Source organism: Anabas testudineus, chromosome 5 (assembly GCF_900324465.2).
Source record: "Anabas testudineus chromosome 5, fAnaTes1.2, whole genome shotgun sequence".
Lineage (NCBI taxonomy): Eukaryota > Metazoa > Chordata > Actinopteri > Anabantiformes > Anabantidae > Anabas > Anabas testudineus.
Genome location: NC_046614.1, coordinates 3995599 through 4206473, shown reverse-complemented (window position 1 = coordinate 4206473; position 210875 = coordinate 3995599). Strand labels below are relative to the sequence as shown.

The 210875-nt window shown below is 40.2% G+C and overlaps 18 protein-coding genes and 2 long non-coding RNA genes across 29 annotated transcripts; 10 read left to right on the top strand and 10 right to left on the bottom strand.

The window, feature by feature from the left end:
* Positions 1-3419: 3419 nt before the first annotated feature.
* On the top strand, positions 3420-10468 carry LOC113153982 (bactericidal permeability-increasing protein-like). 4 transcript variants are annotated; one of them, XM_026347929.1, is made up of 17 exons: positions 3420-3554; positions 3703-3759; positions 5479-5586; positions 5681-5795; positions 5883-6014; positions 6118-6273; positions 6404-6467; positions 7144-7204; positions 7283-7374; positions 7481-7657; positions 7750-7809; positions 7890-8057; positions 8144-8211; positions 8313-8355; positions 8428-8491; positions 9280-9356; positions 9476-10468. In XM_026347929.1, exons 3-17 carry the CDS (start codon positions 5484-5486, stop codon positions 9515-9517), a joined length of 1422 nt encoding a protein of 473 aa, XP_026203714.1. In that variant the 5' UTR covers positions 3420-3554; positions 3703-3759; positions 5479-5483; the 3' UTR covers positions 9518-10468. The 4 variants fall into 4 exon arrangements, with proteins under 4 accessions (XP_026203714.1, XP_026203711.1, XP_026203713.1 ...); XM_026347926.1 differs by having other exon boundaries at positions 3421-3554; positions 5407-5586; XM_026347928.1 differs by lacking the exon at positions 3420-3554 and having other exon boundaries at positions 3654-3759.
* On the bottom strand, positions 10004-15583 carry LOC113153981 (CDK5 regulatory subunit-associated protein 1-like). The gene is made up of 13 exons (XM_026347924.1): positions 14988-15583; positions 14799-14902; positions 14681-14715; positions 14473-14573; positions 14184-14394; positions 13900-14020; positions 13356-13586; positions 13131-13228; positions 12958-13013; positions 11995-12125; positions 11723-11872; positions 11157-11297; positions 10004-10257 (listed from the first exon to the last, which is right to left on the bottom strand). The coding sequence occupies exons 1-13, from the start codon at positions 15262-15264 to the stop codon at positions 10156-10158; spliced, it is 1758 nt and encodes a 585-aa protein (XP_026203709.1). The 5' UTR covers positions 15265-15583; the 3' UTR covers positions 10004-10155.
* A 940-nt stretch (positions 15584-16523) lies between these two features.
* Positions 16524-17994, top strand: LOC113155028. The gene is made up of 2 exons (XR_003298092.1): positions 16524-16881; positions 17002-17994. It is a non-coding gene; the product is annotated as an uncharacterized LOC113155028 (long non-coding RNA).
* On the bottom strand, positions 17530-23109 carry cdk5rap1 (CDK5 regulatory subunit associated protein 1). The gene is made up of 13 exons (XM_026349497.1): positions 22514-23109; positions 22325-22428; positions 22207-22241; positions 21999-22099; positions 21710-21920; positions 21426-21546; positions 20882-21112; positions 20657-20754; positions 20484-20539; positions 19521-19651; positions 19249-19398; positions 18683-18823; positions 17530-17783 (listed from the first exon to the last, which is right to left on the bottom strand). The coding sequence occupies exons 1-13, from the start codon at positions 22788-22790 to the stop codon at positions 17682-17684; spliced, it is 1758 nt and encodes a 585-aa protein (XP_026205282.1). The 5' UTR covers positions 22791-23109; the 3' UTR covers positions 17530-17681.
* Positions 23110-24159: 1050 nt separating this feature from the next.
* ghrh (growth hormone releasing hormone) lies at positions 24160-26566 on the top strand. 2 transcript variants are annotated; one of them, XM_026349260.1, is made up of 6 exons: positions 24160-24259; positions 24485-24590; positions 25333-25431; positions 25855-25959; positions 26049-26174; positions 26274-26565. In XM_026349260.1, exons 2-6 carry the CDS (start codon positions 24511-24513, stop codon positions 26284-26286), a joined length of 423 nt encoding a protein of 140 aa, XP_026205045.1. In that variant the 5' UTR covers positions 24160-24259; positions 24485-24510; the 3' UTR covers positions 26287-26565. The 2 variants fall into 2 exon arrangements, with proteins under 2 accessions (XP_026205045.1, XP_026205046.1); XM_026349261.1 differs by lacking the exon at positions 24160-24259 and having other exon boundaries at positions 24516-24590; positions 25320-25431; positions 26274-26566.
* A 1219-nt stretch (positions 26567-27785) lies between these two features.
* Positions 27786-35216, bottom strand: rpn2 (ribophorin II). The gene is made up of 17 exons (XM_026349316.1): positions 35157-35216; positions 34650-34840; positions 34445-34540; positions 33991-34166; positions 33826-33901; positions 33575-33709; positions 33273-33449; positions 33042-33160; positions 32584-32689; positions 32291-32382; positions 32093-32207; positions 31691-31885; positions 31495-31581; positions 31063-31158; positions 30472-30547; positions 28941-29070; positions 27786-27861 (listed from the first exon to the last, which is right to left on the bottom strand). The coding sequence occupies exons 1-17, from the start codon at positions 35167-35169 to the stop codon at positions 27846-27848; spliced, it is 1896 nt and encodes a 631-aa protein (XP_026205101.1). The 5' UTR covers positions 35170-35216; the 3' UTR covers positions 27786-27845.
* A 374-nt stretch (positions 35217-35590) lies between these two features.
* On the bottom strand, positions 35591-40929 carry mybl2b (v-myb avian myeloblastosis viral oncogene homolog-like 2b). Its single transcript, XM_026349556.1, has 15 exons — positions 40617-40929; positions 40069-40165; positions 39890-39961; positions 39697-39789; positions 39382-39602; positions 39146-39278; positions 38998-39057; positions 38623-38826; positions 38269-38541; positions 38036-38178; positions 37842-37941; positions 37653-37763; positions 36895-36993; positions 36666-36797; positions 35591-36566 (listed from the first exon to the last, which is right to left on the bottom strand). Exons 1-15 carry the CDS (start codon positions 40634-40636, stop codon positions 36438-36440), a joined length of 1887 nt encoding a protein of 628 aa, XP_026205341.1. The 5' UTR covers positions 40637-40929; the 3' UTR covers positions 35591-36437.
* Positions 40930-41549: 620 nt separating this feature from the next.
* LOC113155062 lies at positions 41550-42530 on the top strand. The gene is made up of 3 exons (XR_003298097.1): positions 41550-41689; positions 41795-42379; positions 42480-42530. It is a non-coding gene; the product is annotated as an uncharacterized LOC113155062 (long non-coding RNA).
* Positions 42531-42553: 23 nt separating this feature from the next.
* On the bottom strand, positions 42554-45915 carry ift52 (intraflagellar transport 52 homolog (Chlamydomonas)). Of its 2 annotated transcripts, none has more exons than XM_026349557.1 (14): positions 45749-45915; positions 45282-45430; positions 45074-45161; positions 44773-44902; positions 44596-44671; positions 44367-44438; positions 44129-44255; positions 43964-44047; positions 43792-43860; positions 43549-43703; positions 43373-43460; positions 43138-43246; positions 42914-43059; positions 42554-42826 (listed from the first exon to the last, which is right to left on the bottom strand). In XM_026349557.1, the coding sequence occupies exons 2-14, from the start codon at positions 45398-45400 to the stop codon at positions 42785-42787; spliced, it is 1305 nt and encodes a 434-aa protein (XP_026205342.1). In that variant the 5' UTR covers positions 45401-45430; positions 45749-45915; the 3' UTR covers positions 42554-42784. The 2 variants fall into 2 exon arrangements, with proteins under 2 accessions (XP_026205342.1, XP_026205343.1); XM_026349558.1 differs by having other exon boundaries at positions 45754-45915.
* Positions 45916-46578: 663 nt separating this feature from the next.
* Positions 46579-51398, bottom strand: LOC113154465 (serine/arginine-rich splicing factor 6-like). Its single transcript, XM_026348696.1, has 6 exons — positions 51198-51398; positions 50406-50548; positions 48918-49036; positions 48404-48606; positions 48234-48311; positions 46579-48126 (listed from the first exon to the last, which is right to left on the bottom strand). Exons 1-6 carry the CDS (start codon positions 51302-51304, stop codon positions 47712-47714), a joined length of 1065 nt encoding a protein of 354 aa, XP_026204481.1. The 5' UTR covers positions 51305-51398; the 3' UTR covers positions 46579-47711.
* A 511-nt stretch (positions 51399-51909) lies between these two features.
* acot8 (acyl-CoA thioesterase 8) lies at positions 51910-54961 on the bottom strand. 2 transcript variants are annotated; one of them, XM_026348697.1, is made up of 6 exons: positions 54761-54961; positions 54077-54213; positions 53739-53964; positions 52691-52848; positions 52296-52487; positions 51910-52157 (listed from the first exon to the last, which is right to left on the bottom strand). In XM_026348697.1, the coding sequence occupies exons 1-6, from the start codon at positions 54952-54954 to the stop codon at positions 52039-52041; spliced, it is 1026 nt and encodes a 341-aa protein (XP_026204482.1). In that variant the 5' UTR covers positions 54955-54961; the 3' UTR covers positions 51910-52038. The 2 variants fall into 2 exon arrangements, with proteins under 2 accessions (XP_026204482.1, XP_026204483.1); XM_026348698.1 differs by having other exon boundaries at positions 54853-54961.
* Positions 54962-56868: 1907 nt separating this feature from the next.
* On the top strand, positions 56869-60031 carry LOC113155493 (uromodulin-like). Its single transcript, XM_026350261.1, has 9 exons — positions 56869-56954; positions 57329-57407; positions 57579-57923; positions 58043-58248; positions 58512-58657; positions 58783-59025; positions 59119-59272; positions 59366-59441; positions 59528-60031. The coding sequence occupies exons 2-9, from the start codon at positions 57329-57331 to the stop codon at positions 59536-59538; spliced, it is 1260 nt and encodes a 419-aa protein (XP_026206046.1). The 5' UTR covers positions 56869-56954; the 3' UTR covers positions 59539-60031.
* A 7261-nt stretch (positions 60032-67292) lies between these two features.
* Positions 67293-71156, top strand: LOC113155492 (soluble scavenger receptor cysteine-rich domain-containing protein SSC5D-like). Its single transcript, XM_026350260.1, has 9 exons — positions 67293-67377; positions 67922-68000; positions 68136-68519; positions 68686-69461; positions 69723-69868; positions 69995-70237; positions 70340-70493; positions 70587-70662; positions 70749-71156. Exons 2-9 carry the CDS (start codon positions 67922-67924, stop codon positions 70757-70759), a joined length of 1869 nt encoding a protein of 622 aa, XP_026206045.1. The 5' UTR covers positions 67293-67377; the 3' UTR covers positions 70760-71156.
* A 10350-nt stretch (positions 71157-81506) lies between these two features.
* Positions 81507-86156, top strand: LOC113153352 (uromodulin-like). The gene is given in 9 exon segments (XM_026346941.1): positions 81507-81588; positions 82274-82346; positions 82872-83161; positions 84461-84666; positions 84934-85079; positions 85198-85440; positions 85531-85684; positions 85778-85853; positions 85940-86156. Coding segments are annotated over 9 exon segments (1281 nt in total). The 3' UTR covers positions 85951-86156.
* Positions 86157-88860: 2704 nt separating this feature from the next.
* phactr3b (phosphatase and actin regulator 3b) lies at positions 88861-133380 on the top strand. 2 transcript variants are annotated; one of them, XM_026347116.1, is made up of 13 exons: positions 88861-88982; positions 113069-113227; positions 113332-113406; positions 113526-113666; positions 113906-114136; positions 114214-114421; positions 114768-114958; positions 115583-115736; positions 129715-129770; positions 131332-131393; positions 131606-131746; positions 132195-132271; positions 132728-133380. In XM_026347116.1, exons 1-13 carry the CDS (start codon positions 88874-88876, stop codon positions 132741-132743), a joined length of 1620 nt encoding a protein of 539 aa, XP_026202901.1. In that variant the 5' UTR covers positions 88861-88873; the 3' UTR covers positions 132744-133380. The 2 variants fall into 2 exon arrangements, with proteins under 2 accessions (XP_026202901.1, XP_026202902.1); XM_026347117.1 differs by lacking the exon at positions 88861-88982 and adding an exon at positions 108315-108507.
* A 3586-nt stretch (positions 133381-136966) lies between these two features.
* On the bottom strand, positions 136967-138888 carry ppp1r3db (protein phosphatase 1, regulatory subunit 3Db). The gene is made up of 2 exons (XM_026349077.1): positions 138679-138888; positions 136967-138507 (listed from the first exon to the last, which is right to left on the bottom strand). Exon 2 carries the CDS (start codon positions 138482-138484, stop codon positions 137564-137566), a length of 921 nt encoding a protein of 306 aa, XP_026204862.1. The 5' UTR covers positions 138485-138507; positions 138679-138888; the 3' UTR covers positions 136967-137563.
* Positions 138889-141873: 2985 nt separating this feature from the next.
* Positions 141874-152356, top strand: LOC113155303 (solute carrier family 41 member 1-like). 2 transcript variants are annotated; one of them, XM_026349929.1, is made up of 10 exons: positions 141874-141924; positions 146413-146520; positions 147059-147130; positions 148031-148175; positions 148286-148432; positions 148885-149029; positions 149142-149221; positions 150748-150882; positions 151332-151480; positions 151570-152356. In XM_026349929.1, exons 1-10 carry the CDS (start codon positions 141889-141891, stop codon positions 151747-151749), a joined length of 1197 nt encoding a protein of 398 aa, XP_026205714.1. In that variant the 5' UTR covers positions 141874-141888; the 3' UTR covers positions 151750-152356. The 2 variants fall into 2 exon arrangements, with proteins under 2 accessions (XP_026205714.1, XP_026205713.1); XM_026349928.1 differs by lacking the exon at positions 141874-141924 and adding an exon at positions 145118-145312 and having other exon boundaries at positions 151570-151777.
* Positions 152357-153648: 1292 nt separating this feature from the next.
* LOC113155304 (carbohydrate sulfotransferase 11-like) lies at positions 153649-172865 on the bottom strand. The gene is made up of 3 exons (XM_026349930.1): positions 172344-172865; positions 161115-161194; positions 153649-155165 (listed from the first exon to the last, which is right to left on the bottom strand). The coding sequence occupies exons 1-3, from the start codon at positions 172435-172437 to the stop codon at positions 154320-154322; spliced, it is 1020 nt and encodes a 339-aa protein (XP_026205715.1). The 5' UTR covers positions 172438-172865; the 3' UTR covers positions 153649-154319.
* Positions 172866-179907: 7042 nt separating this feature from the next.
* txnrd3 (thioredoxin reductase 3) lies at positions 179908-193565 on the bottom strand. 2 transcript variants are annotated; one of them, XM_026346830.1, is made up of 16 exons: positions 193479-193565; positions 190208-190268; positions 188916-189025; positions 188121-188228; positions 187802-187874; positions 187583-187702; positions 187339-187481; positions 187128-187243; positions 186529-186754; positions 186223-186315; positions 185750-185826; positions 183549-183705; positions 183306-183413; positions 182888-182983; positions 182644-182778; positions 179908-181086 (listed from the first exon to the last, which is right to left on the bottom strand). In XM_026346830.1, the coding sequence occupies exons 3-16, from the start codon at positions 189000-189002 to the stop codon at positions 181024-181026; spliced, it is 1602 nt and encodes a 533-aa protein (XP_026202615.1). In that variant the 5' UTR covers positions 189003-189025; positions 190208-190268; positions 193479-193565; the 3' UTR covers positions 179908-181023. The 2 variants fall into 2 exon arrangements, with proteins under 2 accessions (XP_026202615.1, XP_026202614.1); XM_026346829.1 differs by lacking the exon at positions 193479-193565 and adding an exon at positions 190993-191352.
* A 212-nt stretch (positions 193566-193777) lies between these two features.
* Positions 193778-203701, top strand: bin2b (bridging integrator 2b). Its single transcript, XM_026346831.1, has 12 exons — positions 193778-194014; positions 196107-196187; positions 196971-197025; positions 197443-197537; positions 199396-199491; positions 199647-199754; positions 199850-199935; positions 200468-200543; positions 200712-200794; positions 200981-201653; positions 202082-202174; positions 202333-203701. Exons 1-12 carry the CDS (start codon positions 193922-193924, stop codon positions 202441-202443), a joined length of 1650 nt encoding a protein of 549 aa, XP_026202616.1. The 5' UTR covers positions 193778-193921; the 3' UTR covers positions 202444-203701.
* Positions 203702-210875: the final 7174 nt, after the last annotated feature.

Genomic DNA, 210875 nt, shown 5'->3' with positions numbered 1-210875 from the left:
TTTGGAGAGAGAGTCTTGCTTGCTTGATGAGTGTTTGTTGTGCTCTTGGGCTCATTTTGACTGGTTGCCCACTTCTTAGTAGAGTAGCCACAGTCCCAAATTGTCTCTATTTGTAGAATTTCTAACGTCTTTGACATCACTTCGTAACCCTTTCCAGCTAAATGTAAATCAACAATTCTTAATCGCAGATCCTCTGAAAGCTCCTTTTGGTGAGGCATGGCTTACATAAGCGTATACTACTTATGTGGAGCAAAGTCAAAAGGTTTGAGTGGTATTTGTCAGTGGAAGTAGCTGTAGTCTGCACCCTCAAAATACATTTTTTCAACTTATGGTAACACCTGATTCCAATTAGCTTTTTTCATTTTTTAAAGGGTTCACATACTTTTTCCACTAGCACCATGAAGTTTTTCTGGTTGTTCTCAATAAAGACATGAAGAATTTGAATTGTATTTGTGTTATTATTTTGGGTATATTATATTTGTTAATACTGACTTAGATGAAGATCAGATCACATTTTAGGACAAATTAATGCAGAAAACCACAGAATTCCAAAAGGTTTACATACTTGCCACTGTAAGTGTGTTTCCTAAAATGTCAAACATTTTCCTTAAACATATGCACTGTCAGGGTGCAGCAAGACTACTGTATATTGTATAGTCACACTGAATGTCCCCACACCACACAGCATGCCCTTATTCTTCCCACACATTTTATAACCCCCCTACCCTGCTCTCACCACCGCCCCCAGTCCAATAACCTTGAAATAGAACGACAAATGTACAGTATATAGAAGATTACAAAGAAGAAAAAAGTTTGCAATAAATTAAATCAGTTATAAACAGTACAGGACAATGAATTCATGAATGCTTCATGACACACTACAGCAAAAAGTAGAAAATCTTCTTTTCAACTACATCAGCAGGTGGTACAGTGTGGCATTTATAATTTATTTCATACAAATGAGATAAGCACCCCACCCACTCCTTACAAAAGACAAATGTTTATCATTTAAAACATCATTACTCTAAAATGATTGGAAATTAAATAGAAAGACATTTACATTTTTGTCTTATTAAAAGTTCCAGCTCCAAGGACAGGAAGCTGTTATTGGATCATCAAAGGAAAGGGGCAGAGTTAAACGCCTTGTACGAAACCATAGGTGTTTTCAGATAGTGAGAACTGAAGGAGTTGGGAATTATGTTAAGTTTATGATAAAAGTATTATTCATGTGTCCCTAACAGACGAGCTAAATACTGTATACAGCTAGTAACAGGAGAGTGAGGCAGATGTCAGTCAAGCATGCTGTGTACGCCTACACAGTTTTGAGAAGAGCCCTAATCAACTGAAATATGCCACGGTCTTCAGGATTACTCAATTGGTTTGAGTCATACAGCAGGTTTAAATAACAGGAGGCATAGCAACAGTTGCTAGGCATTTAGCCAGCATTCAGTCAATGCTCCCATTAATCTTTCATATTGTAATTAAGGTAATTAATTTCATGAAAACTAAAAAGTCTTACTCAGTTTGACAGGAACACTGTCTGCTGTTCTTCTTGTGAGAAACAAAAGACTTAATTGTCCAGCAGAAAGCCAGTGTCGGTGTTGATTTTTTCATGGATCCGAAAAAACCCTGCAAGAAATTATTTTATATAGACTTGTTCTTATAAACATGTACAGCAGAACAAGCACGGTGCGATTCTCTTAAACTGTGGAGCAAGACCTTGAAGCATCCCTGCTGGTTGTAAATTGGCCAAAATAACACAGCACTATATGAACTGAGCAAACTGCTCAGTACACCCTGTGAAATGTGACCTTACAAAAAAACAAAAAAACAGAAAGTAACTTTTTCAATTTGGCCTGGGTTATGTCTAATGTCTGGCATATGGCTCCACATGGTAAAGAACTGCCTGAACAAGTAAGAAACCAGATTGTGAGACTTAATAATAATGGTGTCAAAGAAGCAAAATCCACACATCCCACAAATCTGTAGATGAAACTTTACCAAAGAACACAAGAAGAAACCTGAAGGCAGAACATTCTGTGGTCAGGTGAAGTATGTTTGATGTAACAAGAGGTGACAGTAAAACCCATGATCAAGGCTACTCGGGTCCTCACCTTGAAGACTGCAGGCAAGGGTGAAATGTTTTGTGCTCTTCTAGCCACTAGATGTCACAAGAGTTCAGCAGACAGTGCATGCAGACTGGCAGATAAGGGGTGTGCTTGTCATTTTAAAAAGAGCTACCAGAGGGTCTATTGGACTATCATAGTGTTCAGCTTTTCTGGGTAAATGTGTGCCATGATGCTGGAAAGGAGGCCCTGCCAAATTGCTGCTGTCAGGAATGAGTTGCTGCCTTGAGTGAGGGAGATGTGTCTTAGGGTCTTGTTCACAAATGAGGATAAAATAGAACATGAGACACATAAATGCATCAAGCAGAAGCTGGACCAGAGGGTTGATTTTACTAGTCAGCCTATGTTCTAACCCTCACCTGTGGTCAAGAGTTTTAGGTATTGACCAAAAATATTAAATGATGAACACAATTGAGTTTCCTCCATAGGGTGGCAGGGAAAGGAGATCAAAGGAGCTGAAAGCAACCGAGGTGACTTGGGAATATGATCAGTATACTGCAGGGGGATAGTCCATGTGAGGTTATCCAAGCATTCTGAACTGGTAGGAAATCCTGGGGTAAACCCAGAACATGGTGGAGACCCTATTTGTCTCATCTGGCCTGGTAACCTCAGGAGCCCCACAGGTGGAGATGCAAAATGTTGCAAGGGAGCATCAGAAAATGGATGAATGGAGGGTCCTATTCCTATATTTACCATGCACATTCCAAATCCTGGTCAGAGCGGAGATTATACACAGTAGCAGACAGTGTTTAAATGCATCCAGCTGACATTTTTAACTGTGAAAATAAAACCTTTCCCATAATCCCTTATGAATGAAAGATGTTTACATCAGTGCACTTTGAAAGAGCTTGCTGCAGTACATTAAGTACCTTACCTTATCAACTATAAGATAAAAACCTAACAATGACAAAAAGTGTAATTCAGAAAGCTTTCGCTTTGGAGGTTAAAAAGATTTTTCCAGTTGAGAAAGGGATATTTTAGGTTCCCACTTTTCTTTGTGTGTTTTGATGACAAACAATAAAAGCGGAAAACTGTAAATGAATAAAACCCTCTGTGACCTTTTATTTTACATTTAAGAGACACAAATCTATTCTGCCACATGGTTATCTACAGCAGAAACAGAACAGCCTGATAAACACATATTGCTTTTAGTTCCTATTCCATAATAACCCCTAAGAACAAGCAGGAGTATCTTTTTACAGTTTGGCATCTTGTGCAATGCCTAACTGGAAATTCACGCAAGGAACTAGAAAGCAGATTTACCAGCAACAACACAGCAGGAAAGAAACATGCAGAAACTTGTTACATGCTGTATCCAGTTTTTAGACAGTTTTTTTCCTTCTTTTTTTAATGCAAACAATACTCAGATAAGCCATTAAGCCAGCATTGTTGGCATTGTGTGATTTTGAAGAGATTAGACGCTAGCAGGTCAGCAAATCATCAATCATTCACATGTGAACTACTAACTGTGGTTACTGTTAGTGTGACTTTTAGTTCAGCCATGCCTAGTTCCTGATTAAATAAGTAAATTAGGATCATGTGTCTCTCTTCCTCTTTCACTCCACGCTGTCAACAGTCAGACTCGTTTATCAGGAGAGAGCGACTGCACCGTCCTCACAAGCTGCTGCTCCAGGTAAAAGCTGTTGCATACTCACTGCATGCAGTAATGTTAACAAATATGAGCTGGAGATTCTGTGAGTGTATGTGTAGATATGTTCTGCAAAAAACTGAGCTGAACAGTAGATAGTGTATCTGGCCAGTAACCAGATACACAGTAACCAACAGTAACCACTGGTTTTCTTTAGTCTTTTCATTGACGGCTTTGTTGTGCTCTGATTTAAGAGGCAAACAACTTAGCAATGTGCATAATAAATAAGTGTTAGATGGTAATTGGTTTAAAATTATGCAACTCACAAAAAGAAAGATGTAGTTGCTATTTGTTGTGGGATTTACATTCAGACTAAATATGACTACTTTGGTTAAATGAGGTGCTGATGGTCTTGGTATGATACTGTAGCTCATTGTGTTTCTATCTAAAAGCTTTGGCCTGCATTTCTGACCCACATAGAAACTGAAGATGATCCACTGGCAGTCACATGCCTTAGATATATTTATCTATTATTCACTTTGTTCTTCTACTCGTTGAGAGTCTGTATCTGTCACTCAAACTTGCAACAGACTGAAGCTGGAGCAACTTCACCAACATCAAGCAGACACTGGCTCACTTGATTTATTTTTTGAACAACGTATGTAGCTGTAAATTGTGGGCGAGCAGCATGTGACAGTAATACTTTTAAAGGCAGTATTTGTTGTCACTGACATACAGTATGTGTGGCGTTTTCTGCTTCAGAATCTCATGGTGAAAATATCCATACTATAAAGATTGGTAAAAAGAACACAGTGAGTCCACAGTTTAATAACACTCCAGCTTGTCAGCCAACTTATCATGGGGTCTCATGAGAAGTCTTGTCATAGGGTTTTATCTGCACTGCCGTCAGTCAGCACTTTCTCAAGGCCTCAACTAGTATATATTCCCAACTAAAGATAGTCCAGTAAACCAAGTGCACTTGCTCAAGTAGTGTGCTTTAGTAAAATTTAGATTTTCACTAATTGAGTTTTTAAATTTCATTTACAAATGACTAAGTCTTGGTCAGATCTTCACCAAAGCACCAATTACGAATAACCGAAATCTTCTACAGAGTTACTTGACAAAGAAAGTCGTCCTGTTTAGGTGGCCCACTGAGCCAAGACTTTAACCCAAAGAAAAGCTGTGGATTGAGCTCTAGAGAGCAGCTCACAGCGAAGAGACTGAGAATATCGATGTCATTGCTGCCAGACCAGGTTTGCCTAGTTATTACATTCAAGGATTTGCCTACTTTTTCAACAAGAATTATAAATGTTTCATGGTTTCATGCTTCATAAAGACACAGATCAACTCTAATTACATTGTGTCACTAGCTTAAGCCCACCGATCTTAGATGCAGATCAGATCACATTTCATGGTCAGTCAAGGCAGAAAACCAGGTAATATTAATAAATGAATACTTTATTGATCCCCTTGGGGGAATTGTGGTTGGAGAGCTGCCAGACAATACATGTCAGCGTTCACACATATTTTATTACCACTGGTATATGGTAAGCTCTGCTCCTCATCTATGAAGGGCATATTGGAGTGAGGAACAAGAAACCTATAACTTGTAATGATTAAAAAAGGTGCAAACTGATTTATTGCTTCCAAAGTGTTCGCCGCTCATGAGATGAGTTTTGTCAACCACAACAGAAAAGCAGAATTGCTGTCTGGCTTATGGGGGCATGCTCATAAAAACGAGTGTCCTTTGGGATCTCACAACAGTCAAGATGTCCCCATGCTGCTGGCTCGCTCTGGTGGCTCTCATCCCTGTGACTTTAGGCACCAATCCTGGAGTGGAAGTCAGGCTAACACAGACAGGCCTTGACTATGGTAATGTTTAAAGCTAAAGTTTCCTGTGATAGTTAAAAAAACGGAAATAGATCCAAAGTTTCATCATCAAATTTACTTCTCTTCTGACCCTTAGGCAGACAACTGGGCATAGCTGCAATCCAGCAGAAACTCAAATCCATCAAAATCCCAGATATTTCAGGGACACAGCATGTGTCTCCAATTGGGAAAGTGCAGTACACCTTGTCCAAGTAAGGCAATGTTCCTGTCAATTCTGTTGTATTCTTAAGGTTAAGCCATTTTTAAATGCCTTTATTAACAGACATTGTTTCTTACAGTATGCAAATAGTGAAAGTGGGATTACCACAGTCTGCAGTGGGCCTGGTACCAGGAACTGGTATTACACTGTCTATTAACAATGCCTTCATCAGTCTGCATGGAAACTGGAGGGTCAAGTACCTCAAAATCATGTAAATGAGACAAGATCTCTTCTTTGAACTATTCTTTGAAATGAAATGCATTCTGTAATATTTCTGCTGCAGCACTGACTTCTCTCTCCCTCTCTCTCAACAGCAAGGACAGTGGCTCTTTTGATCTCAATGTGAATGGACTCACCATCAGTATTACTATCGCCATAAAGAGTGATGGGACGGGCCGACCTGCGGTCAGTGCTGTCAGCTGTGGGGCCAGCATCGCCAGTGTGAGCATAAAATTCCATGGCGGAGCCAGGTAGAGCGAACCTGTTTCTGTTGTTTGTTTAAAATAATGTGATGGAATAGGAATGTGAATTTCCAGTTTAGTTTGTCAAGCTGGATGCACGGGAAACTTTTCTAACTCATGTGACTGTTGTTTGTTACAGCTGGCTTTACAATCTCTTCACTAAATTCATAGAAAAGGCTTTGCGTAGTGCACTACAGAAACAGGTAAGAGGAAACCAGCCAACAACCAGGGTTGTCCCTGTTGTTATATGAGCTGGAAAGTAACTAAGTACATTTACTTAATTAATTACAATTTTGATATACTTGCATTTAACTTTTACTCTTACTCTCCACTACAATTCAGGGGGAAAAAACTACATTTACAGTAGCTGACAGCTTTAGTTACTTAGTTAATAGAAAATATAATCAGCTAATAAATAATGAGGTCATGTTATGGATCAGTATATAAAGATATGTGAATCAGTTCCAACTTTACCAGCTGGAACACATTAATCCTTTACTGATTATAATTCCATCATATATCAGTATGCATAATGAGTACTTTTACTGTTCATACTTCGAGAAGATTCTGATGCTACTTTGGACTTTTACTGAAGGCCTGAACATTTTAGATTTTCTGCAAAACGCATTGAGTTCAGTAGTAGTAAAAAATGCTGCTTGGAAAAAAAAAGTTTCCTAATAGACTACTTGTACTTAAAGTACATTTTAAGGCATATACTCTACCTATAGGTTGAACTTCAGTAAAGAATTTGAAGTGGCACTCACAGTCATCCAAGCATTCACTCAGCATTCATTTCTGTGAACTGGCTTCTCCAGTTAGATAATCACTGTGTGACATGTTTCCCTTGCAGTCTAGCTATTTGTCAGTTTATTGTTACAGATCTGCCCTCTGGTGGTTGATGCAGTGTCTGATTTGAACCCTTATTTGAAAACTCTCAACGGTAAAACATCCTGTTTACATGGATCATTTAGATATTTCTAAATGCTAAATGCAGAACTGACTTTCTACCTTACTGCAGTTGAAGCCCAGGTGGACAAGTATGCAGAGATTGAATATTCAATGGTGTCGTCGCCTACAGTTTCAAAGTCCTCCATAGACTTGAGCTTGAAGGTAAAGAAGTGGACTTCATCTGTCAATGCACATTTCACAATCTGAACAGTTTGTGTGGTTAGAAGTAATAGTTTTTTTCTGCATCTGTCGCCTCTTTTTCTGGTAGGGGGAATTTTACAGCATCGGGAAGCATCAGGAGCCTCCATTCTCCCCAATAGCCTTCTCTCTCCCCCCTCAGGTCAACAACATGCTATATATGGGTATGTCTGCCTTCACCGCAAACTCTGCAGCGTTCGTCTACGACAAAGCTGGAGCCCTCAGCCTCTACGTCACTGATGACATGGTGAGCTCCACGCCCAATTCTTTAATCTACGGAATCTCATTTCATGTCGTTAGACTGAACTACAGCTTCTCTTGCTCTGTCTGTCACAAAAGATCCCTCAAAGCTCCCCCTTGCGCCTCAACACCAAAACATTTGGAGCCTTCATCCCACAGGTGACCTCACATTCCACTGATTTTATAAGAGACACAATCTTCCTCTGTGATTCGTCAGCTCCAACACAGTGTATTTTCAGTTAACCAAGCTCTTCCCAGGCCTGATGATGAAACTGCTTGTGAAGACGGTGAAAACTCCCATCGTAACCTTTAAACCCAACAACGTGACCATCCAGGCCACTGGCACAGTGACGGCCTATGCTATTCAGCCCAACGCCACACTGTCCCCTCTTTTTGTTCTGAACTTGGTATGTGGCAAAGATGCAATGATGAAAAACTATGGTGTTGTTAGAAAGAAAAAAAATCTAAAGCTTTTCAAATGTCATCTTCACAGGAGACCAGCGTCAGCGCCCAACTGTTTGTTAGTGAAATGAGGCTGGCTGGAGCTGTCACCCTTAACAAGTAAGTTACTACATAATCAGCACTAGTTCTCAGATAGGAAAAATGGGGCCAAAAGGTCCTTGTGTTGAACAGCCCAATCTAATTTTGCCTCATTTGCACAGAATGAGTTTTACCCTGGGGACAAGTTACGTAGGACAGTTTCAGGTGAGAGCTGTGTTCTAACATGAGTCACACTGTCTATCAACAGAACTAACTAATCCTTTCCTTAACCTACAGGTTGGAACCCTCGACAATATCCTACAAATCGTTCTTAAAGTGGTGGTGATACCCAAACTAAATGGTGAGTTTTTGTATTTTCAGCTCGGTATAAACTGCTCTACACGCTGCTGCATGCTGTTCAAATCCAGCTTCAGATTTCAGGGGTACTTTTTTTTTAGACCACCATTCAAATTTCAAATCCAACATCAGCAAACATCTCCAAAATCCAACCCCTCCTGATCTATAATAAAAGGAAAGTCACCCTTTCATCTCAAGCAGCATAGACCCACAGTTCACAACGTTTAATGTTTGGTGCACTCAGTGTTTGTCATAACCACATTAGAGAAACCTGACTTATTGTGCAAGCCGCATTTTATATTTTGTATTTCACATTATGGGTGGCTATGGATCAATAGGTAGAGCAGTTGTCTGCCAATCACAGGATTGGTGGTTTGATTCCCGGCTGCCATGTCACGTGTCAAAGTGTCCGTGGGCAAGATACTGAACCCCAAGTTGCCCCCGGAGAGTCAGGTCAGCTGCATAGCAGCTCTGCCGTGTGTGTGTGTGTGTGTGTGTGTGTGAATGGGTGAATGAGATGCAGTGTAAAGCACTTTGAGTACCAGCTAGGTAGAAAAGCGCTATATAAGTGCAGACCATTTGCATTATCTTCATCCCATGTGAATCCCAAATGTGAAATTCTGATTCACGTGAAATCGCAACCTTTTAATTTCACATGCTCTTTTCATAAGGGTGCAACACACTAGATTTAAATATGATGAAGTTTATATTACTCTGTGTTTTGCAATTAATGTCACTGTACTTCCTGCCACATCAGATTTTTGTGACTACCTTTTCTAAATTGCTTCATAGTTCAACTTGCAAAGGGATACCCACTTCCTTCAATTGGAAAGATGAAGCTCGTGAAGACCCAGCTTCAGGTCCTGAAGGTCAGAGATGTGTTATTTACAATATGACGTAGATTTTAATAAGGGCTAATGTGACATTTAAAACTATAAAGCTGTTTTGCTTCTGAACTGTGTTTTTTTTTTTGTTATTATTATTCTAGGACTACATGCTGATTGGGACAGATGTTCAGTTCACCAGTTGAACTGCATTGCAGAAAACTTGAATGAATTTCTGCACTTGTGTGTCACCATGCAGGCACAATTGCAGCATGAAAGTCTGGGAAATCTCCAGTTTGCATCTGGTTATCACTTTTATTTTTTTTAACCATCTTCTCCTTTTGTATGTTAAATGTGAACTCAGTAGGGGTTCTGCATTGAAAATGTAGATCAGATGTTACTGCAGTCCTGTCATAACACAAGATGTTACTGCGGGACGCAGTTTGCTGTCGTCACCACAATCATCTTTTCTGAAATAACATGCTCCTTCCACAGCAGATCGCAGCATTTTCTCCTGCTGACTTTACGCAAATTGTCTTTCAAAGTTTCTGACTGTGTCTACAAATTTGCTGAACCATGACATTTATGCTGCAGTTTGGGGGGAAAAAACATCCACAATGCCATGAAATCAATCAAACACGGCTGCTTCAGACACAACTAATCAATCACAGTACTGTGCTTTAAACACATTGTAGTATTATAATGATGTTATGCTTTATGCTTTTATGCTTTCATGCTTTCATATACATAAAACAGCTTCCATGTGTCAGACAAGAGAAGAAGGAAGAGTGACAATTAAAAAAAAAAGTTCCCTCAGTTATTGTCAGTCAGTGGCAGATTTCACTCATGGTTGTGTGTGTGTGGCCACATGTTCATCAGTGTGTTGCCTCAAGGAGCTGTGACTTAGGGCTCGACCTCTCAGACTCTGGGAGCTGGATGACAAAATCTATATTAAAGACAAAACATAATAAAGAATAAATGACTGGACACTGAAATCTGTGAAAGTACCATATGAAAGCTACAGACTGGGACAACGGTCCTCCTACTGCTGACTGGCAGGAAATGTTGTTATTTTTCTACCTTGTCTCTTGATTTTATCATTGATGTGCCACAGCTCGTCTTTTACACGACTCCATTAAAATATTTCAAACTTCGAATGGTTGGTTTAATTGAAAGTTAATATACAGATGCTTCCAAACTTGAGAATAAAGAGAAAAAATTAACAAATGAGAAACTACTGATGAAAGTTGCACTGAAGGAAACATGGGCAGGTTTTCACATTTAGTAGAAGCATATTTACGATCCTCTGAAGGAGTCAAGTGTATAGTGATGCTTGGAGACCTCATACAAAAGGCCAATCTGTTTCCTATGTATGGACGCACCATTATCTTGATTTGGAAGCAGAGTTGCTATTTAGGAAAGAACAACTCTTACGGTACTTGCTAATGTTAACTCTCAAGGGAAAATGTTCTAACTGCAGTAGAGAGTAGCAAATATCTTGGATCCCAACACGTACACTAATGCTAATTGAAAAAATTAAGTTTCTGAGGTCTTTAAATGTGTTAATTCGGGAAGTGTGAGAGAGATACAGTATTAGTATACAGTGCCGTGAGCTAGACATATACTGTTTACACACAGTTTTTAAAAGAAACCTGTTAGCAAACCCTCAGGCATAGCTTTGGCATTTCAGTGCAGCAATTGTTTCTTGTGAAACTACTACATCTGTGTTAAACAAATATTCACCAATATTATCAGCCATGTCTGTCAGAGTCTATTTTGAAGACATTTTTCAAATGCAGGGACTCTCTATAGCTGCATCATCTGCATGAGGCAAACTTTACTTACCTTCACCAGCACATAGTCTCCAGCGCTGATCGGTGCAGAGTTGGATTCTGCAGGCTGAACAGCAACTTCCTCTTTGGGGAAAATCACTTTCATATTGCCATCAGTTCTCCCACACAGGTCACTGGCAGATCTTTTACTCTCCTGCATAACAATGGAAACCTGAGATAAGGAATGTAGCCTGGTAACAGGTTAAAGTCCCCTAGTACACTGGTATAGGAATAAAACCTTTATTGATGGTAAGCAGAGTTATAATTGTCTTTATGTCTATAGGAAAATTGAGTCCCCCTCTTTTTGAAGAAAGAATGAAACTACTGATTATCCTGCATCTACATCATGTTGTTATGAAGTAAAAAGAAAAAAAAAGATCTGACACTTATTGTGGAAAATTACAAACCAGTGTAATGCCCTCTACTCCTTGACACCCTGCAGTGACCCTGCATAGGATGTTGAATATATAGTAGATATAACAATTGCAGAACAATTGTACAACAATTGATTAAGAGTGAACCTAAGATCACTAAGTAGATCATGTTGGGCTTTGTGTTAGTCACATGTGCAGAACTTACTCCCTCCACCAGTACAAGCTGTGTGCTGCCGATGAAAGCTGCATTGACCCTTGCTGCTTCCTCTCTGAACACAGTAATGCACTCCTCCAGCCTCCACTGCTTTACCTCTGCTGGCACGTCATCATGTAGCCGATGGTAGGCGTGAGTTTTCTGAGTAGAAGGACGAGACAAGCTCTTGCAAATATCATCTTGGATTTAATTCTTAGCTGCTTATAAACCTTTATCGTGAGAATGAATGTTTTCATATACATTACGAATCCACAATAGCGCACCTTCCTCATACTGTAGGCAAAAAGGAATCCCACATTGTAGCCCACCTCTCTGATCAGAGACAGAGTCTGCTGGTGATCATCCTCTGTCTCACCACAGAAGCCTGAGATGAAGTCACTGCTGAGACTCACCCCTAGTAGACACACATAAAATACAGCCAACACATATATATAATAATAATTTTTAAATGATTATTTCCCAAGATAGCGCCACTCCTCCTGTGATTGCAAGGATTTGTCCTTGCAAGGATTTGTCCTTGCAATCCTGTAGTATTGTTCAGTGTTTGTGTCTAAACAAAAGTCATGATTTTTTGTTTTCACTATGAACAACCTTCTCTGCTGACATAGCTAGATTTTATTTTTTTCAAGAAGCAGCTTTGTATACTGCAGTATTTGACATGAGATATCTTACTGTAACCACTCTGCTCGTCTGGAAATTGGCTGAAAAGCTGATGCAGTTGTATTATTGTGCCAAATGCATTTTAAGGTCAGAATATACTGTAGCTATTGCATTTATGTGGCAGAGTAGGTGAGTTGTTTTTTTTACCAGAAAGAAGAACATTCTCTTAAGTAACGCTAGGATTTCAATTGCCAGCCTTCAACTACGCAACACACACCACATCCATGTTCAAAACTGTGGAAATGCAAATCATAATTTCCACACAGACGTTTCCTCCAGGGAAGGTTGTTGAAGTTCCTGGGTAAGAAAAGTACCAATAACTTTTTGGTGGAAACAAGTCTAAATTAAAAGAGAGACCTAATTTTCTTACCCTGTTAAGGTCTAGATTCTGTCTGAAAACACATACCCCAATTTAATCAACAGTAGCTCTTGTAATAATAGCAATAGACCTGTTTAAGAAAGGATGGGGCACGGCGGATGACCTCACAATTGTGGCCAGGAGATGTGCAATCATGACAGATGTCTTGATACTGGGATTGCTAGGGTGGAAAGGGTTTTTAACCTACCTGGGATTATTCTTTTGACATTATCCACAAGATCAAGGTAGGCCTCTCTTGTGTAGCTAATTTTTCAAAGAGAAGAACGTCATAATAGAACATTTACTAACATTTATAGAGACTTTACAAATGAGCTTTCCAAACTGAGCTTTGCATTTGTGAAAATCGCACTGGTCTCTTACCCACGGCGCATTGCTTTCAGGACTTGACTGCTCCCACTCTGTGCTGGAAGGTGGATCTGCTTACAAATGTTCCCACGCTCTGCAATCAGATGCAAAACCTGTGAAGACCAACACAAAAACCAAGTCATGAAGCCTCGTTCAGCGAAGTTAATACAGGAAACTATAGTCAAGCTTTTGTTTCTTTTTTTCAGTCAGTGCTGTGTTTACAAAATGTCAAAAGTGTACCTCATCAGGAAAGTCCTTTGGATGAGGGGATGTGAACCTGATCCTCATGTCGGGATCGATGCGCGACACTGCGTCCAGCAAGTGGGCGAAGCGCAGACCACCTCTTTTTGTTCGGTAAGCTGTCTTAAAACCTCTGCTGAGGTTGGTCAGGTCTGAGCCACAGAATTGTTCTCCTGACATGTCTCTGTAGCTGTTCACATTCTGACCCAGCAATGTCACCTCCTTCACACCCTGATAAGAATCAGACAGCTTGAATTATTTGTTCACCATCATTAATATTAATTTGGGGAGCTGAACTTAAACTTGCAACTGATGGTGAACTATTGATCATACTGTACATCACAGACTTACACAGACTGTTTAAAGCTCTGCTTGCCCTAGTACCAGCATATATCTCTGAAGTCCTCTACAACAAACATTAACGCAATCAACATGTACAGTTGTAGCAAGGAGCTGTCTATCTGTGCACCTATCAGTCCATGTCTACTAGTTAAAGGAGTGCAGAGTTTAACTGGTTGACTCTGGAACTGAGAATCAAACAGACCTGGTCTGAGAGCATACGGATTTCCTCCAGTATTGAGCTGACAGGTCGACTCCTCTCTCTACCTCGAGTGAAGGGAACAATGCAGTAACTGCACATGTTGTCACAGCCTCGCATGATTGACCTGTTGACGCAGAAAGTATTTTGGTACAACTTAACTGGATTCAAAGTGCTCTAGAAAAAACTAATGCAATCATAATACAATTAGAGACTAAGCATGAACTTATGCTGTACTGATTATTTCCTCCTAAAAACCCAGTTGCTATGTAAATCATCAACACACTCACACAAAAGCACTGAATCCCTGAGGAGCTTGGTGGACAGGCATGATGTCAGCGTAGGTCTCCTCCAATGACAGCAGCACGTTGCTCACCTGATGACCTCCATCAGCTACTGTCAAGAGGCGGGGAAGGTCCCGATAGGCGTCTGGCCCAGCAAGAACATCTACCAGCTTCTCCCGCTCCAAAAGCTCTGTCTTTAGCCTCTCTGCCATGCAACCTGGACAAACACATTCATCCATATAGAGTATGTTTGTGGACTCTGTAAGGGCCGTAAAATGTGTGTGAAGACATTTACCTAAAATCCCAATTTTCATTGGTGTATGTGACTTCAGACGTTTCTTCTTCATAGCTGTCAGTTCTTTCAGCCTATTCCAAATGGTCTGTTCGGCTTTTTCTCTGTCATGACAGAAAAAAAAATGCAAACCTGTCACTACAACCATCTTTTTTTTCTGCGAGTGTGACATTTTGAAGATAAGTCTTTAAAGTTTGTAACATTATCGTACCTTATGGAGCATGTTACCAGAAGGACAACATCTGCCTGCAAGCATGAACACATCCTGAGCTGAGCTAAGCTGACATGTGTGATATTAATACATTAATGAAAGTAGAGCTCATCTGTACCTGATTTAGGTCAAGTGTGCGTTGATATCCTTTCCTCTGCAGTATGGACCAGGCGATCTCTGTGTCGTTGACATTCATTTGACATCCATAGGTTTCAAAATACACTGTCATGAGACAAAACCCGTTGCGCATTCATCTCCAAACTATAGAAATATACTTTGCCGCTGGTTTTTAGCGATGTAAACTAACCTTTCCTGGAGTTGCCCATCTCCAGCGCCTCGGAAAGATAACAATGTTTGTCTGAGAATTCTCCATCTGAAATCTTAACAGGAACTCCTCTAATGAAATCCTGAAAACTTGGACCAGATGATAACACGGTCTTCAATTTGTCTACACTTGCCTTATGGTTTCTTGGAGTGACACCGGTGTTAGCTACATTGGAGCAATATCTGGGTTGGATCCTTCTGACAGGAAGCCAGTGCTGGGAAATAATCAATAAGGATTTTAAACTCCTGTGGTGTTTCATGCTCAGTTGCCTATAAGTGCAACGTCTGTCGTTTTCAGCACTAACTGAGCAGTCGCTTAGTCTTAGTTGTTTACTCTCTGTCTATTAGAACTAGAGACTACAAGATAACTAGTAATAATTCATGAGTTGTGAAGTATGAAGCCAATTCTCATACTTTTAGTACTACACTGTTCGGTTAAATTGTTGAGGACCACGACAGCACCAAGGTTTGTTCACTGTGGCGTGTCTTTAAAGGAAATAAGAAGCAGACGACAGAGAATCCTCTTGTATCCTACCAGCTGTCACCGAGTCAAGGATGTCCCCCGGTACGTTTAGTTTTATGGTCCGACTAAAAACGCGCCCAATGTAAAACAATGTTCCGAACGCTTCATATCAACTTCAATCCGTGAAAGTGGACCGGTGATGTTGAAATATGCTGTGGTGTTCAAATATTTAAAATAAAATGTACACTATATATACAGTTTTAGAAGAGTTTTACCGATTTAAATTAAAATCTACACTATATATACAGTTAAAACATATTTTTTACAAATTTAAATTAAAATGTACACCATATATGCAGCTTAAAAGGTTTTATTACAGATTTAAAAGTACACTTACACCATATATATAGTTTACTAAAAAAAATGTTTTGTGGGCTTCACAACGTTCTCATGAACTTATAATAAACTGTATATAATTTATAAACATGAACACATTAACACATTACCTCTGTAACACACTGACCTAACCTAACCTTAAATATAGTATGAACTAATTAACATCCAAGCATGCAGCAAAGAGGCTAACTTAAATATATTACATTTTATTTCTAAGAAATACATGTACATTTTTTTATTTTTTGGAAAGTAATTTTAATGTTTTGTAGGGTTCGACGTAGGCTATGAAATGTAATTTTATTCTTTTTCATTGCGTCCAATATCATTTTTTTTCCAATGCTGTTTCCTTGATCCACAACATAATAATTTAGAGACCAGCTTGCATTATAGAGGTAGAAGTTAGATGGTAATGGTAATTTTAAACTACAACTACACCTCTTCTTACCATGTATAGTATTTTATTTTTAAATATTTTCATTTGTTCTGCACACTGTTTTGCTTTCATTGTAGTGTACTGTGGAGCAATGTTCCCGGCTGCCATGTCACGTGTCAAAGTGTCCGTGGGCAAGATACTGAACCCCAAGTTGCCCCCGGAGAGTCAGGTCAGCTGCATAGCAGCTCTGCCGTGTGTGTGTGTGTGTGTGTGTGTGTGAATGGGTGAATGAGATGCAGTGTAAAGCACTTTGAGTACCAGCTAGGTAGAAAAGCGCTATATAAGTGCAGACCATTTGCATTATCTTCATCCCATGTGAATCCCAAATGTGAAATTCTGATTCACGTGAAATCGCAACCTTTTAATTTCACATGCTCTTTTCATAAGGGTGCAACACACTAGATTTAAATATGATGAAGTTTATATTACTCTGTGTTTTGCAATTAATGTCACTGTACTTCCTGCCACATCAGATTTTTGTGACTACCTTTTCTAAATTGCTTCATAGTTCAACTTGCAAAGGGATACCCACTTCCTTCAATTGGAAAGATGAAGCTCGTGAAGACCCAGCTTCAGGTCCTGAAGGTCAGAGATGTGTTATTTACAATATGACGTAGATTTTAATAAGGGCTAATGTGACATTTAAAACTATAAAGCTGTTTTGCTTCTGAACTGTGTTTTTTTTTTTTGTTATTATTATTCTAGGACTACATGCTGATTGGGACAGATGTTCAGTTCACCAGTTGAACTGCATTGCAGAAAACTTGAATGAATTTCTGCACTTGTGTGTCACCATGCAGGCACAATTGCAGCATGAAAGTCTGGGAAATCTCCAGTTTGCATCTGGTTATCACTTTTATTTTTTTTAACCATCTTCTCCTTTTGTATGTTAAATGTGAACTCAGTAGGGGTTCTGCATTGAAAATGTAGATCAGATGTTACTGCAGTCCTGTCATAACACAAGATGTTACTGCGGGACGCAGTTTGCTGTCGTCACCACAATCATCTTTTCTGAAATAACATGCTCCTTCCACAGCAGATCGCAGCATTTTCTCCTGCTGACTTTACGCAAATTGTCTTTCAAAGTTTCTGACTGTGTCTACAAATTTGCTGAACCATGACATTTATGCTGCAGTTTGGGGGGAAAAAACATCCACAATGCCATGAAATCAATCAAACACGGCTGCTTCAGACACAACTAATTAATCACAGTACTGTGCTTTAAACACATTGTAGTATTATAATGATGTTATGCTTTATGCTTTTATGCTTTCATGCTTTCATATACATAAAACAGCTTCCATGTGTCAGACAAGAGAAGAAGGAAGAGTGACAATTAAAAAAAAAAGTTCCCTCAGTTATTGTCAGTCAGTGGCAGATTTCACTCATGGTTGTGTGTGTGTGGCCACATGTTCATCAGTGTGTTGCCTCAAGGAGCTGTGACTTAGGGCTCGACCTCTCAGACTCTGGGAGCTGGATGACAAAATCTATATTAAAGACAAAACATAATAAAGAATAAATGACTGGACACTGAAATCTGTGAAAGTACCATATGAAAGCTACAGACTGGGACAACGGTCCTCCTACTGCTGACTGGCAGGAAATGTTGTTATTTTTCTACCTTGTCTCTTGATTTTATCATTGATGTGCCACAGCTCGTCTTTTACACGACTCCATTAAAATATTTCAAACTTCGAATGGTTGGTTTAATTGAAAGTTAATATACAGATGCTTCCAAACTTGAGAATAAAGAGAAAAAATTAACAAATGAGAAACTACTGATGAAAGTTGCACTGAAGGAAACATGGGCAGGTTTTCACATTTAGTAGAAGCATATTTACGATCCTCTGAAGGAGTCAAGTGTATAGTGATGCTTGGAGACCTCATACAAAAGGCCAATCTGTTTCCTATGTATGGACGCACCATTATCTTGATTTGGAAGCAGAGTTGCTATTTAGGAAAGAACAACTCTTACGGTACTTGCTAATGTTAACTCTCAAGGGAAAATGTTCTAACTGCAGTAGAGAGTAGCAAATATCTTGGATCCCAACACGTACACTAATGCTAATTGAAAAAATTAAGTTTCTGAGGTCTTTAAATGTGTTAATTCGGGAAGTGTGAGAGAGATACAGTATTAGTATACAGTGCCGTGAGCTAGACATATACTGTTTACACACAGTTTTTAAAAGAAACCTGTTAGCAAACCCTCAGGCATAGCTTTGGCATTTCAGTGCAGCAATTGTTTCTTGTGAAACTACTACATCTGTGTTAAACAAATATTCACCAATATTATCAGCCATGTCTGTCAGAGTCTATTTTGAAGACATTTTTCAAATGCAGGGACTCTCTATAGCTGCATCATCTGCATGAGGCAAACTTTACTTACCTTCACCAGCACATAGTCTCCAGCGCTGATCGGTGCAGAGTTGGATTCTGCAGGCTGAACAGCAACTTCCTCTTTGGGGAAAATCACTTTCATATTGCCATCAGTTCTCCCACACAGGTCACTGGCAGATCTTTTACTCTCCTGCATAACAATGGAAACCTGAGATAAGGAATGTAGCCTGGTAACAGGTTAAAGTCCCCTAGTACACTGGTATAGGAATAAAACCTTTATTGATGGTAAGCAGAGTTATAATTGTCTTTATGTCTATAGGAAAATTGAGTCCCCCTCTTTTTGAAGAAAGAATGAAACTACTGATTATCCTGCATCTACATCATGTTGTTATGAAGTAAAAAGAAAAAAAAAGATCTGACACTTATTGTGGAAAATTACAAACCAGTGTAATGCCCTCTACTCCTTGACACCCTGCAGTGACCCTGCATAGGATGTTGAATATATAGTAGATATAACAATTGCAGAACAATTGTACAACAATTGATTAAGAGTGAACCTAAGATCACTAAGTAGATCATGTTGGGCTTTGTGTTAGTCACATGTGCAGAACTTACTCCCTCCACCAGTACAAGCTGTGTGCTGCCGATGAAAGCTGCATTGACCCTTGCTGCTTCCTCTCTGAACACAGTAATGCACTCCTCCAGCCTCCACTGCTTTACCTCTGCTGGCACGTCATCATGTAGCCGATGGTAGGCGTGAGTTTTCTGAGTAGAAGGACGAGACAAGCTCTTGCAAATATCATCTTGGATTTAATTCTTAGCTGCTTATAAACCTTTATCGTGAGAATGAATGTTTTCATATACATTACGAATCCACAATAGCGCACCTTCCTCATACTGTAGGCAAAAAGGAATCCCACATTGTAGCCCACCTCTCTGATCAGAGACAGAGTCTGCTGGTGATCATCCTCTGTCTCACCACAGAAGCCTGAGATGAAGTCACTGCTGAGACTCACCCCTAGTAGACACACATAAAATACAGCCAACACATATATATAATAATAATTTTTAAATGATTATTTCCCAAGATAGCGCCACTCCTCCTGTGATTGCAAGGATTTGTCCTTGCAAGGATTTGTCCTTGCAATCCTGTAGTATTGTTCAGTGTTTGTGTCTTAACAGAAGTCATGATTTTTTGTTTTCACTATGAACAACCTTCTCTGCTGACATAGCTAGATTTTATTTTTTTCAAGAAGCAGCTTTGTATACTGCAGTATTTGACATGAGATATCTTACTGTAACCACTCTGCTCGTCTGGAAATTGGCTGAAAAGCTGATGCAGTTGTATTATTGTGCCAAATGCATTTTAAGGTCAGAATATACTGTAGCTATTGCATTTATGTGGCAGAGTAGGTGAGTTGTTTTTTTTACCAGAAAGAAGAACATTCTCTTAAGTAACGCTAGGATTTCAATTGCCAGCCTTCAACTACGCAACACACACCACATCCATGTTCAAAACTGTGGAAATGCAAATCATAATTTCCACACAGACGTTTCCTCCAGGGAAGGTTGTTGAAGTTCCTGGGTAAGAAAAGTACCAATAACTTTTTGGTGGAAACAAGTCTAAATTAAAAGAGAGACCTAATTTTCTTACCCTGTTAAGGTCTAGATTCTGTCTGAAAACACATACCCCAATTTAATCAACAGTAGCTCTTGTAATAATAGCAATAGACCTGTTTAAGAAAGGATGGGGCACGGCGGATGACCTCACAATTGTGGCCAGGAGATGTGCAATCATGACAGATGTCTTGATACTGGGATTGCTAGGGTGGAAAGGGTTTTTAACCTACCTGGGATTATTCTTTTGACATTATCCACAAGATCAAGGTAGGCCTCTCTTGTGTAGCTAATTTTTCAAAGAGAAGAACGTCATAATAGAACATTTACTAACATTTATAGAGACTTTACAAATGAGCTTTCCAAACTGAGCTTTGCATTTGTGAAAATCGCACTGGTCTCTTACCCACGGCGCATTGCTTTCAGGACTTGACTGCTCCCACTCTGTGCTGGAAGGTGGATCTGCTTACAAATGTTCCCACGCTCTGCAATCAGATGCAAAACCTGTGAAGACCAACACAAAAACCAAGTCATGAAGCCTCGTTCAGCGAAGTTAATACAGGAAACTATAGTCAAGCTTTTGTTTCTTTTTTTCAGTCAGTGCTGTGTTTACAAAATGTCAAAAGTGTACCTCATCAGGAAAGTCCTTTGGATGAGGGGATGTGAACCTGATCCTCATGTCGGGATCGATGCGCGACACTGCGTCCAGCAAGTGGGCGAAGCGCAGACCACCTCTTTTTGTTCGGTAAGCTGTCTTAAAACCTCTGCTGAGGTTGGTCAGGTCTGAGCCACAGAATTGTTCTCCTGACATGTCTCTGTAGCTGTTCACATTCTGACCCAGCAATGTCACCTCCTTCACACCCTGATAAGAATCAGACAGCTTGAATTATTTGTTCACCATCATTAATATTACTTTGGGGAGCTGAACTTAAACTTGCAACTGATGGTGAACTATTGATCATACTGTACATCACAGACTTACACAGACTGTTTAAAGCTCTGCTTGCCCTAGTACCAGCATATATCTCTGAAGTCCTCTACAACAAACATTAACGCAATCAACATGTACAGTTGTAGCAAGGAGCTGTCTATCTGTGCACCTATCAGTCCATGTCTACTAGTTAAAGGAGTGCAGAGTTTAACTGGTTGACTCTGGAACTGAGAATCAAACAGACCTGGTCTGAGAGCATACGGATTTCCTCCAGTATTGAGCTGACAGGTCGACTCCTCTCTCTACCTCGAGTGAAGGGAACAATGCAGTAACTGCACATGTTGTCACAGCCTCGCATGATTGACCTGTTGACGCAGAAAGTATTTTGGTACAACTTAACTGGATTCAAAGTGCTCTAGAAAAAACTAATGCAATCATAATACAATTAGAGACTAAGCATGAACTTATGCTGTACTGATTATTTCCTCCTAAAATCCCAGTTGCTATGTAAATCATCAACACACTCACACAAAAGCACTGAATCCCTGAGGAGCTTGGTGGACAGGCATGATGTCAGCGTAGGTCTCCTCCAATGACAGCAGCACGTTGCTCACCTGATGACCTCCATCAGCTACTGTCAAGAGGCGGGGAAGGTCCCGATAGGCGTCTGGCCCAGCAAGAACATCTACCAGCTTCTCCCGCTCCAAAAGCTCTGTCTTTAGCCTCTCTGCCATGCAACCTGGACAAACACATTCATCCATATAGAGTATGTTTGTGGACTCTGTAAGGGCCGTAAAATGTGTGTGAAGACATTTACCTAAAATCCCAATTTTCATTGGTGTATGTGACTTCAGACGTTTCTTCTTCATAGCTGTCAGTTCTTTCAGCCTATTCCAAATGGTCTGTTCGGCTTTTTCTCTGTCATGACAGAAAAAAAAATGCAAACCTGTCACTACAACCATCTTTTTTTTCTGCGAGTGTGACATTTTGAAGATAAGTCTTTAAAGTTTGTAACATTATCGTACCTTATGGAGCATGTTACCAGAAGGACAACATCTGCCTGCAAGCATGAACACATCCTGAGCTGAGCTAAGCTGACATGTGTGATATTAATACATTAATGAAAGTAGAGCTCATCTGTACCTGATTTAGGTCAAGTGTGCGTTGATATCCTTTCCTCTGCAGTATGGACCAGGCGATCTCTGTGTCGTTGACATTCATTTGACATCCATAGGTTTCAAAATACACTGTCATGAGACAAAACCCGTTGCGCATTCATCTCCAAACTATAGAAATATACTTTGCCGCTGGTTTTTAGCGATGTAAACTAACCTTTCCTGGAGTTGCCCATCTCCAGCGCCTCGGAAAGATAACAATGTTTGTCTGAGAATTCTCCATCTGAAATCTTAACAGGAACTCCTCTAATGAAATCCTGAAAACTTGGACCAGATGATAACACGGTCTTCAATTTGTCTACACTTGCCTTATGGTTTCTTGGAGTGACACCGGTGTTAGCTACATTGGAGCAATATCTGGGTTGGATCCTTCTGACAGGAAGCCAGTGCTGGGAAATAATCAATAAGGATTTTAAACTCCTGTGGTGTTTCATGCTCAGTTGCCTATAAGTGCAACGTCTGTCGTTTTCAGCACTAACTGAGCAGTCGCTTAGTCTTAGTTGTTTACTCTCTGTCTATTAGAACTAGAGACTACAAGATAACTAGTAATAATTCATGAGTTGTGAAGTATGAAGCCAATTCTCATACTTTTAGTACTACACTGTTCGGTTAAATTGTTGAGGACCACGACAGCACCAAGGTTTGTTCACTGTGGCGTGTCTTTAAAGGAAATAAGAAGCAGACGACAGAGAATCCTCTTGTATCCTACCAGCTGTCACCGAGTCAAGGATGTCCCCCGGTACGTTTAGTTTTATGGTCCGACTAAAAACGCGCCCAATGTAAAACAATGTTCCGAACGCTTCATATCAACTTCAATCCGTGAAAGTGGACCGGTGATGTTGAAATATGCTGTGGTGTTCAAATATTTAAAATAAAATGTACACTATATATACAGTTTTAGAAGAGTTTTACCGATTTAAATTAAAATCTACACTATATATACAGTTAAAACATATTTTTTACAAATTTAAATTAAAATGTACACCATATATGCAGCTTAAAAGGTTTTATTACAGATTTAAAAGTACACTTACACCATATATATAGTTTACTAAAAAAAATGTTTTGTGGGCTTCACAACGTTCTCATGAACTTATAATAAACTGTATATAATTTATAAACATGAACACATTAACACATTACCTCTGTAACACACTGACCTAACCTAACCTTAAATATAGTATGAACTAATTAACATCCAAGCATGCAGCAAAGAGGCTAACTTAAATATATTACATTTTATTTCTAAGAAATACATGTACATTTTTTTATTTTTTGGAAAGTAATTTTAATGTTTTGTAGGGTTCGACGTAGGCTATGAAATGTAATTTTATTCTTTTTCATTGCGTCCAATATCATTTTTTTTCCAATGCTGTTTCCTTGATCCACAACATAATAATTTAGAGACCAGCTTGCATTATAGAGGTAGAAGTTAGATGGTAATGGTAATTTTAAACTACAACTACACCTCTTCTTACCATGTATAGTATTTTATTTTTAAATATTTTCATTTGTTCTGCACACTGTTTTGCTTTCATTGTAGTGTACTGTGGAGCAATGTGCCAATAATGACATTATAAACTGTGACAATCACACTTTGTATTTAATAACTGCATTTATACAAAAAAAAAAAAAATGTGAAGACAAGACAAGGATAAAGAGAGAGAGAGAAAGAGAGAGCACACAGGCAGCTCTGCTCGAGGAGAGAGAGAGAGTGATCATGTGTGAAGTGGGAGTGACTGGGAGCTACAGGTCCAGTATAAACTGACCATGGTTGTAGGGATGACAAACAGCACTGTTTCACAGGGTTTTTTTCTTTCCTGACTGTGAGAGAAGATGAGAGTGAAAGGCACGGAATAAAGAGGGACTGAAGGGACGGTTAGAATTCCTATAAAACATTTAGGTAATATCTTATGTGTATGTGTGTAAAAATGTCATATCTACGTTTTTTTTTTTTATTTTAAACATTTCAACTGAAGTGTTGATATTTTCCATCACAGTATAGATCTACTACAGATGCAACTTCAGTTCCTCCTGCAGAGCAGTGATGCTGTTTGAGGGAGAACTGTGGTTTCAGCAGGTTTTTTTTTCTTTCTAACATGATTTCTACTCCTGTCATTTATTCCAGCTGCCTGTTCTCTAGGACCAGCTGTGATGATGGAGAAAGCTGCACTGCTGCTGCTCTGTTGCCTGGTCATGTCTTTATCAGGCTCCCCGCTTTATCCTTCTATTAGGTAGGTGCTGGCAGATTTGTTGAAATTCTTCACATTCTCTTGTTCACTTGCCTTATTGCTGATTTTAGTCAAGGTTTCAGTGTTGTAATTGTGCATGAAGATGATTCAGACACCAAGAGACAGCAGCAGAAATACTGAAGGAAATGGTGGACAATTATTACTTTGAGGTTTTTGGAACATTCGCAAATGACAACATGAAATACATGTTAAACTAATGACATAGATAATCTTTGTCATTAGTTTAAAGCTTTACTGTGTGAAATGGAGAATATGAAGTTATATTCACATTTTCAGCCAGAAACAAGGCACTGGACCTAACACAGATTTGAGCTTAAAGGTGACTTGACCCCAGTGTCAGGGCTAACGGGACGGAAACATCCATGCTTGTAGTGTGTGACGGGTTAAACTGGCTGCTTTAGATGTCATAGCTGTGCCCTCTGCACTTGTTATGCTAACAGGGGTCAAGGTGTCTGCATTTGTCACTGTGTTGCTTTTGCACAGCACCTTAATCACTGCCTAAGCAACAGAATATGTAATTGTACAAGAGCTAGAGCATTCGGCAGTTAGACTGAGGACATTTTTCGGAACAGTCCAGAAGTCCAACTTCAAGGTCAGAACAGTGGGTTTTAATGAAATTGCTTTCTGTCATTGTAAAAATTAAACAAATCTGCCCAATTGTGGTTTAATGAGTGTGAAGATACTTGAAGATGCTGCTCATTCAGTTAATAGAGATGTTTCTCAGATTCGGCCAGAGGGACACGTCTATCCTGATGACGTCTTCTATTAAGAATCCATCAGAGCAGCTGCTGGAGGACGCAAGCCCACCCAGGGCAGAATCCCGGTGAGTTTGCTAATATGGACGAGGTGGCTGATATAAAAGACACAAAGCATCCGTGTACCTAAAGTTTAATCTTATTTTTTTCAGATTTTAAATGTCAGATTTGTGTCTCCACCACAGCACAGCAGTGCTATGGTGGAGAGATATTTGAAATTGTGCACAGCATTATAAATATACAGTCCATTTAATATTTCCATTTCAAAAAAGTGTCCCACTTACTCTGGATAATTTAGAGATTACAGTTGTTAAAACCAGTGCTTTGTGCATGTGCATTTTCTTCCCACTAAGCTGATCAGTAAATATGCTGTAGTGTTTCTAGACAGACTAGATGATTCCCATAGGTTTTCTTTTGTTGTTGATTTACTGCACCGTTGTGTAATGACTGAACTGATGTGAACTGGGGTTTATCCCACCATCCGTCTGTAGCTCAGGGCGCCACGCCGATGCCATCTTCACAAACAGTTACAGGAAAGTCCTGGGCCAAATCTCAGCCAGGAAGTTCCTTCAGACCATCATGGGCAAACGACTGGGGTAAGTAGCACAAGAGGAACAACATCACTCCAATATGTGCAAATCCAACAACTGAAATGTGCAACTGATTGTGTTTTTTTTTCCCCTAGAGATGAAAGTGAGAGCTACATGAAACGCCAGTCAGACATCTATGAAGGGACCTATAAAGAAGATCTGACATCCATCCTGAGTGATCAGAGATACAGAGCAGTGCATGAGAACATCATGAAGCCCAGGTAATAAAACAGAAAGACATCATAAAGCTCAAGACACACTAAACAATCCCTATCCTTTCAATCACAGTGACATGTCGGATTTTTTTCCCCTCTCTCCAGACTGCTGAGTTGAGATTGTTGGTTTAGACAAACTGGAAGCTGCCAGTGCTCGTCACCACCATCACTGCCTGTGTTCCTATACGGAACTGTTCTTCACAGCTAAACATAATATTGTAATATTTTTAAAATTACCATTAAAAGCTATTAAGAAAAAAAAAAACACGTTCAATCTCACTTTAACATAAACATTAGAATGTAAATGTGTGTGAAAAAGTCGGTCTGGTTCATTCTGTGACATTTGATAATATATTTTTTGAGTCACTGAACTGGGGAGCCACCGCTACCACAGTCAGTACAGATTATGTACTGGGCTTATGATTCTAAATGGAGAGCTCTGCTGTGAAGTAAATGTCTATTTCTATTGATTTATTACTATTTGGAATTAAAGTTGTAGTTATTTATTATTTCAGGATATTGTAAAGTTGTTTCTGTTATTATAAAAACACATAATCTACTTTATCATATCCAAAAAAGTTTTTAAATGCGGTTTTAATAAGTGTCACACTTTTTAAATTTAGCCAATCTTATGTGTCTGTATACTAATTTAAAGTAAACTAACCGATAATATATCAAGTATTTGAAATTAGCACGACCCCATCAGGCTGCTTAACAGAACTTCTTGAGCACAAATAATTTTTCATATGATAGTTACCAAAAAGAAGATGGAGGTCATAACATAAGGTTTTTTCAGGATAGCACTGTGTATGTTCAATCCCTGGTCTGGTTCTAAAACCATCATTCAAGATATCTTGCCCACTTAAATGGAAGCTGTATAAAGGAAATAGTATTCTTAGTGTTATACAGGAACATTTAAATTCATAAGCAGTCTCAAAAAAGAAAATACTTTTTTCCTGGTTCAGTCCATTCACAAGACATAATGAAGATGTCAATCCATCTTAATATCAACTGAAGAAAGAAACACAGATTCACCTCAATTTCTTTATTTCCTCTTCTTCATTACAAAAAAACATCACATCCTCAAACTGCCCATATTTTATTATTAACAAATTTTTCTTGGAGACGTAAACTCTGTATCAAATCGAGGACTACAGCTCCTCCAACACATCTGACGCGTCTAACAGACACGTTGGGGTAATCAGTAATGATGGAAGTTTCAGTGCTACTGTCAGTGGTTTGTCATCATCAGCTGAAACATGTTGACTTCCTTTATGAGGTGAAACGGGCACTGAGTGGCAACAGAGGAATGTACCAAAAAAAAAAAAAAAAAGCCACACACACAAAAGAACCCATATTCCACGCAGAAACAACTAATAAAATCCCAGCTCACTTAGAAAACACTGGCATGTTAAACGAAAAAACTAATCTCACAGAAAGATGAAGTGCAGTGATCAGTAGCTTTACAGCCCTTAGCAGGGAAACCTGTTAGAGAGCGTCTGTCCTCAAAGATGCTGTGTCTCAGGTCTTCCCGTTTGGTAACACAGACAAACATGTTTAAACTGTCGAATGGATTCTTGAACTGCCACGCCCTTTTTTTAAAGCCTGATTTTGATGAACGCCTCCTGGGAAATAATAATATGAGCTTCGTCATGGTCTTCTTTGAATTTTCCCTCTTTATTTTTTCTCAAGTCTGAGAGAGTGAGAGAGAGAGAGAGAGAGAAATAAAAGTTAGTTTTAGCCACAAGCTGGCTTTATTTAACACAGGATCTTTGGCAAGTAATGAAAACTTCTGATCATGCAGTATAACGTGCGCCCTTCCACAACAAACGAGATGTCATTTGGAGAGAACACGGAGAAACTCTCATTACAAATATCCAGGTTTCAGACAATGCACACTTTGGTTCATGAACACAGGACAAGTCACTCAAACCAGAACCATGAGTGTTAGGCCAAAATGGCACACAAGTGCTGGTGTGACTATGGCTGAAATGATCATAGTGTGATGAGTGATGAGGCAAATGGGGGGGTAGGAGGCAGCAAGTACATCTGAACACCAGGGGTTAGAATGAGTGAGAACCACACAGCCATGCACGCTGCCAGCCATTATAGAAATGCACTGTGGATGCAGTCTATGACGATGCCCTTACTTCAGCCTGGAAGCACGACCGACTCATTTGTTACAAATTGGGGGGGGGGGTTTATCGTAGGCTCCTATACTTTGCCAACCTACTACTTTGTTCGGCAGCAATCCTGAAAGAGGAGTAAAGACACAGCGAGGTGTGGGTAGAGGGGTTAAAAAAGAGACTGAGAAGAGCAGGAAGAAAAGTAGTCCTAACTGGGGGGGGGGGGAAGACAGTGTTTGTGAAATCACAAATTGAAATATTCTGCTACCTAAAGGGTTAAATGCCCCGTCATAAAAAGTAAAAGTGAACAATTACAGTGATGTCTTGAGTCAGTGACACAGGCTACAAATTGCTCACTCTGGACCTTGGAGGGCTCTACATATTGATGGTGTGAAGAAATTGCCCATTCACATCATGGCTCTTGCAAAGCTGTCTGCCACACTCCTCTCTTGGTAAGCTCCCCTCTTGGCAGAGAGCCCGGCATTAAAATCAGTCTCTGGGGACCAATTGAGGCCACAGATATGGAAGGTTTGGGGCTAAGAACTACCAAGAGCAAGTCCTCGTGGTCTGAAAGAGGCTAGGCCTTCTCTCTGGGATTAATGACTCTCTAGGAACCATTTGTGCCGAGCACCATCGGGAGACATACCTCTTCACTGCTTTCTGGGCCAGCATGCGGTTTCCGGCGAGAAAAGTTACACCACCGATTATTGCCAGGTACTTCAGAGTCTGGAACATGTTCAGGTGGGTCCAGTAGACGTACATCAGGCCCAGCAAGGCTGAAAGGTAACAAAAGAGAAGGTGTCAACCTTAGCATGAAATAAAGCTTCTTCGTAATTATACAACGGTGAATACTCATAATCTCACCCTTATTAACTATTCTGACTAATTCTAACAATGTTCTGATCCCATGGTAGGCCTGAAAAGTTAGGAGGTGACCCAAAACCCAGACCTGTGGCCTTGGTTGGACACACAAACCTGAACCAAGACCTATGGTAGGAACAAATAGACCCGATCCAACCCAACCGTTATACTTTTCACTCTACATTTACCTTAATAATTAAGGTATTAAGAGGGTACCTTAATACTATTTTTCAGCTGGTATTTGTTTATTTTAAGTTGATGCCATTAAAATATGCTGAAATGGCCATTATTACAGTTATATTAATATAAAAGGCCACTGTTGTTGCAATGTACAGACAACTACCACTAGATTTCTCCAATACTGTAGAAAAGCTGTAGAAAATTGTTGTGGAGCTATAATGATTTTGAAAAGCAATCTGTCAGTGTTGATTAAGAATTGAAAGTATAAATGGTAATTCTGAACTTATATAGCGCTTTTCTACCTAGCTGGTACTCACCGGCGGCAACTTGGGGTTCAGTATCTTGCCCAATCTTGCATGTTACGTGGCAGCCGAATCGAACCACCAATCCTGTGATTGGCAGTCAACTGCTCTACCTATTGAGCCACAGCCACTCTACATAAATTACATGAATGTCTAAATTTGACCGAGTTTTAACTACAGCTTTTAAAGGGTGCTATGGGTATCCTTGATTTTCTGAGTTTGTATCGTACATTCACTCCTGCTGTGTTGGCTACTTCCTGTTTTTTCCCCAGCAGTAAAACACATCTAAGCCATACACCTCTCACTCCAACTGCAAACCTTACTCCTCCTCTGAAAACCTGTTTGTCCAAACAGGAGCTGCTGTCTACTTTTAGTGACCATGAGTTAAATTTCCACAAATAAATTATTAAAAGAAAAACAGATTCAATTAGAGCCAAAATAAAAAATCCGAAATGAAGGGGTGCCCTTTCACAAGGTTTGTCTGTTCTGTTCACTACAGTGATAGCTGACAGACACTGAAACAACAGCCTGCTCTCTGTTCCACAATCAATAACACTGACCTACAGTGTATTACAGGAGCATCGAACAGTTTTATGAACATTATTCAGATTTGCCTCCATGTAAAGGAAAAAACTGTGACTGTTATAACTAACACACTACTTAGTTTTGATCTGTTGGATTTTATAAATAATGCTTGAATAAATTAAAATCAGAAATATGAACAATGTTGTCCTCAGTCATCAATGCAAATTTGCTTCTGTTACAGTAACTGATGAAGAGGCTGGAAAACAACTGAATTGTGATGAATGTTTCATTTCAGAGATCAGGACTTACCTGCGTGTCCAACATGGAACAAGATGGTGCTGGGTGAGAAGCTGAAGTTGGAGATGTTGGCTCCAAGCTTAAACCACTATAGAAGAGATGGGTGATTAAAAAAAAGACAATGTGATTTTCATCCCCTGCAAGAGCTGCGAACAAAAGAGCTGAAATATTGTTTATCACTGAACACACAATGCTCTGATCCACTGTAACAATAACTATTAGTCAGCACTGCAAATGCCAGGGGGAAAAAAACAGAAGTACACCACAGCCTTTGTGCTTTTCAAATTAAAACAAGCATTTTATTCATGCTGTGCTGGAGCCTCATTCACTGGCTATGAAAGCTTCTTATTGAAGAGCTTTTCAGGATAAAAAAAAATGGACTACCGTATATACAACTATAATAACAAAGCTAAAATGTTCTATTAAAAGGTTTAGATCAATAGTGAATGTAGGTGACCTGTCAGGCTTGCCTTCAAACAAGATAAATGTCTGTGGTTTCCAAATGACTTCCATATACATGTACTCTACAGCTATAATGAATTCCATATACATGTACTCTACAGCTAAAAACACTATGAAACAGAAAAGACTTTGCAATATTACCAGAATGAGCAGAAGCAGAAAGGGAGACAGGATGAGAGCAGTGAAGGTGTTGGAGACAACTGTGGGAGGCTTCTTCTCTGGCTCCCTGAATAAGTGCTGTAGTAACAAGAGGAGCATTTTAATCATTTTTATCTTCTGGACTGATACTCAATGCATGATGTCATTTTTAATCAGAGATAAACAGGAAGCACAGTGCAAAAAAAGTAAGTGCAATGTCATGTGATACACACAAACAAACAATATTTCTAAACCGATATAAAAGCTAAAAAACATGACCTCTCATGTTTATATTGAACACACCGATTATACATAAAAAGTGATGGGGTGAAAAGCAAGTGAAACACTGGGATTCTGTCTAAATACCAACTGTAGTCAGATGTTAGCAAACCCATTGTTCCCTTGATTTTTCTTGCCACTATATTTAAGTATTACCTTTATCTCTGGTTTGGGTATGTAAAGAGTCTTGGGCTGAATAGTAGCTGGGGCCTCCTCATCCACAAACTTCAGCACAACATCTGCCTTTGAAAAGATTACAGCTCAGAGTAAGTCCAGTACCAAAACGGTCACTTGCTGAGCATGTTGAATTCATAATCCATACTCAACATCACCACTAACTCTGAACACTCACCACATTCCACAAGATTGGATTCTCCAAAGTAGCATCCCCAACAATGAGGTACAGGAAATAAGTGCCAGAGATGGAGTCGAACTCTGATTTCCTCTCTGCTGTGTCCAACTCAAACTTGTACAGATTCTTGCTGTCGGGTTCAGCCACAAACACAACCTCTTGGCCAGTTTTCTGATTGTGCAACCGAACAAACGTCTGGGAAAGAGGGAAGACAAAGGTGTTCAGTTTAAACAACCCTAGCTCATTTTTTGAGGTAACCATTTTCATGATTTCTGTGAGATTACAGAAATATAAGACTGAAGCATAATGGTCTCAAAGGTGATAGTGAAAGTAGATGAAGTCAGTAACAATAACGAGCAGTGTCCTGCTGATGTGTGTTCATGTCCCATTCTGATTACTTACCTGATGAGGGGTAAGCTCTACTCCAGTGTTGACGTCAACAAGCTGAAAGGACATGGCAAAGTTTTGGTGGCTATCTGCAGTGAAGGGGCTCTTGGCTTTGGAGGGATAGTCCACTCTATGTGATTGAAAACAGAAAAGCGTTTAGTATTCCAGCTCCACACTTTGGTGGGAAAAAAAAGGGCTTTGCATAATGCTCACCTGGTGGTCTTTGTGCCAATACTTTGATCCTTATCCACCACAGAGAGGTCCATGTTAGTAACAGCCACCTCTGTGGACACCTTCACTTTAAGCTACAGGTGGAAAAAGTCAGGACGCAAGGTTGCATAAGAAAGGGAACAAAACCAGCAATTAAAGCTACAAATATTGCACTTGACCACAAGCACAGCAACACACATAAGAAAAACCTCCAAACAGTGAACCAGTGCCTTACAATTTAACTGTACATGTTTCATTTTAGCTAAATGTAGCTGTTATGCTGAACACCACCTCACCTCAATATGATTGGCAACCAGGCGGCTATCTCCCGTCACTGCAACAGTGAACTGGTAATATCCACTTGCTGGCCGGGCGGACATGAAGTTCAGTTCAAAGACACCACTGAAAAACAAAAATAACAATAATGCTGCGTTTAGTTCAACAAGAATCACGCATCTACTAGAGCAACATCACCTATACAACACCTTGTCACTAACTGACAGATAAATTAATACATAAAAAAGTAAAGAAACTGCACATGCTTAGTTAAACAGAGCTGATGAAATACAGCAGCAATTACATGTGTGATGTTATTAACTGCATTGCTATTCAGGCTGTATTCCTGTGAATACATCTTGCAATGAGCTAATGAAAGGTTGTGTCATGTATATACATTTCTTACAGCTAAACACTGTTAGATTAACAACAACAATTAATAATGTTAGATTAACACTTATCCTGTAATATCACTTACTCATTAAGTGTAAAAGGTGCTTGGCTGAGAATGGTGCTCTTGGAGGCCACAGCGTACGCAGATTCCACCAGAACATTGGCTGAGGCCAGAGGTTGAGACATGACATCAGTCACAAGCAGCTGTGAATCAGACAGAAAAGAGCATCACTATGAGCTTATAAAAAAAAAAAGAAAAAAGAAAAAAAAAGAAAAACAGATGCAGAGGACTGTTTTTAGATTGACTTGCAACAACCTGCAGGGTTGGCTGGCTGTGGGACACTGTGGCTGGGCCCTGGACACTGACAATGACCGGAACATGGAAGCGATTGTTGGAGAGAGCAGCGGCGGCACTTGCCACACTGAAGGCCTCTGCCAAAGAGTCCCAGGATTTCTTGCTGAAGATAGAGTTCACCAGCTGGATCACCTGATCCTGTGAAGAGAGAGCAAATCTTCCATTAGTTTCAGACACCAAAACACTAAAGGAGACCATCCTTTAGCTGAATTGGCAAGTGACAGATAAAAATCCTAAAGAAAAATAAAATAAAAAAATACTACCTCCTTGAGAGGGGGCTCCATATCCACATGATCTGACAGGGAATAAGCAGCAGTCACAAACATGGCAGTTGTCTCAAGTCCCTCTTCAAACTGGAGGTAGATTCCACCAAGATCATCCAAACGAGCCGTCAGATCCTAAAAGGAAAAAGGGAAACATGTTAAAAAAATTAATCCTGCTTTAAAAATATCTGTTTATAATTAAAGTCTAGAAATATGACACAGCACCATCTGGTGGAGATAAAAAAACTCACCTCAATTTCCTCCAGTATCCCTCCAAGTTCTGCCTGCTGGGACAGACGTGCTGCTGTTTGCAGAGCTAAGGTGATGCTGTGCAGAGATAAAGTATTAGTTGTAAATTAAACTATTCAAATCTGCATGCAAGGTGACTGCACTCCCAAATCGGTAAAAACACTTACGCCACAACATTGTCCTCCTTGTTGATGCGAGCTATGAGGGCACCAACAACTTCCTGCGATGCCAGAGGAAGCCCCAAAGAGCTGAGAGCGCTCACAGCCCGATGAATCTGAGTCATGCTTGAGTCTTCACTAACTGCTGCCAGAAGGATGTCACGGGTTTCATTGGACACAGGAATCTATAGATATAGAAGTACAATCTCATAAAAAGTTTGCTACTAGTTTACTTTGTATTAAAACCAATGATCTTACAGTTCCAACTGCATCTTTACCATGGGGCAATTATCATGGCATTTTAGATGCACAAACAAATATTAGTAGTAATAGTACTATTGTATACATTTTTTCGATATTTCTAGATTTCCCAGCTCTACTTTCACGTGTACCTAGAGTAAACATTTTTGAAAAATAATGGCAGTGGTAAAGTTAATAAGGCTATGGTCAAAACAATCTATACCTCACATCCTGAAATGGCTTGGCTTGTCTCAGCAGCAAAGAAGAGAGAGTCAACACTGGTGGGATCAAGCTGGGATTTCAGGAACTGGCATACTTCCTACAAAAAGGACATTAATGGTCAATACATAATTTAGTGTCTGCACACATATTTCAACTGAATGAAATGAATGAGCAATTAATAATCATACGCCGGACTGAATTATGACCTTGTGATCTGGAACAGATGCTCCCAGCTTTGTTAGGCCAACAACAGAGTAGTATGCGGACTCAAGATCGGTGAATGGTTGGCTCAGGAGGTCCTGCAGTCGGGCCACATCAGATAGGGAGAGGTGGTGCGCCGGTGTTAGCGCCTGAGCTCCAGCTAAAGCCAGGCTGAGGATGAACAATCCGAACAGCCCTGCAACAAGCGGAAATTATTTATTCTGCTGGCATTCCAAAACATTCATACATTTTAATAATAATTTTCTAATAATAACATTGTGAGCGCATATATTCATTCATTCACTGAGATAACTCTACCTCGCTCACTGCAGGTTTAGCTAGGAGGCGACCAAGCTAACGTCAGTAAGGAAGCAGCACATTGCATGTTGCAAACCGGTATTTTTCACAAATTCTTCAAATTGGCAGGTGAATAATATCGTACATAGAATAATGAAAGCAAGACACAAACATATCTCACATTATATTCATATTTAATAAACCAATTCACTTACCCGAGCGGTCCATGTCTGACAGTCTAATGCAGCGTCACCAAAACCGACGATTGCTTCCGGTGTGTCGGAAAACGAGCTCTCGTCAGAGGTTTAATATCCGGTTATGCTTTCTGGATTTTCAAGGTAAAAAATCTGCATTTTCCGTGAACGTGCACATCGAAAGGACTCAAGTCGTTAATAAGACTTGTGTATATGTATCATGTTACTTATGTTAATTATTAGCTAATAGTGTAAACAGATAATCTAAATCCAAAACTGGCATTTACTACATTCTGTGTTGTTTTCAATCACCTGTGTTGAGCACACAATTTCACAGGTCGTTGCTTTGCATGAAGCTATAAAACTACAACTAAAACTTGAGTATTACCAATTACTCAACTTTAATGTTAAATGAGATAGCAGCATAATCAAGAGGAAAATTTGTGTACTGAAAATGTTATTTTATTATTACATTTTTTTAACAAGATGTTGTATGATAAAGATAACGCATACAACACTCAATATTTACACAGTGCCAAATAGCATAATACCATTGCCATCAAAGATTGTTCCTAACTTCCATGTCCCTAACTGGAATATTGCATAAAAAACAACTATAAAATTGAATTCACTACTGTGATGGTTCTTAACAAGCCATCTTTATGCATTAGTAATGTGTGCTGCAGTCACTAGTATCTTTTCAGCAAATGTCAAATTTCCTACATGTGAGGTCCTATCTTTTAACATGTGTAATGACTGATATATTATTAGTCTACACATGTTAAACAGATTAATGTTCACTTAACATTTTTAACATCGTCACTGAATCCTAATTGTATTACTGATCAACGTGTTTGAATGGAGACCACAATGAAAATAACAGTAATTTACAGTACAACAAATGTTGCATTTCAATAGAGTGGTTCAACCTGAGTGTTTGTACTCATTACAATTTTAAAACACTGTTAAGTTACAGACACATTATGCAAAGTAAAATCATGTCTTTTCAGTGATAGCTAGAGTATATAGCCGTGATTTTTCAATTTTACATTCATTGTTCTTTTCATACACGTGGAAGTGACAATACAAGGACATTTGATCCATAACGTCAATGCTTGCACAAGGCCACTGGAGACAGAAATCTAAAAGCACCGTCATCCCTCATGTCAATAAAGCTACACACTGGAAAGGCTGTGATCGCTAATCTCTTGTTCATAAACTGTACTAAATATACACTTGACACATTCTTTTCTTCAGCATTATAAGAGCAATGAACATGCTGCCTTAAAGATGAGAGACGCCTCATGACAGAATCAGAGCCCGGTTGGGTGCGTGGGATTTTAGGGAGCGAAGATAGCGTCTGGCTTTTTCTGTCATTATGAGCTGGTCTTTAGTTTGTCCGCAAACAACTCTTTCCCATTCTTTTGACATCTAAAAAGAGAGAAAGAAAATACACAGCAACAGAGTTAGGCAAAATATATTTTCACTGACAATATTTATTCCTTTTAAAGATTAAAAGGTAGAACTTACCGGAACTGGGGGCACTGTGCTGGGAAATATAGCACTGTCACTAGGGCCCAAAAGGAAGCCCTGATCTAAAATACTGTCATGGCGCTTACTGCAAAATGACGAGGAGCTGAGAGAAACTGTAATGGGCTCTTCCTGTGGTCATAGAAAAGATGAAAACAACCTGAGATGAGACTGCGTCAAATCTGTGGATAGGTTAAGGAATTACACACACCCGTAATTTTTTTTTTACCTTGATGCTGTGTTTGGCTTCAGTTTTTATGGTTTTGCGTTTGCAGTCCATGACATCTAGAGCCAATGACTTCCGCACTTTCTTCATAGGTGGGCGATGCTGGTGGAAAAAATAAAGGTAAATAAAATATGAGAAAAAAAAAAAAAAGCATGACACTGTAAGTCCCTATGTAATGAGCATTATTGTTAAATTAAATTTGATGATAAATGTTCGATTTAACTTTATCAAAACACAAACAGCTTGCAGGGGGAGGTAATGTTTTGATTTACTCATAATTCTCATAGTTCAGTCTGTGAATCAGTCCACATGAATGATGATAGCAGCTTTCTAATTACTTATAAGGGCCCTACATCTTAGGTCTGCAGCTGGCCATTATATCTAAGGCATGTAAAAAAAAATGCAGTATAAGTAGCAAAATGAGTTGAGGCTACTTTGTATGTTTGCGTTGAAAGGAAAAAAAAAACACTTAAAATTTTCCTTAATAACAAAGTAGTAAGACTCATGTTACCATTTGTTTTTATCTTGCAAATTGCAATATGACCTCACCCTGTTGAAAGTCATAGCATAGCAATAGATATTTAAAAGAATTAAACTTAACTTAACCAGACAAAACCTAAAAATACAGTTGTTCCTTCTACAAACAGCCAAGATAATTGGTTTCACACCACAAACTGTTTGATGACTGCTCTTTGTTCTTTGTATAGTTTGCACTATACACTAAAATCACAGAGAGCTAGAAGTTAGAAAATCATAGTCACCATTGTTTTGCGTCTTTGCTCAGGGGGAGTTGAACGTACAACCACCAAGTCAATGCCAGCATCTCTTAGGATGACCTCGTTGATGTCGTCTTCAAGGTTCGGAGTCTGGGGCTGAGCAGTAGGAAACCATGTTAATGCAGTGCTGATTAAACTGAACTCACAGAAACAAACCACAGACAAGATGCTCACCAATGGCTGCAGAGGACCGTACTTCTCCATGGCATTTTTGAATGGCGTAGGTGTTCGTGGGGTAGTACAGATCTCAGATTTGTGGTTGGGTGTAACAAATCTACAGGAAAACAAAATGTGAACACAGACTAAAAACTAAGATGTGTACCAACTGAATACTAGCAAATGAGGGTGGAGTTAGAAAGAACACGTACAGAGAGTTTTCCTTCTGAGTGAGGGGGGTCTTGTCTCGCTGTAGTGGCGTAGTAACAATGGCTTTCTGGCTGCACACTGGTGTAGACGTAAGAGACGGGTTCTCCAGGTCGTGAGTGTCCTGCTTAGTCCACATGTTGAGGAACTGTGGAACACGTGTTGGTCAGCAAACCACTTTGTGTGATATTACAATGTGGACCATTGTCAGTACTACACTACTAACTGTGAGCATTACCTGAGATGGAGAGAAGGGCAGGATCTTGACAGGAGTGCTCTTCGGAGTCATGGAGTTATTAGCATCAGGAGACAATGCAATGCGTCTCCGGCTGTGGCGGTTCAGTATGGAGGGCGGCGTGAGACCTCCAGGAGAGATGGGAATGAGTTCCCCCTTGCTGCTTTTGCTCAACTCCTGCAAGGCGCTCCCCTCCAGACGAAACTGGTGGCGCTCTGGGCTTGGACTGTCCTCAGGCAGGTCAAAGGCTGCTAGGTTACACCAGACATCGATGTCCTAGTAATAAAAAGGCAAATCTGTTCAACACTTTGTCACTACTCTATATACATGTAGGTGTAGCGTATTGGGGATACTTACCCCATCCACCAAGTCCAGCACCTCCTTCAGCGCTGGGCCAGTAGGGGAGAGAAAACCCGAGCTGTCCACCACCCAGCTAGTACTGCTCGTATCTCCAGACGAGTCAGTTTCAGTCTTGGGGCTTAAGCTGTCCTTTGGAGAACGGACTGCCTTTGATGGCCCTTCTTCACTGGGACCAGCTGCTGAGGCCGGCGCTTCTTGCAGCTGGTGGAAAAAGTAACATACATACATTTAAACCAAAATGCACAGAAAAAACATAAATACTAATCCAGATATTCTTTTTGTAGACTTTATTTATAACAGACTGAGATTTAGGCATTTAAAGACACTCTGTATTTAGATTCCTTTTTTACATCAACACAATTTGTCACTCACTGAAGGGTGTGTTTTCTGTTCTGCATCCTTGTCTGAAATGTCTTGTGAGCAACTAGGTATCTGTGTAAATGCATAACAGAACATTCAATATAATTCCGAAAGATCAATACTGTATCCAGATTAAAGAAGTTTATTTAAAAACAGTCACCTGTGCATCTTTATTAACACGGGCCAAGAGCTCTTCAAGTTCATTTGGCTTGAACACCTCCCCCGCATAGAAGCCCATCTCTAACTTGCGTTTGATGGTTGAATTCCAGTGATTCTTTACTGCATTGTCTGTCCTGTGAATAAATATTACAACATGACTCCCTAGGAGAAGGCATGGCTTTATATCCATTGCCAACACTATGGCAACAATTTTATCCACTGAGCTGACTATTTTACCTTCCAGGGAGCAGCTTAGCAATCTCAGCCCAGCGGTTTCCGAGCAGGCAGTGAGCTTTGTAGATAATGAGGTCCTCCTCGGCTGTCCATGATGACTTCTTCACGCTGGGATTGAGGTGGTTATGCCAGCGCTCTCTGCATTGCTTTCCCAGTCTGCCCTTCAGGTGCTTGGCTACCACTGCCCACTGTTTGTTGCCGTAGAGATTTACAAGTTCTATAACCTGAGGAATGAGGTGTATACACTGAAATTACTCACAATGGATAATAATCAAATTGATGTCAAACCCCTGCATTGCAAACTAACAAGTCACCTACCTTCTCATCCTCCTCTTTGGTCCAAGGACCTTTAACCAATTCTGGATCCAAGACCTTAAACCAACGATGCTGACACTGGTGTTCAGTATGATTCTAAGAAAAGCAAAGAAGTTTAAGACACACTAAAATCTAGTGACATTACATGAAGAAAGTCCTGGTGTTTGCTTTAAACAGAAAAGTGAATCAAACTCACTGGTATAAAGCTGGCAATATATTTCCAATCACTGGGTCCCAGTTTTTGAACTAGAGCTTTGAGTTTGTCATCCTGTAAACACACAAACAAATTAGCATGTGTATGTTTCGAGCCATTAGGAGCCATAGTTGACTCTGACAGTCAACATGCAAATCACAGCAACAAGTAATGTCAATCACCTCCTCTTGTGTCCATTTAACCTTCACTTTCCCACCATCTCTCTGCTCTGCCACATCAGAATCAGTGTCTTGATGCATGGCCTCCTCTCCATCCTCACTGAGAGACAAACAGCTGTGATGAGCGCGGTTACAGCTGACAGTGAAAGCAGCAACTAGCCTGTGACGCACCCTTGTGGTGTGGCGAGGACAACTCGATCAGGGTTAACTATGTTTCTTACAGGCATAAACTACTGTTTGTCCGTCTGTTACTTGCAGTGTAAGAAGGATTTATTTCCTTCGTGTAAACTAAAAGAAAATGTGCTTTCTTTAAAACGCATTAGATGACTTTATGCGTATTACATTTGTCCGGAAAAGGGCGGCACAGATGACTCCATTACTTAGACTTAGGTTTATAAGTAAATACACAAAAACTAACGCTAACTAGGGCAACTAACGAAACCTTTAAATTATCAAATATTTGCATTTAATGCTTCCAAGTTAAATGGCAACAATAAAGCTGAATATGATAAAAACAAGCACTGCTAATGCTACAAAGATGAAAGCCTTACCCGCGCGGCCACCACGACATTTCCCTCTGTTTGTGTTGTTTACGGTCCGACGGTGATTTGTCCTGCTGCCGCTGTACGTCATGTGCATGTACATTCGGTGATTTATGGCTGTATTCCGAGTGTTTGTTGAGTAAACAGCGGTCAAAGCGGCGATGGCAGTTCAGTGCCGCTGTGTTGAATGTTAATGTTACACACTCTAACCAGCTGGAGCTCAGCGCCCGACTTGTCCGCGCTCCTGGATTTCTATCTCGCGCCCTTCTCTAGCGTACAAACCAGGAAGTGACGTAATGCGCATTACATGTGCGCGTATAGACAACTTCCGATGGCAACTTCAAAATAAAAAAAGCGAAATAAGCCTCTTGCTTTTAAAAACCAAACGTTGTCTAAACTAAACATTGTTTTGCTGTTGTGTGTGATGGAATTAAGAACAGTCGTTTTGACATTAAAGTGACAAACTGTGTATTGTATAATCAACAATCATTGTCGTAGACACGTTTATTGTGCACTTTACCACTTATTGCAATTAATCTCTAATCATTACATTCAAATACAGAATTCAAAATATTTAGCTACAAGTGTTCTACAGACAGAAAATTCATCATTTGGATAGCAGATCACAAAAGTTAATATCAAACACAAAATTTTGCATCTAGTGAAGTTGCTGCTTCTTAAATAGTAAGATTCGCTGCTCCTCCCATTGTTATATCATTAAAAATTACTGGTGGCATTTGTTTGCTATTTGATTATATTTAAAGACATGTGTCTCATATATATATATATATATATATATATATATATATATATATATATATATATATATATATATATATATATATATATATTTTATATGATGTAAATAAAAGTAATCACAACCAAAATGTGTATATGTGTATGCTCATTAGAAGCTGTATGACCACTCACCTCTGCTGATCACCTGCTAAGTCTGCTTAGTAATTGATCCAGCTGGATCAATTAACATGCAGCTTGGATGGTTTAAAAACCACCTGGAACTCACTTGTTACTTGATTCTCACAGGCTCAGGGAAACAATGGAGAAAGCTTTTGTCATCACAGGTAAACAAAAGTGTTTTTTTTTTTTTTTACTTTCAATAAAGAATGATGTTTTTATTCCCTTAGTAATGCAATTTCAACTGTAACTTTATCTAATGTTTTACTTAGATTGGAAAAGCTTTGAGTGTTCATCTCCATCGGAGCTTGACAGGAAGTTTTTTGGGGAACAGAGTTTGCTGTCTGCTCTGTCGCTGGAACAGCTCTCCACATCAAGAACATCAAACGACACATTAGCTGATGGATCTGACGCCAGGCTATCAATCTTGGCTTCTCTCTGCCTGTCATCAGATCCAATTACTTCCCCTCCAGCGTTTTCAACAAACAGCTTGAACACTCAAGAGACTGAAAATGGTCAGCTGACCATTCCTTTACAAGGAAAGTCTTCCACTCCCTACATTATTCTTCAAAAGCGAAAACAGGCTGCTTGCTTTGACCAGTCATGCCCTGATCTTGGGGCATCTCAAATGTCGTGGGATGTGTCTTTGATTAAATCAGAAAACAACAGCCCCAAACCCTGCCTGGAGTCCAGTGCTCTGGAGTCAACATGGAGTCCAAAGCCTGAGTCTAAAAAATATTCCCCAGCTAAAGTTTCTCCCTGATCGTACACAACATGGTGTTGTTGCAGGAGGGGAAAAATACAGGCATACATGGTTAGATGTCTCAGCGCCACAATGCATCAAGGGGAAATAACAGGTAAATAAAGTTTAATTCTCTTATGTTTTCTTTTCTCTATTATGCAATAGCAAAATGTGCTAATTCATTTTTTTTTTTTTTTTTTTTTTTTTTGTTACAGGGTCCACATGGAGGGGGGGGGAACTCAAGGCCTGTTTTAATTTAACAAGGTTTTTAAAGAAATGAATATTTAAATAAAAGTATCAGACTTTATTCAAGTGTATCTTCTAATATTACATTTATCTGTGAAAAAGGTAAAAAATTAACTTTTATACAGTTTCTAAACACACAACTACCATGTTGATACCTTTTAGTCCACAACAGTCTTCATCTCTCTACTGCAGAATATACTTGGCATCTGTTTAGTGGTGGTACACAGATTAAAGGCAGGATTTGAAAATATTACACATGGTGCTTGCATCCAATTCACAGGGGAGTGAATCGTGTGTCTGTGTCGATATCATGCTCCTGTGAGGGAGAAATTCACTTTTAGATAAATTACAATATTAAAACATAAAGTTGTTGGAGACTTGAGGGCACCTGATTGAGTTTCACCTGATTGAGTTTCTTGAATTCTACAACTTGGAAGAAAATATGTTCCAAGATGTGCTTGGCATCCCTGTGATCTTTATCCAGCTTCGGAGTCACTCCCAGAATTTCACCACATTTCCGCACATAGAATTCAAGGTCATCATCTGTACCTGTGAATACAACACAGTACTTTAATCTATCGAAATTTAAGCTGTTGATACCCCCCCCCCCCCAAGTAGTAAACTTACATTTATTGGTAAGCTGTGCTAGGCGCACTTTCTCAGATGAAAACATTTCATCTAGGTCAAACAGGTCCAGCATGGGTGGCGGCAGATCACTTAAGGCAGGTGGAAAAACCTAAGGCAAAATGTCCATTTTTGGTTTTAAACTTAGACTTGTTGTTGTTGTTGTTGTTGTTGTTGTTTAGGTTGCATATGACTGTAGGCTTGAATGATGAACAAAAATGCAAGATTGGAAATTTACTGCAGGTTGAAGCTGTGGCAGAGGAGTCTCAAACTGTGGTGCAATCAGCTGAAGTGGCTCGTCTTTGACATTGAGCTGTTTGTACGCGCTGCAGGAAAAAAGGTCTTGTATAAGTTATGAGGAAAAATGGCAGTAATGGTGGGATAATGTACTCAGGCCTAATTTTGCAGTCTCACCTGATAACTTGTGGTAATGTGTCGGTTGACAAATTAAACAAAGACATGTCAAAGAGAGATGTGAAGTCCTTAGGGTTTTCATCACCCTCTTGTAAGCACACTCTCAGCTGTTCTGACAAGCATCCTGTGTCTGGCAACATGGTGTAATCTGTAATCTAGGGGAGAAAAGGACCAGCTACAAAGATCAGCTCATTTAAAAGACAATATTTGTGAATCAATATAGTGTGAAGCACACTTTCTCACCTCTGGGTCCTCTGCATCAATCTGATTCAGCTGAATGTTGTCAGTCATGAGCCACTGGAGGACGACATCCTGGAATAAAGTATGGGAGGCTGTTACACAATCACTGATGCTCAAATTTCATACATTTTGGGACTAAATTCTCATCCATAATCTGTTACAAAAACAATCTTACCATGATTCTACTGTTCTCCTCTTTGTCCATGTACTGGTCACTGAACATGTGGCAGGATCCCAGCACAACCAGTTTGCCGGTCTCCTTCATAAGACATGAGATGCCTTTTAATGTACATTCAGAAGAATTTGGGGGAAAAATTAAGAACTACACACTGCCTCTGACCTTTCCATGATAGAAGGCCATGACAGGCCTGTTGAGGGGGAAGCAGACTGAGCCAGTTGAGAGAACGGCCACAGCAGGTTTCATCACACTCAGTGTGGCACCGTATGGGTACACAAATGTCAGAGCTCTGCATGAGTAAAGACAAAAAACAGCAATTCTTTTAAAACAAGCACCCAAACTTTTAATTATGGTGTATGTAACATAACAGATATGGGAAAAAAAAAGGAAATTCCTTTACTGTGCATTGTTTCCAACATTTTCATCTTCAATTATTCCTGTTACCACTTTACCAGCAGCTCGACTTATCTCCCTAGACAAAAAAGGAGCACAAAACTGTGCATCAGCTTACAAATTAATTTTAGAAGTGTACATTTAGTACAGATGTTATGATACATCAGATACAGAAACTGATATTTTTTTACAAAAATACTGCAAAAAACATGTTTGTGTGAGGACAAATGACAAACCTGTTCAATACACCATTGGACACAAGTGCCTCCTTTGGGTGGAAATATTTGTAATACACATTCCTCACAACAGAATCTGCAGCGGTGGTGGACAGAAAGAAAACAGGACATGATTAAATTAAACTGTAAAATACCCATCTGCATAGATATTTGATCACAACAAATTTCTCTAGGCACCATTGTTGACCATAACTCCAAATTCCTCCAGGAGAAAGTTGATATTGGTGTCATATTTCATTTCTCCTCCTTCACCAAGCATGACCAGGATGTTTCCTCCTCCATCCAGGTATTGCTTCAGTACCTCCAGCTGAAATAACGTGACAAGTGTGAAAACCCGAGCATGAAAATGTAGAAGCAGCATTTTGGCTTGGATTTGAAGCTTGCCACTTCACCTTTCTTAAGCACCTTTCTTGTGTTACATCACACAAGTGTGAAAATTAAATAAATGACATATTTAAGCAGACAAGCAATACATCACCTCTGATGCTGTGAACTTCTCCCTTGGGCCTGCAGTAATCCACAACTTCACACCCTTCAGCCTCTCTAAACACAGTTCTTCTTTCATACTGTGGGAAAATGTATTTATTTACAACTCTGTAAACTATGAGAGTTTTGGTAGTTAAGCCACAGCAAGTAGCTACAGACATCTATTTGAGATATTTTAGTGTTATACCACAACGCCTTACCTTTGGATTTTCCATTGAGCCCTTAGTCTCTTCTGTACGGATTTGTAACCATTGTTGGTGGTAAAAAGTTCTCTTTTAGAAGCATTGAAGACCACGGAATTGTGCTGCTCCTTCTCCATTATTGATTAATAATATATGCATCCATACACCTAGAAACACATTTTTATTATCATTATCATTACATATTTCAAGATGACGCCAGTTCCACATCAATACCCGTGAACTGCCCCTAATAGATACTATCATGTAAAGTACCATGCAACTGATTATGACAGTTATACACCGGCTATGGATATTCGCGTAAATAGTTGTCTTGCAACTTGCAAAATAACTACCTTTGTACTTGCAAACGTTGTAATATTTAGTCACTATACTAACTGATTTGGTATCCATCGTCATACGATCCTGTTAGAAAACATAGCTAAGAAGCTAGCTTCGCCGTGTAGCCAATGTCTTGGTGTCGTTACCTTACGTTAACGTTCGTTGAACGACTTCAATGTTTCTCTTTTCCACTAGTCTGGGTAAACACAAAACCGAGGTAGGTGTTCCCCTATAATATCCTATCTAACTTGTATTTAACTTAGGTTAGCTTTTCTCTAGCTAACGCTACCTCAAAAGTGTCTAAGGAGAAATGCATTATGGGGCAGATGGTAACCAAGGGCGCTAACCACATAGCAACGACATAGTACTGCAGTGTGACGAAGCTCCATCTACCAAAAGGTAGTAAACCAGCTCAGTACTCTAGATAAAGTACTAGTGCTTCGCTAAAAAAATACTGCAAATACTCCACTATATGCATACAAAGATGAATTATGTGCATGCTCTAGAAAGGTAATTCAATTATTAAAGTACAAAGGTTTAAACACAATTGAATTTGGTGCTATTGCTAAATATACTATATATATATATATATATATATATATATATATATATATATATATATATATATATATATATATATATATATATATATACTATGTTGTCTTATCATGATCATTTATATACTAACAGACTGTTCATTCATTCAGTTCATATGATGATCAGTACTGATTACTATATGCTAATACTTACACTATATTCTTTACTTGCTTACTATGCAGTGTTGTTAACTGCAACGTCACAACTGCCATGTTACGACTTTAGTTACAAACAGAAAAACATCTCCCTCCCATCTGAAAACCATAAAAAGAACTGTACATGTTACATAACTTGAGTTTTGCCTCTGTCAGCTGTTGTACTAAGGAGAGCATGCTCCCTTGCAAAATATGTTCATATTTATAAGAAATTAAGAGTCAGATAAAAAAAAAAGGTTATTTATTTCAATGACATTAGAAACAAATGGTGCAGATGCTTCAAAATGTAATTCACAAAAGGAAGATCAGGGATATTAAACAGCTAAAAAATATCACAACATGCAAACTGGGAATCTATATTACTTTGGACTGTTACATGTTTTTATTTGGACTTAAAGAGCCCATAATATGCAAACTTTTTAGACAGTCCCACAGTCCTATGACTCCCATATGCATACAGACACACCAAGAATGTTAAAAGTGCCTTCTGTCTTTTTATCTACATTTTCCTGTTTTGTCCTTTGTCCTTTGTCCAATTTAAAATGTGCACAGGAGGTTTCAGAGACTCAATCCCTCCTCAGGCTTGGGCCTAAAACTGCCCACAACAACCTCAGCCAAAAACTCAGTCTGCTTTTGTTTTTCCTCACTGTCAGACTCATTCTGCAAACAGCAAAACAGTAGCAGTAGAGCACACGGTGCGGGAAATGCTGACATTTTGGATGTATGGATGAACACAGAAGTCTCTGTTCTTCTTCCCATCCTCCCAGGATCTTAACAAACTATGGATTTATTTGGTTTTGAGAAAACAGTCTTCACACGAGTTGACACACCAGTATATTTGTGCTTGGGTGAGAGTGCAAAATTCTCAAAAGCTCAAAGATTGACTGATTCTGACGGTCAGTGACCTAAACTAGGGTGTCAAAGTTTGAAGCTGTAAGTGTTACAAACACCAAGTGTTTTGTTTTGTTTGTTTTTGCGCATGTGCGTGTAAAGTTCTGGTTTTTCAGCATGAAAATGTACAGGCATATTTTGGGGACTCCAGGGACATGCTTTTTAAGTCCCAAAAGGCGCATAATATGGGCACTTTGAATCAAAAGCAACCTACGCCCTATTGATAGTGGCTGGACTGAAATAGTACAGGTAGACTATGAAAGCCTGATAAATACAGTTAAACAGTTACTACAGGTTACACATCCTTGATAATTATGCTACAAAAAAAACTCAAAACCAAGAAAATATAGATTCATCAATCAAATCAAAAAAAGTACAAATTCTTTTTCATCTGTAAACATCTCAAACACAGGTCTGGGAAGTATTCTATCATTACATTTTGATGAGTACACTGTTACATAAATGGTCAATCTTGGGAGGCGGACCTGGATCTAGAGCGAGACCTGGCACCTGAAGCAGAGCACTTGGTTGGGGACTTGGAGAGCTGACGGTCTTTGCCTGGAGGAGATTTTGAGCCAGGTTTGTGGTTTCTGCTCTCTGAGCGGGAACGTGAGCGGCTTCGGGACTTCTTGCTGGAAGATTTGTCTTTAGAGCGGCTTCTGGACTCACGCTTTGTTCTGACTTTGGATCTGCTCTTTGACCGAGACTTGCGAGGGTCGGAGCCAGAGCGGGACTTCTTGCTTTTAGAAGGACTGTGTGATTTGCGGTTGCGTGAGCAAGGCTTCTCAGGGGATTTAGAGTGGCTAGACTTTCTCTTCGATTTGGAGCGTGTCTTCCGTCCTGACCTGGAGGGAGACCTGCGCTTACTGCGAGACCGAGAACTGGAAAAGAAGGGGGGGTAATGATTTATAAAATGACATCAGCAGATAAATAAAGAAAGTACTTCCCCAGTTTTCAGACAAGTATTGAAGCCCAGCCCTGGACTTACCGTGACTGAGACCTAGAATGGCTATGTGAACTCCTACTCCTTCTGCTGTGGCTGTGAGAGCGCTGCCTGCTTCGAGACCTGTAGGTTCAACATTATACACTTAAAAATTAATACAATCAAGAAAAATAAACAAGAAACACACACACAAGTAGCATTCAAACGTCATATACCTGGATCTGCTGCCAGAAGAAGAGCGCTGACGCCGAGTTTTGTCTTCCACCAGACGAATTTTCCTCCCATTAATGTCAGTACCATCTAGTTTCTCCAATGCCCGCTTCATGTCTGAACGGGATTGAAACTCAATGATGCCCTCGTTGGCCCGTCCTTTATGAGCGTCGGCGTAGGTTACTTCACCTGCCTGTCGCATAAAATCCTATCAAGAGAACAAACATGTAAGCTCATGCTATGTTAAGTACTGGATCTGAAAAAAAAAGGACGATCAAGAGTTGACATTCACTTTAATTAGAGCCCTTTGTGTGTGCACATATCTGATCAGGACCCAGCTGATTTGATCTGTGATACAATTCCAATATAAAATCTGACCATCTAGTGCCCCAAATTTTAATTCTATCTAAACTATTTGGTTAAAATCTTGACAAGTAGATGTTTATTCTCTTCCAAAACCACAGAAAGCTGTCACACAAAAAAGATCTAGACACTGTTCAATCATAGATCAGTTCTCACCTTGAGATCCTGCCAACTGCACCTGCTTGACAGGTTCTCCACAATGAGGCGGTGTTCAGTTCGCACAGGTGGCCCGTACTTGTCCCTGCTGGAGCGATTCCAGTTGCTGTAGCCACTACCTTTAAAATAAGAGACAGGGAGATTAAAATTTTATTTTAAAAAGATATTGTAGAAAGGGAGGACTCCGAGCTGGCATATATAGCAAAACTACAAAGGACTGGGCTTGATTACCTTTTGTTTATTTTGTTCCTAAGCCTTGTAACATAATCAAGAAATGGGCAGCTGAAAACTGTCACAGTCTGTCAAGTTTCACAAGGAATACAACTCGACTAACAGTTTTCAGTCCAGATCCACTGGACTCAGAAGACTATTTTCAGTTATGGCATAAAAGGTCATGATGTATCAACAACCAGTACAAATCTGCAGCCCTCGGTGTCCTGTGGACCGGAATTAAAAACGTATTAATTCAGGAATAGACAGCATTTCTTCTCCTAGCTTGTGTGTATTAGAGGTTTCTTTTAAGTACAGCAACACAGCCTGTTTTTTTTTGACCACAAAAATTCAACCAAAAAATAAGCATACTGTGCTTTATGGTTTTGTGGATTTACTGTTTAACTTTTTATAGTTAAATAGACTAAAGTTTGTTAGTTTTAGATGCAGAGAACCATCTACCTGCCATTAAGGAAAGGTTCTTAACCAAAGTTATTTTAACTAATCTATCCTAAACTTTTGAAAATCAAGAAAACATATCCTGACCCTAATCTTACTTTCCAGTCTTAATGAACAATAAATGAAATAAAATTTCTTTTTGTCCCCAACTTTATTCATTTGTATAAAAAAAAAAAAAAAAGACATTTACCACTTTCTTTTATTATTACAAGTAATGGAGGCCAAATTAACGGCCAAAACATGTGTTGGCTTGGTCCTCTGCAATGTGTCTTGCAACAGTAAAACCAACAGAATTCCTCACCATCACCCTGGTCTATTGGAAAAGGATGCGGTCATCATGGCTTCCGGTTATGTCAACCAATGGTCAAAGGGCAAAGGTCACACACACATTGTAAGGGGAAAGCCCAGGCCAAACGGGTCAGGCAGTCATCTTTACCCTCTTTGGACTCGAACTCAGCCCGCAGTGGACTCTTTCAAATTAAAACATCAAGTACTTTGTTAATGTTGACTTCAAACTGAATGCATTGCAGCTTCACAAGTCTTACCTTTTATTAATTGGATTTTAACACATCTCTTTCACTGTATAATAGCTTTGCTTTTACCAGTGTCAGGCACAGTGTTAGTTCCTGTAGATGGCTGCGGACATTACTTGATAATAATAGCTTTCAAAAAGTATAGTGTAGTAGAATAGTTTTTGGTTGTATTAATATTCAGGCAAAGTAAATATCATCACATTTTATGATAATTAACACTTATAAACACCTGGAAAAAAACATTTCCATGAAAACGTTGTTTGGTACTTTGATGTGATGAACTTACTGCGTCCCCCGTGGCCGTATCCGTCTCTCCTCGGTCCACGGGCATGCTCAATGACGACTCGCTCCCCACAAAGCTCCTTCCCATTCAGTTCATACACAGCATCATCAGCATCTCGCATGTCCTCAAACTCCACAAATCCATAGCTGAGAGATCAATTTCAACGAGTCAGCACATGACAGCATAACAAACTGAAAAATGCTTGACATCAGCCAAAAACACTATCAAATGCCAGAAGGATGCATGGCCGCTGCGCATTCGGAAAATTAAATTGAACATGGACAAACTATCATTAAAAGTAAAGCTGTAACGCTACAGTTTAGGATGGGCTAATCGAGGTAATTGGCTCTATATTACACATACAACTAGCCATGGCTAACTGCCTCTCTGTGGCTAACGTTAACCAATGCCAATGTTAAATTTTATATTACATTATATATTCGTTACGGTTTTTACTTCTTGTTCATAAAGTTAACCCTCGAAACGCAAACGATGTCAGGCGTTAGCCATTTACAGTCGCCAACACACCTACATAACTTACGTTTGCTAGCTAGCGTAAGCTGTTGCATTTAACCAAAGGTTGAACGCTGACGTTAATGGAATATTTTGTATGGCTCTTTGCTACTATTGTATCCTAAATAAATAAATAGAACAATAATAGGGCGTAAACGTTGTCTCTCTAGTTTTGCTTTTTTGGCCAACGCTGCTTTGGTAAAGGCTTGGGTTTAGACTTATTAACTAACGTTAGCTGACATCAGCTAATCCTAGGCATTACTGAAAATTAAGTGGTCTTACCCATTTTTCAGGTCGATCTCTAGTAATTTACCATAACCGCTAAAAAATCTTTGGATGTCTTTCTCTCGAACATGATAGCTAAGTTTGCCGACATATACCCGCGGCATTTCAGATGTTATTTAAAAGCAAGTTTAAATACACTTTCTATTGCGCCTCAAAACCAGGCCTAAGAACGCAGACAGTTGTCGACTTCCGGTCAAATCGTTCAGAATAACAGCATCATGTCCGAAGACACTTCCCACACACCAACTACGCACATTTTAGTGTATATTTAATACCTTTGTTTAGCTATATGTTATTCACACATTAGCATCTGCAGCTGGGGAAATTCTATGCTCTACAATATAACATTTTGTTAACAGCCTGTAATGCAGTATGCACTTTTCAAGTCAGTTTTGAAAATATATTTAAGATACTAGATTGAACAGTTCGCACATTTTCACTTTGCTCCCTTTTTTGTCCCTGAATAATAACTGGCACATTGTCATGGTTTCCTGCATGACTGCACTTATTTCGTTTTCTGTTGCTGGATCAGGATGTACATTTCCCTGACTGTCGTGCCTCACAGTAATGTCACTTTTTTTCCCTCTCCTCTGGTGTATCTGACCAGTCCCTTTCTTTACTGTTCTCTCCTCTCTCTATTCCATTCCAAGTTTGTATCTGTTGGACAGGCATATAAAACCACATGTTTAGTTATTATATGATAATTTTTTTATTGACTTGAAATAAAATTTGTATTCATTCATTCATTTATAAAACAATCATGAACCTATTATTATATTAACGTCTATGTACAAATCTATATATATAATTACAATTACAAATAAATATTAGAATGTGGTTATAGTTTGCTGGACTCTGTGACTGGTTTCACTCTCAGGACACCCTCTTGGGAACATGAGACAGCCAGTACTCCATCTCTTCTCCACAGCCGGCCCTGAACCAATCCCCTACAGCCCCCTGTAATGCAACACAAACTATGTCAGGTAAAGTGGGGTGAACTGAAGTGTCATTTTTGTCCAGACCGTTGACAAGAATGACTGAAATGCACACAGACCGAACCAACAACAGTGGATAGGAAGTGAACACCACTCTGACCTGCCCATGGGCTCTCGCACTCATACAGCATCCATTCATCACTACGGAAAGTGGTGTGGAACCACATGGCGTGATCCAGGGAGGCTGAAAACTGGACCCTGTAGTTGGGATAAGGCAGCAGTGCTGTACCCAGGAATGCATAGTCTGATACATAAGCTGCAACGCAGCAGTGCAGCTTCATGTTGCCTTCACCTATGTAAACACACATAATAATGTAATGTAATATAATGTACACATTTTATATTTTGTTGTGTAAATATTATATGCCGAATTTGGAATGTGGGCTGCCATCTGGGGAGCCCTGCTAATTGGTTACAGTGCAGTGTAGTTCTAAATACTATTCAATACATGCAACCCACTATGTGCAAAGAGCAGTATAACTGATGGACTTTTACCTATATATCCTCGTGCTCGTACCCAGAACAGAGTCTTTGGCTCAGCTTTAACAACTCTGTAAAAGTGCGGTGGTTGGATTGGCTTTATTTCAATGGGAACATCACTCGCCAGCAGTTTATTAAGGCCCTGTCTTGATTTCTCAGCCAGGTCTGGTTTACTGTAAAATACAAGAAAACAGGGAAAACCCAACATCAAGTGACTTAGAAAGGTGTTGGGCCACCACTTTCTGCCAGGACAGCTTTATTGTACCTTTGCATTGATTCTACAAGTTGGAACCCTACTGAATGGAGGGAACACCATCCTTCAAAAAGATATTCCCTAACTTGGTGTTTTGATGATGGTGGTGAAAAGCATTGGTTTAAAATCTAGGTATTCAACAGAGTTGAGATCTGGTGACTGTGAAGGGCACAGCATATGATTCACATAATTTTTATCCTCATCAAACCATTCAGTGACCCCTCATGCCCTTTCGACCGCATATAAGTCATTTAGATCTCTTCATCTTGCTGTTTTGATTAAAAAAAAAAATAAAAAATTCACAAAAAAGCTGGGCCTGCGGAGTATGACTACTTTCTAAATGCTAAACTAAACCACATAGTGCCCCTGAGTGAAGGTATCAACATTTATGTTTCTCCACTGATTTATTTAGTTTTTTTTATGTCACCACATCAAAACCACAAGATGGCACCAGAACACAGATAAACTTTACAGTGAAACACATTTTTCTAATAGCCTTGCTCTTCCTTATGCTGCAGTTGCTATATTTAACTATCCTTTCACATCTGCATATTTCCATTTATTTCATTTATTATCACCCTCCTCCTTTGCATCTGTGGATTATCCAGTATAACTAGGACACTCTTCCTAGGAAAATGCAGAGCTGCTGTGGGTTTATTTGTTAATTTTTTAAATAACTTTTAATGTAATACTCAAATCTAAACCATTGACAAGCAATTTAGATGTATGTATGATTGCAAAGATACCTCTTGTCTTTTTAGCCCCCTGTTGATGTTGCTTTGTCATTAATAAAATAAATTGCTATTCTACCTGAGATAAAGACGAATCAGCTCTTCCACAGTGAGGAGGTCTTCGGGCTGGGGGACAACAGGCATGGTAAACTGGTGCTGCAGGGGACTTGGCTGCACCGTTTGGAAGGATGCTTGGCAAATCAGTATAGGCTGCCCATGCTGGATGGCCTTCACAGACCGCACCGTGAAACTGCGACCATCTCTTGTGCGGTCTACCTGGTAGAGCACAGGAACCTTGGGATCTCCTGTGAAACATCCAAAAGACAGTCTGTTTGTAGTCTTCTGTAGTTTCATACATCAACAATGACAATCTGCAATAACTAGGAGAAACCTTCTAATATCTGGGCTGTGGCTTACCTGCCCGTACAAAGTAGCAGTGGAGAGAATGGGCATAGAGATTATCACTGACAGACTTGGCAGCAGCCACAAGGGCCTGACCGACTATCTGACCTCCAAACAGACGCTGAGTGCGGGGCACCCAGTGGTGTGTCCCTCTGGGGAAGTGACAGGCAAGTAAAGCAGTGGCACTACATCGTATTCATATAGCTTTGATTGGTGCTTTGTAATTACACTGACTTATGAGTTTATTGGGTACCACTTTATTCAAACTAATACAAATACAGTACTCCACTATAGAGTCTATCTATGAGAATAATGTCAAGTTTTTCTTGAAAAGTGCCAGAGACGTGTAGTCCTTATTGAGCCTGTAGTTCAAAGGTCCAGAGACGGACTAAAACTTTATGGACAGTGTGTTCATTAGTTCTTTTATTGTCACGTATTGCACAATTAAATGTAGCAAAGGTTGGCTTTAAATGACACAGCTATCTTGGGCTGTGAATAACCTACACATGAGACGAAACTGCGAAATAGTTCTTTAGCACAAATGACTAAATAATGGTTACAAATCTCCCCAATAAAAGTTCAACAGAAATACACATTCAACAACAAATGAGCGAAATGAAGATCTGAGTGCAGCCATGATTAATGAGGGCAAAGTCGCAGCGAGAGAAACTGCAGCAAACTAACGCTCACGTGAACTACCTGTACAAGTCTGCGTCGAGCTGCTCTAAGTTTAAGACGCTGGTGACCAGGACGCTTTTGAGGTCCTGCTTATACAGAGCTGCAGGTCTCACCGAGCTGTCATCTTCAGCTGACAGCTGGGATTCGGCAGCTCCTGGAGGATCACAAACTGACTCAGCGACACCAGCGACATCCTTCACTTCTCTCTCCGCCATGTTTGTTTGTCAGCTTCTTCTTCTTCTTCTTCTTCTTCTTCTTCATTTGTTTTTCACGGCGGTGGACGCAGTGCGACGTTGACTTGGCGCCACCTGCTGTCACGAAATACTAAGATGCTTGTAAAACTAATTTCAGATAAACCATAACCTATACCATTAGCACTGCATGATGATATGACATACATGTTGCCTATCACATATTGCAGATGATAATGGGCATTGCTTGATGTCTTTCTTTCAAATGTCTTTTTGACATAAAATCCAGGTGTAAAGAGTTTAAATACTCATGGTTCAGCTCTAATCACAACTACAAATCCAGAATACACCACTGATTAATTGCAAGCCACCTGTTATGTTATCAAATCAGCCCAGCTATTTCTATCGCTCCACTATCTTATCTCTTTATACATCAAACCCCAAATAAAATGTATTCACACATAAAAAAAATTATAAAGAAGGGAATCAGACAAAATCAAACAAATAAACATACTTTGTAATAAACCCTATCATAATGAATACAATAGAAGGAAAATAAGGGGCCTTCAGCCCAAGATAGATGAAATATATATTTATAATGAGCAAGTGGCATTTATCAGATCAGGGAACAGATTGATTAAAGAAGGTGAGAAAAATTTAGCCTATTTTAGTGGTCTTGAAAAATGAAGACAAAAAAAACAAAACAATATTAAATCACATATGATCACTTTTTCCAATAAAGTTTCTTCTGTTCTCTTCTTTTTTATTGTCATTTGTTACAATTTTTTATTACATGTACATTGCCAATTTCTCCCTTGGATAGCTTTGCAGCAGCAACTTTTCCCAGTGCAGATATTGGTAGCTATCAAAGCTGTTTTCAGACTCTCTTAGCCAACAATGATTCTTGGATTCATGCATCACTTTATATTATTAATTCAACATGTCAGGGGCAGATCTACAAGGTGACAATGTGGGGGAGGTGCCCTAAATTGCAGGGTTTGTCCCCCCAACAAACAAGATCTAACAAATCAGTAATAACAACTTTAGTAAGCTCATTTTAAGAAAACCCTTTCACATTTTTGACCCGTTTTAGTCTTGTAAATGTAGGTGTGTGTGTGTTTTATGTTGGAGTGTACTGTCTGAAACGTCAAGCTGCTGTTTAGGCTTGATTGCCCCTAAAAAAAAGTTAACAACCCTAATTAGATCTAGCTGTTTAAAAAGAAACACGCACAGCAGCATTCAATCACAGGGAGTCCCCATCCGCATCCGCCCTGGTCTGGACACCTGCCCAAAACCACCAAGCTACGCCTTTCCTAACAAGTGTAGCCTACATTTCTCTGGATATACCACTGTAGCGAGTCAATCATAGTATTACTGTAATTGTTTCAGATGACACAACCCTGTTTTCATACGTGATAAGCACTTTACTATTGTTGACTTCGGAGCATCCATGATTCTTATACTACAATGGTGTACTAGCTAATACATTTTTACAAGGTTGTCAATGTATAAAAAGCAAGGTGTATACTGTGATTTTCTTTTCAAAACTGCAACACATTCAAATGTTTACACTGCACTGACTGTATTTTAGGAAACTTCTAGGTGAACGTAATATTTTCCATATATGCACTTTTATGAAAATGATACAATTTAGGAGGAAAAATTGCTCATAGATCATCTGTGTGTTTTTCACAAACGTTTTGCACACACCTGCTGACACACTTCCAAATCTAAACTACAATGGCAAATATGTGGACAACCCATACTGGTTGTACCTTACACGACTTGTTACCTGTGCCCGAACTGCCTGACTGGCTGTTCAACATGACATTAAAAACATGATATCATCCACATACCTATCATTGTGCCACCTGATCTGCTGCCAACTCTGGTTAGTATAAATTCAGTGAACTGTGGCAGACACAGCACAGGTTGTAGCTGACAGATAAGCTCATAGTCCTCTCTGACACAGCACTGCCAGTTAGCCTCCAAAAACAACTGCCCTTGTCTCACATCTGGAAGAGGTAAGTGAGGGACCATGAGCATCATTTAGGTGGTGGTGGTGGTGGTGGTGGTTAAGAGTATATAAACACAATAAATGTGATGATGTTTGTCCTCACTGTCAAACAATGTGCTAAATTAGTTCATAATTTAAATAAGAGTTGCGCTGGTAACGCACCACGTTAGTAAAGGGGCAAGAATTATCATGGTTCCACAAATGATAAATGATAATTTCATGTGTTCATGCAAAAACAATACCTGAATTAAAGCTAAAGCTAACGTATTTGAATCATCAAATAAATAAAGTTTTTGACCTTAACAAGGAAATGTGACAGGATTTCTAATCTTGTGAATGCCTTGCAGAGAGTATAATTAACATTTGTATTTTGCGTTCTAGATGAAGCCCACAATGGGAATGTCTGGATGTTGGCAGATGCTGTGGCTCTTGCTGATGCACGTGTTAACAGGATGCGCAGGTAAAGTGTCTGAAATATTATCAACAATAATATTAGCAAGTATCTGAACTTCTGATAAGTCTTGTGCAACTTTCTATCACTACAGTACAGTAGGTTCTCTGAGGTATTTATATTAAATTTTGTTTTACTTCTTTTTTTCTTCTTCTTCTTCTATTACTGCTGAAACCACAGCCAATATAACCATACCCACTACAACACGTGCATACCCTCCAGTGAGACTGGTCAATGCCAGCAGCTGCTGCTCTGGCAGAGTGGAGATCTTTCACAAAGATCGGTGGGGGACAGTGTGTGATGACATCTGGGGGATGTCTCATGCTGAGGTGGTGTGTCGACAAATGGGCTGTGGCAGGGCTGTGGCTGCATACTCAGCTGCATTTTTTGGACCAGGCAGTGGACCAATTTGGTTGGATGATGTTAAGTGCACAGGAAATGAGTTAGCAATAACAGACTGTGTACACAGAGATTTTGGGATCCATAACTGTAACCACAAGGAAGATGCTGGTGTCACCTGTAGAGGTGAATAAATAAAACTATTTACATTTTTTTAGTTAGTTTTAGATTTAGAACTTGTTTGACATAATACAGAGAACTCAACTTTACTTTTCTACTAATCTCTTTGTGTTTTTTTCTTACAGACTCTCAGATTCTACTGGAGGCCTCCCAGCTTGTTTGCGGTGATACTCAGCTTGAAGTTGGTGTGAACTTAAGTGCTGCTCAGTTGGATTTGAACGTATTCTCTGGTCACATGGCAGTCTCTTCCTGTTTCAGTCACAGATTACAAGATAATGTTGTGTGGTACCAGGTTCCACGTCAGGCTGGTGTTTGTGGAACTGTTATGATGGTGAGTGGAATTTCTATCACCTATGTACCAAATTCATCACTGTTAGCTCCAAGTGTTTTGGTTCATCTTAGACTCTGAACTCAAAAGATACTCAAGTTATTTCTGTAATCTGTTGTTCTCCTGTCTCTTTGAAGGATTTTCCATGTCACGTTTAATGCCATATGCATATCAAACAGTACTGTTTTCTCTTTATTCTGGTTTGTACTTAAGTTGAGGATAACCTGATTAGACGGCTGATTAATCCTTCTTCCTCCTTGTTTCAGACCAACAGCACCCACGCCATTTACTCCAACAACTTATTTTTATACCCTCCAAGTAACGGTTCCTTCGTTCTCCCTGAGGTGATTCCATTCTCGTGTGCTTATCCCTTAAACACCAACACCAGCTTGACCAGCATCAGATTACCTTTGTGAGTATTTTCATTCTTGACTAGCAGTGCACAGGACTTAACTTTCATGATAACAGAAGTTCTTCACTGGACAATAGAATGATATTGTAAGGATGAAACCCATCTCTAATTGTCACTCTTTACAGACAAGAAGGTGGCCTCAGTGGCTCAGGCACAAGAGCCACAGCCAGCTTGACTCTTTTCCACAACTCCAACTTTGCAAACAGCTATGGACTGGGCCAGGTCGTCCTTCCACTGGGCTCTCCATTACATGTAGGAGTGTTTGTGACTGAGAGTGATCCAGCCTTTGTACTTGTTCTGGATGACTGCTACATCACTCAGTCCCCCAACCCTGACGAGCCCACGCAATACTTCCTCATTCAGTCCAGGTTTGTGTCTCTCCTCATTTTGAACCAGAAAACCACAACTCTACGGGGGTGTGTAATGGCTCTGATGATGCTGTCTGATACTGTCTTCTTTAGGTGTCCCACTGACCCTCAAAGAGTGTCAGTGGTTGAGAACGGTGTGTCCCTCCGTGCTCGTTTCTCTGCCCTGGTTTTCCCTCTCCAGGGTAGCGATATCTTCCTTCACTGCAGAGCCAGCCTTTGTGACAACAGGAACCACAACTGCATTCCAGTGAGTCAGACACTCATCGCTTGTTCACCTATAAATGATTTTTAGCCAGTCGCAACAGTCATGTCTGATTATTCTGTCACTCTTACTACACAGTTTTGTTCAAGGAGGAATAAACGCTCTCTTGCCAGCTCAACTCAGCTCGATCTTGTCACATTTGGACCGATAACATGTGAGTATAAAACCTGATGTCTGAGCTTATGTATCAATACAGTGAACTGTGTGGACATTATAACCATATTTGTTCTTGATCTTCAGGGGAGAAGTGACTGTGATGAAATCACCTGGTTTACACTGGAAAGTGATGCATGCATATTTATTCTATCAGATCATTTAATAATTACATGAAATCAGCCTTTATTAATGCTACATTGATTTAGAATGGAGGATATGCTTAATTTTATTCTTTAGCAATAACACTATTCTCTCAGTTGTTGATTGGCAACAGATTTGTGAGCATTTGTAACAGAAATATTCCCTGATCAGGCAAACACTAACAAAATGACAAAATGTGTTTGTGTTAATGGTGGACAGTTCTCAACATGGGAGCTTGGTTGAGGGTATACCATACACAGTTGCCTTTCCCTTTTCTTCTTGATTTCAGGATAGATCTGACAAATACGTGGAGCGAAGTGATTTATTCTACAAAGTGATGCACATACATTTTTATGATTATTTCATATATGATATAATTTAATTTAATAAAACATGAGTTATAATAAAATGTGTGTAAAAACATAAGCCTGCTTGTTCTAAATAAAGTGAAGCATCAAAAACAAAACTGCTTGCATATTTTATATGAAATAATTGTTAATCCATTATGGATAATTTTCATCATCTCACCTAAAAATGACACTGACAGAGCCTCCACTAGGGAGACTTGCATGATTACATGCTTTTACTTTGTGTAACATTGGGCTGGAAGTTATTTTTAGAAGTTTCTCCCTTACCTTAACTTAGACCCTTAATAAAGACCACTGGTCATCAAAGTCATCAAAGAAACTCTCCATTTTCTACCAATCACAAATGGACATTCAAAATTCAAGGTTCAAAAAACTTAATTAATCTCATAGGGAAATTGTTTTGCCTCGTTACAGTTGTTCTCAACACAGACAGAAACAAAGGGAACCACAACCAGAAACGATCAACACAAATACACAATAACATCAATACAGAAAGTATATATACAGAATATGTGAGATGAATGAAAACAGGTCAATAATTATAGTCTAGCGTGGAATGACGTGACGTGGAATTATATGACAGAAATTGTCAGTTCCAACACCCTTTACAGAGGGACGAGGAATTGTAAAGCTTGATGGCCACAGGTAGAAAGAATCTCCTGTGATGTTCTGTGGACCATATGATGTTGACCAGTCTCTGGCTGAATGTGCTCCTCTGTCCAGCCAACACACTGGGTGGGGGGTGGGAGGGATTGTCCAGGATTAAGAGGAGTTTGGACAGCATCCTCAGCTACAACATGTAGAGGGTCTAGCTCCACTCCCAGAACTGAGCCAGCCCCCCGGATCAGTTTGTTCAGCCTGTTAGTGTCTGCCACCATTATGCTGCAGCCCCAGCAGACCACAGCATAGAAGATGACACTGGAACCACAGACTTATAAAACATCACCTCCACCTCCTCCCCCTGTATAAAGAGAGGGATGACGGGACTCCCAGATTTACTGAAGTCCATCACCAGATCCTTTGTTTTATTGATGTTCAGATGAAGATGGTTCAACTGAACTATGGACTGTGGACTGGTTTGAACTGGAGTCAACACGAGTCCACAAAACTTTCCACCCCTCCCTGGTATTCTGTGACGTCTCCACCCTGAATACATCCTACAACTTCAGAGTCATCAGAAAATTTTTAAAGATGGCAGGAGAGGTACCTGAAGTCTGAGGTGAAGACAAATGGAGACAGAACTGTCCCCTGTGGAGCACCTGTGCCACAGACACACAGTTCTGCAGGTGAACATACTGTGGGCGGTTAGTAAGGTAGTCCATGATCCACAAAATCATCTGAGTGTTAACCTGCATGTTTTTATTTTCTCCCAGCAGTGCAGGCCAGATGGTGTTGAGTGCACTTGAGAAATCAAAAAAACATGATCCTCACTAAGCCCTCAGGCCTGTCCAGGTGGGTGTAGGTGCGATGGAGCAGATGTATGATGGCGTCATTGTTTGTAAAATTGTACAAAGAGTTATCCTTTTACATTTGTTTCTCTCATGAAACTGCCATTTGTTATAGCTTAAAGTGACCCTTGTGAAACTTGTTTTTGCTATAGTGAAATAGTACACCAGACTTTTATCTTAAAGAGTCAGCTAGGATGCTCCGGCATGGAATTCACCTCAAGATGAGAATCAACTGCAACGTCACAACTGCCATTATTATGTCTTTACTTACAAACTGAAAAACATCTCTCTCCCATCTGAAATCTTTAAAAAGAACTGTATGTGTTAGACTCTGTCAGTACATGCTCCATTGCACAAGATAAATTACTGTTACTACTGCTTAATCTCATCGGTGGTCCTGAGAAGTTTATTACAGAAATGTTCCTATCAGTCATCCACTCCAACTTGGGGTTAAAAGGCAAACTGGAGCAGGTCAAGTGAGGGTTTGACCAGAGGTCGGAGGGAGTCCAGGATCAGCCTCTCAAAAGGCTTCATAATATGTGAATGCGGAATCCAATGAATCCAAAATGCTGCATCAAACGCCTTGGGATATCGATTTAAAAGTTGAAGTCACATTCAGTAAAAAACATCAAAGTATGAAATAGGGAAATACTGAGAATGGTCCAACTGTACACAACACATCTGTGGACCCACAACAATGACTCATCCAGGAGATCATAAAAGATCACAGATTAGTGTTTAACATAATATTAAGTGAAATTGTTGTCTAATTTGATCCTGCAAGGTTTTACTCTGCACATGTTTTTTGATCATTATAAATTAAAGTAAAATCACACAAATTCTCAATCTCATTTAAACTTACACTTAGGCTTGTGGAATCAGATTTGACTTCGACTTGACTAGCCTAGACTTGGACCTGTATTAGACTTGACAAAGGTGGACCTGACTACAGCCATGGTTACCCCTACTCTTAGGAAAAGAGCTACACTAACTAGTTCAGTCAAGAGGATTGAGGCTGCAGTTTTGTCTCATTGATGACTCATCGATAAAGGACCCGTTTGTGTACAGGACATTGGTGTATTACGAACAACTAGAATGTTATTCTGCACTGCCTCACGTAAAGAACTGACTTCCTGCTAGTTGACTCACCTAACATGGGAGGAGTATCTTAACTTTTGGATTCCTGCTCTCTGTGTGTCCTTGAAAGGTTCACCCATTGGAACCTGAAACACTTTTTCTATTGTGTTCATTTCAAGTCAATAAAACCATACTGCCATAAGTCCAATTTATTCTACTTGTTAGTCCACACATTTTTACTACATAATAAAATGTATTTACATTTTCCGTCCTCATTTCTTCATCCGTTATACTATTCACTTGTGTTCTTAAGGGTCGTGGTAGCGCTGGAGTCTGTTCCGGCTGTCATTAGGTGAGAGGTGGGGTACACCCTGAATAGGTCGCACGGCCATATTTTCCTTTTTTTATAATAAATAAATAAATTCTTAATAATTCTCATTTTCACCAAATGTCAGAATTGGTTTTGTAGTAACACATATCTTGAGTTCATTGTGAAGTAGACAATTAGAATTTTAGTCATAGTCAGTACTGAAAAAAGTTAAATTCTGTTTGAAATCGGATTTTTAAAAAATGGATTTTAGTATAGTATTATTCAGATGTGGGATGATACAGCACACTGACATGGCACGTGTGACAAGAACATGCCACAAGTGACTTTCACCCGACACATGTGAAGATCACGCTCTGGATCTTCGTCACAAATGAAAATGAAACTTTGCAACACTGGCTGACATACAAGAAGACTTATTGTTTGACACTTGTAATCTACAATTGTCCAAGTCTTGGTACCAGAACTATAATTAAAGTATTCAAACCTATTTCTACTCTCTAATTATATTCAATTAAACATAACTACTTCTCAGCACAGGTCATGATTAACCCTCCATCACGTTCGTTGGTGTAGGTTAAACAAGACAGGTGAAATTTCTAGTACTTGCCACATGATTAACACTCCAACACCTTCAGTGTGTATAGATGCCAACCCTCTATTGTACTTGTTGATTAGAAACAGCTAAACAAGCCAAACAGAAAAGCAATGTTGTCCCTGAATGCTATTGTTGGCATAACTGACCAGGCTAGTGTGAACTTAGGGGTAGCAGTGGTTTTGCTTTCTGCTGTGTCAGCAGTCACAAGTAATCAATGTGCCCATGTACCAATAAAACTATTGCCTAGTGCTACCCTATGATTTTTGTTCTTCCTGCATTCTGTCATGGCAGGGAAAATAATTGTAGTCCTCTACACATCACACAACAACATAATTAGAGTCAATATAATATGTCAAAAGATAATGCTTCATTATTGTTGTCTGCGGTATGTATGACTTCAATGGTGATGATGATCTCCCAGTTGACATTGTCACAACAGGGTGCAGGAAATTAAAATTTTTGATTAATGATGGGATGCATTTAATGAGCATGTGATGTTTTGAAAAGTATTAAGGTAGAAGGTGAGAATATACAATACCAGGAGGATTTGTCATATGCTGTGTAATAGTTCCTTCTACTACATTAGGTGTACATTTTAATGTACTTTTATTTTTGGTCACATTTTAATTAATTTAACCCCAAAACAATAAATTTTCTTCTTTTATCATCAAACAAGATGCTGAACACTTTGAGTGAAGACGTGACACACTCACTGAAAAACCTGTCCACCCTGTAATGTCTGCTAATTATTTAATTACAAGTAAATTAAATGGTCAGGTGTTCTAAGGCGGCAGGTTTATCAGTATGTAGTGTGAGCGTTCTGGGTTCTCCTGACTAGTAAAACACCACAGATAAGAGACAGTGGTCAGCTCTACCACCCACTCCAAGCAACACTTAGTTAGCCAGCAGCTCTCACTCATTCACACAATGGTGACTGACTTGATGCTGCTTCCTGTTGGTGGCTCCCTGTGCAGTCTTGTTAATCCCATCCATCCATTATCTTAACCGCTTGTCCTCCTGAAGGTTGCTGGAGTGCAGGGTACACCCTGGACGGCTCACCAGTCTATCACAGGGCAGACATACTGAGACAGACAGCTATTCGCACTCACAATCACACCTATGAGCAATTTAGAGTCACCAATTAACCCTAACATGCATGTCTCTGGATGGTGGGAGGAAGCTGGAGTAACAGGAGAGAACTCATGCAAACACGTAGAGAACATGAAAAATACGCTGCTTTCTGGCTGCATTCTCTGCTTCATTCTCCTCCAATACCACATGAGCTGACTCCTGCATGATTGTTCTGATATACAGTTAGCTGTAGCTTTAGCTGTATGTTTCGGGCCATTGTCTTTCTACTGTATAAAGTAGCATTCCACTTGTTTTGCAGCATTTGGCAGTCTGTGTATATCACTGTATTCAATATGTATGTCATTTGTCAGTATTTTATAACAACAACAACAACAACAACAACAACAATAATAATAATAATGATGATGATATTATTATAATAATATAATATAATAATAATAATTTCTTGAGAAATGGTCTTGATGATGACTGACGAATGAATGTTAAACAAAGGTTTGCTTTTTTTCTTATAGTATATTATCCTCATCACCAGTGCTTTTCTTAGCATTCTTAGCATTAAGCAACATATTTCTGCAGTGTTGTTGTACTCTGATCATCTCAGGTGAGGCACCACTTGCTCTTACAGTCTTCAAACCTTCAAGCCTCCCCCTCATTAAAAATAAACACGGTTCAGAACCATATATGAAAGAGACTCTTTATTCCCTTTTCAGTACAAAACCAGTTCGAAGACATTTGGATGTGCACACATTCACCAAAATTCAAAGAATCACTCCTTTCCTGTAGGATGACATATGTTTGTTTTGTTTGTGTTGGTCTACGTGATTATATCAGTTATAAACTGACATGTTCATAAAATGCTACAATTAAAGTTCACTTGACAGCATCTGAAGAAGACAGCAGGATAATTACAACTAAGACTCAAAGCAAGTAGCACACAGGTGTTGATCTTCTTATGAGTGAAACCTTCAAATCAGAGAACGTACCCATACTCCTGTCAACTATGCACAAGGTCACTCTTAAATTATTGTTATTTTGAAATGCTGACATTCAACATGTTATTAGTACCATTCTTTAAAAATAATAGCTTTTTTGTAGAAAAGATTGAGATAACAAAATGAAATACAGTAAAGAAAATGTAATGTCTTGGATAGCTACATCATTAGAATTAAGTTCAGTTATATATAAATGAATTATTTACAGGTTGTGTTCAAAAAATCATTTAGAAAAGTGTCATAAATCTTTTACAAAGGAGATTTAGTTTCTCACCTGTCAACCTATCATGTTATTACTACACAGCAGTATTTCAAACTTCAGCTTTCCTTTCATTTTAAGTTCCTGTCTATCCTGTTTTGGCAGTGGCAACCAAGAGAGATTTTGCACATACACACTACTTAGACTGCTCAATCAATTGTTTAACTTCCCTTAATATTTTACATGTAAAGATCTTTTATTTTATTACAAACCTGATTCAGCATGAACCTAAATTAATTAATTTAACTCTGTTTAACTCAGATTTTAGCCATTTTCTATGTACTATTGGTCAAATCTATTAATTTTAGACATCAGAATAAGTATAATATTTATCTTTTATCAGATTTTAAAGGATACACTGTTGCTATTAGAACTGACAATTAAAATAACTTCAACTACTCTTAACTCTAATTTTTATTTTGCTACAACATTATATCAGTGTCCACTAATTCTGATCTATCTTCTGTTTATTCCTGATATTTGGCCAGTTTTGCATATTTAACATTTGCATATTTTGTCTGGTCTTCTATTTAGGGGCACAACAATTTTTATTTCTTTTCTTAAAAAGACCCTCATTCCACAGGCAGAAGCAAAACTAAAACATTTCTGAAACCACAGAGGAACTTATTTTACTCCACAATTTAGTTTTCAGTCAAACACAAATATTAAAATTTTGTATTACATGTACATTGCCAATTTCTCCCTTGGCTAGCTTTACTGTAGTTCAGCTTTCCCCAGTGCAGAGATTGGTAGCTATCAAAGCTTTATTTTATTAATTCAACATTTCAGGGGCAGATATACAAGGTCACAATGTGGTGCAGCTGCCATAAATTGCAGAGTTTGTCCAAATAAAACACCAAATACTGTATGTTCACAAACAGTTCAAAACACTGACACAAACGATATGTTTGAATATATATATAATAACTTCAGTAAGATCATGGTAAGAAAAACCTTACACATTGGTGATAAGTTTTAGTATTGTAAACGTAGGTGTGTGTGTGTTTTATGTTGGATTGTACTGTCTGAAACTTCAAGCTGTTGCTTACGCCTGGTCTCCCATGAAAAAACTTTACTAACCCTAATTAGATCTACCTGGTTACAAAGAACCATGCACAGCAGCATTCAATCACAGGGGGTCACCATCTGCATCCACCCACATCTGATCTGAAAAGCACTGAGCCTGAAGCATGTTGCCCTCTAATCATCTGCATGTGATACTTTTGTGAGATTTGTATTTTTCTCCTCTATGCACTGTTCTTTATTCAGGCACATCTAAAGCTTTGATACATATTATTTATCCATTTTGCACACACCTGCTGACACACTTCCAAATCTAAACTACAATGGCAAATATGTGGACAACCTATCCTGGTTGTACCTTACACGACCTGTAACCTGTGCCAGAATTGCCTGACTGGCATTCGACATTAAAAACTATGTGGATATTATCCACATACCTATCATTGTGCCACCTGATCTTCTGCCAAATCTGGTTAGTATAAATGCCCAATGGACTGTCGGAGAGAAAGCACAGGTTTGTAGCTGACAGATGAGCTCATCCTCCTCACTGACACAGCACTGCCAGTCAGCCTTCAAACACAACTGCCCTTGTCTCACATCTGGAAGAGGTAAGTGAGGGACCATAAGCATCATTTAGGTGGTGGTGGTTAAGAGTATATAAACACATTAAATGTGATGATGTCAAACAATGTGCTAAATTTGTTCATAATTTAAATAAGTGTTGCACTGGTAACTCACAACTTAGTAAGGGAGCAAGAATGATCATGATTTCATGAATGATAAATCATAAACAATACATGAATTAAAGCTACAGCTAATGTATTTCAATCATCATGACCTCAGAGTTATTAATGATGTTCACGTCTTCTCCACTTCTCTAATAAACATGCACCGATCGTAATGGCCGGATTGATGCTTAAAGACAGTGATCGGTGATCAATCTGAGATATCAAAATGCTGTGAAGACACAAAGCTTGTAATTTGTAACACACATAAGGCCAACATGAGGAACTACTACAAAAGCATGATAGAAATGAAATCAAATGTAGGTTTTAACCTTAACAAGGAAATGTGACATGATTTCGAATCTTGTGAATGCATATTTAGATTCTTGCAGAGAGCATAACTGAACATTTGTATCTTGCATCCTAGATGAAGCCCACAATGGGAATGTTTGGATATAGGCCAATGCTGTGGCTCCTGTTGATGCACATGTTAACAGGATGTACAGGTAAAGTGAAATATTATCAACATTAATCTAAGCAAGTACCTGAACTTCTGAATAAGTCTTAAAGTGCAACTTTCTATTACGACCGAGCAGCAGGTTCATTTATAATCAATTTTGCTTCTTCTTCTATTACGCCAGAAACCACAGCCAAATTGATCATACCTGCTGCATCTACACCCACTACAACTCCACCCACTACGACACATGCATATCCTCCAGTGAGACTGGTCCATGCCAGCAGCCTCTGTGCTGGCAGAGTGGAGATCTTCCACAATAATCAGTGGGGGACAGTGTGTAATGACATCTGGGGGATGTCTCTAGCTGAGGTGGTGTGTCGACAAATGGGCTGTGGCAGGGCTGTGGCTGCATACTCAGCTGCATTTTCTGGACGAGGCAGAGGACCAATTTGGTTGGCTAATGTTAGGTGCACAGGAAATGAGGCAGCAATAACAGACTGTGCATATCAAGGTTTTGGGATCCATAACTGTAGCCACCGGCAAGATGCTGGCGTCACTTGTGAAGGTGAATAAATAAAAGTATTAATATTTTGTTAGTTAGTTCTACTGATGAGTGTTTGTGCTTTTTGCCACTACATGTTAAAGGTGGAGCATCTTCTCATTACAGCTGGTAGCAGTGGAACCCTTCACCTGCTATGTGGCTAAAAGAGGTTTACTTTCTCTTTGAACAGGCACAACATCTACAACGACACCTCCTACAACCACACCTTCTGAAACCCCACCTTCTACAACCACACCTTCTGCAACCACACCTTCCACAACCACACCTTCTGAAACCACACCTTCTGAAACCCCACCTTCTACAACCCCACCTTCTGAAACCCCACCTTCTACAACCCCACCTTCTGAAACCCCACCTTCTGAAACCACACCTTCTGAAACCCCACCTTCTACAACCCCACCTTCTGAAACCCCACCTTCTGCAACCACACCTTCTGAAACCCCACCTTCTGCAACCACACCTTCTGAAACCCCACCTTCTGAAACCCCACCTTCTATAACCCCACCTTCTGAAACCACACCTTCTGCAACCACACCTTCTGAACCTCCAGCTTTTACAACCACACCTTCTGAAACCCCACCTTCTGAAACTTCACCTTCTGAAACCCCACCTTCTGCAACCACACCTTCTGAACCTCCAGCTTCTACAACAATACCTTCTGAAACCCCATCTGCTACAACCCCATCTTCTACAACCACACCTTCTGAAACCCCAGCTTCTACAACCACACCTTCTGAAACCCCACCTTCACTACTAGAGGCCTCTCAGCTCGTTTGCAATGATACTCAGCTTGAAGTTGGTGTGAACTTAAGTGCTGCTCAGTTGGATTTGAACGTATTCTCTGGTCACATGGCAGCGCCTTCCTGTTCCAGTCACAGATTACAGGATAATGTTGTGTGGTACCAAATTCCACGTCAGGCTGGTGTTTGTGGAACTGTACTGACGGTGAGTGGAACTATACTACCTATGTACCCAATTCATCAATGTTAGCTCCAAGTGTTTTAGTTCATCTTAGACTCTGAACTCAAAAGATACTCAAGTTATTTCTGTAATCTGTTGTTCTCCTGTCTCTTGAAGCATTTTCCATGTCATGTTTAATGCCATATGCATATCACACAGCACTGTTTTCTCTTTATTCTGGTTTGTATGGAGGTTGAGGATAGGCTGATTAGACAGCTGATCAATCCTTTTTCCTCTTTGTTTCAGACCAACAGCACCCACGCCATTTACTCCAACAACTTATTTTTATACCCTCCAAGTAACGGTTCCTTCGTTCTCCCTGAGGTGATTCCATTTTCGTGTGCCTATCCCTTAGACACCAACACCAGCTTGACTAGCATCAGATTACCTTTGTGAGTATTTTCATTCTTGACTAGCAGTGCACAGGAATTTAACTTTCATGATAACAGAAGTTCTTCACTGGACCATAGAATGATATTGTAAGGATGAAACCCATCTCTAATTATCACACTTTACAGACAAGAAGGTGGCCTCAGGGGCTCAGGCACAAGAGCCACAGCCAACTTGACTCTTTTCCACAACTCCAGCTTTGCAAACAGCTACGGACAAGGCCAGGTTGTCCTTCCAATGGGCTCTCCACTGCATGTGGGAGTGTTTGTGACTGAGAGTGATCCAGCCTTTGTACTTGTTCTGGTCGACTGCTACATTACTCAGTCCCCCAATCCTGACGACCCCACGCAATACTTCCTCATTCAGTCCAGGTTTGTGTCTCTCTTCATTTTAAAACAAAAAAAAAAAAAAAACACAACTCTACGGGGGTGTGTAATGGCTCTAAAGACGCTGTCTGCTACTGTCTTCTTCAGGTGTCCCACTGACCCTCAAAGAGTGTCAGTTGTTGAGAATGGCGTGTCCCTCCATGCTCGTTTCTCTGCCCTGGTTTTCCCTTTCCAGGGTAACGACATCTTCCTTCACTGCAGAGCCAGCCTGTGTGACAACAGGAGCCATAACTGCGTTCCAGTGAGTCAGACACTCATTGCTTGTTCACTTATCAATGATTTTTAGCCAGTTGCAGCAGTCATGTCTTATTCTTCTGTCCCTTTCACTTCACAGTTTTGTTTAAGGAGGAATAAACGCTCTCTTGCCAACTCAACTCAGCTCGATCTCGTCACATTTGGACCAATCACATGTGAGTATTAAACCTGATGTCAGAGCTTATGTCTCAGTGCAGTGAACTGTGTGGACCTTATAATCATGTTTGTTCTTGATCTTCAGGGGAGAAGTGACTGTGATGGAATCAGCTGGTTTACACTGGAAAGTGATGCATGCATATTTATTCTATCAGATCATTTAATAATTACATTAAATCAACCTTTATTATTGTTACATTGATTTAGAATGGAGGATATGCTTAATTTTGGACAGGTTTGAATTCTTTAGCAATAACACTGTTCTCTCAGTCATTGATTGACAACAGATTTATATGTGTTTGTAACAGAAATATACACTGATCAGGCAAAACATTAACAAAATGACAAAATGTGCTTGTGTTAATGGTTGACAGTTGTCAAAATGGGCGTTGGTTGAGGGTATATCATACACAGTTGCCGTTCCTTTTTCTTCTTGATTTTTAAGATAGTTCTGACAAATATGTCGAGCGATGTGATTAATTCTACATGATGATGATGCACATACATTTTTATGATTATTTCAGATGTGATATATAATTTAATTTAATAAAACATGAGTTATAATAAAATGTGTGTAAAAACATAAGTCTGCTTGTTCTAAATAAAGTGATGTATCAAAAACAAAACTGCTTGCATAATTTTTTATGAAATTCTTATTTTATGAAATTTGTAATCCATTATGGATCATTTTCATCATCTCACCTAAGAATAACACTAACAGAACCTCCACCAGGGAGACTTGCATGGTTTCATGCTTTTACTTTGTGTAACATTGGGTTTGAAGTTACCCTCAGAAGTTTCTCTCTTAACTTAACTTAGACCCTAACTGAGCATCTATCTATCTCCTAAAAGGTATCTCTACGAGGCCTAAACATACACTTTTCTAAACTTGGACCTCAAACCTCACAGTATATTTAAGTTTGCTCTTTTTATTTAATTTAACTTCTTCATTTAGCCTATGTTTTGTCTTATTTCCGGTGGCTGCAAGGATCAAGTTCAAAGCTCTGTCTCTTGCCTACAGAGTGGTTAACTCCACAGCTCCATCTTATCTCAATTCAATCGTTCAGGTCTACATCCCTCACTTTTTCACTTTTTCGATAGCACTTTGCTTTGATGCTGTTTCTTCTTGACTTAGATTTTGTTTGCTTGCCTTGTTCCTCACTTGTAAGTCGCTTTGGAAGCGTCTGCTAAATGACTAAATGTAAATGTATCTCCTGAACTGGTTTCATCCATGTAACACCTTCAGACCTTTAAGGTATATATTCAACTCAGAAGATAACACTGCTGTATATTCTTTATTTAATAAATGCAGAAGACTTGGTCCACTTGGTCATCAAGATCATCAAAGAAACTCTCCATTTTCTACCAATCCCAAGTGGACATTGAAGATTCAAGATTCAAAAAACTTTATTATTCCCAGAGGGAAATTGTTTTGCCTCATTGCAGTTGTTCTCAACACAGACAGAAAGAAAGGAAACCACAACCAGAAATTATCCACACAACACTATAAAAAATAAGTCAGTTGTGTGTTCCCAGTTCATGTTTCGTTCTGAATAATCCACCATATTCAATATTTACTTTTTCAAACTAAAAGTTTTCCATAGCAGCACTGGCATTCAACACAAATACACAATAACATCAATACAGAGAACTTAATATATGTACAGAATATGTGAGATGAATCAAAATAGGTCAATAATTATAGTCTAGGGTGGAATGACTTATATGAATTATATGACAGTAATTGTCAGTTCCCCCACCCCTTACAGAGGGCCGAGGAATTGTAAAGATTAAAAGAATAGACAGGTAGAAAGGATCTCCTGTGACATTCTGTGGAGCACTTAATGTTGACCAGTCTTCGGCTGAACATGCTCCTCTGTCCCCTGTGTAGTAGGTGGGAGGGATTGTCCAGTATTGAGAGGAGTTAGGACAGCATCCTCCTCTCAGCTACAACATGTAGAGGGTCCAGCTCCACCCCCAGAACAGAGTCAGCCCTCCTAATCAGTTTGTTTAGCCTGTTAGTGTCTGCCACCTTCGTGTTGCTGCCCTAGCAGACCATAGCATAAAAGATGACACTGACTCAAAAACATCTGCAGCATGGTGCTGTGGACTGGTGTGGACTCCACAAAACTTTCCACCACTCCCTGGTACTCTGTGACATCCCCATACAGGATGAAGAGGAATAGAGACAGAACTGTCCCCTGTGGAGCATCTGTGGTACAGACCACAGTGTCCGACACATAGTTCTGCAAGGTGAACATACTGTGGGCGGTTAGTAAGGTAGTCCATGATCCAAGAAATCCGGGGAGTGTTAACCTGCACGTTTTTTAATTTGTCTCTAAGCAGTGCAGGCCAGATGGTGTTGAATGCACTTGAGAAATCAAAAAACATGATCCTCACTAAGCCCCCAGGCTTGTCCAGGAGGGTGTAGGTGCGATGAAGCAGATGTATGATGGTGTCATTGTTAGAAAAATTGTACAAAGAGTTATCCTTTTACATTTGTTTCTCTCATGAAACTGCTATTTGTTATAACTTAAAGTGATCCTTGTAAAACTTGCTTTTGCCCTAGTGAGATACTGGACCAGACTTTTATCTTAGTGGGTTAGATAGGATGCTCCGGCATGCAATATACCTCAAGATGAGAATCAGCTGCAATGTCACAACTACTATTGTTATATCTTCCTCCCATGAAATCTATAAAAAGAACTGTAGGTGTTAGACTCTGTCACTGCATGCTTTCTTGCACAAGAGAAATTAAACTACTGCCTTATTAATCTCATCGGTGGTTCTGAGAATTTTCCTATCAGTCATCCACTCCAACTTGAGTTTGATGGGCAAACGGTAGGGGGTCAAGTGAGGGTTTGACCAGAGGGAGTCCAGAATCAGCCTCTCAAAAGCCTTTGTAATATGTGAATGCTAGATCCAATTAATCCAATGCTGCATTAAGGGCTTTAGGATATTGATTTAAAAGTTGAAGTCACATTCAGTATAAAACATCAAAGTATGAAATGGTGAAATACTGAGAATGGTCCAACTGTTCACAACACATGTGTGGAGCCACAACAACGACTCATCCAGGAGATCATAAAAGATCACAGATTGAAAGATCACAGAAAGAAATTGTTATCTAATTTGATCCTGCAGAGTTTTACTCATTTTTTTTATCATTTAAAATAGTAAAATCACACAAATTTTCAATCTCATTTAAACTTGCTCTTGGGCTTGTGGAATCAGATGTGACTTCGACTTGGCTAGCCTAGACTTGGACCTGTATTAGACTTGACAAAGGTGGACTTGACTACAGCCATGGTTACCCCTACTCTTAGGAAAAACAGCCACACTAACTAGATAATTTAGTCTCAGTGATGACTCACTGATAAAGCCTGTTTGTGTACAGTACATTGGTGTATCACGGAGAACTAGGACTAACTTGTGCACTGCCCCACGTAAAGAACTGACTTCCTGCTAATTGACTCTCCTAACATGGGAGGAGTACCTTAACTTTTGGATTCCTGCTTTCTGTGTGTCCTTGAAAAGTTCAGCCATTGGAACCTGAAACACTTTTTCTACTGTGTTCATTTCAAGTCAGTCTTGTATAAAACCATACTGCCACAAGTCAGAATCATTCTACTTGTTAGTCCACATATTCTTAACCTATAATAAAATGTATTTATATTTTCTTTCCTCATTTCTCCATCTGTTATACTATTCACATTTCTTCTTTCACATTATTCACATTCTCATTTTCACCAAATGTCTGAATTGGTTTTGTAGTACCACACATCTTGAGTTTATTTTGAAGTAGCCAATTTGAACTTTAGTCATAGTCAGTACTGAAAAATGTTTCATTCTATTTGAAATTGAATTTTTAAAAAATGGATTTTAGTATAGTGTTAGTCAGATTTGGGATGATACAGCGCACTGACATGGCACGTGTGACAAGAACATACCACAAGTGACTGTCACCCGACACATGTTAAGATAACTCTCATGATCTTCGTCACAAATGAAAATGAAACTCTGCAACAATGGCTGACCTACAAGAAGACTTATTGTTTGATACTTGCAATCTACAAGTGTCCAAGTCTTGGTACCAGAACTATAATTAAAATATTCAAACCTATCTCTACTCTCTAATTAGCTTCAATTAAACATAACTAGTTCTCAGCACAAGACATGATTACCCCTGCATCACGTTCGGTGGTGTAGGTTAAACAAAGAAGTTTTTGTGTTGTCAAGTTTTATTTTCATATGTGACACAGGTAAAATTTCTAGTACTTGCCACACTTAGCTACTCTAACAGCAAATGTGAATATGGTCTTCAGTGTGCATAGGTTTTGTTCTTGACTCAGGACAATTCCAGTAGGAAGTTTTGGTAAATGTTTGGTAATTAAGGCCCATTGTAGAAACTGTTTGTTCCTATTGTCTCCTAGGTAAAACTGATAATTACTCTACACATCACAAACAACCTAATTAGAGTCCATATAATATGTAAAAAGATAATACTTCATTGTTGTAGTCTGTGGTATGTATGACTTCAATGGTGATGGTGATCTCCCAGTTGACAATGTCACTACAGGGTGTAGGAAATTAAAATTCTTGGTTAGTGATGGGGATGCATTTAATGAGCATGTGACTTTTTGAAAAGCATGAAGGTACAAGGTGAGAATGTGCAATACCAGGAGGATTTGTCATATGCTGTGTAATAGTTCCTTCTACTACATTAGGTGTACATTTTAATGTACTTTTATTTTTGGTCACATTTTAATTAATTTAACCCAAAAACAATAAATATTCTTCTTCTAGTCTACAAACAAGATGCTAAACACACACAGCGAAGACATGACACACTCTCTGAAAAACCTGTCCACCCTGTACTGTCTGCTAATTATTTAATTACAAGTAAATTAAATGGTCAGGTGTACTAGGGCGGCAGGTTTATCAGTATGTGGTCTGAGCATTCTGGGTTCTCCTGACTAATAAAACCCCACAGATAAGAGACAGTGGTCAGCTCTACCACCAACTCCAAGCAACACTTAGTTAGCAAGCAGCTCTCGCTCATTCACACAGTGGTGACTGACTCGATACTACTTCCTGTTGGTGGCTCCCTCTGCAGTCTTGTCAATCTCATCCATCCATTATCTTAACTGCTTGTCCTCCTGAAGGTTGCAGGTGTGCGGGGTACACCCTGGACGACTCACCAGTCTATCACAGGGCAGACATACTGAGACAGACAACCATTCACACTCACAATCACACCTATAAGCAATTTAGAGTCACCCATTAACCCTAACATGCATGTCTCTGGATGGTGCCTGATTGTTCTTGTTAGGTCCATAAATAAGGGAAAGATGATACGTTTTTTGGAATTTGTCCTCTGTAAACCACAACATTGATTTTGAAATGAAACACTCAGATGTGAGCAAGGTCATGCCTTTAACTTCTTTCACAGACTGAATTTGTACTTCCTTTGCAGATTTAGGTTTACTGGGGCATTATTATGGTGTAATTGCTCCACCTTGTGTGACTGCTATGTCTGTACATGTTAAAGTCAGTCATGCATTTAATAATAAGAATTTCCTGAGTCAGGAAATGTACTATTGGTCAAATCTATTAATTTTAGACATCAGAATAAGTATAATATTACTCTTTTATCAGATTTTAATGGATACATTGTGCTATTGGAACTGACTATAGATCACAACATTTTATTGCACAGACTGGAACATGTCATTGGGATCAAAGGAACAGCACCAGAGTGGTTTAAATTATATCTGTCAGATAGATTTCAGTTTGTACATGTTAATGATGAGTCTTCCATGCACAGCAAAGTTAGCTACGGCGTTCCACAGGGTTCTGTGCTTAGACCGATTCTTTTCACTTTATACATGTCGCCCTTAGGCAATATTATTAGGAAACACTATTATTAGGACATCTCCTGCACTTCATACATAAAAGAAATATCTAGAACTTTTCTCACCTGAGAAACATTGTTAAAATTAGGAGCATCCTGTCTCAAAGTGATGCTGAAAAACAAGTCCATGCATTTGTTACTTCCACACTGGACTAATGTAATTCATTATTAATAGGATGGCCTCCAGTTAATCCAAAAGTTCTCACTGGAATTAGCAAGAGAGATCATATTTCTCCTACGTTAGCTTCTCTCCATTGGCTCCCTGTAAAATCCAGAATTTAATTTAAAATTCTTCTCCACACTTAAAATCACTTAATAATCAGGCTCCATCTTATCTCAAAGATCTCATAGTTCCATATTTTCCAAGCAGAACTCTCCGTTCCTCAGGCTGCAGGTTTACTTGTAGTTCTTAGAGTTTCCAAATGTAGAATGGGATGCAGAGCCTTTAGCTATCAAGCTCCTCTCCTGTGGAACCAGCTTCCAATTCAGGAGGCAGACACCCTCACCACATTTAAGAGTAGACTTAAAACTTTCCTTTTTTTATAAAGCTTATAGTTAGAGATGGATCAGGTGACTCTGTACCATCTCTTAGTTATGCTGATATAGGTTAGACTGCTGGGGGAACTGATAATTGATAATTGATAAACTGAGCTCCTCTCCTCTCTCCTTTCTCCTATATCAATGCAAATTCCACCATTGCATGTCATTAACTTTGTGTCTTCTCTCTCCTGTAGTTGTGTTTCCTCCTCTCTGTCTCCCTCTCTGTACTTTTCTGCAGGTATCCTCGGCCTGGAGCTGTTATCTCCAGAATCCAGTTGACCTGCTCAATGTTCTTGCTGCTTGTTCTTGTTTTTGTGGCCTGCTGTTCTTTTTTCCCTCCTCTTTCCACTCACCCCAACAGATGGCCTCCCACTATGAGCCTGGTTCTGCTAGACGTTTCTTCCTCTAAAGGGAGTTTTCCTCTCCACTGTTGCCTAAAGCTTGCTTAAATGGGATTGTTGGGTTTTCTATATAAGTTTTTGTATAATTATACTCTGTAAGGTCTTAAACACTGTAAAGTGCTTTGAGATTATTTCTGTTGTGAATTGGCACTATACAAATAAAACTGAATTAAATTGAATTTAAAGTGCTGCAGATCAGTAAAGGCTGTCCATGCTGAATGGCTTTCACAGAACACACTATGAAAGTGCAAATGCCAAAAAGACATGTGAGGGGAAACAGTAACTAGGACTGCATCAGGACTATGTATATTATGATTGAGAGGAATGTCATTCAACAACACTCTATATACCCACTTAAATTATGAAAAAGGCAGCATCTGGTGGTGACTTTTATGTCTGCAACACATGCAGTCTCATTTTACCTGAGCTCTGCTCTACTATACTTAGACCTGTTGCACTTCTTTTCTCAATGTAGTAAAGTCCAAATCATCAGACAGTTGTACAAACAGAGTGTGGTGTAGTGAAATAAAGTTGAAATAGTGTATGATTGTGATTCATCACCTGCTACAGATTCTATTCTGTAGATCCAGTATATAAAACAGCCAGGGAGCTACACCTTCCTCAGAACTATTTTTTTCTGCATTTGTGGTGCAGAGATTTATGTTAACATTTGCTCATATAAACTGACTATAAAGGAGCATGAAGCATGAAGTTCAAACAATCTTCTGCAGTTTCATACACTAACAATGACAATATGCAAAAACAATGAGCCTCCATAACACTTGGTCTCTGCCCATTGAATTTCTTTACAGTTTACCTGCCTGCACAAAGAGAATGAATGATGTCCAGTGTTTCTCCAGTTATTCACTAGCCAAACCACCTACAGTATAAGCTCTGCAGCAGCTCCATGTAGTGCATTCAAGTACACTCACTGGATACGTCATTAGGCACACGTGTCCATCAATACATACAATAGCAATAGCATCAACCTTTATTCACTTTTCAGCACCAAAGAGTACAAAAACATTGGGATGTGCACACATTCACCAAAATCACACCTTTCCTGTAGGATGATATATTTTTACCTTGTTTGTATTGTTCTACGTTTTCAAATCAGTTACAAACATGTTCATAAAATGCTACAATTACAGTTCACTTGACAGTGTCTGAAGAAGACAGCAGGATAATTAAGACTAAGATTCAGAGCAAGCAGCACCCAGGTGTTGATCTTCTTATGAGTGAAACCTTCAAATCAGGGAACGTACCCATACTCCTTAAATTATTGTTATTTTTTGAAAATGCTGACATTGAACATGTTATTAGTACCGTTCTTAAAACTATAATAGCTTTTTTGTAGAGAAGATTGAGAAAACAAAATAAATACAGTAAAGAAAATGTAATGTGTTGGACAACTACATAATTAGAATTAAGTTCAGTTACATCTAAATGAATTATTTACAGGGTGTCAGTGTTAAAAATCATTAAAAAAGTGTCATAAATCTTTTACAAAGCTGATTTAGTTTCTCACCTGTCAGCCTATCATGTTATCACTGCAGAATAGTATTTCAAACTTCAGGTTTCGTTTCATTTTAAGTTCCTGTCCATCCTGTTTTGTCAGTGCCAACCGAGAGAGATTGTACACATACAACCCACTTACACTGCTCAATCAATTGTTTAGCTTCCCTTAATACTTTACATGTAGAGATCTTTTATTTTATTACAAATTTTATCCAGCATTAACCTGCACTAAATTCATTTATTTAACTCTGTTTTAACTCAGATTTTAGCCATTTTCTATGTACTATTGGTCAAATCTATTAATTTTAGACATCAGAATAAGTATAATATTTATCTTTTATCAAATTTTAATGGATACATTGTTGCTATTGGAACTGACAATTAAAATAACTTCAACTACTCTTACATCTGAATTTTATTTTGGTGTTGAACCAAACCTTCACCAATGTTTGTGAAACCTTGGTGCAATAAAGAACAACCTTCCGCATAGTCTTGCATGGCCAAGATTTTATTTATTTTTTATTTTTTAATTTGTGACACAGATTTTGCCAGAAGATTAACTGAACTGTCTTTTCCTGTGGCACGTGAAGATCGTGTCACATTTCACCCAACCTCTTATATCATCATTACAGAACATTATTCCAAACTTCAGCCAAAGGGTATTTGGTTTCTTTCTGACAGGAATGTTAAGTTCCTTTCCATACTGTAGTGGCAGTCCCAGCTGTGAGAGAAAGTGCAAAAAACAAACCTGCATTTGCTGCTGTAGTGTGACTCTTTGGATCATCAGAGGGTTACAGCATTATATCAGTGTCCACTAATTCTGGTCAATCTTCTGTTTATTCTTGATATTTGGCCAGTTTAGCCATAAATAACATTTGCATATTTTGTCTGGTCTTCTATTTAGGGACACATTGAGTTGTATTTCTTTTCTTTAAAAGACCCTCATTCTGCAGGCAGAGGCAACACTAAAACATTTCTGAAACCACAGAGCAATGTTTAATTCAGTAAAACTGAATGTTTAGTTATGTTGTCTTTTAGCTTAGGTCAGTGTAAGTGTACCTTTTTATAATTGTTCATGAATTATCACCATACTGTTGAAATTCAAAAACACAGATCTTTGTTAGTATCCAGTCTGCAGTTGATATGCATAAACATACCTGGTCACCAGCTTTCATACCAGGAACTGTTAAGTCAACAAGCCCCAAAAACTATTCATTCATTCATTTTGGGGCCAAATCAAAACAAGGTGCTTAGACCATGAATTGACAGCCAAAGCAGGGATCAGCACAAGCACAAGCATCCTAAAGTGTTTAAAAAAAGATCTTTGCATCCGATAAACTCTGATAGATAGATGTTTTGAATGCTAATCTGTAAAACTAAACTTAAATATAAAATTTTAGGTGTACTGATTATTGCTGCACAACTAGCTAATGTTTACAGAAGACACAACCTCATTCATAACTGTCAGTCACTGATGAAAGATGCCAACTCTGGTTTATCTGTTTACATTAACAGTTTATAATGAAACAGTTATTAAAATATTTAAACATTACAAAACACACAATACAGTTTATATTGTTAATAAAGTTGACCTTACTACGTGCATGTCATAGTGGTCCATATACACTTGAGAAATGCCATAAAATGTCATAAAAAGGAGTATTGCATGTATTTCTGTCACATTTTAGATTACATATTTTTGGCATCAGAAATTACATTAAAATAACCTCACTCCAACACAGTACATCTTTTACAGAAATCTACTTCTTTTACTCCACAATTTAGTTTTCAGTCAAACACAAATGTTGCTTAGTAAAAGATGTGACGCTGTCGAAAACTATCAGTGATGATTTGTGACACAGATTTTGAGAAATGTAGGTCAAATAAAGAACAATCAACTAGTGTTAACATGTTTTTTTTTTTCATTTAAGACACAATCTTTGCCAAAAGTTCAACATTTGTGTAATATGTGACATTCCCTCATGACATCTTTTACCTCTCATCTCATCATTACGGAATATAACTCCAAAGTTCCTGTCCACCCTGTACTGCCAGCTCCAGTAAAGAGAAAGTTTTTACAGTCACAGTCAAAAAACAACATCAATATTTATTTTTTATTTGAGCTCATCATCAATTTAACTGCAGAAAAAAATATCATGAATCATCGTTTTTCTGTTTTGAGGGTGCAAGGTGCATCTGAACCCCGGAGACCAGACAAATCTGTGTCACTTATACATCCTCCATATTTGGTTTAAGCCATGTTTCACCATGTTTTTGTTTGTGACTTTTTTTTATGGCATTTGTTTTTTGAATGATCCATTTTGCACTCACTAATCCACTTCCAATTTAGTGCCTTCTGGAATATAAAGACAAAAAAGAAACTGGCCCAAGCACATTGTCTATCTTATTGCAGTTTGACCTTACTTGACTTGCCTGACTGGCTGTTCAACATTTAAATCATGATCTAGCCATGATCGTGATGGTGCCACCTGATCTGCTGCCAGCTTTGCTTTGTATAAAATGCCCAGTGGACTTTGGAAGACATAGCACAGGTGTGTAGTTGACAGATGAACTCAACTTTATCTTTGATAAACTGCCACTGCCACTCAACCTTTGGTTCTTGTCTCCGGTCTAGAAAAGGTAAGTGGATAATGATGATGGAAACATATTAAATGTGACATTTGTGACTCCTGAATCTCAAACAATGTGTTAAATTTGTTCATCTTCAAAGTAAGTACTGCATTTTTAGGGTTACAGACTCCTAAAACTAAATATTCTCATCAAGGAATTTTGTGAAATTAGAAAATATTTTAATTAACTTAAATATCTATGTTTTTTATATTTTCAAACTATTTCAACTTAAAATTCCTAATTTTTATTGTCTTTTAATTTTAAATAAATTCAATGAATGAATTTTCAAGAGTTCATTCAACTCATTAAATTGAAAAACAAAGCAAAAAATAACAATTCAAACAATTACCTTGCTTTTTCCACAAACTAACAAATGGAAATAAACTAATCTAAGACAATAATTGATACAGTATGTAATGATTGCTCAATATCACATTTATTTGATTCATTAGTTTGAAACAGCAAGTTATAATTTAGATGGAGAATTTATTCCCCAATAAATATTTTATAGTAAGTGAACATCTGTGAACGGTGGCATGATTTGATAATCAGGTGACTTTTTATTTATTTAGAATCTAGTAAAGACTCATGTTTCTTGTCTCCTAGATGTGGCCTTCAATGACGATGAGATGGCACATGTTGTTGCCCCTGGTGATGCAGATGTTAACAGGATGGACAGGTAGAGTGTCTGAAATGCTGAGCAATTACTGATACGTTTGTTGTTGAACTTTTTTTGAATGAGGTTGAAAGTGTATTTTTCTATTACCACATAAGCTGAGAGACAACAAACAAACTAGCCCAGGGAAAGAAAAGTCACAGAAAGGACACCCTTTTGATCAGGTATACTCAAAACACCTCCTGTGTATTTACGACCCTTAAGAATGTAAGGGATGATCAGTGACATTAGATACCAGGTCTTCAGGATGTGATAAGACATTTGGTATTTGTATTTGTGTGGGGGTTGTTTTTCTTTGTGCCTATAAAAGTGGAACTGTAGAAGACAGAGTCAGAGAACACTGGCGATGTCTTCTCTCCAAGCTGTCATCTTAGTTTGTTATTTCTTGTGAGAAATTTCCACAACAAAGCTCACAAAGACTTTTATTTTCCTTTTTTTATTTTATTAAGGAACTGAAGCAACAGGCCCTACAACCACTTCCACCACAACATATGCTCGTCCTCCAATGAGACTTGTCCGCCCCACCAGCCGCTGCTCTGGCAGAGTGGAGATCTTTCAAAGTGGTCAGTGGGGGACAGTGTGTGATGACATCTGGGCGCTTCCTCAGGCTGAGGTGGTGTGTCGACAGATGGGTTGTGGCAGGGCTGTGGCTGCACAGCAAAGTGCGTTTTTTGGACAAGGCAGTGGACCAATTTGGTTGGATGATGTTAGGTGCACAGGAAGTGAGGCAACATTAACTGACTGCACACATCTTGGTTTTGGGGTGCACAATTGTAACCATGGGGAAGATGCTGGTGTCATCTGTGAAGGTTAATACAGTTGTAATTGTGTACACATCACATCCATATTTAATTTCTTGTCATATGTTATGATAGTTTTCACTTTTCTTGTTCAATGTGACCATTCAATTTAACAAACAACAAATCTGATCCAACCTGATCATTTACATTATTAACCAGAAAAACTCAGGTCCCTATTTTCAGTTCCAGTTATTTTTTTGCAGTTCAAAAAATGTGTATATGTAAAAAAATAACTAAAAACTAATGTCCCCTTTCACTTTAACCAGAATTAAACAGCACTATTTCTGCACCCGCATCTGCTCCAACACATGCACATCTTCCAATGAGACTGGTCCACCCTTCCAGCCGCTGCTCTGGCAGAGTGGAGATCTTTCAAAGTGGTCAGTGGGGGACAGTGTGTGATGACATCTGGGCGCTTCCTCATGCTGAGGTGGTGTGTCGGCAGATGGAATGTGGCAGGGCTGTGGCTGCACTGCAAAGTGCGTATTTTGGACAAGGCATTGGACCAATTTGGTTGGACAATCTTCAGTGCACAGGAAACGAGGCAGCAATAACAGATTGTGCACATCTTGGTTTTGGGCTTCACAACTGTGGCCATAATGAAGATACCAGTGTCATCTGTGAAAGTAAATTTACACAATTACATGTTTTACTTGTGAAAATATAGCTCAGGAATATTTATTATTAATTCCATTCAATTTACCAATTTACATTTTACTGCATTTATGTTGAAGATGAAGCATCTTCTCATCACTGCTGGTAACACTGGAACCCTTCACCTGCTATGTGATTTGAAGAGGTTTACTTTCACTTTGAACAGGCACACCATCTTCAACCCCACCTTCTACAACCACACCCTCTACAACCACACCTATTACATCACTTCCTCGTCCTTCGGTGAGACTGGTCCATCCCAGCAGCCGCTGCGCTGGTAGAGTGGAGATTTTCCACAATTATGAGTGGGGGACAGTGTGTGATGACATCTGGGGGATGCCTCATGCTGAGGTACTGTGTCGACAGATGGGCTGTGGCAGGGCTGTGGCTGCACACTCAGCTGCTTTTTTTGGACCAGGAAGTGGACCAATTTGGTTGGACAATCTTCAGTGCAGAGGAAACGAGGCAGCAATAACAGACTGTGCACATCAAGGTTTTGGGATCCATAACTGTAACCACATGGAAGATGCCAGTGTCATCTGTGAAGGTTAATAAATAAAACTATTTACATTTTAATTAGTTTTACATTTAGAACTTGTTTGACATAATACAGAGAACTCAAATTTACCTTTCTACTAATCTCTTTGTGTTTTCTTCTTAAAGACTCTCATCCTCTACTGGAGGCCTCCCAGCTCATTTGCAGTGATACTCAGCTTGAAGTTGGTGTGAACTTAAGTGCTGCTCGGTTTGATTTGAACGTATCCTCTGGTCACCTGGCAGTGCCTTCCTGTCCCAGTCACAGATTACAAGATAATGTTGTGTGGTACCATGTTCCACGTCAGGCTGGTGTTTGTGGAACTGTACTGACAGTGAGTGGAACTACTACCACCTATGTACCAAATTCACCTATGTTAGCAAGTGTTTTGTTTCATTTTAGACTCTGAGCTCTGAACTCAACAGACACTCAAGTTATAATCTGTAATCTGTTTCTCTCCTGTCTCTTGAAGCATTTTCCATGTCATGTTTAATGCCATATGCATATCACACAGCACTGTTTTCTCTTTATTCTGGTTTGTACTTGAGTTTAGGATAACCTGATTAGACAGCTGATCAATCCTTTTTCCTCTTTGTTTCAGACCAACAGCACCCACGCCATTTACTCCAACAACTTATTTTTATACCCTCCAAGTAACAGTTCCTTCATTCTCCCTGAGGTGATTCCATTCTCGTGTGCCTATCCCTTGAACACCAACACCAGCTTGACTAGCATCAGATTACTTTTGTGAGTATTTTCATTCTTGACTAGCAGTGCACAGGACGTTAACTTTGATGATGTCTTCACTGGACAATAGAATTATATTGTCAGAATGAAACCCATCTCTAATTGTCACACTTTACAGACAAGGAGGTGGCCTCAGGGGCTCAGGCACAAGAGCCACAGCCTACATGACTCTTTTTCACAACTCTAGCTTTGCAAACAGCTACAGACGGGGCCTGGTCATCCTTGCACTGGGCTCTCCACTGCATGTGGGAGTGTTTGTGACTGAGCGTGATCCAGCCTTTGTACTTGTTCTGGTTGACTGCTACATTACTCAGTCGCCCAACCCTGACGACCCCAGGCAATACTTCCTCATTCAGTCCAGGTTTGTGTCTCTCCTTGTAAAACAGAAAACCTCAACTCTACGGGGGTGTGTAATGGCTCTAAAGACGCTGTCTGCTACTGTCTTCTTCAGGTGTCCCACTGACCCTCAAAGAGTGTCAGTTGTTGAGAATGGTGTGTCCCTCCGTGCTCGTTTCTCTGCCCTGGTTTTTCCTTTCCAGGGTAGCGACATCTTCCTTCACTGCAGAGCCAGCCTGTGTGACAACAGGAGCAACAACTGCGTTCCAGTGAGTCAGACACTCATCGCTTGTCCGCTTATCAGTGATTTTTAGCCAGTCGCAGCAGTCATGTCTTATTCTTCTGTCCCTCTCACTTCATAGTTTTGTTTAAGGAGGAATAAACGCTCTCTTGCCAGCTCAACTCAGCTCGATCTCGTCACATTTGGACCAATCACATGTGAGTATTAAACTTGATGTCAGAGTTTATGTCTCAGAGCAGTGAACTGTATGGACATTATAACCATGTTTGTTCTTGATCTTTAGGGGAGAAGTGACATATTAATGGAGAGAACTGGATACTTCTGGACTTTTTAAAATAATTTCTCTCTCTGTGGAATGAGACTATGCTTAATGCTGCCTCTGTTTTAACTCCTTAGTAAAATCACTTTTTATGTCTGAGATATTACTATAAGAAAACGTATGGATCAATAAGAAATGTGAATAAAACATGGGTTGTAGTAAAATGTGTGGAAAAATATGATGCTGCTTATTCATAATAAAATGATGAATCAAAATCAAAACTGTTTATACTTGTTATATTACACATGTTTTAATGCATATGTGGATAAAATTGTTAATCAACACACTCATCTATCACGCTTATCATCTCTCTCAAGAATAACACTGACATAGCCTCCACCCTGTGGACTGTCAGGTGTTGGGTGGTTGAGGCAGATGACTGCCCATTGGTTTGATACCCATATTGTTCCCTCGAGGAGAGAGCTATTCTAAACCTCGACACCAAACATTACACATTTTTCTCTATTGATTTAATTGAACCTATTCTAAACCACAACACCAAACATTACTTATTTTTCTCTATTGATTTAATTGAACTTTTTTCAATTACATCAATAACAAAACAAAACCAGTCTGAAAGCACTACGTGTCTCCATTCTCTGCAGTGTGATGCAATAGGAAAGCCTTTTATCTATACAGTGGCTATCATTACTGTACATGAAATTACTTAATTATCACAGTTTCAGAGTTCTTTACTGTTATGTTAACAACAGTTGGAGCCTGTTTCAGGAGGTGAATACATGCTTAATGGACCCTCTGTTTTAGCTTCATAGTAGAAATGCATCTATTCAATTACTGTGTCAAAAAGTAAAATGTGTGTGAACATGTCACTCTGCTTGTTCTAAATAAAGTAATGGAACATCATAGTTTTCGTAAATATGTACTTGATGTTATTTATCCATACATCTGGTTATGCTACTCATTCTAAAAGCATCATATCATCTAATCATGATGCTTGTAGCACTTTCCCCCAAACTGGACTGACAGGCAGCTGGGAGTAATAAAGTATCTAATTCAATCTAAATGAAATTTAATTATTTTAATCACACAATACTAGAATATAAAATACACATTGAAAACATGTGTTGATTGGGTAATTACAGTGGCAAGAAAAAGTATGGGCACCCTTTGGGATTACGTGGAGTTTTGCATGAATTGGTCAAAAAATGTGCTCCAATCTTCATCTAACTCACAACAATACAAAAACACAGTCTGCTGAAATTAATAGTACACAAACATTATATGTTTTAATGTTTTTATTGAACATAACATGTAAACATTCACAGAGCAGGGTGGAAAAAGTATGTGAACCCCTAGCCTAAGGACTTCTCCAAGAACTAATTGGAGCCAGGAGTGAGCCAACCTTGAGTCCATGTGTCAACATTTTTGTTGACACATCTACAATAAGTAAAACACGAAACAAGAATGGAGTACATGGAAAGACACTACGGAGGAAGCCATTGCTGTCCAAAAAAAAAAAATATTGCAGCACTTTTGACGTTTGCAAAAGAGCACCTGGGTGTTCCACAGCACTACTGTCAAAATATTCTGTGGACAGATGAAACCAGAATTGAGTTGTTTGGAAAAAACACACAACACTATGTGTGGAAAAAAAAGGCACAGCACACCAACATCAAAAACTCATCCCCACTGTAAAACATGGCGGACGGAGCATCATGGTTTGGGGCTGCGGAGCAGGGATGAGAAGCAGAGCTAGGAGCAAGGCCAGGAGCAGGGCTGATAGCAGGCCGGGAGCAGGGCTAGGAGCAAGGCTGATAGCTGGAGCAAGGCTGATAGCTGGAGCAAGGCTGATAGCAGGATCAGGGCTGGTAGCAGGTTGGGGAAAGACAACGATCTGACAGTGGGGAGAGAACTGAGGAGAGTCCTTGCAGGGAGAGGGGAACACAGGTGGAGCCAATGTGCAATCAATGACTGGGAGAGCAGGGAGAGAAGTGACTGGTGGGTGGAGACCAGAGGGAGAGAGGAGGAAAACCCACAGTTGGGCAGGTGCTGGGCTGAAACTGTGACACTATGTACTTTGTGCTGACTGTAGCTGTTTTCCTTATGACATGTGTTACTGTCATGTCTTATTCTTCTGTCCCTCTCATTCTTACTACAAAAATTATTGCCCATTGAGGACAATAAAGTTATTAATTGATTGATTGATCTTAGCCTTTTTATGAAAAAGTGAACAGATCAGTTTTAAAATAATGCTGTTTGATTGTTAGTTTTGTTTTACCCTGCTCCCTGAGTCAGGGATTATGAGTCAGAGCAGGGGTAGCTTTACATGGGTGAAAGGAACTACCATTGTAGAGTTTGTTTCCCTTTGACCTACTCCCTCCACAATGAAACACACACACTAACCCTATCACAACCAACTGTTCAGTTCCTAAAGATGTAATTCAAATAAAAAAAGGGAAAACTTATGTAACATATTAATTTCTGACTGCTTTTAGTTGGGTACCTACGGTGTCATGCCAACCTGCAAAAACCTCTTCCCATGTGAAATCTGCCACTGACTCACAAGTAACTACTATATTTCTCAGCCTCAGCACAGCATCATCACTGCAGACCTAATTGCGATTGATACACATGTTGCGAACAACTTGTGGAAAAATTATGCAATTATGATTCAGAATGTCCTCTGTAAACCCGCTTTTAAAGTTTATTTTATCTTTTTGAAATTAAAATCTTTAAAATAGGAGTTCCCGAGCAGCACTTGAAGGCGGCATGATGCTGCGCGCGTAATGGATTTCCCCAGCGCTGCTTCTTGTCAGGGACCAGGAGCTGCAGCTGCAGTAGCCCAGCCACGTTAAATCTGCTCCACCACTTGATGCCAGTGACCTTGGCTGGCGGTGAGTTCGCCTTCGATTCTTGCATTGCGCATTTCTGTTCACCATGGCATCATCGGACGGGCTGGATGATGATTGCGTGTTGCAGCGGGGAAGATCTCAGAGTGACCCGAGCAGCATCACCGAGGTCCGCTTGGGTGAAGCGCACAGAGCAAGTAAGAGGAGAGGGTGGCCTAAATGTTATGTTATCAACGTCTATGATCCGGTCCATGGTTTGTGCTTTGGACAGGTGCTCAGATAGTAGACACGTCACGGTGTCGGGGGGCTCTCCTGCAGCCCGTTACACCGATCACATCGCGGCGAGCCCAGTGGGTTTATGCAACAAACGTAGATTGTGTTGTTAACGTGCGTCATTTACTCTCCTCTACATGCACTTACTGCTGTGCTGTGCCGTGTTACAGGCCGGGTGTGTATGAAATTGCTCTACAAAGGCTGCATAATGTCTTTCACAAAGACATATTGAAGCACAGAAATTTGTATCATGTATCATACAGTATGAGGCTGATGCTGTCCAACTGGTGCCATACCAGTTACGTCCTTCCAGCAGTGTATTCATTTCTACATCTGTAATAGCATCCCTCCTGATTGTTTAGTGGTTTGCAGACCTATGTGCTTAGAAGCAGTGGTGAAACCTCTCTTATTGCCCCCTCCACCCCCAAAATGTGATTGACAGCCCTCAACACACAGAACCCATTTGCAGAGAAGACCACCATGTTTATGAAAACCACTGTATATTTTTTAATGATCCGTTATTATTAGTTAAATGAGTCGTTTTTACAGCGTGGTGGAGATAGAATGCACAACTTGCCATCACACATGGACTGCAGTATGTTGAGCTGAAGCTGATGAGAGTGCTGGTTGTGTATTTGGCTGTTTCCATGGTGATCCAAATGGCAGAAGGCAGCACTTGGCTTTCCAACTGTGAGTCGACATGGTGTTTTTTTTTTTTTGCATGTCTGCTCCACTAACTGGTATTTTTTGTTTTTATATCCAGTACACTCTGTGATGTACAGCAGCCAGCCATTGAAAGTGAAATGCCACACTGTGGTAAATCGTGTTTATTTGTTAGATGGGATTCACAGTTCCACTGGGAATCACTGGGCAAGCGTTTACTGTTGCTCCATACCTATTGAGCAGCAGTTGTGAGATAAACTGAGGGGATGGTATCGAACTCTGGATTGATCTGAAAAGTGATAAATCACTCAGTTTTCCTCGCAGGCCTGTGGTGTTTGACAGCCATCCTCACCCACGTACGTAGTTTCCCAACAGAGTGGCAGCAGAACAAGTGATGAGAAGTTAATAGTGTACAGCTGTCTTTTCTGCACAAATTAGGGTCTCAGTTACTGATAGTCCGATGTGTGTGTGTGTCACACAAGTGAGCTTTCATTCTCACTTGTGTGTGTTGTTACAGGCTGTTTGAACATCATCATTTTTCAACTATCTTTAGAAATAAGGGCCACATCAGCAACACTGCCAACGGCAGATATTGTTGTGTTTATGCCCTTGGTTTCCAGTGCTGGTCACATCCTTATAGTTGTTATGGTTGCGTAACAGTTTTGGTGTGTGTGTGTCTACCACAGAGGCACTGTCTTGTGATATACCATTAGAAACGTAATGTTGAATTCCCTAAAGCACTGTAGCAGATTTCATCCATGATGTTTCAGGTTTAGGCAGGACTAGGGCAATGCAGCAGTAAAAACCCACCTGTCTTCTCCCCACCCCTCCATCCCTTCGGTTCGGTGCTAACCCTTTCCTAGCACTGGCCCCCCGCTGCAGCTTTGATCCTGGCACTTGAAGGTCCATCTCCATTAAAGGGGAGAAAAAGGGAGTGACTGATCTCTGATAGTGACATTATCATGGCACCCAGCTGGGCAATGTCATAGTGAATGAGCTGCACAACTAACTGGACATAATACAAATGACTTTTTCTTTCATTGTAATCCTTTGACTGTGATGTAGAAAGAAAATTAATTATTTTCTTTGCGGCATGTGCGCACAACCAAAATCGATGTAGCTTGTCATTTTTGCCGAGACCAAATTCAGATTTTAATCTTTTGAATCTGATTCTCATGGTGCTCATTTTGATGGCATAAAAAGCACATGGAGCACTGAGGAGTCTGATTTAACCTGAATATGTGCACTGTGACACTTAATGTGCCTGCCTACAGAACTTGGCAAGATGGCTCCAGTTCAAAATGCACCAAAATGGGTGTATTCACAGTAGAGCGTGCGACTACGAATTCATCATTTACTATGTATAATGCCTATAAAAAGTATTAATGTTTCATCCTTTTATTGACATTATAAATCAATCATAGTCAATAAAAGTTTGCGACTTTAACAAAAAAACATCAGACAAATACCTCATTAATATCAGTGAAAAGTGAAAACAGGTTTCTACAAAGCAATGCCAATCAAATAAAAATATATAAGGTGAAATCAGTGTTTGCATTAATATTCACCCTTTTCAGGTCAGTATTTAGCAAATGCCCCTTTGGCTGCGATCACAGCATGGAGTCTGTGTGGATAGGTCTCAATTAAGCTTGCACATCTGGACACTGGAATTTTTTGCCATTCTTTTTTGCAAAACTGCTAAAGCTCTGTCAGGTTGCGTGGGGATCGGGTGTGAACAGCCCTTTTCAAGTCCATCCACAAATTCTCTTTTGGATTGAGATCTGGGTTTTGACTTGGCCACTCCACATTCACCTTGTTGTCCGTAAACCATTTCTGTGTAGCTTTCGCTGCATGCTTCGGGTTATTGTCTTGTTGGAAAACAAATCTCTCCCAAGCCCGAGCTGTCTGGCTGACTGAATAAGATTGTCCTAAAGGATTGACCTATATTTTGCTGCATTCATCTTACCCTCTACCTTAACAAGCCTTCCAGGGCCGGCTGCCGAAAAGCATCCCCACAGCATGATGCTGTCACCACCATGTTTCACAGTGGGGATGGTGTGTTTGTGGTGATGTGCAGTCTTTGGTGCGCAAACATAATGTTTTGTCTGACAGACAATAAGCACCATTTAGGTCTGATCAGACCAAAGAACCCTCATCCACTTGACTATGGAATCTTTCACATGCCTATTAGTAAACTCAAGTCATGATTTAACAAACAGAGTTTTCTTCAACAGTGGCTTTATCCTTGCCACCCTACCATAAAGCTTTGACTGGTGAATAACCTGGGCAACAGCTGTTGTATGTACAGTCTATCCTATCTCAGTTGCTGAAGCTTGTAACTTCGTCAGAGTAGTCATTGATGTGTCAGTGGCCTCTCTCACTATTCTCTTTTTTGCACGGTCACACCGTTTGTGTGGATGGCCTGTTCTAGGCAGATTTAGACATGTGCGATATTTCTTGCATGTCTTGATGATGGATTTTACTGAACTCCGGGGGATGTTCAGTGCTTTGGAGATTTTTTTGTATCCATCCCCTGACTTATGCTGTTCAATGACCTGTTCTCTGGGAGTGTTTTTTTGTCTTCATGTTGTAATGGTAGCCAGTAATACTGAATAACCAGTGACTGGACCTTCCAGACACAAGTATCTTTATACTGCACTTTATGCTCACTTGAGACACATTCACTGTGCTGCATTTCACTAATTGTGGGACTACCAGATACCTGGACCTTTATTGGATTAGGTCATTTTAAAGGGGGTAAATATTAATGCAAACACTCATTTCACCTTACATATTTTTATTTGATAGACATTACTTTGTAGAAACCTGTTTTCACTTTGACATTAATGAGGTATTTCTCTGACATTCTTTTGTCAAAGTCGCCAACTTTTATTGACCATTATTGATTTATAATGTCAACAAAAGGATATAACTTCCAAGGGGGTGAATACTTTTAATAGTAACTTTTTATAGATAGATAGATAGATAGATAGATAGATAGATAGATAGATAGATAGATAGATAGATAGATAGATAGATAGATAGATAGATAGATAGATAGATAGATAGATAGATACTTTATTGATCCCCAAAGGGAAATTATGGTGTTGCAGCAGCCATTACACACAAAAACATTGAACATTGAGTAACATAATCTACACAACAATACACAAAACACAATACAAGAATAACAGACAGTATACACAGTAATAACAACAATACACACTGTAGAACTTGAATGTAAAGTGACTTAGTTACACATTGTTAAACCATCAGCGTGGACACTGACTCTCTGTCAGTGAATCATTGTACATGCTGATGACTGTTGGCACAAATGACTTCCTGTACCTTTCCTTGTCACAGCGGAGCTGGAGAATTCTCTGACTATAACTGCTCCGCTGTTTGACAAGTGGGCTGTGGAGAGGATGTGAGCTGTTCTCCATGATGCTCAGCAGTTTGTGCAGCATCCTCCTCGCCACCACCTGCTCTAAAGGTTCCAGAGAAGCCCCCAGCACACGTCAGCTTTCCTGATCAGCTTATTCAGTTTCTTAGTGTCGCTGACTCTGATGCTGCTGCCCCAGCAGATGACAGCAAAGAATATCGCACTGGCTACAACAGACTGGTAAAAGATCTGCAGCATCTTGTTGCACAAATTGAAGGACCTGAGCTTCCTCAGGAAGTAGAGTCTGTTGTCCAGGTGAACTCCCAGGTATTTATACCTCTCTACCACCTCCACCTTCTCACCCAGAATGGACACAGTGTCAAAGCCAGCTCTCTTCCTCCTGAAGTCCACAACCATCTCCTTGGTCTTGCTTACATTCAAGGTACAAACTGTGGTCTGTCTGTCAGGTAGTCAGTGATCCAGGAGGCTGTGGAGGAGTCTACCTGCATCTTCAGGAGCTTCTCTCTCAGCAGGACAGGCTGGATGGTGTTAAAGGCACTGGAGAAGTCAAAGAATGTGATCCTCACAGTGCTGTTTGCCTTGTCCAGGTGTGAGAGAGGTCGCTGGAGCACGTAGACAATAGCATCATCTACTCCAACCCGGGGGCGGGTAAACCTGTTGAAAAAATGGTTCAGCTCGTTGGCCTTGTCCAGGTTCCCTTCCACCTGGTTCCCCTTCTCCTTGAAGCCAGTGATCTTCTTCATTCCAGACCACACATGCTTCATGTTGTTCTACTGGAGTTGGTCCTCCAGCTTCCTTCTGTAAGCGTCCTTACTCTGTCTCAGACTCACCCTCAGCTCTCTCTGCACAGACTTCACCTGGTCCTTGTCTCCCTCCAAAAAGCCCTTCTTCTTCTTGTTCAGCAGCTCCTTTAAGTTGCTGGTGATACAGGGCTTGTTGTTCGAGAAGCACCTCACTGTCCTGGTTGGGATGATGTTGTCCACACAGAAGTTAATGTACTCTGTGACGCTGTCTGTCATGGAATTGATGTCGTCTCCATGTTGGTCACAGAAAACATTCCAGTCTGTGGCTTCAAAGCACAACTTTTATTGACCATTATTGATTTATAATGTCAACAAAAGGATATAACTTCAAAGGGGGTGAATACTTTTTACAGTAATGTAATATTACAAGATGCATCCAATGACAGGGTTTGGCTGATGATATTTTGCAGTTAATACAATCACTACTCGTAATGTTAATAGAGTTAATTTGTATTGGTGAACCCAAAGAGTTTGTAGTTTCCCTCAGTTTTATGGGGCACTTTAGCACCTTTCAGCTCCTCATTTTAGTTTTACAGCCTTTAAATGTACTGCTTTGATTTACTCTGAGCACAGCAGCAACATACAAGAACCAAATACTTTTCTCAGACTCAAACTCACACTTTAAATTACTGTAAAAATATTCAGTCCTCTCCTGATTTCTGGTGCTTTTGTATGTGTTTCATAGTAAACAGTGTCAACTAATCCATCTCTGGACTAATTAAGGTCTAGACTCGAAAACTTTAATCTTGTTCATATATTCAAAGCAAAGTTGAACTTCCTTTATGCTTGGGATCATTGTCTTGCTGCATAGCCCAGTTGTGCTTGAGTTACAAGTCACAGGCTGATTACCTGAGGTTCTCTTTAAAGGTTCTTTGGTAAGGAGCAGAATGCATGTTTTTCTCAATCCTAGCAAGTAGCCCTGGTCCTGAAGCAGCAAAGTATCCCCATAACATTACACTGGCACCCTAATGCTTGCTTGAAGGTATAATGTACTTTTGTGGGATTCTGTGTTTAGGTGACACCAGAGATCTTCTCCATTTGTACATAGTTTCTCTCACTCTCACAAACTAAATTCCAGATCTCAGCCAGGCACTTGGTGAAAACCATGTTGTCATAATCTATACAAATGAAAGCCATACTATAAAACATTTAATAAACTAAAAATCTATTTTTGTTTTGATTGCTCAGATGCGCATATTTATTGAATGGCTTCTACAGTAAAGCAGTGCCGCTAAATGAGATTTTTATATTGACGGTGCTGTGGTTCGCTTTGTGATGTACATTTATAGAAATGACCGAAATGTTCTGTCAGTGCCTGGCATTCCCTCCAGGCCGCAATGGGCCATTCTTCTTCATCAGCCTATTGGAGTTGGTGCTGTTGTACTAATCTAACATGCAGATCTAACATCAAAGGGTTTCTTCCTGGACTCCTCCGCCATCCTCTAACCACTGTCCCCCCACCACCACGTCCCTGTTGTCACCTCTCAGCAACCACTAGGCCTCCGTTTAGTCCTTGCATTCAGTCAGTGTAGGTGGAGGGGGCCTGATGAGGAGATTAGGGCTCCTTTTATTTGAATCAGACTGCCTCATGTTTTATTAATCAGGAAGCCTATACATAAGTCAGTTTGTGTCTCCCCATATTCAGAGCTGATTGAATGGAGAGAACAGCAAAACAGACACCTGGCAGCTCACTCCTACATGCATGTTCAGCTAAGCAAGGAAAATGCTTGAACGTCCTAGTTCTCTTCACAGCCACATGAGTCATTTCGCAGCAACCACAGTTAGAGGTGAGATTAGATGAAGTGTGTGGAGAGCTAGTAATAGAAAGATTATTCAACTATGTGCCATGTCACAAAGTTTACAGATACAGTATGTAAATTTATTTATTTATTTTTTTTTTTTCTCTACAAGAAATCTGCATTAAAACATTTCTTAATATAGAGAGTTGCTGTGAAAAGCTCCTGTGATCCAGACTTACTGAACATCACCTGCAGCAGTGTAGAGATATTCACACCTAAAAGCTTTTACGTAAGACTCGGCCTTCCAAAGAGTCAGAATTTCAATTATTTCTGCTTGATTAGTACATTTTGGAGCATTCCCATTTGCTGTACAATGTCTACCTATGAGGATGAATGTGGCAGAGCATAGCCCAACCTGACAAACTGCACTGTCCTTTACAGATTAATGTTTGTGACTAACTCATATATTTCACACTCTCACAACATGACAGCAGATGAAAAATCTGGGGATGCTTGTGGACTCTTGTCTATTGTATTGCCATATTAATAGTGCTTTTAGTTACATGCTAACTTTAGCATGACAAGATTCTAAGAGTAACAATACTAAGAAATCGATGCTAAGGAGGTATAATGTTTACTATTTTTACCATCTTAGTTTAGACTGCTGGCATTTACTAAACCACTAAAACCAGATATTGAAAAAGTTGAATATATGCATAAAACCACAAAACATTTCCAGCAACACTTGAGATGACGCATGAGATCTAATTTAATCTTCATCACGTACATAAAGGGAGAAGTCCAAAAAATGCTGCTAAGTGGGGTCAAGTACAGTTAAAAGGTCAAACACTGGGTGAAACTGCCACAAGAGGGCTCTACTTGGCAGATGGCTCAATGTTGTATAAATGAGAGAAGCAGTCCCGGTCAGGATGGGTCCAGCACTGCAGTCACCCGTCCTCTCACGAGGAATAGGGACAAATAGTTTGTCCAAGGGTATACTGCATATATAGGGGAAATGGACATACACATTCTCAGCATTAGTCAGCACTATACTCCAAGGCTTTAAGGTGGAATTAGAGTTGAAATGGTTTGCACTTTAAATGAATATCCACTTTATGTCAAATCCACCGGTGATACAGGGATGAACGCAGTGCAAGCAACGCTAGAGTAAGTCTGGAAATCTTTTGAAATTCAATCAGGGGAAGTTATAACAAAAAAAAACTCCACATAGAAAACTCAACTTCATGCCCATCTATGGGTATTTTTAGGGCTGAAACAACTCCTCAAATGTTCTGTGGTTGCCACGTCTCTTTCAGTGGAACATCTGAAAGCTGTGATGGAGGATTAAGCATGGACAGCATGACCATGATTAATGTGGAGCATTGCAGAAGTGATGTGACTCTAATCTAGGACTATGAATGAAAATGTGACTTTGCTGAGACAGGAATAGGTTGTTCCATTTGTTAGTTTTACCCTTGAGTCTTTGGTGCAGCATTGATTCTTTTTTATTAGCTGGCCATGACTTGGTGGTACAGTGCTAATTTAAAAGCACCTAATCTATTTGTGCCAACTCATCTTTCATACACTATGCAGAGACGTCCCCGGGTCCTACTGACTCCAGAGCCGTAGGGAACAGTACAGCAAGCAGGACAAAACATGATGTTATCCTTCACCAGTGTAATGGAAGGACATTGAACACCACACATGTAGGAGACTCTTATATCATCGAATTATCAATCATTCGTTTTTATTTCAGTGTTCATTTCCCACAACAATATATAATTTGTACACAATATTAGCCACGGTGTGGATACAGCATAAATTACATTCCACAATCAAACAGGAGCCATGAGAACCAAAGTCTTATAAAACCTGCTAAACCTGGCACTGAACCACCAGTCCGGGGGTCGATGGACAACTGCTTTACCAACAGAGCTACAGCTGTCCCAGAATGTGGGCATTGGCCTTTCTACTTCTAACATTTTTATCAAGGATTCTACCATAGGATGACAGTTTTGAATATGGAAAAAGTCTTTGGGTGTGGTATTAGGAAAAATTTGATTACCACATCCTAGTTGCTTATTTTACACATTCAAAAGCTACAGAGAAAAATTTGCATTCATTCATGTTTGTGGCAACCTATGCAAAATAACTCAAATATTTACCCCTGAATGCCTAATGTATTGTATAGTGCCTAGTTTATTATCTAGTCACTAACTTTGCCTCTGGTTTGGTGGAAGTTTGGTGTACAGTTTAGTAAAGTAACATTTTTAAAGAGATGAGACCAAGAGATCTTACCAACTTGAACCCAAAACATACAATTTCTGTCCTAACCCTTTATGCATAGTATATAACTGGGCAACAACATGTTCCAATACTTTTGCTCACATTTGCTCAGACTTTTATTCAGATGTAAACAATGTTGATCTTTTGTCCCATCTTGTCAGTGGTTTAGAATTGGAGGGCTGTGTTAGAAGAAGGTGATATAATGTTCTTCTGTGCACCAGTCATAATTTAACAACATTTGATTCTGAATCTGATGAGAGTTTGTTGTTTAGTCACTGTCTGATCACCTACACAGTCCTGATGAAGCACACTGGAAATTTGGTTAAATTCAAAATAAATACATGCCTAATCCAGTTATTTTATTTTAAACTTATATTAAACTCCAAAAATCAATACTCAGAAGCAGAATAAGAAACTTTAAAGAAATAAAGAGGAATAAAGGAACTGAAAACTTGGAATGTTCAAATAATGCCCGCAAACTTGGCTGCCGCCAAAGCACCCTCAAGATGAGTTGCTATTTGCTACAATGAATTCTATAGATTTTAGAGTTATAGAGACATATACATGAATCAAGAGTGAGTTATCTGTTATCACAGGACGTAATTAAAATCAACAAGGGTTTTCCCTTTTAAAGAACAGAAAAAAATATGTTTATACCTAGCTGGTCTTTGTCTCCATGTACAGACTTGCAAGTCAGGACAAACAGAAATAATGAAACTATACTATGCCCTCCCCTGCTTCACAAACATGCACACACTACTGTATTTCCCAACAACTAAACAATCTGGGATCTCCAGAAAACAGGGATGTCACGCATACATGCTGCTTTGGTATGTTCAAGTACAGTGTGGATGAAAATATAAACCAGATAGTGGTGTTAAATAGTGATGAATGGTTTGTGGCCTGTGTGTGCTTCTCTGCATGCCATCCACAGCCAACAGTGCTGACTGGGATTATTTTCCAATGTGCTCAGTATGTTCATGATTTGTACCTCAGGGGTTTAATATGCTGGAATTGTCATCACATGTTTGTAGTAATAGCACATGCTCCTTAGGGTGGATGCTCACATGCCATAATATGCTAGATTTTGAGAAAGATAGGTCATTTATTTATTATGGGTGTAGCAGAGGCTGAGATCTACCCAGCAACTGGATTAGGCATGTTGGGGGAAGCTACTTGACTTAAGCTGTCTGCCATTTACACATAATGTTTCTTTTATGAATGTTTCACGTGCTGACCTAATTCCTTTCAGAGTCGAGAAAAGCAATATGTTGCACATGAGAACACACCAGAGCGTGCAGCTCATCCTTTTGAAATCCTCATCCCCCAACAAGGGGATGGAAAGGGTTGGACAAATGGAAACAGAGCTGCGATATTATCACTTGGATGCCCTGGAAAGGCAAGAGCGTACGGCTCTGGACCACCCCAGCAGAGTTATTTTAAGCCATTTGTTTTTACAAAATCTACACTGCATCCCACTGAGAAGGAGAGCAGAATCAGCAATCAGCCTAACGTGGGCTTTATCACAAAAAGAGATACTTTGCGTGGCAGTTGTAATTAAAGCAAACGCTTAATCCCAAAGTAAGAACGGGGAGACTGATCTCTCTGACAGCCTCGACTCTCTAAGCAGTGTAAAATAAGGAAGAGGAGTGGGGGCAGCAGCTGCAAACATCAGTTTGTCAGATGCTGAACATTTATCGCCTGCTTCATTTCATGAGCTCAAAGAAAAGAAATAGCGCTTGTCATTTGTTCAAACGTAAATTTACTTATCAGAGACTCTAACTGCTATGTTGTTTCTCAAGCAAAGCCCTTGTAGGGAGGATGTTGAGCAGACAGATTGGTCTATAAAGCTAGTTTTTTAAAACTTTACATTTAGTACTTTATGTTTAGTGCCTAATGCTGATGTTAGCATGTGACTTCTCCCTCAGGCATCCAGGCTGCTTTTATGCATGGTGACTTGGACAGTACACATTGTGCAAAATATCCCTGTAAACAGACATCCCTGAAGTTTGTTGGCTCTCTCTGCATTCAAGTAAATTCAATAAATATGAATTAGTTCAGATAACATTTGACTTTAAGACAACATGAGACCAGATGTATGATGTCTGAAACACATGAGCAACATGTCATTTCTGGAGGCATGGAGCTATGTTACAAAATGGCATTTTCCATGTTACATCCTGGACGTTCTGTCCTCTTGACAAGTTAGTTACCCTAAAAGGCACCCAATAATGTTTATAGATCAATTTCAAGATGTTAAGTGTAAAAGTGTAAAATACCTGACATCACAGTTCTTTAATCACACAGTAACAGAGGAACGTAATAGCTATAGAACAACATTATCATTCTAGTGTTTTTGGGAACCTAACGACTTTAACAGTCAACTCTGTTATTAGTTCCTACCTACAGGGAATGGTCTGACTTAGCTGCTAAACTGCAGTATTTGGTGGTGGACCAAATTATAGTGAACTATATTCTTAAAAGTCCTCAACTGGACATTATGGCAGCGTGAAGTCTGTTTAATATCTGGTCCAACTGATTCAGACATTTGCAGTCCTCTGGCTAATGTCTGCTGTAGAATTATAGTGGATGTCTGGAAACAGCAAATGTTAAATATGATTTTAAACTGACCTTGATTAGGTTTTGAACTATTGGTAGGATAAAACAAGCAACCTGGTGACATCATCTTGGGTCCTTGGAAATTGTGATGGTAATTCTTCATGATTTTCTGTCAAGCCAATGGCAAACACAGCTCAGTCCGACCTAAGTAACCTGGCCTCCTTCTAACCTTGAAACATCCCTTTCGGAGGAATCCCAGATATTTTGTTTGCAGCTCACACACTCTACGCAGTCGATGCTGTGTCTTCCTCACTGCTACAGTCTCCTATCTATTTGGGGTGGCTGTGGCTCAATAGGTAGAGCAGTTGTCTACCAATCACAGGATTGGTGGTTTGATTCACGACTGTCATGTCACATGCCAAAGTGTCCTTGGGCAAGATACTGAACCCCAAGTTGCCCCCGGTGAGTCAGGTCAGCTGCATAGCAGCTCTGCCATCTGTGTGTGAATGAGACACAGTGTAGCGCTTTTCTACCAAGCTGTACTCAAAGTGCTATATAAGTGCAGACCATTTACCATTCCTATCTGTCACTGTGGCACTGCACTGGCTCACACAGGCTGCACAAGCTGTGGCTGTACACGATGAATGATTCAGCAGATTTAAAGGTACTTCAGAATAGCAGTAGAATTTTATGAACAAAAAATCTGTCTTTCATGATATCACTGCAATCTATATTTCACAACCAGTGCCTGGTTGTGAATATCTTACACACAGGCAGAACTGTGCAGAACAACAGCAGTCAGTGTGTATATGTATGTGTGTGTTTTGACAAGGTGAGATAGAGCGAATTGATTCAGTGCAGTTTTCACATTGTAAGATCTAAGGAGAACTAGAAAAAAAAATGGTTTATTCACATACAGTTATAACATGTTATTTTTTTTTGCAAGAAATGTGGTCATTAAGCATGCACAGTAGGTAATGTAGTTGCCAGCTGATGACAAGAAGTGCTTTCTCTGGTTCTTGACAGACTTTAAACAGGGTATATGGATTCATTTGTATGAACTATTTCTATATTTAATGCAAGACTACAATTGAAATCCATTCCATTCCATTCCATTCTCGTCCGCTTATCCGGGAGATGCCCAGACTTCCCTCTCCCTAGACACCTCCTCCAGCTCTTCCGGGGGGACACCGAGGCGTTCCCAGGCCAGCCGAGAGACATAGTCCCTCCTACGTGTCCTGGGTCTTCCCCGGGGCCTCCTCCCGGTGGGACAGGACCGGAAAACCTCCCCTACGAGGCGTCCCGGGGGCATCCGAAACAGATGCCCAAGCCACCTCAACTGGCCCCTCTCGATGCAGAGGAGCAGCGGCTCTACTCCGAGCTCCTCCCGGGTGACTGAGCTCCTCACCCTATCTCTAAGGGTGTGCCCAGCCACTCTACGGAGGAAACTCATTTCGGCCGCTTGTATCCGCGACCTTGTCCTTTCAGTCATGACCCAAAGCTCATGACCATAGGTGAGGGTAGGAACGTAGACTGACCGGTAAATCGAGAGCTTTGCCTTTCGGCTCAGCTCCTTTTTCACCACGACGGACCGGTACACCGACTGCATTACTGCTGCCGATGCACCAATCCGTCAGTCAATCTCACGCTCCCTTTTACTCTCACTCGTGAACAAGACCCCAAGATACTTAGACTCCTCCACTTGAGGGAGGATCTCCCCCCCAACCTGGAGTGTGCAAGCCACCTTTTTCCGGTTGAGAACCATGGCCTCGGACTTGGAGGTGCTGATTCTCATCCCAGCCCCTTCACACTCGGCTGCAAACCGCCCCTGTGCCTGCTGGAGGTCCCGGTCTGATGAGGCCAACAGGACAACATCATCTGCAAAAAGCAGAGATGAAATCCTGTGATTCCCAAACCGGACTCCCTCCGACCCCTGGCTGCGCCTAGAAAGCCTGTCCATAAAAGTAATGAACAGGATCGGTGACAAAGGGCAGCCCTGTCGGAGTCCAACATGCACCGGGAACAAGTCTGACTTACTACCGGCAATGCGAACCAAGCTCCTACTCCGGTCATACAAGGACCAAATGGCCCTTAACAAAGGGTCCAGAATCCCGTATTCCCGAAGTACCCTCCACAGGATGCCACGAGGGACACGGTCAAACGCCTTCTCCAAGTCCACAAAACACATGTAGACTGGATGGGCGAACTCCCATGAACCCTCGAGCACCCTAGCAAGAGTATGGAGCTGGTCCAGTGTTCCACGGCCAGGACGAAAACCGCATTGTTTCTCCTGGATCCGAGGTTCGACTAGCGGCCTAACTCTCCTCTCCAGCACTCTGGAATAGACTTTCCCAGGGAGGCTGAGGAGTGTGATCCCCCTATAGTTGGAACACACCCTCCGGCCCCCCTTTAAAAAAGAGGAACCACCACCCCGGTCTGCCAGTCCAGAGGTACTGTCCCTGATCTCCACGCGATGCTGCAAAGGCGTGTCAACCAAGACAGCCCTACAACATCCAGAGACTTAAGGTACTCAGGGCGAATTTCATCCACCCCTGGTGCCTTGCCATCGAGGAGCTTACTGACTACCTCGGTGACTTTGACCAGGGAAATGGACGAATCAACCTCTGAGTCCCCAGCCTCTGCTTCCTCAACAGAAGGCGTGTCGACGGGGTTGAGGAGATCCTCAAAGTATTCCTTCCACCCTCCTACAACGTCCCCAGTCGAAGTCAGCTACTCCCGACCTCCACTGTAAACAGTGTTGGCAGGAAACTGCTTTCCCCTTCTGAGGCGCCGGACGGTTTGCCAGAATTTCCTTGAGGCAGACCGATAGTCCTCCTCCATGTCCTCGCCGAACTTTTCCCAGGTCCGAGTTTTTGCCTCTGCGACCGCGCGGGCTGCAGCACGTTTGGCCTGCCGATACCCATCAGCTGCATCAGGAGTCCCACAGGCCAACCAGGCCTGATAAGACTCCTTCTTCAGCTTGACGGCTTCCCTTACTTCCGGTGTCCACCACCGGGTTAGGGGATTGCCGCCACGACAGGCAGCAGAGACCCTACGGCCACAGCTCCGAACAGCCGCATTGACAATGGAGGTGGAAAACATGGTCCACTCGGACTCAATGTCTCCAGGCTCCCTCGGGACCTGATTGTAGCTCTCCCGGAGGTGGGAGTTGAAGACCTCTCTGATAGAGGGTTCCACCAGACGTTCCCAACAGACCCTCACAATACGTTTGGGTCTGCCAGGTCTATCCAGCTCCCTCCTCCGCCATCGGATCCAACTCACCACTAGGTGGTGATCAGTTGACAGCTCAGCCCCTCTCTTCACCCGAGTGTCCAAGACATATGGTCGGAGGTCAGATGACACAACCACAAAGTCGATCAAAGACCTCCGACCTAGGGTGTCCTGGTGCCACGTGCACTGATGGACACCCTTATGCTTGAACATGGTGTTCGTTATGGACAAGCTGTGACTAGCACAGAAGTCCAATAACAAAACACCACTCGGGTTCAGATCAGGGAGGCCGTTCCTCCCAATCACGCCCCTCCAGGTATCACTGTCATTGCCCACGTGGGCGTTGAAATCCCCCAGTAGGACGACAGAGTCCCCAGTCGGAGCACCTTCCAGTACCCCTTCCAGAGACCCTATGAAAGCTGGGTACTCTGCACTGCTATTTGGCCCATAGGCACAAACAACGGTGAGAGACCTATCCCCTACCCGAAGGCGCAGGGAAACAACTCTCTCGTCCACCGGGGAAAACTCCAACACATGCCAGCTGAGCTGGGGGGCTATAAGCAAGCCCACATCTGCCCGCCGCCTCTGTGTGTGGAAGTGAGCCCGACTATCTCTAGCCGGTACCCCTTCACCTCTAACACAAGTTCAGGCTCCTTTCCACCCAGTGAGGTGACATTCCATGTCCCAATCGCCAGGTTCCGTGTCCACGGCTGCCACCCAATCCCCACTGCACCGGCCCCCTATGCTCCTTCCTGCGGGTGGTGGGCCTACAGGAAGTCGGTCCCACGTCGCTCCTTCGGGCTGACCCCGGCCGGGTCCCGTGAGAAAGATCCCGGCCACCAAGCGCTCGCCTACGTGCCCCAACCCCAGGCCTGGCTCCAGGGTGGGGCCCCGGTGACGCCGATCCGGGCGACGTAACAGTCCTTGATTTCCTTTTCATCATAAGGGGTTTATGAACTCCCCATGGCAGAATTACAACTAGTCATAATATGTCAAATGAATTCAGACTAAATGTTTGCTCGTTTCTAATTGTTTTTTGTTAGCTCTGAACATTGTTATCAAGTTACCTAACTGGTCACTCTCCTCTGACTTACTTTGTGTCTAATATCTGAAACCCAGCGGCTCTCCCATCAGTTGAGATCTGCAATCAATTGCAAAGTGCTGTGGTGCAAACTGTACCACAAATGGACACTGCTTAACGGCACATTTGCGCAGTTACACTGCTGATCTAGAGCATGTTTCTCCATTTTCAAAGTCTCCCCTGTGACTGCACAACACACACACCACACACACACACACACCACACGCACACACACACACACCACACACATACCACACACACACACACACACACACACACACACACACACACACACAAAACTCATACACTCAAATGCTGCCACCATGGTTTTCAGTGCATAGCCAATGAAAAATAAGGGAAGTGGAAATAAGCTCACTAATCAATTACGGTCATCAACAGCAACATTATACCTTCATCCATGTTTCAATTAAAGCCTATCTGAGTGATGAATTAAAGCACATTTTTCCTGATCAGACAGTGCAGACATTTTAACCATTTTTGCATTATTCTGATGGAAAACATGTAGCTACACTAATGACAGGTTAATTGGAGCATTTAAACATGGCGCGACTTGCTAGAGACAAGTCAAAAATATTGTCATATGAATAATTTGCCACACAGAGGCTGTCAGCTCTGGCTAGCTCACATGTGACATTGAATTACAGTAAGAAGTAGCAATGGTATATAAACCAAGAATATACGTAAGGTTAGTTCTGCCAGTAGGGAGAAGATTAACTGTTTGTATACCAAAGCACAGATTAAAAACACAGAACCCCATTCACACATGCACACAACTAAAGTTAGCATCAAAAAAGTAAGAATAGCATTAATGGTACTAACTTCTTGAGCACACAAATCATGGATGGCTTCAACAGTACCTGTCCGCATTAAGATATGTTTTGGAACATATTTCTAACAAAAAAAAAAGTCACATAGGGTACATTACCGCAAAAGAACGAATGTGTGTGTGTGTGTGTATGGTGTGTGTGTGTGTGTGTGGGGGGGGGTTATTTAGGTGTTGTGCAGTCACAGGGGAGACTTTGAAAATGGAGAAACATGCTCTAGATCAGCAGTGTAACTGCGCAAATGTGCCGTTAAGCAGTGTCCATTTGTGGTACAGTTTGCACCACAGCACTTTGCAATTGATGAGTGAGCTTAATATTTTCATATGCTGCTATTTTTCACAAATCATGATTCATTCGCAAAATCTGTTTGCATTGATAGGCAGCATAATTTACATTTTATTTTTAGAAACAGCTGAATGGAAACCCTCCAAATGACACCACATGAAACAGCACAGGAAAAGCACAGGTGTAAATAGCATTAATTACTCTGTTCCATTCAGTGGCACAGTAATCCATGGCTGTCAGCCAGCATGCACAAAACTTGCCTCTGGAATTAATAAACCCAGCCATAATTGATGTTATTAATTACAAATGTGTTTTTTTTCTGCTGTGACAAGCATGCGGCAAGATATTGTTATTTTTAGTTCATCTGAATATTACAAAAGGGCTTCATCCTTTGAAGCTCTGCCTTTGATAAATGTTTCCTATATATCTACGGCAGTAGCTCAGGGGGTAGAACAGTCGCCTACGAACCCCAGGGTGAGTGGTTTGATTCCCGGTTCCTCCTGGCTACTTGCTGAGGTGTCCTTGGACAAGACACTGAAACCCTGTAGTAGTGCCGACTCAGTCTGGCAGCTGTCCAAAATGAATTTCCCCAAGGGGATTAATAAAGTATACATTATTATTATACTATATGAAGACATTACTGCAGTCGCCTGAAAGTCTTTCATCTTAATGTTGGCAAGCTTGAGGTCATTTGTCACTTTTTTATTAACTAATCACAATTTGTGTGCACAACCTTTTGGCATGTTTACCATGTTCAGCCATACCAGGAAGTCCTGGAAATTTTGAATAAGAGTAATGTTCTACACCGTTGTTTATATCCTTTGCTTACTGCTTGTGTGTCCCTGAGGAGAAATTCAGCCACTGACTTTTATCATCCCCTGATGTAACTCAGCCCTTCTTGCTGTTAATGTATGGGCCTGTAGAAAATCGTTGTGAAACCACAAAGTCTTGTGATGTTGTTTGAATAATTAATAATTAGTCTTCTGTGTTTATGAAGTGTATATAACTAGAGGAGAAAGTACTTTGTCTTTGTTGTTGAAAACAGCAATAGTATTTTACATAATGGAATTTCTAAAGCTGTATTTCTTGCAAGGGGATTTGTGGTACGTTTCCATCTTACCAAATAGAGAGTTTGTAGTGTTCACCTATATTTCTTGTTCTTGTTTTATTGTCTGTGGTCATATCTGTGGTATACTTTTCTGACCTAAATCACTGTCTTTTGCAAGAATGGTGTTCATTGCCCCCAGTTGACTTCTAGAGACTTGTAGAATTTAATTCAATTCGGTTCAATTCAATTCAATTCAATTCAATTCAATTCAATTCAATTCAATTCAATTCAATTCAATTTTATTTATATAGTGCCAAATCACAAAGAAAATCTGTTTTGTACACATATTATATAGAAAACCCAATAATTCCACTTGAGCAAGCACTAGGTGACAGTAGAGAGGAAAAACAGGCTCAGGGTGGGTGGCCATCTACCTCAACTAGCTGGGGTTAGTGGAAAGAGGTGAGAGAAAAGAACAGAAGAGAGAGAGAGAAAACAAAACACTGGGCAGGTTGGTATGGCCAATAACTGCACTCTGGAAATATACAACTCCAAGAGAGGAGAGGTGAGGAAAGTAGTAGCAGTGGAGCTCAGTGTAGAGGTTCCCCAGCAGTCCCCCTGTAGCAGCATAACTAAGAGATGGTTCAGAGTCACCTGATCCATCTCTAACTATAAGCTTTATAAAGAAGGAACGTTTTAAGTCTAGTCTTAAATGTAGAGAGGGTGTCTGCCTCCAGAACCTGAACTGGGAGCTGGTTCCACAGGAGAGGAGCTTGATAGCTAGTTTCTTTTAGGTATGAAGTAAAGGAGATATCCTGGTCAAAGATAACTTTGAGTGTTACTTGAAGCCAATACTAAGTCATCTATAGTAAGAATGTGATTAGATAGTCTCTGAGATTTTTAGGCCCACAATAATAAACAAAATAACCTCTGTGTTGTCTGAATTTAGGAAAAGGAAAGTGAAGGACATCCAGGGTTTTATGTATTTTAAGCATGTATGAAGTTTGATTAATTCGTAAATGCATAGCAGATTTATAGAGTGTTTCCTAATAATATTGTCTAAGGGGAACATATATAGAGTGAAAAGAACCTCCCTAACTAACTTTTGTGTGCATGGAAGACTCATTATTAACATGCACAAACAGGAATCTAGCTGATAGATGTGTATGTAAACACGCGTGTGTTTGTGTATCTGAATTGTAACCTACTGTATTAAGGGATGAGCGTGTGTCCGTTTATTTGTCCTGCTCCTCCCGTCCGTAGGGGCGGGGCCCACACAGCACATCAACACTCGCAGCAGCCAGCTGCAGATGAAACGCGGTCGATCACATTAGTTTCTTTTCTTGCTTCCGTCGTCCTTAAATTAGAGTTTGTTACACACGGTCCTTATTCCCGTGTTTATGTTTTTCACAAACGGTCAGTGTGAGCCCGTGGGCCGTTTGGGGATCATATGATGTGAATACCCAGCGCTGGATGAGGACTGGAGAGCTGTGCATCTTATCATATGTAAGTGAAACCTTGATAATCCATTTCTGGTCCGTTTGCGACCAAGCATCCCGTGTATTCACTCTAAACAAAGGATCGCTCCTGTAAAACCGTAAGGACCAACTCTCCGTGTCTTGTAGTGTTGGAGTTTATGTCCGTATGGCACTTAGTGGGGCTGTTTGCACTTCTGATATCACTGTAATGTTCCTGTAGTATTCCCATAGTGATACGAGGCGTTCAGAGGCAGTCTGTAACAACGAGTGATGTTATATATTTAATAATATTCCATTATATATCCTTAATATGACTTTTGTCGTGGAACACTGTGCTTTGTTTACTAATAGAAACCTGTTTTTACTTTATTCAAATTGAACTCCTCAGCATTAAACAAATTACAAGTTGTAGGCATCCTCAAACTATACAGTACCAGACTTTGACAATTCACTTCTCTTTTTTGGTGCTTGAAGAGATGATCCCTGCTCACACAGAAAAGACTTTCACTTTCATTCAAATCCCTAACAGCCGACCACTCTGATAAATATTTCAACATGACTTCAAAATTAAAAATACAGTACAGTGGCTTGCTGAATTGCATTATGCTTCGTTACATGCTGGGCTGCGATTGGCTGCAGCTCTCTGTCTCTCTGTGTGGCAACAGCCTTCCCATCCGCCCAGCAACTCCCTATTCCTCATGCCGTGGTGATTCTCTGCCTCCAAGGGCCCTTTCTGCAGTATCCAGCGTGGTAACCATGACGACGGCAGCCTGACCCTGGGTTTGCTGCTACTGTTGCTACAGGCTTGACCTGAATTCCTCGCTGCATCTCAGGTGGGCGCAAATAATCATGACTGACCTGTTTCTCGTTGTTGGTGGTCAGTCAGCTGAGGGTGGCAGCGAAAGCTGAGGTGCCAACGTGCTGCTTGTTTGAGGTTCAGTTGGGATTGGCCTTGTGTTGCTGAGTGGAGTCAGTCACAGATCTATTCACAGTTACATTTGTTAACACAGTAAAAATGGTAAATGCAGAGTCCACTGTTTACTAGCTTCTCTGCTAAATAAACCACTAATGCTTTTTCAAGGTGAGGATTTTCTTGCATTTCTTTTCTCTGGACTTTTTCACTATTTTGTGATACATTACAGAATAAACAATGAATTAGGAAAAGTTGAAGATAAGATTAATAATATTTCCTGTTGTAATAACCAGCCTCCCTGCAAAAAGATTTGAATAGCTGCTGACATAATAGGTTGGATCTGTGCTAGAAAACTGTGTAAATGTAGCACCTACTCAAAGGTTTAGATAACATCCCTGCCTGCTACGTGCATCATTTTGCAGAACTGGAAACAATTGTTTTCTGAAGGTATTTAGGTGTTTCTGATTAGTTTAGTGACTTTGTGAACATGTCGCACTTTTGCTTAGGTCTCTGTGAAACTTCCACATGCCACCTTCCACATGATAGCACCACAAAAATATTCCTGCCGAATCCTTCCAGACCTGTTGAATATTGCTTTATTAATCACAATACACTTTATTCTGTCTTCCTGTTATGTGGGACAGTACTGTAATTGAATGTAATTCTTTTTCTTAAGGGATAAGTGAGCAGATGTTGTGAGTTTAAACGCCTGCTGCCTGAAAATGAAAGTGTTCGTGGAGCCATCCCTGCACTGCCCACGGCGCAGCTCTGGGCTCCCTGAGGTGTCAGCTTGTTGTCGGAGCCAGACTGTGTAGGAGTGCCTATTTCTGTCGTTTCTCCATGGAACCTTACTCTCTCACTCTCTGCCACATGCAGGGTGGGGTCAGCTCAGGCATCGTCTGTGCTTCTTTGCCTGCCTCTCTGCCTGTCATTGTGATCCCTCCTCTACAGCTTAGCCTGTCGACTTAAGAGCATTTCAAAAAGCGGGGGTACCAGCTAAGAGAAATAGCCATTGATTGTCTTAGTCTACACAGGGAAATCAAAGCGATTTATCGATTAAAAAAAAGCTAATTGTTTGAGTTGTTTTCTGGTTCTCACACCTGAACATTTTTGTGTCTTGTTGGATGCTGAGCAGATAATGCACAGTAGTTTAGAAGCAGTAAAGCTTTGGCTGGTTGATTTACTGAGCTGAAACTCAATAAAAAAACATTAAAACTGAACAAGCGCTGCAGATTCTGGTGATAGCTCTCTACGGCTTCCATGCTACAAGCGACCTCTTTTCACATTATTAATTATTATTTGATGCATTACTAAAAAAAATGGACAGCTGCTATAAAGTTCTTCCTTAAGAAAACACACCGAAATGGTTCCAGCTAATACATATCTTAATATGATGTCAATGCTGTGTTCTCAAATTGTTGTTTCTGCCGCCCACAACTGGCCAAATAGTCATTTAGTCATTTGGCAGATGCTTTTATCCAAAGCGACTTTGGCTTTATTTTGAGGAACCAGGCAAACAAACAAAAGCTAAGTCAAGGAGAAAAAACATCAAGGCAAAGTGCTATCAAAAAGTGTTTCTGTTTCAAGAGATGTAAGTAGAAAAGAGCAGAAACCTTTTTTTTTTAAGATGCGGAAGAGTTCTGTTTTTTAGCAGTTTTTTAAATATTGAAAGTGAGGTGGCTGAGCGTGCAGAGATTTGGCAGCTCATTCCACCATCGTGGGATCACTGAGCTGAAGATCTTTCCTTGGTGTCTACTGTGTGGTGCTGGTACCACCAGATGTCGTTCACTGGCTGAGTGCAGTGAACGGGAGGGGATGTAGACCTGAATGATTGAGTTGAGATAAGTTGGAGCTGTAGAGTTGACCACTCTGTAGGCAAGAGACAGAGCTTTGAACCGAATCCTTGCAGCCACAGGAAGCCAATGCAAAGATCTGAAGGGTAGTGTGAAATGAGTCCTTTTTGGTTGATTGAAAATGAGGCGTGCTGTTGCATTTTGGATCATCTGTAGGAGTTTTGGTCATGGATGCCGGTAACCCCATCAGCAGTGCATTGCAGTAGTCGAGACGAGATATGATCAGCGCCTGTACAATGAGTTGAGTCGTGTTCTCCGTCAGGTAGGGTCTGATCTTTCTGATGTTGTAGAGGGCATATCTACACGAACTAGAGACTGTGGCGATTTGTTCCATGAAGGTCAGTTGGTCATCAATGATGACCGCTAGATTTCTGGCCGTCTTAGCGGGGACAATCACTGCAGATCCAATGTTGATGCTGATGTTGTGTTGTGTTGAAGGGCTGGCAGGGAAGACTAGAACTTCTGTTTTGGGAATGTTAAGTTGAAGGTGTCTTTCTCTCATCCAAGCAGAGATGTCAGAGAGAAAGGCAGAGATGCGAGACGAGACAGTAGAGTCATCCGGCGGAAAAGACAGGAAGAGCTGTGTGTCATTCGCATAGCAGTGATGGGAAAGGCCATGTGAATGGATGATAGAGCCTAGAGAGGAAGTATAGATGGAAAAAAGAAGAGGACCAAGGACTGAGCCCTGTGGTACACCGGTGGAGAGGTTATGAGAGTCGGAATCACACCCCTGCCAGGATACCTTGAAGATTCGTTCAGACAAGTATGACTGAAGCCAGGCTAGAGCTGATCCAGAGATGCCCAAGTCTGAGAGTGCAGTCATAAGGACCTGATGGTTGACAGTGTCAAAGGCTGCAGATAGGTCTAATAAAATAATAGAATAATCAAGCATTGCTGCTTTAATGCTTAATTGTTTCCATAAATAAATACCTGGCAATTGACTTATTAATGAAAATAGTGCTGAAAAGATTGTTGATTAATTAATTAATTAACAAATTGACTAGTTAAGTGTACCAAAATGGCACATAAATTAGATAATTAATTTGTCCCAACTTGTAAAATGCGGATTATTGCAGCATTGTGTGAAAGCGCTAAAACCTTAACTACAACATGCCTTTGTCCTAAAAATAGGCCTACTAAAACACTGCTGTTAATATCCAAAAATAATCACAAGTACAGGACAAAAAAAAAAGAAATAAATAATCAGGACATGAGGACACAGCAGGATGTTCTAAAAACTACCAGCCGGTCAGTGGCAGCGTGTAAGATTTGTACAGTTCTTTGACTGCAAATTGTGCAGTACATTCCTTTTTAGTTCATCTAATGTATGCATGCTGCCTAAAATGTGCAGGCTACAGATCTCTTTACTGACCTTTGAAAAAGCGGTTGTGCTGAAACTGATTTTATTTATCCTCCATGTGTCTTTTGAGAGGTCTTTTATAAGCATTTGATTGTTTGTGTGTTGTGAGCCCACGAAGATCTGGCTCAAACCATGTGAGTCACTCACAAACAATGCAATTCTCTGTCCCCCCCACCCTCCCATTCCCCACCCGCCAACCCCACCCCCCAACTCCAGGCTTCTCCTCAGAAATTAGACTGGAATCAATAAGGCATTTAAAACTAGTGACCCACATTTTCTACTCTTCCAAGTTGTTGGGTCATTAGTGTTCATCCAGCTGTATTGGACAGCAACACAGCTGGAAACAAGTTGTTTAAGACATTCCTTTATTCCTCACTGGCACTGATTGATATCACTTGTATTTAACGTGGATTTTCTTATCTGCAGCCCGTCTCAAGGCCGTTCCGTTTGGTTTGTGTTGTAGACGTGATGGATCAGCAGCGGGCGCTGCATTCAGGTTGCCTGGTCTCAGGGGTCCGTACGCCTCCTGTTCGTCACAACAGCAAGCTGGCCAGCCTGGGACGGATCTTCAAGCCTTGGAAGTGGAGGAAAAAGAAGAATGAGAAGCTGAAGCCCTCTGCACGTGAGTGTGACATAGGACATCATCAGGTAGCAAGAACAGATAGGCTGTGTTAGTGCAAATAGTTCCATGTGTTGTGTCGTAAATGTCTGTGTTGTGTTGTGTAGTGGTGGAGAAGAAGGCAGTTGTACGACAAAAGGGAGATGACCTCGCCAGGAGGAACCCCGGGCAGGCAGAGCCAGGTGCAGACTAACAGATGAAGACACACACGACCCCAGGATGATCGTAGTTGACTTGTATAGCCTCATGATCCAAACGCAGACTCATTCTTGTCCTCTTCCTCTGTCAATGCTGTATGCAGAGTCCCATCTTGCTTGTGGGGGTAACTGCGAAGATCCCGACACCCTGACTCACTCTGACAGTGAGGACCGAGGTGAGGAGCCTGTGGCACCTCTGGCCAGCACCAATGAGGACCTTGGCAGTGATTTAGAGACCTCAACAGGTATAAATACACACAGAGATTAGAAACACCTGTCCACTCTGTGGTCTTATTATGTTCTATTGGTTGTACATGGAACACACATTCACATTTAAGCATATTTGAGCACATAATAATGGTCACACTCATCAGCAGAAGTGTTGGCTGCAGCATCACTTTGAAACTACAGGTACATGAGTGTATTTATCCACTAGGTGGAGACAGGGACGTCCTTAACAGACCTGATCACTGCTCATTTTCAGTACAAGATGTGACTGAAGACTCAAAGACAGTGGGAGACCCCTGTGAGAGTGAAGACGGAGAATATGAGAGCACCTCACTCAGCGAGCCCAGTGATGACCACCCTATGGAGAAGGTGGAGGCTGCTGAAGGGAAGCAGGAGGCGACTGTGGCCCAGCCGCAGAGACGAGCCAGCACCCCTCCACCTCCCAACCTGCCAGTCAAAATCCTCACCAGACTGGGCAGCCTAGACGGTGAGTTTCCAGGGGTAACACTGATGTAGAGCCCCTCCTGTTTGCAGCAGTGTCTCACTTTGATGAGTTTCCTCCAGGTGTTCCCTCAGTTACAGTGAAGAAGTCCCCCGCCACCTTACCCAGGAACTTCACACTTCCCAAAGACCCTCATAGCTCCCTGTTGAGAGGCAGGATCTCCACACCCACTGGGTCCCCCCACCTCGGGGTGCTCCATCCACAGCTGCCCCCCAGCTGCATCATTGAAGAACTGCACCGTGCCCTGGCCACTAAACACAGACAGGACAGGTCAGACTTTGGAGCCAGATGTGCAGCATTTTTAATCTATGTGGTTAAATTAAGTTGGCTTTATTTTGTAGTTGTTATCACACGACTTGGGAACTGTTGCTAAGTGAAATTATTATTGGCTATTAATCATTTTAAACACTACACACAGCAGGGAACATGAGCAGCCGTCATTTGATAACTCCTCTAAAGTTAGAGTCCCAGACTTTCCAGAATTATTTATTGTTCCTCCAGCTTTTTAAGTACTTCAGAAAAAACTTGTGTGGAAGTCAGCCAATCATCGCACAAGCCTAAGTACAAAGTACCGAATTTCAACTTGACAGACGTCTCATGTCACGTGTGATCTCAGTTTCCAGGAGAAGGAAGCGCGCTTGTCCCCTAAACGCCGACTGGACGGCCGTCTGTCCCGCACGTGTAGCACAGAGAAGGAGTCTACTGGGGAGTCAGAGAGCAAGAAGGAGTATGATGAGAACAAGGAGAACAGGCGTCTGGATGAATACTTGAGCGACCAGGACAGTTGGAATGAATCGGTGATATCCGGTAAGTCTGTGCTGACAGAAGACATTAGATGAAATATTTGCTTTACTGTTATATGCTTCTTAGTGCATAAAGCCAACAAAATCTGGGCACTCTGTCAGTGGATAATGAAGCAGTATAATCTCTGCGATGGCGAATTTCAGACTTGCTGGTGTTAAGTTTCAGTGGCCCGTCAACATCTTTTCTTGTAGCCTAATTCTTGGCCTTTCATGTGGGTTATTGGTGTACATCCTCCCGCCATTAACATGTCAGGGTAAAATATGATGGAAATTATGTAATAGTATATCTGCTGACAGTTATGAAAATGTGTGATGAAGAAAATGAGAAAAAATTATGAAGCCTTTGTAGTGTTTGTCCACAAAGAGTCAGGGTTATCCACTTAGTGACACCAGTTAGGTAGCTGTATGTTTTTTACAGACCTACTAGACCCCTGAAAAGAAACACACTTCCTCATGCCCAGGAGCATCAAAAGACTGTGAAGACCCTGGTGAAGGAGAGGATTCAGGTGGTAATGTGGGGCTTATCTGTGTCAAAGTCACTAAACTGGGTACTTAACTGAAGTTGTAGTATACTGAATAGTGAGCAACTTTTTAAGGTCATTATTGACCTTAATTTCTGCTCGAACAGGGACGCTGCCACGCAGGATGAGGAAGGAGCTGCTGGCTGTGAAGCTTCGGAACCGGCCCAGCAAGCAGGAACTGGAGGACCGCAACATCTTCCCAGTCCGCAGTGACCAGGAACGCCAGGAAATCCGTCAGCAGATAGAGATGAAGCTGGCCAAGTGAGTCTGTCTGTGTGGTCCCAGATCAGCCTGCCATCAGCTCCTACTCTCCATCAGCAGCCCCCACCCCACTCTCTTCATATACAGTATGTGTGTTTCATGTCTCTGTGTTGCTCGTTCTTCCCCTCCACCATCCACTAACAAATATTCTCTCTTGCAAGATGTTACTTCACTTACATAAAGAGCTTTTAGAATATCCACTGAAAATACTGAATGTTGGTGTGCACATATGCAGTGAAGTATAAACCCACATAAGCTCAGTTTAGCAGCCATTAAGTTTAGCAGCAAAGACACTTACTGAACTACTAATTCCAGGTTCTAGTCGCGGTTTCAAAGTTTGGTTTGGTTTTTGTGCATTATAGCATTATGGTACCAAACCTAATTAGGATGGCCTCAAGTACTAAGTGCTCAAGTCCACATGGTGCACCCAACAAAACCACTGAGGACATGGTGTTACACCTTTTCCATAAACACACCTCTCCTCAAAGGACTTGCTGGTCAGGTTCAGGAATTCCTCAGTGTTTCTTTCATGACCAACAAAATTCACAATAAGAGTTAGCACATTAAGATTAGCTCTAAATTATACGTTTTTACCTTTAAAACCCATATCTATGTAGAACATCTATCAGTTTGAGACTGTGTATTATCATTAAATCTGATTTACATCTTACAGATGTATGTTGTATGTTTGGGTCTCTGGTACAGCTGCCTCAGGACACTGTATTAATGCTTTATCAACCACACCTGGCTTAATCCTACCTCCTTCATCCTACATTTCAGTTCTGGTTGAGACTACAAGAGCTGTTGCGTCATCGCTGTGGTATTGTTGTAAACTGTATCCTGTGCATTATTTGCATTACATGCACAGAGGCTAAATATTAGCATATATAATGCATCGTGCATGTTGTACAAGAGGTGACTGTTTACTGAAAATAGTATTCACAGATGAATGTTTTTGCTGTTCATTTCCTTTCCTTGGATGTGGCTTTTCTGGGTCAAGCGGTCTGATTTTAGGAGTGTGGTACAGGATTTTCTGACAGGCAGCGGAGGAATGCTACATAGAGCATAATCGTATTTGTCATGTTATGTAAAAGGCAATAGGCTGTTATCATGGTGACTTTAATAGGATTAACAGTCACATCAGGTTAGTTTTCAGTGTATAATACAGCGGCAGGGTGTGCTGGTAGGCTTATGCAACGTACAGAGTGGGAGGGGGTCTTTCTGGGAATGTACGCCGCTGTTTACCAATCATTTTGATTTGTGACCCTTTGAGAAGTCTATACGTTTTTTTAGAACATTTTAGAAATGTTTACATTAAGTCCTCAAACAACATAACATACGCTTATGTTACACCCCTGATTGGGGTGGCAGTAGGTGGTAGAGCAGTCGCCTACAAACCCCAGGGGTTTATTAATACATCATAATTTATAATCTATTACATCATATAAAATGAGTTATCACTGACAGCAGCCATTTTTCTACATGCATGTTGTTGTAACTCTACCTCTGTGGACTATTAACACATTTAATTGTTTTTCATACCTTTGTTAAAATGCAGCTGTGATCACACATCGCTCTGTGCCAAATGCTGCATAGTGCTTCAGTGCGAGGTTGACCTGCTTTTAAATACCAAAATTTGGCGGAAACTGAATCTATTCTTCTCTCTTAGTGACAAACAGGCCACACACTTGTTATTAGCATTTCCAAATGCATCATTACCCCAGCTCCCTATAGCTGGTAGGATATCAAATGGATCCACCTTGTTAGGAAAGGCATTGAACTAACGTCTGTATACATTTCAGTTTGCATCAGCACATTATAACTCCATAATGATACACATCAATATACTGTAGTATCTTTAGTGTAGAGTGCTTGAGAGTGATGGAGCATCTGCAGAAAAGCTAATGGGTTTATGTTCACATGTGTTACTATTAAAGTCAAATTAAGATCATTATAAAAGGGATTATTAAAATTAAACAAATAAAATACATGTCAAATACTCAATTACAAGTTAAATTGTAACAAAAAAAAAAGTATAAAATTATAAACTAAACAGACTTTCTTTCAGTCAGTGAGATTTTGTATAATTTAAATACAGATTTAATGTATATAATATTTTATAATTAGACAACATTGAACCACTTTAAAACAGTGATTATTTCCAACATCACACTCCACAGGTTGAAGAGCAGGTATAGGCAAATAGAATGTATGAATTTGAACGTGATGTGGCTTTTGAGCTATAATCTGATAATTATGATAAATATTTGTCCACTAGTGAAAGCGCCAGGCAGCTTACTCACATAACTTTTGCAGTGTAAAGGTCATTGCTGGAGATTGCTCCCTGTTGCATGCCCTGGGTGTGGTTTCATTGCATGCCCACTACAGACACGGGTCAAAGCACCTAATTAGAGAGATAAAGACTTTGAGCTAAGAGAGAAAGAGAGCTCCTTCCTCCTCCTCCTAGTTTCCGCTCCTGTTTGACCATACTGAGGGGAAAACAGGGCAGCAAGTGTTTGATGAAGCTAATTATTTTGCAGCTTAGCCTTTTGCTCTCTGCTTTGGAACTTAACGGCAAGAGATGAGTCAGACAGGCTGACATTCAGACGAGCAAAATAATATTGGCCATGAGCTCCTTTGAGCCTGGCACCACTCTTCTCCGTGTGCCTTTTTCCTGCCCTCTCGCTCATGGCATTTCACAGTTGCCTGTCAATCTGGACAGGCAGAGCAGCTTTGCATGCGTGTGATGTATGTGACATTATTATGAACTAAAACTGTTCCAAACACGCCTCGTTCCATGTGAGCCTCAACATGTGCACATTGACGAATTCCAGCAAGTAACTGCAGATTAGCAAAAGACATTATGGACTTTACTACTGTGTTTGGAAGCTGTGTGGCCTCTAGTCTGCAGGGGGCACTGTAGGGAGACACACTGACATCCCAAACAATCCTTATGTAAAGTGAACTCCTGATTGCGCTTACATAATAAAAACAGGAAGTGATCAATTATGTGTCATAAGGGTGGGAGTATGATGGCTCGCTTAGGAACACTATGTACACAATGCCGGTTAAGTGCAAAGGTCAAAGCAGCTGTGCTGCTGTGAGCCAAGTGTCCCACTGGTTACACAGTACAGTTCACTCAGTTTGTTACATTAATGCAATGATTAGTTTTCTGACTGCAGCATCTGTGCCATACTGCACTATAATAATGAGGTGATCAGAGATGAGAAAAAGATGACATAACTTGAGAAAGCCATAACAAGTATGATGTGCATGTGTCTACAGGTTAAAAACAAGTCAATAAGCCACGTCATTGCAATGCACACGGTGTTCATATCACAGTGAACACGTATGTGGTAATTCATTTTGACTCAGTCACACATCCGTTCTGCTCCTTTAAATACCTACCAAACGTGGGTAAATCCACCACTTAAAATAGTCCCCAACAAGTTTCCTCCTGTGCACTTTGGCTAAGAACTACAGAGCTCAGCAGTTGTTAAGGAATCACAAAGTCTTTTTTTCTTTACATTAAACTTAACAGTGATCATCCACTGGAAGTAGGATTCATCCAGCATTGCTGCTTTGGTCTTTGACAGCAAACTTTGTCTTTTATAGAGCGACATCAATAGAGTGTTGCATGTAACACAGGTAGAAATGCGATTGGCCAGATAATACAATACAGTGACACATAAATCAGTATGCAGGTGAAAGATTTCCATTATCTGGAACTAGATGTACTTTATGAATACAAAACATGCACACAGTGTTCTGCACACATACGCTGGAATTTATTAAAGCTGAAGTTGTTTTGTTAAAGTCTGCAAACCATTTTACAAAGACACAATCGTAATTATGATTAATTACTTTCATGTGATTAATTTATTGAGCCATCATGCTATTTTCCTTCTTGTCACTGTGTTCTTTTTATTTTATCCCTCAAAGTGAAGTGATAACACAGTAAACAAATCATCATCTCAGTGATGATTATGATAGGGGTGACAGAGTTTGCAGCTAATATTGCTGATTATTTACAGGTACGTGTAATGAATTAATGATGCAGCTGCTATAAAGAGCCACTGGAGAGCTGGAGAATGTCATCAGTGTGATATAATGTGTAAAATGTCACTGAAAGCTTCAATGAGAGGCAGGAGTATGGGTGTTCGAACGTATGATTATAGGGGTATTTATGACTAGCTGTGGGAGGCTTGTTTACATGTGCTGAGTATTACAATAATTAAGATTCATGAAGCAGAACAGTACGTAGATGCATTGTGTGAGTGTCCACAGAGGTTTTTTGCAGCCGGTTTGAGATGTTCCTGAAAAACATTTACATATTTAAATGTATTTTAATTTAATTTAATCAAATTTGTTTTTCAATTAAGAACAGCTAGAAAATACCAAGTATGCAAGTTCCAAAAAAAAGCTTTTCTGTGAATGTCAGCATCTTGGAAGATGACATTCACCCAAAGTCTAGCCAGACGTATTGTCTGCAGGCCGACCGGCAGCTGCTTCAGGTGCAGCTCTGGCTGCAGGACTGGCTGATCAACAGGAGTCGTCCACATGAGCTGAGTCAGACCTGTGGACAGATGAGGAACGCCATTGTTTGGGTTGACGGCACAGGGTGCTTGTGGGCCAGCGTCTCAGTCCTGCTGACCACATGGTCTGCCGGGGAGGTGGGACGGGCCCCTTCTGACAACTTGCACAACAACAATGAAAACTGAAGGAACCCTCTCAGAGCCTCCATCCTTTACCAGTGATTGTGTACACACTGAGTGAATCATACTGAATCTGTCGCGTTGAATGAGTCGTGTTGAATTGAAGAGAGCAGTGTCTGTGGAGGTGGCTAGCACGCTTTGTCCTGTTAGAAGCACTTGTTGTGGTGTTTGAGTGCTGTGAAGGGCCTTGGACGCCCAGCTGTTTGTACAACACAAGGAACAGAACAGCCTTTATTGTGGACAGAGGACAGTTCATCTCTCTCACCTTGACTCCAGAGCAGAGCAGCAGTGATGCTAAAGCATTCATTTAAGTTACCCTGTGCAGAGTTAACATCAGCTGAAAGTGAATGGATGCAATGTCGTCTCATTTTACAGTACATAGTTATAATTTTTAAACCACTGTGTGTAGAATTAATGTGAACGTTCAGTGGTAGCACCAAATGCATTTTTTTTCAATCTGTGCTTTTTTACTGCAAATTATTGAACCATTGATGCATTTTTTGTGTCGTTTCTATGGTTGTGGAGATGTTTTTCACAGTCGATGCTTCTATCTTGGCGGCTGGTTAGTGTAGTAGTAACATCACTGCCTCCCATGTGGGAGACTGTGGTTCAAATCCCAGCTGTGGCCTACCTCCAGTAGGGGTCCTTAGGCAAGACCTCCTCACGCTGCCCTCCCTGCCCTTGTACTGACTTGTAAGTTGCTTTGGATGAAAGCGTCTGCTAAATGACTAAAATGTAAATGTATCTTGTATTGTGGATTTTATTCAGTCTCAGGACACCAGTGTGGATGCTGTGTAGAGTAGTTAGTTAAACCCAGCAGGAATGACTTGCTAGCTTTCCTGCGCTCTAATCACCGACAGATGAATGAATCACTAAACAGATGAACAAATGAAAGGTTGTACAGAATATGCCGATAGATTTCATGGCAAGTGAGACTCCTCGAGTAAAAGTTGTGCAGCCTTTGGACTGTTCTGGTCAGACCCTCATTTAAGTTACAACAAAATCAGTTTTAACTGATCATAAATGTACTGGATTGTTCTTCCCCATGTTAATTACATCATTCACTCATTCAGAGTACTTTGGAAAAGCATGTGAACTTAAGGGATCACTGGAGCTGGTTTTACGTCCCAGCTATTAAACAAGATGGTTAACTTACTTTTTCCACCATCACTGTGGATCATGAATCAGCGTGTAAAAATGAAAAAGATTATACTTGTCTGTGGTATTAGATTAGGTACATTGCAGATTTTGCTAATTCATGCAGAAAACCACAGTGTTATGCAGGTTTTCAAGTGAGGTGCCAGTCCTTTATTTGCCACACACGGGCATATAACATAGCAATAGAAAGTGACCTAGCACGAACCCCACTATTCCCTCTTTAACAGGAATCTAAATATAGGTTTGATTTCTGCATTCCTGCACTGCAGTAACATTTGTTGGATTTTCTGGCACACAGCGTGTTCGTACAATACAATGAAAATGAAGGTACACGAGGATATGGTGGCCTTTCATTGTTATTGTAAAATAAGTAAAACTGTACATTTAGAACAATCACTTTTCACTGAATGTTGAGACAGTTAAATCAGTTTGCCTGATGTGAACTTGATAATAATATAAATAATTATTTTAACACACCTAATTGTATATTTAATTCTGGCAAAACATGTTTTTTTTCCATCATCTTTCCCTTTGTTCATGCACTGAAGAGAACCGACATGTTCCATCGATTTTCATTAAGTGAAGCACAGCACTCTGCAGCACAATGCAGAGCAGTGGGCTGGCAGGGGATAGACAGAAGGGAACCCTCTGTTTCTAAATTTAGCTTCCAGTGGCGAAATACTGCAGCAGCAGCCATAATCAATGGGCCTACCTACGTCACAGCACAGTTTGCCTCCCCTGCCCACTGATGGAGGGACTGCATTTTCTCTCCCCCTATTTCCCCTGTGATTAAACTGTTCCCACTCCCCCCTACAGGGCTCTTCTGGATCTCTTGCAGAGCTCTGCCTCACTGTCCTCTGTTACAGACCTCTGTACAGCTGAGGACCTCATTATATAAAGACGCCTTTTATAACAGTGTTGAGATTTTGCTGCAGCCAGCCTGATTCTCTGAGAAGGTATGGAGGGGCTTAGTAAAAAACCCTGACTCATCAATGCTCTCCATTCCCTGCAGGAATGCGTGACTGCTATTATAAGACAGGGCACATTTTGCTTACTTTGCAATACTTTGGTTGGTACCCTCTACCTGTCAGGCAGTGACCCTGTGGGTGACTGGAAAGGCAAAGAGAAATGGGAGGACACATACAGGCATCAAACTCGAGTTTTAACTTCTCACCTTTCTGTGCTTTTACAGTCACTGCAAACAGTCAGCATGACAAATTCATACCGTTTATCAAAACGGCACCATTAACTCCAGCCTCACAGCCATCTGCAAAACAAGGATGTTGTGTGGAGCACTTTTTACTGCAACATGAGCCAGCAGTGCTATGATAACACCCTCCATCCGGCCCTTTCCAGCTCACCGTCTCCTCACAGGTCAGCATTGTCAAGAAGACTTGACTCATGAGTGCAAATTTGTAGGTCAAGTTCACCATCCTTGGACTTGATGTGAAAACATTTGTGTGGATTTACTGAAAATGGTCATGTGATTCTTCACTGATGCAGCCTGGGAAGGAACTGAGGACTTACTGACAGCTGCGTTTTGCTTTCTGCCACCTCTCACACACCAGGTGCTCACTGGGCTGCTTGACCTGCACTGTAAATGTTTTGTCATTTCTGAAATAAAAAGGAACATTCATGTAACATTTATATAACTGACACCTACAACTACAAACCCAGCAATGCAATTAGTTAATCGTAAGAACCATTTTTACAGTTTTTGGTTTTTTTTTGCCTATGTTGCTCCAAAGGTCGGAAAAGAAAAAGCACTGTGTAACACAGACACATGAACTGAGCAGGGTTGGTGGTATTTATGAAAGAGCTTTAATCAGATTAGCTTGTCTGACCCTCTAGGTTCAGTTTAGACATATAACATAAAGTCAACTTAAGCGGTTTACAGTAGCAACCGACATAACAAGATGATGTAAATCATGTTTATGAACTTATCTAGTAGCTCCATAGCATTGCTGCTTTTTAAATGTTCTTACAGCATTTATATGTTGCAACAACAAGACGTGCAGTGGTGACAACTATGACAGGAGCCTGTTCAGTGTTTGCCTTAGTGTGCTGAGCCGTGAACGAACCAATAATTGGATATTTGTGGCATATACACCAATTTCTGCTGACACCACAAGTAACAGTCTGAAACAGGAGAGAGCAACTAACCACAGCTGCTGTCCAGCACTGCTATAAATAACTCAGTATTGCACTGGCCACATAGCAGCTGAGTGCAAGAATGCTTTATTGGCATTCACAAATCCCAATGCAGGAGGTGCAAGTCCAGCCAGCTACAGTAGCTCTTGATCAATTCACACAATTCACTTTGAACAGTTCATTTTAGTGGAAAATTCTCAATTTCTAGGTATGCTCTACAGAGAAGCATGCGTGTTAAAACTAAAATTAGTTCAGAGTGCATTGATTAATGCATCAACTTTCTCCTCGGGTGTTACAGCAAGTGTTCAATGCGTTTTTCATTCTTTCCTTAAAGTACTTTACGACTGATCAGCTGCATTGAACAGAGAGCTTTCCAGACAAGGCTGTATGATGGCAGCTGGCTGCTGTTCTCTGTGGAGCTGTGGAGAGTATTTTCAGTTTTATAATCCATTTCACCTTTGATGAAATATTAATGTATACACCGCCTGGCGTACCCCACCCCCACTTTCTTTTTTAAAATACTTCCTCCTGCTGGTAGGAAAACTCAGACAGACAAAATCCAGCAATGATTGCTCGTTTTTACAACACAGCCATGTCTGCTTTAAGAAAGATGGACTAAAATAGCATATAAAGTGTATGTTCGTGTTTTTGTGTTGGTTGTTGGTTTATTATTTTCTTTATATGTGTCTAGATAATATTTTGCAGCATGGTCTTAAGCCAGATTTTTAAAATAAGAACGGCACTAACAGCACACCAACAGTGTGCTCGGCGATCCAACCACCTCCACACATTGCTACATGCATGTAGTCAACTGAGGTTTAAAATACAATTTTTCTCATGATGTGCCTCTCAGTGGCATCAGAGCCAGGCATCAATCCAATTGCAGGACTGGTGTTGTCAGATATTATAAAGCAGTTGGAGAGACGTAGGCACAGGATGACACTGGCTGCAGATATATGGCATGAAACAAAATCCTCAAATGACACGCTGTCAGAACAACAGACCATCCCTGTCCTACATGCAGTAATTAACATCATACAATGGCTTTCTCTCAGAGGATCTAGCTACGAGTACTATCAAATTGAAATGTCAAAAGTCTCAAAGTCTTTGCACCCACTCAGTGAATGGTGGTTGTTTTTCTCTCCTGTCTAACCTTGTGCCAAATAAGGGTGAGATTACCAGTGATCAGAGATGTGACCTGTGACTTATGTGGCTAATTTTGTTTGGTTGTCACCCACAACATTTTGCTCTCATAAACGAACAGATACAGTAGCAACTCCAGCATTGATACTGGCCACATTATTGCAAGAGTGTTCATTCTGTGAACAGCATCAGAAATAGATTTTTAGATAGGTTAAATCTGCTATATTGGCTAATGTATCTCATTTGTTTCTCATGTAATCAGACTAATCTTTTAGCCATGGTAAAGACATGACTCCCAGGCAGAGCAGTGTTGGTCTGTAAAGTGAGAGGTGCACAACAAAGTCTATACTGTGGTGTAGATTTGAATAACTCAACATCTACCTTATGGATTAGCATGAACTTTTTATTTCCAAAGGATGACTCCCACTGATGTTTGGTACATTTTGGTACATTTTCCTCTATCGACATCAGCAGGTTGACATTTTAGTTTTTTGCAAAATGTTGACAGATATTGAACGTATTACCACTACATTTGGTAGAGATACTCCTAATCCCCAGAGGAGGATTTCTAATCACACTGTTGATGGTGATGATGGCAATCAGGGTCATCTTCATATCTACCTCAGATTAGCATGTTAGCACACAGAAATTAATAAGTACCTCAAAGCACTGGGCCTAAAAAAGCCTCACAGCATGGCTGCAGACGCTTCCATAACTACATACAACAGATATAAGCCTTAGCTCACAGGGCCACCTAAAGTTTCCTAATTGTGCACATTTACTGTAGACTATAGACTAAAGTTTATAGCTTATGTAACCCCATAGCTTTCATCCAGGACCATGCTGTTTGTAGTCGCGCCCTCTGCCCTGTGCTCCCAGCAGGTTCAAAAGCCACACACAATCCCCAACTTGATCTGTGGAAAGGGTTTGCCCTTTAGCGCACGTTTGCCAACTCAGACACAAACAACTGGTTTCCTAGATAAAGGATTGATTCTTGGTTTCATGTCTGAGTCTTTGAATGTGTAGTATTTATCTGTGATCAATAGCACAGCGAGCCTTTGAACAGATAGAGTCTTTAAAGCAGCTGGAAGACTCTTGAGTGGTTTACTGAGAGTGACATTTAGTAAACATTACGTTAGAGTATCAGAAGATGCTGGAAATATATATGGAAGAGGAATTATAATCATAGTGACAGTCTTTGATATGCGTGTGACCTAGTAACAGTGACAAACATTTCTTAAACAGGTCAACTCTTGAACAAAACAAAGTTACATAAATACTGAGCTTCTGGTAGGCTGTCGTTAAAGCGAGTTCCTTTAATTATTCCTGGCAAATTCCCCCCGGCTGTCCCCGCGCACACCCCCGTCTCCCAGGTCTTCCCGGGCTCACTTAGACTCCACATCCTGTGGAGGACTGTGGAGCTCCTCTCCTCAGGCTCTGTCACTGAGGGGAAGCAGCGAGGGATTAGGATACACCTCAGTGGGCAGTAGCTGGCCACTGCCTGGCCCGTGGCAACTGACTCACCCGTTCTCCTCCACTTTTCACGGGCTGACATTCCCATCAGCCCCTGCTCTTACAGGCAGCTCATTTCTTTGACATGCTGGTGCAATGAAGCCAATGAAGAACTTTTACCTCTGACCAAAAAGAGTGGGAGAGTAGTTGCTGCAGGAGGCTGTGACTAAAGGCCCATTAGGATTGTTTGCTAAAATAAAAACAGGCTGACTCATTCTTGCTTTCAAGGTTTTTGGATTTTGTTTTTGCCTATACTCATAGCACCTACATTTTCTAATGTAAAAGACATTTGATTTATCTTCTTTTGGGTGAAGGACTTCTCTGTGAACTGAGGCAAAATTCAATTGACCTGAAATGTTTTGTGCTGCAGAACACACATCCTACTATAGCTCTGCTCCATTTAGCACATCGACTTCCCTCAGCTTCCAGTATTGGCATGTAGTCCTGTTTTATAAGGCCTCAGCGATACCAGTCACAGCTGAAGCCACCACAGGACAAGAGATTTCTTTTAGATCTGCACTCCCTGTCATTATTTTCAGGGATGTAGACAAAGGTTGCAGCTAATATAAGGTTTTCGAATATTTTGTCTTTGTCATAGCAACAAATTAAGTTGTTTCTGTCAACAAAATGATGTGTCCTTCATTAAAGACAAAAGAGAGTAGAGCAAGAATCATGTTCTGGCCCGTTCTTGACCTAATGATTTACAGTACCTTAATAAAGAATTCACCCCTTTTGGAGGTTTGGATCGCGATTGATTAAATTTGTGTATTATGTTTCAGCATTTATTGGATGTTCCAGATTATGTTGTATTTGTTCTTCAACCTTGAAACATTCACTGCACTGAAGTCATCTTTGTTTGGCTAATTTTGTGACATCTTCAACCAAATTTGTATGCACCAGAGATGACTTATCTGGGTTACTTTAAAGGGGATAAAAATTTACTTTTACGTCTTACGTGTATGTCTGGATACCACAAGCTGAGTCTATACTTTTGTCCAAAATAGACTTCCAATTAAAGGATCAGTTGTCCAATCAACATTCTTACTGGTCATTGTAAAGCCTAAATGCCTATGACAAAATCCTTCTCACATTTATTGTAACAGAGCATAAGAATAGCAGTTGCAGGGACAGCAAGTACGTGAGCAATCATTTTGACAATTTAAACATGATGGTAGCTTGCCCTGCTGCCAACCTCAGTAATTTGGAGGATGAGGGTTTGTCTTGCTCCCAAAAAGACACAGTGTTCCCAGTAAATGTCACTTTTTGTCAGTCAGCACTTTAAGCTCCTGACCTGGTCAGAACAACATCTGATCTGATTTTCTGCTCTCCCAGTTTGTGTGGAAGGTCTCTGCTGCTGGTGTGACTTGTTTAATCTCCCAGACGTTAGAGTCATATACATTGTGGTCTGAACCACTTCTGCTTCATCATGAAGGAGTTACAGTATTATAAGCTCTTTTTCCTTTTTTCACAAGTGAGTCGTGACCGATGTCTTTAATTTAACCTGTTCTGTCAGGCAGAGTTTTGTGCAACAGAAATTATTTTTAACACCAAAATATTTTTAAGGTCAGTATTATATATGTATATGTGTTAATACAAAAACTGCATCAGTTGCCTTTGGATATTCTTCACAGAATGCTTGATGAAACTGGATTAGCCTTTCTAATGCTAAAGCAGATACAGTAGCATTAGTATTTGTAATTATATACTAGATGAATTAAAACCTGAGTCGTCTGATTCAGGTTTGATCACAGTAGCCTACTGTGTGTTAGTTTAGCATTGCTGCTACTGTTTTCCTACTGTACCTGATTCAGGGACTGAAACTGGCAACTTTGAAGCTACATGGTTAGGACATCACCAGTTTAGTCTATAACCCATTTAACTTAAAAACCTAGAAGAGATTTAGTTTTTTAGACAAAACATGGAACCATAGTTTGGAAAAAAAGTGCAAAAAAGTACGATAGTATACTGTATTTCCTACAAGGCAAGGTAAGGCTTTTCTTAGCAGTAGCTTGACAGCTGCCTGGCAAATATAGTGACAGTCACTGTGCCGGGGGTAGGGCTGACTCTCAGAGAGTAATATGAGGAATCCTGATATTTAGATTATATGGAAGGCTGAGAACTGACAGGGTAGATCGGGTTTTACCACCATATCTTGTTAAACCGTTTCATTCATTAACACATAAATCAATAAGGACAGAGGATCAGCAACAGTGTCCCTGTTTGTTTTCATTCATTCTGCGACTATACTCTTCTTTGTGAACTAATTAGCCACCAATAGGTCAGCTATTTTGATAACAGTTTAAATAATGTATGTTGTTAAGCATGCATTGTTTTTTCCTCTGCATTTCTCATAGTCATCAATAGTCATCGTCTGTTGGCCAGACAAAATAAGTAATGTGACTATACCAACTCATATTCTGGTAGGTTCTGATGGGCTTTTATATCTATTTGTAACATTAATTATTTGTAGTCCTAGCGTCTGTACAGATCATCCATTAAATATTTAGTTTACCTGTCCTGCTCATAATGTGCCCACAATTATCTGATGCCAAACATCTGTCGCTGCATGATGCAGATAGTGTCTTTGCTTTATGCCTGGTTTCTCAGAAAAAACTGTGAGACCATATCACATACTAAACTGTCTCTGTAAAAAAAAATTAAATGTCAACTGAGTTAAGTGTGTGTTTCATGCAGAGGCTTCCCCTTTGTGTTCTGGTTAATAGAGCTGCCCTATTGTAACACACCTACCCAAGCAGCTCCCTGCGCCCTCCTAGGTGTGCGTGTGAGCGTGTGTGCGCGCGTATAGGGAATCTCCTCCTCGGTCCCACCCCTTCGCAGTAGTATAGTGCATGTGGTAAAAAGGAGGTAGGCTGTGCAGCACCACCACTCACTCCACTCAGCGCAGCTTCGAGCGCTCAGCATCCTCCAACCGACGCTAATCTCTCTCGAAACTCTAGGAACGTTTTAGCCAAGCTCTGTATGTTTTTCTTCTACTTTATCTTTTTTTTGCCTCATTAAACTGGCTCTGACGCGTGTATCCAACGCGCAGTCTTACTTCTTTCCCGATGTGGAGCCTTAAATGTAATAAAAGCAAAACAAGCCGCTTTTTGGACTCTAGGTGGGACGCGGTGTTTGCGTTTTGGATGTGCGGATCTTGGCGCTCTGCGCACCGACTCAAGCAGCCGAAGTGCTAGTAGTCCTGAAAAGACTAAAAAGACTTTGGGGGTTGAGGACAGAAACCCCCAGCAGCGGAGGAGTAACAAAATGGTCCAAAACGTAATTCTGGTGTTTTTCCGCAGGAGGCTGAGCCAGAGGCCGGCGGTGGAGGAGCTGGAGAGTCGGAATATCCTGAAGCGTGAGTATCGACAAACACTGATGATGATGATGATGTTAAACAACAGTCTGTGTGATGACAAACCACCATACTGTGGTTTCTGTTTGTGCTACCGAAGAGGGAGTTCAGATAAACCTGTAGTGTTTGTGTGTCTGTTTGTTTCTTCTGGTCTCCACTGAATTGATTAATAACAGGTTAAATGCATTTTGTTCAGAAGAAGTTCTCTGTCTTTTATTACATAATAAATAAAGTATACAATAATAAGGCTTATGTGAGGGTTTCCTCTGTTTTGTTTGTTAATGGCACCAATCAAGTGGTGATAATAACTTGCTGGAAGCTGTAATGAACTATTTCACACATAACATATAAGTGTGAGAATTATTAGTACTTTTAATAATAAAATGATTAATTATTTTAGTACCGTCTAAACTGCTGGACCACTGTGAGACCACAGTTTTAGCTTGGTTAATCTGGAATGTGTCTCAACCCAAATGCCATGAACGCTGAATAAATCTTGTTTGTGTTGCACAAAGCTTTGAAACTTCCAAGATATTGAATTTAAATCCAGATCTTCAGCGTTGAAAAAAAAATTAAACTGCAAAAAAAAGTCTGGCTCGGAGCGGAAGATGTCATGATGTCAAAAGCAAAACACTGCATCGCTTCCTTATAACTACTGTAGCACTGTCACAGTAGTTCTGTGATTCCTCACTCTATTGTGTCTTTTCCATCAGGACTCCTACTATTTAAAATGGCTCCCATTCGTTGTTCCGCTGATAACACTGTTTTAATTATAAGAATAGTTTGACTTCCTCAGGGAAAAGGTGTCAGATCGTAACAGTTGCAACTGAGAAAGTAGTGCCTCTGTCTCTGAAAGTATGGAACAATTATGAAACAGCCATTTCAGACATGCAGTCCCACATTTGTACTGAAGTGTGAGTCCCAGTTGAGACATGCCACCTGTGAGCTATGGCCAGCTCTGTGTCTCATTGCTGGCCCCGCCTCTCTCTGTGCCATCAGGACACTCACCTTAAACCACCAATACATCCACTGATAAATTAAAAGCCTTTTGTGAAAGTGCAACTGATTGAATCACGTGTTCCTGTCGTACCTTGTTCATCCAAAGAGTGAAATATACCCAGACGACAGCATGTGCCAGCTTTATTTTAAGCTACCAAACTAGTTCAGCAGTTCAGATTCACTATTGGAGTGAAAATGAGAGAGATTAAAAATGAATGAAGTGACATGTAGTGATCCTTCTGCTGTATTTAATGAACATAAATCGCAATAGTGCTTTAGTCTGCCCACTCTTGCTCTCTAACACACATTCAGCGCTGATACAGAGTTGATGTCGGTGCATGAGCCCTGTCCCCAGCACTGCGACAGGTTGGCTAAGTCAATGTGAGGATGATCAGACATATTAGCTGTGTTAATCAAAGACTTTGTTAAGTGTCCAGCCCAATTAAAAAAAGACAGTGACAGACTGTTTACCAGACTGAGAATCTCCAAAGAATCTCTATTCAGTCTTGAAATCAATGAGTGTGACTAAATGATGTTGAACTGCTTTTTGTTTTTTTGTCAACAGAGAGAAATGACCAGACAGAACAGGAGGAGAGGAGGGAAATCAAACAGCGGCTGAACAGAAAGGTAGGCAGATGCTGTGATTTGAGCTATTTCCTAAAATTTCATCAATTTAATCCCACATTTGGGCAACAGACAAGCTCTCGTGGACTTTGAACAAGTTAAAACACCCATCTAATACTCAGTGTGCCGTTGTTGTTCTATCACCAATCTCTTTGAATGCATTGATAAGCCGATGAAAGGCGCCACTGATGGCTATATTTTTGTTCTTTCTCCAGTTAAACCAGCGGCCGACGGTGGACGAGCTGCGAGACAGAAAGATCCTGATTCGTTTCAGTGACTATGTAGAAGTGGCCAAAGCTCAGGACTATGACAGGCGAGCTGACAAGCCCTGGACCAGACTGTCAGCTGCTGACAAGGTAGCTCTAAAACCCCTCTCTTTAGTGTTTTGACATGTTACACTGTTCATGCAAGTTGTAGTTTGTCTTAATTAATGATATAATTAGAAATTCTCAGGAGAGGCAAACAACTGGTACCTCATCAAGAAGTGTTGTGGGGGCTACTTATATTGGCACATTTTGCAGTGATTAGTATAAACGACATTTAATTTAAACTTGCTGAACCCTGCAGAAACTGTGTCTCATGATTATCACTGTCACATGCTTAGATTGTGGGTTTGCACTGCTCAAAAAGCAACACTGACTATTCCTCTAGATAGAACCCAGTTAGACTAACCTAATCCGTTTATCATAAAATGCACCTAAACAGCAGCTGTCTCTCCATTGTCATAACATCCTCGTTTGAGCCTCACGACCTGACCGTTGGTGTGGGGGGGGGCTCACACTTGATGTCACTTTTGTTCTGCAGGCAGCGATACGGAAGGAGCTGAACGAGTTTAAAAGCAATGAGATGGAAGTGCATTCTCTGAGCAAGCATCTGACAAGGTAAGTGTGAGCCTTCATTGTTGTCTTCTCTTTTTTTGTTCTGCCTGCTTTAATGTCTGCGGATTATGTCTAGGAGGGTCATTGTAACATTGTGCAATAACTCTAAAGGTCCATTATGCAGTTTCACATCAGTAAAAAACACACCCTGCAGAGAAGGGCTTAAATTTAGCTGCAACGGGGCCCCTTGGGACGAGAAAGTCCCACCCTTTTGCACCACCTTTTCACTATAATGAATGTTCGTACTTATTTAGCTCAAGTTTTGCTTGTGTCAGGAATGTCTTTAGCTAAAAAAATGAATTAGTCAGGACAGTGCTTACCAGGAGCCTTTCTTTGCAGAGAGGTCATCTGCTGCTTTTAAGAGCAGTGTCCACTGGGCTAATAATAGATCAGAAGATTGATAAAACCCTGGTATGTGAATATTTTAGCTCACACTTTCCCCACTTCTCTGCCTTGCAGGTTCCACCGGCCTTAGCAAGGTATCTTCTGTGAAGAGTTGCTGATATCTGGTTCTATCAGTGAAGACCTTGTGCAGAGTCTTCCAGTGTCCTGGTGCACAGTCAGTGGGTGTCCTGATATTTGGGTCCAGCGAACCTTGGAGGCTATGTCTCTAGAAATGGAGCTGCAGGTGGACAGGGGCGCATGCAGCAAGCTCCACTTTTGCTCAGAGGAACATCTCCTTAACCCTCACTTCACCTTGTCACAAGAGCAGGAAGAATCGAGGTCATGTTTTATCGCCATAGACAAGCAGAGACTTCTTTTTGTAAACTGACTGACTTTTTTTGATGCCACAGGGGGGTAAATGTGCATGTGACAGAGTCGTCAACCAGTCCCACTCCAGTATCTGTAGTCACATCCCAGAGCTGTGTCTGAGTCTCACAGATTCAGTTGATGAGTTTTGTATCGACACTGTTAATGTTCTTAAGCAGAAACTTTGCCTGTGTTCAAGACAAAAAAATCCCTTTGTAAGCACTATTTATTGTCTGCACAATACAGGTTTTCAATTTGTAACAAACATTGTTTTGTCTTTGTGTGTAGCTTGATTTTTCCAGATCATCGATTGAGAATTAGTCTGATGGATTACTGACATCACAAATGGGTTGTTCATCCCTTCAGATTTGTCTGCAAATAAACAATCATTGTTCTGTTTTAGTAAGCAGATAATAAAATTGTAGTCACCTTGTTGCATCAGACTGAGCAGTTCACAAAGTGCAGCCAGTGACCTGTTACTTCTACACAGCATCATTTTTAGGACATTAACTCCCACTGTTAAACAGGCTAGTTTGGTTCAATCCCCTCGGAAAAACAAGCTCACTTGACTGCATTTGTCCATTTTAGAGCAAGTTGTTGATCTACTAAGTGTTGCTGCTGCGTGACACTGGCAAAAAAACGAAAATGAGTGAAACAAGCCATTGTGTTTGGCTTACTGAGATTTGGCATTGCACTCGTCCCTGAGCTCGTTATTCCCACCAGACACACTAAATGTCAGGTGCGGGTGCATGTGAGGTCGCTGAAAAGCCTCTTTCAAAAAATCGAAGCCTCTTACCTGATATTAAAAAATATGTAATAAATAAATAAATCTCCTTCAGGCACGTTCAGATTGGCAGTGCAGTTTTTAGCTTCCTCTCCGACGTCAACATGTGAGTCACAGCCTCCATCACGGCTCTGGCCGGTGAACAGATGGTAGCGTCAGTTTAAACCTTGCTCTGCTCCAGGACCGCTTGCCGCGTGGAGTAATGAAACGAGCAGCTACTAAGGCGGCTGATAGTGGTCCAGTCCGGTCCAAAAAACCAGTGGAGGTGCGTGGGAAGAACAAGGGATGCACTCATGTTCGTGAGGTGGGATATCCTGACTTCCGGGTGTCCCCCTCAGATCGGTGCAGGCCAAGGGGTAAACACGCACGCTGACCATATGTTCTGCGGCTTTTAGCCAAGTGGACGCATGATGACTGTATGGTATAAAAATAGGTTTTAGAGTATAAATAATGTCATAGTAATGGGGTGCTTTGTGTAAACATTGCATGGGATGATTATGGCTTTCCCTTCTAAATAGGCTTAAAGTGACAGTGGCTGTCACGAGGTTTGTTGTAATCATTTTTTGTCTTTGTTGTTCTAAGTCTCTTTTCTGTTATATATTTATTCATTTTTGTGGGCTAATCATGTCATGCCTAATCAATCATGCAATGTCTCTTTCTGGTCATCTTTTACTTTTTATTCTGTCACTTTCAAACAAGAAACATTAACACCTGAGCCTGCGGGCAGCAGCCTGTGCTCAGAAGGCCCCTGCACTAACCCATGCCCGAACAATATATGTTGCTCTTTCTCAGCATCGCTGCACTACCAAACTGTTATTCTGAACCACACATTAGCTTTTATAAGAACAAATGTTGCTTCTACAATGATATATTCTTCAAAGGAAATCAGTCAAACGAGACAAATGATGAAAAAGATCCATCACTTTTTACATTTCAATGTGAGCCAGTGTCCAGAGCAAACGTCACTACTGAGCATCAAGTGAGCTCCTAATATGGTACCTTCTTATATAACTACCGCCAACAAGCGCAAGACGATGGCACCAAACGAAGGTGTAGCGCCGCGAGTCTGCTTACCTGTGCCCCTGCAACAAACTGGCACGATAGACCATCAGTGAAGGACAAGCACACAAACCAGCATGAGCGAGCACTGAGGTTGTTTACGCTGTTTTGCTGGTGCCGTGCCACAGTTTGCAATTTGTTGTCGTGTACATGCCTTCATCCACCACGCCTCATAAAAACTGCTGCAGCGGAATTAAGTCACCGTCTGTAAATCCAGTCATTACAAGCAACAGTAGCAGTGCAGAGACAACTGAGAGGTGCCAGGTTGCGCATTTCCCCGGAGACATTTCACTCTGGAGCGCATCTGTATAGTGTTGAATACAGTCAGTCGAGCCGAATTAAAATATGGCCAACATTTACTTTACTTAATTAAAGAATCTGACTATTTCTAACAGAAGTGACGAGACAACGAAATGTAAATCTAATGTAAGTGCATTCGTTTACTCATCTACATTTATTTGACAGCATTAGTTACTAGTAATTGTTCACCTTCACTTTTAGAAAGCATCACAACAAAAACAGTATGTCCGGTAAAATAACTACCTCGGGCATGTAAAGAATTCAGATGTTTCTCACATGCTTGTGTCAGTAATAATAATAATGCAGTAATGTCTGGTAATATTCCTCAAATGATTTTGAATGAAGATTTTGAAACTGAACATGTAGGCGCTTTGATTTGGGCAATGGCGCCACCCACTGTCTCATAACTGTCACAGCGTCGGACTGCTGCAAAACCACACAAGAGATTGTCAACATTCTTGGAGCCAGGGGCTTAAGAGTGTCTGGTGTTTTTTTTTTTTGACTCTTTCATAAATAGTATGTCTTTCAATCATGTGCATGTATATTTTTACATGTATTATTTTTAATCTGAACTCAGATTATGACCAAATCCAGCCTCCCTGTCTATAGGTGTCGATGTAAAGTTATTCTTTAGTTGTTGTCTAGAGGTCACACCTGTATCTAGACATCTGAGGGTCACTTCAGAGGTACAGCAGGTTTTTATTTAGCCTTTCTATCTTGGTTACATTTAAGTCACAGTTTCAGTGTGCCTTTAATTAGCAATCAATGAGTGGGCTTGATATCCTCAGGTTTGGGGTGTTCAGATAACTCTTATCATGTTTAAAGCATGGCTTACAACTGCAGTAATGCAAGTGGAAGAATGCCCTACTGTGAGCCAAACACTGCAGCCTGCCAGGAGGTTCTGGGCTCTCATATCAGTGGAAAGTTTTTGGTGAAAGGTCAGTTGCTGCCGGGGATCTACGGGAGCCAGTCAGAGCGCCACAGATGAGCTAACGCTGCTCCCTGTAATCCGCTTTCTAAACAAAACAAGTTCCAGAAGAATTAGGTCAAGCCCCGTTGATCATAGCAGAAAGTAAACAAGCTGATCAGGTTGCAAACAGATGATTAAATCATCTCCACGTACTTGAAATGAGTAAAGAACATAGATTTGTCACCTTGTGCCAATTCTGTGCTATGACACAACAGCAGTGTTTTGTTTCACTCAGACTATGAGGCATTAAGTTGGGTAACCAGACTTGATAAAGTGCAGAGTAGGTGGCAGGGGTTTAATCTAAGTAAAAGCCCAGCTAGAACCCAGAAATCTGTCCATGGCTTCAACAAGACTGGAATATTTTAAAGCGGTACTCCACTCATTGTAAAAATGAAGTTCACTTTATTTGCTGAGAGGTGATTTCTATCAGGATTGCTTTGGCCCATGCAAATTTTCAACACAATTACTCCCATATATTCTGGAGGTGTGAGGCTTGACACCATCTAGTTGGATAATGGGAATTGTAGGATATTGCATTTTTTGGATCTTGACCTTTGAAAGTCCTCCAACTTTGTGGAAGGGCAGTTCTAAATTAAATTTAAATTTAAGAGTGAACCAGAATATGTGGTGCAGCTAACCAGATGTTGGGGTCACCAATGCATTACTGTATGTCAGACTACACTCACCTCTGAGAAGCTGTGTTTTCATAGATTTGTGTAATTTCTTTTAGGAGTACTTTGATAAACTAGGTAAAAAAAAAAAAACTTAAGAAGCCTTTGGTGGCTTTTAGAATTCTAAACACTTTATAAAAACTTTCCAAAAGTTTGGGGTCACATAGAAATGTCATAGTATTAAAAAGAAAAATAATAAAATAACAGATTGATCAGAAATTTACTGTAGACATTGTTAACATTGTCAGTGACAATACTTGTTATTGAACTTGACACAGGCAGCCAGAGGCCAACAAATCAACAAATATTAGTCTTGTTTTCCAGTGGCATAGGCACTCAACAAATCATCTATTTTTTTCTTATTCAAATTAATTTCAACCTTTGTTGAGTTGTTCTCAATTAGATTATGTTAAACTTGTGTTCTTCTGGACTTTCTCTAAAAGTTACTTCAGTAAACTTACGAAAATACTAGTACTAATTTTTGCACGCAGGGCAGTGTAATATCATTAGAGATTCTATTATCAACATGACATTAAATGAAAACAAGTACAAATACAAAGTATAAATGTACACACAGTACTTACATTACACTACTACTTTTATGTAAATGCACTAGTAGTAGATCGCAAATAATGGTCTAATATGTAATTTACAATGGGAAACTGAGAGGTGACCACAGCCTCTAATGTCAAACTCTACAGCATTTTGCCTATTAGTTACCTAAATCTCTGTCCCGGTTGTGTTGTGTTCCAGCTGGATATTCAGGTGAAATGCAGCATACTATCCTCACACTCCCTTGGCACAGTCACCTTGTAGTTGTGGCATGAAAGTTTATAATTGTTACCACTGTTATTGTCCCAGTAATCAGATCCTTCTACACAGTAGCAGATGGCAAATTCCAATACAGCTCCTGGCTGTAAAATAAAGGGTGGGACTGGGAGACGAAATCTGAAGATGTCTGTATCTGGAGCATTGCAGTCCCCACGGTACCCACTTGATACCCAGGATGCTCTTGTATCTGTGTGTGTTCTCCAATTGGTAAAAGAGTAGTGCATGGTGACCTCCTTTTCAAAAGCTAAATTAAGTACTTGTACAGTTCCTGTTATACCCTGCTCCGAGCACAGGACCTGCTCCAAACACACGTTCTGAGTGCAGAGACGCTTCAGGAAGTCTGGTTGAGCTCCCATATTTTCAGGGAAACAGGGCTTGAAGTAAGGGAGGGACAGCTCGGCAGACTTTCCAAAAGCCAGTTCAGAGCTCATTAGCAATCTGAACAGAACATGCTGTGGTATCAGGGGGTGGTCTTGAACTCTGAAGACCTTGACGTCCTCTAACTCCAGACCCAGTGAGTCCACAAAACGTACCTGTGGGCCCCTGAGTTCTTTCTTTCTCTCTGCAAATGAAGAAAGTGACTTAGCTCGTCTCCTCATGATGGTCTTAGTTGGAGGCTCAGTGGACAAGCTGTGTTTTAAATCAGGCTCCTTTACTGTCAGAGTTCTTGGACTAGGAGGGCGGATCCGTACAGGGGCTTTAGGAGGTTGAGGCTTGGGATCATAAATGTCCTGAAGACGAAATGTGTTTTTTTTTGTGGGGGGTGCGCTATTGCTGAAGGTGAACTGAAACTGGGTCCCATTTGTCTCACCAGAACCTCTGTGCTGCCATTGATTACATGCCCCGGCCATGGTCACTCAAAAGAAAAAATCACCTTAAGAAACAAATCACAATAAAAGTCTAATAATTTAATTTTTCTTACTGTACAGGCACACAATCACCAATTTCCAGACATAACAGCAGTTGCTTGACAAAACATGTCCAACACCAAAAATGTAAACCAATGAAAATTTTGCTGCATGCTAAACACAAAGAGGAAGCAAACCTTTACAGTAGAGACTTCTTGTGTTCTGTTGTTGAGATGGGCTCCTGCAGTGACTTTATTCACTGTCTGGAAGTTGCTGTAAACTCAAATGTAACCACTTGACTCTGCCTCCACGAGAAAATTGTAGCACTCCACAGAAAGTCATATAAAACATTTTGAGCTACAAATAAACAAGCCACTAGCAGCAGAGGATCTGCCTACAAAGCCATCATCAACTGCACTGACTACTAGATCTGGAGAACAGACTATACAGTGATGTGTGGCTGCCACTCTTTTAGAGCAGCCTTGACATTCTGTATCACATGAGACCTTAACAGGGGATGGGAGGTGTCGAGTGAATATTTATAGCGGGAGCAGTGTCTCTGTTCTCTGAAGATGCCTTTCTTGCTTCTTCATAGTTAAGGACAGAAAACACCAGCTGTTTACAAGTTTAAGAGGGGGTGAAACCCACTGTCACAGAGATAACGTGTTATGGTGTATATGTGTTGTACATACACTTTCAAAGTATAACTCCTTTCATTAAAGTGATTTGTTACTGAAAAGTAATCATAAAACATAAATGTATGTTTGTATGTTGCCCAACACTTAAATAAACTGAACGTACAATGCTTGTATAAATTCACCATGGTAAACTGAGAGGTGAGCACAGCCTCGACATGTCAAACTTTACACATATCATTCTGCGCAGTGAAGCTCAAACCTCAAAGCAAAGTAATCATAGCCAAAAATCACAAATGTGTGTACAAAATATGGAGCGTGACTACAAGTTACTTCAAACTCTTTAACAGCTACAGTGTTGTCATGTTCTCAGCAAGCATTTCAATAAAGATTAAAAAGAGAAAACACTGGCAGTCAACAGATTAGCATCACTAAAGCAAATACAAAGATTTTTAAAAGTTGGAATGCTGTGTGAGATAAAAAGTGTTTTTAAAAAAATACAATAATTAGCAAATCCTTACTAAAAACTATTTGATTGAAAATAGTGGATAGTGATAACAAGATATTTTAATGTTTTTTTTTTTTAAGCTTGTTTTGAATGTTATGCCAGAAACATGGTTCTTAAAAGGCCGAAAAGGACCAGGCAATATCATCAAAGATTTCTGTTGTCACAATCTTAGAGCCAAGTTCAACAGTAGGAAGAGAATTATAAACAAGGCCATGGAAGATATCCAAACAATTCCTTATTTAACAAAATAAAAAATAATTCTAGCATGGGTCAAGGAAAGTACTTTAGCACAGAGCACAGCAACTAACTTTAGTGTCAAGCATGACACGTCACTAGCGGAGCCACTTCAGCATAAAGCAAGAGAGGATATTCTTAACATGAAATAAGGCCACATAGTGCTAACATTAACACCTACTCTTAGGATGACACCAGGTAAGTTACTTGTAATGCGAAACCAGCTGATAACAAGGAGACTAGGTTTCCAGTGAATGGCTGCATGGTGAAATGATAAATCCAAACACTATGGTCCACCAGATAACACCAAAGCAGAGCAGAAATATTGCAAAAACTAAACATTTATCTTTGTAAAATAAATAAATACATAAAATAAACTAATCTTAATGATAGAAAACCAAAAGCACTGTAAGGAAAGAAGGAGTCAATGCAGTGAAGTCCAACAGACTGAGCATTAGATAAAGACAATGTGAGGGTGTAATAAAGGCCCTCTTCATTACTTATTTACATGACTGAGTGAAACTGTTTGATTTAATGTGCGTATATGGATTTTTAATTTCAACTTTCATGTGGAATAACTTTGCCCATCTTGGCAGGGTTGCTTTAAGCCAATATGGATTACTTCATTGTTTAAGCTCTGATAATATGATTAAGTTTACGATAAATGTATTGTTGTGCACAATAATGTATTATTCAGTTGCGGTAATACAACAGTTCTTTCACTTCTGACGTATCCCCTCCCCAGCATGAGAGCTCCCAGTGGACCTGAACACCAGGAAGTGTATTCATTCTAATGTAAACTTAAGGTGTGATTTATGAATTCATTCTACATAATTTTAAGCATTTATAGGAAGCCATGGTAATGTATAATGTGTACAGGTTGGCCAGTTCACATCATTGCTGCACTATCTTTGAGTTTATACAGTGGAAATGTTGTTTGTTTAGCTAGTGGTGTAGAAACCAAAGCAATACAATATGAAGCAACTGTGTTGAAAATGGTGAAGCATTTGACTCAGTCAAAAACAGCTGGCCTTGATGTAGTATTGAAATGGGTAAAATAAATCTGAGACCAAGATTACAGAGTAAGTGAGACTAAAAGACATTCGTACATCATATTGTTGTTGGTGTTTTTATGATCAATAAAGGCTATATTCACTTTAAGATAGACTCTAGATCTCTGATTGAGCAGATGAGAAGATCTGATCTTCCAGCACAACTCCTCTCTGATACTACGATGTTAGAAAATAACAACAGAGAGTAATCATTTTACCTTTCTGCTTCTCACAAGACAGCACAACTTGAAGTGACTCTTGTGAGCTTGCCTTTGTCCTTTTGTGCACCTGAATTCTTATCTTAGGGAAATAGACCGAATGTTCCAGCATTGAATTCACCTAAAAGAAACTAACTGCAATTATAATGCCGCAGCTCCCAGCTGTCCTTTTTCTACAAACAGAGAAACATCTCCCTCCCATCCGAAATCCTATAAAAATAACTGTATGTGTTAGATACTTTGAGTGTGTCTCTGTCAGTTGTTTGCTGAGGAGTGCATGCTCCCTTGCACAAGAGAAAATAAACTACTGCCTTATTGAATCTCATTGATCTATTTTATTGTGTGTGACTGTTGCTCATTAATCATGTTTATATAAAAAGATTTTAACCTACATCAGACTTGTCTGGTGAATGACAGTGGACAACAGAGAGAGAGCCCAGAAGGAGAAATTTCCCCACAATAATACAAAATGAATCCTCGATAATCAGTTGAATAGGAGAATTAACAGCTTTTGTCAGTCATGAGTGTGCAGGGACAGCAGACTGAAAGACAGACAGCATAGGACTCTTTTGATTGGCAGCCGTTTGGTTTGAATGAGCACAGAAAGTTGGCAGCTGTACAGAATGGACATAGACTTCAACAGCAGTAGGTAGGAAATCCTGTCAGGATGGAGGAGGAGAAGTTCCACAGTTCCTTCAGGGAATCATCCAAGGTGATCTGTCTCCAGGTGCTGCCCTCATACCTGCTAGCCGGACTGGGCATGGTGACAGCCGGCATATTACTGGACCAGGTGCAGGTTAGTTACTGGCTGGTGCTGAGTCAGACACAGGCCACTCTGTAAAACCAGCAAACATGAGATGTGGTCCAGGCTGTGGTAGAACACCTCCTATTAAGTCTAACAGCTTGTAATTCAAGGAACACGATCAGATAATTAATACTGAAAGTAAGACTGCTTAGTTCACATAGTCACATCTGTGCAACCATGACTCTGTCCCCCTGACTCCAGGCCTCTCTGAGGTGAAGGGACTGAACTGTGAGCATTGTAGGTTTGGAGATCACAGTGACCTAGTGGGTCTCCTAAAGTCACTGCGTCCCAAGAGAACAGATAAGCAGGTCTTTGCAATACAACTACACAGAACTGTAGTAAGCTACTATGAATAAATAAAAGATCACAGAGCAAATTAAATTAACATGTAGACGTGAATCTAGGCACACTGAATACAAACAGGTAGTTATATTTGAAAAATTCACTACCATCAGTAAAGTGACTGTAACACAGCAGTCAACAGCAGAAGGTTCTGTGTCAGTGTATAGTGTTTATTTGTTGTTCAAACATTGCTCTAGCTAGCTGGAGCTAACTGGCTCGGATTACCTCTGAATTTCCCATGTGCAGAGGGAAATATCCTGAAGATTACATTATCTAGAGTTGATGTCGCCAACAGTACAATTCTTGGTTGACCTGCTCCTCCAGAACTCTTTCTAATGACACCATATGAGAAAAATAAATTTTATTAAAAATTTAAATAATAGCTGTTTTTAAAGAGTTTACACACATTCTAATAGTTATTTAAATTGGTTCCAATGTTTATTTGTTTATTCAGAGAACTTTGTTTTTATTTTGAATACCTCTCGCTTCTTTATGTCTCCTGAAAACATTGTTAAACATTGGATTTTGTATTATGTTAGGTTTGTTTAGTCTGATTCAGTACTTACAAAGCAGCAGTGGATCACAACTGATGTTGAGATGAGCTAATAGATGTTGCTGCCATGACTGGACAGAAATTAATAGCAATTAAAAGCAATTACAACAAATAGAAAAATATGTCAGGGCTGCCTCACGAATTTAGTGCATAGTGTTTGACTGTGATGGCCTGTATGGAGGTGTTAAGGCACGACAGCCCCTTGTCCTGAATTTCAGTTTTCTAGCTGCTCAAAATATGAAACCTTATAATCAAAAAGTCATCTTATACCACTGAAGGATCTGACCTCTTCATGTATGTATGTATGTATGTATTGATGTAGGCTCAGTTCCGACCATCTGTTGCTTCTCAGTTTAAATGCAGCCTAAAGTCAGAAGGGGGAGCTGCAGAGAGGAGAGCTGCCATTCCAAGCCATGTTTCAAGGACATTGTTTAGCTGAGTCACTGTCCTCGTGTGTGTGTGCGTGCATGTGTATGTGTGTGTGTTTGTGTAAGGACATGGTCTTACTAAGCATTTTGTACAAGCTTATGCTCCTCACATGTAACATTATGTAACATGAACAAAGCTTGCTCAAATGGGATTGTTGGGTTTTCTGTATCATTTTTTTGTATAATTATTCTCTGTAAGGTCTTAAACCTTACACTGTAAAGTGCCTTGAGATAACTTCTGTTGTGAATTGGCACTATACAAATAAAACTGAATTGAATTGAATTGAATTGAATTGAATTGAATTGAATTGAATTGAATTGAATTGAATTGAACAAAGAAGGAGGGAGAGGTCAAAAACTAGAACAAAGTGAAAGGATTGGTCTTTTTAATCTATCCTTCTGTTCTACATAGCAGGTTAGGTGTATGTAAAAGCTCTGTGTTTTTATCCCTACACCAAGCCTTAGTAAATAGTTATGTAATCTTGAAGTATGTTTGATATAAGAAAGATAAAAAGGACAAAAACAGACAAATGAGCTCTGACAGGCTGACAAGTAAATCACAGTTGGTCACAGTTGGTGCCAGCCTGTGAGGTCCCACCTATCAATGAGGATAAACTGTGTCCTTTCCAGGCAGCAGCAGCACCACGTGTTGGTGACAGGTACAGCACCTGCTGCTGCTCAGAGTGCGTCACCAACTTACAGTGAGGGTATCGAAGAGCAGAGAAAGGAGGAGCTATGAAAGAGTGTACTGCAGTATCCTGTGATCTGATCTGAAAAGAAACCAGGACGAAAAGGGGAACTGGAGAAAGAAGTCTCCCGATACAGTCTGGTCACCTTGCTTATGCACACACAGCATCATCTGCAGCATCATCACCCCTCACACACATCCATACAGTCCGTCTTGTCCCTCCCTCCACTACAGGACGGCATCACGTCTCATCTATCCGTCTGGAATCAGAGGGAAGCCCTGACAGGAACGTCCCAGTTGTCTTCGGACAAGCCTAAGCGTCCCACTGTCCTTCACTGCCTCTTCACACAGCTTGCAGCCTTGACGGACATCCCAGCGACCCCTCTGATCAAAATGAGGAAAGGGCTCCAGAGTGGTCCAGCTCACACAGGGCATCAATACAGGGGTGAGGAGAACGAGAGGGAGGTGTGGAGAGAGAAGGAGCAACAGCACAGGAGGGCTGAGAAGAAGCTGTTGGCTTTCTGGATGTCTTTATCCCACAGGACCTGGACCTTCTTCAGGCCCCGTGAAAGACCAAGCTTTCAGCGCACTGCCTCAGCCGCGCGGCTGCTCAAGAGTGAGGCGTGAGGAGGGAAACTGTGTGTGAGTGAGTGACTGTAGTGAGTGAGTGTGTGTGTGTGTGTGTGTATGTGTGTGTGTGTGTGTGTGTGTGTGTGTGTGTGTGTGTTGTGTGTGTGTGTGTGTGGTCTGTCAGTAGCAGAGTGTCAGAAGAGGCCTCACAGACCTGCTGTCAAGAGTGTGTGTGTGTTTCTATGTGTGTGTGGATGAAAGCAGCTTCCTCCTCCGGTGAAGGGCAAAGCAAGCTCGTTGAATCCTTCTTCGGCTCGGTCTTTTTGCAAAATTACTTTAATAACTGTTTACAGCAATGAATGGTCATCTCTGAGTTTCAAAGGACACAGGATTGAGGTGAAGACAACTTGGTAACAGTTTAAAGCAGTTATACTTTTCTGCTTGGTTTGTGTTCCCTCAGCCGAAATAGATCATTGTTTCTCAAGTTAGTCAGACTCATTCAAGACAAAGTCTGAGAGCAGATTCTGTGACACAGAAAAGTCGTTCCTACCAATACTTTCTGGGCGGGAATGGGTTAACAGGGATTGTTAACAGGGATCAGCCATGGTGGTGACCCATCTGGCTCTGGAGCTGCGTTTCCAGGGTAAGAAACTGAGGGGCTTCACATGCAAGCTGACCCGCATGGCCCACGGCTTCCTGCCAGAGAGCTCATGGATCATTGCGGCCCAGGTCCTGCTGCCGTACTTGGTGTCGGGCTTAGGCATGGTGGCAGCTGGGATGGTCATGGATATAGTGCAAGTATGGCAAAAGTTTACCAAAGTGTGTGTGTGTGTGTGTGTGTGTTTACATGAGATTGCATGATGCTATTGCTATGAGTATTAAATCTAGATGCTAGAAGATGTGTTGTGTTTCAAGAACCTTTACAGTCACCATTTTTCTGTGTATGCTTTAGGTAGAGCAATGGTGAGTTGCTAAGGGCAATGTAATGAATTTGTTGTAAGAAATTTCAAATTACAAAATTATTACAAAAATTCTGTTTTATGTGTTTAAAACATAATTTTCTATTCTATTTCTGTTTCTCTGATGAAAAACCTTTGCCTAGCAATGTTCTATATTTAAAAGACAGTAAATGTTATAAGTAATGTTAAAAATTGATAAAGAGTGTAATACAAAAGAATGACATATATGGTGGTACATTGCACTATGGTGGCAACCGTAATTGTTTTCATTCATTAAAAAATAATTACTTTAAATAAATTTAAGAAACAAGCTAATGCTAATAGACAACATCATCACTACAAGATAAGAGCAGTTCCTCCCTGCCAACCTTAGAGGGCACCGTTTTTTCTGTATTGTGCCAGGAGGTAACAAAAAGAAAATAGCTCCCAGTATTCGAAAAAACATATAATATATAACTTAAATGTGTTTTGACAACAAAATGGGAAAATTATATAGGACATTAAATAACACAGAGAAACACTGAATTGATTGTTGTCACTGTTACATGTCGAGAAAACATTAGCGACGTGTTTTATAGGATCTTAATTTAATATAGGATCTTAATTTAATATAAGACATTTTTCATGCAAATTTTTCTCAGTTGAGGCATGTTTTTTCATGCCAGCTGTTGGATGAAACACAGTGAGGCAGTGTTAGACAGGTGGTTATTAGTTTTGCCTTTCCCCACTAACATTAAATATTCACATCTCAAAAAGCAATAACCCATGTTAACATTTTAAAAAGCCTTTCTTGGGTGCTATTTAATTTACCAATAAGAATATCTGCTTCATCAAGGCAGTCTCTGTGTGGTTTGATCAAATATATTTGACATTTTACCTTTTTGAATATAGCCTCAAAATGAGCTATGATTATTACAAGACTGCTGTGGTATTTTTCAGCACTGGGAGGTGTTCAAGGAAGTTTCAGAGGTGTTTATCTTGGTGCCAGCCCTGGTGGGACTGAAAGGAAATCTAGAGATGACATTGGCATCCAGACTGTCAACAGCAGTGAGTGGATGTGCACCCACTCACACACGCACACACACACACATACCATACACATATGCAAATCAAAATCCAAACAATTATTTTATATTCTATCTTTAATTTTTAAATGTAGACAGATAGCTGTAAACATGTTCATATTGAATTAATTGTTAGTTTCTTTTTAGTAGGTCCACATACTGGCACCAACTTACTAGACAACTTGTCTTGTGTGCTTATAAGTTGTAAGTGCAACATGTCCATGTTTTGTGTTTTGATTTTGACAGTATGTCATCATCATCCAATAAAAATACATTACATTCATAAAGCATCTGGTTCACAGATCACAGTGTCAATTACTCATTAGCCACACAGCAAAGATGACAAATCAAACCATTTATTTGCATGAGCAATTACACTAGATCTCAAAGATATTACGTGGCTAACTAATGGGATTTAATTTCCTCACTGGCAAAACTGATGTTCTGAAAAACTTTGAAATCATTCTTAACACCTTGTGTGATAAAGAAATGTGATTACATAAATCTGTTTACACCCACAGGCCAACACTGGGCAGCTGGATGAGGCTAAGCAGCAGTGGAGGATGGTGTTCTGTAATCTAGCTCTCATTCAGGTGACACACTGTTCCACTGCACACTCTCTGTCCTATTAATAACACAATCCTTTACTTTAGTCTCCATCTCCAGACTTCACGGAAGTCTGAGCTCATTCTTCCATTGCTTATTATACATCAACTGTCACATCCAGTGATTCACTGCAGAGACGTTTCACCTATAATTTATGAAAACTGTATGTACTGGCCATTCATAATGTCTAACGTCTAACACAGCACAGACATTTCTCTCATGAAGTGGTAGAGGTTTGCAAGGTTGTGTTTTGTAACCCCAAATACATCAAGAATATGTGAATTGATGATGTTGTGGATTGGATTATGGGTTCATACATTTATGATAAGTGAAATAACATATTATATACACGCTACTACACAAAATACTACTATTACACTTCCTAAGAAGGGTACATGAATTGACATAAATTCCTGCATGTAATGCTACAAATTTCATTCTTTGTAATCCTCATTAACTACTGAAAGTGTGACTCTAAGTAATGCTTAGTTAATGATAATGATATGAAACAAAGTACTTGAACATTGTAAATAACTCATTATGAGTGAAATATCTTAGCTGTAGCTTTAATAATGCATTGTTTTTGCATAAACACATACATGAAATACTGTTTATTCTTGTTCATGGTAAACTACAAATTCTTTATTGTGGTTACAACCAGTGAAGTGTCTTTCCAGACACATAAACATAAGTTTATGCGTAAGAGGTAACACAAGATATTGTGTTACTGAGGATGTATGAGCTTTGACCTTTGACCACTAAAATATTATCATGTTGTCCTTGAGTGCAAGTGAACATTAGTTCCAAACTTTAAGAAATTATGTATTTGTAGAGAGATCTGGAAATGATTAAATAAATTCCCTGTGCTCTTTTTATCCCTTGCCCAGGTTCAAGCCACAGTTGTGGGCTTCCTGGCAGCAGTTGCAGCAGTGGGTCTTGGAGGTCTGACCAAGGGGAGAGTGGATGTCACCCAGGCTGCTGTCCTGTGTGTCAGCAGCGTCAGCACTGCCTTCATCGCTGCGCTGTCTCTAGGTAAGAGACAAGGGCAAACTGCAGTAGAGAAATAAGTGGTTAAGAACACAGTACAGTACACAGTAGAGACCATGAGCTTAGAGTGTTGTTTCATCTTTTTGCTTTGTCAGGTCTGGTGATGGTTGCAGTGATCATTAGTTCCAGGAAAGTGGGCATCAACCCGGACAATGTGGCCACACCCATCGCCGCCAGCCTTGGAGACCTCATCACTCTGTCTTTGCTGGCCGGGGTCAGCAGCTTCTTCTTCTGTCACAGAGGTCAGAGGTCACACGGCCCATCAAGAAAACACCATAACTCTCTTTCAGGGAACTTATTTGTCCGATCCTGTGACGTCATATAACATTAACATTAGATGATTCAAACAGGTGAAGCTCAAATCAACTCAAAGTTTCTTTAATACTAAAGGGTCTTGATGATGACAACACCACTGCTAATAAGCAGGATTGTGGTGATTGAGGAGTATTTCAGCCAGAAGAGGGCACCAAAGTCCACCTTAAATTCTGTCAATAAGAAAGCAGCCACAGACATTTTTAAAGTCTTCCTGAGCTCTAATTTCTGTCATGTTAGAAAATTATCTTTTTAATACACACTTTTCCTCTTCATTCAAAACACAGAAAAATGAATTGTGATTTCTATTGAAAAACAAATTTCTTTAACACATGTATTTAAAGATTTTGACACATTTCTCCTGTGCTGTGTTGCTCCCCAGACATGTGGTACCTGCCTCCTGTGGTGTGTGGCTTCTTTGTGCTGCTTATCCCAGCGTGGATTGTTATTGCCCGCCGCTCTCCACCAATCAGGGAAGTCCTGAAGTCGGGCTGGCAACCAGTGATTTTGGCTATGACTATCAGCAGGTGAGCTGAAGCAGGAAATGTTTTAATCCGCAGGTTACTTTGATTACAATCCAACCCTGTGAATCTTAACGCCCCACTCTGACTTATGTACAGTTTGTTGTCTTCCTCCCAGTATTGGTGGTCTGATTTTGGATAAGACAGTGAGCAATCCAAACTTCGAGGGTATGGCAGTGTTTACTCCAGTCATCAATGGTGAGTAAATAAAAATTCCCATCAGACTTACTGGTAACAACTAACTTTAACCAGCACTTGATCAGCACTGTATTCAAATGTGATAAAAGTGTATATGTTACATTTCTGTTCACATTGTTGTCAACAATTGCAGCTTGTCTTATGGAGGAGCAATAACAGTTAATAAATGATGGCACAGCAACTTATGATGACACAATGGTTCAGTCTTTACTTAGTAAATAATAGTGAAAAGATGTGTTTACTCGAAGTCCACTTACTAGATTTGTCCTAGACCTTTCAGCTGCACCTCATGGCTTTCATCCCTGACTTTACCTTTACCAGTTTATTAAACCACAGATGAAGACTACTTGAGCTGGGCTGTGTGTTTGGACTTAGTGTGATACTGAGGAATGAAGAAGAAACTGTGCAGATTAATCCTTTAATTAATTGGCATTTTTTCCACATGCTTAAGCAAAGAAATTAACACTGACATGTTTTCCTGAAGGGGTAAGCAGATCTGGCATCTGGGGTTGTGCTGTTTCAACAGTCCTAATCCTGGAAGAATGACATATATGCTTTATAATTAGCTTCATTAACAAAACATAAAAAAAAAAAAACTAACTAAAGTCATGTGAAAATTGCTGGAGCATACAGACACCCAGCAGCTAATCCCATTATTTATAAATCCTGGTGTCTCCGCATCCTGACAGCGAAGTAGCAGCAGCACTAAAAGCTGAACTTGATTTTATAAAGGGATCCAAGTTAAAGTCTTAATAAATCATGAGAAATTAAAGTGCTGCCGAGGCTGTGCAGTCCCCCCCCTGTCAAAGGATCCCCAGAGTGGTGTATGGGGCCTGATCTTCATTGACTGAAGTCTGTTGCCCACAAAGTGGCATACTAAGTAGTGAGCAATAACAACGGTCTTTACATAAACCTCAAGCCTGATCAGAATGCCAACTATGCGTTCACTCACTCTCGTTTCCGCAGCATCTCTGCCAGCCTCAGTGCTCTCAAAGACTCCTGCATGTATTGCCATCTCAGTACAGGAAGAGCATTTGCATTCCAATTCAGGACTCCATCCTCCTGCCCTGTTGACCAGAAACACTCCTGCTTAGTCCAAGTGAGCCATGTACTTCATAGCTCTGCAAGCCAAGAAGTTTTGATCTGCTCCTAATGAAATATGCCTGAGGGGGAGCAATGTTACGAATATAGCACCAACATCCAGATTGCCTTTTGCAGACATTTGAAGAAAAACAGCCTCCTGGGACACTGCAAGTTAGGAATAACTGCTGAATAGCTTTCAAGCAAATGACTGTTTGGACAGTGAACCATTTCTCCAAGTTTGTTTATATTCCACAGTGACTGCTCAGCCTCTTGCATGGCTGCACAAAAAAGAACAACTCTTTTTGCACTTTAGCACATTTTCTAGCTGTGACACTTAACGTGGTTTTATGTTTATCACTCATTCCTAGTTTGATTAAATGTCTACTATGAATATGATCAGTGCCACACTATGATAATATCCCTACTTGTCCATCTCCATGCAGGTGCAGGCGGTAATCTGGTGGCCATCCAGGCCAGCAGGATGTCCACATACCTCCACAACTGGAGCGTACCTGGAGCTCTTCCATTTAAAATGAGTCTGAACTGTCCTGGACCTTGTGTTACCTTCTGCTCCTCAGGTCAGATGTAGAAAAATTAAGGGCAAGGATGTAGCCGTGTATCTCTGAAACCCATGTATTTCCTGTTTTTAAGAATTAATCAAACGACCCCATGTATATGTGAAAGCTTACATTTATTTTAATGCATGAACTACCAGTCGAGAACATAAGTGGCTGCTCGAGGAGTTGGGTAGCATATTCAGTTAGGTAAGATCGTATTTTTCTCTCACTGTAGAGAAAAAGCCTTACTCTCATCCCAGTGGAGATGGTAAGAAAGACAGGCAGAAAATGCACGATGAGACATTGGAGTCATCTGGTGGAAACAGCAAAACATTTCACTTACGCTGAAACTAGCATGAACATATAAAGTTTCCAGGATGGCAGACACAACAACATGTTGTTAGATGTTACATGAAACTGAACACACTATAACACACATTTTGTTAAGACTCATTGTTGTGTTTACTCAGATGTGAACTCCAAATCAGCCAGAGTCCTGGTCATCCTTGTAATCCCAGGTCACCTCCTGTTCCTGTACACCATCCACCTCCTGCAGGGAGGACATTTGGCCCTGACGCCCATCTTCATCTTCTGCTACCTGTCTGCTGCTCTGCTTCAGGTTGAAACTTGACAGTTGTCTTTGAGTTTTACTTTCTTCCCCATCAGAGATTCTCATTTGAGACATATTCAACCATTATCATTGTCCAGGTGGTGATTTTGCTCTACATGGCCAACCTGATGGTGCGCTGGCTGTGGCAAAGGGGACTGGACCCCGACAACTTCTCCATCCCTTACCTCACAGCTCTAGGTGACCTGCTTGGGACCGGCTTCTTGGCTGTCAGCTTCAGGCTGATTCTGTTAGTCAGTTCAACTCAGAACGGAGTTTGATACAGACACATGCTCCTGTGAACCCTGAATGCACTGTTAAATACTGTTATATGCAAATGGATGAAATACACTGCAAAGATCGTTTAATTTAAGAGGGAAGCAGAGGTAAGTATAGTGTTACATTTGTGTCTCATTACTCAACAGAATCGTTCACTGGGTTTCACTCTGTCATTTTCTGCTTACACTAAGACATATCCACTCCCAGGGTTTTACGAAATTGCTTAAGTGTACAGAAATTAGTGGAACAACATGGAGTAAATGGCTGGCTGGAGTGACTAGATAGAAAGATAAAGATATAACATAAGAAAGATAACATTACTAAAAATGTGTGTAAATGTCAAATTTGGTAATCCTCTTGAAATTTTATATTTCAAGACACTACTGTGCATGTGCAGCATAACACGGTGCTGACTGACTGAAATAAGTTTTCCACTTTAGATTTACCATAATTGTGAGCGTTTGGTGTTGAGACCTTCACCATTACAAACATGGATCTATTGTACAAAGCTACAGCTCACAGCACACACGGATTAATGTTTCCTCTGCTGGCACATTCCCAGTGTGCAGACACACTTGAGCAGAGAGATGCTGAGAAATCGAGAGAGACAAACGTCTGAGGGTTTGAGAGCACAAAGAGAAAGAGAATCAGAGAAGCAAACAAGTGCAGTGGAGCAAATGTTTATTACTGTACACTTACTGTGTTTGGACAACGACACTGGACAACGGCACTGGGAACACACAACTGACTTATTTTTATTTTAAATCTGTGCTCAACATTTATTGAGCACAGATTTGCTAAAATTTAATTGCCGCTGAATGATTACAATCTTTTGAGAGAATCCAAATTGTGCACTTGCACACTTACAATCTCTTGCCTGCTCAAAGTGTTTCTCTGCCTGTGACTGAGGCACAGATATAACACCACACATAGGAGGCTACAAGTGTGAGCAACCTGACTCAACCTAGAACAGGATGAGCGTGGACTTGTTTTGCACCTTTTTCTCTCTGTATTTGCCAGCTCCCTGTGGTCAATAGTTGGACACTGTTCCGTGGAGTTTTTATTGCCCTCCATATCAATACACCACCCACCTTGCCTGTGTAGAAACAACATCCATCTACTGTAAAGTTGTGAAGTGAGATTACCGTAGACCCACTGCAGTGTTGACTCAATACTTTCAACACCTCAGTACACTTCTTGTCAGCTCTTTAATGTTAGATGGCAGATGATTGTATTAAGGCAATAATAATATAGAACTGAGTGTAAATGTATATTAATAGAAATCAGATGTAGCTCTCTCACAACGAATGTTCAAATTTATTGTGCTTATTTTACGTAGACTTGTGCCTTTAAGCCATGATAAGCCTTCAGTTCTCTGATGTGTTGCCAAATTTCTATTGTTTGATATTTTACTTTTTGTGCAGCACAGTGCCACTGGATATAACCTGTTGTATTAAATGTCTCTATATTAGTAAGTGTTCCAGGCATCAACTATACACATTCTTCTTCTTTGTGGTATTTTTGTGTATGAATAACTGGGTGAGTAGGTTTTTGTTTCGGCTCTCTTCAATATATTGATATGCACTTTTAGAAAGATGTCAGTCTTTACTTAAGATGGCAACAATTGTATTTTCGCAGTAACAACAAGGTTGACTGAACTCTGCAGTTCTCTCAATTGTAAACAATTTGACATCTTTTCAGATTTGTCATTAGTCATGCTCTGTTCTGGAGGATATTCAGCCCTAAAGTGATACTGTTCCAAACCACGGACCACTGGTTCAGGTCCTGTTGGGGACGTGGTTTTAAATGTCTCTCACGATTAATAACAATGTGTCAAATATCAGGATTTTTGCTTTTGAATCCTAACATTAGTAAGCCCAATGATTTAAATCAATATACAAATTCTTGCTGAAATGCATTTATTTGAAAATTGTGAGAGAAACTATTTCTATTTTGGCTTGTCTGACTTTGCAGTCACAGAATAACAATAAATAAAGACATTATCATAGTTACACAAAAAACATCATCCTACAGTAAAACACAAAAGAAACAGTCACAGTTACAAAATATGTCATTGTCTGTTGGGTTCAAAAATAAGGCCCACGATTAAAGGCACATACAATTGGAGACATTCACTGTTTAAATTTCATCATGCTCCTCCCGATGCAAATGTGTTTGTGCAAATTCAGACAGCAGACAATACGTGAAATAGAAATAAACTAAAAGTGGAAAGGCATTTCACACATTCCAAGGCAGTGACCGCCATTCACTGGATCACTGTTTACAGTAAAATATAATATGCCTTTGTTAGGCAGATTTTTTTCACCTTGTGATAGGAAGTTTTCTCCTACTTGTGTCCCCTTCTGTGTGCACCAACATTCTACAGCTGGATGCTCTGTCTGTAACAATGAGCTCTTAGGATACATTTCCACTGCTTTTATGTTGCTTTTCTCTGAAAAATAGTACTTGCTGTGTCTTTAGTTAGGCCCACAGAGAGAGAAACATCCCAAAAACTAACTTTTCCAGGCTCCTTAAGTTCAAGTGGAATCTGTGAATAAGTGACGTCCCAGCCTCATGTGAACTTGAGGTAGGCTGGTATAGAGTAGTTAAAAAGCAGAAAGTCCATACGATAGAGGTTGTACAGCTTCTTCTGGTAAAATGGGCTGATGTTGCGGAAGAACTGTGCTGCCATGTCTCCTGTAGTCCTCGAGCTTATGGATGAGGTGGGGAAGCTGACCTGGTCCTCCACCCCAGCCAGCTGCAGCACATAGTGGGAGTCCTGCTCCAGAGTCTCGTATTTCCCCACCACGTCGTAGTGGATAAGGCAGGGGTGGCACAGCGAGTGCACCCGCTCCCAATGCTCGTTAAATGGCTCTTCTCGCTGGGTGGCTGGGTCCACAAGGTAATACAAAAATTCCTCAAAAGAGACGTCGTTCCCCTTCAACAGAGCTTCTGGCTGTGGGTCCAGCCTGTGCCGTCGAACTATCTTTGTGCCGTATCGTTTATGGAAAGCTGTGTTGTAGCTTCGTGTGAATTTGTTGCGGTACGCAGATACCAGCCGCTCGAAGGGCTCGCGTACAAAGACGAATTTCAGGTAGGAGCGCAGACGTTGGTTAATCTGGGAGGTGGAGTACTCTGACAGGGTGCGAAGGTTTCCTGGGATGTGGGCTTCGTTGGCTGGGATTGCTAGTGGATCACGGAGGGACCCAGCAGCACCCGTCAGAACCATGAACACCCGCTTCCAGTTTGTGCAGGCCACTTTGGGCACATAGCAGTACAGCAAGCCGTGTTGGTCATCCACAATCACGTGTTTCAGGTCTTCAGGGATGAGGACTCTGCGTTTGCGGGTGTAGGAGTGGCAGGCTTCTTCTAGCAACTCCCGTCGGCCCTGATGTATCGCCTGCACTGCTGATTCAACCTACATGGAGATGAAAAAGATCAATAAGAACTGTTTATATTTATAATAAAACCTGAACCACTTGGTTACTTTTAAAGGATAATTCAAGGCATTATTCATGTGTATAACGGCTGGAACAACAACAATAACATCACTCCAAGACAGACAGATGTGGCAGTCACATACAGGTTGTAATAATAATTCACATGTGAGCCAAGCGTACAGTATTTTAAAAAAAAAAGCAATATTGACTATTTTTTTACAACTTTCTAAGGTTTAAGACCCAAGAAAATAAATAAGAAATAAAGATATTAAACAACCAAAGCACCCTCCAGGTGGATACAAAGTAGACACGGTTGTGTGATGTACAAAGGACCTTCATCAGCAAACATTAGTTCTTATGACCTATACTGCAATTGATGGCTTCACCTCTGAGTAGCTGACATGTCATGGCTATTAGACAGGAACTAAAACGTGTTTGTTTTGCTTGGGGTTGGGTTTCCATGTTATTACCTATGTGTTTTTGGCCTCCTATTACTTAAATGTATCTACTGCTTATTCCTAGCTATTGCTTACTTACTTACTTACGTAACTACCATGCTATTACTTCAGTAATATTTATTAATATAATATTTTGTTATTACTGAAGTATTACTCCATTATAAATAAAATATAACCCTATTAGCTTTTTATTAGTACTACTAGCTATTGCCCGACTTTGACCTTTCACATTATTTCCGAGCTAGAAAATGCTACCCATTTTAAAGTAATGTTTATGTAAAAAGAAGATTAAACTGGAATATACATTATAGTCAAGTGGATTAGATACACCGTGCATTCTGCATATAGCCAATACCCACTACTACTCTGAGAGTGTGAGAAAATATATTCTTAGCTGCTTCATCTCCAGAGTTTAGTCACGATGTATCCCCTGCCATCTGCAAACTGCCTTAATGAAATCACAGGTCACTCAGTTCAGCTTGGCCGCCTCGTGGCACAAACGCCTTATTTACTTCTTTCATTTACTCTGTGTGGCTCACCACTGCAGCAGTCCCGAGCCTCTCGGTTTAACTCACTGCCGACACTATGTGTGGCTCTCTGTGTTTACTGGCAGATACTGGAATATCAATGATATTCATGATATCAGACTGAACAAACACTTGAAAGCCAAGAGAGACCGAGTTTGTTTACTGTATGTATATAATTCCATCTTTCCAACTTGGACAAAATGGTTCACATGCCATATGCACATGAGTAAATGTAACATGAAAGTGCTCACTTGTAGAAACAAATCCACATGTAATTAGCATCTGACTCTGCAAATGAGTCCATTTTAGCATCTATCATTTTTGGTTTTACAGTCCACTGTAATATTGGACATAAATGCATTTAGTGTAAATAATGCAAACTAAAGTTATTCCTAATGTTACACCTTGTCAACTGCATAATGTCAACTGCAACTGCAAAAACATAAAAGCATTCACATATTGTGTTTACAAATGCAAGACAAAAAAAAGATCTTGAATTAATTAAATTCCCCAAACCAATGCATTTTTATCTTGACAGCTGAGTGGAATCCTGCTGGAGAAGCATTTAAGTGAAATGGAACAAATATTACAAGCAATTAAAGTCAGTGATGTCTGCTGGAGCTGGTTTGTTTTCTGGCATGTCCACTTTCCTTCTCCTCTCAGAGACATTTAACTGGGACCAGCTGTTAAGGAGTTGCTCTTCCAGCACTGGATTTCCAACTACAGTTCTAACTATCAGAAAAGAAGTATGAATTTATAGATATAAATTGACTATTTAGAGCCCCAGTCAGAGAAAATCATCTTTAATCAGCAAAATCCATTGACAAAAGTATTCTAATAAACTTTGAATAGCCAGTCATATTGCTTGGACAAAATACTTTTAACTAAACATGTTGAATTATGTGTATATTCAGTATCTGATGTAATTTATTAAGTATGGGAGCTGAAAAGGGACATTTTAAATCCAAATATCTCAGCACCTACCGACAAAGGAATGCTATTGCTGTTATTAAAATTAGAAATGTAGATGTGGACATACAGTGGCTTCAGAAAGTATTCATTTTGGAACAACTGCCATTTTTGCTCATCAGCGTCTATTCAGTAACAGTGAAAATGTGTTTTTGGAAATCTATTAAAAATACAGTAACCCATAACATATGTGATGGGCTGTCTTACAACTCAAAATATAAAATTTCCAGGAAACATTGACTTTACGGGCACAGAACCACTATTAACATGCAGGAGGTGGAAGGCTGGTTGGTGGTGGCAGCGGTTCCATCTTCCCGAAAATTGAGTTGCGATTTCAACCTCAGTTTGAGAACAGTTACACACCTAATATTACCTCATACTATATGTACTCTACACATGAAAAAAGTCAAATGCCACCACAAATATAAAAATTCTCTCTCCCTCAACAAATGGTGCAGCTCATAATTGTCCGCAGTCTGCTCACCCAAAGCTGTGAATCCCTCTCAGTAAATGGCACTGGTTTAATTCCCTAAAGGATAGAGTGACATCAAAGCAGCAGTACATGATGTGAAAATTATAACAATAAAATCATCACTGAGAGCCGGGGGCGCTTTGTGAGTCAGCCACTTAGAAACTTAGAGAAGATGCTTTTCCTAGAGATGCGTTTGCAAGCGCTGGTGAGAAACAGATGGTTGATAGTTTAAATTAATGCTTTCATTCTTCTTCCACACTTCTGCTTACTCCTACTCTGTTTCAAACATGGGGGCTCAACATAAAATACACAGAGATTTTAAGGGGCTAGTGGACTCACAACCAGAAGTACTACGTTTTTTGTGGCTCACAATAGCAAGGTACAATGTGTGTGATCCAAGGGGGTATCCAGAAGAAAGTAAAAGGTCCAAAACATGAGGCAAGCAAGATCAAAAAGGGGGAAGACAAGGGCAAGGTCTGGGAGTAGACAGGGGCAGGAAATGCAAGGCAAGGTCGTGGCTGGAAAGCAGAGTGAAAGCAGTATCATCACTGACAATCTGGCAATGTAGTGAAGACTGAGGGGAGCTTATAAAGAGAGGCTTGTGCACAGGTGAAACTGATGATGTGATCAAGGTGAGTGAGCAGAGGGAGACACAGGTGAAGCTGATCAGAGTGGAGTCCATGAGGGGTGATGAAGTGCGGCTGGAGAAGCGAGGACAGGGCTAGGAGAGGAAATAAAAGTTAAAAAAAGATAAGAGCCAGGAAGTGAGGAGCAGGATCATGACACTTTGTAGATGTAATCAACTGCTGCTAATGCTGAATACACAGACTGCAGCCACAAACTCAACGAAAGCCACAACACACATTTTGCGCAACACCATTTTCCTAGAAAGTCTGACTTTAAGAGTGTAGAGCATCACCAACAGCTCTGTGAGACAAGTTTATATAACTACAAACAAACATCATATGACACAGTTAAACAACTACGATCTGCAGACGTGATGAAACGGGGCCAAAATCTCACATCCCAGAGCCCTTTTCCTGTTTGGAATAACCCTACCCTCTGTGCAGAATCATGACTGTTGGTCGACTAATCCACAGACCACACCGTGAGCATCATTTATTAGCTTGGACTAATTTCTACTCTATAAACAAAGTCAATGATGGCAGCAATCATTAAACAGGAGATTATGAGGCTTTCTCAGCAGCAATAACACATAAGCCATTAAACAATAGACACACTTGAGTCTATTAGCATGAGCTACATTAGTAGAAAACTAGAACACATTTACTGTTCAACCTCACAGGAACATGAAGAGAACATGCAAACTCATTTCAAACTCAACATTGTAACTTGGATACACTCCCTGGTGACTGTTAATAGCTGTGCAACTGTTTATCAGCTGACACAAAGTTTCCCAGTGTTCCCCTTTAGCTATGAAGCCATGAGTCTTATGAGCTGATCATGCTTTAGAAATGTTTGGCCACTGGAATGTTATGGACTGTAGTTGTTTACTGTACATAATTATTTAGACATTCAAACAGATCAGAACAACAAGTCATATGAACATGTTCACCAGATATGTTAGGAAACAATACATAGATGATCATGAATGCCCTCCAGGGGACAGACCAAATGAGTAAACCTCATGTTGTAAACAGAAGCACCTTTTAAAACAGCACTTCAAAAGGGAGTTTCGTCAGTCTTTGTAGCAGTATGTCACCCCCCTGTATACTGACACCTGTCAGATCAAGATCAACTATCCGGTTGCAATTTCACAATGTCTGCAGCCACAGGAAACATGAAAACAGCTTTTTTTTTTCTATGTGTCACAAGCAAGTAAGCACATCAGTTCACTGTTTAGCACACAAATTTGAAAAAGTGCTCAAGATACCATTTTGGAGTATGTGAGGTTTCAATCTGTGGCATCTACAGACAGTGATACTGTTGAGTCACTCTTGATACTTGATTGATTGAATAAGAGACCACATGCACACACACTAGGGCAGGGGTATTCAACTAAAATTTAAAGAGGTCCAGTTACACAATATTTTTGGAAGCAAAAGTCCAGAGGATTATAATGTCTAACTATTTACTGTGATATATTATCAAGTAGCCTGCATGTAATCAATACTTGACTGTCAAATCAAATTAATTCAGTACAATTCAAAAACTTTTTGACAGGTTTATTGTTATGTAACTGTAAGACTTGCAACTTTCTGTGCTTCACTTCAGATTTGAGTGGTATGTGTGTTCAAAACCGTGTTTTGTCTCATAATGCCGTTTGACATTGGCACTTTTACTAAGAGCCACAGTTTCTGAACATATCAAACACACTGGTTTAGTGCTCCTAGTGGGTAATATGAACAGAAAGGAGACCGTCTATTCTGGATTAAAAACTCTTTGCTGTCCACTTTTCTCTTTTTGGACATTTTTATATTTATCTCTTCCTTTTTCAGTCTTACCGTCCTTTTATCAACTTTCTTCTCTCTGTCGTCTGTATCTCTCCCTCTCTCCTCTCTGGCGTCTGTATCCCTCTCCTCTCTCCTCTCTGGCGTCTGTATCTCTCTCCTCTCTGGCGTCTGTATCTCTCTCCTCTCTGTAGTCTGTCTCTCTCTCCCTCTCTGTCGTCTGTATCTCTCCCTCTCTCCTCTCTGTCGTCTGTATCTCTCCCTCTCTCCTCTCTCCTCTCTGTCGTCTGTATCTCTCCCTCTCTGTCGTCTGCATCTCTCCCTCTCTGTCGTCTGCATCTCTCCCTCTCTGTCGTCTGTATCTCTCCTCTCTGTCGTCTGTATCTCTCCTCAGCAGCTCTCCTCCTGCAGCAACATGACAAAGTTGTTTTGTGCCTTAGACTGCACACAAAAGTAATGAGTAGGAAATATTCAAGAAAACCTTCCTGTTAGCTCACAGGGCAAAGGAGCACTTTGACTTGTGTTTAGAGTTGATGACAGATGGCAGCTTCTACACATGATGCCCATCAATATATGTTTGCTAAACATGGCAGGCTTAAGCTAGATTAATGGTTCTGTGTCACTTCAACACTGTAGGTAGGACATAAGTATCATGTAGCTCTGTGGGTTTTCTGTGGTAACTTTTAGTTCCTGTTAGTGTTAATATTTGTTTTGCGTTTTCATTTAAATACTTTTATTGTCTCTTTGTATCACCTACTGTCAGCACAACATAGATATAAATAACAACAACAGTAATTATTATTATTAATAATACTTATAATGATAGATGAATGTGTAACACTACTTTTTGATCGTTTTCAGACTGTTTTAACACTGTGATAATACTGTTGGTCACTATAATGTTCAACTCAAATCTACTAGGTGCAACTCAAAAAAAAAAAAAAAGAATCATCACAGTGCTATTGAAGCCCCACTGCCAATTAGTGTACAGGTGGTGTAATTGTAGAGTAGCACAAAAACATAAGTGCATAATTACAGTTTAAATGCAAACTGAAATAAAGTTTGGGAATTGTGGTTAGAGCAGACTAACCTGGTCACCATCATAAAGTGTCTGCAGGGGACTCCTCCTCGACTTCTGCTCACTGTTTCTTTCACCGTCTGGCTCAGAGGCTGAAGAAACAACATATGTCATGAAAATCTGAGATTCTAAATCAAATGTGTTAAGACAAGCAACAGTAAGATCTACAGTGAATTACTGAAATGCCCCATAACAGTGCAACATGAAATAATAGCACTTTTATATAGCACACTGCAAGGACATTAATAATAAGTAGAAGGATAAAAGTTAACAATAAAAATTTAACAACCACTAATAATTTTGTTCAGTCCCACAGCATAAACTGCCTCCAATGGCCATTACACAGCATGCAGTAAAAGGTTTGGGGAGGGGAAAACATAGTCAAGTCATACTTGACCAGACATCAATCTCTTAGTGCTCTAACAGTTGATGTAGGTTTGAATGACAAACCTACCTATTTGACAATCCAAATTAACTACAGCTTTTTTTCTTAAGAGGACACACTCTTTCAAATTTACCCTTTGACTCTCTAAGCCCTGAGAGCAAACTGCAGTAACATTGAGAATAGAAAATGTTGCATGGGACCAATTTGCTTTTTATTGGTTTCTTATCTTTATTGCCACAACTTTATCTATTCCAGTGCTCTTGTTATAGGAGACAAAAAAGAATTTGGCAATTCAGAACACATCATTTTCTACATTTAAAAAGTTAATTTTGTAAGCTCTGCTTCCTGAGAAGCAGAGAATCCAAAAAACCTAGATAAATCTGGCCAGCCAGAAAAACAATGCTGATACAAACTTGAGCCAGTCTTTGTAGGAATTAGTTTGCACTCTGGCATCAGATTACAGAGCTTCACCAGGTCAGAGTTGCAGTACACAGTTTCACTACCTGACCCTATCCTCTGCAACCTCTTCTCTCACACCAACTAACTTCATGAGAGATCATTGGCTCATCCTGATTGGCTGCTCCTCCTACGGTAGGCGTATCGTATCTCTTCCTGTTGTCGACGCTGACTCGCTTTTCAGTTGCTCCGTTTGTTTCGCTAAATTTAACAAACTTTAAGCTAAATTCATAGTGTTAGTGAAAAGCACTACTGGCGTAAGAGTTATAACATACATCTGTGTTGCTTAAGGACCATTCATAATACTTAATACTCTTGTTTTCTTGTGTTGTGAGGTCTGCTAGCTAAACTCTGTTAGCCATGGCTGCTTCTCCTCTTCTTCTCCTGCTCTCTCTTGCTCGGTTTGTCACATGTTTAGTTTTTCCTCTGCCTCCTTTAGTGAGAAGGGAATTTGTAATAAATGTAGTTTATTTGCAGCTTTGGAGGCGAGGCTGACTGATTTGGAGACTCGGCTCCGCACCGTGGAAAACAAGCCAGCTAGTCAGGTCCCGGTAGCCGGTGTGGAGCCAGCTAGCATAGCTCCTATTAGCTGTCCCCGGCAGTTCCCGAGCAGCCGGGAAGTCAGGCCGGCTGGGTGACGGTTCGTAGGAAGCATAACCCTAGACACTCGCCCAAGGTTCACCACGACCAGGTTCACGTTTCCAACCGGTTTTCCCCACTCAGCGACTCACCCGCTGAGAAACCCACTCTGGTCATTGGCAGCTCTATAGTCAGAAACGTGAAGTTAGAGACTCCAGCGGCCACAGTCAAGTGTATTCCTGGGACCAGAGCGGGAGACGTCGAGTCCTATTTAAAACTCCTGTGTAAGGATAAACGTAAATATAGTATGATAATAATTCACACAGGAGTTAATGACGCCCGATTACGCCAATCGGAAGTCACTAAAATTAACGTTGAATCGGTGTGTAACTTTGCTAAGACGATGTCGGACTCCGTAGTTTTCTCTGGGCCCCTTCCCAATCTGACCAGTGACGACATGTTTAGCCGCATGACGTCATTCAACCGCTGGCTGTCTAAGTGGTGTCCCGCTAACAACGTGGGCTACATAGACAATTGGAAAACGTTTTGGAGAAAACCTGGGCTGATTAGAAGAGACATCCCACTTTAGATGGTGCGTCTCAACTCTCTAGGAATATGGCAGAGTTTATTAGACGACCTAAACCCTGACATGTCAGAGTGGAGCCCAGGACGCAGAGACGCAGTCTTACACACCTCTCTGCAGCTTCCTTACAGCCCCCCCAAAACTACCATAACCTTATAGAGACAGTGTCTGCTCCCCGAGTACCTAAATTATTTATATCTAAAACTAACACAAGAGGAGTTATTCATAAAAACCTAATAAAAATAAAGACGACTCCTCTCTTAGAACAAAATAACAAGAAAACAATCAAATGTGGACTTTTAAATATCAGATCTCTCTCGTCTAAATCCCTGTTAGTAAATGATTTGATAATTGACCATCAAATAGACTTATTCTGTCTTACTGAAACCTGGCTGCAGCAGGATGAATATGTCTCTCTGAATGAGTCAACCCCCTCAAGTCATGTTAATTATCATGTTCCTAGAAACACAGGTCGGGGTGGAGGAGTAGCAGCAATCTTCCACTCAAGTTTGTTAATCAACCCCAGACCTAGACATAGTTTTAATTCATTTGAGAGCCTCACTCTTAGCATCTCTGATCCTAACTGGAAAAATCAAAAACCAGTCCTGTTTGTTATTGTGTACCGTCCTCCTGTCCCTTACTCTGAGTTTTTAACTGAATTCTCAGAGTTTCTATCTGATTTAGTTCTTAGTGCAGATAAAGTCATTATAGTGGGTGACTTCAATATCCATGTAGATGTTGATGATAACTGCCTCAACACTGCATTTAATTCACTATTAGACTCCATTGGTTTTACCCAAAATGTAAATAAACCCACTCACTGTTTTAATCCCCTACTCAAAAAGCCTACTCTGCACTCAGGGGTCTTAGCGAATTATAGACCAATATCCAATCTGCCCTTTATCTCTAAAATCCTTGAAAAGATAGTTTCTAATCAATTGTACGACCACCTGCGTAGCAATAACTTGTATGAAGATTTCCAGTCAGGATTTAGAGTACATCATAGTACAGAAACAGCACTGGTAAAGGTTACTAATGATCTTCTATTGGCATCAGACAACTCTCTATACTCGTCATGTTAGATCTTAGTGCTGCATTCGACACTATAGATCACAACATTTTATTACACAGACTGGAACATGTCATTGGAATCAAAGGAACAGCACTAGAGTGGTTTAAATCGTATCTATCGGATAGATTTCAGTTTGTACAAGTTAATGATGAGTCTTCCATGCACAGCAAAGTCATCTATGGAGTTCCACAGGGATCTGTGCTTGGACCGATTCTTTTCACTTTATATATGTCCCCTTTAGGCAATATTATTAGGAAACACTCTATAAATTTCCATTGTTATGCAGATGATACCCAGCTATATTTATCTATGAAACCAGGAGAAACTAATCAATTAGTCAAACTTCAGGAATGCTTAAAAGACATAAAGACCTGGATGTCCTCCAGTTTCCTTCTCCTAAATCCAGACAAGACAGAGGTTATACTGTTTGGGCCTAAAAATCTCAGAGACACTATGTCTAAACACATTCTCCCCATTGATGACTTAGTTCTGGCCTCAAGTAATACTGTAAGAAACCTCAGAGTTATCTTTGATCAGGATATCTCCTTCACTTCATACATCAAAGAAATCTCTAGAACTGCCTTTTTTCCCCTAAGAAACATTGCTAAAATTAGGAGCATCCTGTCCCAAAGTGATGCTGAAAAACTAGTCCATGCATTTGTTACTTCCAGACTGGACTATTGTAATTCCTTATTAATGGGATGTCCCAATAACTCATTAAAGAGCCTCCAGTTAATCCAAAATGCTGCAGCGAGAGTTCTGACTGGAATTAGCAAGAGAGATCATATTTCTCCAATGTTAGCTTCTCTCCATTGGCTCCCTGTTAAATCCAGAATTGAATTTAAAATTCTTCTCCTAACTTATAAATCCCTTAATAATCAGGCTCCATCTTATCTTAAAGACCTCATAGTTTCTTATCTTCCAAGCAGAACTCTCCGTTCTCAGACTGCAGGTTTACTTGTGGTTCCTAGAGTTTCCAAATGTAGAATGGGAGGCAGAGCCTTTAGCTACCAAGCCCCTCTCCTGTGGAACCAGCTCCCAGTTCAGGTTCGGGTTAGGGTTAAATGTCCAATCAAGTCCTCTGCAAATTTTACCTATACTCTGTATTTGAATGCCTCACACCACAGCTAGTGCAGAGAGAGTGCTGCCACTATCTCTAATTTGCAGTGTGTTGTGGTGTATGACAAACAAGATACTTGGCTGAAGTACGAGGACAATAGATGAAATTAATCGTCTTGACAGAGGCTCTTTCATCCTGATCTATTGCAAGAGCTGAAAGGTTAAAGGGAAAACTAATGTAGTATACATCACAAAGTGAAAAAGGTGTCTTTTTCCGTTTGCATGACCAACTGTGTGTTATGTTATTTTTGCTTTTTTCAATCTTCCTCGCTCACAACTCCATTGCTAAGAGACACCTTAAAAGATCAAAAGCTGCATTGCAATTTATTACAAAAGCTGCTGCAAAATAGGCATTTTATGTTTCATCAATTCTGAAAATACCTGTGAAATGCTGGAGGCACTGAGGTTGAATAAAAGTTGATGCTGCAGTAAAGCTAATATGCTCTTCAATTTTGGACTCAATAGCTGTCATTGTGCCATTAACGACCAAGTTTTGCAGGTCAAAGTTTTGCAAAGTTTAAATCAATATAAAAATCTGAAAATGTATGTGGATGTACTCTGCCTCTGCAAGCTAATCCCATTAATTGCAATAATAGAGGAAACAGTATGACCTCTTGGCCATTTGCTGCCCACCAGCTGCTCAAGTGAGTATATGTACAAAAACCCAGTTTCATACTAACAATAGGTAATTCTCACAACATGTGTACTCCTCTTGTTTAGTAGAATCACCTTTGCCACAAAGCCAAATTATGCTTTCTCGCTGCACATGCATAATCCTCTTGTATGGTGGGCCTTTGCCAAGAAGCCAAATTATACCATATAACTGAAATGAACAGAGTCAGAGATGCTGCTAGATGCAGCTGTAAGAAAGAGGTTTTGTTTCCATCCTTGAGTTAAGAGGGCGAGGGAAGTTAGAGTACACAGATTTCTTTGACCTGATTACTACTTCCTCATGCAAGCTGCCACTGAGTCAGGAACATATTTGCAACATGACCACCACCAAAGCCAATAGCAGTGGTAACATCTGAAATAATTAGGAAGATATTATGTCGTGAGTTTTTCAACAACAATTGACATGGCACACACACACTGTGCGTCATCACTCACCTACTTATGTGACCCCAGTGAGGAAATGTACAATTCATGTTTTTCCATGAGGCATCTAGCAAAGAGCCTCATCAAGGATTGAAATTGTTACAAAATTAAGGCTGAACACAAGTTCAAGAAAAAAGATGGGCATTTGTGGCATGCTTGGAGAAGAAACATTTGTTTCTTAAAGAAAAAAAAAGTTACAAAGACGCACACATTTCCTAAAGCTATGGACTCAAACCATGTGCCACTCTAACCAAACACTGTCTCAGCTGTTAGCTGAAATTCCTCCTCTGAGGAGATTCACCAACCCCACCTAAGGCCTATTCAAATGAAAGAGAAGATCTGTTGGTTTAACCCTGTCTGGACCCACAAGTCGGTAGCATTCCTCCCAGCTCCTACAGAACCAGAGTTTTAGGAAATGCAAAATATAGCAAGGCCGATGTGTGTTCCTCTTGTCCAAGCAATAAACGGAGCTCTGTGTTCAGGTCCCGCTGGGAAAAATGGGGCTCCCTCCCCCACTCCTTACTCTTTCCTGCCAAAGAGCAGCTTCACTGAGAGACACACTGTACAAGGGAAAGCCTGATCCTTTTTAGGCCACAAATGTGTGTCTAAAGGGTGTTAGTGCAAAAACAGAGGCATGTGGGTGGTGTGGAGCCCATTAATTGAGTCTTAGAGGAATGTATACAGATGTAACATATGAGTCCTGTTCAGTGACGTCGATGTGCATTTGTAGGGTGACAGCTGACTGAAATATTAGTTGGATAATTTTAGTGTCCAGCAGCTTTCTGGCACAACTGTGTGTAAATACAAAGATCTGCAAACTATATATGTGGAGATAAAAAAAAAAACGAATTGTGTTGTGTACCGGCACATCCAACTGTTGGATAAGCACATGCTGTCAGTGTTCGAATCAATTAGGACAAAGTCTATGTTAGCACGTCTAACATAGACAAGTGAAACTGTATCTGCATTTAAAGCACAGGCTGTCAAAGAAACACACGGTGAAAAGTGACTTATTTGGAAGTCTAAGGGGAACTTTGTGCTGGTGTCAGCTTTATTTTTAATTTTGTGGTTTTGCTAATCTCCTACCCCAATTGTGGTAACTAGGTTTCCAGTTTACATGACACTTAAGAAATCAGCTTACTCGAGAAAGCCTGGTTGTTACCTGGTTCAGTGCATGTAAACGCACTAATGGGCAACATGCTGACATTTACATTACAATTAGGTAATTGAGGAATACCCCTTAAAGACCTGAAGATTTCTAACTTGAAAAGTCAGACAAACCTCACCAACCTGAACCCAAACATGACTGTAATGCAACATGAAGTCTGAAGTAATTTACTGTGTGTTGTTACTACTTTATTAGCTTTTAACTTGTATCTTATTAAAACAGCCAGTACTATCCAACTTTGATCAGTGGACATATTGCTAATGTGTATGTGTACATGTAATGCACAAACGTTTACATAATATAATGATAAAAATGGAGAATGAAATACTTTCATGAAAATAAAATAGGGTGGCTGTGGATCAATAGGTAGAGCAGTTGTCTGCTCAGAGGACTGGTGGTTCGATTCCCGGCTGCAACGTCACATGCCAAAGTGTCCTTGGGCAAGATACTGAACCCTAAGTTGCCCCTGGTGAGTCAGGTCAGCTGCATAGCAGCTCTGCTATCAGTGTGTGAATGTGTGTGTGCTTGTGTGTGAAAATGGGTGAATGAGACGCAGTGTAAAGCGCTTTGAGTACCAGCTAGGTAGAAAAGCGCTATATAAGTGCAGACCATTTACCATTTACCATTTTACTTTGAGCAGGTGGGTCACTAGATATAAATTCACAGGAATTCGTTCTCCAGGGATCTTGATGTTCTGCAGTCAGACTCTCAGTCTGAACCAAATCAGTGCACTATCAGTGGCTACCACATGGCAGACTTCACTCAAACAATTTCCTTCTGAGAAGAGGTTATTAAGCAATATCAGCAGTTAAATAATAATCTTGAAAATCTAAGCTCTAGGGGATTTAAGTTCTGAATACGGTCTTAATAAAATTGAAGAACAGAAAAAACGTACTTTCTGAATAATCAGCTCCTGTAGCTCTGTGTTGTGAATATGTCTGGATAAGCGCAGGTTGGAACAGCAGGGCCACTATAACATGTCATCAGATAGTCCTGGATGGCGGAGGATCTGACAACAGTTAGAAGGCAGAACTAATTTCAAACAGAACTGGCAACTGTGCAGGATATCATATCAATATGAGGTAAAATACTGTTCTTTAGGGGTTGTTTTGTTCCGTTTTTAATTGGATACTGTCACATCCACAAGTCAGTGAGGTTTTTAGGGGTAAGCACTGGCAACAGGCTGATTCTTTCCACCACCAAGTATTCCACTGCCATGCTCAAAATATGTTCAAAAAAAGCCCTGAAGCAAATGTATTTAGTGTGCCACAAGTCCTGCACTGAAGCTGGATCACTAAACATTTTTATGACTCTCATTGTAACCACTCAAGCCCAGACAAGGCAGGTATGAGGTGGGGATACCTCTCCAGTACATTTATAGTGACAGTTGCCCAAAGGTCCACATAACAGTCTCAGGTTCTGGCTGTAAAAAAAAAAAGCTAGAACGAGCTACCTGATAACATTCAACTCACATTGATGCTGTGCTGTGTGAGGGTTAGTGGTGACATCTAACTTAGTGTTCCTTGATTTGGATGACTGATGACTGACAATGCTGTAAAACATAAAACACCACATTCCATACTGTGATGAGTCACAGCTTCTTCCTCTCAACTCTGTCTGTCTGGGTAAAGTTTATGAAATTATATCAGCTCGGTGGGCAGATTTTGCACTGGAGACAGACATCCTGACTCTTTAAAATGGTCACTTTTAGCATCTGTTTTTTTTTTTTTTTCCTCTGTGTCTGTGACAGTGCAGAATACACCACACATACAGTAAAGCCACTCTGCATCTATGTAATTATCCTACATTTAAAACAGTGCTGTGAAGTCTGTGTACAAAACTGTACGACTCCAAAACATTTTTATAGACTTTGAACAAATAATACAACTTTTACCCTAGATAGAGCAGGAGAAGCAGAGAGAAGGTGTTCTAAATGCTAATGGGACAGACAGGCTGTACATCTGAAACCAATTTAAACCCATTTAAAGGTGACATGCAGCTTTAATACCAGAAATGTGAGATTCATTCCACATACATTTAAGCTATATGACACCAAAATAGCATAGGCTGTCTCTATAAAAAAAAAATGTAATCACAATCATATGTTTCACCATTGCATTGCATTCATGTTCACTACCCTCTAAGTATCCCATGCCTCTTCAGAGGATGTCCTCAGAAATTAAGGATGTGTAGTAAAGAACAAACCACAAAAATAGAGCAACTATGTTAAATGTCATCCAGGGACCATTTGGCCCTAATTTGCACCTTCCTGGATATACCATGAATCCTCCAAGTGTATATATACTAAATATACAGCAAAGAATACAGTGTGTGATTCATCTTAACATTTGCTTTGGAAAAAAGAAAGTAAAACACTAATCTTAATTAGAGTCCAGACCTGACCTGACCAATATTTAACAAGCATTTTCAGATGTTATTTACATAGAGATCAGGTGTAGTAAATTTCAACACAAAATTTTGTTCCACAGACAAACTACAAATAATCTTGATAGTGCTGACCTTTAAATTTAAAGTTAGTTTAAATTGGAAGAATAGTTAGTTGTTACAGCGTCTGACTATAGAACCTGGCTGTGCTGGGTTGTGAACTGCAACATTTTTAACTTTTTGCCAGTGAAAATAAAGACTACACTGACCTGAAGATGATATGAAAGAATCAACGAGATGCCTGTTTATATTACGGAGAAATATTAGAATTGATTTGGAGTTATTATTTTCAGTTTTCAGTTATTTTTCAACTTAACTCCAGCTCAGTTCAGGACTGTCTCCTCACTGGGTGGTAGACAAGCCCAAATAAAATGGCTTTGTGCTTATAATGCTCAGAAGCACAGCTGAATTGGATATAAATACACTAAGGTTGAGGCTGATTGACTAGAATGTGTTTCCGGCAGAAACATGTACATGAAAGAGTACACACTCTCTGCAACAATTAGAGTGCTGGTACTTGTGCACTCCCCACTCATGTCTGCGCGGTTACTTTCTGACACGTTGCACCAAACTATTTAGTTTTGGTGCAACGTGGTAGACTGTGTGTGATGACTTCTTTTTGGTTCATGTTGTTTTTGACTTTCTAATTATCAGTGCATGTTGAGAGGAGGTGGAAAAAGAAATGGTTGGCTCTGGGTTCCCTCTGACCAGTAAGACAACAGTTGATAAGGAGGCACACTAGTGCAACACAGAGTTTTAAAAAAAACATCTGGCAGGCACCGTGCAGGGCCCCTGCGCTGGCTACAATAGCCTGACTGTGGTGTGTGCGGAGTTTTGCGCCACTGATTCACTACGAGTTCTCAAAATGGTTAGGTGACGCAGACCTTCAGCTACCTGATTTCTGGAGGACGTGCATATGATTTTTGCTGGCTGCAAAGTTCACGGGAGACTGTTCAACTCCCTACCTAGCCTGAACAGTGGCTCTGCTGAAGTGGTCATTTAAGTGTCCCATTGAACCCTAAACAATAAGCCTGCATGCACAGCAACAAGTTTTTAATGACAACACTGAATTGGGATCTCAATCACATCTCATCACAGTCAAAGCCAGTTTTCAGTGTTTGAACTTTTAGAGTTTCCCCAAAATAGCTGAGAGAGAAAGTGATGTGCAACTACTATAAGTCTGCAAATCCAGCTGGCTAATGTAAATGAAGCACCAGTAAAACACTCCTGGAATGCATCAAACATGACAGACTGATGAATAGTGTGCAACTGTCTTGGGTTTCAAGGTTTTTGCTTTAACCTTGAGTGCTCCCAATAGCCCCTGAAATGTTACTCTACCAGAGTAACAGCACACTTCAAGCAGGAGTACCATGGTAAGGAATGCTCCTGCTGGTCTTTCATACACAACTGACTCTCTTCCTCACAGTATGGGCTGTATAAGCTTTTTTTATGGTGGGGTGGGGGGCATAATATAGCTGTGCATGTCTGAATGAGCTCATTGTACATGGCAGAGAGAGACCTGAAAGAGGTGGAAACAGATCTTAGCGAGGACCAGCCCCGCTACGAAAGGCAGCTGCAGCTTCCCCCAGTCTTCCTCCACGTAGCAGAGGAAACACAGCTCTAATCGGTTTTGGTGATGAAACTGTTCCTCGGCAGACATCTGTGGTTCTCGGGGGAAATAAAGAAACATAGCTGGAGAGCAGAGGAGCACGATGGAAGAAAGGGACTCCGAATGAAATAACACACAGAGACACACAAACTCTCCTTATTGCGTTGTGCATGGTGTGATCACTACTTCATCATATGTACCTCACTGTTTGTAGATAATGATCATGTTACACATTAGAGGGGGTACATGACAAGATGGGGGTGGATTAAAGACACGTGGACATAACATGAGCAAACCTTATGTGTACAGGATAGGAGCAGCTGGTCTGCTGCACAGTCAACTGCTTCAACAACACAGACACCAAACATCGTTTAGTTTCCGTACAAACTGTTGCTTCATCACTCACTCGCAAATGTTGCCTGCTGAAGAAAACCTTAGATTTTAATGGTTTTTAGACTGTATAAAAACTATGAGTCTAGCTATGATATGTCTAGTTATGTTTCTAAAGTGAATTCCTCAATGTTAAATGTTGCCGACATAAAGAAAGAACACCAACTGGAACATTTAAACTTACGGGAAAAGCGCTGTTAATTTAGCGATGGAACCAAATTAAATATTTTTCATTATTAAATGAGGTTTGCTTCAGACTTGTTTTTTTTCTTCACTGCTACTGAGGAACACCGTCTTATGTGTTTTGTTTTGATTTTTACATTTGAAAAACTCTGCTCACCTGGCTTTAGGTTGCTGTTAAAGTAGAAAATAACCATAAGGAAACATCCCAGACTTAAGGCAAACACCATCCGGATGACTTTAGGTTTCCTCATCCTGGGTGTCTGGAAACGACCAAGAAGCCGAACCGACTCCTGCCAGGGTTCATGCGAGAAAGAGGCTGTTCTGTGTCTACTTGATAACGGATAAGAGCATCAGTCCGGCTCGCTGACCTTTGCTGCTCCTTATCTTGCTGCACATCCTTGCATGTCCAGTCTGGAAGTCGCTGAAGCGAAGAAGAAATGAAGAAGCTGAGTCGAAACAAACGAACTCGGGCAGTGAAACCGTCTCTTAACGTCCGTTGCGCTGCTTCAGAGAAAGTGGAGCAGACTGCATTAGTGAGCGCAGTCCGAACAGAGGCCGCCGCTCTGTTTGTGTAGGGGGGGGATTTATGTGCCCCAACAGCGGATTTCCAAGTGTTAGGTTTACTCTTTTTAACCCCTTTCTCCCCAAACACCAGCAAGCACAGAGCATCAACTCATGACGATGGAGCTGGATGCTTTTTCTAACATTTCCGGTTATACTTTTCAAAATAAAATTCACACACAGGGAAATTAAGGTGTTAACCTTACCAACCTGCCACCGTCAGTCCAGAGTGTGTAGAACAGGGAGAATAGAAATATCTAACATGTTTTGTTCAAATGCAGTCCTATTTGCCAGAGAACATCCAGCCCAGATACAGCAAATATTGACTTGAAGGTGCCACATGCTGAGCCAGATCATTGCTGGAATTCTTCTATTCACTCACTCTCATATATATATTTATATATATATTTGGCATTGCCAAACCAACAACCCTAAAGACTTTACACACGTCCAGTTAGTCCAAAGTACAACAAAGTAATAGGCTTGTTATAGTAAGACATCTGACGTTGACAATCCATCTGATCTTTTCAACATCACTTCATTAGTTGTTGTCAGATCAGAGTGTTCAGAGTGTTTTCTTTTGAGCTATTTATTTGCTTATGTCTCCTCTCCCCCACCTTAATCACAAACTGAGTCAACTGAACTGTCCAAACACTTCTTCCTGAAACAGGATATGAAGCCACACAAATACTGTGTTAGAACCCGAACTCTCAGTCGAGGATTATACAGGACATTCTCATTCAAACTTGCCAGTATAAAAACAGGAGGTCTTCTTTACTTCATCTGGTGGAACAAATTTAATTTAAACCAAACTGTTTCTTGATTCACTCCACTTTGGCTCTTGCACAATGTGTCAGTATCAGTAAATTTAAGATTAGTATTAAAACAAGTAATTCACAAAATAATACAAAAGCAGTTGATGCACTTCATATCTGACGGTGGAAGTTTTATCTCCACAGGAAAGAGCACATGGACTTTAATCTGACGTGTGATATGAGTGCTCTCATACTGAACCTACAGGCCCAGAGGGGGTGAACCAGTCAGGGTCATGTAGCTCCATCCATCTCAAGACAGAATCCCAGGTTTAGATAATTAGCGCTAAATCTGACCTCTGACCCTGCCTGCATTCCTCATGTCCATCTTCCCTAGCTTAGATGGAACTGATCCATGGGAGAAGTCACGATGGGTTAGAAGCCACGCCAATGATCAAACCTAGGTCTGATGGCAAGCTGGTGTGAAGCCTGTCACTGTTTACACTCTGAGAATGGAATGATGGGTAACCATTGCTGGATTAGGACTAGCCAGGACTCAGCGCATATTCCCCCAGCGGCTGACCAGTGGTCAAAGGTTTCAGACACTGGTTTGGCAGTGAAATCTGGTCTATGAGGAAAGTGATAAATTAAAATACTTTCCTGCCCTCCAAACATGATACAGGGGATGAACTTGAAGAGAATGCCAGAGAATGTCTGAAAGAGTTGCAAAGTCACTGCAGAAAGGTGTAAAAGCGACCACAAGAACGTGCAAATTAATTACAGAGAGATGCAAAACATCTGCAAAGAGACACAGAATGACCACGATCAGAAGCAAAACAAACACAATTAGATTCAACAAAACACATAACAACAACAACAAAGAGATGAAAACAAAAACATGTGAGGAGTTATACAGTAACATGACAACAAAAAAATGATTTCTCAGCAACTGTTTATCAGTAGAAGACTGGTGGAAAAGAACTTGGAGCACTGTGGACAGATAAAATTAAACACTCCTGATGATGACCAGGTGTGCTAGGGATGGGACACATCAAATACCCAAAGTGGCTAGGGGAGTCCAAGGCGTACACCACAACTGACCCAAAAGAACAAGAAAAGTTATATGCCAATATGCTCAAAAATAATATAGCTGAAACACAGGGGAAGGGTACTGATCTGTGGAGTTGATATGTCTGGAGGAAGAAGAATGAAGCGTACCCTAAAAAGACATGCTCCCTACAGTGAAGTATGGTGGTGGCTTGGTGATGCTCTGGGGTTGCTTTGCTTCCTCTGGCAATAGAAATCTGCCGCGTGTAGAAGGCAAGATCAGATTCTACAGTGGTTGTCACAATCACCTGACATTCACCCCACAGAAAATCACTGGTGGGATTTCAATAAGGTGGTTGCAGCACACAAACCCAATAATTTTTGTGAAGTGGAGGCCATTTCCCTTGAGGAATGAGCTGAGATTCCTTGGGAAGGCTGCACAAAAGCTGGTGTCTACATTTAACCAAGTGATGTAATGCCACTGATATTGCTGAAGAGAAATTAAAAGTATCAGTACTTAAACCTGCACACCAATGACAAATTTTGTCAGTTAGTAAATGGCTCTTTTTGTTATTATATATACGTTAACCCACTATTTTAAATAAAAGCAAAGCGAAAATTAGCTAAAACAAAGTTGCATGACCTGAACGTAAAGGAATGTTCTAAATGTCTAAAAGTGCAATTTACTACCACACTATATCCTTGAGGTTTTTTTTCCTTTCTACCTTGATAAGGCAGCGAGCTGAGGCAATGTCTACATTCCATCTTAATTCTCTTTGTCATTGAGGGAAAGCAGACATAGCAGTAGTCCAAAGTAGCAGTAAACAAGCAAACAAACTGTAGTACTAAATGACACCTTCTGGAGTTGAGTTATTCATTTGCTATTGGAAGAAAACATCAGGGAGTTGAGTATTTGTGGAAAACTATTGATTAACAACCCTCCTTTCCAAAAAATAGGCAAAGAAAGTGACATTTTTAACATATTGTGAGACAAGTTCTAATACTTGTCTGTTCAGTTTGGAATAGTGCAATCTATTTCCAGCTCATTCAAAACACTTACCACATGATTTTGCAGCAGTAGAAACAAGACTTATATGAACATCTGCTTTTTTTTTTTAATTAGACACAAAAACAAATGTTGTGTTTTATACTTTTGTCACTATGTTTTTTGAAGTGTCATGTTTTTCTAAGTTTTGCTGTGTTTCCTTAAATGCTGTCTTTTACATCTGGTGACCACTGTAATTTTGTAGCTGGATGGTTTAAACAATGACAGTGTCAGTCTGTCAGTTGCTTCACAGCTTTTATCCAGACTTTAATATCTCAGTGACTATTTAGTGGATTGCCGTGATCCTTTTATCAGATATTGTTGGTATCCAGAGGTCTAATCCTAATATACAGTATATTCCCTATCAAAGTCAAGGTCAGCTGACTACCCTTATTTACTGAATTACCAGGTTATTCCATCAATGGATTTTTTCTTCCCTGATTTCCCATATTCCAAGATGACAATGCCAGGATTCATCAGGCTCACATTGTGAAACAGAGGTTCAAAGAGCATGACACATAATTTTCACACATGGATTGGCCACCACAGAGCCAAGACCTTCAACCCCACTGAGAATCTTTAGGATGCGCTGGAGAAGACTTTGTTTAACAGTCTCTTGACACTCTCCCATCATCAACACAAGATCTCAGTAAAAAATGAATGCAACTATGGATGGGAATAAATGTTGTGACATTGCAGAAGCTTATTGAAACGATGCAAATGCGAACATGTGCAGTTCAAGGCGGTCCAACGAAATATTATGTATGTAACTTCTTTTGGAAGGGCAATGTAACAAACAATACAGCAATGAGAGCTTAAGTACACTTCCCCACATTTTTGTGTCTCCACTGTACAGCAGCTTTATGGTATGTACATGTATGTTAAAATGATGAAATGCAAAGAAAGCAGAGGTGTATTCAATTCACAGATACATTCAAAGCTCAACTCCCAGCTGGAGAGGCTCTGAAGAGACACTTTATATGCTGCAAGCCCTGTTCCAGTTGAAAACCCGCCCTGGAGATTTATTACAAACACACTTTCTGCAGCAGGAGGATGTAGGAGAGGAGGAGGCACACATTGGTTTACAGTGAACACTGTGTACAAAAAGAAAAAACTATGTTTGGCACTAAAAGGAGGGAAACAATGCAAAAAAAACATGGAGTGGTAAATCACTTGCTCCTGACTTTTCACAGGCTATGCTGTTAAGCTGGTTGTGCTCCAACAAAATATACTGCTCTGCAAAGCATCTTCTAACTGTTACAAGACCAGAGCACGTTGCAAATATTAGTGAGACAGGGCTGCCATCTAAAGGCTAACATCCGTCAGCAGCAGGCATGAGTACAACAACTACAGGGCACAATCAGAGCATTTGAGTATGAGCATATTATGATAAATAAATTCTACCATATTAAACTGCATGTCTACCACAGGGAACGGAGTTTTGTTTAAGGCTGTTCTGTTAGTATATGTCCCTAATTCAGAACATCAGAAGAACCAAGAATTAGTGATTCTTGGTAGTGTGGGTGTTCAATTAATGCTGCTCACAATGTCATTAGTATATGATTTTCATTTCCTGGCATTGCTTTTTTCCGTTATGAAAAACCATTAAAAATAATAAAAAGCATTTAAGTAACATGATACATAAAAATAAGTAATAAAAAGATTCCTACAGGAAATACTAGAAATGTTTCCTGGTAAACCCAACCTAATTGCATGACTCGATTTCAGGAAAAGGCAGTAAATATGCCATTAATCAATAGCCATGTAAAACAACATGTAATTTCTCCTCAAGAGACAGGTTTGGAATACACACTTGAGCTTTATAATAGGTTAATAATTTTCTGCCATACAATAAAAATGTCCCAGGTCTTAAGTGTCCACAGCTAAGATTTGATTATGTAAATAAGGGTTTCATCAGTGGCTTGATTTGGCCAGTGGTGATAAGGAGTGTGTTGAAACCAGCAAGTCATAATGAGACAGGAATGACTTCTGATTTCTCTGTGGTTAAACTCTGCATCGCCAGCAAAGAGCTTCCTGCTGCCAACCTCTAGCTTTACCGAAATACTTTAGCCTGAACTACCTCATCTACGGAGCAGCTATGTGAAGCAGGAGTCAAAGGAAATGCGCTTTCAAACCAGGGTCATGTTGGTGACATTTTAGAAGATAACTGACATAATTACAAAGGTCTTAGCTGTCTACAAACAGATAATACCAGTTGTAGTCCAGGGAAGCAAAGAGATAAGTGATAGCGGAAGAGACTGAAGTCCACCGTGTTTTGTTACTGGTCTGGTTCCAGCACAAGCTGCTTCAAATGTCACTTCCTTATTGGACGATGTTGAGTAAAAAGACTGAATTTTTTGCAACTGTTGCAGTTTGGTTGTTGCAAGATATTATAACAAGACAGAGAAACTTCAACATGTGTCTACGTCCTGGTTAAGAGTTTGCTGATTGTTAGAATTAAGATCATATGAACATATTTAAGTGTACACTATGGAGAACCACAGTTGGCAGAAGACAAAAAGTAGGCTACCACTTCACTTTCTACATTCATGTTAAGTACTATGTAAATAAACTAAAATTTACTTTCAGTACAATTTAATATATTCCTCTGGGGTTACTGATAAAACAAATGTGTAATTGATACTGTTCAAGGTCTAGTATAGATTTGTTCCACGTGTCTCATAACTAAGGCGTCAGAAATCTAAAATGTTTATTCATGAACCTGATTTTCATGTATTTACTTTGAAAAATCACCAACATTTAATTTAATTTTTTCTATTCAGACATGGACCCTTTTGTTAGTCATAATAAAAATGTGAATTGTGGAAACTACAAACCAGATCTGTCTTACTATGGTGACAAAAACAGCAGCTGCTAGAGGTGGAGCTACTTTCAACTACTTTATCACAGGTGACAAGTAGTGCGTCCATAATAATAGTGGACATCGGAGTTAATTAACTGATTGTATTTTGTTCTTAGAGTCTGCATCCGCAAAGTAATTACAGCTGTCAGATAAATGTACTGAGTGAAATAAAAGCAACAATAAAGTACCTATACCTCAAAACTGTACTTAATTTGTAGTTTTTGATTAAATGTCATAAATAGATAGACAAAAACAAAAAACCAACAACGTTTAACTAAAAATAACTACAAAGAGAGTTAATTGGTAACATTGTTAGGCACAAAGAGATGCAAAATGAACATGATTTTTGGGTTTGACCACAGATGCACATGCAAGACAACTACAAAGAGGCACAAGTTGACCACAGTCAAACACCAAATGCACAAGAAGTGATGCAAAATCACTACAAAAGGAGCTCCTTTTTCTTAGTGAACATCTAATATCTCCAGTGTACATATTTGTGCATTACACATGTATGAGGAGCTCAGGTATATTTCAGCTTTCAACCTCTGCTGTTGTTTCGTGTGCTACTGAAATAACAAACACCAATGAATCCGCTCGCTTATATCACTGATAAACTGCCCTCAATAAAATGGGTATCAGCCAAATAATACTCATCAAAGCCCAGGTTGCCATGGTAGCCTGTGCAGGTGACAGCGTTTTCAGATGTGAGCTGGTGAACCCAACAAAGGCTTCACACCAGCCCAGGTGCTATTCATCACGACCGATACTTGTCGAGGCTGAATAGTCGCACAGAAACACACACCCCCACAGGAAATAATGCTATTGTTTCTCCTGTGCTCTCTGATGTAGATGTTGTAAATAGACTGACCACTTTAACAGCATTCTTTTGATCCACTGTACCTGTGTACAGGCCACCCTCCTCATCTGTGCATTATTAAAACTACTGCAGCAAGTGTTCGGTATAATATGAGACATTGTGACATGATGTAAATTATCTAACAACCCGTTAAGATCCATTTTAAAAGTCAATGTATTTGTGCAATAACACGTCACATCAGAAATGTTTATGTCAAACGTTTTCATCATGATATTTTTTTAGTAGTAACTTTACATCAGAACAGATATAAATATTGTTCTTTGGTTATAGCAGAAAAAGATTTTCCTTTCTTTCCTTTTCTGTCTCTTTATTTCGGTGCAATGAAGCTCATACCAAACCAGCTTGTTAGCTTGCTTGCTTGGTAATATGTCATGATTCTGCACTGCAGCAAGTGTTCGGTATAATATGAGACATTATGACATGATGTAAAATATCTAACAACCTGTTAAAATCCATTTTAAAAGTTAATGTATTTGTGCAATAACACGTCACATCAGAAATGTTTATGTCAAACGTTTTCATCATGGTATTTTTTTACTAGTAAAATAAACAAATAAAAGAGGCTGAGAAAAATGAGTGTGCATTCCTCCTTTATTAAATGTTGAGGGAAGTAATCTACAGTGGTTTGACACAACAAACAAGTCATTGATATAGATGACCAGACCCAGTCACTGAAGGCAGTCCAAATACTGTCCTCTAGAAGACTGAATTTATCTTTTACATATACATAATGCAGAGGCAAACAGCAGGTTGAACCAAACAAGGATTAAATTAAGGTATAGCATAAACTTGTTTTACTCTACATTCAGGACTATTCAGGTCGTCTTTTCCATTTAATCTGGTCTCGAAGTGTGATGCAGGTTTGAAAGGTGTTCACTTGGTGGCTCCTGACCAGCTCTGCAGCTCACCTTGTTTAGATAAACGCAATGGTAGAAATAGAAGGCAGAAACCGCTTATGCCTCCAACACAGCAAAGACCAGTACTAACAGCAACATGTATATTTTAATTTCAAATGTTCAAAGACCTGGTTGGAGGAATGTGTGGAATGATGAGACATGATGACATTTAACTGAGTCACCTGTGAGTAAGTACGCTTTTACATCACAAGCTGGACCAGAGTTTAAAGCCATGCGTCTATTTACAATTCTATCCTGCCTTACTAACATCAAATCCAGCCTGTACACCACGTGTATAGTAGGAGCTGAATGTCTAAGTGATTAAAGTTGGGGTGTTGGACGAAGGGTTCAGGTGACCACTAGGTGCTTCTGCAGAGGGACATCGATCCTTGCCCACCTCAATATTTTGGGTTACGAGCCAGGACGTCACTAACAGCACCACACACACTTAGTGGTAGTGTGCTGGTGCTCCTCTAAGAGGAACACACTGGTGGAGGCCAGGAGAGTAACCCCGCTGTTCAGCAGGCTGCCCTCACATTAAACTACCTCAGCCAGACTCGCATATGCTCAGTCCTTGCTTCTTCCACCTGTCTCGTAGCTCCCAGTGAGCCTAAATGAGCAATTTCACTGCTTCAGTGTTGGCTATGGTGTTAAGTTTATCCTGAGAAACAACTGCTCTGTAAAGTGAGCAGCCAGAGGTGATGAGGCTGAACTTAAGACTCACTGGGAACTAAGATGAGAGAGGTTGGCAGGTCTAATGTGAGAGCAGCCGGCTAAAGAGCAGGGTTTAACCTCAGCAACCTGCCTGGTTGATGTCTCCACCGGACGTCTTGGTCACAGCCAAAGTGGTAAAGATCTGAAAGAGTAAGCAGACACACAAGTCAGATAGTGCAGCTTCTTTAAACACATTTCAGGAATGGAAACCATTTTTAAGACTACCTGAAGTTTCTGATGCAAGCGAACATTACGGTGTGCAAATGTCTACTTAAATAAGAAGGTAGGGGACCAGAATAATACATGGTGGTGACCATAATATCCTTAATTTCAAATGAAGATATGTGGGTCAAAGCCTGTTCTTAATTGAAAATGAAAGTAATGCAAAACATCAAACAAGAGGCACTTGAGCTGCTTAATGTGCTGCAATTATCAGCACACTACATTAACACAATAAATGAGAAGTACTAAGATCTTTCAGGATTCATGAGGCTAATTAATGTACAACATGAAACACATTTACATATTAATTCACTTTAATATTTGGAACAAATGAAATAAAACCCTTTATTTTTCCCCACTATACGATAAAAGACTATCAGACCCTTAAAGCACATATTAATAATTAAAGTTAATGCTGCCAGTATTCTGCTATATTTCTAAAGGAAGCAAATGCTGGTAACCCCTTAGCAAAGCTAATAAACGTGCTGAAAAATCATATTTGGAAGTAGAAACTTTGAACTTAGCTTTTGCTATAGCTTGCTTCATAATTACCATTTAGTAACGACCAGTAATATTGACGCAGTCTAAACGTATCTAGAAAATGTATCAGTTACAAGATAAGGTAACAGCACTGTTTATGCTCAAATTTATGAGGCATAAATTCAAGACAAGTGGTCTGATCTTCACCAAAGTCACAAATATGAAAGATAAGTTTATATAATATCTAAGCTGGTAAATTGTGATCTTTCATGTCCTCTTTGAAGAAAAAGTCACATGTCTACTAGGTTGGTTATCAAGGAAAATGCACAGATTACTGATCATTCTGTGGATTCTTTAGCTCAGGCAGAGACACAGCTGGTATCTCTTGTCCAGGATGATCACTCTCTGAAATAATCACTGCTAACAGTGTACATGGGCATCATATATCTTGCCAAGTAGCACATTATAGAGTCTGTTTTTTTTCCCCGATATGAATATGAATGTGCAGTTTTTCTGAGTAATGTAGGAATTTTTCTATTCAGATGTTTTCCATGTTGCTAAGCTTAAATCCTACATATAAGGTAGGTCATATTTTTCATTTTGGACACAAAGCATAACCTCAGACAAGCACTTCCTGTTACTGTGGATTAGATCTGCACAAATCCAGTAGGAACTTTAGACCATTCTTCCAAATAGAACCTCTAATAAAAAAATAAAAAATAAATCACTAGCAAAATTTAATCAGTGTTTAAGTCAAAATTAGCAGAGACAATGCAAAATGATGACACCAGGGAAGACCCCCCATTCTATCTCCCTGGCAAGTCCTCCAGTGCATTCAAGCAACCACCCATGCAGAGAGTCCAGGAGGACCATTCTTCCAAACAGAAGTGCTTAAGCTCAGACCAGATTCTAAGGATGCCTGGGGTGAACATCTCTCTGTCTTGAAAATATTGTGTTTGCTTATGGTATATGAATGATGACAGCGCTGTCTTCTAACCTCAGCACATGTTGGGTGGATGCCGATGGTGCTGTCCAGCTGCTCTTTGGTGACTCCACATTTCATGGCTACACCGAAGCCCTGCGTCACCTCTCCTGCATTTGGCCCCAGGTAGTGGAACCCAATGACTCGATCCTACAGCGTGACAGCACAAACATACATTAGCATTCATGTGGCGCAATGAGGAACTGCTACAATCTCTGAATAAATACAAAAAGATTAATAAAAATAATACAAATTTTACATTGTCCAGTTTATTGCAGATGATCTTTGAGTAGCATTTGTTGTTGTCCCTGCCGGGAACAGTGAATTCCAGAGGCCAGAACAGACTGTGGTAAACCTGACCAAAGAGAACACAAACAGTTACGTTTTTTTTTTTTGTAATATTCTGTAGTCAATATCTGGGTGTACTAGAAAGCTAATATCACTGCACAACTCTGTAGTAATACACCAAGTCTGTTCTGGTTGTAACATTGTCGGGCTGCAAGCAGGAGCTTGAAGGAAACCTCAGAAAGAACCAATCTGAAAAGACACGTTCTTTACACATTTCTTTCAACTTATATCAGAGTATAAAATCTTCTTAGGGATATACAGGGCTTACACTCAGATGAAACTATATCAATCATACATGATTCAGATGACTGTGTGTGAGAGTTTGTTACCTCAATGTTGGCCAGTTCATAGAGCTCAGTGGCTCTCTCCTCTGACAGACCGCAGGAGCCATACTCCAGCGGGGTGAAAACAGTTGTGGGTACGTTGATGTAGTCACACTGCAAAACAGACAGTTAACTAATGTTTATGAAATAAATCCTCCTGCTATTGCATAAATCACCCAGTGATACCTGAAGGCAGGAAGATTGAAGCTAGCTTTCAGCAAGTACATCCAAGTGCCTCTTTATGCCTACCTTGACTGTTGATCCCCCGTAAAGGCGGCGTGCCAGCAGCTTGCCAGCCTGGATGGCCACAGGTGTCAGCTCCCACTTCCCTTCCAGGATGTCTCCAATGGCATAGATGTGGGGCACATTGGTCTGCTCTTCGTCATTTACTGGAAGTTTTCCATTTCTGGGGGTAGTACAGAAAGTGTGAGCAAGTAACCCAGTTACAGTGAGCTGATTTGTTTTAAATGACATGTGGAAGAATGCGGGTTACTCTAACCAGGGTAGGGAATAAGAGAAACGAGATATCCCTAGATAGATGTATTCAGATGTGGATTTACAGTAACCGGGTCACTTCAGAGCATGCAAAACACTGACTCTGATTGCACAGGTAATGGAACAGGCAGATGGGTGAATCACACATTGAGCTGATATGAACAATAGTGGCAGTCTGTCCATCACATGGCAGGGATCCAATTACCCAGGTCTATGATCATGTTCAGCAGAGCTACTGTACATTTATATAAACTACTGACATTTGACACTGTACAGCAACAGAACAAGTGCTGCTGATGGCCCCTGAAGTGGTTATAAAGCCTGTGTGCTGGCTTTATCTGAATATTACTACAGTCATATGACTCTGAGCACTCCTTTAAGCTGGCTACATGCTGTCTTGATCCCTTTTTTCCTCATAAGCTGAATCAGTCCTTCACAAAACAGTGAAAGGACTACATTCTCAATAAAAAGGCTACAACCACCTGTAATGTCAGCATAAAAAATAAATCACTAGCAAAATCTAATCAGTGTTTAAGTCAAACCTTGTCTGATCAAAGGGTAGAGACAATGCAAAATGATGACACTTGTGAAGACTGTGAAAGGTTGTTCTATTCTTACTAATAATACCCCCCCCTCATTCTATCTCCCTGGCAAGTCCTCCAGTGCATTCATGCACCACCCCTGCAGAGAGCCATGAGAATGCAGCAACAACACCATGACTGTTCATGAATCATCAAGGCAAAGCCTGCAACACGTAAAGCAGGGGTGTCAAACTCAATTGCATAGGGGGCCAAAATCCAAAACACACTTTAGGTCGCGGGCCGAACAGGATAAACATTTACTGAGCACACTAAAACTTTTAAAACTTAACTTTTTTTTAACATAAACCTTAAATAACTTATACCATTTTCCTCTCTATAAAAATATATCCTGTCTAAATTATACAACTTAGAAATAAAATAAACATTAAAAGAACAAATATTAAAATTTCTTTAATCTTATGTCATTTTATATAAAAAATAAACTTAAATTTTAAATATCCCAAAAGATTTTGCTCTCCATAAAAATATATCCTGTCAAAATTATACAAATTCAAAATGTGAACATGCTGCATAACAAAACCTGGAAATATAAATAAAATTTGTGCTTTTCAGCAATAACAAATCAAATCATTCAGTTGTCTTTGCTCTTATGTTATTTTATTAGAGCTGCATCTTTTGTTGTCAACAAGTTTGTTTATATTTGTTGTGATGTTCTGTGCTGTGGAGATTCTCAGGATGGACTGTAGGTTCTCACCAGTGAGATGACTCCTGTGTGCTGTTTTGTTAGTCTTCATCACTGAGAACAGCTTCTCACTAAGATTTGTGCTACTAAATATAAACAAGGTTCGAGCCGCATGTGGACGGAGAATTCTGCGGGAATGGAGTGAATAAACTGTGCGGGTCCTGCAGTGTCGTACTTTACCTTCAGTCATTACACTGCAGCTCAATCAGCTCCATCTGAATCTGCACAGGTGCAGTTTCCACATCGACGGCAAAATTATTTTCTTGTTCGTTAAAGTCACCAAAGGTCCGTGAGAACTCAGTTTATCAGCAAAGTGCGTATTTGCGAACACCGTTGTAACGATATGGTTCAACATTACTTGGCATCATGAGGACAAACTTCATAATAAGTTGCAGCATCATAAACTAGACTTAATTAACGCGGAATGTGTTCGGCAAGGTAGCTGAAGCGCTGCATTATGGGATCTGTAGTTTATTGTGTTACTAGCGCTTCATATCGCCGGGCCATTAATAACAATAATATAGAAATGATCTCGCGGGCCTGATATAATTACACGCAGGGCCGGATGTGGCCCGCGGGCCGTGAGTTTGACACATATGACGTAGAGCAACAGACGCAGGTAAAAAAAATAAAATAGATAAAATAAAACTTGAGTGTGACAATAAACTTACTTGGGGTTAACTTTGACCCCCACCTTGTCCAGGCCAATCTTGTCTGTGCATGCATCTCGGCCCACTGCTATCAACACCTGATGAACAAACAATTAGATGGTTAATTAAAATGAAGGCATCAGACTGTGATGTTAAAGGAGCTTTACTTGAACAGAAAAGGAAAGAAATGGAAAAGAAAATGGAACTGCATCATATTAACACCATGTATAACTGCTGAACATAACATGGCTGCTTTCTTGCTTTTGGAAACAGATTTATTTTATTTTTCATTAGGCATCTAAATATAAGGATTAGTGATAGCAGAGAAATATACAATAACCCAACAAAATTAAACGTTAAATATTAAATCAAGAAACTCGTGTTACTTTGTATTCAGCGTCCGATATCTGTTGACTGTTTGCTGCTGGAGCGAGGTATTCTAGAAAAGTGATTAATGGGACAGGTAAGGGATGAAGAAACAGATCAGTACATACAGTGTTATACTCTCCCTCGATGATTTCGTCGGTTTCTGTGGATTTAGCTATCACCTTTAGTTTGCCAGGAGATCCTGCCTCCAGCTCCTCTATCTGACACAGACAGACACAGGAAAGTTAAAGGGTTCATTTTAGACATAAAGCTGATAGATGGGACTGATGATGCAAGATAGTAGCACAATAAACCTGGTTACACACACAGACACAGACCAAAGTCTGTTGTCTGTTGCATTTGCTACTAGTGGAGTTTAGTTTGATGAGTGGTATTACCACCTTCACTTACGTCGTTGGGTACACTACGCTCACCTTGACAGGGACAAATCTGCGGATGAACTTTACACCGTGCTCCTCCATGTATGCACCAGCACGGTTGGCCATGTCCTGGTCGAAGCCCCTAAGTAGGATGGAACGAACCATGACGGTGACATCGAGACCCAGGCCGGCCAGAAAACCTCCACACTCCAGAGCCACATACGACGCCCCAACCACCAGGGTCTTTCCCGGGCAGTAGGGTAGTGAGAAAAGGTCATCACTGTTGGACAAACACAGAGCAGGGTTGTCACTTTGACACTTTGTGTGTGAAGTAAACACAAACAACCTCTCTCTTTAATTGTTTTTGTGAACCATCTATGGTTTAAGGCTTCCTGGAACTAAGTGAGCTGCATAGATTTGTAGGTTTCCACAACTGCAGTATAATCACTAATGAGACCTGAAGATTAATCTTACATTACATTTAGACAGCTGGGAGGACAGTGGGCCTGCCCATGTCCAGGTGTGTTTTAGAGATCACACTAGGCCAGATATCAGCTGAACTAAGTTCTGAATGAGGGTTCAGCTAACACGCCATGTCATTAGATAGCACTAGTGGTGTTAAATTCCCTGTGCACTTGGCAATATGCTCTCACCTGGTGATGCAGTACTCCTTGTCTCCAGGGATGCCCAGGTAGCGTGGCCTCTCGCCTGTTGCTATGACAAACTTAGCCGCTGTGTAAAATGTCTCTTTTCCTCGCTTGTTTGTTGTCTGTGAAGAAACAACAAACACAAGTGAAGCAAACATAAAAAATACTCACTGTATTTTATACATTATTATCCTGCTTAGCCCAGCTACCCATTTACCTTGACTTTGTGTGGTTCAATGAACTCTGCATATGCATTGACATAGTTGACGTTCTTGTCTCTCAGTGCCACCCTGTAACCCCAGTTCAATGAGCCGATGTAGTTGTTCACTGCTGTCTTCATTGTCTCCCAGTTGTGTGTCACTGATGAGAGACACAACAACCATCATGTAATCAGCAGACTACCGTAAAGGCTTGCCTCTGGCCTATCGATGACCTTCTGGGTTGCTGCTCTGACCCCTTACCTGACTCGTCAAACTCCCAGCCGAACTTGCGAGCATCCTGTATGGCCGTGCTAAGCATGGCTGTCTGGTGCATCAGCTTCTTGGGAATGCAGCCCACGTTCACACATGTTCCACCGAGACCTGATCACCGCAGCAGAGCACAAAGACAAATGGAAGCGGTCAATTACAAACCAAATCACATCCAATCAACATGACATGAAGTAAAAAAAAAAATCGTACCCCACGTAGTTCCTTTTGGTGTGGGCACAACATAGTCCAATACCATGACCTTCTTCCCCAAAGACGCAGCTTCCTATTGTTAAGAGGTCCGGTGTTACTGAAACATTACGTTATCTGAAATGTACTAATATATTTCTGCAATCGATATGCAATGAAATACTTAATGGCTCAAACAGTGGTTACTCATTTCAACATCAGCTTTAGTTCCTCTGCATTTCTCTGACAATGGCCAATTACAAAATTACACAATAAAGCAACAGCCACTACAATAAAGTTGTTACAGATCATACACTAAATGTAGTGCAGCTATTCTTGTTACCTTTGAGCAGGCCAGACCTCCAGACCCTCCTCCAATGACGATCAAGTCGTAGTCATAAGCTTCATTTTCTCCATTTAGTAGCTGCTGTAGGCTGCCGTCTTTATGGGCCTGAGCATGAACACAACAGTGATCAATACAGCACTTGTGTATATACATGTTGAAACGCAACAAATCTTCACAAGACAACGCAAATAAGGCAGTTTCTAGTGAATGGCAAACCAAGCCGTTTTGCCATAAAGTCAACTACAGCTGTGAACATTTGATTAATTTTTTAGTCAATTGCACAGAAAATAAAGCAGCAACTACTTTACTACTCAAGTCATAATTTTGAGTAATAAAAAAATAACAAATAAAAATCTGCTTCTTATCTGTCCTAGTGAAATAAATGTTCCAAAATAGGACAATTAAAGATCTCACCTTAGGAAAAAGTCAGGGTCATAGTTTAACTCTCCACATACACAGACAAATTGACTATGGCTGTCTCTCCACAAATCCTCACAGATTATCAGTGTATTACGACTATCTTCATCATATTTTTTTCCACCTGAAAGTTACCAGTTACAACATTTCTTTTGTGGCACATCTGCTGTGATAAAAAGGTCTACTGTGTTTCTCTATGACTGGGAGAAAGAACACGCTGCACTTCATGAGTCACTTATTCATATATCAATAATAATAATAATAATAATAATAATAATAATAATAATAATAATTTAGCTTAAAAACCTGACTGAACTGCTGATAAACCCAACAGGCTCAATTGTACATAGTTATACACACAAATCTATTCCGCACCTGCATTGTTTTGTCACAGCCGCCAATGTGTGTTTTGTTGATAAAGACATTAGGAACAGTCTTCTGCCCCGTCATCTCAAGCAGCATGTCCTGGTAGTTGGTTCCATCCTCTAGAGAGAAAAGTTAAACCAATCAATCTGCTATTCATATGATTGTATTTGTGAAATGTCATGTTTGAATAAATACAAAAACTGCATATGCAAAAACACAAAAAAGAGAGGAAGAGTGCCGTGACATGAAATGGTTAATCAACAGAGTTCACAAATTCTGTATCAGCAAACCTCAGAGTTTCTCAGAGTACTTAAACAATAGTTATGCTAGTTTAACTCAGCATTAAGACTGTTTTAACCCATCAGGGTTTTCTAATACACAAAACGACATTGTAGTGATGGTTACCTGCTTAATATTCCCACTGATTCAAACCGATAAATGCTGTTTAATTTTAAGTGTCAATGTAGCTGATATCTGCAGCTACAATGCTACATACTAATAAACAGTTTCCTCAGCTGATCTTACATCTATGTTATTCTCAACATGAATTAATAATCATAGTAGCTATGACGCAACACCTGAGAGCAAGGCAAGAAGGATTCTGTAAGACAGCCCAGAAAGGGTTGAGTTCACCGAGATATGGCAGGAGGCCAGGATATGCTGAGTGAGTGACTCAGCATGTTTTGTGTTGCAGCAAAGGAAGACCAGAGCAAAGGCTGGGGTAATAACATTAAAACTGCCATGTCATGGATGGCAGTTTTCTAATGTGATGGAAGAAATTTGGATTCATGGAAGAATAGCAAAGGACAATTTAACAAGCTGACAACACTGGTGAACAAAGACTATGTATAAGAAACAGAATTACAACACACAGAGCGCAGAGGATGTGTACCTCACATAAAGAATATACAAATATCTGTCACTTAACTGTTTCAAATGACTAATATAGACACAGGGAGACGGAAATATATTTCTGATTGTTGTTAATGTGACATTAAACAACATCTGCTTGACTATCAAGGTTTATTTGGTCAGATAAAGGAGAAAGACCTTTGCAGAAGGTACATGTTTGGTTTTGTTCCCCGGACTGGAGTTCCCCGATTCATTCAGTACCTATTAATAACACTTTAACATCTGCTGGCGTTAAAAATTATTTATAAATTATAATTTTTTTTTAATTAAATGTCAGTCTGCTACTATAACTCGCTAAATTTTTAAACATTGTTAGCATTACATTAACAAAATTACAACATGCTATAAAGCAGTGTTTTTTCTGGCTGAACAAAGCATCTCCATCTTACCAAGCAGGTCCAACTCCACCACGTTACACTCGACTTTCAGCTCTTTGAACAGATCTTTCACCTATAATACCACAAAGGAAAAAAAAAGTTAAATGCCCTTTGCTTTTGTTGTATAATGCCTTCTTTCCACATGAACAATACAATATAACCCCTCACACCCATTCCCATTAGACATCTAACTTCGCGTCACACACCAAGCGTAGCCCTCCCTCACTACTCTCCTTAAACGTTAGCTAAGGTAGCTAAAGCTCCAAAGTCGTCGTCGTGTGTATATATATATATATATATATATATATATATATATATATATATATATATATATATATATACGACGATATAAATAAATAAATAAATAAATAAATAAATAAATAAAATATAAACAATTATAAGCGGAGAACTTTAAAGAAGCTGTCAAGTGTCTCTTTGACAGTGAGCCATTAACTTTCTCTCGTTGTCAGAAATAGCATTAACTAGCTCGGTTTCAAGTTAAGTTAGCTATGGACAGCACAGCATATTATGTAACTAACTATTGTAAGACCTGCAACCACAGTCAGATTAGCGACTAATCATTTTAAGTTGATAACTCATATTTAATATCCACATCCGCGTTTTTCCGGGAATTTACCAATGTTTATAACGACGGATATTAACTTTACATTCGACCGCCAACCAACAGAAGTTGCTTGTTGCCGAGCGTAGCACGGCAAACCAGCAATTAGACCATACCCGTGTGGTTCGCGGGAGAAGTTACAGACCGGCTTAAGCTTCGATGAAACAAACCTTACCTTCACACAATATGGACAGTAGCTTTTGCTAAAAACGACCACTTGGTTAGAGTCAATAAGATGCTGTATCCGAGATTTGAGTTCATTTTTCCCGGAGTCACTTTTGACGGGCGGCATTGTCAATGTATTTCCGCCTGCCTGCACCCGGCAAGCTTTAAAGACGGCTGAGTGAAGACTGGAAAAGCGCCGACTTAACCAGCGTCGAGTGGCCGCTTTTAATAAATAACTAAGAAAGAGTCTTTGTCCTTTCAGCAGCCGATCCTCACGTCTAGCCTCTCCCTCCGCTGTCAGCAGCTATCGCACCAACCGCGCCAAACCCCTTTACCATGCCTTGTCTACGATGGGTGCACTCCATCTGTGTCTCCTTGTTCACCGATTGTTTCGCTCCTAATAATTATCAACTGCAACAACTCCGCCCACACGGCCAACCCCGTGCTTCAAACCACACACACCCACGTATACGTCACAGGGTTGGCTTTTACATGCCGTAATCGCACAAAACTATTATTTCCGGGGAATATTTATGGTGAAACTAAAGTACTTTAATGTGTGTCAAAAATAAAGACTTAAATGTTTGCGGGAACGTACAATAAGGTGACGTATTAGACGCCGCTGGAAAGAGAAATGAAGCGCTGATGTAAGCATAGATGTAAGGTTTTATTTAGTTACCAAGTAAAGATAAAGTTGGCAAGTGCTAATAGGTCACTTTAGTTGCAGCAGTTCAGGTTGCTATCTTACGATACCGCCATTTGTAGAGTGTTGATCAAATTGTTGGTCATTCGGCGCCATCTGCCGACGAAAGCAGCGAATGACAGGTGAAAGGTGCACTGTTGCCACTGTCGAACTTTGACCTACTCATGAAAGTCCCAGCTTGAACATCACCGATCCTGCAAAGTATTTTGTCTCACTATATTACCATGGTCATTTCCAGTATCTCGAAACACTGTATAGATAATTGCCCAAAAACGTAATAGTTGCAGGAAGAGCCATAGTCTCATAGTGACAAATACTTTTCTCTCAACATGCCAGTGTAGGGCCTACTGTCTTTGGTGTGAGATTTTCTGTTCACACTTAGTGATATCACTCCAAATAGCTAGATGCGTTTAAGTACAGGTGTGCTGCACCTTCATAAAATTGATAGATTCACAACAGATACTCCCACTTTTAGTCTCTGATGTGGGACAGGCTCAAAGACTGCTGGATCCTACACTTCCCATGATGCAAAGAGTCAGCATCTCCAGGAAGTAACGCAGGCTTTCTGGCCATTTAAGAAAATCAAAACTAAAATGACCTGAGTGTCACAATATGAAATAATCTCTCCCTATTGATCTGCTTTGTTCGTTAAATAATGAATACCTAGCTGTATATACAGTCTATATTTTATACCTACAGTATTATATTTGGCTTCTCAGAGGCAGAGACAACACGCTGTGAACACAACACCAAGATGCTGTTAACTTTGAGTAAGTGAATAAAAAAAAATATTAGCAAGCCATTTGCACTGTGTTTTTAGCAATTTATAGGTTATTGTCCACCATCTTTCCAGTTTTGTTCTCTACCAACTCATATCTTTGTCTTCAGCTGCTAAATGCAAAGTTCATCAACTAACCCCAATGACTACATCTGGTCTTTGTTAATGAGTAGGTAGTGTAAAGTAGGCAATGTTTATTTCTTTTAGAGAATTACCTGGCTTAAAATATGAAATTATACATGGATTATCATCATATGTGCAGTATGAATTGGACTTATGGACCCCGTGAAACACAAAAGTGAAGTGTTTCGTATGTTGTGTGCAATAACAATAACACTATTCTATTCTATTATGGCCTACTGTGTGTGGCATGATGTTTTTGTCATTTTTCAATCAATGAATGCAGTAAAATATCAAAAAGTGACAGGACCTGAAGGTGAAACAGTAACAGCTCAACGCAGTGTAAGAAGTACAGCAGAAGTTAAACTAATACCCCAGTTACGATTAAATAAGACATATTTGACACAATGTTGGTGAGTCATTAAGTACATTTACTCAAGTACGGTTCTATAAGTGCAATTTTGAGGTACTTGTGCTTGACTGGAGTATTTCTAAGTTTAAATCATTTACTACATTTCAGAGAGGAATGTCGTAAAGTCCCTTTGTCTTCACAGTAACTGAGATGTTTGTAGCCTACTTGTTGGTACTGGAGAACATAGTTCTCCATAGTTTGTTCACACAATAAGTGATAAATTAGTTCCCAGTTTAGTAGCCTATTAGTATATAGGCCTATAGTACTCTCAGAGCATGTGCGTATAGTAGCTAGCCTACTCTTGCTCTTCTTACATATGAAGTGTACTTTTACTACTTCTGCTAACAGCTGAAGGGAGTTGATCCCATGAACTGGGTTTCCGCCATGTCAACTAGACACAATATAACAAAACATTCCACAACAAACAAACAAACAAACAAACAAAGAGCACCATTTAGGCCAATGACGCTGGTCGCGGCTCACCTATCTACGTCACATTGCTGAATCAGGTCTGCATCATCGGAGAAACGCAATCTGCGCACATGATTTTCAGGTGAGTGTCACTGAGTCACTTCCACTTTTAGCGGACTGCTAAAGGGGAGCTGGCTTCAGTTTGGCAGCAGCTTCTCCAAAACAGGCTGGGACGCGCAGAATTCCGCTAACGAGCCTGAACAAGTGCGGACTCCCACTGATACTGATACTGATGATGAGGAGGAGGAGGATGATGGTGATGTAGATAACTGCCAGTTGGGCCGATCCGCCTCCTATTTGTGTATGTCAGTGGGTGTCCCTGTGTATTGACATTTGTACTGTTGCTCCACCTCCGCCGCCTTGAGCTAAAGTCGCAGATCAACCAGACAGATTCTCGAGAGGAAGCGCACTAAAAGAGTATTGCTCAGTGAGGAGAAAGCCGGAGAAAGTTGACGATGGCAGAGAACAAAACGGGGCCAAACCTCCAGGCTGGAGCCGGGATCTTTGCCAAACGGGTCCAGAAGTCTTTGAGTCGAGCTCAGGAGAAGGTGAGCCAGAGAAATCAACTTTGTGGTAGATTGAGATCAGTTTAATCATTTTTGATTACTCATCACACATCCTGTTGTTTGTGCTCGTTTTGTCAAGCAGTTGTCCTGTGCTGGTTTGAGCTCAAAAGGAGGCTTAGTGTAAAAGACAAAATCAGATTTTCCCTCAGAATTACTTAGTTCGGGGCATTTCCGAAGGAGCTCCAGCTTATGTTACAAGGACAGACAGGGCCCTTACAGTGTTCTAGCAGAAAATGTGGTTTAATGTCATCACCCCCTGCTTTAGAAGACACTGGCAATTTAGAAAACTCATGTGTTCTGTTCATACAAATGTGTAGCCGTTGCAGTTTTCCCTCCCAGCGTGTAGTGCCGTTATCTGAGTCTGTCCCCAAGTTGTAAAAGATACTGAAACGCTCCAGTCATGTCAAAGCCTGTAGCTGGATCTCATCAGAAGAGCAGTTTTTAAAACTTGTGATACAGCTCATAGGATCATAGGAGACAACGAAAGCTCTCTAAGTGCACACTGTTGACACCACACCCTGTAAGCCTCGTCTCCAATGTGTTATTAGCTGCTGTTGTTAGATTGTGAATGATTGCCACACTCTTATGCTGATGCACAACAGCAATGCAAAATAGTATCTTTGGCTTTCTCTTACCAGAGTAAACCATGGTACTGTTCAGTGTTGTACAGCTGTGTGCGGACACAAAAGCTACCACTTCCTGACTGTGCACTTCCTCTTGCTCGCTGAGCCTTTCTCACTCAGTCTGTGGTTGACATGTTTGATTTTACTGCTCCACCTAACAAAATAGCAACTACAGTGTGTGGCTGGAGTATGCATGTGTTTTAATGTTGTAAGACCAAAGCCTGTTTTTGGGATCTACAGATTTTTCTTTTTCGAACGTGGAAAACTGTAATGTATCGTATATACGCATATCTGTGTACTCGAGCAACAAGAAACTGCAGTACAGAAATGCCAAACAAAGTTCAAGATGATTAGATAGCTGTTTCTTCACTAGAGAGCGCTGACAGATTAATCCAGTACTATTTATGTTGTAGTCATTATAGCCCAATCAATACTAGATTATTAAAGCCAATACTGGTCATTCTTTGGGAATTTAAACATGTAGGACCCTGTTTACACTTATTTTTAAAATGTGTCTTTTGGTGATTGGATCACAAGTGGACAGTTGAGACACATCCCTGTTACACCTGTCCATATACATGCATCCCCAAGGTGTCCAGCAGGACACATGTGTTTAGAGTTCAACTACAGAACATGCGACATGGTGGGTCCATCAGCCTGGGGACCAGATACATCTATCTTGCCGCAACCACAGCAAAACAAACACCACGTCCCCCATTAATGAAAAATCTACAAAAGTCATATATCATTTATTGATCCCCTTGGGGAAATTGTGGTTGGACAGCTGCCAGACAGAACATATCTGCACCACTACAGGGTTTCAGTGTCTTGTCCAAGGACATCTTAACAGGTAGCTAGGAGGAACCTGAAATCGACAACTGCTCTACCACCTGAGCTGCTGCTCCTAATGAAGTAGTTTTCTGTAGCATTGTTGTCTGGAACTCATGAGGACGCAGTAGTGTTTACTCTGCAGAAGTGACCAAATGCGTCCCAGAGCCCTATGGAATGGTATCCAGGACAATCTGACATGTTGGAGAAATGTGATATTTTTGCTGCTTTGCCTGTGGTTAGCACAATGAAGACCCCTTTTCACTTCTGAACTAGTCTAAGTATTTGTTTGCTATTATGCCCAAATGCCCAGTATTGGGGGGAAAAAAAACTTTGATCAGGACATACCTACATTTTTTTATATTAATGTGACAAACACTAACTGAAACAGCACTCTAGTAGGGGAAAAACTGCTTCATGGATGAACTTTTTCCTAAAATCTTGTTTGGCATTTCTGTACTGTGGTAACTGACCAACATATTCAAAGTTACAGATATATCTGCAATGAGCTAATATCAGCTGCTAAATCAATCAGACCAGTTTATCGGTGTAGCTCTAGTAGTAGGTATTATCAATGCTAGAAACCTTTATGCGTCTAACCTCTAACTCTGTTGTCCTCTCAGGTCCTTCAGAAACTGGGCAAAACCATGGAGACCAAGGACGAACAGTTTGAGCTATGTTTTCAGAACCTCAACAAACAACAGGTACAATGAGTACATTATCATTGCAGTAAAAGAAGGTCGTACAGTATGTTGTCCATGGTGGCATGGTTGTGCTTCACTTTTCACCCAGACACAACAAAACATCCAATTACATTGGCATTAGTGCCAAGTAAAAAAAAAAACTTAACTTTTTAGTTGTTTGGTTGAGTTGTTAAAAGTTATATTAAAAAGCAATTAAAGGCACTATTACTCACGATACTACACCCAGAGGTTTTGCTGCTACTTGGTCTGGTATCTGCTAACGTTAGCATTAGTTAGCATTTTGGAAATTACTGCATCAGTGCACTGAGCTTCCACTTAAGTTAATTATTATCATTGTGATCATATTTTTTTCACATGTCGCACAATACACAGTAAGGAAAATGTTGTAGTTTCACTTTTCAGTTGCTCACGGCTAATTCTGTGTTTAGTACAACAGTACACTTTGGAGTGAAAAACTCATGAGGAGCACAGGAAAGAAGTCTTATGTGCTGGCAAGACGCTACTTTCACTTCCTCGCTACCATCACCACATCAAATGTTGTGATTGTTACTTAATTAAAGTCGAATTTGTGGTCAAATTGCATTGTGGGTTGAATGCAGCTTTAAACTTAGGGGGAAAAAAAAAAACATGAGCAGCAGTCTGCAGATCAACAGAAACGCACTAATTTCATCACTTTATCAAGGAAATGATTAAGCGTAAGAAGCAGAGATGCCAATGGGGAAACTGTTACTGGGTGTCTCTGAGCTTTTTTTTGTTTGCCTTGTGTGTCTCTTCCGCTCACAGGTGGATGGAAGCCGGTTGTTTAAAGATGTCAAAGCCTATTATGCAGCAGTGAAAGGTAGGTTCAGAAAGCATGCACATCACATAAGACAGTGTTAACGGGAACCCGCTTTTTTCAGTAGTGTAAATGAATAAAAGGGAAGTGAACTTCTTCTACTCTTGGCTCTGGTTTCGACTTTTGCAATTCTGTCTGTGTTGCCATGTTGTACAATAGCAAATAAAATCCTGCAGTAAAAACAGCAGGCTCAGCACAGCATTAGCGCTTCATGTGCAAGAAACCCTTTTCTCTGTTGTCAGCTATTGCTCTTGCTTGGTGAGCATAGTCAGGAAACCAGTTGTTGTTCTGACCTTCTCATTGTGAGCGCAGCAACCCTAAAAACCACTGCCACAATGCTGTGTGAGATTCATGTAGAATCATGATTACATTTACAAGATTTTATTTTTGCTACTTCAATTTCCTGCTGTTTTTCCACAGCCGTGCATGAGACATCCAAGCGGCTGTCCCAGACGTTGCGAGACATCTATGAGTCTGACTGGAACGGAGTGGAGGACCTTGCTGTCATCACAGATGTATGTTTCATGATTTGTCTTTCAGAGTCTTTAATTGAGCTATATTTTAGGGCTGACGTGCAAAGATGGATAATTTGATTATATTTGAGTTATTTCAGTAAGTCAGGCTAAATTTTCAGGCTAAATTGCTTTGACTGACAAACTGGTTGTGATGTCTTTTCTGTTTTTATTAGGTGTGTCATGAAAATGTGTTAAAGAAAGTTAAAAAAGTTAAAGTTAAGAAGTTTAAAGAAGAAAAACAACATTGGTTATGTGTTATAACCTTAACTCTACAAGGATACGCGTATGTGTAGTATTGGTAGCCAAATAGCTTTTTTGAGTTTGAGTTTATTTTGATTAGTATAGTATTAGTATTAGTAGTATTTATCAATTTTTTTGCATTCCAAGAAGTGTTTTAAAAAGAACTCAAAGCATAAAAGTGTGCTTTGGGTCACATGCAGTGTAAGCGGCAACATTGAAAATAGAAGTCATCATAACTAGCATGTATCAAAAATGCAGCTGATACACTTTTGGTGTATACACCGCATACGTTATGAACACATTTGGAAACATTAGTCCAAGACCTAAAACAGCATCAGTCTGTTTTATTTGTTTTTGTTTAGGCCCCATGAGGGCAAGCCCCACAACAAGGTAAACATAACACGTGTTTGACCTCTTATGGCCTTGTACAGTTTACATGGTGAACACACTGGCAAACAAATGCATATTTACAGGTTTAACAGTGTGATGATGGCAAGTCCATTTACACTCCCCTCCAAAAGTATTGGAAAAGAGAGGTCAGTCTCTTGCTAATTCCAGCCTGTCCTTCCCATTTATCTTACTAATGAGTGGTTTGCATTTTCTGTTTTGTCTGTACTGTTTGTTCGAGTCTTCTGTGAACAGTAGATTGTGATACCTTAACACCTGAAGTTGTTGATAATGTCACTAAGTGTCTTTCTATAGAGCTCTCACAATGTTTCTGTTTTCAACTGCTGTGGCCTTTTTTAGTTTATCCATTCAATATCTGTCATGGTTTCTTTCTACTTCAGATCATTTTAAATGGTTGTACTGGCTGTGGCCAATGTTTGTGTGATGGCTCTAATTGATTTTCCATCTTCTCTCAGCTTCACAATTGCTTGTTTTTCACCCATAGACAGGTCTCTGGTCTTCATGTTGGTTACACCTCTTAACTATAAATGCAGTTTAAACAGGCAAAACCGAAATATGAAACTTGGTGTAGACATTCAGTGCTATGTATTGTTTGAACAATCAATCTAATAGGACAACAAAACACATCTATCAGTCACATTTTCCAATACTTTTGCTCGCATAAAAAATGGGTGGGTTCAAACAAAAGTTGCTATCTTCTGAGTTGTGTATCAAATACAGAAGTAACTAACTGGAAATAAATCTTTTGTTTCATCTTCATCTTTTGATGTTAAACCCAAATGTTTTTTGTCTTTAGCAAAAATAGGAACTGGCTTCACTTTTCCAATACTTTTGGAGGAGAGGTATCTAGTCTCTATGTTCACCAGCCAAAAGCTGCTAACCTTGTCTGTTTGATGCTGGGTACATATTGTACAGGGAGTTTAACAAAGCTTTTACAACTAAAAACAGGCTGCTTTTGCTATAAACAATCTTGAGGAGAATTGTAAGAGTTAACCAAAAGTTTTAGCCATAAAACCAAAACAAATAGCTGAAAGATGCAATAATGGTTTGTAGGCCTGAGTGGACCTGTACACACAATAATTGTGTGTAGGTAAAAAATATATAAAATTTGTGTAAAATACTGAATACCCATACTTAAAAATATTTGCCTTGATTAAGGTGGAAAGATGTGTCACAGTTGCATTAATAAGATACCAATGCTTTCTTTTAGAGTGAAGACTTGCTGTGGAATGACTATGAAGAGAAACTGAGTGACCAGATTGTCCGCACAATGGAGAACTATACCAGCCAGTTTCCTGAGGTCAAGGTAACCTTATTCTTTTTACCTTGAATCAGTTCCTGCAAGGGTGTAAACAAATGTCTGGCTGTCTGATTTTCGATGACACATGGTGGCATAATCTGTTCTCCTCTGCTGGTACAATGTGACATTGTTACTTAGCAAAACTGCTGCCTGTGTTTCAGGAACGGGTTGCTAAACGCGGGCGCAAACTGGTAGACTACGACTCAGCTCGTCATCACCTGGAGGCCTTACAGAGTGCCAAGAAAAAGGATGAAGCCAAAATATCCAAGGTGGCATCAATAATATAACGTGTTGGCTGATAGAGTGGTTTCAACTGTCGATTTTTTTTTTTTTATACATCTGTTTTTCAATTGCTTTCTAACAGGCAGAAGAAGAGTTCAACAAGGCCCAGAATGTCTTTGAAGAAATTAATAACGAGCTGAGGGAGGAGTTGCCTGTTCTCTATCAGAGGTATGTTCGACCATTTACAGTTCCAAATAATCATAGCCTTAGATCAGTGGAATCTCAGAGTGGAGTTTTAAATCATGATAAGTAAAGGAAAGCATGTCTGTGTTTGGTAAACTAGTGTGCAAGTGTCTTGTTGCATATTAAAATTTAAAATATGAAGACATACTTGGACTACTTGGAGCTTAACAATACAGTGTGTGGAAAGTATGGGGTGATGTTCAAAATATCAATATGTGAAGATTTCTACCATCAAATGCTTGAATCTAAAATCGTAAGGTATTCAGCTATGACGTATTGATGTTTTGCACACTTTGTTTACTTTAGTTTAAAAACTGCCATTTATACCCTTCTTCGACACTTTGAGGTTTTAAAGATTTTCTTTTATTAGCCTAACAGCCACTTAACGGTATTGGTCTCTTAAATGTAGTATTGGTTTGGCAGCAGCACCAAAAACATTATGGATAACATAAATTACAAGCATGACATTATTCTTGCAGGAACTTATTGAGTTACATGTCTTTGTTTGTCTCTGTAGCCGTATAGGTTGCTACGTGACAGTGTTCCAAAACATATCAAACCTGAGAGATGTCTTTTATAAGGAAATGAGTGTGGTAAGTTATGACACTGATTATTTCATCCAACTCGCACTAGTATTGTGAAATAAATGATGTTGTAAAGAATGCCATGACAACTGTTATTACTGCAGCTGAGCATTGGATTTACTGAGATGTTTGTGTTGCAAGTTGAGCTGTTTGTTTATGTGACTCTTTGCTTTGCAGCTGAACCATGAGCTTTACAACATTATGAAGAAACTGGAGACTCAACACTCGGGAAAAGCTTTCATCATTAAGGGTCTGAATAGGTAAGGCATTGTGGTACATGTTTCTTCATCTGTGGCTACAGTGTTCCTAACAAGAGATGCCTTGTCTTGCAAGTAAGTAATACCAAAGGGTTCAGTGTGCTGGGACACTGGTCAGTTTTATGAAATGCTTTATGTACACTAAATCTCAAGTAACAAATGCTACTTTTTCAAATCTTCTTCCAATAGTACTTCAGGCAAGTCAAAGAAGCGAAAGTCCCTGGTTATTTCCAACCCCATTCCCTGCAATACAGCATTCCCAGCAGACCACGTCTCCGTACATTCCTCCACCCAAAATGGAAAGGACGCCGTGCCCTCTTCACCTGCTCAACAAGCTCAAAGCATCTCAGAAGAAACCAGCCTACCAGAAGAGAGCAGCATCTCATCCAAAGATGTCAACTCTTCAGACTCTGATCTTAGCTCAAGCGGCACAAACACACCCAAGAGGCAGTCAGTGTGTGACAGTGAGAACAGCAACAGGAGAACAGGAGGAGCTCAAAGTCTAGAGGAGGCAGTGGCAGAGGCAGAAGCAGAGCTTGCTACAAACCAGTCTGACGACTCCGGGGTGGGAGTCCCAAAGTCAGAGGCTGCTAGTCAGGATGTGTCCAATCCCTCAGATTCTGCAGACAGTGACGTCCCACAGAGTCCTGAGCAGGAGAATGTATCTGATCCCCCTTCAGAGGAGTCCAAACCCAAGTCTGCACCTGTACCCGCCCCACGCATCTCGTTTCGCTCTACAGACAAGCGCACCCTCTTAACTTGCAAAGAACAGGAGGACTCAGAGGAAGAGCCAGAAACTCAGGAGACAGCTGAGCCAGGAGAGGACTCCAGTTCTCACAATCCACCTGGCTTCCTATACAAGGTAAACAATAATGTGACAATGTGACAAACAAAAAACAATGTGACAGCGTGAAAGACAATCACCTGAACCTGCAACTCGCATTAGTTCTATTGAGCTTTACAGTGAGTTTCTTTAAAAACCTAATGTGGACTTCCTGTTCAGCACCAAACAGCCAACACAGTCAACTTTAGCAGCTAGGAGCTGATATTTTCATAGAAACAAAAAACAGATCTGAAAGTGAGACATTCATCAGGGGTGCAGAAAGACATCAAATAATGCATCAGTCCACCTACACACACTCTAAATAAATGATTGACAAACATGCACCAATTAATACTTAATCTCTAAACCTGGTTTAGGGAATGTGACCTTTTTAAGTTAACCTGACATTAGTTTTAGCATTGAAGCTAGGATTTGCTTGCACTGATGTATGCTGTGTTTTACACTAGGGGGTGGCATTAGAGAGCCATGCAGCTTCTGAAAAGGGCCTGCTCCAGTTCAAACAGGGAGACGTCATCCTCGTGCTTGATGACGCTCAAGAGGTTTGTGTGTGTTCTTCTAAAGCATTCAGTATCTACTGCCCTCTTCAAAAATATGCAATTAACAATTTAATTCTGACAGTAGAAATGTTTCAAATTAAAATATGGTGGATTCGCTTTCTTCTAAGATCCTTAAATGTGCTCAATGTTTCTTGTGGCAGGAAGGCCTGGTGAAGGGGATCAGGGAGGAGAGCTGGAACCAGCACAGGGATGTAGAAAGTCACTCTGGGATCTTCTCGGAAAAACTCATCCAACCTGTTCAGGCAGAGTGAGGCAATAGTCACTCCTCAGTCTGCATTACTCTTTACTTCCACTGAGCTCTTACGGTGACACACACACATCCACACCAACATGGAGGGAGTGAACCCATATGTTTTGGGTGCAGAAGCTGTACATGTCCCACGTAGTTACTCACATGCTATGAAGTTGTAACGTTTGGAACAAAAAAAAAGTGACTGAGCTGCAGAACATTTGTTACAGTATTTTGATCTTTTTGTAATTTCAGTCTTTCTATGAAACACTGTGAAGTAAAAAAAAAATAGTTTTATATAAATGCTAGACTGTATGTCTGTATGTAAAATGTCCCAATAAAGTTCTAAATAAAACATGAGGATGCCATTGTGTATGAATTTCAAATGTGGCAGTGTTTTGTATTGTTCTGTAGATAAGCTACCATAAATAGGGTTTGCATTTTGTAAATAAAGGAAGCTGTTTGTGCAAGACTGCAGATAAAAAGCCTGAGCTTGAGAAAGGGCAAAAATGATTCACCAGAATGGAATGTGAAAATAAAAACCAAGAATCTGAGACACACTAGCTGATGAACTGTGAAGAGCTTATGGATGAGAGGTCTGTCTTTGATGAAAATGTACTCAGCTGGGGGTCATTTCCAGTACGGTTTCACTGTGTGGAAATGAGAAATTAAAGCGAGTTTCTACACAGAGATACAGTTTGGAAAGTTATTGGTAGCTACAAAGCCCTGTTGCACTCGTGTTTCATGGGTTTACAAGCAGATTGCTGTGATTTGCTGATTGAGGTTAGACTTGAATTCCGTATGGTTACAATTTAGGCAAACAGCTGGGGCTGACAACATGCTCCCACTCCAGCAGGTCAACTGCATGTGATACAAGACAATATAACGTATTTTGTCTGAACAACAGGAAACAGAACATTGTGCCATTTGTGCTTGTGTGTTGTGCCTTACACTGTCCTCCATTATTCTGACCACCTTTCCTCTTAACGGTTGCATGAGTGCTGGAGTCTAGTCATCTGTCATTGATTGAGAGGTGGGGTACACCCTGGACAGATCACCAGTCTATCACAGGACTGAAATACAGAGACAGACAAACATTAACACCTATGAGCAGTTTAAAGTCACCAATGAACCAAACATACATGTCTTTGGACAATGGGAAGAAGCTAGAGCACCTGGAGAAAACCCACACAAAGATGGCATGCATACAAATTCTGCAGCTGTACCAATGTAACAAATCACTTAACAGGTCAACATCACCATAGAATCACATACAGTGACAAGAAAAACTTTTGGAATTTCATTTTTTTCATTTTCTGCATTAATTTGTCATAAAAATGTGCTCTGATCTTCATCTAACTCACAATAAATTATAATACTAACCAAACATTATATGTTTTCATGTTTTTATTGAACATAACATGTACACATTCACAGTGCAGGGTGGAAAAAGTATGTGAACCTTTGGCAGCAATAACCTCAACCAAACGTTTCCTGTAGTTGCAGATCAGATCTGCACAACGATCTGGAGTAATTTTGGACCACTCCTCTTCACAAAACTGTTTCAGTGTAGCAATATTTTTTGGGATGTCTGGTGTGAATGGCTCTCTTAAGGTCATGCCACAGCATTTAAATCGGGTTGAGGTCAGGGCTCTGTCTGGGCCACTCCAGAAGGCGTATTTTGTTCTGTTGAAGCCACTCTTTTGTTGAATTACTTGTATGCTTTGGGTCATTGTCCTGTTGCATCACCCATCCTCTGCGGAGCTTCAGTTGGCGGACAGAGGGTCTTAGGTTTTCCTGCAAAATGATGAGTTTGATAAACTCTAAACTCAATTTTGGTTTCATCTGTCCACAGAATATTTTGCCAGTAGTGCTGTGGAACATCCAGGTGCTCTTTTGCAAACTTCAAACGTGCTGCAATATTTATTTTTGGACAGCAATGGCTTCCTCTGTGGTGTCCTCCCATGTACTCCATACTTACATCCATGATGTTTTCCTTATTGTAGATGTGTCAACAAAAATGTTAGCATGTGCCAGAGATTTCTCTAAGTCTTTAGTTGACACTCTAGGATTCTTCTTTACCTCATTCAGTATTCCGCGCTGTGCTCTTGCAGTCACCTTTACAGGATGACCACGGAGATTAGCAACAGTATTGAACTTTCTCCATCTGTAGACAGTCTGTCTTACCGTGGACACATGAACATCAAGGCTTTTGGAGATAGTTTTGTAACCCTTTCAAGCTTCATGCAAGTCAACAATTCTTGATCGTAGGTCTTCTGAGAGCTCTTTTCTGCGAGGCATGGTTAACATCAGGCAGTGCTTCTTGAAACCAGTAAACCCAAGACTGGTGTGTGTTTTTAAAGGGCAGGACAGCTTTCAGCAACACATTAGCTCTAAGGAAAGTCATTAGGCTAGTTCACATACTCCCCCCCCTGCACTGTGAATATTACATGTTAAGTTCAATAAAATCATGAAAACATATAATGTTTGTGTAGTATTATTTTAAGCAGACTGTGTTTTTCTATTGTTGTGAGTTAGATGAAGGTCAGATCACATTTTATGACAAATTGCAGAAAACCATGAAAGTCCAAAAGGTTCACAAAGTTTTTTTTTTCACTCTAGCTAGTGAGGCTCCCAAACACTTTTATTAAAACCAGAGTTCAGTTCACATTGTGTTGTTGATTTACATTTGAGGGTGAGTATTTCTGGGTAATTTAGTAGGTAGTTTTTTTAACAACTGTTCTAGAAGATTCCATCACATCACATAATCTTCATCAACATATGGACTTGGCCACTTATTATGGAAGTGCAGAGGTTCAAACTTCTGTGGTTTCATTAGAGCTTAGAGTCATGTTAGAGTTCAGTTAATTCTTGATCTTGTAAACAGCAGGTAACAGAACATTCTAGTTCACCGATGGATGTGACTCCACAAGGCAAACTTCTGCAATGTGGGAACAGCCATTGCAAAAATGCATTTCAAGCAATCTGTCATTGTAATGCAATAAACAGGAGGAGCAGGCGTAACTAAATATTGGAACAAAAAGTGTGCCTTGGGTCTCCTCTGTTCCAGATGAGGACGTTCTGTCAGTGAAGTAAAGCCTGTTCTGCACCATTCTTGCTAAATGAAATCAACCCCAGTGATAAGGGACTTAGCATAAGACCGCCTTGGATTAGACTCTTTCTGTCCCCTGATCCCTGAAAAAAGAGCATGAGGTTAGCATTTGTTATAAACAAATGATTTTCTTATAAAATCACATCTGGATATTAAGTGGTTTACAGGTGACACAAACTCTGATTTACAGCTGCTGTGTTTTTTTGCCAGTAGAGCAGAGAGAACTTTTTCACTCACTGGAACACTTTCCTAAAATGTCTACCGCAATACATGTCTTAACTCACACAAAGCTACTTCATGTGGAGGAAGGCTGATAAAAGTGATTTATTCTTTCTACTGTAGTGCTTATCAAACACAAAACAATGAAGTACTTGTGTTGCATTTCCTGCAGAACTTAATTAAAAAAATCTGCTTTTGGGTCATTCTTTCTGTCTGTCATTCAACTGTGTGATGTTGCCATTGACTGAGGGATTTACAGAGAAATCAGATACTGCTGTAAATTACTGTAGACATTTTTCATGCAGTATTTCTCAGGAAACCTGAGAGGAAAAACACACTGAAAGATCAGGACACAGGCAGCAACACACAGGTTTCTCCATTAGATAAGAATCCAACAGTAACCAAGATTGTGTCGGAGCTGCTCAATCGCTGAAAGGTTAATATTGAAAGGTGATATTCACAGCGAAGCACTCTGGGCTTGGCTCCAATATGATTATAACTCATTGGTTTGTATCTTCATCTCAATGAGAGGCCTTTATCTTGCCGAGAACACCACTAAGAGGCCTGTTTCTTCTCTGCTGGACTCATGCTGTTCTGCTTGTTTGCAGTGCAAGTTTTTCCTCTTGGCCCCTCTAGGGAATAGGTGTGTAGAGAACTCAGGGCCTACTGCTGTATTAGCTCAGGTCCATTAAGAAACAGTGTTGAGTTGACAAGGCAGATGATAGATAAACTCGGGCAGTTCATGGGAGGTAGGGATGGCTGGTTCTTATAACCAAAAGCAATTAGCTATAACAGTGTAAAAGACTCCATATGGTAAAAGGAAAGAACAACAAATCTGTGCCTCTGTCACTACAAGTGACATCTTTCACTTTAAACAAAGTAATTCATTTGGGATTATTTGATTATTCTATCTTTTAATTCCGACAACAAATTGACAACAAACAATTAGGTTCTTTTGTGTCTCAACAGACAGGTGTTGCACCTTAGTAATTGAGATTGATACCAGTTGAAGTAAAAATGGTTTGTCCAATATGTCAAGTTTGTCTCTTACTTCAGCAAAATCATATTAACAATATTATTCTACTGTAATTATAAGAAATAAAAAATGTCAGCTTATTTGTAAACCAAATCACTTAACTCAAAACTTTGTTGAAGTTTGATGCCTTGACATTTTGACTTTTCTCAACTTTAACAGTTTTACCATGTAGCTGGAATGACTTACTGCATCAGTAGGTTCAACTACATCTAGAAAACTGCTAATGAATTTGATATACTGTTTTTGATTATATGGTAAATTAAGTGAAGATAAAGTGCATGGCATTTAAATTGATTATTACTTGAGTGTACCTCTACAAACTAGGTTGAACTTTTGTCCATCACTTCATGTTTTGCAAATATGTAATTGGCGACTTTGGAAAATACGCAGTAAAAAACCCCAAACATCCCACATTTAGCAGCCATGTTGTTCTTTTAACTGTGGTATTGCTGTGGCTTCCTGTGTGTAGGTGGACTGATGCATGCATGTGTATGTGGAGGTAAGACTGCTCATTCCTCCATGATTCAGTGCTTGAGACAAAATGCAGACACTCTAGTAGGAGTATGTTATGTCTCTTATCACCTTTACGCTGACAGTGGAGACAGTCTGGTGTGTGTGTGAAGGGGGTTGGGGGCGGGGATAATTTTATTTGTCTTTGTGAAAAGACAAATAAAATCATCCACATGGCTGCAAGTTGACCTGTGGGAAATAAAACCCTTTAAACTTTACAATCTAGCTAGATAATTGCAGACATGCTGAAATAGGTATTGCAGCATACTTCTTTTCTCAGGCTTTTCCAATGAGCTCTCACATGTATTGCCCATATGAGTTCTTTGAGCTTCTGCAGATTCAGCATTTTCCTTTTAGCGCCTTTTTCCATGGTCTTCAGCCAAATCAGTACAGCTCGCCCATAGCACAGTCCCCTCTCAGGTAAGGGGGACTATGCATCAGACAGTACATCACATAATTTCTCAAGGCTTTCAAATCTAATTGATCTTACTTTGGCGTGATATCTGCCTTTGGTTTGGACCAGAGTTTACACAGGAGTAAAGACAGAGAGCCAAAACTTTGTGCTTAGCTCTACTGTTTGACCCTCAGTGAGGTTTCAGTTGTCATTCCTACCAGTATAACCTAAAGCTTCCTCTGAGAGGAGTCTCTATTTCAATTTCAAACACAAACTAACAGAACTTTTTTTAAATCTTTCATATCTTCATTGAGAACAACCATAAAAACCTCTTAGTGATAGTGGAAAAAGTATTTGAACCCTTGGAATTAATTACTGGTTGACCCCACCTTGGCAGCAATAACCAGGTGCTTCCTGTAGCTGTGGATCAGACCTGTACAAACTGTATAAACTCCGGGTGTGTCCTGCCATAGACACCCTGCTTAGTCAATGTTTTACCTACTTACTCACTCATGAACACCAAAGTGTCTCCATTTGTAGATTGTTTACCTAATTGTAAACTGGTGAATTTCTAAAGTCCTTGATATCACTTTGTAACCCTGTCCAGCTTCATGTAAATAAACAATTCTTGACCATAGATCCCCTGAAAGCTCCTTCTGGTGAGGCATAACTCACATAATCATATTCTCCTTGTGCAAACTCCAAGGGTTGTTCACTACACTAACTACACTCTCAAAATAATTTTCTTTCACATATGCTAATGCCTGACTCTAAGTAGCTTTTTGGAGTTATTCCAAGGTTCACATATTTTTTTTCCACTAACACTATAAGGTTTTAATCATTGTTTTCAATAAAGACATGACAGATCAGAACTTATTTTGTGTTATTACTTTAGGCACATTATATTTGTGAATACTCTTGACTTAGATGAAGATCAGATGACATTTTATGACAAATCAATGCAGAAAAACATAAAATTACAAAGGGTTCACATACATTTTCTTGCCACTATATTTGCACTACATTTTGTAAAATTAATCACACATGTTTGAAGTCATAGGGAAACAACTTATTTTTTATCTGTGACCTGTTACAGGATGTAGAGACAGATTGCAGGAAGAGATGGCGTGAACGATCAGTGAGTGGGGCACATTGTTAAAGTTTAAACAGTTAAAGAGCATACCACATAACTGCAACATCTACGGTTTGATGTGCTTTATTCGTTTTTGAAGTTTTAAATTCAATTCAATTCAATTCAATTCAATTCAATTTTATTTGTATAGCGCCAAACAACAGGTGTTATCTCAAGGCACTTTACAGTGTAAGGTTTAAGACCTTACAGAAAATATTTATACAACAAATTATAGAGAAAACCCAACAATCCCATTTGAGCAAGCTTTAGGCAACAGTGGAGAGGAAAAACTCCCTTTAGAGGAAGAAACCTCCAGCAGAACCAGGCTCATAGTGGGCGGCCATCTGCCTCGCCCGGTTGGGGTGAGTGGAAAGAGAAGAGAGAAAAGAACAGCAGGCAATAAAGACAACAACAAGCATCAAGAACATTGGGCAGATGAACTGGATTCTGGAGATGTACAGCTCCAGGCCGAGGATACCTGCAGAAAAGTACAGAGAGAGGGAGACAGAGAGGAGGAAACACAACTACAGGAGAGAGAAGACACAAAGTTAATGACATGCAATGGTGGCATTTGCATTGATACAGGAGAAAGGAGAGAGGAGAGGAGCTCAGTTTATCAGTAGAGGTCCCCCAGCAGATTAAGCTATATCAGCATAACTAAGAGATGGTTCAGAGTCACCTGATCCATCTCTAACTATAAGCTTTATAAAAAAGGAAAGTTTTAAGTCCAGTCTTAAATGTAGAGAGGGTGTCTGCCTCCCGAACTGAGCAGTATACATGTTCTATGTATCCATCTTGCATGCAGTACATTTGAACAATGACAAAGGAACAATTTAAATAATTAATTTTTAAATACATTTTATAATGTAAATGTTAAAACATGTGGCTGTCTAGATAAAAGGAAAATCAGGTCTTTCAGTTAGCTGATTGCTATGCAACTCTTAGTACAGCAACTAGTAATGGTAATGGATAATATACTGTATTAGCTTCTAGAATGGCTCATATTAGCTTGATATTTCTAATAACATATAATGTTATTATAAAAAATGCTACTGTAGACATCTGAACAATCTGGAGCTGTAAGAACTCATAAAGACTGACATGCCATGTTGTATGTTATTTGTTCTCCAAATCAGGATACACTTCTAGGCAACTTCTGCTGCACGTGTTGACTTAATTTCTTAAGTTGAGTCAGATCTTAGCATTACAGCTGTCATGGTGCAAACTAATAGTTGAATTATTAAGTTGTTTCGAGGCACAGGATGCTGCCTTTGTGCCATGTGAAAATGTGGTTTTACCAAGAGAAAACTTTCTTTGTCCAAGTTCTGTTGCCTTTGGCATGTAACACATTGTGACTCACCGTTCTTCAGATGTGCGGCCCTCTCTATAGACCCTCTCTATAGGCTACACACACACAACTATATACAAATAATCACTTCCTGTCAGTCTGGCCACTTCAGTTCCAATAGATTGATGAGAGACAGAGCTGAAGATGGACGTCTGTGGGTTTTCCAGGTTTAGTCACACTGAATTCTGTCTTGACATGCAGAGTGTGTGAGAGAAAGCAATAACTTTGTGACTGTAAGCATCCCTGAATTGGAGAACATACAGGCTTAGTAGTAGTCCCTCACTGGTTACCAAACAGCAGCAACAACAAAACAGAACGAAGACATTTGTTATCAGTAGAAATCTGAATTGCATCACAATTTCATCACTGTACTCTTTCTGTTTGGGGATTCTTAAACAACTCCCCCTTCTTCTTTTTGCTTCATTCTGAAAGTGTAAAAATCTACACTGTGAAATTGCATAACAATTCCACATAAAATGTTTTCATGCCCAGGCCACTTTAGAACATCAGCTTATCACACTTAAAAATCATGAGACTTAAAATGACGACTTGAATCAATTAGTGATGAGTGTTCGCTTCAGTGGTCAAATTATCTTCAAACAGAAGACCATCTTGAATCGCATGAGGGTTTGGATTCTTCACAGACTGCTCTTTTTTATGTAGTTCAAAGAAAAGAAATGAGGGAAACCTGCTTCATGTCTTT

Excerpts from the sequence above, each read along its gene's own strand:
- LOC113153982 (XM_026347926.1), top strand. The coding sequence starts at position 5,439 with ATGCTCATAAAAACGAGTGTCCTTTGGGATCTCACAACAGTCAAGATG. Across the intron at positions 6,274-6,403 it reads AAATTCCATGGCGGAGCCAG|CTGGCTTTACAATCTCTTCA; the intron begins GTAGAGCGAACC and ends TGTTTGTTACAG. Across the intron at positions 8,492-9,279 it reads GGTGATACCCAAACTAAATG|TTCAACTTGCAAAGGGATAC; the intron begins GTGAGTTTTTGT and ends ATTGCTTCATAG.
- LOC113153981 (XM_026347924.1), bottom strand. The coding sequence starts at position 15,264 with ATGAAACACCACAGGAGTTTAAAATCCTTATTGATTATTTCCCAGCAC. Across the intron at positions 14,716-14,798 it reads GCACACTTGACCTAAATCAG|GCAGATGTTGTCCTTCTGGT; the intron begins GTACAGATGAGC and ends TCATGCTTGCAG. Across the intron at positions 14,574-14,680 it reads CTGGTAACATGCTCCATAAG|AGAAAAAGCCGAACAGACCA; the intron begins GTACGATAATGT and ends CTGTCATGACAG.
- cdk5rap1 (XM_026349497.1), bottom strand. The coding sequence starts at position 22,790 with ATGAAACACCACAGGAGTTTAAAATCCTTATTGATTATTTCCCAGCAC. Across the intron at positions 22,429-22,513 it reads GATGGGCAACTCCAGGAAAG|TGTATTTTGAAACCTATGGA; the intron begins GTTAGTTTACAT and ends GTCTCATGACAG. Across the intron at positions 20,755-20,881 it reads CAAAGGACTTTCCTGATGAG|GTTTTGCATCTGATTGCAGA; the intron begins GTACACTTTTGA and ends TGGTCTTCACAG.
- ghrh (XM_026349260.1), top strand. The coding sequence starts at position 24,511 with ATGATGGAGAAAGCTGCACTGCTGCTGCTCTGTTGCCTGGTCATGTCT. Across the intron at positions 25,432-25,854 it reads CCACCCAGGGCAGAATCCCG|CTCAGGGCGCCACGCCGATG; the intron begins GTGAGTTTGCTA and ends ATCCGTCTGTAG. Across the intron at positions 25,960-26,048 it reads ATCATGGGCAAACGACTGGG|AGATGAAAGTGAGAGCTACA; the intron begins GTAAGTAGCACA and ends TTTTTCCCCTAG.
- rpn2 (XM_026349316.1), bottom strand. Across the intron at positions 32,690-33,041 it reads GCACCTTTTACACTTAATGA|TGGTGTCTTTGAACTGAACT; the intron begins GTAAGTGATATT and ends TTTGTTTTTCAG. Across the intron at positions 29,071-30,471 it reads GTTCCATGTTGGACACGCAG|CCTTGCTGGGCCTGATGTAC; the intron begins GTAAGTCCTGAT and ends GTTACCTTTCAG.
- mybl2b (XM_026349556.1), bottom strand. The coding sequence starts at position 40,636 with ATGTCGTGGTGGCCGCGCGG. Across the intron at positions 39,790-39,889 it reads ATATTGCCAGCTTTATACCA|AATCATACTGAACACCAGTG; the intron begins GTGAGTTTGATT and ends TGCTTTTCTTAG. Across the intron at positions 36,994-37,652 it reads AGCAAAGACGCAAAACAATG|CATCGCCCACCTATGAAGAA; the intron begins GTGACTATGATT and ends TTTTTCCACCAG.
- ift52 (XM_026349557.1), bottom strand. The coding sequence starts at position 45,400 with ATGGAGAAGGAGCAGCACAATTCCGTGGTCTTCAATGCTTCTAAAAGA. Across the intron at positions 44,672-44,772 it reads TGGAGTTATGGTCAACAATG|ATTCTGTTGTGAGGAATGTG; the intron begins GTGCCTAGAGAA and ends CCACCGCTGCAG. Across the intron at positions 43,861-43,963 it reads AGGAGAACAGTAGAATCATG|GATGTCGTCCTCCAGTGGCT; the intron begins GTAAGATTGTTT and ends ACTTTATTCCAG.
- LOC113154465 (XM_026348696.1), bottom strand. The coding sequence starts at position 51,304 with ATGCCGCGGGTATATGTCGGCAAACTTAGCTATCATGTTCGAGAGAAA. Across the intron at positions 48,312-48,403 it reads TCTTCTGGCAGCAGATCCAG|GTCTCGAAGCAGGCAGCGCT; the intron begins GTATATGACGTT and ends TTGAACCTACAG. Across the intron at positions 48,127-48,233 it reads CATTCTAGGTCTCAGTCACG|TTCTCGGTCTCGCAGTAAGC; the intron begins GTAAGTCCAGGG and ends CTTCTTTTCCAG.
- acot8 (XM_026348697.1), bottom strand. The coding sequence starts at position 54,954 with ATGGCGGAGAGAGAAGTGAAGGATGTCGCTGGTGTCGCTGAGTCAGTT. Across the intron at positions 54,214-54,760 it reads CTCGACGCAGACTTGTACAG|AGGGACACACCACTGGGTGC; the intron begins GTAGTTCACGTG and ends TCACTTCCCCAG. Across the intron at positions 52,488-52,690 it reads ACGAGCACGAGGATATATAG|GTGAAGGCAACATGAAGCTG; the intron begins GTAAAAGTCCAT and ends GTGTTTACATAG.
- LOC113155493 (XM_026350261.1), top strand. The coding sequence starts at position 57,329 with ATGAAGCCCACAATGGGAATGTCTGGATGTTGGCAGATGCTGTGGCTC. Across the intron at positions 57,408-57,578 it reads CGTGTTAACAGGATGCGCAG|CCAATATAACCATACCCACT; the intron begins GTAAAGTGTCTG and ends CTGAAACCACAG. Across the intron at positions 57,924-58,042 it reads TGCTGGTGTCACCTGTAGAG|ACTCTCAGATTCTACTGGAG; the intron begins GTGAATAAATAA and ends TTTTTCTTACAG.
- LOC113155492 (XM_026350260.1), top strand. The coding sequence starts at position 67,922 with ATGAAGCCCACAATGGGAATGTTTGGATATAGGCCAATGCTGTGGCTC. Across the intron at positions 69,869-69,994 it reads ACTAGCATCAGATTACCTTT|ACAAGAAGGTGGCCTCAGGG; the intron begins GTGAGTATTTTC and ends CACACTTTACAG. Across the intron at positions 70,494-70,586 it reads GGAGCCATAACTGCGTTCCA|TTTTGTTTAAGGAGGAATAA; the intron begins GTGAGTCAGACA and ends TTCACTTCACAG.
- phactr3b (XM_026347116.1), top strand. The coding sequence starts at position 88,874 with ATGGCATCATCGGACGGGCTGGATGATGATTGCGTGTTGCAGCGGGGA. Across the intron at positions 114,959-115,582 it reads GAATGAATCGGTGATATCCG|GGACGCTGCCACGCAGGATG; the intron begins GTAAGTCTGTGC and ends CTGCTCGAACAG. Across the intron at positions 131,394-131,605 it reads AACAGCGGCTGAACAGAAAG|TTAAACCAGCGGCCGACGGT; the intron begins GTAGGCAGATGC and ends TTCTTTCTCCAG.
- ppp1r3db (XM_026349077.1), bottom strand. The coding sequence starts at position 138,484 with ATGGCCGGGGCATGTAATCAATGGCAGCACAGAGGTTCTGGTGAGACA.
- LOC113155303 (XM_026349928.1), top strand. The coding sequence starts at position 145,118 with ATGGTGGTGACCCATCTGGCTCTGGAGCTGCGTTTCCAGGGTAAGAAA. Across the intron at positions 146,521-147,058 it reads CATCCAGACTGTCAACAGCA|GCCAACACTGGGCAGCTGGA; the intron begins GTGAGTGGATGT and ends TTACACCCACAG. Across the intron at positions 150,883-151,331 it reads TGTTACCTTCTGCTCCTCAG|ATGTGAACTCCAAATCAGCC; the intron begins GTCAGATGTAGA and ends GTGTTTACTCAG.
- LOC113155304 (XM_026349930.1), bottom strand. The coding sequence starts at position 172,437 with ATGAGGAAACCTAAAGTCATCCGGATGGTGTTTGCCTTAAGTCTGGGA. Across the intron at positions 161,195-172,343 it reads TAACAGCAACCTAAAGCCAG|CCTCTGAGCCAGACGGTGAA; the intron begins GTGAGCAGAGTT and ends TTGTTTCTTCAG. Across the intron at positions 155,166-161,114 it reads CACTTTATGATGGTGACCAG|GTTGAATCAGCAGTGCAGGC; the intron begins GTTAGTCTGCTC and ends ATCTCCATGTAG.
- txnrd3 (XM_026346829.1), bottom strand. The coding sequence starts at position 191,109 with ATGCCGCCCGTCAAAAGTGACTCCGGGAAAAATGAACTCAAATCTCGG. Across the intron at positions 188,229-188,915 it reads GCTGTGACAAAACAATGCAG|GCCCATAAAGACGGCAGCCT; the intron begins GTGCGGAATAGA and ends GTTCATGCTCAG. Across the intron at positions 183,414-183,548 it reads ACGGGGGATCAACAGTCAAG|TGTGACTACATCAACGTACC; the intron begins GTAGGCATAAAG and ends TCTGTTTTGCAG.
- bin2b (XM_026346831.1), top strand. The coding sequence starts at position 193,922 with ATGGCAGAGAACAAAACGGGGCCAAACCTCCAGGCTGGAGCCGGGATC. Across the intron at positions 194,015-196,106 it reads TGAGTCGAGCTCAGGAGAAG|GTCCTTCAGAAACTGGGCAA; the intron begins GTGAGCCAGAGA and ends TTGTCCTCTCAG. Across the intron at positions 199,936-200,467 it reads TTGCCTGTTCTCTATCAGAG|CCGTATAGGTTGCTACGTGA; the intron begins GTATGTTCGACC and ends TTGTCTCTGTAG.